At 35.7% G+C, this 271423-nt stretch overlaps 16 protein-coding genes and 1 non-coding gene across 25 annotated transcripts; 10 read left to right on the top strand and 7 right to left on the bottom strand.

Annotated features, from left to right (window-relative positions):
- Window positions 1-24284: 24284 nt before the first annotated feature.
- On the top strand, window positions 24285-26222 carry LOC129802244 (farnesyl pyrophosphate synthase-like). Its single transcript, XM_055847923.1, has 5 exons — window positions 24285-24560; window positions 24628-24701; window positions 25000-25073; window positions 25132-25272; window positions 25332-26222. Exons 1-5 carry the CDS (start codon window positions 24388-24390, stop codon window positions 26100-26102), a joined length of 1233 nt encoding a protein of 410 aa, XP_055703898.1. The 5' UTR covers window positions 24285-24387; the 3' UTR covers window positions 26103-26222.
- A 39581-nt stretch (window positions 26223-65803) lies between these two features.
- Window positions 65804-65876, top strand: Trnat-agu (transfer RNA threonine (anticodon AGU)). Its single transcript has one exon. It is a non-coding gene; the product is annotated as a tRNA-Thr (tRNA).
- Window positions 65877-72402: 6526 nt separating this feature from the next.
- Window positions 72403-73678, bottom strand: LOC129802242 (caspase-1-like). The gene is made up of 4 exons (XM_055847921.1): window positions 73573-73678; window positions 73251-73510; window positions 73016-73191; window positions 72403-72949 (listed from the first exon to the last, which is right to left on the bottom strand). Exons 1-4 carry the CDS (start codon window positions 73638-73640, stop codon window positions 72557-72559), a joined length of 897 nt encoding a protein of 298 aa, XP_055703896.1. The 5' UTR covers window positions 73641-73678; the 3' UTR covers window positions 72403-72556.
- A 7145-nt stretch (window positions 73679-80823) lies between these two features.
- On the bottom strand, window positions 80824-81972 carry LOC129802243 (uncharacterized). The gene is made up of 2 exons (XM_055847922.1): window positions 81591-81972; window positions 80824-81531 (listed from the first exon to the last, which is right to left on the bottom strand). The coding sequence occupies exons 1-2, from the start codon at window positions 81786-81788 to the stop codon at window positions 80998-81000; spliced, it is 732 nt and encodes a 243-aa protein (XP_055703897.1). The 5' UTR covers window positions 81789-81972; the 3' UTR covers window positions 80824-80997.
- A 2287-nt stretch (window positions 81973-84259) lies between these two features.
- Window positions 84260-93455, bottom strand: LOC129802241 (L-threonine 3-dehydrogenase, mitochondrial). The gene is made up of 7 exons (XM_055847919.1): window positions 93195-93455; window positions 90002-90150; window positions 89557-89784; window positions 86110-86257; window positions 85645-85750; window positions 85411-85571; window positions 84260-85339 (listed from the first exon to the last, which is right to left on the bottom strand). Exons 1-7 carry the CDS (start codon window positions 93295-93297, stop codon window positions 85185-85187), a joined length of 1050 nt encoding a protein of 349 aa, XP_055703894.1. The 5' UTR covers window positions 93298-93455; the 3' UTR covers window positions 84260-85184.
- Window positions 93456-99422: 5967 nt separating this feature from the next.
- On the top strand, window positions 99423-124492 carry LOC129802238 (protein artichoke). The gene is made up of 4 exons (XM_055847914.1): window positions 99423-99557; window positions 106547-106799; window positions 116762-120186; window positions 123625-124492. The coding sequence occupies exons 2-4, from the start codon at window positions 106666-106668 to the stop codon at window positions 124404-124406; spliced, it is 4341 nt and encodes a 1446-aa protein (XP_055703889.1). The 5' UTR covers window positions 99423-99557; window positions 106547-106665; the 3' UTR covers window positions 124407-124492.
- Window positions 124493-124556: 64 nt separating this feature from the next.
- LOC129802239 (uncharacterized) lies at window positions 124557-148932 on the bottom strand. Its single transcript, XM_055847915.1, has 5 exons — window positions 148832-148932; window positions 130136-130279; window positions 129581-130062; window positions 129246-129491; window positions 124557-126471 (listed from the first exon to the last, which is right to left on the bottom strand). The coding sequence occupies exons 2-5, from the start codon at window positions 130250-130252 to the stop codon at window positions 124683-124685; spliced, it is 2634 nt and encodes an 877-aa protein (XP_055703890.1). The 5' UTR covers window positions 130253-130279; window positions 148832-148932; the 3' UTR covers window positions 124557-124682.
- On the top strand, window positions 136635-143852 carry LOC129802240 (pheromone-binding protein-related protein 6-like). Of its 3 annotated transcripts, none has more exons than XM_055847918.1 (2): window positions 136635-136787; window positions 143352-143852. In XM_055847918.1, exons 1-2 carry the CDS (start codon window positions 136692-136694, stop codon window positions 143709-143711), a joined length of 456 nt encoding a protein of 151 aa, XP_055703893.1. In that variant the 5' UTR covers window positions 136635-136691; the 3' UTR covers window positions 143712-143852. The 3 variants fall into 3 exon arrangements, with proteins under 3 accessions (XP_055703893.1, XP_055703891.1, XP_055703892.1); XM_055847916.1 differs by lacking the exon at window positions 143352-143852 and adding an exon at window positions 140132-140636 and having other exon boundaries at window positions 136641-136787; XM_055847917.1 differs by lacking the exon at window positions 136635-136787 and adding an exon at window positions 141323-141455.
- A 3938-nt stretch (window positions 148933-152870) lies between the features above and the next one.
- Window positions 152871-158198, bottom strand: LOC129805020 (uncharacterized). The gene has a single exon (XM_055852823.1). It carries the CDS (start codon window positions 158196-158198, stop codon window positions 152871-152873), a length of 5328 nt encoding a protein of 1775 aa, XP_055708798.1.
- Window positions 158199-159589: 1391 nt separating this feature from the next.
- On the bottom strand, window positions 159590-202013 carry LOC129802232 (von Willebrand factor A domain-containing protein 8). The gene is made up of 6 exons (XM_055847907.1): window positions 201687-202013; window positions 201213-201621; window positions 197854-198037; window positions 166136-166291; window positions 162819-166003; window positions 159590-159838 (listed from the first exon to the last, which is right to left on the bottom strand). The coding sequence occupies exons 1-6, from the start codon at window positions 201862-201864 to the stop codon at window positions 159724-159726; spliced, it is 4227 nt and encodes a 1408-aa protein (XP_055703882.1). The 5' UTR covers window positions 201865-202013; the 3' UTR covers window positions 159590-159723.
- On the top strand, window positions 178301-186558 carry LOC129802234 (Golgi pH regulator). The gene is made up of 6 exons (XM_055847909.1): window positions 178301-178487; window positions 178553-178823; window positions 178894-179298; window positions 185589-185770; window positions 185845-186030; window positions 186109-186558. The coding sequence occupies exons 1-6, from the start codon at window positions 178446-178448 to the stop codon at window positions 186376-186378; spliced, it is 1356 nt and encodes a 451-aa protein (XP_055703884.1). The 5' UTR covers window positions 178301-178445; the 3' UTR covers window positions 186379-186558.
- Window positions 193743-198126, top strand: LOC129802235 (uncharacterized). Its single transcript, XM_055847910.1, has 2 exons — window positions 193743-194185; window positions 196759-198126. Exons 1-2 carry the CDS (start codon window positions 194029-194031, stop codon window positions 197793-197795), a joined length of 1194 nt encoding a protein of 397 aa, XP_055703885.1. The 5' UTR covers window positions 193743-194028; the 3' UTR covers window positions 197796-198126.
- On the top strand, window positions 202013-205224 carry LOC129802233 (fidgetin-like protein 1). The gene is made up of 3 exons (XM_055847908.1): window positions 202013-202213; window positions 203381-204638; window positions 204698-205224. Exons 1-3 carry the CDS (start codon window positions 202167-202169, stop codon window positions 205166-205168), a joined length of 1776 nt encoding a protein of 591 aa, XP_055703883.1. The 5' UTR covers window positions 202013-202166; the 3' UTR covers window positions 205169-205224.
- A 2279-nt stretch (window positions 205225-207503) lies between these two features.
- LOC129802237 (probable enoyl-CoA hydratase, mitochondrial) lies at window positions 207504-208703 on the top strand. Its single transcript, XM_055847913.1, has 2 exons — window positions 207504-207701; window positions 207794-208703. The coding sequence occupies exons 1-2, from the start codon at window positions 207617-207619 to the stop codon at window positions 208579-208581; spliced, it is 873 nt and encodes a 290-aa protein (XP_055703888.1). The 5' UTR covers window positions 207504-207616; the 3' UTR covers window positions 208582-208703.
- Window positions 208704-208781: 78 nt separating this feature from the next.
- Window positions 208782-215923, top strand: LOC129802236 (RNA-binding protein lark). Its single transcript, XM_055847911.1, has 4 exons — window positions 208782-208924; window positions 211902-212721; window positions 215040-215362; window positions 215452-215923. Exons 2-4 carry the CDS (start codon window positions 212059-212061, stop codon window positions 215540-215542), a joined length of 1077 nt encoding a protein of 358 aa, XP_055703886.1. The 5' UTR covers window positions 208782-208924; window positions 211902-212058; the 3' UTR covers window positions 215543-215923.
- Window positions 215924-217405: 1482 nt separating this feature from the next.
- LOC129802231 (pericentrin) lies at window positions 217406-253546 on the top strand. 7 transcript variants are annotated; one of them, XM_055847899.1, is made up of 13 exons: window positions 217406-217571; window positions 221491-222744; window positions 225402-226319; window positions 226451-226579; window positions 236804-237967; window positions 242098-242151; window positions 242382-242549; window positions 242822-243094; window positions 243743-244123; window positions 246684-246842; window positions 246903-249467; window positions 252607-252899; window positions 252961-253546. In XM_055847899.1, the coding sequence occupies exons 1-13, from the start codon at window positions 217530-217532 to the stop codon at window positions 253112-253114; spliced, it is 7554 nt and encodes a 2517-aa protein (XP_055703874.1). In that variant the 5' UTR covers window positions 217406-217529; the 3' UTR covers window positions 253115-253546. The 7 variants fall into 7 exon arrangements, with proteins under 7 accessions (XP_055703874.1, XP_055703876.1, XP_055703875.1 ...); XM_055847901.1 differs by lacking the exon at window positions 226451-226579; XM_055847900.1 differs by lacking the exon at window positions 242098-242151.
- Window positions 253547-260026: 6480 nt separating this feature from the next.
- LOC129802230 (uncharacterized) lies at window positions 260027-261357 on the bottom strand. The gene is made up of 3 exons (XM_055847898.1): window positions 261294-261357; window positions 260379-260519; window positions 260027-260312 (listed from the first exon to the last, which is right to left on the bottom strand). Exons 1-3 carry the CDS (start codon window positions 261333-261335, stop codon window positions 260067-260069), a joined length of 429 nt encoding a protein of 142 aa, XP_055703873.1. The 5' UTR covers window positions 261336-261357; the 3' UTR covers window positions 260027-260066.
- Between the last annotated feature and the right edge of the window lie 10066 nt (window positions 261358-271423).

The raw sequence follows: 271423 nt of genomic DNA, 5'->3' as shown, positions 1-271423 counted from the left end.
GAATGCGGCAGCCTTTAAAAAATGTTTCAATTTTTCTCTTATTTCTCAAAGCAAAAATTCAATTTTGTGAACAATAGTAAAACTATTAACTATTTTTTATTAACCTCGTTTAAGAAAAGGGAATTTTAGCTTTGGGAAATATGAAAAAAAATGAACTATTGAAAGGCTGCCGCATTCAAAGGCAGGAAACTTCCTCCTACCTTCTTGTAGTAGGACTGTTGAACCTAGAGGAGTTGGAGCGAGAAAGCCCGTCTTGACGAACACTCTTTTAAGTCAACGGTACGAATCACTGTTCAGTTTTGGTGATGACTTTGAGGGGTGCTATAACAGTTAACTTTAGAGGCACTATATTGCTAGTCTCTGCGGATAGATGGAGTAGTAAGCGGCCGACGGAATATCCCGAAGGTGTACACTAATTGACTTCCTCAGTCGGCCTTCAGCAGTGAAGCTGAGAGGAGGCCGGATTCGTGCGTTCTTGAGGAAGGGCAATGAAGGCTCTATTCCGGGAGACTGCGATGAAGGGCGCTCCAGCATTTTCCGGTGTTAGGTCTGTAGCCTTAGTACTACATTCTTAAGTCACTATTTCGATCTCGGGGCAGACTTAGGACACGGTGGCTGAATCAAATTCAGGATCTTGCCTTAGAGCGCCTTGAGATCGAACCCGAACATCTTCCTGTAGTGGCCGAGGATCGACAGGCGTGGGCTGCTAATTTGGATGTCATGGGTCCGGGACCCCAATAGGGATAAGCGGTTGAAAATTACGATGATGACGACAGTTGAAGTTAAACTGTTTAGCTAAATTTCAAGACTGAAAATCACATAAAGCGTTAATCGTTTAAGTGTTGTGCCCTAGACACGAACTTACGACTTTAGCCGGGAGACGACTTAACGTTAATTATAATCAAAATAATGATCAGTTTATATTTCTATCAGCTTCCGACTAATCCGGTTCTTGGCTTAATGCTTGGCTTTGAATTATAGTCAAATTAATTATTTTAATTATAATTACGTTAAGACACTTCTCGGTTTAAGTCAAAAGTTTGTCTAGGGCATTAATGTAGTTTAAACCCTTATTGGTTAACGGGGTTATCGTATGAAACTGACGTACTGATTCATAGAAACAACATGAGGTTCTTGTGAGGTTTCTGAAGTATTGATCGACAGACAATAAACGCCTTTCGCATAAATGAATTGTGTCATAAAAGGGTTAATGCGTCTTGATCTGATTGCTGAGCCATCATCGCATATTGTAGCAAAAGTAAGAAATTCATTTAAAGTATTTCATTTAATTATAATTGAAAAGCGGGAAACAAGTAGAAGAATGATTTGCAATTTTTTATACCTTGGCAGTTCATCTTGCGAAATACATTGAAGTTTTTCAACTTTCTGTCTCTGTTTTACTCACTACCTGGTATTTGGCGGGAAATTTTTGTGAGAAGAACTCTCGGTATCGGAAATTCAATTGTTATTCAACGCGCATTTATTAGATGAAAAATGACAATGTTGTGTGTCAACAATGAGAATTTTCGATTGAGAAATGATCTCTTTGCACATATTCAACACAGTGTTGTCTGGAGGCTAATCCAGGTGAGAGTAAAGCTAGAGACTTTTAATATGCTTGGATATTACATCTTATAGAAGGTGTAATGGTGAGAAGTGATGAAAAAGTCTGATGACTATCAGCCAAGTGAAGAAGAAAACTTGGCGACTAGTCAACACAATGATATAGAAAGTGAACTTATGGCAAATTCTTTGTTTTGCCTTCATGACGTGCGTGAGAAAAGAGATGTCTGATTGGGCTATTGATAGAAAAGATTGCGTCTTAAGCTATCTCCACATTGAGTATAATATAACAATAATAATAATACTGAAAATGAAAAGCATATTGATGTGAAATGCAATGATTTATGTGTTACTGATTCCATTATTCCACATAGAGCTCAGCCATAAAATTAATTTTAATATGTTTTAAAATCTGATAATTCTAATTGAATTCGTAATTTTTTTTCTTCAAAACCTTGATTTTTGGGATTATTTGAAAAATTATACGAAAATACCGTCGCATAATAACTTTTTTCAAGGTCAAAAGTTTGAATTGCCCTAGAGAGCGTATTTGTCAACTAAAGGGATTAATTTTTATGCTCATTGGAATGGCCTTGGAATTTCTGATAAGACTGACTCGGGTTCAAGAGATTATGAACTAATAACTAATTTTTATCTGAAAATCAATTCTATTACACCTAAACCATTTTGGGTGTTCTTTTGAGTGATTTATTAGTCGGTTTAAATCGTTTGTGAACCGGGAAACCGGCAAACCGGTGTTCTAAACTAAAATACTTCTTAGGTATAGCATAAATTAGACTCAGGCTGATCCGCGAGAATATTTATCCCATTTATCCTGAAAAATTGAGCAGCATAAATTTACCTGAAACTGACATAAACTAAGGGCTCAGGATCATCGATCAGAGGTCCCTTGCATAAATTTCCTTTAATAACTACTTTTATAGGCTAAATGGGCTAAATATTCTCAAGGACTAGCCTGAATCTATTTAGGTCCTATGTCGCGAGTTCGAGTATTTTGCGAAATATCACGGCTAACGCACTAAATACTTATGAGGTATGTCATAGGTTCTTACCTGAATGACTTAATTTTAAGGACTTGTAGAACAATCTATTACTTAAAAAATAAATGTAAATGAGACAAACGTCAGCGTTTTATGGCAAATGCTGGAATAAAGAAGGCATGACTTAACACTAAGTGCTTAATTAAGGCCTTTGTGAAAGTCCTTAATTAAGGACTTTCGACTAAGCACTGTTTATATAGTTATCCTAACGCATATAAAACATAATTTTAAAAAAAATAATAAAACAATAGTTTTGCCTAATTGGCAAGGTGAACACGTTGCTACCACCTTTTTTATCTTGTTCGGAACCACCCTTTTTCTCCGGTTGCAACTGTTGTCGGACGGAACCGTTGTTGACTCAATTATTGAAGTAATTCTCAACACACAAAATTAAGAGTTACATCAAAACAGCAATATTGATTGAAATTATTGACAATCAATATTGAAATCAATGTTTCACAAAATGTGTAGTTTGCTTTAAACAATAACGCATTGTAAAATTATGAGATCATTATGCAGATTAAAAGATCGGTCAAAGATCACCTTTAAAAAATCAACATTTGTCACGTTTCGATTCATGATCATGCAATTCCCTTCATTAATTGTGATTTTATGCAAAAAAGAATGATGTAGAAAGTTTTTTTTTTCACTTAACTGGAACGCCCTTAAATCAGTTTGAAAACCTTCATAATTTATCGCACAATATAAATATTTGTGTGTCTGTCGTGTTTTTGGCATTTTTGTGCTTACAACCGAAAAGAAAAAGAGAAAGAAACATTGAAAAGGCAGATGAAAGAGAAAAATTTCAAGATTTAATGCTCAGAAAAAGAGTGTTTTCTTAAGAATACCAACATGCAGACAAGTCGTATAAAATGCATCAACAAGAAGGGAAATGAAGAAAGCGCGTGGATGGACTTTTTGGCGTCATTCATAAATTTTGCTGAGGAATTTCGTGCAAAAGTTAACCAATAAACAGTTCACATTAAAAACTGGTTGAACATTTTAATTATCAATTATCAGAATGGGGGAATTTCATTCTCAGATTATTTCAGTTTTACAGTGCCAGTGGCTCAAGCTCAATGATCAGGAGAAGTATGAAAAGAGAAATGTAACATGAAAAATTAATTTACTTGCTAGAGGGATCTTCATTAGTTAAGTTGAATGATTTAATTGTGTGCCAATCAAAATCCCGAATAGATCAAAATCCTGAAAAGTTAAAATAACGAAAGCCAAATCCCGAAAATTCAAAATTCTCTTAACGCAAAATACCGAAATATAAAATTCCGACAAGCCAAATTCCCGAAAACTCCAAATTCCGAATTTCGAAGAATTCTTAGAAGTTTGAGGTTAAAGGTTCAGGATTTTAAATATCAGGATTTTGGCTCTTTTGGATTTTGGTGTTCGGTATTTTCATTTTTGGGATTTTGAATTTTGGTATTTTGGCTCTTTGGGATTTTAGCTTTTCGGGATTTTGGCGTTCGGCATATTTACTTTTGAGATTTTGAATTTTCGGGATTTTGGCTTTTCGAGATTTTGTTGTTCAGAATTTTGGATTTTCGAGCTTTTGTCTTTTCGTGAGTTTTACCCATTCGGGGTTTGAGTTTTCAGGATTTTGGCGTTCAGGATTTTGCTTTTTGGGATCTTGGATTTTCAGGCTATTGGATTTTCAGGATTTTGTCCTTTCATGAATTTGACCAATTCGGGATTTTGTATTTTCGTTATTTTGACCCAATCGGGATTTTGTTGTTCAGTATTTTAGCTTTTGAGATTTCGAATATTCAGGTTTTGATTTTCTGGATTTTGACCCATTCGAGATTTTGGTTTTCCGGATTTTGGCGTTCTGGATTTTGAATTTTCAGGCTTTTGGCTTTTCGTAATATTTTTATTTTGATTTTGGCCCATCCGAATAAGGCTTTTGGTATTTTGTTGTTTAAGATTTTGACTTTCGAGGTTCGGGATTTTGGCTTTTCGGGATTTTGGTTTGGTATTTTGGATTTTCGGGATTTTGTCTTTTCGTGATTTTTACCCATTCAGGGTTTGAGTTATCGGGATTTTGGCATTCAGGATTTTGGTTTTAGGGATTTTGGATTTTCAGGCTTTTGGCTTTTTGGAATACTATCTTCGTGATTTTGATTTTGATCCATTTGGATAAGGCTTTTAGGATTTTGTTGTTCAGGATTTTGACTTTCGGTATTCGGGATTTTGGCTTTCGGGATTTTGCTTTTTTTTCATAATTTTGACTTTTCTGGATTTTGGCGTTTAGAATTTTTACTTTTCTGGATTTTAGTGTTCGGGATTTTTACTTTCAAGATTTTGGATTTTCGGGATTTTGGCTTTTTAGGATTTTGGTTTTCGAGATTTGTCACTTCGGGATTTTGCCTTTTCTGGATTTTGACGTACTGAATTTTGACTTTTGGTATTTTGGATTTCAGGATTTTGTCACTTCGGGATTTTCGTGTTCCGAATTTTGTCTTTAAGGATGTTGGCCGGCACCAAAACTGCCCAGCCCTCTCCTATAAATTGCTGTTCCTAAACTATACAAGTGTCCTGGATTCTAAATAGTTTTTAGATCTTTTAAAATGTTTGACATTCTTATCCTTACAAGAAGAATAATAAAGCATTCTTGAATTTTCGCTTGGGACATGGCCCAGTTTGTCTCTAGATTTATACCGCATTATTTATTTTCATCAATAACGCCGACGACCAAAGAAAAATAAGATATACAAATTTTTGGTGAATTTTTCTTTACTAAATAGCCTCTATAAGACCCCCAGTGAGATACTAAAACAGTTTCTAAAGTAAAATATGGCAATCGATTTAGTTAAACGATTTCGTGTTTCTTCTTTTATCACTAAACGATTCGCAAATGTCTTTTAAAAAAAAATATCTCTTAGCATGACATGATGATTACCATTTATGTAAGTGTTAATCTGGATATTATTCAAGAAGATTGAGAAAGAAATAGGTCAAATGACAGCAAATTATTGCATGATTGGAAGTAAACAATATCTGCCCAGAAATTTTGTTGTTAATGTTTCTGTTTTCATGTGCAGTTTCTCTAAAAGGAAATTGGAGCTTTCTGATTTCCCATTTAGTATTTCTTGTTGGTGAAAGAAATTGTGGTATCGTTGAATTAATTATACAAATTGCAAAGTAAATTTACTAAACGGAAATATTTGGTTTTTATTTTTATTATTTTTTTTTTGCAAAGTTGTCCTGTTTTGTTTTTATTCCAGCCAAGAATAATAAATCGCTTCTGTGAAAATTATGATGTGTGATTATGTTCTGTGATTAAAGAGAAGTTGTACGAATATGGAAGTAACATATATTTCACATGCAATCGCTGAGAGTTTTATTATTATTATTATTATTTAAAAGTGAAAAAGACTATCAACAAAAAGCACGCGATCAATTAGCCAATAGTATGACGATTATAAAACGCTCTTTATTGCAATTTCACATCAATATTTATTTCTTCCTTTGGCATAACCACGAGGGCGTCATTAATTCATAAGACCTGCAGAGTTGTTTTGTGGAAAGAAGAAGAAATATTGAGAAAGGAGTGAAAAATAAACAAGAGATAAATCCACTTCTTTTTTGGGAGGAAAATTGTTATATGCTAAATAATGTCTTCTGCTTAATTTTCATCTCTTTCACACAATATTTATCACAGATTAATTTAATGTTTGGAATTTGATACTTCTGTTTCAGTAGAAATTCACAAAAAAAAAACTGCCAAAAGTCGTAGGCGCTAATATCTCTATGGGCTTAAATAATCACAAAAATATATATATATATATAAAAAGTTAAATAACAGTCCCCAAGAATGTGATATTTGTCATTTCTCAACAATTATCTCCAAACTAAACGAAATGGATGTTTTTATGAAAGAAAGCCACATTTAAAATGGTAATTTGTACAAGATTATACCAATTTAGGCATCTGTAATCTTGCATCGAATGGCCCATTGTCACAGACACTATAAATAACGATTTAAAGAATAAAGAAGAAGTTTTCTTAGTATTGAAGTACGGGTGTGAATGCCGACAAAGTGAATTTTGAAAAAAATGTATATATTTTTCTCTCATTTAATGAATTAATGTGAAGATAGAGAAATATTATACAATATTTTATTTCATTTTGAATAGATTGTCAAAATATTGTTGCTTGGTTTTATTGATCAAAATATTTTCTATATTGATGTCAATTGATATTTTGTCAATTTTCAATATTATTTAATCTACAGGAGAATTTTCATTTAGGTATATAACGTAAGTGTATTATATTGAGCCAAGACACATACCATTTTGCTATAAAAAGTCTGAGATCTCAAATTGGTTTGTGTGGAATTTTCGTTGTACGGAATTCCAAGTTCCCAGTTCTTTTTGAACCGATTTTGATGACTAAGTCAATGATAATGGTTTAATTTTAAACAGAATTTAATTTTGTACTGTTGGACTACCTTACTGTTTCAAATGGGCAAAAGAAACAGACCGAATAGCCTTGGTTTTCTCTTAGCATACCTTAAATAACGTGAAAATCTCAATGTTCATAACAAAATTTTGTCCAAACTTACCCCATTATTCTCTATTTAGAAGTAAATCACCAAAATCGGTTAAAAAAGAATCCAGATTTTCTAGGTTATTAGGTAAATGGAATTTCGTAAACTGCAGAATACCGGACAAACCAATTTCGAAACTCAAACTTTGATAATCTAGTAACAACATTTTCTAACACTAGCTTCTACCCAACGCCTAAACCCCCGTTGGTATTTGTATTGACATCATAAATGTCTCTCAAAGCGGCGCTGATTTCTCCTAAGAGTGTTCCTAGTGTTTGCCTCTGAGTTATCCTTTACGAAGTCTATCGTAGAGACGATTAGTATTGAGAGTTAGTTCATATTGGATCGTTAGAAGGAACGCTAAGAGTTCTGGAGAAACTTAAGATTGTGTAATTGATTTCTTTTATCGAGTTTTGAAAGAATAATTCAAAATACAAATTGGTTTATCTGGAATTCTACATTGTCCTGAATTCCAAATTTTACCCTATTATTATGAGAATGAGTTTTCTGCGACACGTCAAATGCTTTGAAATGTTGCGTCTCATGGCTTCTATTTGCTTCAATATGGACATAAATTGCTCTAATGTGTAGAGGCCATTACATCAGCCTCAGTACTCGCCTAAGAATCATCAAAATTCGATCATACAGAATCTATTCCGCCCGTGTCTTTTGATGCAGGTTTTAGGTTGCAAGGCTAAGGCCCTGGACAGACTTACGACTTAAGCCGAGACACGGCTTAGTAGAAAATGATGGAAAAGTAGTTTAACCATTATTTCGAAAATAGTTACGCTAAATTGGTCTTCAGACTAAAGGTCTAGCCTAGTTCGTGAAGGTTTCAAAATCTAAAATAGCAATCACTTTTACTAGTTTTTGAAAATCTCATTGATCATTTACTTTCAGTATAATCGTAAATCAAAATTTTCTCGAAAACCTTGACCAACAATCAGTTAGAGTGTAGTGCCGTGGTTTTTTAGAAAATTGAAAATTTTTCTCCAAGTACACGTCCACCTCAGGAAATCCTCCAGTCGGATTGGTCCAGCGGATAGTGAATAACACAGGGTGTTGGCACCAAAAGTATTTATTTCACTTCTTGAATTACAACCAGTGATCTCAAGAGAAGTCACTGGCAACTGAACAATTATACTAATTTCGGCAGCCCTTTTATACCATAATCTCAGCTATATAAGACACTGTTCTCCAATCATTGAACCCTATTTTTCTTACTGTTGTTTACGATATGCCCTTTTTTATTTTACTATTGGTTGTGTGCTATTTTTGTCTCTATTTTTTTGTACTGCACCTGCACCCACGAAATGTGGACATCTCATAAATTATGATCGTAAATCATCTCTGCGCGATGGTCTCTTATTTTTTTTTGTCATTCTCCAAGTGAGAATTCCTCCATCGAACTCTTTTTATTTCTCTTTGGGTTTGATCTTCGTCAACTCCCATAAATTATCTTCGCAGAGTGATCCATAGAATATGGATCATTACAAATCATCTTAAATTTCGCCCAATATTCTTACAGAGTGATCCATAAGATTTGGATCACTACAAGAGAAGTTAAGCCAATTGGTTAAGCCTTAGGTCTAAAGCCCGTATAAGCCATCTCTTGGTTAATCAGATCTGTCAAAGCCCTAAAACAATTTTCAGACAAGAGGTTAGCCCAGTTCTTGAAAAAATCAGAATCCTAAATAGAAAACAATTTCTTTTGGATGCTCAGAATCTTATGGATCATTGAAACAGATCTGAAGCAAAGCCATATGGCTTAACTTTTCAAATTTCTTATTTATCGAGATTTTTTGAAAAATTTTGACTGAAAGGGGTTTAGCTCAACATTGCGGATATATTGGCACATCTTATAAATCGATCTTTTGTAACAGGGAGTTTTCCGGGGGTACTTAAATCCGTTACTGTCCTTGCGGTTTTTAAAAGGGTGATAAAAATCTGCCCTTAAACTACCGCCCCATGTTCTTGATATTTGGCATAAGATCATAAAGAAAATTGTGCACTCCAGAATGGCCAAATTTTTGGCTACACAAACCTCTTGAAATGGGCTAAGCCTTTAGTCTGAAGACCGTTTTAGGTATCATTAAAACGGTAGATAAAATGGATGTTCTGTTATCGTACTTATACATCTTATAGATCTGTTCTTGGTATGTCAAAATGTTTAAAAGAACTTGTACAGTTTAAAAGAAATGTGGTATTGCACAAGATTATTCTTTTCAGAAAAATAAGAAAACGATCAAATTCTTCTTACCATATTCGAAATTAAAAATATGAACTGAAAAGTCAAATACAAAAAGATATCCCTTGACCTTCTCATTTCACTTTCAAAATCTCACCATGATCACGAAAGAAATATATAAAATATATGTATAAAGCAGCTTTTGAGTGAAATATTCATGATCTTGCTGTAATTGCAAGTGCGAAAACCAACAGTTGAAATGCACGGAATTACAAGCGCCATGGAGAAATATGTTTTGGGATTAGAAAAGCACTAAAAGATCGTACAGATGAGGAAAAACATTAGAGCACGCAACTAAACTTGGCACGTTTAAATAATGGATGACCGAAAAGGCCGAAAGAGATGCAAAAATTGGAAATTAAAATAATTGCTATAACATTTTTATCGTGATAATGAATCACATACATAAATTCGAAATCATCCAATAAAATACTAATAAAAATTGAAGTCAATATCTATGTCAAAAGAAGAATCGCATCGACAGTCAAAATTTATGAGGAGTTTTACAACACAAAGTGTGGCGTCTTGTGATTTACATAAAGCTCATGGTTAAATAATTTTAACACATAAATATTTTATCATTTTTCATCACCTCAATTTGACGTTATTGAAGAGGCATGGTAGATGTTTTTTTTTTCTCCTCAGCACAATTAAATGCATAAGTTTATGCTGCATTGCATGAAAAAAACGGTAAATGAAAATAAACAGTGATTAATCTCCGCATGATTTGCATAATTATTCAATAAGACGTAATTTCGACAAGAGATCTTACCAACAAAAATAAAAGATACGTGATCGATTGTGACAGGGCAAGAAAGTGATCTTCAACCTGGATCCAGTTTATCCCTATGTTGAGGTTTTATCAATATAAATTTCATTAGAAATCATCCAATGGCGGTGACTGCAATTAATTTGCACAGACACACCGTATCGAGTTATCAAGCCAGAGCCGCCAGATTTGTGGCGCGACAGGAATTGATCTTTAATTAAAATTTTCTTCTATCTCATACATAAGTGCAATTTTTCACAATTAGTGACACCATGCGGGATTAAATACATTATTCACTGGCGGTAACTTAGGAGGATCGTTCATAAGATTGTACTGTTTTTTTTTTTTTTTTTTAGTCAGACTTTATACTAATCAGGATAAAGAGAAAAAAAAACCATTCACTGTTTTCTACGGTCCTTTACGGGCCCTTACGGGGCGCTGAATTTCCGAAATTTTTGAAAATATTGAAAGATTGAAAGTTTTGCCATTGAATTATATCCTCAGCTAGACGTCAAAATGACGTCGATAGGTAGTACAAAGGATTTATAGGGCCTTGACAGACCTGAGGATTAGCCGAGAGACGGCTTAGTGTAATTATATCCGATATAATGGTTAAACTACATTTCCATCAATTTCCACTAAGTCGTTTCTCGGCTTAAGTCGTAAGTGTGTCTAGGGCAATAGCGTGATATTGAAGAAGTGAAAACCCTGTATGGGCCGTAGGTCTTTATTACCAAGATTATAGAAGAAAATCGAGCTTACCTATGATGAATGTACTGTCTGCTAACATAACATCGCCTAGCATCCTTTACATCTACAAGTTCATATGTGATTCCATTCAGTTTGAAGACTACTTCAGGATTCTGAGGTGGACTTAGATCGTAAAATGGTAACCTTATGCCCTAGACACACTTACGATTTAAGTCGAGAGACGACTTAGTGGAAAATGATGGAAATGCACTTTAACCATTATTTCTAATATAATTACGCTAAGTCGTCTCTCCGCTAATCCTCATGTGTGTCAAGGCCCTTACGGTCTGTTTTTAAGATGTTAATTGCAGGGTAGACCGTACGTACTGTAGAACGTTTTTTGATGAATTAAAATAAAAATTGAAGAGACATGACCTTCCCATTACTCAAATCTTATTGAATTTTAAGATTTTGCGATATTTCTTACCTTCTTCTTCTATTTTATGTAAAGCCCAAAATAGACGCAGGGATCGACTTAGGGATCAGCCCGAAAAATTAGGATTGGTGTCGATACACTCAGGGATCAGCCGAAAATTTGGAGGATCAGGCTGATCTTCTAAATTCGTGAGGTATAGTGATATTAAGGGGATTAGGCGACAGCAACGCCAGTGCTGAAAATAAAAAGCCTCACTTTGGGTGTTTTTGGGTGCTTTTCTAAATGTCAATTGGATGAAAAAACATGGAGAGTAATGGTACGGAATGTAGCAAAATCTTAAAATGCAAAGATTGGAGTAATGGGAAGGTCAGAGTGCTCTTTTCTGTACGAAAAATCCATTGATATTGCACATAAGATGTCCTTCAGCAATCAAAGTGTGGAGATTTAACAGAAATTTACAGTTACACTGTAAACGCTAAACCTTGATCCCAAATCCTCAGTGTATGATAGTTTGGGCTGTTACTTTACCGCCAAATTTTGAGAGTTGAGATGTTAAGATGTTAATTGCAACGTTCAAGGGTAGACCGTACGTTCTGTAGAACGTTTTTTTTTGATAAGGTACGGTCTAATTTCAATTTTTATTTGAAACTAAATAAATAAACGTTTAAAATAAAAATTGAAGAGATCCCATTACTCAAATCTTATTCTTCTTCAAATCTTAAATCTTTCTGTCCATGTTTTTGTCATGCAATTGACACTTCGAAAAGTACCCAAAAACATCCAAAGTGAAGCCTTTTATATTTTTGCCACTGGTGCTGATGTCGCTAAACCTCGTAAAGGACATTGGGCAAAAATGTATGGGAGTTGGTCTATGTGGCGACAACAGATGGGACTAGGCGCATTTTATAGGTAATGGTGTAGGATGAAAAACTACAGAGATCCAGGTCCCTGGACGATATTCGCCGGGAGTCCTTGTACAAACGACTTTATCCTTTCAAAAAAATAGCATTTTGACATTGAATTACTCAACATTAGCTAAAGGGATCTTAATGAAATTCTGTTTGGAGTCAGTGTATGACTTAAGCTATTTATCGATGGATACTACCCTGTACACCACCCCTCCTTCCAGTAGCCCCACAAAATGTGTTTTTTTTTTCATTATAACTTTTCCCTAAGAAGAAGTAGGAAGCTGAAACTTGGCATGAGATCAAAGTTTACGAAAGGCTTTTTAACCATGTATATAGGCTCTTCCCTCCTCCACTCCTTTTTGTAGCCCCCATACAAAATAATGACTTTTTCCACTATAACTCCTCTCTGAGAAAAGATATAAAGCTGCAACTCGGCATGGGAACAAGGTTTACGAAAGGCTATTCAATCACATAAAATCTGATTAAGATTTAAAAAGTAAATAAAAAATAAATAAATATATCAGTTACAAAAATAAGTCAAAATATGTAGTGATTCTACTGAAATCGATGAATGAGGCCATATCTCTCTATAACATATTAATAATATACATACATACGATTGAGAATAGTATCGAAACTTAAAACTTTTCTTATTATTTGAAAATTTTGATAACCTGTAGCGCCCCTTGTGGTAGACTTGTAAACTTATCTATACCGCCATTTTGTAGGATTTTTCGAGACCTTTCGATTGAGTATTCATTGATTAAATTCGGTTGGTAAATCTCTGAGATATTAAGGTTTCAAGTTTTGACTTTGAGCCCTTATGTTTCAATGTCCTCCTACTCATGTTATGCATTATAAAGACCTATGCTTTTACGCCCATATGCAGTCATTTAATGTATTTTATGTTCCAATGTATATATTTCCTTAAAAAAGACAGTATAAATGCACATATTTCGTATAAGAGATTATTTTTCTTCTATGAAAATTGTTTTTAAGCTCTAGAACTTTTCCTTGATGGTTTAGAGCTTTGCTCCCGAGTTGTTACTTTTACAAATGTCTATCAGATGATATAAATATGTAGGTCTTATTGATGGATGCACCACAAACCACTTTTGCCCATTGTCCTTTCACTAGACTTCATGAATTTAGAAGTTTAGTCTGATGCCCCAAATTTTGGGAATTGACGTTAATCCTCATTTTTCGAGCTGATCCCTAAGCCGATCCCTGCGTCTATTTTGGGCTTTATTCTCTTAACGATAAGTCGGAATAGTAGTAATATCTAATGGCAATTCAAGAACTTACGTGAGTTTGAGCTTAAACTCTCCGGTGTTCTTAAATGTTCCTGAAGAGGAATTCTGTAACATTATGACAATGTCATATGACAAATTTAAAATTTTTTATCTGATAAAATACGATGTTAAAATCGAAAATCCGATGGATATCAGTTACCGAGGGCTTTATAGAGCTCCTTATAATAGTCATTTTATTCTCACTGAGCTTTGATGTTATTCTGATTCTACCAGCAAAATTTGTCATATGACATTGTCATATTATTACAGAATTCCCCAACTGGACACCTGCACCTTTCGGTTAAATCCCTATTAATATTAATAATCATACTTGTGACACCACAGATAAAGTATATTAATTTGTAAATAAAGTCGTAAAACGCTTTAGTTTTTTTGTTCTTTAGTTTGTTCTTTTTTTTTACCAACAGACGGAAACCCGAACAAACACCATAACGCTATATTTCGCGAAAATATTATTCTTTCTGAAGGTGAGGAGTCACCGTAACTCAAATTCGAAGTATTATATTGCACATTCTCTGAGCTCATGCAATTAAATAATGTTCCTCTCGAGAAGATTTTATGTTCAACAGCATATCAATTATTCACGATACTTTCCCATGCCTAAACATTAGTTTCAAATTTACATTCTGACACCACAAATGCTCATTGAGATTATAAGTTGTGTTCTTTAAGTCCTCTTTATGACTTCAATTCACCATCAAAGCCAACACGCCTTATCAACTACAGAGAATATCTCAATTTCAATGACTTACAAACCATTTCAATGAGACATTTATATGTGCACTAATCTGGTAACTTTTGTATTTTATTGCATTATTGTCGCATTTCATTTGCTTAAATATCGATAGACCGTTTTTTCCCCAACTGCCGACAAGAAACGCTATTGAAATTTATGCAAATACGAGACTCGATTCTGTTTTGAGATATGGCAAGGTAGATAAATCAAAAGATATATCGAATTGAACAAATCACTAGTATGTATCTCTTCTTTTGGATATGAATTCCTTGTTTTCCCCTCTTGACTGTTGTGCAACACATTGGCATTCTTTTATTTGAAAACTCTTAAGAGTTTTAAGATGGTAATTTTCATGCTGACAGTGATGATCCTCGTGAGTGACTTTTGACTCTGGGCTGACAGATAAGATACTTGATGAAAAAAAAAAAACGAGACAAATAAAGCGCATTATGCAAATTGCAAGACAAGGGAAATCTGGTACGTGAGGGAGTCTCAAATGAAATCACTTAATATCACTGGTGATCTTAAACCAGTTCTTACGATCATGTTTTAGGAGAACAAGCTCTCTTTCAGTTCCGGACGCAATAGAGCTGTTTGTTATTTATCCAAATACACCGCAAAACAGTGAACAAGGTGCACTAATCTCTCCGTGACCATCGATTTCACTCTGAGTCACTTGCTGTTGACACCCTCAGAGCCGATTGACACTTTGATCTTTCCTGTTAACTAACTTTATAATCACAGGAAATTAAAATTACGACAGACTGATCAATTGTGGCATTAAACTTCATTTAAGAGTCAGAGTTTAATTAGAAGAGAAAAATTATTAAATTTTGAAAATCTAAATAATAAATCCGTACACAATTCGAGGGTCAAAATTTTTTTTAAAATAATGTACCCCAAATACGCACTGAGAGAAATCCGAAAAAGTTAAAATAACATTCCGGAAATGTTAATTTTACCCTGCATTATTGATCCGAAATCGATGTAAATATTATGCTTTTTAGGTGTATTGGGGGTTAAAGTTACCCTTCTTCATGTTAATTTTACCCTTGAAAAGGTGTAAAATTAACATTAAAAAATGTTGAAATATTTTTTGCACCTAAAAAGTGTTAAAGTTATGAGGAAAAACAGTTAATCGCACCCTCTTTTTTTCTCAGTGCGGTAACTCTTATACAGGCTTTAGACCTAAGGCTTAGCCATATGGCCTAACCTCTTTAATTTCTTAACAACCAATAATTTTTGGAAAATTTTCACTTAAAATTGGACAATACGGGAAAGTGATCCATTAAATCATGAAAAACCAATGAAATTGGTTGTATTTTTGAATTCTGAGATCACCGGGAACTGGGCTAAGCCTTAGGTCTTAAGCCAGAATTAAGGTAGCTACGAGTTTCAGGTTGTTAGATTCCTTATTCTTCTACTTTGTCTAACTCATAAGTGATGGTAACAACTCTACCGATACGTCCGCTCACGATTACTGAAAGCCAACAAAGCCTATACAAGAATGCCAAGAGTTTGACAAGAAAATTTTACGTCGGATTTCAAGTGCCATAAGGAAGTACGATTTGAGAATCTTATAACTACTTAGATGATAATGACGTCCACCAAATAAGCCTCATTTAGGCACTGGTAGGTTGTTCAGCGGGTTTCCAAAGATAAAGACAACTCAGTCGGGAAAGTTTTCAGGGATTTACCTAGCCTCCGAAGGTCCAGCGACACAGACCAGTAGAGGAATTCTGTAACGATATGACAATGTCATATGACAAATTTTCGTCGTAAATTCGAGAAAAGGACAATATAGTATACACCCAACATTTTCTGGCATATACGATCTATGATTCAGGGTTTCTGCCGTTTACCTGATGAGATCGGTAGAGATCGGAGAATGGCTATCGCAAGGAGCTCTATGAGGTTCTCAGTAGGGGAAGGTGGGGCTACTTTGAGCTATGAGGCTACATTGATATACAATTTTTAGTATATTTGTGAAGGAAGCTTGGCCCTACAATTATTTTATTTAGTTCCGTAATAGTTTTGTGAGCTAAATTGCATTACATAAAGCCCAGTTTCCTTTGGAAATATGCGAGAAAAATCGTATAACAATGTAGCCCGACAGTTCAAAACAGCTCCACCTCCTCCTAACTGTTATGAATCTGACTTTCGATTATTGTTTTCCGAATTTACTACATAAATATTTTTAAATTTCTCATATGACATTGCCATACCTTTACAGAGTTCAACTCTAGGGCCCGTATCCCCAATACAAGACAGTATTTCGTTAAAAAAAATGTTAACTCTTCGTAGGATTAGCCGGTTTCCGGAATCTTTGTGTTTTCCATTTTGATTTTTAAAATATTGTTTTTCCCAGTTTGTCTTTGGAATCTTTGTCTTCGGTGATCTTTGTTTTTTGGAAACTTTGGCTTTGGAAATCCTTTCAAGCATATTTTATTAAATAAAAAAATGAAGTCACAACGGTATTTTTTGAAGTTTTTAGTTTCGTCCGTTAGGGCAAAGGGAAATTTTCTGTGTTTTGGGAAGGTTTTTGTTTCGTCCTTTGGGGCAAAGGGAAATTTTCTGTGTTTTTGGAAGTTATTAGTTTCGTCCTTTGGGACAAAGGGAAATTTTCTGGGAAAAGGGAAATTTTTGGAAAGTTATAAAATATACTTGTGCAAAATATATGACTGACAAAATTTTCGATAATTGTGCAAAATGTATGAAAAACAAGATTTCCATAAAGACAAAGTTTTCAAAAAACAAAAATTACCGAAGACAAAAATTCGAAAGACAAACTGGTAAAGCAGATAGTGAACGGAAAAATAAACCTTTCTTGACTTTTTTACTTTAATTCTTTACGACGTTTCGAGGATGGATGTCCTCTTCATCAGGTCTACAAAGCATTTTTAACAATTTTTAGAATTTGTGGACCTGATGAAGAGGACATCGACATCCATCCTCGAAACGTCGTGAAGAATTAAAGAGAAAAAGTCAAGAAAGGTCTATTTTTCCGTTCACTATCTGCTATAACTCAATAGAATAGACCGAAAATTCCTCCAAAACAAACTGCTAAAAACAATAGTGTAAAAAACAAAATGGAAAAAACAAAGATTCTTGATCCCGATTGGCCAACTGTTGCTCCCTGATCAAGACTTTTTGGCTCCGTTCAGTTATAATCTTTGAAAAAAACAAAGGCACAGCAAAGCCAAGCCAAGCCAAACCTATACGAAAATCTACTGGAAACTTAAAGTACAAGTTCACGTACTCGCCGCTCTAGCGCTGATTGTTCTGCCATTTCGAATTTCGGTAAAAAGTGAATTTTTGTGTAGTTTTGTGGAATTTCTGGCTGGCGGAACGTTTGAATTGCAATTATAAAATAAATGTCCTTTTGGTGACCATGCTCACTTTTGTATAGTAACTCGTCGGTTTAAACGTTCGAACTTAAAACAGAGGGCCAATTTTTGAAACTCTCACTCGCACCCGCAAGCTCTTTATTGTCCGGGAGAAATCAAATCGCACGCCCGGCAGATTCAAATCCTTTTGTAATTACTTCTTTATAATATAAAGTACTTGCTGCACGTACTCAAGAATCTGCGGGGTGTGCGAGTGGATTTTTCTCGGCCACTAAAGACCTGACGGGTGCGAGTACGATTTCAATAATTTGCCCTTACGTTTATAGGTAAGTTCTCACTAATGTACCTTGGAATCGGTACAGAAAAACCTCAACTGGAAAGACCTCTCAAATCGGGAAGGTTATAGTGCTCCTATCTATCTAAAAAATCAATAGATATTGCACTTAAGAAGCCTTTCTGCAATCAAAATGTGCACATTTAATAAAAATTTAAGCAAAAAATTCTAAATCCTCAGTGTATGATTGTTTGGGCTGTTCTTTTATCGCCAAATTTTTCGAGCCGAGTATTTTCGAGGATCAGCCTGTGTCTGTTTTCCACATAAGGATAATTATTTAGCTTGTCATCAGGTCCCATAGATCAAACTAGTCTAAATTGTCTACAACATTTCTAATATGTTGTAAATGCGGTTGTAGGTCTAAATTGCTTCAGCGCCATCTAGGACTTTAAAAACAATTTTTAAAATGCAAGAAAAAACGGTTAATCTTTCGAAATTCAATTTAAAAATTTACCTGTGAGAAATTCTCAATTGAATAAGCTCTTAACAGAGCATAATTGCTTAAAAGAAATGCAATCCAATTTGATTTATCATTCGCATATATTTTAAAGGTGCATAACCACAGTGGTGACAAGAAATTTATGCAGCAAGACTTCCCAAAGAAGGAAGAGAAAAGTGCTTAGTTAATTAAGAGAAATTATCATGTGGCAAAGGTTAGTTGGATTTTCACTGCTGGGTGTGAAAATCCTAACAGATACAGAAGGTAAATTGGAGAAGTCATAGAGATGATCAATTGAGGTAAACGAAGGGCAATTGTATCTTTACTCAAAAAAGAAAAAAGAAAAAAAAGAGAAAGAAAATATTCAACAAGTGCAATAAATAAATGAAGTGTCAACAGTTTGTAATAATTTCTCTAACAACAAAATAATAATAATTTCTATGAGCTAATAGACAAGTTCGCAGCATGCTGCAAGTCAAAATATAGAGATTTATGTGCCAAACATGCACTATCAGTGGGATATTTGCCAATAATTCAGCTTATTTGGAATTTTTAGACAAATTTATATTTCTTCAATGTAATCTCTCTCTAAATTGCTTGTCGACAGGGAATCGGTGTTTCCAGACAAAATTTCTAGCATGACCCAACGACCTCTTGCTGTGACATCGCGACGTGTTGTATAAAATTGTTGATTTTGAACATCCGGAAATATTATGATAAACTTCTTACGTTTACCATAAAGTAGTAGGATGTTTGTTGTCTTCTTTTTTTCTGAATTGCATAAGTTTGAAGTTCATAATGTATTAATTGAAAAGTGTCAGGTGAGACTTGCCAGTCAATAAGTCAGGAGTGACTGATAGCTTTGCGTCTTTAATATGCAATAATTGAAACTCTCTTGCTGGATGAAGTGAAATGCTTTTGGATGCCACGAAAAAATTTCATTAAAGAAAAAAAGCCACACGGCCAAAAAAGTCATTCATAAATGCATTTTTCTACAGGCAACTCTCGCGAGTTATATGGAAATGACTTCATGATATATTGAGTGAAAGAAAAAAAAAGCATCTTGCCTAAATACCTTTTTCTTACATCTCAATATATTTGTAGGAAGCATCATAGGCATATCAGGAAATTATTATGTGATTTCAGTACGAGAGACAATTTATAGAAAATGATAATTAAATGTGTCGGTGTATAGATATCTCAAACGTTATGCATATGAAATTGAAGTTGTACTTAAGCACTTTGTCATAATCACCTGGGTGATCTAATTGCAAGATGTAGAAGAAAGCCTAAAAGAAAAAGTTAACACTTGACATAACAACTTAGTAATTGATATGGTCAATTAGAAAATTGTAGGAATATTTCTTGCTCATTGGATATTTTTTTTACTTTGCCATTTAGCATTCTAATTCACAGCTTTTATTATTGGGAGGAGACTACGATACTAATTCATTTAAATTTTGAAGGAGTTTCAATACACCAGAGCAGAGGCCCATCAAGCCTCTATAAAAAAAAGTGAAGCTATTTTTCAGTTTTCCTAGTAAAAATTTTGCAGATATTGCACCACGACTTAAACAAATTTGCTCGTAGTTCATGTATTATTTCGGCGAACATCATGAAATATGTATTTTTAGACAGCTTTTAGTACAAGATTTCGAAATATATCAGACTGATAAGTGAATTCTCTTTAGTAAAAAACTTGCCAATAGTCTTCAGTGCAAAATGCAAAAACGTATGGAAAAATGAAATGTCGATATGCCTCTGCACCAGAGTACATTTTAGCTGTCGGTTTTTCATCACGCATTTTTATATCTTCAGCATTTTTATATTTTAAACTGCCGCCAAAACCGTGTCCAATTATTCGATAATATCTTGGCTTGGCAAACAGTTAATTTAGGAAGATTTTTTTTTAATTTTTTAGTAAGTTTTTAGTTGATATTTTCCGACGGGTAATTTAAGTATTATCAGATCCGGTAAGTTTCAGAGGAAAATTCAGCTAAGGAGAAATCGTTTTCATTTCTCCTTAACATTTCTCAATGGCTGGGGTTGGAAAAGCAGGAGAAAGGCTTAGAGCCAGGGCAAAAAAACTTTGGAAAAACCAGAGTTTTTTCTTTGTTGAAGTTTTCCCCGATGGACGCTTATGCCCTAAACCACTTACGACTTAAGCCGAGAGACGCCTTAACGTAATTATAATCAAAATAATGATTTGACTAAATTGCTATTTCCCATCAGTTTTTAATCTGTTTCTCTGCAAATCCGAGAAAGGGCTTAGTAAGTGACTTAAGTCGTAAGTGTACCTAAAGCATTAGACAGTATTCAGTCTGCAGGTTTAACCTCGTTCCCGACTGTCTGTTTAATACATTTTTAAATAACTTAAACCATGTTGCTAAACCTCAGATCTAAAACCGGATCTGATAATACCGATTGCCATACATTTCATCTTACTACTGGATGAATGCCAATAATTTCCTGTCACCATTTCGTACCTAGGCCAAAACCTTCCAATTTAACCCGATCTTGATTTAATCGGTTAAGAAACAAGCTCTCTATAATAGTGAAACTTTGTCAGAAGAAGTAATGTATAATTGTAGACAGTCTCAAAATAAACCAAAAGGGAAATTTTTATCGCAAAGACGAGAATAAAATAAAATCGAAGTAGTGTCGACTTTCGGAGAAGTTACCTAAACTTTCCGCACAGAAGTATATCTTGAAAAATTCGAAAATCTATTTGCAATTCCAAAAAAGAAACTTTAGTACTTCTTAGTACTTTCGCGAGGTGGCGGAAGTTACAGCCTGCTCGAATTTCGAAGTGCTCGTGCTCAAGTGTCAAAATGTGGCGATCTTCACATTATTGTGAGGAACAACGACGTTTATTGTTCTTGTCCCAGTATTTAATCACTCCATAATCACTGAGTAACTCTTGTGCCAGCTTTTTAGTGTGATATTTGATAAATTTTCCCTGTTATTCGAAAATTCAGTATGAAAATTCGAAATTGAATTTGAATTCTTCAAACTTCAACGACTTTTTGTGCAAATAGAGTTCCATTTACCTTTTATCCAAGACACTATTGGAGAATCAAAATCTACTTCTGTTTGGGCTCAAAACCGGACTTGGGTAAGGGAAAGTGCTCTCCTTTCGAACGTTCATGCCTTCGAATAATGAATGTGAATTTCTTTTGTTTTTCGTAAGAGATTTACACTAAATTATCACGGAATTATCAACAATTTATGATAAGACAACTAATATTTAATAGAAATATGTAAGAAAACTAAAAGAAAATTCACATTATTAGAAGGCATGAACGTTCGAAGGGAGAGCACTTTCCCCTATCTCTCTCCGTTTTGCATGTAGTCTGGTAACAGACCTAAAAACAGACAATTATCGTGATGTCAAAATTTCAAAGCTCTGCAATTCCAAAAGCAAAAATCTAATCTCTTCAGCGGTTGGTGAAGTGTTGAGGTTTATACTGTATCGATTCGAAGGCATATCACAAGGAATTACTTTTACAGTAAATGTATGTATACTTTTGTTGACGGTTTTGCTGTCCTGAAACGATTGGGCGCTCTGACGCTTTCGAGGAGAGTTAATTTCCTTGCGATTTACTTGTATCAAGAATGACGAAAGTTCGAAATCGAAGAACAGTCAGCGCTAAAGCGGCGAGTACGTGAACTTGCCTTTAAGGTTTCCGATATATTTTCGAAAACGTTTGGTTTGGCTTTGTCTCTCCAAAAAGTAAATTATTATTGAACAAGGCCACTATGTTTTACTAAGTTTTACTAAGGGCCTTGACAGACATGAGGATTATCCGAGAGACGGCTTAGCGTAATTATATTCGAAATAATGGTTAAACTTCATTTCCATCATTTTCCACTAAGTCGTCTCTCGGCTTAAGTCGCAAGTGTGTCTAGTCTAGGGCATAAGTTCGAAACCTGACAATACTAATCGAGCTTTTTTTGTCATATCGTATGAGTTTGAAAATGCAATTCATTAATTTTTTAATGAAATCCCTTTTCTTGATTATTTTATGAAAATACAGTAGGGGAGACCGGGGAGGTTTGGGACAGGGGTAGTGTGGGACAACGCGATTTTTTCATTAGTTTTTGAAAAAAATGGGATTTATCCACTACTCAATCGTAGGCAACAATAAGATGTATCTGATGACTAAAAGAATGGTTATCCTCAGTTTTATTGTTTTAATTCTATGAAAACTTTCTTAAAAATTGATAAAAATTGTATTTTTTGACGTTTGAGTTTTACTCTTTATATTTTATATCAGTGATATATAATCAAAACTTTTTTATCTCATTAGCCAGCAGTGTAATCTGGGAACATATTTTTATAAAAGTTTCAGAGATTACATGCTGTTATTTTTTGCTTAAAGGTTTTAAATACCAAAACTACCCGCGGGGATGTTTGGGACACCTGAAAGGGGATGAATGGGACGTTGATTTTCTGAAATATGCTCTCTGTATTTCTGAAATATGCTTTCAAGAGCACTAGCTCAAAAGCAGTCATATATATATATATATATATATAATAATAATTTTCGACTAGATTATAAGTCGCGTGCAATTTTTTATTGTCTAAATCGAAAGTAATGCCCAGTTTCTACTGGAAATCTTCATCTTGTGTCTTAACTTTACCAGTTGAGCAGTTGTCTACAGGGACAATTAAACCATCAATGTCTTGGGAATCAATAATTTATTCTTCAAAGGATATTCGACCTTTGCTCAATCCCGTTAAAAACTATTTTCTCGAAAATTTCTCGAGCAATATCCTCTACAATTCTTACAAATTCTCCGGAAAGGCAAGACGAGAACTTTTTCAGAGAAATAAGGAAAAAACAGGTAACATGCTATTGACGTAAAATCAAACAGGAATCCGTCAATGAGTTCAAAACTAAAAATTGCAAGAAAATCTACTCGTGTAAGGAATTTGATGATCATGATTGCAATACTTAGAATAAAAAAGCAAAGAAAGGTAGATGGAAAATAATAAGAAAATACTTTAAATAATTGATTGACAATAAATGACTCTACTGTACAAATTAAATTGATATTAGTATCTAAGTATGAAAAAAAGATTAAACATTTTTATTTCGATTAGAAATATTTTTAATCTAGTACTTAAAATTAATTAAAGTGCTCCAATAATTCAAATTATGCGAGAAAAAACGCGTCCCAAACATTCATTTTTGCGTCCCATACTGCCCCACATCGGGGAGGTTTGGGACAAAGCGTCAAGTAAAATGTTTTATCTTCTCCAAGTAAACTCAGTTGTTTTCCAAGTTCTATCGAGTATTTTTTATAAAGTCAATACCCATAAGTATCCTATAGACCGCATAAAATTGTAATACGCTACCGTGATTTTTTGGAATACTATTTCAAAGTCAACACATGAAAGAGTGTCCCAAACCTTCCCGGTCTCCCCTACATAATATTTTCTGAACTAAAAGGTATGCCAGAGCCATTAGAAAATAAATTTAAGATACTAGTTCGAGCATTTCGCAAAGCAGGCACGCTTTGTCATCCCTTTTTATTTGTGAAGAAGAAAAATTTTTAACTTTTTAATACCGAACTATATTGTTCTGCAGTGATCGTGAGTATATTGTAAAGAGAATTGGTCTTACTTTGAGGTGGGATTAAACATTTATATATGAACGATATTCAGTTGCTAAAATATACAGTCGAGGGAATCTCCATTTTTATCTACTTGTATATAATGCGTTAATGAGCTTTATTCGGAAAGTTTTGATCAACAAGTATAGTCATCACATTCTCCAAATACTCTTTAAGTGGGGATAATGTATTTCAGTTTTATGACAAAAAATGTGTGTTTTAGTAGGGAATCACTCCAAACTGCGATGCATTTTATTTCAGCAAAATGAATTAGTATCGCTCAGTATTTTGTAGTGAAAGATAGAAAGTGGAGTGATTTTTTTTGTTTGGAAATCAATTTGGTGAACTTAGTGAAATTTAGTGATGTCATTCTTCAAGAGGCCACTTCTGCAAAATCTACTAAAGAATAAGATAAATACATATTATTTGGAATATTTGAGGCATTTCACTAAATGCAGCGTGCATAATGAGTCCGTTCATTTGATAAAGAGTGAACCATCGGAGAAATCTTTCAGCAATAATTCGACGAGGACAAGGTATGGATTTTGAATTTAAACTCTGCGTAGAGTAAAAATTGCTATTGGGATATTTTGTTTTTTAAAGGGAACTTCAATCAAAGTCTGGAATTATCACAGTTGCTCGAGACAGAAAGCAACAATTTATGTCATATTTCCCAGGTACGTTTTAAATTTGGTTTCTTTTTTCAATATACCTCTGCAGACTCTGCATGGACTTAAAGAATTTGATACTGGAAAAATTGGTTTATCCCAATGAGAATAATGGATTACCCATTCCAATGGATTGGTACTATCGGTGAACTGAATTGCTGGCGATATTTGGAGTTTATTTGTCACTGAACTCCACTTTCATCGTGTCCCTTCATACTTAAACACATATCCATTGGCCTCCCGAAGTATAAGCTAAGTGTAAAAAACTGAACACCATGGCGTTTTTGTAATTCTTTTTATTTTCTAGATATTGTACAAGAACTTAAATGGTTGACGAGAAAATACGACCCTCTTGGATTAACTGAAAAGCATTTTGAACGCGTAAGATGAGATAGTTTTCGAATGTTTTTACAATTTTTACATCAGTATGATATTTTAGGTATTGCAGTACAATGTTCCACATGGAAAGATGTACTGCGGTATTTCCGTGCTGCCAGCATACGAACTTATGGTTCCGAAGGGATCTCTAACAGAAGCTGATATAAAATTAGCAATTTATTTGGGATGGTGCGTTGAGATGGTAAGCTATTCATGAGATAATTATACTTCTGTTAGTCAATCACGATGCTCAATCTTCAGATTAAAGCAATGTTGTTAATTGACGATGACATAATGGATGGAAGTATCACCAGACGAGGAAAGCCTTGTTGGTACAAACTGGAAGATGTTCAGTTAACTGCCATTAATGATGGACTACTGATTGAAGAAAGTGTGTACTATATTCTAAAGAAGCATTTTAGTCATCTGCAATGCTATGCAAGACTTATGGAACATTTTCGCGAAATGACTTTTATCGGCGGTGTTGGGCAGTATTTGGACAGTAAATCAACACAGCAGGATGTCTTGAGTTTTACAATGGAACAGTTTAAAGTCACAGCACAAAATAAGGCTTCGTACAGTGGGATATACTTTCCAATTGCAGCAGCTATGCATTTAGCCATGTGTAATGATCCGGAAGCATTTCGGCAGGCAGAGGCCATTTGTTTGGAAATCGGTTATTTCGTCCAGTTGCAAAATGATTTTCTTGATTGCTTTGGTGATCCAGAGATCACTGGAAAGTTGGGAACAGATATTCAAGAAGGCAAATGCACATGGCTGGCTGTAATGTGCCTTCAGAGAGCTACAATGGCTCAGAAGATGATTTTGAAGGAATGCTACGGAAATAATGATTCTGAATCTGTAAAGATAGTTAAGCAATTGTACGAGGAGTTATCTCTCCGAGAAATTTGTGCGAAGCAAGAAGAACTTTCCTACAACATGATCTGTAGGAAAATACGAGAAACTTCTGAAAGACATCCCATTCGAGTACTTCAAAAATTATTGGGGAAAACGTGCCAAAATACTAAGTAAACTTTCTGTAATAGATTTTTTTCTGTAATACTTAGATTAAAAAAAAACTTATGTTGGGAAAAGGTGCATTTAAAATAAATATTAAAAGTTAAATTGATTTAATAAAAAAGTTGCAACGTGTTTTAATAAAGTATTTTTATTCTTTTGATTGATGAGCTCCACAGAGAGAAGAGAGAGGAGTATCTATAATTCCTTGATTTTTGAGATCGAAAGTTTCCAGTTTTTTGACGTTACGCTGTTTGTCTGTCCGTCCAGCCGTTACCACGTCTGGATACCAAACGGTTAGTGATTGACGCTTGGGACTTTCGGAGGACTCCCCCCCCCATAAATCAATTCTGGAATGAGCTACCCAGAGAGAAGAAGCAGCGGCTCATTCGATCCTTCCTGACGTCTTGATTACTTCTCTTTCTCTTTTTTTTCTATTTCCTTTGTTCTTTCAATATTGTACAGTCTATACTTCCTGGATTTTGATTAGCTCAAACAGCATTATAAAACTTTAATAACTGCATAAGTTATATTTGTGTTCTAGGTTCCCGTGATCACATTTCTCCGCACAGGGGCCGTATTTGTGGGATGCGACTTGCCATCCTTCCTTCAGATGCATGTCCTAGTTTAGAGTAGACTCTCGCTAATTCGGCTCTTATAAGATCGGGCTACTCTTTAATTCGAGCAGTAGTTACATTTGAAAAAAGTTTGTCATTTTTCAAATTTGACTATATATAATTATGAAACGAATCAAATATGCTCAAATTTGGCATAGTTTGTCTTTGTTTTGATGTTATTTTGCATTATATTAAAAGATTTTCATGCAATTTACGATATATATGAGTATGTAAAATTGGTAAAATTAATATGAATATGCAGTTGAATAAAAACTCGTTGCATTTCAAAAAATTTGTCGCCCGAATTTCTTTCTAATTCGAGTGACATTTCGGTACCAAATGCCCGAATTTGAGAGAGTCTACTGTACTTGTACCGCTTGATATCGACGGGGTCACCGGAATACCAGGCTTCTCTTTCGTTGAGAGGGGGGGGAGGGTTCGGCTAAGGTTCGATAGTTCATGTGTCTAGCGTGGAGCAGGACACATTTTATGAAACTTTATTCGTCAAAGGAGCCTCATTGTATAACTCGCTCCCCGTGAGGTCCGTATGGCACCACAGGGAAACCAGAGACACTTACAAACTTGTCTTGACCAGTGAAATCTTTCTCTTAATCATTTATTTTTCTATTTTTTTTTTAACTTTTGTTCTTTCTTTTTGTAAATTTCATTTATCAATCTTTTTTATTTGCTTGCCACGCATTTATAAGAGAATCGTACCCGGTTTGTTGTGGGTTTTTTTTAATAGATTGTGTAAATTGAAACAATGATTTTTCAAGGTCAAAAGTTAAAAAGGCTCGAGAGGGTGTACTTGTCAACTGAATGCTATTATATTTGGGCTCATTGGAAAGGTTTTGGAATTTCTGATAAGTCTGAACCGGTATCAATCGGTTCTAAATCGGTTATGAAGTGATTTTTATCCAAAAATCATTTCTATTAATTAATCGGAAGGTATTTTGGAGTATCTTTTGAGTGATTTGAGGATCGGTACAAACCGGTTAAGAACCGGTAAATAGTGCGATAGTACTTTTGATTCATAACATCTCAGTTACGAGTTCAAATATTCCGCAAAACATGGTACTTTTTGCCACGTATTTTTGAGGATAATTAAGAGAAGTTTACTTCAATATTTCTGGCTAACATTTTTGCGTTGGATGGTTAGTAGGACAGATTAGTCCGCCTTTGCCACTTTCGGATTAGAATTTTGTTGTGATCTTCGTTTCATTAGAATTGTCTTGAGGCGGAAGTGTCCTAACGCAACGATCCCAACTAATGTTATATACTCGGTTTGCTTAAACCTTTCCATAATCGATTATCATGCCAATAATAATTATTTATTGACACGTTGAGATTGAAAAAAAATCCATCAGGAATTTTATAGAAAAATAATGCTAAACGATAATTTAACGATGAAAGTTGATGGGTCATAATATGCTCATTTTCAATTCGATTTAAGTGAAAATTACTGCTACTGCTTCAAAGCGGTATTCACCAGGATATTCTTTAATGCATTGAGATTAAAACAAATATATAACTCTTCTAAGCAATCAGGAAATAATATTTTTATTACAAAATAAATGCAATTGCATCATATTCAGTGGAATAATACGTATTTAAATGAAACGATTTAAATGTATATAAATGCATCTTTGTCTTACCTATGGTATATATATATATAATATATATAGGAGGAAGAAGTGTATGGGATAAAGCGCTTTTTTATGGCTTTTCAAATGCATATTTTAATTTTCAATCAAAGCGGTTATTATTGAAAAAAAAGTTTAAACTCTATGTGCATAAGTGATATTTTATTAAATTTGCTATTTATATGCTAAAATGCATTAAAGTATTTGAAATGACACTATAAATAGAATTTATTAAAAATTTTATTGAATCAAAGCACGCGATATTCTGCTAAAAATGCCTCAGAGGCACCATTATGCTGAAATATGGGAGAAAAGAAGTGAAATGATAATTTCACTGAAAATTTATATTGTGTGTAATTGAATTCTTATCACACGATGGGTAATCTTATTCCTGGCGAAAACCTGTGTAAAGTCCATATTTCATGTGGCTGTTTCTCTCAATTTGCCATACCTTTATGTTTGTCTCATACACCTCTCTTTCCTTCCAACTCTGAAAACATAAGTGCACGCATGCACAATGTTGCGTGAAGACCACAAGTCGAGAAAATTCATCAGGTAGCAATAATAATTTTGCTTCTATGTTGTGCGATTGAATATGCAAAAAAAAGTTATGAATTTATGCATAATAAATTAATTAGGCACGATAGTTTGTCACTTAAACGCCACACGATGCTTCAAAGATGACTCTCTGGGTTGAGAATATGAGTTGCTGTAACATTTCTTTGCCCTCATTATAATGAGGAAAATGCCGTTTAAAATATCATGCTGAAACTGATACTACATCCAATACTTTTGCTATTATATAATTTCAGATATACTCTATAATCCATGCTGATAGACAATTTAGTGTCAATTCCGGGGATTGAGAAGAGCTTCAGACACTCCTTGTGGTGCGGTAAGTAATTGAAAGACGATCAATATTTTAATTGGGAAAGATGGCAAAAATCACAGTATGATTGTGTAAATGACATCGTAATAGCATGAGTGCGAAGTAAGATTAATGATGGAGTAAACTGCTGGTTTTGTTTGTAAAAGAATAAGGAATACATTTTTTGGTCCTTCGAGCCGAATTTATATTGTTTTTCAGGAGCTCTCTTCCGTTGCAGTGATAACATAATCTTAACCAGGGATAAGCAAGAATTACAGTGGGTGTCAAAAGTTTGTTACGGCTTGTATTTTCAGGAAACCAAGTGGAAAAAAAGATAGAAAAAATACTTTTTAAAATTTTTCCTTTTGCAAATTAGTTGCCTGTCATCCGTAGATCTTATATATGTATTTTATAAATTATTATAAATCTTATTTCATATGAAAAATAATTGTTTACCAAATGTTGATTATTTTTTTTGCGTCAAAAGTTTGTTACGTCAATTGGAAAAGTACCTCAAAAAGATGAAATGCGTGGAACTAACTTCTTTTAATGCAGTTATATTTTAAAGTTATGTCATTTGATAAGAAAATAGTACATTCACACATTTTTAAAATTTTCAATGGTCAATATATGCATATAAACAAAATGATAAATAATAAGAAATAAAATGTTTTTTGTTAATTTAAAATTTAGGCCAAAATAGCAAGTTACAAAAACTTAAAAGAAGAGAAATTGTTCAGAAACACTCCCGGAATGAATCTGCGTCATAAATTTTCGGTATGGATGGGAAATCTCTACAGGATGCACATAAAATCGCCAAAATTCATTGTGATAAAATATAAGTACATGTGGAAAATGCTACTGGCCAGACCCAGGGTTTGACTCAGAACGTTTATAACTGCATTGTAAGTATCTCTGATAGTGACCCCATGATATCTGTTCCAAAAATTCAGAGTCAGTTGGTTACCGAAGGCATACAGGTCGCTACTGTTACAAAAGTCAATATGAAATTCCAAAAGATCGTGAGAATGTTTGACTGGTCCTTAAAATTTCACGGGTAGGCAAGACTAATGTGGTTAAAATGTTGCAAATTAACTTTTTAACGTGTTTTAAGTAGAAATACAACTTTTTATTCATATTGGACTTGCTTACCTATGAAATCCCGTAAGTCAGTCAACCATTCTCGACATTTTTTCAATTTCATCTTGATTTTTGTAATAGTAGCGACCTGTATGCCTTCGGTAATCAACTGACTCTGAATTTATGGAACAGATATCATGGGGTCACTATCAGAGATACTTATAATACAGTTATAAACCATCTGAATCAAACCCTGGGTCTGGCCAGTAGTGTTTTCCACATATACTTATATTTTATCAACATAGATTTTGACGATTTTATGTACATCCTGTAGGGATTTTCCATCCATACCGAAAATTTATGACGCAGATTCATTCCGGGACTGTTTCTGAACAATTTCTCTTCTTTTAAGTTTTTGTAACTTGCTATTTTGGCCTAAATTTTAAATTAACAAAAAACATTTTATTTCTTATTATTTATCATTTTGTTTATATGCATATATTGACCATTGAAAATTTTAAAAATGTGTGAATGTACTATTTTCTTATCAAATGACATAACTTTAAAATATAACTGCATTAAAAGAAGTTAGTTCCACGCATTTCATCTTTTTGAGGTACTTTTCCAATTGACGTAACAAACTTTTGACGCAAAAAAAATAATCAACATTTGGTAAACAATTATTTTTCATATGAAATAAGATTTATAATAATTTATAAAATACATATATAAGATCTACGGATGACAGGCAACTAATTTGCAAAAGGAAAAATTTTAAAAAGTATTTTTTTCTATCTTTTTTTCCACCTGGTTTCCCAAACATACAAGCCTTAACAAACTTTTGACACCCACTGTATTTAAAACCAAATAAACATCAAAATATGTTTATTCAGGTAGCGTTTTGACCATTAAAGTACATTCATTTGACGTATTTTCGGTTTCAAACGATTCTTGCTCACCTTTGATCTTAACTATTTTTGGAAGGTAAAGATCTACGATCATCAATTTTAAAACTGTATTTTTCTGAGCCTATTCACTTGGTAAAAAAAATCTTATCACTAAAAAAAACCATAGTTGAAACGGGTCCCAGTCAAAATCCCGAAAGCCAAAATCCCGAAAGGGCCAAAATCCCGAAAGCCAAAATCCCGAAAGCCAAAATCCCGAATTCTTAAAAGTGTCATAGCTCCTACGATTGCACCCGTACTTTCTGGAGGCAAAGGGAAATCTTCTGTGTCTTGGGAAATTATTCTAAACATTTTCCTCCATATATTTTCATCCCTTTCACGATTTTTAACATTCGGGATTTTGGCTTTCGGGATTTTGGCCTTCGGGATTTTGGTTGCCACCTGTTGAAACAACATTATAGCCTAGTTGATAACTCGAAGGATATTGATGCAATTCTTACTGTTGTTCGTTGTAAACTTTAGTAAGTTAAAGTTTAAACAACTCTACGTACGTATTGAATTAACTCGACGGATATCGATGTACTTATTACTCTTATTCTATGTAAAATTTCATCTCGGCTGAAATATATGCTTAAGAGTTTTCGATTTAAGAAAATACTTCAGTCAGGATGATTTTCGTTTGGCAGAGATGGAAAAGTTCATATAGAACATCAAATTAAAATATGCTTAACAAGTGTAAATAAACTAAATAATAAAATAAAAGAATTAAAAAAAATAATATAAGATAGCAAAATTGATCCATTTTGCGATTTGAAAAAAAGTAGGTTATTCTGAAATGGAATGGCAAAGCGTCCCAGCTTTACAGAGTGCTCGAACTCACGAGAAAGAGATATGCGTCTATTAACTTTTCGCATGCTCTTTGGGTACATATCGCTTAATTACCGATTAAATTGATTGATAAATTTAGAAAATCATTCAAAAATAAGAAAGTCGGAAAAAGTCTGTCCTAGATAATTTTGACTTAAGGAAGGGGGTCGTCGAAGACCGAGAATTGATATTTCATACCGTTTGGCCTCTAACCGTGTCACAAGTTGAAAAGGTGGATTATATAGGAGAGCCTGGGGCAAAAATTGTCAAAATAGATATTATTTTTTACAAACTCTCAGGGAATCTGAGTGATTTCTTTTGAGCATATAGGGGAGACTGGGGCAAAACTTGTCAAAAAGCATATTTAATTCTTTCATGAGCTCTGAGAAAACTTAAACGTTTTATATTGAACATATTCTTATAGGAAATTTACTGCTCTACAACATTGCAGAAGACTATTTTCCTCTATCTCGAAAAAAATGTGATTTTCGAATCATTTTCTAAAAGTAGATTTTGTGGAGATTCTCAAAATTGCTGGGGCAATTTTTGTCAGTCATCGCATAATTTGTAACGTTTTACTCTAGCAAATGTTGAAAATATCAAATAGACAGATTTTTATAGGAAATTTATTCCTCTACAACTTTGTTGAAGATAATTTTCCTCTATCTTAACGAAAAATGTGCTTAAATTGAGCTAATCAGTATTGATATTTTCTGTAAGCCAAATATTCCAAAAATAGGGCTCAAAATTTCATTATTTTTTATTTTACATAATCCTTCCTCGAATCCCTTGAAACTTTGTAAGTTTACGAAGGTTCATAAAGGCTATCTATAATAAAAATTTCAGGCCTCAGTCTATTTTATTTTAGAAAATACTGAATATTAAAATTTTCGTTTTGACAAATTTTGCCCCAGTCTCCTCTATTCTTATAGGATATTTACCGATTTACGGTTTGCCGAAAATCACTTTTCGGCAAACCGTAAAATCACTTTTCGGCGGTTTTGAAGTCGGCGGCAGCCGCATCGATATGATGATTGAAATAAACTTCTGCCTTCAAATGTGTTTAAATGGCATCCATTGACTAACTCATTTAATGATAATACTTGAACATAAGAAGTGCTCAAAATTGTCTTATGTTCCCAACATCAAATTCAACATTTAATAGAATTACGCTAATTTCAAAATACATGGCCTCCTTAATTTTAACAACGTTTATATAAATTTTGAATAGAATTACGCTAATTTCAAAATACATGGCCTCCTTAATTTTAACAACGTTTATATAAATTTTGGAAACAAGTAGAATTGCTAAATTGTCAAGAGATGTTTCCATTGTTGAGTGACAGATAGGAAAATCAGGTAAAAACTCCCACTAAATTGTGAGAAAGTAAGTTAAAATAAGTTTTTTTTGATTATATAAAAGTAATAAAAATTCTTCGGTACTCGTTGTAGAAAGAAGAGGGTTCAAACAAAAAAAGTGCAATTGTGTTGGACACATTTGTTTTTTCTGTGAAGTAATATAAAATGAATGAAAAGCATAAAATTAATTAACCTCATCTCGAAATGATCTGGACGAGTGTCATGAAAGTTAATGAGATCGGCAAATAAGTTTTTTTTGTGTGTGTATCAGTTAAATCTTAGCGAAAGACAAAAAGAGAAGCATCTCAACGTGATTTATTGTGCAATAAAATTGTGAATAAAATGCGTTATGTGATATTGAGAAGGCAGTAACAGTGTAATCATATAAATTGTCTCTAAATGCTGGTGCGTAAGAAAATGCATCAATAATGAAATATTGAGAGATTACTTCTTCACCATTACTTTTTTTTTCCACACCAATCTCACTTGAAATGCTTGGACATTTCCTTGTTAATCTCTCTCAGTTGGATACAGGGCTGTTATTAGTTATAAGATGTCTTGGAAGTATAATTAAATATTCAAAAAATAAAATGTGCACACTCTTCAATTATATAAGATTGAAAATGTTTTGTAAAAATGCAGAAATTATCGATTTCAGCGCCTATTTCATAATTTATTATGGAAGATATCTTAATAAAATGAACGATTGTGCTATAAGGTTAAGTGATTTTGCTGAATGGTTATGGCAAATTGAAAAATTCTCTAGATTCATTCAGAGATATTTTTCAGCAAATTAATATAACACGAAAATTTCTTTGAAAACACTTTAAAAAAAAGTATATTTATTGCAAATTACTGTTGAATTTTGTAATAAAATTGCTATCGTAAAAGGCGGTATATGTGCAAAAAGTAAGTGGATTCCTATTCAATTTGAGCCTCTTAATTCACCACAATATTTTGGTTTGTGTGTTGTAAAGAAATGGATGATAAAAAAGCCGGATCTGTTAATGACCTTTCATTTCGTCTAAGATGTTTTCAGTGAGCAAGATCAGCCGCGATTATTTGACCACTGAGAGAGATCTTTCGATACACAAGAAGTTATTAATGAAATTTGACTGAAGACTGATGATCATACACATCTCACTTTTTATCTTATATTTCCTTTGCTACATTTTTTGATATTCAATGGATGAGAAAAATGCCATAAATTGCTATTTCTATATAAATCCTCTCTCTCTCTGAAAATCATTGTGGTGATTGTGAAGAAGTTGCATGATGTTTTATATGCTTGCGCACAGAGTTAAAATGTAATTTATTAAGTATGGAAATTGACTTGAACTTTGTGTCAATTTTCTCTTCGTGCAATTGAAGGGACTGTGATATGGAAATTTTATGTGAAATTAATGAAATTTTGGAATTATCACGGAAATATTTCAAATCTACAAAGTAAAATTTTAAATTTTCTAGTACATTAACCATGCTTTTCTTACGTTTAATTAATGTAGCATAGTGTTTTTAGTGGAATACTTCAGGGTTTCTGCATTTTCTGTAACATTTTTATAGTTTTTTTTTTTGCTTTTCGGCTCTAGAACTGTTATTAATAATACCCAGCCGTGTTTTTGAGTTAATGAACTTCAATTTCAGATCTTTAAAATTAGTTTTCTTGGTTCCAGTTTTAGATCAAGAAAATTTTATGAGGTCGTAATTCGAATCCTTTTCTTTTTCACACGCTTTGGATATGTCTATCTCACTCTTTCGTACTCTTCTTCTTCTTTTAAACATCAAAACAAATTCAATTTAGCTCAATCGAATGTGGAGTCCGAAGGAATGAGATAGCATATGCAAAGGGGGGTCTTGTTCTGTTATAATCCTGACCAAAACCCTGAACGAGTATCAGAGAAAGATTGCAAGACTTGACCACTGATGGAGGCTTGGAGACCGAGCGACTTCCGGATTTCCCTATTGTTGATTTATTTTAAATAAATTTCAACATTTTGACAAAAGTGTCAATAGGTGTTCCCTGTCGAAGAGGTGTTCATTCGACCCTATAATAAGTAAATAATGACTAATGGCACGCATATTTTAAAAACTAGGGGAAAATGCCCAGTTTTTAAAATATATTGCAGAGCACATTAATTCAGAACATAGGAAAAATTTGTTTATTATGAAGCTTGGGATCGTTCAAAGCATGGGTACTTTCCCCTAAATCCTTTTTGAAATTTTATTTTTTCTTTTATAAAAGTTAAATATCACCTTGAAATATTTGCATTTTAGAATTTCATTGTAAACATTGAAAAATAAAGTAGGGGAACTGTGCCGAATTTCGGACAGCTTGCAATATCGGATACCTAATTTATTTTTCAAAATTATGGTAGGGGAGACTGGGGAAAAATTTGTCAAACCCAAAATTTCAATATTCACTATTTTCTAAAATAAAAGAAACTGAGGCTTGAAATTTTTATTAGACAGCTTTCATGAACCTTCGTAAACTTACAAAGTTCGAACTTATTTGAGGAAGGATTATGTAAAATAAAAAATAATGAAATTTTGAGTCTTATTTTTGGAATATTTGGCTTACAGGAAATATCAATACTGATTAGCTCAATTTAAGCACATTTCTAGTTAAGATAGAGGAAAATTATCTTCGACAAAGTTGTACAGGAATAAATTTCTTTTAAAATAGGTCTATTTGATATTTTTAACGTTTGCGAGAGTAAAACGTCACAAATTATCCAAAGACTGACAAAATTTGCCCCAGCAATTTTGAGAATCTCCACAAAATCGACTTTTAGAAAATGATTCGAAAATCACATTTCTTTCGAGATAGAGGAAAATAGTCTTCTGCAATGTTGTAGAGCAGTAAATTTCCTATAAGAATATGCTCATTATAAAACGTTTAAGTTTTCTCAGAGCTCGTGAAAGTGTTAAATATGCGTTTTGATAAGTTTAGAGGTTTAGAGGTTGTTCAATGCTAAAGAAACAAATGAGTGTGAGAATCTGTGTCAGTCAGGCGAATGGTGAACATTGCGGATCAAGTTGTGATTCAAGTCCAAGTGCAGTGTAACAACTTCTCCCACCTGTATGTAATTTTCCCTAACATATTCGACACCTGATGAAGAGGACATCCATCCTCGAAACGTCCTAGAGAATAAAATTCAAGAAAGGTTCAGTGTTTCGCGTGTATTTCCCACTAATAATTTCCCTAATAATAGGAAAATAGTAATTTTCCTCAATTTTGTAAGGAAATACGTTTATCGAGCCAATTTCTAAAAGGTAATTTTGTGACTATTCTCAAAAATGCTGATGCAAATAGTACCAGACATTGGGTATTATCATATTTTGATTCGCTTCATTACGGGCTTCCGTAAATTTGAAAAAATACCTAGAGGATATATTTTCATAAAAAATTTATTTATCTACACCTTTGTAAAATACCGATTTCTCTTTGCGAGAAAAGAGAGAAAACAAGAAAAACGCTTTTCAAGCTATTTTAGAAAAAACACACAAAAGACTGCAAATCATTTGACCAATGCGAACAACAAGCGACGAGACATGGTATTGACGTTTCTTTTCGCCGTGAAATATCAGAAATTGGTTCGCTTTTTTGTTACTTTTTGCTCTATACCTTTTGTTACTTTTTACCCCAAGTGGCCATTTAAAAAAAAAAGGATTTCTGGAGAAAAGAACCTTTGTGAAATTCTAAAATAGACAGCGGATCCGTATTCAAAGAATCCAAATTATTTAGAAAATATTCATCAGTGCATCAATTTTGGAAAATAAGTAGGTAATAATTGTTATCTTGTGCAAGGAAAATATTTTAAAAATAGGGCTAAAAATTTCGATATTTTTATTTTCTGAATTGCTTGTTCGAATTCGAAGAAACTTACGACATTGTAGAAGGTCTATGGAGGCTATCTATAGAAAAAAATTTGAGCCGCTGTCTTTTTTATCTTGGAAGATATTGAATTTTGAATTTTTCGATTTGTGACTTTTTGCCCCAGTCTCCCCTATTGCTGAGTAAAGCGATGCTCGTTTGGGAAGAACTAGCCAAACTGACGGGGGGCTCGAGATTGACGGAGTAGCTGATGCTGAAATCGGAGCTGGAGCCGAGTGTCCAGGTGGATTCTCAATATTGAAAGTTGCTTTTCTTTTTGAACTATTTATTTTGAATTTTCCCTTGAAATTATTGAAATTTTCATAATACTTTCATTTTGCTTAGCTGACTGAAAACTGCAATCCCTTATGAATCACTTTTGCTGCTTTTAAAGAATCTCAATTCATTTGATAGCTTTTCTTTTCTTAAGACAAAATGCATAAACCACTCTTTCAAAATGAAAGTCGAATGAATATAATAATTCACAGAGTATTTTCTATGATCTCAAATCCTCATTTCATAACACTAAAGAAAATTCTCCTATTTTTTTTTCTTTTTTGTTTAAGTTTCCTGGGATATGTTTTTATCAAAAAATTTCCCACTCTGCCGTTGAGTGAAAGTCATCTTCATGTGATTGAGTGCAAATTTATCAATCTCGTGCATCTCTGAGATTTTTCTGAATAAAATATCAACTGTGTTGAATCGTGAAATGCCTAAGACACAATCTACGAGTGTGTCATACGTGTGGAATCTTTTTTTTTATCAAAATTACCACAATACTCACGATGTTCTGTCTTCCAAGATTCTCGCGGGAAAAATCATTTTGACCAAAGATGGTCTTGTAACGTTTGTCTTACACAATTGTGGCAAAAAGTAGCTCAATCGATATTGGATATTGTAACAATTCCAGGTGAATTATTGAGCATACAAAAACTGTCAGACAATCTCCTGAGCAATGTCAATTAATTTAACTTTGACGGTCAGTTTGAAACAATAAAATGATCATGTCTTTTGGTATGCAAAAATCTCCGCAAGTCCCTATATTGCATTTTATTTAATAAAATTGCACAAGAATGCTATCGAGAGTAAAGGTGGTATTAAATGAACTTGTTGTGCCTTCCACAGCATTTGAACTTCATTTACTTTTATTATTCTTTATTCATCTCCGTAAGAAAAATAGCGATCTCGGGGTTTTTGTAGTAAAGAATATTGATGAATGACCAATTAAACAACCAATGACCCACTTTAATCTCTTCAATGGAGATTGTGTTGGATCAGATGTATATCTACTTAAATTGTTACATTTTAATAACTAGTTAAGGAAATGCTGCTGTGCGGTAGTTGATCTCACACAATTAAGAAATATTTACCTCTTTTGTGTGTTTGTTTTGATCACCACAATTTATGTTCACGTTCCTATTTTTTTTCACTTTGCTCTATCGTTATTTTTTTCTCAACTCTTTCACAGACATCAAATTATGACAATTATGTTGATCAAGTGATCATTAAGGTTGAAGGGTGTTGTGCTCTACAACGCAATTCCCAGTGACATACGTAGGTCCGCGGATGGAATTCGGCGGTTTTTTTCGAATACAGGCTGAGTGAATCTTAAAGAGGCATCTATTCATCTTATCTTTTTTCTCTTCTTTTTTCCACCTTTGTTTTTTTCTCTTTAACTCTGTGTTCTTTTGTTATTTAATTTTAATTTTCTTTCTCTTTATCACAATTGTAAGAGGGACGAACCCTATTTTGTGATTAAATAAATATACTATACTATACTATTAATCATTGGTTCGCTCCATAATTTTATTTCACGTAAATTTTCACATCATCTCACACTTCTTGCACTTACCTCAGTTTATAACGTTGTAATCTTTGGCATTTTATTTTCACTTTTTATTGCTCTTGTTTATATTTCCGAAACGCCTTTGGGGTGTTTTAATGCGGAAAAGATAGAACTTTTTGTTTCTTATTTTTTTCCTTTTCGATTATCTTACCTGATCTAAACTGTTATCCTCAGATATGAAGTGTTTTTAATAACAGAATACGTAAAGCTACCGCTAGGGGCGCTACTATATTTGAATCCTTACGGCATTAGCTTAAACTTATACCCTTGTAGGAAAAATTTAACTTATTATAGCCAAATTGATCTGAGTTATTAGGAGACACCGTTCAAAAATTAACTTGCGTACACCTTGCGTTTGACCGATTACAGGAGTTCTGGAATTAAAGACAATTCCATTAAAGAGAATTCAAAAAAAAAACCAACAAGACAAGAGATATCTTTGGAAGTGCAATTTCGGCCCCAATTTAATAAAATATTTTAAATGAAGGAAAATTGTATGTAAAATTAACTATTAACGTAAGTGTACCAAATTTCGGCACAGTTAAAAATAAACACCAAAGTTCCAAGTTTGAAATTCAATATTTTTAATACATATTGAAATTTCTTGTAATTTCTTTTCTAGGAGAGTTGTTTGGAACCTTAAGAAGTGGTTTGTCATCTTCATTTTCTTTAAATCAGTTCTTAGAATATTGAAAAATTATAAAAATTGAGACATTGTTTTGGGTAGTATTCCGGCCACTTTGAGTCTAATTTCGGCCGTCTTGTTTGTGATCACCTTTGCAAAACAATGGATAGAAAATTGCAAAACGTCATACGGTACGGAACGAGTTTAATATTTAATTTAATACATTGATATGACTTACAATCCCTAAGATCTTCCGTGTAATTTATTTTGAAGCACCTGAAATTAACGCGTAGATTCCCAAACTTATTTGTCTATAATGAACACTTTCCAGACCTTTTTCTTTTTTTGGGTATTTTACAATCCAGAAATTGAAAAGGAACTTTAAAAAAATAAGAATTTCAGGGAAGCAAGATGTGGCCGAAATAGTAAACATCACCCTACTGGAGAGACTCTCACAAAATGTCTCTTTTTTGACACGAAATACGTGATCTAGCTCGGATATTTCAATCGGAATCCAAAAAGCGATTCCCTATTAACATGAATTAAGGTAATATTTAATGAAGACTAATCAAGACTAGTACCCGAAAAAAAAACGATTTTAGTGTTGTTACATTCTAAAATGAATAAATATTAGAAAGAAAAAATCATTGACTATTCGAAGAATAAAATCCATAATTTTAATAAATTTAGTTGCTTGATCGAAGTTACAGTCAAAGTGGCTGGAATTGAACCCTGGCCGAAATTTAGCATACCGTCGTTGCGGGTGACTTTGCACTCGGGGGGTGACTTTGCACTCTGCTGTTCGTGAGACTTTGAACAATTCTAGCACTTATTGATAGTCTTCGCCGATCCGGTCTACCATGTCAAAGTATATAGGGATATGTTAAGTACCAAGTAAGGTACAATGATCCTCAAAAGGATTCTTGTGGTTTCAGTAATAGTCAATGAAATGCTAATATAGGTATTTTGTCAAAAAACGGCTCCGTGGAAAAGTTATCTGAAGGTGCAATTTCGAAATCGATTTCAGAGTAGTAAATTGCCCAAATCTGTTCTAAATTTATCTGGCTAGAATAATCCACTTCGATTTTGTTGATTATTTTTATTAAAATATTTTTTTTCCCTATTATCTTTCTAAGAACGCATGATTTATGTTATAATATTGCATGTAATGGTCTTTCTAAAGCTTTATTATAAAAGTATTTGGCTAAAAATTATCCAATTTTTTGATAATTTAAGATAAAGTGACCGAGATCTACAAGATGGTGTGGTCGCCATCTTGGTTTGACGTTTCTGTCCGCCATTTTGAATAACTGTCAAAACCTAAAACTGGTCCGATTGAGCTGAAATTTTAGTATGTTCTAGCTGATGTCAAAACCTTTTCAGAACATATATAACATTCGACCTAGGTCAAGCGATTGCCTGGATACAGGAGCTCCAAGTTCAAAATTTTGACATTTTCATGAATACAGAACTACGGAGAGCTTCTTTTATCGAAATCATCACAAAAAAGACAGTACTATCGTTAGGCGATGAGATCTAAATAACAAACAAAAAGAAAAGTAATGTTTTTCTTTATAACAGCATATTATTTGAAGATCTGGAAAACTGTTTTTGCATTTTTTGAAAAAATAAAAAAAATAATAAATGCATTTTTCATTTATTTTTTTTTTAATTATGTAAGAGTAAATAAATATATAAAATAAAAGCCTCAACCATTTTTAATGGTTACTGAGGCATTTCATTTAAATTTTAAAATTAAGGATTAGTAAATAAATATCGCCAAAATATGATGATTTCAAAATTTTAAAATTTGAGCCCCTGTATCTAGGTAAATACTTGACGTAGACTGGGACATAGATATGTTCTGAAAAGGTCTTGACATCAGCTACAACATACTAAAATTTCAACTCAATCGGACCAGTTTTAGGTTTTGACAGTTATTCAAAATGGCGGACAGAAACGTCAAATCAAGATGGCGAATATGTCATCTTGTAGATCTCGTGCATCTTACCCTTAGATGTGAAGATCTTCATTGTCGTTTATTATCAGAAATTGTTGATTTTTTAGTATTTATTAAAAAGTGCAAAGTCACCCGCACCTTATCCCCAGTGCAAGCCTTTTTTCTTGATTTTTTTAAACATAGTAAAATTTTATAAAATTAATGCTAGTGGCACAAAATCCATTCATTAACAACTGAATACAAATAATTTTACTCAAAAACCCCCCTCCCTTCACTTTAACTATCCACTTTTAGAGAGCAAAGTTGAAAAATAGCGAAAAAACGTGCAAAGTCACCCGCAACGACGGTACTTATATAATGATTTTCGGCCAATGAAATAGTTTTTAAGAAGTGAAAACACGGGATTTTGACCTTTGATCTTCTCCTTCTTTATTCCTTGCCAACGTTTCGGAGCTTGATGGCTCCTTTTTCAGGTATTAAAAAAGAATGGTGGGAAAAGGATTTCAGGGAAATGGTTCACTACTACTTTTTCACAAATGGATGAAGTGGACATCACGGTGGTCAGATTGGCCAATCTGAGCATCGCGCACACTTACTTCGTTACGGACCCAATACGAAATTCAAAAATCCCGAAAAGCTAAAATTCTGAAAAGCCAAAATCTTAAAGAAATAAAATCGCGAATGTGTCCAAATTCCGAAAGTCACAATCCCAAATGGGTCATAATCCCGAGAAGACAGAATCCCGAAAAGCCAAAATTCCGAAAGCCAAAATTCTGAAAGCCAAAATCCCGAAATTCGAAATCCAGAATGGATAAAAAATATCAAAAAGACAAGATTCCGAAAAGCCAAAAATCCAGAAAAGTTAAAATTCCGAAAGCCAAAATCTCGAAATCTAAAATCCTTAAAGTCAAAACTCCGAAAACCAAAATCCAATTTGATCTATATATTTTGATCACTTTCTTCAATATTGTGTTTTCTGACTCTGAAATATTTCAAGATTCAAGATTTCGAAGACTCTATCTTCGGACGACTCAATTTTTTTCTATGTTCTTAATGGTTTTGACATTTGAGCCATATGGCTCTTTTCAGGAAATTTAAGGTATTTTGGGATAGATATTAGAATATGATATTACAATGCGTCAAATTCATTAAAAACATATTGAAAGAGGAGTTGTTCGAAGCTTGATTCTTCCGAAGATAGCGCGCTTGACCGTATTACTGTTTTCGAATTAAAATAATTCATATTGTGAAGAAATCGGTGAGCGTCGGGGATATAGGGCAGCTCAGAAGTTCTCACAAAGAAAACCAAAAGAGTGAAGCTAAAATATTATAAACTGCCACAAAATTAGCAAAATATTAGAAATTAAAGTACAGTTCCCTCAAAATCCCATGCCCTGTGCATCCCTAGACCATATGACAAAGCAAGGAATTGTTAGATTTGACCACTGAGGAAGGCTTGGAGACTGAGCCGAAAGCTTTGGGAAGAATTGTTGTTTTTCTGAGCTGCCCTATATCCCCGACGCTCACCGGTTTCTTCACAATACAAATATTCCGTCGGTAACCACATAAGTAAAATAATTCAGCTTTTCTCAAAAGCTTTCGACCCTTGGTATGATAAGAAGACCTGTACTGAAGGCCAAAAGTTCTGTAGAAAATCGAAATTCCTTTTTTTTTTTGAAAAGTGCAACTGTCTGACGCAAACACTGGATGGTCTGAAAAGCAACCTCAAATATCTTCTATTCGATAAGCATAATTCCTTTTGCAAAATTTTAGCGAACTTATTACCTATTTTTTGTATCGTTAACCTACATTTTATATCGGTATGGTGTTTGCTGACCCCTGCATAACAACGTGATTTCACTTGGGAATATTTTAGAAGGAACAATTTTAAACGTTATTTTGTTTCTTTCAAATGGTCTCTTTGGACCAACACAGCAATTTATTAGCTGATACAAAACTTTTGAATGTTAATTGTTACTCAGAGCACAATAATTTACTCTGAATTTATAATAAAGAACTGGAGAATATTACTTTAATTGTGAAATAATCCAATTAAAATTTCAAGAAGAGAAATTCAGTAATCAATTCGAAGTTCGAACCAATGTGATTAATCACAATTTCTGCTATTGACTTTTAATTTATCAGTGATTTCCAATAGCTGTCAATCAAAACCACAAGAATGGTTATCCAATAAGAATTTTTATTGGTATAATAAATTTTTGCTTTGTCAGCTAAACTTTTTTTTTCTTAAAGTTTGCTATCGAGAAGATGATAGAGTTGTATGGAACGATCTTGGGGGTAATCTGGGCAAAATGTAGCTGCAATGTATTCCAATTGAGAGTAGATGTAGAGTAATCATAAATAGTAGTATAAAATTGCGATTTAGTAAGAGGAAAAATCCATTTAAAGTCCATTACAATTAAGTGGATCACTCAATTGATTCTCACAGGCCACGATCGTAGTAGAATGATGCGCTTATTGCAGTTGATTGGTAGATTATTTGCACAGAACATTTGATGTTGCAATTAATTAATTTTTCCCTTGGTTGCTCACCCATCTCAACCTGGTGGACTTGGTTGGATGCTGGAGTACTCACGGTGTGACCGTCTCTTAAACTGTGGGAGAGTTTACCATTGCGACATGTCATGTTTTTAATACCTTCTATTAGAAGTGATCTCTTTTTTCTCTATGCCATTTTCTTCTTTGCTATATAGAGCTCTACACTTGGTTGTCTGGATTAGCTGGGGAAGGTCGTGAGATCCATTTTTCATTATTTTAGAATTTCATGTTGTGTGCGAAAGGTGCATTTTTGTGGTGCAAAACTTCATAGTGGAGAAGGTGATTTGAAAGGGAATTCATGTTTTCTTGTCAACTGACAAATCGTTATAAATCGCTCCATATTCAGCTTAATAATTTTTCGATATAATAAACACTCGATATGGGGATCATGATGATTTCCATGTTGCAACAACTCAAAAAGACACATATCGAATTTCTCATCGTACAATCAGAAAAAATCACCAACATAGAAATTGAATGGAAAATGAATGAGAGGAAAAATTGTCAAGATCGCGATTTTTAATTTTTCTAAAGCAATTAGGGTAAGTGTGTCAAATTCCGGCCAGCTTGTAATTTCGGCCACCTTTTTTGTTCCTCGAGTTTCCATAAACTTTTAGTTTTTACATACTCTAGAGATTATAGAATGCAAAAGAATAACAAAATATGTAGCTTCGACAAACGAGATGACGTGAAAAAGGCATTGCATTGGAAGAATTCCTGAAGGGCAAGGAACTATGAGAATGAAGGTGGCCGAAATAGGGCACCAAAGCTATGTCTACATATTTATTCATTTTAAAATGTATTAAGAATGATTTTAGAGTAAATAAAGACGATAAGCTGTCAACAAGGTTCTAATCAACACTCCTTAAAAAGAAGTAATAAAAAAAAATCAATTTCTATTAAAGATATTGCATTTCAAAATTGAGACTTCGGCGCTTGCATGAAACTATGCCGAAATTTGGCACACTTACCCTAGGACTTTTTGCTTCTGTATTGTGATCATTAATTTTTTGAGTTCTATTTTATTCTATTTTTGGCAATTAACGAAGAGCACTGATTTAAAATTAAACTGTAACAAATCGACTATGTGAAGGACTCTGTGATTAAAATCATAAAGTCGTGATGAAGAATTTAATAAATAATACGATTCCAGGGTGGAAAGAAAGGTGAGTCATTAGGTGAATTGGGTGAAATAATTTACAATTAATTGCCCACGATTAATTGATCATGAGCACTGGTTTTAATTTACAGTGCTCGCTCTCTAATCCGGATCGGCGTAATCCGGACGAGTTATCGACGGTTACATTTAAAATAATTTTGAGGACATGTATGCATGTGTGTTCAGCAATGAAAATGAATTATCCTGTGATGTTTTTCTTTAAAAAAATGAAGTATAATAGCATAAAATTCTCTAATAATGTCCTTTTAATCTTCTTTAAAACTTTTATTCTAATTCTGCAAAAAAAAAACCTTGTGTTATATTTTCGAGACGTTGAACAAATTCAAAAATTCCATTCGGATTACGAAGCGGACATCTGTCATATTGTCTCCCAATCATCCGGATTACAAAGCGGGTACTGCACCTGGTATTAAAATTATTTATAGCGCAGGAACATTCCTTATTAAGATGAATAGTTTTGTAATATCTATTTGTTGCACATAATCCTCTCGTTCAGTAATAACCTTCCCGATTTGAGAGCTCTTTCCGGTTGAGGTTTTTCCTTTGCCGATTCGAAGGTATATCAGAGAGAACTTACCTAAAACCCGTTGGAAGTTCGAACGTTTAAACGGAAGCGCTAAAGCGACGAGTACGTGAACTTGCACTTTAGGCTTCTGGTAGATTTTCGAATAGGTTTGGCTTGGCTTTGGACATTGGAGTGGCTTTGTCTCTTCGAAAGGTTATTATTACTAATCGGAGCCAATCTGAAACTTTAAGTATCTCTCAAAGTTTCAATTATTACTTATTAAGGTGACTAACGTTCCTTTGAAGGACCGGGTCTCTCGCACTAACTTTCTCCAGTCCTGCAATCCGTTCATTGACTTCCATCTTCACACTGTTTTCAGAACTCTCCGCGGAACCGAGGTATTTGAAGTTTTTGACTACTTCAAAGTTCCAAGAATCAAGTGTGAGATTCTGGTGGTACCTTTGTGCCGCGAAGCCGGTTACCAGTTGCAATGTATATTGTCCTCTCTCGTTGACTTTGAATCTCATTCTGTCTGCGGCAGTGACTAAGTTAACGAAAACTTCTTTCACCGCTATCGTACTCCGACCCATGACATTGATATCATCCGCATCAAACAAGTGCGACGACTTATATAAGATGCATGATCATTGGGTGTCACCAGGCACTCTAAGAACATGTTCTAAGGCGAGATTGAACAGAACCGGCGATGGCGCATCACTTTCTCTTAGCCCAGAGATACGCGGAACACTTCAGTCCTACCACCCGCCACCTTCATCTGATACTGCGTCTGGGAAATCGTCATTCTCACCAACCTCGGTAAGTTTTGTGGGAATGCCGAGCTACCTCAGAGCCACCCACAATCCGTCTTTGTTGACTGTATCATAAGTCTATCTGAAGTCAACAAATAACTGATGCACAGTGATTCTGTGCTCCTAGCATTTGGAACGTCCGGGTCGGAATCCCGCCTGGTATTCTCCGATCGCCTTCTCTGCGTACGGCTTCAAAAGAATTCCCTTGAAGTTGTTTCAATCCAGTCTGTCTCCTTTCTTGTATACTGGGACAACTATGGCAACTTTGGGAGCAAGAAAGGAACCTCCACGCGTATTTAGAGCTCTTATCGGAACTAAATCGCTGCACCTGAACAGTCCCCGATGACTGACTGATCCTTTCATCACGAGGCTAAAATAATTGAGTGTAGAAAAGAATGTCGGCAAGTCCACTTGCCATTGATGTGGCCCGTTTTGGTTGGGCAAGACATATCTTTTTTTTTTTTTTGAAAGTTTCGACGCGTTTAATAATAATAATGGCCACATTCCAGTCATTAGACATCGTATATTTAGCAACTCTGCCGATCCTCGCCAGAATCTCTATGGTTTTTCAATCAACCTTCGTTCAGTCCGAATCCTCCTCCTCTTGGTGATCAGTGCCATTTTCCTTCTCGATCCACCTCGATGCAATTTCTGTTGCATTGAGAAAATTTTTGAAGTACTCTTTCCATCTCCTTAGCAAATCCTCAGACTGCACTAGGGTGTTTCCTGACTGGTCTTTGCACAAAGATACTTGCGGTTGGTAGTCCCGTCGCAGAGACGACACAGCCCGATAAAAGCCTCTCACTTCTCTCATCTATTGCAGCGCCTCAATATACTTCGATGTCCTGTGTTCCTCTAACTTGCTCCTGGAGGTTCTGCCTAACGTACGTTTGCGAGACTTAGTTTTCTTGTCAAATGCGGTCATACGGGTCATACACTCACCGTCAAACCAAGGTTTTTTTTCTACATAACGTCGGGGCAATACATTGTTCTTCCTCACTGAGTAATGCACCCTTTACAGCTTCCTGATTTGTATCTACCGTCTCCTGTGTAACGATATGACAATGTCATATGACAAATTCTCGTGATAAAATTCGGAACCAGGATCACATCAAAGTCCAGTGAGCGTCTAATGGTCATTCCAAGAAGCTTCATGAAGCTTTTAGTAACTGATATAAGTCGGATTTATCATTAGTTCTTCCGAATTTACCACATAAAAAATTTTAAACTTGTCATACTGTTACAAAATTCCGCTACTGTTTGGTGCACAAATGCAGTTTTTCCTCCTTTTTTTGTACTGTTCTCGGCGTTGAGGGTTATTAAGGACTTCCGTGTTCCACTTTATAATTACTGCCGGATGTCTCTCTTGAAAGAGGGATTCTCTTCTTGACAATTGCTGTCACAAGGAAATGATCCGTGTCACATTCCGCACCTCTTCATGTTCTCACGTCCAGTATAGACTCCGTCTCGTTTCGTGTCACTTCATCATTTGATCTCCATGTGGCCTTATAGTGATTGTATCATTACAAAAGAGACGGATTATTATTAATCGTATTGAGATACTTTATTTCTATTACAATGTAATCTTTTAAACGTGCTCGTGTTGGAAGAATTTGCTGATCGTAAATTACCCAGGAGCGCCTTCCCTGTAATGTGGATGCTTCTTCCATGTTCCCTTAGTTTTTGTGCAGATGCCGTGCAATTTTATTACTATTAAAACGGTCCACTTTTGCTCTGCGCGTTTCTGAAGTGTTTGAAGCCAGAATATGTGCGAAGCCTTAAAGCCTTCCCGTATCATTTTTTCTTTGGTATTGACCGTGTTGACCTTTCAAAAAATATAGCAAAATTTCTAAATATCAATTGATTATCATAAACATTAAATTTTAGTAAATTTGTTCTTTTCTGAAATTGCCTGGCTCTCTAGTGTTTTTTTTTTAACTTAGTTTAGGTCTCACCTTTTTATTTGTATAGATTTTAAACTAAGAATACTGAATTCTGTTATACGTAAATAAATTTGTGTAAAAAAGTAAATTACAAATAGCTTCGTCCTTCCCAATTGCGATTCACTGAATGAGTCTTGAGACATTCATATGGGAGGGAAGAATCTTTCAGCCCACTTTCAAGTGTGGGTAGCTTTTGATGATCTCTTGATCTTGCGAAATAACCGAAGAATTCCCCAAAAATTCCACAGAGATCACCAGCAATTTGTACAATCAATTAATTGTTTGTAAGAAGTTGGTGTTTTTTTCTCTCTCTCTGCGAAGGTGCAATTAAAGCAGGAGGCTTAACCGCGCAAAAGCTCAAAAGATATTACGATTCAAGATGATCGGATAGATTTAAATTATTTATGATGGTAATCTGTCAATCATTCTTCACATTAAATCCTAACGCGGAGAGCAGAAAATTGGTAAGCGATTGTTGGTGGCATTGTTGTTACAGTTGCCGTCAAATTTTCTTGAGGTATTTAGCACTGCGGGTTTGGGTGTGAGGTTTACAGATAAATTGGTCATGATGATCATTTTCAAGGTTTCGCAGGCAAATTTCAGAAGATCGCGACACAATTCCTCCACCTTTTTTTTGTCTTCAAGTCTTCACCATTTGTCACTTCCATGGGTCACAATGTTGACTATTCAATGGAGTGAGAAAATGAATTCTATTGTAGCAAAAACATTATGATTAACAAACATTTCAATTTATCATGAGAGCAGTTTTAATTCAAAAGCGTGATGATCAATGTGTGACATTAAAGAATGGCAAAGAGGAAAAATCCTTCACATTTCGATATTGTTTGTGGACTTTTTTTTCTAAAACCAAAAGGTTCATCTTTACATTTCACTTTTATTTAACTTGTCTCTAAATTGCTTCAAAATCTGTTCTTGCAAATGTAGGAGTTGTGTTCATCCAATTTCTCACATGGTATTTGTGCAAGGTATTAAATATTGCAAAATCGGTCGGTGAGATGTTCAATGAAGAAGGTATGCATAAATTGTTTAAACGAACTACAAAATATTTCAAAATTACACATGATCTTTATGTATCTGTGACTTTTTTTTTTAAATATGCAATTCTCCGATATTTTGCTGCTCCCCCTGATATTATATGCAATTTTCGTGTTTAAACCGCACACACTTCATAAAACACTCCTTTTTTTTGGAATGGTTGAAGAATCCATAGGACTGAATGACTGACAACACATAATTTGGCTATAGCGATCCGGATTCTACGATCCGTGGATACAGAGACAATCAATTAATGTGATGAAAGAGATCCATGGGTGAGAAAATGTCACAGATCACACAAAAATCTCTTTTGCAAGTGCACTTGTGATCATTTCAATTGAGGATCAAACACTAGAAATGTTGACTAAAACATTAGAATCTATTTTATATTATAATTGTATTATAATTGTACCCTAATAGTATAGGGGAGACCGGGGTACCTATAGCCATGGGTAGAATTAGTCACTGGATTTTTCACGTTTTTCTTAAAATGTAGGATCGGATGAACGTCTGTTCGACAGGGAACCCCTATTGACACTTTTGTCAAAATGTTGAAAATTATTTAATGTATCTAGTAAAATATAAGTAATATAACGTTTTTTCTGTAATATACCTTTTACTATAAACAGAGATGTTCAAATTTCATATCCCAAATGGTACAGAGTAGGGTGTCAATAGGTGCTGAGACGAGTTCTTAAAGTGTCAATAGACGTTCCTTTCACCCTACATGTAGCAAAGTATTTTTTAATAAAAATAAGAACACATCCCCATATTGCCAGAAATATTTATAAGTCTGATTCAGTTATCCTACAATTTAGAAGCATTTTTATAAAATGTTTGATGTTGATGTTAGGGGAGACCGGGGAGGTTTGGGACACTTTTTCATGTTTTGACTTTGAGACACTATTCCAAAAAACCACGATAGTGTATTACAATTTTATGCGGTCTATAGGATACTTATGGGTATTGACTTTATAAAAAGTACTCGATGGAACTTGGAAAACAACTCAGTTTTCTTGGAGAAGATAAAACATTTTACTTGATGCTTTGTCCCAAACCTCCCTGATGTGGGGCAGTATGGGACGCAAAAGGGGATGTTTGGGAAGCGTTTTTTCTCGCATAATTTGAATTATTGGAACACGTTAATTAATTTTAAATACCAGATTAAAAATATTAGGTGAGATTCTTAACAATCTCACCTACTATAATCCTAACAAAATTTCATGTCGTCCGATCGACCTCAAACTTGGCCAAAATGTGTTTCGCCACTTCCTGATCACGAATATATATGTGGCTATTTTACGTTCCCGGCCGGCCGGCCGGCCGGCCGCTCTTTGGAGCTTAATAGCTCCTAAACTAAAAAAGATATCGACTTGCGGTTTTCGGCAAAGGTTATATATCGGGTGAAAATTGCAACTTGGTGCATTGACCCCCCACCCCCCACCCCTCCTTCCGCCATTTTGAAGACCCCCCTTTTTTTGTTTTCTCAATAGCTCCGCCCCTATGGCATTCAGCGGACTCAAATTTTAGTATGTTATAGCTGGGCCTTAGAGCTTTCCATCAATACCAAACTTAAGGTCCACCGACCCCCCTGACCCGAGCTATAAGGGTCCAAAAAAAATTTCTTAAAATGGCCATAACTCCGGTTCTAATCGTCAGAATTTAAAAAGTGAGGGCTTTTTGGAAAGCTCTTGTGAAATGCCACTTCTTCTTCTAACATCGCAAGTTCATAAAACCACCGCTAGGGGCGCTATTATTAAAAAGAAATTTTTTAAATCTTAGAAGTTAAATAACTCAAAAATTTCATTGTGCATCGGGCTGAAATTTTAGTATGTTGTAGCCGTTGATTATACCTATCAAACAAAAAAAACCTTAAGTCGATCCATAACCCCTGACCCGAGCTATAAGGGGTCAAAGTTCGAACATTGACCGGCCTCTATCTCCGGTTCTAATTAACATATCGACCTAAATTTTACCTTTTTGGTTTCGTCTCGACAAGCACTTTCAGATGGAGGTTCAAAAAGTCACCACAGGTGGCGCTGTGATAGCGTCAAAATTCATCGAAATTCAAAGTCACTTTTCTCAAAAACGGCATTGTGCAAGTTAATGAAATTTTAGTATGTTGTAGTCCAGTCTAGGACGTTTCCAAAATGGTGCGTATGCGCGCTGTGGTTTCAATAGAACCGGAGATATGAGGGGTCAAAGTTCACGAAATTCAAAAAATCATATCTCCGGTTCTATGTGACCGATTTTGATGAATGAGGGCTTAAACGAAAGATCTCACCAAATGCTACAACTTTCTAGAATATTTGAACTTCGTGGGACCAACACCAGGGGCGCCACAGTCAAAAAACCAATTTCAATATCACATAACCTCAATTATCTCGACTGTCGCTGAACCGATTTTGATGATTACTTTGACATAATTGTAGAGCACATTTGTCTCTACATTTTGTCCATACATCATTTTCCGATCAGACTACGCTATCACTCCGATTTTGCCGTTTAAGTGTGAAAAAATTGATTTATCCAATAATAACGCTTTGAAATCACTCAGATGCCAATTTGACTGCCTCTACTCCACCGAGACACTTAAAATAGGGGTTTAAATGGAAAGTCCCGCAAAATACAACAATTCTTTGATTTAGTTGAAGTTCAACAAATGACTACTTGGGGAACTCTGGATGAAAAAACGAGTTAAGAAACAAAAAACCTCGCTTATCTTGGCTTCTGAGTAATCGATGAGTTCAAGTTCTACGGCAAAATTATAGAGAACATTCTGGTCTACATTTCACCCATATAACACTTTTCTGTCAGTTCATCCAAATCCTTGATATTTTGGTTTAAATACAAAATTTGTATAATTTCACGAATTTGATTCAAGATAACTGAATGGCGTCTCCCAACTTCAGCTCCAAATCGAATTTGCATGCACTCCGAGTTAGCTCACGTTAAGAATCTCACCTACATAAGCCGGTTAGGATTATCTGTCCCTTTCTGATAGAAATAAAAATATTTCATCTTTTATTTCACACTTAGAAATTAATAACAATTTTATTTGTACAGTAGAGTCATTTATTGTCAATCAATGATTTAAAGTATTTTCTTCTTATTTTCCATCTACCTTTCTTTGCTTTTTTTATTCTAAATATTGCATTCATGATTATCAAATTTCTCAGGCGAGTAGATTTTCTTGCAACTCTTAGTTTTGAACTCATTGATGGATTCCTGTTTGATTTTATGACAACTGCATTGTACCTCTTTTCTCATTATTTCTCTGAATTAGCACTCGCCTTGCCTTTTCTGGAGAACTTGTTCGAGAAATTTTTGAAAAAAATAGTTTTTAACTAGATTGGGCAAAGATTGAATATCCTCTGAGAAGGAATTATTGATTCCCAATACATTGATGGTTTAATTGTCCCTGTAGTTAGAGAAATCTGCTCCACTGGTAAACTTTGCACAAGAGGGAGATTTCCAGTGGAAACTGGGCATTACTCTTCATTTTGACAATAAACAATTGCATATCACCTACAATCTTGTCGAAAATCTACGTCCCATTCATCCCCTTTCAGGTGTCCCAAACATCCCCACGTGTAATTTTGGTATTTAAAACCTTTATGTAAAAAACAAGAGCGTATAATCTCTGAAACTTTTATAAAAATATGATCCCAGATTACACTGCTACCTAATGAGATAAAAAAGTTTTGATTATATATCGCTGATATAAAATACAAAGAGAAAAACTGAGACGTCAAAATATACAATTTTTATCAATTTTTAAAAAAATGTTCATAGAATTAAAACAATAAAACTGAGGATATCCATTCTTTTAGTCAAGATACATCTTAATATTGCCCACGATACAGTAATGGTTAAATCCCATTTATTGCAAAAATTAATTGAAAAAATCGCCTTGTCCCACACTACCCTTGTCCCAAACCTCCCCGGTCTCCCCTACAGTTTTTGGCCCAGCATTTGGTTTTCTGAGTTTCTAGTCAAGATTTCATAGTTTTACCTCGTTTCTGGTTTAATAAACTCAATTAAAAAATACTTTTCACTTGGATAATAATTATCCAATTTTTTATATAAGATGATAAACACTCTGAAACAGCCCTCGGGGCAGTTGTAGCCATTCTTCCGTGGCGGGATAAAACTATCAATGATTTTTCACTAATACATGGATAATTGTTAGATGAACAAGTACTATTGATATTCCAAGCAATATTGCTATTCGGATGGAAAATTTGTAAAATAGATTTTTTCAGGATATTTTTATCAATTTTGCCGCAATTACAAAAATATCATAAAAAAAAGTCGGCTAAAGCCTTTTTCTTTAGGTTTAAATGACATCAGTGGGCTTCAGTGTATCAAGCGAAACAATATTTGGTATCTCCAGTTTAAAATTTCGTCTGAAATTCTGATGGCAATTAGCACCCCAAAAGTGGCTATATCTACCCAGACCGGGGCAAGTGTTGCCAATGTGTCATACTTTTTTTCATTATCCTCTCTAGAAAAACTCAAGGATTTTAGAGCCTTGGACTACACTGTTTCATACAGCCAATATCCTAATGCTACTTATGCAATATGAAAACATTAGACAAACCTTATCAATTTTTCACAAATTACGAGCAAAAAAAACTTCATTTGCTGGCTAATTCTACCCCTATCTCCCCTAACTACTGAATGGGTATGGATTGACTGTGGCAAGGTTCTTTTTTTTTAGGATCCCGTAAAATTTTGCATGTAATTTATATCAAGTCAGATCGTTATCCATCACTTAGTAACATATTGTAATTGTAGCATTTTCAGTATAACAATTTTAGTAAATTCCAATTAAAATTTTTAATAACAAATTGATATTACGATTGATATTCGTGGTGGCATTTAAGCAAGTTTGAGCAATACACAGCTTTTAACTCAATATATCATTCGCGATTCACTGATTTCAATTGATCGTTTGATCTTTTCCGGTGTTCTCAGGCAAATGGTGCATCAAAAAGTGTGTTTCTTTTCTTTTACCACATAACGCTAGGATGGTCATTGCGAAATATTTTCTTCTGTTGGTGTATGTTTTTCCTTCGCCCATAAATTTCAATTCCCGCGCAAATTAGTCTCTATTTAATTCAAATTAACGTCAAGCAATTTTCTCTTTTGTGGCACTTTTCACCCGAATCTTCACGAGGTCACACTAATTCCCCAAAGTGAAAATACACCCAAGCAATTTTCTGCCAATTGCTATTGCATCTTTTGTCCAAAATCCACTCAACACTAATTACTGAAAATCAACGAAGAAGGTTCTTTGACAAATTATTGCAACATCTCCCTGTTCTCAAGTGGCATCGATTTTTGGTTAAATCAGCAAGAGGTATGACATCATCATGTCAAGACCATTTTTAGGTATATAGATGTATGTAGTCTCAATATTGGTGATCATAAATTGAGATCATGATTGAGGATTTTATTTCATGTGTGATCGCACCGTATGATCTTTAAGATACAATCGCCTTTTAACCGTGAGAAATTTAGGAGCATCTTCAATCTTCGCACCCTAGTTTTCAAACACTTTATAGGTTTTTCATTGATTGCAGATCAAATGGATAATAATACGTGCAAAAAAATAATATATAATTTAAAATAATCGTAAAATTTGATCGAAAGACATGTCAAATTATTTCGCTATGTAAGAAGATGAGCTTTTTGCAATTGAGTTGAACAGATATTTTTCTCATCACGAAGGATTTAATCCAATAATCATAAACCTTTTGGAGCCGCAAGGCAAATTTCTGGCGAAATCCAGAAAAAAAGTATCAATACACCGTGTGGTATTAAGATAAGATCACATTAAATGCTATAAATGAGTATGAGTTAATTGAATGCACGGCAGAGTCGCAGGCACTCATTGTGAGATCCTCACACAACATACCTAATAATAATAATATTAAAGTCATATGAAATAGCCTGGCATTTCATTCTTCTTCAGCTTCCACACTGTGCAATTTCATTATTAAAATTCCCATTGCAAATGTGCGCAGTGTGACTTTTTCTGGGCATGGAGTGAAAACCGTGTGAGATTGGAAGTGTCTGACTCGATAAATTCACTAAATCGGTCAATAGGTAATGTATGAGCATTGAGTAAATGTGTATTTGGTATCATCGTGTCACGATTTTGGTATTTATACACCTTTTATATTCCTCTGCCATTCGATTCTACAAGATCACACGGAATTTCCTGACATCTAACAACATTCTCTGTGTGAAATTATCCATTTGATTTTTCTTCACTCTTTTGTCAGGTGATTGTCTATTGAAGATGGGTGATCAAAATAATTGCAGACAATCACGTTGAGGTACCTGACTATTAAACTTACGGTAGATATAGCAAAACTTAAGTATATAAACTTCGTTCTGAATTATACCAAATATTGATAGATCATATTTAGTTTAAAAAGGGAAAATCTTTCTCCTGAACATTATTTTTAGTACATGGCTGGTTATCCTCATGTGTTTCAGTGTTATCGACTTTTCTTTGAGTTGTTTCCTGTCACGAGTGTCCCCAGTTTTCGTTGTGTTCCAAAACCAACCAACAGTCGTGACAAGAACCAATTAAAAGTCGATTACGCAGAAGCACTTGAGAACAGTCATGTACTAAAAAGAATATTGGGGAGAAACCTTTCGCCTTTTCATTTTTTATTGGAATAGCAGCTTAATGGAAGCGATGGAGGAGCTTTGAAATCGGAACACTTGAGCTGATTGTTTTTTTCCATTTGACCAATTGATTCAAAGTAGTAAATTATCAAAAAGAAAAACGTTTAACTCAGTTGAGTAGGGGAAACCGGGGTAGAATTAGCCACCAAATAACATTTTTCATTGCGTATAATTTGTACAAAAAATGTTTGTATGAGGCTGATAAATATTTCAATGAATAGCAAGGGAAGTATATATTTAGAATGAAGAGTGGTTTCCTCATTATTCCTTGTTATCACTATTTCATATTATGCGTGGCTAATTCTGCCCCGGTCTCCCCTATACTTCCAGAGGGGATGTGCCCTTAAAAAATAAAATCCGAATAACAAATACGATTTCCCTGCAAAACAATAAATGAAGACTTAGTTTTTAGTATTTAAGGTAAAATCTTTAGTTCACGCCTTCATTAGGAATTGACCAACTAAATTTTCTCAAAAGAAAAATTATTTATAGAGAAAATAAATAGCAACAAATGGTTCAATATTGCATGTTACCGAAGTCTGGCCGAGCCTTCCGAAAAATAGGCCACGCCCTCAATAATTTTTTCACAAAAAATAGAATTACTGTGATTATACAAATGATGTTTATCAAAACATAGTCTTTGTCTAGTACTCTTGAGAGTTTACGAGGCAATAGCTTCATTTCTGAGACCAAGATCAAAATCAACTTCAAGATTTTGGTATTCTTAAATCAAAAAATCAAGATGAAGATATTAAACCTGTCAAATGTCTTGAAATCTTGAAATCCAAGACACAAACCGTGTGGAAATCAAGATTTGCAAGTCTCAAACCAAAATTTCAAGATTCCGAGACGTCAAATTTCTTGTTTTCTTGAAATAATTCCAAGAACCTCTCAGAGGTGCTTAGAATAAATGCAAAACTGCAGAAAAATCATTTTTTACAGCAAACGTTTACACATTGTTGGCAATTGAAGTGTCAAGAATACCGAAATTCGAAATGACAGAACAATCAGCGCTAAAGCGACAAGTACGTCAACTTACACTTTAAGCTTCCGGTAGATTTTCGAATAGGTTTGACTTGGCTTTAGCGTGGCTTTGTCTCTTAGAAAGGTTATTACTGAACGGAGCGATTATGTAAAATTTATGTATTGTGTAAATTTATGTAATTTATTATCAAACTCATGTCACGTAAGTTGTGATCAAAGAAAGAAAGTCCTTGAACGAGATTAACTCGCCTATAAACAAAATATACAGTGCCCGCTCTCTAATCCGGATCGCCGTAATCCGGACGAGTTATCGACGGTTACGTTTAAAATCATTTTGAGGTCATGTATGCATGTGTCTTCACCAATGAAAATTAATTATCCTGTGATGTTTTTGTTTAATAAATGAAGTTATGATAACATAGAATTCTCTAATTATGTCTTTTTAATCTTTTTTAAAACTTTTATTTTATTTCTACAAAAAAATCGTGTATTGTATTTTCGAGACGTTGAACAAATTCAAAAAATCCATCCGGATTATGAAGCGGACATCTGTCATATTGTCTCCCAATCATCCGGATTACAAAGTGGGCACTGTATTTGCTTTTTTTTTCTTTTAATCAGATTAATCTTCTGTGAGTAATCAAACGAATCAAACCTACTAAAAATTAAGGTATTTAAAACAAAGGACTCTGAAAATCAGAACCCAAGCACCGAATTTGTTACACTAAACCTACCAAGGCCGGTCAAATCAGCCGGTCGCTAACCTTTATGATTTTTTTTAAAATAAGCATGTAATATATTTTCAATGTTTAACTTTTATTTTTTTTCCTTTTTCCAAGAAAAATTTGTTGATTATCCTACCTACCGCGATCTGTCATTTGACCGATCGCGCTAGCAAAAACAACCAAAAGGGTCGGTAGGTTTAGTGTTAAAATTCTAAAATAAATATTGAAAAAATGTTTAAAATGAGATTTAATTATTTAAATATTTTATTATTTAAAAAAAAATGCAGTTTTTAGTCTTCATGACTTACGAAACCTCTTTAGAGTGCGCCACTTTACTTTTAGTAGTCACAGAAACGGAACTAAGAACGCTATAAGCAGATTATGAGAATTTTGGTTCTAGGTTACTTTGCTTAGAGAGTTGTACAAGAGAATATAGAGAAGAAAATGCTTTATGAGTATGGATCGTATGGGTACTTACCTCAAAGACTACCATAGTCTGTTTTGTTTCATTTCCTCGATTTCTCTCTCTCGTGAAAAATTTCATCCTTCCGCAAATTGTTGAAGAAGTTACACCTGGAATTATCATTGATAATGAGGAATTTAACGTGCCTCTTGTCATTAATTGAATGATTTATGTATAAAATAATTGGATGGTGTATTATTTTCTTAAGCATGTGCGATAGTCTCACGATATACGTGAGCCCATGATCCAATTACGTTTAAAAATTTATTATTTATTTGCAAATATTCCAAATTAAATGGTATAGTATACGAAAAATGGTGGAATACACAAAGAACAATAATGCAAAATTGCTTTAAAATGTGTGTAACTGGCAATTTGATTATGGAAGTTATCATCATAAATTTAGTAATGTTTTGTAAGACAAACACCTTTTGTCGCTTCATGCCAAACACACAAAATGGGACTCTGAAATGATGGGAAAATCTCATCTCGTACATTGGTCTCTTGAAGGAGATACTCTAGTTTTTTTTGTTTTGTTTTTGTTTTTGGCATAAATTCCTCGACTTCTTGAAGCTGTTTTTAGGTTTCTTCAACTATAAAAATACACCATGGTCATTGCAATTGTTACATTGTTCCCAACCACAGAAATTATGGGTCTTTTATGACATCTCTATAAGGTGCTATGCAATAATTACAGCCACAATTTTGCTGTTTTCATTAATATTAAAATGAGAAATGGTGAACCTTGCTTTTTATTTAAACACTCTGATGAATATAAAAACCACAAACTACAGAGTTTATTCTTCAAATTGGTATATAATAAAGTTGGTGGAAGCGTGGGATGATTTGTTTCGTGAGATTAACTTCTGCATGTCTCAGAATTGATATATTTTACTTAAGAGTCTCTCCTTAATATTTTCCTCTTCCAATTCGATTGCCTTTCAATGGTTCAAATTGCTGATGAAGGTGTTTATTATTTCGTGTGAAACTTTCCCAAGCAAGAGTGTTACGCTTAAACAATGATGATCATTCCAAATTAGGACAAATTACTTTCGCACTTCTATATGTTTTGTCTTTATGCCGCTCAAAGTCAGACAGAAACTCTAAAAAGCAAATTGCAAGCTAATAAACTTTCTTTACGATATATTAAAAGCAAATACTGAAGTTTAAAATACTTCGAGAAATACTCGACCGGCATTGCATGAGAAAATATTGGATCTTTGTTATCAAAGCATGCTGTTTCTTAGGCGAAAGTACATAGCATTTCTGCATTTGTTCAACTTGAAAAAATAAAAAAAACAACTCTTTTTCAATCTTAAAGTCAATAGTATTAAGAATTTAAAAATTCTCATAACCGACTTCACAGGACAATGGGCAAAAGTGACCTCTGTGACTGTATTCGACCAAAACATTAATTGCAACATAAACTGGACAGATAAACTTAGATCAATTTATTGTAGATGAGATTCTTAAAATGAGATATAAGTGTTCTCTACAATTATACCAAAATAATTATCAAAATCGGTTGAGTAAGAGTCGAGATAATAGAGTTTATGTAATATGAAAATTGGTTTTTTCGCCTGTGGAGCCCTAGCGTTGGTCCTACGAAGTTCAAATGTTCTAGAAAGTTGTAGCGCTTTGCGAGACCTTTCATTTGAGCCCTTACTCGACAAAATCGGACGAAGAGAACCGGAGATATGGCGGTTTGAATTTCGTGAACTTTGGCCCCATATATCTCCGGTTCTATATTAATTAGATTAATAGATAATAGATAATAGATTAATTAGATTAATTAGAAAAAATCATCAAGTCAGAATTCACATCCCTGTCTTGCTTAAAATCTTTGCATATTTCTATCCTATTCTTTCGCACTCTTCTTCTTCTTCTTCTTCTTCTACTTCTTCTACTTCTTCTTCTACTTCTTCTTCTTCTCTTGAACATCACACCAAATTAAATTTAGTTCAATCCAGTTTTGAAACCAAACCCACTCTTATGCAATTCTTTCGAGAAAGAAAGAGAAGTTTATTTTGGCTTTATAAAATTTTCTTGATCTAAAAGGTAGAAATGGAAAAAAAACATAGAAATCTTAAAAAATTAAGCAAATGTATAGAGAATAGCACAGAAAGATATTCCTGCTTTGACAACTTGAATAAACATCATTAAATTAATATCGTACATTCCCGCTGCTTTCAGGCCAAATTGTCTCTGTGACATTAACATTATCATTAGAATTATCTTTTGTTCCTTTAGATCGAATTCATACCATTTTGTGTGATAAAGTTCTACTGAAAATTGTTCTGTCTTTGAGAAAATAAACTCTCCAAAAATGCAAATTGCTCCAAATTGGCCAAAAACTGCCAGAGAAAGTGGATAGAAGGCATAACCTGCATCACCTCGCATTATAAAAATAATGTTTAAGATAAATATAACAATCGATCCGATTTGCAATGTAAATGTGTAGTAAAAAACTCTGCCAAATAGTTCGAATTTTTCGAGAATTTCACAATGAAATTTATGAGTGTGCAATAAAAGTTCTCTTTTGTTAGTGAGTTCTGAGTTATCAAGAAGTCGTATGGTATCTCCAAAGATGTTGAGAATAGCAATAAAGTAGAATCCAAGAATGATGACAGTTGTATCCAAAATTATCACGAATGTAGCTGCAATTTGTATAACAGCAACCTGATGAATATGATAATACAAAAGTGAAGAGTTATCTGCTGGCTTAACACCAGGAATTGCTATTAACAATGCATCAACGTAGACAAAATAGGACATCATTCCAGCTCCAGCTATGAACCAAACTGGAAATATAAATCTATTTAAAGAATCTAACGTTTGACGATCGTTTAGTGATTTTCAAAGCCTTACATTGATAATAGTTTATTAATACGGAGGATACTCTTAAGATGATGAGTTGTAAAATCAATCACTTCCTTGTAATCAACTTGATACATTTCGCGAATGAATAAAAATATGGTGTTCAGGTCATCGGTATTGCACAAAATTGATAAAGCTTTTGCTACAAATTGTACATCTCCGGCAATCGTCATGATTTAGATTTAGATTTAGAAGAGGGGGCGGTCAAAAGTGACCGCTGCACCCAGGCCTCTGTGTTGGGCCCATTATGCATCCCCTAGAAAAATTTCCACTATTAAGGGCAGGGGGTGTCAAGCCAGCCCGATCTCCGGATGAACTCCATCAAACAGGCCGGCTTTATCCCTGGTAATTCACTCTGAGGCAGTACCGCTTTACCAAGCAGCTTCCGCCTCAAGTTACACAAACTGGGGCAGTCACACACAAGGTGTATGACCGTCTCTTCAGTCTCATTACATCCTCTGCACATTGGATCGCATTGGATGCCAATCTTATTCAGATGTTTCTTTAAACAATGGCCGGTTAAAGTGTTGGCAGCCCGCCGGGCTCTCCAGCGGCTGCCACCCACAACATAATCCGTCCGTTTTTTATCGATATTGGCCATGAACAGTCTGGACACACGACAATTAGTTGTCGCGGTCCAGTCCGTTTGATGGGCCTTTAGCATGTCTTCTTTTATAATAGACTTCCTCACTTGTGAGGAAAGCCCTAATACTGGTTCAGGTCCAGTGAAAGCTGTCCTAGCTCCCGCAACAGCGAGGCGGTCTGCTTCCTCATTGCCTGCAATTCCACTATGTCCAGGAACCCAGTGTAGTCCAACCTCAGATATCTGTGAGGTCGCCTCCAACACCTCCTGGCATTCGGAGACAAGAGCAGACCGCGTGTTCCAACCAGATATGGAAAGAATCGCGGCAAGGGCGTACCCAGGATTTCAGTTAGGGGGGGGGCTGAGTCTCAAATTTTGTTGGCGGGGGGGGGGGGGGGGGTACATAATTTTTATATTGAAAAAAAAAAAAACAAAAAAAAATAAAATGAGATAAAAAGTATCTATATATACAAACTGGTCCTACTTTTCACGAGAGATTAGCCTATGCTCAATTTGTAGGTATTGATTAAGGAACAATCATCAGTGTTCTTCGGACCAGTAGTGCATTGTCTCCTATATTATTGACCAAAAATAAAATTAATTTTTAGAAATTATTCGCAACTTTTTACTAAATAACTACAGCAAGGATGCATTCCATTAGTTCATATTTAATCTATAGAATCAACTACCCGTGAAACATCTGATAAAGCACCTTCCGATCTGTAGAACACAGTGCATTTTTACTATTACACCTATCTTTATTCATTTCTGATAATAATAAACATAGGGTAGTGTGCCAAATTGCGCCCAGCTTGCAATTTCGGCCATATTTTTTGTTCCTCGAATTTCCATGAATTTTTAGTTTTTACATACTCTTGAGATTGTACAATGCAAAAGAATAACAAAAAATGTAGCTTCGACAAACGAGATGATCTGATAAAGATATTGGAAGAATTCCCGAAGGGCAACGAACTATGAGAATGAAGTTGGCTGAAATAGGCCTCCAATTCTATGTCTACATTTTTATTCATTTCAAAATGTATTTAGAATGATTTTAGGAAAATAAAGATGATAAACTGTGTGTAAGGTTCCAAGCATCACTCCTTATAAAAGAGTAACAAAAATATTCTATTTTTATTAAATATATTACATTTCAAACTTGAGACTTTGTCGCTTGCATGCAACTATGCCGAAATTTGGCACACTTATGCCCAACGCACAATAACTTTTGTTTAGTAAACATGTTTTTGACATTTCAATGAGAGTGAGTGAGATCTTGATCTAGTCATCTCGCTCATTCTCATGGGAAATTTTGAAAACATGTTTACAAACAAAAATTATTGTGCGCTGGTCATTACCCTACACAAAAACATTAAATAGTGTTTTGGAGCTTATATTTTTTTAAACTTAATGTGTAACATTGGTCTTAACATTTCGCTTTGTGAAGCCCTTCAAGGCAAAAAGAACTATCAGTCTTTAGAGATTAATGATATGCTTCTGAAATTTGACATTTCTATTTAACGAAAATTTACTTAAAACAGATTTTTTTAACTTCTTTTCCAGCATAATAAAAAAAATTAATTCAAGTTCTTAGGCATAAAAAGAACAAGATTTAAACTATATTTTCTGCATTTAATTTAAAAAAAAAATCAAAATTCAGCCATTGAGCTATGTTTTCTAATATTAAAAACGTTAATTTTTCCTATTAGGATTTTATGTTTACTTGATCATAACTTATTCTATAAAACGAAACATGATGTAAAATGTTATGATTTTATATGCCTAGGAGCTTGAATTTAATAAAATTTTTATTATGTTGAGAAAAAAAAGTTCGAAAATATGCTATTTTCAGCCTTTTTGACCCGCATAGACCCTCAATAGATCAAAGTTCAAAGTCAATATACGACCACAGCTTTAATTATATTATTCTTAAATTTCACGTCTGACTGCTCCATTTGACGGCTTCAAATAAACTTTCGGAATCCTTGATGCTTTTTTTTTAAACATATCGCCCGAGGAAACTAGAGGTCCATCACAAGTTTTTAAAATGTCTTAAGGCCTCTACACATTGGGAGTAATTTTCAAAAAAAAAAACAAATGCTGGGAACGTCAGAAGGTCAGGAAGGTGGGAACGTCACAATTCTGTCAAAAATGCAATTTTTGGCGAAAACAATTCCCAATGTGTATATGTTATTAAGAAGAAGATTATTAAAAATATTCTGTAGAATCATTTTAAGAAACTTGCTTTCTTCTCATATGGTAAACCGTTAGTGCCAAAAAATACGATTTTTAGAAAACTCAAGGACGACTTTTCTAAAACATATTCTAACGCTATATTTTTACTTTCTCTGTGGATTTTTAGGCTTTCGTTATAAATTCTTAAATATCCCTTAAATATGTGAAAAAGATTAGGTGACAACTTCCTTTTTTTCAAAAAATATATTACTGAATAAATTTATTACTGAAAATACGTTAGAAAAATAAATCAAAAAAAGTTACGAAATATTTGTTCACTTTTACAGTTTTTTTTTTAATTCTTGAATCTAGTACAGTACGGACAAGCGCCTTGTCCTGCCCCCCCCCCCCAATTGAGTTTTTAATAGTTTTTGAGTTTTTATAAGTTAATTTTTGTAGTGACCTTCTACAAACGAGCAGTAAAACATTAAATTTGAGAAGTGACTAAATTTACAACTTTAAAAAGAATACAATTTTCATAAAAGTTTCGATCTTTATGAATTAAAAAATTAGGCCCATTTTTGGAAAGATTTGGATTTTTTTACTAGCCAAATTAATTTTTTTTGCTGAATAAATATATTTTTTGCTTTTCACTTGTTTTTGAATTTTTTTGACGCTTCTAGGGGGGGGCAGCTGCCCCCCCTGCCCTTAGCTGGGTACGCCCATGAATCGCGGCCTTGCTATCCGAGAAGATTTGTATTTTCCTTCCTTCGACGCCGGCCTCCATCAGCCTACGCACTCCAAACACTATGGCAGCAACCTCGGCCTGAAACACAGTTGTGTATCGGCCAAGAGGCACCGATCCATTGAGCTGAAGCTCAGGACAGTGGTAACCGGCCCCTGAGGAGCCTTCCACACGAGAGCCGTCTGTGAATAATGCCACCGCTCCAGGTTCAATAATTTCCCCCAATCGTCATGATACTTAAAACAAATGTTATAACATTTTGCTCAGTGTATATCATTGGCAAAACTGAGCAAATAAATAAGTACATTTGGAAAATAAGAATCGCAAACTTTTCATAACCACGTAGAAGATTTCGTGGAAAATCTGGCGGACTTAGAAAGTCTAAGGAACGCCTTATACGTTTTTCAAATTCAAGATACTCGTTGTAGGACTCAATGTAATAAACCATCTTGGACACTGCAACTGATGAATGACTCATTGTTCCATGTGAATGTCAACAACTGAAGTTTTAATTGTCTGGTAAATATTTTATTGAAAAAAAGGGTGGCGTGAAAAAAGGGTGATAAAAAAGCGTCCGAGGCTTTGCGAGCTTCTCGAGAATGAGCTCTGCCTTATAGGGTCGGAGGAACGTCTGTTCGACAGGGAACCTCTATTGACACTTTTGTCAAAATGTTGAATATTATTTAATGTATCTAGTAAAATATAAGTAATATAACGTTTTTTTCTGTAATATACATTGTACTATAATATTTTACTATATTTGGCCTCTATAGCTCAGTTGGTAGAGCACTCGTCTAGTTAACGAGAGGTCTCTAGTTCGATTCTGGGTGGAGGCCAGGAATTTTTCCTATCTTCACTGAGAAAAAACTGGATGATTTGAGTGTCATTTGCTCTGATTGACGACTTTTCTGTACATAAATACAATTAACGTTGAACTAAAGTTCGTAAAATTCTCACTATAATCTCTTCAGTTTCCCAATGAACCATCTCTCGGCTTAAACCGTAAGCATGTATAGGGAAATAAGGCGGTTTTCAAACTAGAGGTTTAGCCCAGTTCCCGAAAGTCTCATAATCCTAAATAGCAATTAATTTTATTGCTTTTACAGAATTTAATTGATCATTTGCCTTTAGTAATCCAATCTTTAATTCCAACTTTTTAAAAAATTCTTTATTGATAAGAAACTAAATACGTTAAGCCATATGACTAATGCTTAGGTCTGAAGCCCGTATAAGGCTCTAAATTTTTAGGTATATCCATAATTTCGATCTTTTACACTATGACTTAAGTGTTAAGTCTTAGCCATAAGTCGTTAGTCTGAAATTCTTTTAGAAAGGGTGCTTCTAATCAATTTGTACAGTAGATATTACTGTTGATATTAATTATTTCTAAACCATTTGGAAAGCAATTTTACCAATTTTTCATACGTACCAGTGTTTCGTACAGTTTTCTTCTGCTATTTCACAACAAAATTGTCCTTCCGGTGAGCGTCGATGAGGTGGTTTATAATGTCGAAAGCTCTGGAACCTTGAGTGTTTTCATTTTGGTTTAAACCACCTCACCGACGCTCACTGTAAGGACTATTTTGCCCTGAAATAGCAAAATAAAACCCCAAGGTCGGTTTATCACCCAGAAATCCTACAGTTTTCGATCAGTTTAAATAAAATAATGTTAATTTTTTACCATTTCCCTGTTTCTGGAAATATTCCTTTAGTTTCAAGAGTTTCGACTTTTAGTTTGAGACAATAATAGGGCGCTTAGTACATAAATTTTCAGTGATATTTAGTTTTGCATTCGTGGTTGGTACAGCTTTCTAACTTAACGGTCTTCCTAAAGTCAAAAACAAAAACAATATAGTGGTCCAACGTTCTATAAAGGAACAAGGCCTTCCCGCAATGGAAGTTCAGAACATGCGTTATTATTTTTTCTTATACAGAGATGGGTTTAGCAGTCCTGCCCTGTGGAATCAAGTCCACAGGACTCCGCGAGCGCTCTACTTGACCCATTGAGTGCCCATTACTTGTAACATTGTAGATTGAGGAAGGAGATCGTCGGGCGAAAAATAAAGATCATATAATAATAAAAGGATCGATATATACACTGAGAAAAAAAGAGGGTGCGATTAACCTTTTTTCCTCAGAAATTTAACACTTTTTAGGTGTAAAAATATATCAACGTTTTTTAATGTTAATTTTACACCTTTTTAAGGGTAAAATTAACATGAAGAAGGGTACCTTTAACCCCTAATACACCTAAAAAGCATAATATTTACACCGATTTCGGATCAATACTGCAGGGTAAAATTAACATTTCCGGAATGTTATTTTAACTTTTTCGGATTTCTCACAGTGTAGTAATGGAGTTTCTTGAAAACCGTAAGTTCCTATATCTCCAACCGTTTGGCTTCTATCATCAGGTACTCTAAGTTCTGAAATAAAATTTATGTAATTTTGTAGACCTACATGTTCTCTATAATTATACGCGTAGAAATAATCACTAAAATCGATTCGCTAATTTACATCTTATGCTAAAAAAAAATATAATAAAAGCTTGTGTGAAGACATGCACCTGCTTCGGTAGGTGAAACCCAATGCAATGTTCAATGTTCAATAATCAAACAAGTAACTGAAAGTAGCTCAAAAAGCTGGGATACTTTTGTAGTAATTTAATGATTGGAAGGTCGAAAGTGAACACTGGCAAGAAAATATCAAATATGAGTATGAAAAAAAAGCAATAATGGACTTACTCATCTTGTGGGAAACTCCAGAGATCAAGGGTAAATTTTCTTGTTACATTGAATACAGCGTTGGCATCAAAAGCACCTCTTCTTATTGCTATTGATCACTAATTTTGTGAAGAAACACCACCTTCAGAAAAATGCACACAATAGCAAACTATGAGTTACTTGGCAAAATCTTCTGAGACACTGGCAATTATTAAACTTTTTCACAGAACTACTGAAAAAGAATTATTGCGGGTTTATGGTGAATTTTATCCGGGTATTTCTCAGAACTTTCTGTGGTTGGACACACTCACGATTCAATGCACAATCCACCGATTTTGACTATGGTTGTACATTGCACAATCAAAGTCGGAAAACTAATGAATCGGCTTGGTGAGCTTGATGGAAAGAGTGGTAAATTTTTATAAAATATCAACAATCGCGATGGGAAAGAAAGGTAAAAGAGAGACATTCGCGAAAGAATGAGAGAAAAAAGTGTATTTGACAGAGATGTGGAAATGATACTATTTTTTTTTAATGATCTTCTTTTATTTTTTTTCTTTCCTCCATCGCATTTGTGGAGACAATCAATGAAAGTTGAAAGAAACGCTACTGCCAGAGATTCACCTGAACCATTTTTTTTTAACTTCCAACCTGAGAGAAAGACTGTCTTTCTCCGCAAGTAACTTAATTGAGACAAGTCAGTCGATAAATCTTCCATTGCTCACGATGGTAGTACATACAGAAGAATATGTTAATTTATAGATAAGCCGTTTAATTAATTGAATTGAGATTGCGAAATGGAGATTGAGATTTTTGAATGGCAATGGATCAAAATTTATCTGCATTTCCAAGTAGAAAGATTTTACATTAAAAAAAAACATTTAGGTTTGCATACTTTTCGGCAATTGCCACAATATTACTACAGTTCCTTAAAGAAATATATCTTCAATTCAATAAAAAAAGTATATTTTGGCATTTGGTATAATTATGTCCAATTACGCTTGTAAAAATAAAAGGGTCACTTGGGATCCTTCTAAAAGGGTCATTGCCTGAAGGGATCAATTTCATTAAAACAAGTGGGTGAAATTGATCTTTATTTAAAAGATCAATTGAATGATCCAATTAAAGGGTCCCATGAAATGACCCTTTGAAAGGTTCCTTAACTTGAACCTTTCAAAAGGATCACTGTTTGATTTCTTCCAATTAGACTCTCAAAAAAGAAAATTACTAAGTAACTTTTTTGTTGTCCTTCCTTACAAGTTGCGCATGTTTGTAGTACAATATTTTACTAAAAATAACATTAATTTGCGTAAAAAATAGCTTGGGAAACAAAGGAGCATCATCTCTATGAACGAGATGTAGTGAGAAAAGCCTTGAAAGGCTCCCGGAAAGGCTAGGGAATGCGCGAATCCGCGCGTACTTGGAGTACCGATGTCAACTCACTTTAATGAATGATATGAAAAGCTTTCGGGCTTCTCATGACATTCTACGGTTTCCTTACATAAACAGGAAGAAAACTTAGTAAAATAGGTTCTTGAAATTGAGAAGAATGGGCACCCCATTGAGCGGATGAGTTGTCCAAAATTACAAGCAGAGTGTCCAAATTTACAACAAAGTGTCCAAAATAAGAGTCAAATTCAGCTCTACGTATCAATTCATTTTCAAAAGTATAAAGACCAATTTTAGTAAAAACAAAGCCGATAAACAGCTTGTCAAGTTTCTAAACAACCTTTCTGAACAAAAAGTAACAAAAGAAATCAAAAAGTATTGAAAATATTGCACTTCATACTTAGGACATTGATGCTTATAAGCAAAGCACCCTGTCCAAAATTACGAGTACTTTCCCAATTTAATAAATTCATGTAAAAAGAACGAATGCAACTGACCGTAGTGTCACATCTAAGATTAATATTAATATTAAGAAAAGCCGGAGATATAGTATGCAAAATTTCAAATCGAAGATCACGTGCGTTAGAAAGAGTACATTCTAGTGGAGTAATACGATGAGTAAAATATTACTCTTCTCTTCAGTTTCTTCCGGTGTTCGTAAAATATTACTGTTCATATTAATTGCTTTCTGAATCGTATTACAGACAATTCGAGTAAATTTACATGCTCATGGATTTATCACTAAAAAAAGACAACTTTGTAAAAGCATTTCACGAACTTAATAACATTTTGTGGTTATGTTTTTTTTTTTAAAAAACGTCAGATTGTTCTATCTCTTTTTATCTAATGATTAACATGTACCTATCGCGTTCTCTATTCCTGTTTCCACTTTTTGCCACCAGATGTCACTACTGTCGCCCCAAAATTTCCTTAATTAAAGACTTAATAAGTACTTATTAAGGACTTATTTTATACACTTGAACAAAGCTCTTTTTTAAGAGCACGGACAATGCTTTTAATTATACCATTGCACTAGCAACAGCTTACCTTGTGTTAGCCGGAATGGTCATGAGTATAAAGAAAGGGAAATTAAAAACACGAGGGTTCTAAATTTAAAATTGTCTTTTATTCTTTGAATTACAGAAAATTAAATTAATTTTGAAATACTTTTAAAAGTCGTAAAATTTGTCATAGTTTTTATTACTTATTTTTATTTTTTTAAACTTTATATTCTTTATAATTATTACCTTAACAGATGGTTTAAATATTAATAATAATATGAAATGTAAAATAAATAAATTTTATTAATTTGGTGTCTTTTTGAAACGTTTTGTTAATACACCGTCTTAGGGGAGACTAGGAGAGAATTAGCTAGCTAAAAGTTTTGTTGATCTTGCTAAAATTTTGTCAAGTGGATATTGTTTACTAATTTGACAACTGATTACTGATTTTTTTTCTTCTGCACTGTTTAATCCTACACCTGACTAATTCTATCCCGGTTTCCCCTGGAGGGAAGTTGGGCACATTTTAAATTGGAGTATCTTTGAAATATGGCCTTTTTCTGCTATTTTAATAATAATAATAATTATTATTATTGTAAATAAATTCAGATGTACAATAGTTTCGTGGAGATAAATTGTGTCGTGATGAGGTTCCATTTTTAAAAAAATAGGAGAATAAAAGCCCTGTTTCAAAGGTGCTCCACTCAGTATTTGACGTAATAAATTATGTGTACCATCTTTTCCAGTCTTCTATTTTTTTTGTTTTTCTTTTTTAAGCCAAGGATTATGATAATTTTTCTATATAAACGATTAAACGGCGATTTTAATTCTCAAAACACAATAACTTTTATTTTGTAAACATGTTTTTGACATTTCAGTGACAGTGAAAGGGATTTAAATAGGTATCCCGCTTACTTTAATAAGCAGTTCCGAAAATATGTTTACAAAACAAGTTATTGTGCGTTATGCCCAGCGCACAATGACTTTTGTTTGTAAACATGTTAACGGAGCTTCCGGTGAGAGAGAGTGAGATCTCGATCTAGTCGTCTCGCTCACTCTTATAGGCAGTTTCGAAAACATGTTTACAAAACAAAAGTTATTGTGCGTTGGACATTATGATCAGCGCACAAGAACTTTTGTTTAGTAAACATGTTTTTGACATTTCAATGAGAGTGAGAGAGATCTAGATCTAGTCATCTCTCTCACACATATAGAAAATTTTAAAAACATGTTTACAAACAAAAGTTATTGTGCGTTGGGCACTACGTTTAGCGCACAAGAACTTTTGTTTGTAAACATGTTTTCAAAATTTCCCATGAGAATGAGCGAGATGACTAAATCTAGATCTCACTCACTCACTCTCAGTGAAATGTCAGAAACATGTTTACTAAACAAAGTTACTGTGCATTGGACATAATGCTCAACATGTAAACATGTTTTTTACTAAACAAAGTTATTGTGCATTGGATATAATTCCCAACATGTAAACATGTTTTTTACATTTCCCTGAGAGTGTGTGATATCTATCTAGTCATCTCGCTCATTCTCATGGGATATTTTGAAAACATATTTACAAACAAAAGTTATTGTGCGTTGGGTATTATGTCCAACGCATAATAAGTTTTGTTTTGTAAATATGTTTTCGGAGCTTCATGTGAGAGGGAGTAAGATCTAGATCTAGTTATCTCGCTCTCTCTCATAGAAAATTTTTAAAACATATTTACAAAACAAAAGTTATTGTGCGTTGGGCATTAAGCATAGAGGTCAATATTCATGTGTTTTATTTGCGTTATCATTATTAAAAACAACAATTAAAATATTGCGGGCACAACATTCCATAGAGGCTCTAAGCTTTCCTGTAAGCTAGCTTTATAGACAAGCATTATAATTTTGATTACACATTATAGTATACGATGAGAATTAAAACACGGGTTTTGACCTGGTTAGGATTTATTCCTTTTTTCTCTTTACGACGTTTCGGGGATTGTTGTCCCCTTCTTCAGGTATTGAGATTAATTGGACAAATCGGGTCAGGGTTTTTCACAATCACTATCTTTTTACACAGAGTTGGACAAATTTGCACCATGACGGTCAAATGCCGACTGACTGATTATACTACTCATTATAGTATACGCAGTCCTCTTCCTCTATCCCGTTGTATTCAATGCAGTGGAGCTCAATCGATGTCAAAAAATGTCAGTTGACGTAAGAGGATACGATCACAAGACACTTGTTTCATAGATCGAACGCTCTATCACTTAATCAATTTATTTCACATATCATTTTAACAAAAGTTTGTACGTGATAAGCTTTTCTTAAACCAATCACTTGTAATCTCTTTTAATATTGGGTCATATGCATGCATAAGATATTTTTAAACGATTTTATCACAATTCTTTGTTTTTATTTGTCGTTACTGAGTTGCTTTGGGGTGAAGTAGAGAATCTTATTGAGCATACTCACAATAGTGGGTTGTTGCTTCTTTGAGTCCATTTTTGGGTTCGACGGAACATTGGATTGATACTCGTACGCAACCTTACGGTTAACACCGGTAAGTAGGGTTAGAATATCACGTTCAGTACCATACTTCTTAAGTTCTTCGTAAAGAACTTCAATGAACCACGAACCATTTTCGGGATTGCGCCAGGAATAATGTCCTTCGAAAGTAGAATACATAACTAGAATATCTGCAACGGATGGAATGGCATAAGTAACTTCTCGAGCTGACGAGTCCACTTGATCGGTGAAAACTCTGGTGTAAGTGACTCCATGGTCAAATTTTTCACCACGACATGCCTTAAAATAGATGATAAGATAGTATTGGGATTAAAGTCGATAAATTGGTCTTGATGATTAACTCACGTTAACGAAGAAAAGCTTCGGTTTCCCAATGAGGCTTTTGCACTTATTGCCAATAAATTCGTGCCATAGTTCGTCAATTTTGTAGCTATCATCGCTGGCATAGAGGTATCCTGTTTCCCCATGAGTCATTACTATAACGACCAAACAATCACTTTCCGAATGATTTTCTTGGGCCACTGGAAAAATCTCTCGGTTAGAATTTAAGATCACTGAGCACAAGTGATTTTGGACCTACCTTTCTCCAATATGTTCCGCACTTCCTTTCGGGTTAAATCATCGAATGTGCGAACGGTGAAGCCTATTTTCTTAAAAACTTCCTCCATTCTATCGCGATCTTTATTGGTACCTAGGCGAGTTGGCATCCTCTTGAATTCTTTGTGATTCAAGATGATGGCTACACCGCGGTTCTTGTTTGTCATGTCATAGTATTCTGAATCAGCTGCCAATGATGTCAACTGCACATCTGACGATTGTTCCTCGGACCCGAAACCCAAACTGTTACAATAAGAATTCAATTAGGGTATGGTTCTACCATTAGTTCTGTAAGGTACATTTACCTCTTTAAAAAGCCGGAAGAGCTAGATTTAGCATCAACATCATCGTTATTATTAACTCCACTTGCCATTTTTCCACAAGACAACTTTACACTCTTAATATCAAATTGAAACTGATTTGAGTTCCCAAATGAAAGAGGTATAGTCTGATTTTTATGGATTGATACGACTGTGTGTGAACTTTATCACGGGGGTGATAAGAATTATGTTCTGATTAGATTACAAGTGGAGTAATGAAGGCAAGTAACCATTGTTTACCGTGTATCTATTTTCCCAGAAATTATTTAAGGTCAGACTCTTATGTCCAGTGTACTTAAATCGAGGTAGGGAGAGGACCGAATAAAATCTTTAAAATCAAACCTAAGAAGTCGAAGCTTACGAACTTATTGAGATCATATCTTCGGTTATGATTCATTAATTTGGATCATTTGAATGAATTTGTAATGTCCAGCACCTAAATAGATAGATATTTTATTTATCGATAAATGCTTTAAAACGCAGCAATTGACAGAAACAGTGATTGCTTTTCTCTCTATTGGCTCCATTCAGTAATAACCTTTTGAAGAAACGAAGCCACTACAAAGCCAAGCCAAACCTGTTCGAAAATCTACCGGAAGTATAAATTGAAAGTTCGCGTACTCGCCGCTTTAGCGCTGATTGTTTTGCTATTTCGAATTTCAGTATTCTTGACACTTCAATTGTCGACAATGTTCACAACAATGTGCAAATACTGTAGAGTTCCTCAAATTTGAACATTTGGGGGGTAGGGGAAACTGGGGCACCACCAAACACGGGGTACCACCAAACACTAATTTTTATTTCTAAACTACTTGGACTATCTCGACCATTCCTTCAGTGGACAAGCATCCCTATAGTGCCTATAAATTCCTATCGGTCTTATCCTCTGATATGAAATATCCGGTTAAAAAATCGCAGTGTTTGGTGGTACCCCGTGTTTAGTGGTGCCCCAGTTTCCTCTATAGATGACATTTCCCACACCTCAAAAAATCTTTAGGAGCATATATTAATGTAATTTATTGTGAAATAAATGGAATTTGTTGCAGAAGTTAATATAATTCGATAATATTGAGGGAACAGTAGAGAAAAATGGTTCTGATTCAAACTCCACGCAAAACTTTCTTCTCATAACCTCAAATTTTACATTTTGAATTAAACCGTCGTTCAAATTTGAGGAGTTCAAATTTGAGGAACTCTACTGTATTTGCTGCAATAAGTGATTTCTTGTGGAATTTCAGGATGGCAGAGCGTTTGAATTGCAATTTAATTAAAATAAAAGTCCTTTTGATAGCCTTGCTCACTTTTGTGTAATTCGTCGGTTTAAACGTTCGAACTTCCAACGGATTTTTAGGTACAGTAGAGTCTCGCCATAGTCCATATTAGAGACCTGCATATCCGACCCGCACCCGACCCGACCCGCGGGTACCCGCGAAAATTTGCGGGTCGGGCGGGTTTTATCAATAAAATCTGCGGGTCGGGCGGGTCACGGATAATTATCTAGAAATTTTCGGGTATTGTTTCAAAAATTATCCGACCATTTTTTTCGTGGAAATAATCAAATATAATTGTTATATTATTTTGCCAAAGTTTGACAAAACGAACCGACAGAAAACATGCTCTTTTCCAGATTTTCCTCAAATTTTTGAATATCTTACAAATTCGAGAAAAGAATCACATATAGCATTACATATCCTCTGTACAGAAATATTCTCCTTGCAAAACGAGATAAAATCTCTGGAGGTTCTCATAAAGCCATTATGCTTTGAACTTGTTAAAAAATTCTTGATAACGGTGCGTTATTCGACCCTAAGTATCAATTCGAATTCAATACATTAGAATCTTCAGTGGCCCTAACTCTTATTTCAAGGAAAATATTTTTGTTAAAAGGATTGTTGTCATACTTTTTACCTTTTTGTTCAACTAAATGATATTTAAGGATTTGTGGGAAAAATATGAAAAATCATAGGGAGAATGAAATGATAGAGATAAGATTTGTTTTGGGAAATTATTCCTTGGGTCCTTCTCTAAAAACTAATCTTTGGCACCAAAAACTTACGATGTACCGTTATGAAAAAAGAAAGCAAGTTTCGTAAAATAATTCTACAGATTTCTTAAGAACCTCCACCTCAAGATATCACAGAAAATTGGCGTAATGGACTATAAGTTTCTTCTGGAGATGTGTTTAAGATCAGAGGGGCAATTCAGGAAAGTTCCAGACAAAATTGTTACTGGTTATTGTCTGTTTTCTGTGAAGCGAATTTTGCCATCCATGGTGTACAAGGTTTTGGGTCTTGTACCTGCTGGAATTCTTCAACTCGAGACCGGGGGTACGTCTTTTTTTCTAAAATCTTATGAAAAAAATATTTATTTGCATTATTTTATTAAAATAAAGATGCCTAGGCATAACATTTTTAAGAAATTAGTGAGTTCTAAAATTTTGCGTTCTAAAAAAATAGCTTTTGGGAAAGTTCAGAAATAAAGGAATTATTATTAGGAACTATAAGTTTGAGATTTTCTTTATTGGTTTACATACGATTTATTTCGGATCAACTTTTTCGCCAAGTCTCTTCTACAATGATCTAATCTAAAGGGTGAAATATACATTTGTCCATAATGAACTTCCCTGAAATTCCTATGAAAGTCCAGTAGGAGAATTCTGTAATTTTCGTGGAATTGTCACGCGTGAGTTCGAAACCTGACAATGTCATTCGAGCTTTATTTGTCATATCATATGAGTTCGAAAATGCAATTCATTGAATTTTAATTAAATCCCTTTACTTGACGATTTTATGAAAATACAGTACATCTTGGTTGATTTGTTCAACAAAATTCATTGTCATTTGAATTGCCAGAAATCTCAAATATGTGACTTCTGACATTGCCACGTGAGTTGAAATGGCAATGTTACGGCTGCAGAATCGCATTTTCGAAAAAGCTCTCCTAAGATTCGAACCCAATTTCTCATATGGCATTGCCAGAGCGTTACAGAATTCCCCTCCAGGTCTCCAGTTCGATTCTGGGTGGTGACAGGAATTTTTCCTATCTCCATTGAGTGAGAAAAAACTGGATGATTTTTGAGTATCGCTTGCTCTAATTGACGATTTTCTGTACATAAATACAATTAACATTAAACTGAAGTTCGTAAAATTCTCACAAAAAGCATAACTTTATATTGTCAGGAAAAACCATTTTCTTTATGGGCAACTAGTGTTTCAATCGCCTTTAAAGAGTAAAATTATCGAAATTATTACTCTGAGAAGCCGAGCGCACCCTTAGAAAAGATAGGCAGTAGAAAATTGGAAACGCTTTTCTCAAAACCATTTTTCTCAGATTTTCTCCAGCGATCAAGAAAAAAGTAATTACCAGCTAAAGTTTTCTTTAAAAACATTTGGAACGTTTTCTTGAATAATTCTTAATGCATAAAAATGAATAAAAATATAGACATTCTTAAAAGTACTATTTTATGGACATCTTGATTGTTATTGTGAACACTTTGCTTGTAATTTTGGACAGCTGATGTTTCGTGATAGGACGTCCATTCTCTGCCACTTGTTTTCCTTTAATTTCTTTTCATAGTAGGGGAAAGGCTCATAATTTTGTCCAGTTTCTTATTTTGGACACTTTGAGGATAAAATTGGGCACTAAAAATAAATTGATTAAAATTATGGATTTTTATTCCAATATTTGATGAATAATGAATTCTATCTAAATATTTGTTCTTTTTGGAAGATTTCAACACTAAATACGTTAAATTTTGAATATGATTTGAGTTGAAATTGCTTTGTTGAAAATTCAGTATGAGCAATTGTTTACGAGAAATATGACAGAACTTCTTGTTTACATCAGTCTTATTTAGCTGTGATGAAGTACTAACAATGTTTCTTCGCTTTTTTTGAGTGATATTATTGAATATTCATTAAACATTGCATTGATTTACGTTAGTGGTGATTTGTACATTTGATCTGAAGTGAGATTTGCCTTGTGAATTAGATTTTTCGTGTGAAAAATGGGAAATGTTTTAAGACATTTACCAGTGAGGTGATACTCCTTATTTTGGACAGGTGTTTTTCTCACGAATTTTCGTGAAGTTTCATCTTTTGTGATGACTAGGTTGGACAAATGCCTGGAAAAACAAGGGAGCATAATCTCTACGAACGAGATGTAGCGAGAAAAACCTTGAAAGTCTCCCGGAAAGGCCAGGGAATGAGCGAATCCGCACGTACTTGGAGTACCGAAGTCAACTCACTTTAATGAATGATATGGAAAGTTTCCGGGCTTCTTGTGACATTCTAAGTTTGCCTTACATGAACAGGAAGAGGTCTTAGTAGGATTGGTTCATGAAATGAAGAACAATGGGCATCCTATTGAGGCGGATTAGCTGCCCAAATTTACAGCCAAGTTGGCCAAATTAATAAACAAGTTGTCCAAAATAAGAGTCAAATTCACCTCTACATATCAATTCATTTTTAAACGTATTAAAACTAATTTTAGTAAAAATAAGACGATAAATAGCATGCTAAGTTTCTAAACAACCCTTCTGAAAAGAGAGTAATAAAAAAAGTAAATTAGTATTGAAAATATCGCACTTCAAACTTGGAACATCGATGCTTATAAGCAGACTGTCCAAAATTATGAGCCCTTACCCTACTGCACGAAAAATCATGAAAATCTTCAAATAGTGCTTCCTTTAATATCCTTTTAAAACTCTACGAAATCAAAAATTCCATGAAAATTTTGTAATTATCATCACTAAAAATATTGTATTGGAACTCAACAAAGTTATAGAATTTTTCGCTGACATTTCCAATGTATTATATTACCATTTTTTAAGCAAAACCCTTTTGAATAGAAGGGAATAGAAAAAACCACAATTAGGGGAAACTGGGGTACCACCAAACACTGCGATTTTTAAATCGCATATTCGAGTTCAGTCAGAGTATAAGACCTATAGGTATTTATAGGCTCTATAGGGATGCTTGTCCACTGAAGAAATGGTCGAGATAATCCAAGTAGTTTAGAACTAATAAATTAGTGTTTGGTGGTATCCCGTGTTTGGTGGTGCCCCAGTTTCCCCTACTCATATATAACATATTTCATTAGAATGAAAATTATTTACTGGTAGGGTAAATTAAGCTAATTCAAAACCTGCTCCAAATGGAAATTTTTCGCTACTCCAAATGGAAACGTTACTGTTTTCACGATAAATATAGTACTAAATTATTATATTTATATATTTTCTATATCACAGTTTCATTATTTAGTTAATTTTGCTCCAAATAAAGCAAAAATCTATTCATATTCACAAATTTTAATTTGTTAATTTCTCAGAAAAATGAAAAGTGTACCTTTTCACCATCGCATTTTTCATTGATCGACCATGTTTTCCAATGGAAAACACAATGAGGTGACTGTTGTTTATTCGTTTTCTTTAACATTTAATGTCACATTTTTGGCTAATTTTAGTTAAATTAGGTGCTAATCTTTATTGTTAACGGTACGTGAAGTTTCCAAATGAAATAATTACCTATTTCGTGAACAAAAAGGGTTTTTCTGAAGTGTCTGCAAATGCTTCAATAGGAAACCCCGGAAATATCATTTTTTTTGGAGAGATTTTCTTACTGTTTTAGATGAGAAAGGAGAAAAGACCAGGAATAAGAACAAATCCTGCACTCAGGAGCAACTGAACAAGGTTTTGAAAGCCTTTCATCGCGGTTTCACTTACACTGCTTGTCTCCAATTAGAAACTTTCCCTTGTCTCCATTTGGATTAATATGTTTCCAATAGAAGGAATCTACGCTCGCGTATTTTTTGTGTTTAAGAAGTTTTCAAATTACATCTAAAGAATTTTCACTAAACAGTAACATTCTAGATTAGTAAAGGAGCAAATTTATGTAATTCTCTTCAGAAAAAAATTGAACTTAATGTGTCGAATCTTCTGTCAAAGTTAAAGCGTCTGAAAATGGTTTTGAATTAGGACATTTACCCTATCGTGAAAAAAATGACTTAAATTTTTAGACTATTTATTTTGTCCCTATTATCCATCAAGATAAAAAATTGTTTATTATTTTCTTTCTTATTGATGATTTTCGGTCAGAAAAAAAAGCATCTCGTTCTTAAAAAAGTTATCTTAGGTTTTTATTTTTGTTAAAATGAAATTTTATATATTACTGAGTAAATTGAATCGTTTTAATGTCCAAATAGTCCAAATAATTTGTTAATCGTGTTAATGAAACAAAAATACCGTATTACTGTTTTTCGGGTTAATAAGTAAAAAGACGGGTAAATTTACATTTCTTGCGGGTCGGGTCGGGTACGGGTATTAATTTTTGTATTGCGGGTCGGGCCGGGTCGGATAGCACTAAATTTCAACGGGTCGGGTCGGGTACAGATCAAATTCACTGCGGGTGCGGGTTAAAAAAAACCCTAAAACCCGACCCGTGCAGGTCTCTAGTCCATATTTGGTTCCAGATATGACACTTGGGACGCACTATAGTCCATGTCATTTTTTAAAATTATCAACGACTTTTAGTATTGAAATTTCTCAACGGCTTCCACTTTCTTTGCGATTGTGGTACTTGTCCTCGCTCTCTTCATTATGGATCACAATTATCACAACTACTCAATAAAGTTTTCCAAAAATATTAAAATAATTATGACAACATTGCATGTCGCGTACTAAAAAACATAGGGGCCCATCAAGCCTAATAAAAGGTGAAGCTATTTTTCACTTTTTCTTGTAAAATTTTTGCACCTATTGCACCGCGACTTAAACAAATTTGCTCATAGTTCTTGTACTATTTCGGCGAGCATTATGAAATATGTATTTTTAGATAGCTTTTCATGCACGATTTCGAAATATATCAGACTGATAAGTCAATTCTCTTTAGGAAAAAACTTGCCAATAGTCTTCAGTGCCTCTATGCAAAAACGTATGGAAGAGACCCCTGAAAAAACATAACCTAACTTAAAATCAGTGTTTTGAAATCAACGATCGATAAATTGTGGACTATAGAGCGATGGCCTATAGCGGAACTCTACTGTATTACTGAACGAGAGGATTGCGTCCACCGCCGTCTTAACGTTGGTGACCAACCTCCAGAGGCAAACGAAAGTAAAAACATCTTTTATATATTCAGAATATTTTAAATTCATTTCTATGACGAAAGAGAAGAGGTGCTCCATTTACGAAAATTGATTTGATTTTATTTCGAAATTCTTTACAAATTGATCTTCGAAATTCTCTTTTGCTCGAAATTAAAAGGAACGCGAGAATCCAAATATATTTCCAGTTGTCATCTACGTGGAGCCCAAGCGGTAAGATATATCAACTTCTGATTTTCGATGACCCCCCGTAGTAATCATCATCCCCAATATTTTTTTCTAAATAGGTCTGATTCCATTTTTTTTTTATTATTCTATGTTCTTTAACCAGTTCTCACATTTCTCCCTAACTTGTTCTCTGTCATTCCACGATGAATCCCTTCTGGTCATCCATTCCAATCGTTTGTCCTCGAAAACGTTATAACCAAAAGGTGTGACCGGAAAGCCATTTTCCACAGATTGTGCCTCTAACATCCGCCAGACAGCTGATAAGGAATTATTGTCAGCATCACTCAAAGGGGATTTCCCTTGCATTTGATTGTACATATCTAGAGGTGAGGGTGCAGCCGTTGATGTTGGCTTATCGGGCGATTCCGAAGCACGACTGATTACGGGTGATTTTATCCCACACGATGTGAGCATTTCCTGAATTTTAAGCTTTATTTGTTCATCACATTCCTTTGGTTGCCTTCGGTCTAAATACGTATAATTGCGATGTGTTGCAAAATCTGCGCAAATTGCAGAGTCAGGTGGTAATTTTTCTAGCATTTCCCTCTGGATTGACATGAAATTAGGCGTAAAACTGGACATTAGCATGATATCGGCTTCTATTTTGGTCATTCTCTGAAATGAGCAATGTACTTTTGTTGGAACGTTATCACCAGAAACCCTGGTCTACTTACCCTCTTTCCGTTGTCTTGAGGGGTGATTTTCTCTTCCATGTCTGAGAAGGGATCTGACAATTTACTACAGTCGGATTTAGAATCGTCTGAGAGATCATCACTGAGGCTGTCTGAATGAAATTTGAGACTCTTAAGCACCTCTTCAGCCTTCTTTTTGCGTCTTTCATCGTGAACAGAAAGAAGTGGTACTTCCTCCATTGTTAACTAACATTGTTTAATCGATAAATTTATTGTACTAGCCTTTATGGTTATTATTCCTCGTAGTTGTAAATAACCTTATCAATTTTTGAGAATTCAAGAAGCTTAGTTTTTTCTTTCAGATAGTAGATTTAATGAGAATAAAAAGTCATTTCATAAAATTGTGAAATTAGAATTAATTTCTCTAAATATCAACAGCTTTGTTAGTTGAGTATCTTTATTATTGCAAAAGGGTGACCAAGGTAATACGCCACGGAAAGCTAGAGTTCGTTATTTAGATGCTCTAACACAATCTTGCTTTGGACACTCTGTAACTTTCACACATTTCCTCAAAAAAATTTTTGTCAGATTCAATAAAAGATTACGGGAAAGATAGGAAGTGTTCGAACCTGCAATGTGTGCGAAGCCTGGAATCCTTCCCCTATAGAGGGTAAAAATAATTTTAAAATGAATATAACTCTCATTTTATTTGTCAGAATTTGATGAACAAGGACAATAATAAAAGACTTCGTGAAATGCTAGAACAGAACTCTTAAGAAAATCAAAATTTTGTAGAAGCCACCGCTAGGGGCTCTAACATCAAATTTGATGTCAAATATCTCGAATATGGTTGTAAATACTTCCCTCTCGATGTGCGATGAAGGACAAGATGAATTTTAATTGACCTTATTTGTCATCGTACCTTTTACTGCTCGAACTCCACGAAAAAAGCAGTATATAAGGTAAAGTACCCTCTACTTGGCCAGTGCGACTATTTATTCAATTTACTTAGATTTGTTATAATATGGTCTTACCGATTTAACATTAGAAGGTGTATTATATTATATATAACGTAAATCAGTGAAAATTTCATAAAAATTGACTATAAAACGTTAAAAAATTGGTTAAATAATTCAACTGGCCGAGTTGAGAAACCGGTCGACTAGAGGGTACTTTACCTTACTTCACTGAGAAAAAGCGATGGTGCGATTAACTTTTTTTCCTGATATCTTTAACACTTTTTAGGTGTAAAAATATATCAACATTTTTTAATGTCAATTTTACACCTCTTTTGGCTTTCGGGATTTTGGCTGCCACCGATTTACAAATCAATTTAAATCGATTGAGTACCGGGACGCTTTGCCACCCCTTTTTAATTTGTTTTCCATTTCTCCCACCGCCCTTCTTCCCCTAAAAAATCATGTTTTTTTTAGTTTATTTCTAAAACGACTCCTACGATTTCTTTCATTTTCGAATATGTTTTAGAGATTGTGCGGGCGATTATTTCATTCTTACACCAATGTTCGAAAACCATTTCGATATCGAATTTCCGATCATCAAAATTTAATCAGTTTAGTGGGCCTATTTTTCAACCGATTTGGTTAGATTTGATTTTTTTTGAAAGATCTTGAAATTTCCAACGCGTATGTGTCGAACTTGATCAGTAGTGAATGGATGATATACCCGTAAATGATTTACTTTTCTCAGATTTACTTTTTCACAGGGGGGTAACATTAGCTCTGAAAAATGCGACCGATTTTAGTGTAAATTTGTCCCGGTTTTCGTACACATTTCACAAGATATCTCCAAAACTACGTAGGTTGCCATTTCGGGGTTTACGGTTGCTTATTCAATATTGAGTTGGCTTTTATTTTGTATTTATATTTTTTTGCTAATTCATTCTACACTGACAGAAAACAGCTAATAAACCCAAGAGTTTTTTTCGGCGCGCTAGAAACATATGGGAAACATATTAAATGTCATGCTCCTGCTTTTTCATTTGTTCGTATGCTTGGTACTCATGCTAAAATATTTTCAAATTTACCTTTTTTTAAGCAGTTTCTTTTTTCGGATGTTTTTTTTTTTTAAATTGATCAATCAATTTAATCAGTATTAAAGAGCATGTGAAAAGATAATACACGGATAGCTCTTTCTCGTGAGTTCGAACATTCACTGAGAAAAATCCGAAAAAGTCAAAATAACATTCCGGAAATTCTAATTTTACCCTGCAGTATAGATCCTAAAATGGTGTAAATATTACCCTTTTTAGGTGTATTATGGGTTAAAGTTACCCTTCTTTCATGCTGATTTTACCCTTAAAAGGTGTAAAATTAACATTAAAAAGTTAAAAGAAAGTTATGACGAAAAAAGTTAATCGCAACCTCTTTTTTTTTCTCAGTGTTCCGCAAAGCTGGGACGCTTTGCCATCTCTTTAGAATAACAGTCCGCTATATAATGTATTTTCATGATTTTAATTAAAATATCTATATCACTCACATTAATATAATATTCATCAGAAAAGTTTTTATCAATTTTACGTAAAAAAACAAAAAATCTTGTCATGAATTTTAGTTTATTGTTGTGTTTAACTAGAACACATTCAAACCATTTAAAAAAATATAAAGAAAACCTTATCAAAAATTATGATTTGAAACAATATCCGTACAATATTATTTGCTAGAAGATAAGGCGTGATATGAAAACTCAAAAAATCCCCAGCTCTATTAATAGCAATATTGATTTTATTTATTAAATGATAAAAGTAACCACAAAGAATTGATTTACAAATTGAATAATTTAGAGTGTGAATTTATGAAATAACCTTTGGCACCAATTTCGGGTCGTATACATTAAAATGAATATATTTTTTTAAATTAATAGCTCCGTTACACTTTTTAGATCAGGAAAATTTCATAAAGTCAAAATTCACGTCCTTTTCTTTCTTAAAAGCTTTGCATATGCCTGTCTTACTCTTTCGCAATCTTCTTCTTCTTTTGAACGTTACGTCAAATTAAATTTTGTTCAGCTGAATTTTGAGACCGAAAAGGAAAGACTTAGGGTGAAAGGAACACCTATTGACACTTTAGGAACTCGTGCCAGGACTTATTGACACCCTACTCTGTACCATTTGGGATATGAAATTCGAATATTTAGCCTTATTGAAAAATGAAGATTAATGAAAAAACGTTATATTACTTAGATTTTATTAGATACATTAAATGAATTTCAACATTTTGACAAAAGTGTCAATAGTGCCGGCTTCAGACTGGAGGTTTAGCCAGTTCCCGAAGATCTCTAAAAATCTTAGTAACAAGCAATTTTATTAATTTTTCAAAATCTAATTAATCATTGGCCCTTAATATTCAATACTAAACAACAATTTCCTTAAAAATTATGCTTAATGAGGAATTAGAGGACTTAAGCCAGATGACTAAGCCTTAGGTCTGAAGCCCCTATAGGGGTTCCGTGTCGAAGACGTGTTCCTTCGACCGTATGCAAATTTTTTGAGAAAGGAAGGGACGCGAATTTTGACTTCATGAAATTATACCGAGGTAAAAGGTGGGGCGAAGACATAACAATACAGTTTCAAAATGCACATTTAGCGGGTGGAGTAGGGGATTATTGTTCAATTGTTGATCATCCTGAAACTCCTTGAAGTTGACCATTTCTTTCAAGAATTTTCCTCACGTCTGTTATCATCATTTCGACTAGATCTTGCAAATTGTATTTTGGCTTCCATCCCCAGTCGTTTCTTGCCTCCGAATCGTCAAATACTTGTGGCCATGAATCAGCTGAATTAGAGGTAATTATTAAGTGGATGATGACAAATTTGTGTGGATTAAATTGTGGGGTTCTATATTACCAATTAGTTGCCGACTGTCAGGCTTGTAGGTAACCCTGAGTTCTGGTACATATTTGGCCAATTCAGCCACCAATTCTTCGGGCGTGAAGGACATGGCTGTGACATTGTAGGCTCTTCTCTTGAGATTATCTTGTGGTGTTGTCATGAATTCGAGAAGAGCCCTAATTTGCATAAAGAATCAATAAATTGATGTGCCTCCATTGGCACCAAAACTTCTACCATTGAGGTACTCACCTGAGACAATCCTCAACATGAATCATGGGAAGACGTGTATCAGGCCTCAAGTAGCATGTAAAATGACCCGTCTTGAGGGCATCATAGAAGACACTTACGGCGTAATCTATAGCCAAAAAAATAGCAAAGTAAGATAAGTGATAGATAAGGAATGAGCGATTGGATTGGGAAATATTGCGTCACGTTTTGAGGTGAAGTGCATATGAAACATGTGCAGAGAGTTCGGATTTTAGAAGATTGTAAATGGCATATTGTTTGGAATCATCCACCATGAGATTTTGCTATGCAGTGAAACTTGCCATCTTTCACCCAGCAAAATGGTGTCATTGCGATCTCTTGGGCTAGGAAAATGCCAAGAAATGGATGACTTTGGGTCCAATTGCCAAAATAATGGGAATGGAAAACAATGATACTAAGAAATTGCAGCTTTTTACTATCAAGGACTCTTGCATTACATTTTCTCACCTGTTGTTCCACCACCTGGTGCATCGCTAGAAATAACACCGGGAAATCTCAAACAGCGGAAATCGAGACCGAATTTGTGGTGATAGTACTCCCCAATTAATTCAGCATGAACTTTAGAAACACCATAGATTGTTCGTGGTCTCTGAATCTGAAAGACAAATCAGAAAAGGCATTAATATGTTGCGACAATTAAAAGTACTTTCTGCATAGTGGTATCAATGGCAAGGGAAAGTGCAGGAAATCCAGGCAGAGAGGGCTTTTCCAATTGAAACGCTGCACTTGAAAAGCACGGAAATTTTGCAAGTTCTCACAAGTTTGCGCCTCGTTAATGTGAAATTGATTCTCTAAAAACTTCATAATGAGTGTTTAATTGAGTTTTATTGCAATACATATTGTTTTAACTCTTGTCAGAGATAACTTTGTACTTTGTAGCACGTTTTGTAGATAGATATTTTTAAATGCATTTATCTATACATTTGTTTGTACAATAATTGTCTATAAATTAATTAATACAGCTTATTATTATTTTTCTATATTAGTAGTAGCGAATGGTCCAAAATTGTAGGAATCGCTTCAGAATATGCCTCAGATTTTGTCTACAAACTTGATGCTTGACGATTTTCTAATCGATTAATCAATTAATTCACTGGAAAAATTTGCGACTGACAAGTTAGAAATCTGTGAGAGCTTGTAAGTCTTGTAAGCACACTTAATTTCCTCTTACAAATCTGACTACTTCATAAGGGTTTAGATACCAAGGTTTATCATCTCGCTAGAATTTTTATGCACCTGTAATACAGATAAAACGATTGTACATGCTTTTTAGTAATTATGCTATGTTAGCAGGGGGTGAACAAGTATGGGCAGCGAGTAAACTGTGAGTGACAGTTTATTGATTCGGCGCCGATCAATTACCATAATCAGCTAAACTTGAGAATCAAGGAGATTCTCAAGATACGTCTTAAGTCAGTGCTATTTCAATTACTCAATCGATCAGCTAAACGATGCCGATCACTGTCCTTAATTGACTGATCATGCCCGATCAACTTCTATGATAAACTAATCGTCCCTGATCGATTTACACGATCAGCTGATAAGAACCGATCGATTTCCATGATTAGCTGATTGGCGCCGATCGATTGCCATGATTAACTTATCGGCGCTAATCAATTTACACGATCAGCTGATCGTACCCGATCAATTTCCATGATACGCTGAACGGTACTGATCAGTGTCGATCAATTTTCATCGATTGATCGTACCCGATCAGTTCCCAGGATCAGCTGATAGGTCCAGATCAATTTCCATAATCAGTTGATCAGCGCCGCTGATCAGGTGATCGTACCTGATCAATTTCCATGATCAGCTGATCGACGCGACGCCCTAATCAGTTTTCAGGATGAGCTGATCGGCGCCGATTATTTTACATAATCAGCTGATCGGCGCTGATCACTTTCCGTGATTAGCTGATTGGTTCCGATCGGTTTTCATGATCAGTTGATGAGAGCCGATAAGTTTCCATGATCAACTAATCAGCGCTGATCATTTTTCATAATCATTTGATCAGCGCTGATCAATTTCCATGATCGACTAATTATGCCCGTTTAGTTTCCATGATCAGCTCATCGACGCTGATCAGTTTCCTTGATCAGTTGATCAATGCCTATGAATTTCCATGATCACCTAATCGTGCTCGATCGTTTTCTGTGATCAGCTGATCGTTTCTAATCATTTTTCAGGATCAGCTGATCGGTGCCGATCAGTTTTCATAATCAGCTGATGGGCGCGATCAGTTTCCATGATCAGTTGACCAAGACCGATTAAATTCCCTGAAGAGTTGATCGTGTTCGATCGATTTCCGTGATCAACTGATCATGCCTGATCAGTCTTCACCATCAGCTGCTAGTGCTCGACCAGTATCCATGATCGGCACTTAAGGATTTGAAGTTAACCATGAGTAGCAGTCTATTTACCCCTTGCGTTAAAGCTTCTGTTCTACCAACTGATTTTATTTCGATAAAAAAATCAACTAAAAGTCTTTGAATGGCTGATAATTTTCTAAAACCGTGACCGAAATGCTGCTATCATATAGCCTTCGTCCACAAACTTTTTTGAGAACCCTATATAGAGCTTCGAAGGAAAATTCAGGAATATAATAGAAATATCTTACGGTTTTCTTTTTTTTCTTAGTTTTGGCCAGAAAGGTTTTTTGTTGAAAAATAGCTTTAAAACCTAAACTTAAAATAATCGAAAAAATTTTTAAAAAACAACGTAAGATCATTTAATTTTTAAATGTATGTCGAAAAGGGGAAAACTGTTCGAGATGATCTTTTTTTTAGAGGGGACCGAAAGTTTTTAACTTTTATCGTTTGACCTTAATGCCCTATAGGCACATTTACAACTTAAACCGAGAGACGGATTAATGGGAAACTATTGATATAATAGAAGTCTAATCTTTATTTTGAGTATCATTATTTTGAGCTGTATCTCGGCTTAAGCCGTAAGTCTGTCTAGGGCATAAGGCTGCCAAGTTTTATCTTTGATTTCGAACTGTAAAGTGATCTACTCTAGTAAAAGGCCATTAAAAGGCTAGTATGATATGAATATCGTCGGTTGTCTCAGCAACTGTTCTAACTGCATCTGCTTTGTGTCTGCATTCGTTGCAAACGCCGCACAGCGATGCGTTGCTTACAACGAATGCTGACACAAAGCAAATGCAGTTAGCACAGTTGCTGAGCCAACCGAAGATATGGTGATATCCGTGATATCAATGAAATTTTCAACTTTGAACACACGACTTTTAAGATGTGCAGTAACCCAAAAATTATTTTAAATAATTCAAATATTTCTTTAAACATTTGCTTCGGTTCTAAAAGTCTTCATTATAGGATTAAAGACATATACCAGATTTCTAAATTTAACTTAACGTCGTTTGCATCATTCATAAAGTATGCAGACACTAAGCAAATGCAGTTAGTACAGTTGCTGATCAGATTGACAACATCTGTACTATTGTAATGCTTGCAACTGTGTTATCACACTTGCACATTAAAATTTTTATATGATTCACATTAATTGTCGCTGGTGAGAGTTCAAATGTGTAATTTGTGTGTTTGAATCATTTTATATTCTACATTTGATCTATTTGTTGATAAAAAGGTAGACTTGGCCCGCAAAATTTGATATAAATTGATTTATAGCATTAATGCGATTTTCTCTTTAATTTTTTAATGTGAAAAATATTTATGCTTTAGGTAAATTTAAACTTATTTTTGCAGGCCAAGTCCACTTCTTTATCAATAAATAGAAAAACCACAAATATTAAGTGGCTCAAAGACACAAATAACATATTTGGACGCTCACAAGCGACAATTAATGTGAATCACATTAAAATTTTAATGTGCAAGTTTGATAACGCCGTTGCTTGTAATAATTATTTCAACTTACTGTAACATTTGGGGTTGGATTCCTTGGTGAATCAGGACCAAAAGCACCGATTGTACTTGGCACGAAGATTCGCAATTTATACTGCTTGGCTAGTTCGATGACATTGTGAACACCTTCAATGTTAACCCTTACAGCCAGTGGTACATTCTGCTCCCCAATGGCACTCAAGAGGGCTGAGAAGTGGATGAGCCAATCAACTCGATAATCCACCACAATTTTCTGCAAACCCTATCCAAATGAAAAAGCACAAAATTGTTTATAAGAAGATCAAGAGATGCGTGACGCAAGTTGTAGAAAAGCATGAGAAATTTATTTATAGTAGATAGCAACGATTTGCCGGCAAAATAGAACGCCCATGTGGATAATTTTCCACTTCACTTTTGGGCACTTCCATTGAGGGATTTTTTGATGTGGTTTGGATGTTTCTTTTTAGGATATTTATTACCTTAAAGTCAAGGATGTCGGCAAAGATATATGGTCCACTGTCCACGATTGCTTGGCTGGGTTTTATGATGTCAGACAGTATCACAGACTCTTCTCCAAAGTGACTTCTCAGCAATTTGGCACATTCGGTTCCCAACTGTCCCAGTCCGCCTGGAAAATTTTTAGAAAATTAGAAATCAATGTAAAAATAGCAACTATTGTTGGCGATTTTTTGTTGATTCTTCTTGAGGGGCGATTGGATTATTTCACTTGTTTTTATTTTGCCGGGGTTTGACTGCTTTCAATTATTTTCGTATCTCCCCATTAGAAATTATCTAATTTATTTTCTTAACAGCTCTATTAAAGTTCCTCTTCTTTTAAATATTTTTGGCGTAATTGGAAGTTCAAGGATCGTAGAGCAATTGTTGATTGTATTATGAAGATGTACGGGTCGTAACGCAAGAAGTATGAATCCTGACTTATAGATCTGAATTGAAAAATTGAAAACAAGAATTATAAAAAAATTAAATAAAAATCTCTTGTAAAAATTTCGGTTAAATCGGTTATATTAGAAATTTAAAACAGCTATTATAACCCTCGATATATACGTTTAAGTAGAATATTTCCATATCTAGGGGAAACTGGGGCACCACCGAACACTGTGATTTTTTTTAATTAGATATCAGACTTCAGAGGACAATACCTGTTTGAATTCATAGATACTTTTGGAATCCTTGTTTACTAAATAAATGATCGACATAGTCCAAATAGTTTAGAAAAAAAATCAGTGTTCGGTGGTGCCTCAGCTAGCTTCCCCTACTTGTTTTTTTTTTAGGAGTATTTATTTATTTATTTATTTATTCACTCTCCAAAAATATCTACAATGTACAGTATTGCGTCCACCGCCGTCTTAGCGTTGGTGACCAACCTCCAGAGGCAAACGGTGCATAACTTCTCATAATATAGTTATTTGATTAAAACAAGATACATTGAAATTTGGCCTTCTCGCATGCAGAATTTCTGAACATTAATTGTTGTGTTTCTTATTCAGGGATAATGTTGTCAGTCTCAAGCTTCTTTGTAGTTAAATGCAATGGAGGGTGTCACTAAATTTAGCTTGAAATTTTTTGATGCTAGAAAAATTCTGGTGAGTAAAAGGCAAGTCGTTTTGAACTCGGAACACCTGCGTTATAGTGCTATTCCAATGAAAAATTAACATGTTATTTTAGAACATTACTGTTCTCAGGTCCTTATGCATAATCGACTTTTCTTTGCGTTGGGTCCTGTCACGTCACCACTGTTTGGTGGTTTTCGAACACGGCGAGGACTAGGAAAATAGTCGAGACGGGAACCAACACAAAGAAAAGTCGATAATGCAGAAGTACTTCAGAACAGTTATATGCTAAAACAGAATTCAGGACGAAGATTATATTATTTTCATTTTTCGTTGGAATAGCACCATTATACGGACTTCCGATCTAAGGCTTAGCCATATGAATTAACTGTTCTAGTTTCTTATCAATCACGATTTAAAGAAAAAATAATTTAGGATCGGATTATTAAAGATAAATTAACCTAATAGGTTTCCAAAAAACCAAGAAAATTGCTCGCTATTTAAGGTTTTGAAACCTTCGGGAACTAAACTAAGCCTCTAGTCTGAAGACCGCTTTATAGAGCTATCGCTATGTGATGTAAGTTATAGCGTACTTTAAATCGTGGTCAAACCTATAAATAGAAAGATATACTGTTTGTTAGGGAGAATAGAGCAATTACCCTCATTTATCGCTGATACGGGTTACTTTGCCCTTGTAAACTTTTCTTTAACGTTAAGGGTGGTCTTCACTGATTGGACATAGGATCGGAGAAGACCATCCTTAAGTACTAGAATTAAAGAAAAGCTTACGGACAGTAGGGGGAGGTAGTACTGCATAACGAGCTGTTCTTACGTCGCGTCGTAGAATATAAAACTTTAAAAAAAACAGATGGAATAGAGTACATGTACCAAATTTCGGCCAGCTTGCAATTCCGGCCACACTTTTCGTTCCTCGAATTTCCATGAATTTTTAGATTTTGCATACTCTTGAGATTATACAATGCAAATAAATAAAGAAATGTGGCTTCGGCAAACGCGATGATGTGAAAAAAACATTGGAAGAGTTCCAGAAGGGCAAGGCACTATGAGAATGAAGGTGGCCGAAATAGGCCACCAAAACTATATCTACATTTTTATTCATTCTAAAATGTATTAAGAATTATTTTAGAGAAAATAAGGACAATGAACTGTCTGCAAAGTTTGAAGCAACACTCCTTAACAAGAAGTAACAAAAAACTCAATTTGTATTAAAAATATTACATTTTAAACTTGAGATTTAACTTTTGCATCCAACTATGTCGAAATTAGGCGCAATTACCCTAATAAGTTTTCGATACCATCAAATCGATAGTGTCTGTATTTGATAAATTGAATCAATAACAGACTTTTAATATAAATATTACTAAACCACTTATACTGTACCGAATCTTAGAAGAATGGTATTATAAAGACTTTTATCATCCTTAAAAAATGTAACTATCATTTAAAATTTTCAAAATCGACAGTCGATACTAGCGAAAAAAAGTTATTATGTCATCCCAGCTTTTCCATGTAAGAATTTCTATAAACGTTAGCTCTAATTTTAGATTTACTAACAGTTTTATATGGAAAAGGAAAAAACAACAACAAAGCAGTACTTTAGAATATAAAGTTTTGTACTTCTTCGTGGTTTTGTTCTCCTCTTTGACTATATGAAGCAGTGAGAAAATCTCAAAATTTCAAAATAGACATCATTCCGAATTAACCCTATCTTACCCTACAAACAACTGATACAGAATAACTAGTTCTAATTTGATACCAGAAACAGAGTAACATCAATCTTCGGAATGTCGTAGAAGAGTGAAACAGATAAAAAAATCTTCCTCAATTCCTTAAACTATCTTCCGGATTTATTTTAAGTTCCACTGAAAAACTTTCCAATTAATCATTGAACTTGAATCTCAATTAAAATCCACTGTGACCATGAGGCATGGTCACTTGATGCATCTCGGAACGCGGCACGGGTTAATATGTAGCAATAAAATTGGCTTAGAAGAGGAAACTCATGCAGTAATTTGGCTCAGTGCCAGAATATTTGAAATGTGTGTTTTGGAGGCTCGTCAAGATCTCTTGTCGTACTCACCAGTTATGAGAATTCTGGGTGGTGATCCCTTCCTGGAGTGAAATAGTCGAAATCCTGATTTGAAGGACTGTGGTAGGACTTTGAGCATTCGCGTGAACAACATTTTTTAAAGCACTTATTGGATAGATTGAGTGGAAATTTGGGTGACTGAATTAACTAATGAAAGGGGGAATGATGGGTAAGATCACCCGAATTGTTCAGAGTGATTCAATCAACTGAGAGAACGCACGGATGCTGTCCGGATGGTGTGGTTAAGTGAAATTTGCGCGTCTGCCTCTAATTCTATTTAACAAGACTAGATGCCAAGTCATAGGGTGATATCTAAGATAATACTTTCTTTCTATAACAAAAAATTCTTTTGAAAACCCATTTTTTAAATTTAAATCTTAAACCAAAAAATCCGATACTCATTCTGGATTGTTTCCAGAGCTAAACTCAATAGGATTTTTTTTTATTTCAAAAAACATTTTGTCTATAGAACCTCTCTCTGAAATGTGGGTGATTGTGTGAGGGAATCCGTGTAAGAACCATTTCCTCAATAACAACTAAGTTTCTAGTGACGTTGCCGGTCAGCATGAGTATCTATTATTAGCGTCTATGCGCCGAAGACAACCTTGACTTCCCTTTCTTTTGATCTACCAAAAAAAAAAAAACAGAATCTTCTCCGCGAATCAATGAATTTTTGCGAGATATTCAGCCATCCATTGCAATGCACTTCCCTCCACAACTTCTCAATTGCACCAAGCAAAAAAAATACGATACAAGACTTTCCCTTTGTCCACAGAGCTCCCTCCCGAGGTAACTTTATTAAAATTGACGAACATTTGTAAATAGTAATTTGAAGAATTACACTCCTGACAGAGACAATGGCTATGCATGAAAGTGATTTGAAGAGCATGGTATAAGGCAGAAAGAAGACGTTACGGGTTGATCGTTTTATATTTTTCTCCTATTTTGCTGTTTTTCCCTCTAATTTCTTATGCGCATTGTTTATTTTGTCTGCCGCTTTTTTTCTAAGTTGAGCAACTTCTTTTTAATTTTCATTGCTAAATCCGATTTACTACTGTTGATCCTTTTTTACGGTTTTTTAGGGATAATTCCTTCAATTCCGAATTAGCTCTTGGAGTTTTATATATCGCTTTTTGGAAATTATTAGGGGCCAACTCAGTTTTTTTTGCAATTTTTAGATTTTAATGAATATTGAAAAAAAATTACAATGATTTCAGCCCCTAAATTAATCTAAAACTACATTTTCCATAGATAACTAATCTTTATTCAATAGGTTTTGTTATGCGATATAAGATAGAACTGAAAGGGAAGGAGGAGGGTGGGGGAGCAGAAAAAAGATTGTACAAGATAATATTGACTTAAGTGAGGGGGGGGGGGTCATCGATGACCGCAAGTCGATATCATTTACCGTTTGGCATCTAGCCGTGTCACAAGCTTTCGAACAAATAAAAAAATTTTTTTGAAAAATATTTGAGAAAGATAGGGTGGAATAACCGGCTATCGCCATGTTTAGGAAAAAATTAAATTCATTTAATCATAACTTTTGAATCCTTGTTACAAGATAAGTCAAATTTGACACAAAGTTACTTAGATGTATTGGCTCTAGATACGTGAAAACAATAATCCTAGAACATATCGCTGGACTACTTAAAAAACTGATTTTTATTAATAATGCAAAAATAACCATTTCGTCGCCACTTTTTACCACTTTTCGCCAGTTTTGTAACATTTGTAACCACTTCTCGCCACCCATTTGAAAAGAACCACACTCGGTTATTTTAGGCAATGCTATGAAAAGAATACATTCACCATTTCTCTTTCCTTGTGATCACTTTATTATTACTCTCTTTAAATGATTTTTCTTCACTTTTATTTGAGAAATCAAATTATGGGGCTTTTGCAGAAAGTAAACAATGCAGATTTGACAACTGAGAATGTACGAAGTGAAGTTAGCGTCGCCTATTGAAAAGATATGGCGACAGGTGGTAAAATCAATTCCAGAATATTACCACTTCTCGCCATGCCTCATTTTTATACAAAAATAATATAAAATGAAATATTAATTGACTAAATACAAATTTTATGTATTCCACAAGTGCAATTAAATATTCAATAGACAAATTATTTACCCAAATAGGTATTTATGGCCTGATGAAAATTTGACGACACTTAGTACATTTTATAAGAGATGTTGGATTAGATGCACTTGCTTAAAATATTGCTCTAAAAAGTGATCAAAATCGTGAATCCAAAACGAATAATTATTATTTTTCGATTCTATGCGTAGAAGCAGAAACAATACAAAAAAATTGCGACTCATTTATTTCATAAATTGCGAAAAATAGCGATTTCAATGTAAGTGGCGAGAAGTGGGGCACTGGTGAGAACTGGTGATTCCACCCTACATCAATTATGGACACTATACCGGCTCATGATCAGTTAAGGTCGATGCAGTCAGGTTAGAAATTTCAAGATCTTTCAAAAAGATCGAATTTTAAGCAAATCGGTCGAAAAATAGGCCCTCCAAAGTGGTCAAACTTTGACCTTCGAAAATTCGATATCGAAATCTTTTCCGAACATATGTGTCTAAGGACGAATCATGGTGCTATTCCAATGAAAAATGAGTATGTTATTTTAGCGCATTACTGTTCTCAAGTACTAAAGAAGAACATGACTGTTCCCACATGTTATTTTATTAAAAAAGCTACTTTATTCGCCTTGACTACCTCCAAAACATATTCGAAAATGAAAAAAATCGTAGGAGCCGTTTTCGAAATAAACCATAAGCCATGGTTATGAAGAAGGAGAGGGGTAGGCGGAAATAGAAAAAAAAGACTGTCCTAGATAATGTTGACTTATGGGAGAGGTCGTCGAAGACCGAAAGTCGATATCTCTTACCGTTTGGCCTCTAGCCGTGTCACAAGTTATAAAAAGTGGATAATATAACTGCTCCCTCTCTGAGTTCGAGCAGTAAAATTGGTAAATTTTCAGAACTTAATGAATTTCAAAATATTAGAATATACTATATTGAAATTTACACAAATTAATTAACACTGCTTCTTTACAACAAGTTTAAAAAGCGTTTGACAATGCATTAATGAAATTCAAATAAATATGATGAGTTTTCAAGTTTTGTCTAAATACTCAAATTTTTATATTGATCTGACCCCTTATAGGGAAGCCTGGGTATCTCTGGATATGCAAGACTTTCGAAAATACATATAACATCTTGAGATAGTAAATCAGTATTCAGGAAATGAGCAGTGTATTTTAAATTTATAATTCCTCATGGTTTCTTACTTTTCAAGATATTGGAAATAAATCAATTTTTCAGAAAAATGAAGGTTATATCATAGAGTAAGATGTGGTAATTTGAAATCTAGGCAAAAGGCAAAAAACAACGAGGAAGGACTCTTGTATGTTGAATGTAAATAAGAAATAAATTGCCGTTGATGTAACAGTGGGGTTATTCAGAGAGAATCTCCGTCCGGATGCGAGAACATAACTGGTGCAGTTTTTAACCCATAATCAAAAACTCAACTCTTCCAGAGCTTTCGACACGCTCCGTGTCTTCTTTAGTGGTCGAGTGTGTCAGTGATTTTTGGGTTTCGTTGTGTTTGAGGATTCTTTGTGAAAACACTGGAAGCCTCCCACCAAACACTTATTGGACACTTATTGCATTCCTTTTGAGAAACGTTCACGTCTGCGTCCCTATTCCTTCCAATCACATTATTCCATGTCTCAGAGTCGAAACCGACATGGACATTGCAATCTTCAAACAATACAACTGACTTTGCTTCAGAAGTTGCCTTATCCATTACTTCCTTGACTTCTTCGGGAAAATTTAGATACTCTGACGATTCGTTCGGTGCGTAGACCTGCAACACCGCCAGAATAGTTCTCTGAAGCTTGATTTTAATTCCGATTACTCTCCTGTTGTGTATGCAGATATCAGAATCAATAATGGAGGATTCCAGAAATCATCGGGAAGCACTAACCACTCAAGGAAATACATCAACTGTCTCCAGAGTGATTGGTGCTTTCCGTTGATTTCCTGAATCCCCTATTGTGTTAATTGTAATTTCACGTCAGTCTTTTCCCCACCAGACATCAGAAATCCCGTTACAGTGACAGTTCCAAAGCCTCTTTGCTTAGTGACCAATTATATCTAATTCGAACTCTTTTGCTTCGTCCTTAAACTTCTGGTGCTTCCCTTTTAGTGAAGTGATATTCCATGTAACCATTTTGAAATGCCGTTGTCGTCATCAGGCTTACCGAACCAGATGTTAGGCCGGCTTCAGACCTAAGGTTTAGCCCAGTTTCCGATGGTCTAGAAATGCAAAATAGCAACCAATTCTATTGGTTTTTTTTTTAATTTAAAAGATCACTTGCCCATGTTGTCCAATCTTATGTGATAATTTTCCAGGAAATCTTGATTGATAAGAAATTAGAGAAGTTAAGCCACATGGCTAAGCCTTTGGTCTGAAGCCCGTATTACTGTACACTGAGAAAAAAACGAGGGTGCGATTATCTTTTTTTCCTCATAACTTTAGCACTTTTTAGGTGTAAAAATATATCAACATTTTTTAATGTTAATTTTAGACCATTTTTTAAGGGTAAGATTAACATGGAAAAGGGTAAACCCCTAATACAACTTAAAAGCATAATATTTACACTGATTTCGGATCAATAGTGCAGGGTAAAACAAACATTTCCGGAATGTTATTTTAACTTTTTCGGATTTCTCTCAGTGTAGAGTCTTATCGTCGTTCTGGGTCCGCTCCACCCCGGAGCCAGCGGTTGAAGTAATAGTTTGTCCACTGTCGCGCGTAGGTCGTTTCCGGTACAATGCGCCTGTCACCCTAAAGTCACAGGCCTCTAGCCGGGTTATATAGGGTGGTCTGTGATTTAGTATTCACTAAAGACTTCTCGTAGATGCAAAGATGCCGATACGTGCCTGTAATTATTTCCAAACGAACTCTAACTGACTCTAGGACCAATTGTAGCCGTGCAAATAGGTACCCCAGCCACACGGGGAGTCTACGGAAGTCCCGATTGTAAACAACTTGGCATTGTGGTTTCCGGCGCTGTCCATGGAGAAGGTCAGATCATGGCTTTATTCGGCGTGCACTGAAGATGTTTAGTGTGATTAATAAGTGTTTTAATCTTGCCAGTCCACACCATTATGTGTAATTTTATGTAAAAACCTATTTTTAGTCAAAACCAGACAGCCTTCAAGGCTAGGTTTCTAAACCTCTCTTTGTGAGCTCCCACGTAAGTGACCTACGTGCGCATGTACGGTCCCGATATATACAACCAATGAAGGGATTTTTCCGGATTTTCCATCGTTTTCATCCCGGAAGTTGAAATCGGCGCTAAGACGGCGGTGGCCACCAAGTCAATTCAATTCTTCACATCTAATAAAAAATCGCAGAGTTCTAAAATGCCCCTGTGCGAATTTTCCTCATTTTCCCCTAATTACAAGGTAATTTCAAAATATTTTTGTATTAAGTATTCTCACTGAAAATATCACTTCATCAAACGTTAAGAAAAATTTCTGAACCTGCAAAACTTGTGCAATGAGTAATGAGAGGTTGAAGTCGCTTTTATTCTATCTTTTATTAAATCTTAGATAGAGTGAATTTGTATGTCTCCTGGAAGGAAAACCTATGAACCCCTCATTGTGTTCTATGGAACATTTTCGTCACCATTCGAAAACAGGCAAGTTTGTTTCTTAAACGAGTGACGGAGTTTAATTGAATCTGAGAGAGAAGAAAGACCATTGTTTGGAGCACGAGCGATACGCTTCCATGATCCTGAAGAAGTGAGCTTCTTGCTCACTCTGCTTTTTTTTAGCCTCTTCGGTTTTGCATAAGTGTCCGGAGAGTTTCTCCATGCACTGCTAATCACTCTGACTCACCTGTGAGAACCCCCGGAATCTTGGTTTTACTTTCATCCTCGGAAATCGTTTGTTTTATCTATGATCCTGGAGAAATTGGGAGGTCAGAAGAAAATGTCCTGGTTTGGTGAGGAGATTACAAAGGGGTTTCTGTCAATTTTCCACAGTTTGTTGCATTCTCAAGCCATCAGGAAAATCACTCATTGTCTGCGATGTCTCGTGTTTCGCGGTTTCGATGGGTATGTTGGCTGACTGTGGGGGAGGATGGAACTCTTCCAGCACTTCATGAGCCACACAACTTCAGTCTGTTACGAAGAGTGCTCCGTGTCGGTTGGGCTTGAGTGGATTAAAAATTTTACCTGCGATTCTTCTAAAGAATTATATAAAAAGTGAAAACAAAGGATTTTCCAGTGGAAGTTTTTAAGACATTCTTGAGGATTACCTTTTCTCAATAAGTAAGGATTTTCACTTGTTGAAATAGTGGATATTTCATTCTTAACAAAAAAGCACGAAAAGGGTAAAATTTTCTGCTAGGTTAAGAGAAAGTTTCTTGCAGAAAGGAAAATCATTCCATTGGAAAAACGCTGACATAACAATATTTTTTTAACAAAAGAGATTGACTTTTCTTGTTGTGCTTTTTTGAAGGAAAAAAATCCTCAACAACTAGCCAAAAAGATCAAACGATATTAATTTTATACAGAGATTACTCACCGGAGAGCTTTGAATATGAAGCAATTAAATTCCGTCTTAGTTTAAAAACTTCCGGACATTCGTGTTTCTCTACTTTTTTTTTCGAAGAAATTATGATTTTCATTTTTTCACTATGAGTTTAATAAAAAACTCAAGTGTTAAATAATTTCTCTTCCTTCACAAACAATAAGCTGTGTTGAAATTTCACATTTTTTTTTGTGCAATTTCCACTTTGCATAGTCAATTTATTATTTCGATATTGTGAAATTGAGAATGGAGACGGACACTTAAAGTTTGCCTAGAGATACTTTATGAGAAGTCATTGCTGTAAAAGATGAATGAGGAAGAGTTCTTGTAGAAGAAGTTCTTTTGAGATCATATTGCAACCCGTTGTGATTAAATCCTTGCGGTTCTTGTCGTTAGATGCGCTTCAAAGTTCTTCAGAGTTGGCTGGATTTGCTACATCTTCTGAGTGATTCCCTCAGCAAATTGCTTGCTTTATCCCCCTTTTAGTGCCATCAGAAGAATCTGAATTGTGTCACTTGAAACTGCTGTTTGTTAAACTAAGCATGAAATATTTTAGCAAATATCTGCTCAAGATTCATTCGAATCTTTTGGCATTTGCATCATGAGGTGTCGTATCTCTATATTCGGTGACATTTTTAAAAATGCAAACTTGTTAAATAAATTGAACACCGCATTTGAACTAAGAATGCTTTGCTAAATACTCGAATTCTCGAATTGCCGATTCACGACCGATTTAAACCGATTTGTTAAACCGATTGAACAACCTAAAAGTTCGTCCAATTTTCTGATAAAAATCAATTTTGCGGTTCATAACCGGTTAATTACCGATTCATAACCAATTGGGACTAGTTCAGATTAGTGAGAAATTCCAAGGCCTTTTCAACAAGCCTAATTTATGACTCCATGCGATTGAGAAATACGCTTTTCAGAGCCTTTCACAGAAAAAAAAGCATTTTGTAAAATTGTTTGATAAATATTTGTGAATTCCTATTGAGGGCTTACGAAATGCTCGCAAATCGCGTGACCCTCAAAAAAGTTTGTAACAGTTTGTACTGTTCCAGAAACGAGGGTTAACTCAATTCGTGAAACTCTAGAAAACCTGACCAAGGAACTCACAGGAAACCCGGGAAACTCATAAGGAACCCGGGGAACTCGTGGAACTCATACATTTCTTCAGGGAACTCACGAGGAACTCGAGAAACTCATACATTTTTCAGGGAAATCAGGGAACCCATGCATTTTTTAGGGAACCCGGGGAACTCATACATTTTTCAGGGAACCCGGTGAACCTATGGATTTTTTCAGGGAACTCTTCGGGATCCCGGGGAACTCATACATTTTTCAGGGAACTCTCCGGGACTCCGAGGAACTCACACATTTTTCAGGGAACCCGGGGAATCCATACATTTTTTCAGAGAACCCGGAGAACCCATATATTTTTCAGGGAACCCGGGAAACTCATACATTTTTCAGGAAACTCGCGGGGAACTCAAGAAACCCATACTTTTTTTTGGGAAACCGAGAACTCGATGCACTGTTTTTGCTTATGAATAACCCCCTTTTTAACAAACTTCGTTCGTAAGTTTAGCACTTAATGAACATTTTTTGTTGTTTCTTCACGAACATTAATTCGTAAACGTTCGTATTTATTCGTAAAGTTTTGTAAAAAAAAAATCTTCCAGCATTGACTACCAGACCAAGAGGTAGACCACCGAAAAGATGGTACGAGTGTTGGACATCAGAATCACAACTCCGACTGATGCTCAGTACCGGCACCTTAAAACACTCAATCACGATAAATAATCCGTAGCCCTACTGTGGTAAAAACAAGCATTTGCCTAATTAAAGTAGAAGAAGAAGAAGAAGAAGAAGAAGAGATTTACGAGCTTTTCGTAAGTCTCCAGCAAAATTCACAAACATTACAAATTTACATATGAAGTTACAAATTTCCTGAAGAATGAGGCCAGATTCATTAAAGGAATATGGGAAAAATATGAAGTGTTCGAAGCTTGAAAGCCTTCCCCTCTTGTTTAATCTTTCTACAATTAAAAACATTTAACCTGCAATTCTAAAAAAAGCAAATATTGAATAGTAGATATCAGAAGACTATTTTGTAGAGCGTACGGCCTATTCGACACATGTCAACCCAGTCGCCGGCAACCCACCAATCATAATCCTTTATTTGACTCACCCAATCCCTACCATCCTTATGGGTACTGAAAGGTTGCTCTTGGGCTCTTACTCTTCGGTAATCATTCTCAATCTTCGGTGAGTTAGAATCAGGCGCCGTGGACGGTTCACTCTCATGAAGTGTAAGATGGATGACACCTTTAGTTCTCGAATTTCCTTCTATAAGTCTTAATCTTATTTAGGTGAGCCCCATCAGAACTTATAATTTGTTTATTTATTATTATAGCAGGTTTAGATAAGACACAAATTACGAGATCTAATAGCTTGATTAGTGTTCCTCAGAGAAAGATGAGAAGTTTCAGGGAAAATTTAAAGAATAATAAAACGAATTCACAGTAACAGAAACGTTATTATTCAAGCTTTTTTAGATTATTTTATAGGAAACTGGTATGTGTCTTTGTTAACTAATCCTTAATTTTAATGGCTAGTATGCATAAGCCCTAATTCATTGACTTTTATCATAATTGCCTTATTATCTATACCAGCAGTTCTTGTAAAAATTATGAAATACGCAGAATATTTAAGAAGAAATGCTGATTTAGGTGATGCTGATGGGTGATAAGTATGTTCCGACAATTGTTAATCGAAGCGACGGTTTAGAAATATTTAATTAGCAATCACATGTTAGTTTTAAAAATATTTAATTCATATTATATTAAATTTTAATATGGTATGTGTCAGTGTCTTTACCTTTCTCTTCTCTGCACTTATGAGTAATTGATTGATTCATTTGTAACTGCGGTAAACACAATCAATTAAAAACATAATAAAGTCTCTAAATTTCAAAAAGTCTGACAAAATCTCGTAAAAAAAAGAAGCAAATCTTTCAAATTTGATACAAATTGAAGGGTTTGAACCTCTGAAAGTGATTTTCCATCCATTGAGAGAAATTCCATCCACTTCCGCCATTGACCACGAATATCGCAAATCTTCAGCATATCTTTCAAATAAAAATGTGGAAAGTGTGTAATTAATACATGAGGGCAATTATGGTTGATACGATTTTTTTCTCTCTTCAATACCTTCCTCTGCTAAATGTGTGCCCAGTTTTAGGGGGAGTGTGAAGGTGGTGATCATAGAGCATGACTGAGAAAGTGATTATGTGGTTTTCTTTCCTGCAGACCTACATTTAAGTCCGATCACCAAAACAGAATAATTTCCATAAAAACACGCATTCGTCGTCTACATTATTAAGCAATGTAGCCCTAGAAAATTTATTGACAATCATTTTGTATTTCATTTATCGATATTGTGCCCTGCCATCGACTTTTTGTGCAATTGCACGCCCAAATTGCTAATTGAAGTTCACATCAATTGATCAATTAATGTGCTCTATTGCTCTGATATCTCATTATGGTAATTCAAATGTCACAATTTAAGTGATGCTAATCGATGATTCTTTTCTGCTCTCTCAACCATTTCAGTGGCTTCTCCCTAATTGGTTTTCCCATATCTTCCTATCTTCATTTTTAGAACTAGATATAAAAGAATTCACCTTGATGTTTGACACATTTTGCACCTCATTTACATCTCAAGCTGTGATCTTGTAATTTCCTCTTTGATAATCTCTGGTTGCAAATCGCTCTGGATTTAGAACATTTAATTTGGAATAGAGAATAATATAAATACTCGTAGTTCAAGTAGTTTTACGATCCACTAAATTAAGTTTTGAACGGGTGGCTTTAAGGATTATTATTAGTCAAATTCCTAGTTAGGATGTTCGATGCATTATGTGAATTTCATTCAAGTGTTTTGTATAGAAGACTTTTTATTTTTCAAAAAAAAAAAAAAACAAAAAAAAGGATTTTTTAGAGTATTTTTTAGATTAAGCATTTTGCGTGATATCATAGACAAATTAAATAAAATACCTTATTTTTTATAAGGCTTAAGAATTTTTCTAAATGGGGATATTTTGAAATATGCCTTACTGTAGCTATTCACATGCAAGCCTTAGATAAATGTTCTTCTATAAGGCCTTCTAAATGGATGTTTAAGTGAGTCCCCGAAGGTCCTTGAGTCTCTAAACAACAAGAAAATGCAATCAGTTTTCAATATTTAGTAACTCAATTGTCATTTAAGCTAGCATATCGACTTGTCAGAAGTCAGAATATGAGTCGAATAAGTCAATTTTTTGCAAAATTCATTTTTTTCCCTTGACATACTCTTTCCCTGTGAATATTATCCCGGAAAGTTAATTCTGCCCAGGGGCCTCTCGACATTTCATTTTTTCCATACGTTTTTGCATAGAGGCACTGCAGACTATTGGCAAGTTTTTTCCTAAAGAGAATTGATTTATCAGTCTGATATATTTCGAAATCGTGAATTAAAAGCTATCTAAAAATACATATTTCATAATGCTCGCCGAAATAATACAAGAACTACGAGCAAATTTGTTTATGGCACCGTGCAATATCTGCAAAAATTTTTACAAGGAAAACTGAAAAATAGCTTCACTTTTTATTAAGCTTGATAGGCCCCTGGTGGATAGAGTATTGTCTTTATGATTGTGAGGAGTCGGGTTCAAAGCTGAGCAGCAGTGAAAAAAGATTTCTCATGCCATATTGGCTTTGAATTCGTCCAGTAAATTAATGAATATCAATGCCAATGATGCGCATTGACTAAAAAGTGAAGCGCTAAGCCAATAGAGGCTGGTACGAGAACTAGTATAAATCTTCAGTCAATACCAAGGGGTAACTCATTCCCATTTTTTCTGACAAGAGTTTCTGGCTTCGCGGGTTTCGCTATGCAATTTTTGGGTTTCTCTGGGTTCGCGATACAAAAAGTGGGTTTCTCAGGTTTCGCGAAACGTTTCTCGGACAATTGACAAGGGTTTCTTAATATGAGTTACCCCTTGGTCGATACAAATATTCACTGTCACTGATCCAAACACAAACCGAGATGGGTTGCTGTGATATAGTAGTGGCACTATGTTTGAGAGAGCAGCACTGGTTCGTGTCTGTGCTAAAATCTCCCTGCCACTTGTTATAGTGGTTATAGTCCTCCAATGTGTGTCTTGACTAAAATGGAAAGTCTGACAAACTATCTGTTTTGTTTAAAAATGTTACTTTTCTTTAAAGTTATTAATTTTAACTACAGTAAATACTAAAAAAATATTGTTTTGAATATAAAGTTATAAAGAAGACTCTTGGTTACCTAAACGTAGGTAACAATGAGTGGGGATAAATCACACTGGGGAATCTTTATTTCGAATGGGAGACTTGGAATCAAAATACCCTGGTTTAAATGAGATTTAATGGGTTAATGTGTATAAAAAATTGAAATTATGATAAAGCTCAGCACACAATTACTTTTGTTTTCTAAATTTGACATTTGACAAAATTTGACAAAATTTATAGATTTGACATTTCAGTGAGAGTGAATGAAACGTAGATCTAGTCATCTCGCTCTCTCTCATAGTAAAGTATGAAAACATGTTTAAAAGCAAAAGTTATTGTGCGCTGGGCATAATGCCAAAACAAAATAACAAAAACTTTTGTTTTGTAAATATGTTTTCGACTTTTCTATGAGAGTGAATGAAACCTAGATCTAGTCATCTCGCTCACTCTTATAGGAAATTTCAAAAATATGTTTACAAAATAAAAATTATTGTGCTTTGGGCATAATGTAAAATATAGGAAAATTTGTGGAAACATACTTCATATCTTGAAACTCTTATTGTTGTTTATAGAAGACAATGGTTAATGGCTAACTCGTTAAATCGATAAAATCTACTAAATGATTATCCAGAAAGAAAATTAGGATAAACTGGGGTACCAACGAACACGGGGTAGCACCGAACACTGTGATTTTTTAATTAGATATCAGACTTCAGAAGACGAGACTTGTATGAATTCATAAATACTCTAGGGATGCTTGTGAGTTTTTAAATATTAAAATCACTGTTCGATAAAACCCCATGTTCGGTATAAAAAAAATAAAAACATTTTAAAGTATTCTTCAATACAATACAGACTTCTTCCATTACCAAGTCCATTGGGAAATTAAAAATATGATATTCTTTCCCATCCTCTAGTTAATGCTTTATTAACCTGCATTAACCCTTTGTAATTGCCTCGTTAACTCTGAATAAATTTGTGCTCTTGTGTAAGATTTATTGCAATGGATTTCTTCACAATTTCGCATTTTTTTCACAAAGTGCAATTGGCAGAAAAAGAAATGTCGGCATATTTTATCGATTATGATGTGTGCTGATTGACACGGCACAATAGTGAAAAAATGCAGAATTGATCCAACAGAATGGCAAATCATTGCAAAATTGCATGTGAAGAAACTTATGGCAATTTTTTGGGAAAGGGTAGAATGACACCCAATAAGTTGGACTAAAGTTTTCAAGAGAGAAAAAAAAAGATTATAGTAAATTGTAAATGACCGGAGATTTGGATGATTGACTGAGAACAATTTTCGCAACAAATGGGAAATGTCTTGATTTGGGAGACAAAACACCCACATACATCATTGAATTTGAGAGTGAATTGTGGGGAATTGACAAAAGTGTTATTCTTGGAAAAATTTGCAGGCACAACAGAGAGGAGAGTGGCCAAGGTAGCCGATGACCACAGTCAACTCAATTGATTTGCCATCCATTGTGAATGATCTCTCAATAGCCATGTAAAGGGTCTGCTGACGATTCTGACAATGCTCTTTGTGATTGTGGTGCTTCTGGCCACAATTGTGGCTCTAAGTGGCGCCCAGAGAGATGCCTACTGTCCTCCACAGGAGATTATCCTGCCATGTCGATGCTCCCAGCGAGGGGATGAAGTTCAAATTTGGTGAGATACTAAGCTGTCTTTATTCGAATTACATCAAAGTAATTTAATGTGCAAACAAATCCTTTTGCAAGGGCATTATTTTTGATATTAGGGCGCTAATAGACTCAGGTTGATCCTCGAAAATATTTATCTTATAAAATTTAACATTAAGGATTAATCCCAAATTGTTATTCACTCAGGGCTTAGGATAATTGATTTTAGAGGTTGTTTGCATGGCCCTAAGGGCCTTGACAGACTTAAGGATTAGCTGAGAGACGACTTAGCGTAATTGTATTCGAAATAACGGTTAAACCGAATTTCTATGATTTTCTACTAAGCCGTCTCTCGGCTTAAGTCGTAAGTGGGGCATAATCCTTTACCACGATATTTTACAGACTAAATATGCACGAGGATCAGCCTGAGTCTATTTAAGCTATTACACGGACTTTAGACTAGAGGTTAAGCCCAGTTTCAGAATCTTATGGATCATTTGCCCTCAATGTTCAAACCCATTCAGAAATCAAAATTGTCCCTAAAATATTGTTTGATAAGAAATTAGAAAAGTTGAGCCATATGGCTAGGCCTTAGGTCTAAAGCCCATACGATTGAAAACAACTCCGCCTCTAAATATTTAAGTCACGCCCCTTTCCAAAGGTTCATATTTCAAAGAAAATTGAACTTGATAGGAAATTCAACGTTCATGAAGGGGATATTACAAATGGTTAAGTCTGTTTCATACATTTTTAAAACAGCTTAAAAGTGTTTTACTTTGTTTTTTTTTTCTTAATTGCTTTAGCAGGAAATACTCGTAAACAAACCACGCCTCGATAACGAAATATTTTGAATATCTTGCAATGCTTTACATAAAACAATACGGCATTGAATAAACGATCAATGTAAAACAAAATTTGGTCATTAAAAAAAAAATAAAAAACGAAAAATAAAAATTTTAAAGTGAAGTTAGATTTCTAACAAAGTTAAAAAATGCAATATTAAAAAATTATAAATAATTAAGTGAAATAAAAGAATAATCAAAAATTTGAAAAAGAATAGTATAAAAAACATTTACCAAAAATTACAATGTACAACAAAAAATAAAATTTGGTCAGTAAATATTGCAAAAAAAAATCAAATTAGTCAGTGCAAATACTCAATTTGGTCAGTCAAATATTAAAAAATAGTCAGCAAAACAGTAAAAATGACCAGTAAAATATTAAATACACAGAAAAAAATATTTTGTAAAATTTTTCTGAAATGTTTGTGAATTTCTATTGGAGACTTACGAAATGATCGTAAATTGTATAATCCACAAACAAGTTCGTATAAGTTTGTACTTCTTTAACACACATTCTTCGTAATATGATCATGAACTTGATGACCATTTTTTGAACTTTTACAAATATTTGTTCGTATATTTTTGTTTGTCCGACCAAACTTTACGAACAAATGAAAAAATTTTGCAATACTTTTTCTGTGTTACAAACATTTACGAGGAAATGTTTGTAAAAGTTCAAAAATTGCTCGGCAAATGATCATCTTAAGAACACTGTAAAAGAAGTACAAACTTTTCTGAACTTATTTGAGGATTATACGATTTACGAGCATTTCGTAAGTCCCCAATGGGAATTCACAAACATTTACGAACAATTTTACGAAATATTTTTTTCTGTGTAGTGAAATATCTTTTCTGCTTGTTTCTATTTAAATTATTTATTTTTATTTAGATTATTTATAAATTATTTAAATAATTTATTTAAAAAAATGCTAACCATTTTTTTAACTGTTCGAACTCTACGAGAGAGCAGTTACCACAATCCAAACTTATTCAACTTCTCATCATCCTGGCTGTCAAATGGTGTGAGATATTGACTTGCGGTCTTCGGTCACCCCCCCCCCCCCCCAGAAGTCAACATTCTCCGCGAACTAACTTACCTAAATCACGTCCCACCCCTTCAATTCCCTCCAAAAACATGATTTACATCGCTCAAATCGCCATCTTAAATTATTTAAGGTTAAAGTTCAGCACCTTAGGGGGCCTAATTTTCAACGGATTTGGTTGAATTTCGACATCAAATTTTCGAATAGGCCCTTTCGGAGGGCCCATTTTTTGACCGATTTGTTTGAATTTGGATTTTTTGGAAAGATCTTAAAATTTCCAATCCGGATGCGTCGATTTCAATTGATAGTGAATCAACAGAGTACTTATAAATGGCTTTTCTTTCTACAATATTTTATTTTTATTTGTCCGAATGTTTGTTACTGGGCTAGAAGTTGAACAGTAAGAGATATCGACTTCCAATTTTCGGCGACCCCTACGTAAGTCCATATTATCTCGAGTCGCTTTCCCTTTTTCCTCTTAAGGGTAGAAACACATTGACAGTAAAATGCTCGCCGTAGTCTCACCGTATTTCGTTAATTTATGCATTTTCATTGCAATCCTTACGCAAATTCTCAATTACCGTATTACCTTATCTCATATTCGGTTGCACTAAGTGAAAATATTATAAGAAAATTGAAGAAATAAAACGTTAATTCGATAAACGGTGAGTGAAAAAAAACTGTAAGAGAAATTAATCGTACAGTTTTTTTTGCTCACCGTTTATCGCATTTTCGGCTTATTTCTTCAATTTTCTTATATTATTTTCACTTAGTGCCACTGAGTATGAGATAAAGTAATACGGTAATCGAGAATTTACGTAAGAATTGCAATGAAAATGCGTAATTAACGAAATACGGTGAGCATTTTACTGTCAATGTGATTCTGCCCTAATTCTCTTCTTCTCCAAAACCATTTTTTTTAATTTATTTCAAAAACTGATCCTACGATTTTCTTTATTTTCGAATATGTCTTGGAGATAACCCGGATGAACATTTCATGACCGAAAAAAAATCGATATCGAATTTTCGAGTTTAGACTGATAGTCAACTGCCATGGACTGAAAAATTAAATGAAAAATTATAATTTATGAAGAGTTGTATTTAATAAATTCGAGTATTTCTCAAATCTGGGACGCTTTGCTACTAGTCCGAGTGGCGAGTGGCCTTCAAAGTTGAAGCCAATTTCTTACTTTTACATACAAATGCGTATGGGAATATTTCTACACTCGTGATCGTTATGCTAAATATTTAAAAAGTTTTTCCGTATTATAAGATACCTTTCCGTATGGAGGGATAAATATGCTAAATTTTTGTTTAAATAAATTTTTTCTTGGAGCACTGTGAGCTGAATCCGAGATCACTTTAGGAATTGGCTTCAAATAGCTCCATATAAAAAGGCCAAATTGCCAGGCGCTTGCTTTGCTATCTCTTTACTGCTTGTTTTTAATCATTACTGATCAAAGACAATTTTTTACTGACCCCGTTTTATTTTTTTATTGATAAAATTTTAGCTTTTTGATTACTCATTTGTTTCTTGTCCTTTTTTATTCTAAAAGGGGCGTGGCCTATTATTCACTCGGCTGAGCCTTGAAGTCATTTGTTTATTTCATGATAGCCCTCAATAACATTTCGTACGCTAAAGAAAATTAAACAAAAAATCAATTTTATTCGACCAAGCTCTCAAAATGGGCATTCATATCTTTATTCTCAACACCAAAATTAAACAAAAAAAAATAATAATAATAAAATAAAATAAAATACAATCATAATAATAAACAAATCAATCAAAATACTACGTACACACACACTAAATCCTAAAAAAAATGCACAAAGTTCATTAACCCATTCCTTACCATGGTATTATACATCATACGCAAATAGAGTGATTTTAGATGATTTATTCCACGGCAATTGATATTCGAGTTTCTGTCGGGAATGGATTTTTAGTTACTTTAGTCCTTCAGTAACTTGGAAAAAATAGCCCAACAGAGATGGAAATACATTTTGTTGTTCTTTTCTCGCTTTGCGGGAAATCATGATAATCATCAATCATCATAATTTTGCTCAAAATGGCGGACGGAAAATTCGACATCCCGTCGAATTTATTAAAATTGACCTTCATCCTCTTTCCTGATTTTAATTCTGGTTGCCAATGTGTTTTCTTGGATAGTTACTCTATCTAAATTAATAGAGTTTGTAATGAATTAATGTACAGAATTTAAATTCAGTGACCGTTAAGGCGCGTGTTTGAGGGTGGCTCCTTGCGCCTCCATAAGAGATTAAAAAAAATCTTTTCAAAAAATTCATCTATTAATCTGTAGGAAACTAATCCCAAAATATGAACATTCTATCTCAAGTAGGGTAGAGCCAGCCCTTTTCGCCATGTAAGCATTTTTTCGCCACTTAATATAAAACAACTAATTTAAGGCATTTAAGAATAAGTAGCATTTTAACACTCATAATATGTTCTATTCTAATATCCCAATACGTTATTAAGTCTCTTAATTAATTGAAATTCGTTTTAAAACAGGTGGCGAAAAGTACTGAAACAAGCATAATTGGGGAAAATGCATATTTTTCAATGAGATTATCTAAAATTCTCGAGACGTATCCTAGATATATAGATAGATATTTCTTCTGTGGTCAACGGACATATAACGGACGGGACGTATTTGCAAAAATATTCCGCGAGGTGGAGACACAGACGGACGAGCATGGACGAGCGCATTTCACGAGCGCACGACAGACGACAGACTGAGACTGAACGCCGAAGAGAGCAGACGTGCAGAATAAAAAGCCTAAAAATTATACTGAGTGTTTTAATTTTAAAAAAATATGGAGTCTACAACTTCAGGTGTGGGGTTGAGCTTGGCTCCCAGCCTGGAAAAAATGAGTGAAGTGAGTGAAATCCTGAGTGAAATGGGGGAAGAAATTCCACCCACAGCGTCGATGATGCAGATTCGAAAAATTTTCAAGAGAGTCATCGTGGGCTTCCCATTGGCGGGAAATTGCAGAAAAGACGCGAAGGGCTTTTCTGCCGGAGACTCCTCTGAAAACTCACCAAATATCAATCAAAGAGCCGACACTGATTCAGGTGTTGAGAGTGCGTCAAATTATGGGGGAACAATACCAGTGGAGCCCCAGAATTCGGTGGAAAATTACGCTGAGTCAAGCGTCAGTGCTAACCACCTCGAACATGGCGTCCCTTTGAGTGACAACGTTAATGTCATTGCAATTTTGGGTGGATTATTGCGCGCCTTGAGTGTCTCAAAGAGTGAAAATCAGTTAAAATGCTCATTCAAAGACATTGAGAATGCAGTGGAGCATTTTTCTGGAGATGATGGATACAAGATCCAGCAGTGGATTGAGGATTTTGAATTAGTGTGTGACGACTTCGAAGTGCCATCAAAATCCCGTTTGGTTTTTGCCCGGCGTCTTATTGATTCTGGCCCAGCAAAAATTCTCACTCGTACTCAACGCTTCAGAGAGTGGAGAGATTTGAAAAGAGCCCTCATCAAAGAATTTGGACAGCAAGACACTGTCAAAGAAGTGCTCGAAAAACTCAAGCAGAGGACAAAGAAGCAAGATGAGACCTGTCAAGAGTACGTTTTAGCTATTCAAGCCATGGTTTCCGGATACCCTATTCCGGAAGAGGATATCATTTGCGCTATCATCGAGGGACTTCAGGATCAATCATCAAATATCTCGATGATTGCAGGCTGCAGGACTTTGGACGAATTGAAGTTGGCAATGCGTCGCTATGAGAGAAATATTTTGAAGGATCCTTCTTCGAGTGGGGACACATCCAAAGCCTCTTTGGATTCCGATGTTGCTGCTAAGAGTGGAAATAAACCCCGTTGTTATAATTGCTCCGAGCCTGACCACATTTCCTGGAGATGTCCAAAGCCTAGACGTGAACGTGATCCGGAATGCCCACTGTACAGGAAGCCGAAGACTACAGCAGCAGTTGACGATGGGGAAAATGGGAATTTTCAAGAGGGTGACGAGACTAAGCCACTTCTTTCTCATCAGCCGGTAAGTGTGACGTTCAATCCTGGTTCTGGTTTGGGGATCACTATCAGTCTCTCTTCTCTGTTGGATACGGGCAGTCCAATTAGTTTAATTCAAAGGTCAAAAGTGCCAGAGATGCTTCTGCCTCAACGTGAGTGCACAATTTTACCTTATCGGGGACTAAGTGGGGTTAAAATTGAAAGCTTTGGAAAAATTATTTGCTCAGTGCAACTGCTAAAAGTTTGCAAATCCATTGAATTAATTATTGTCCCTGACAAAGTGTCCCCATTTGAGATTTTGTTGGGCAGAGATGCTTTGAAGCTACTGGGGATTCAATTGACATTTATGAATAGGGAGTTTGTACCCAAGAAGCCTGAAAATTTCTCAAAAGAAAAGAATTTGACAATGTGTACTTTGTCCAATTATAAACCGGCGGATAGAGTTGGCTTTGAAACTGCAAAGAATTTGCTTGATGAATTGAAGAGTGAAGTTAAAATTTCAGATCTGAGTAAAGTTGAGGACCAAACTATTTTAAATGAGGGGAAGAGGGAAAGCAATTTCAGTGGGAGGCAAGAGAAAGATCAGTTATTTGAGAGCGAGAGAGAGAATAAACTGAGTGAAGCAAAAGAAGAAGTTTTTCTTGAAGAGGTTAAGGATTTTGAGCATAATGAAGGGAGTGAAACTGAAGAAATTAGTGACGTAGAAGATGTATTTGGGGATGATGAAACCTTGCTGGCATTTATTATTGAATATTCTGAAGCAAATAGTTTCACAAAGCAAGATGATTTTATTGGAGCTTTGGTTGATGTGAGCATTTGTCCAGATTTGTCTGAAGAATGTCAAGATAAATTGAGAGTACTTGTCCAAGAGCATTATCATGACAAATTTTGTGAAGAGAGAAAATCTGATAATTTTGAAATGAAAATTCGATTGACAAGTGATGTCCCTTTTTATTTTCGCCCACGTAGACTGGCCTATTCTGATAGGGAAAAAGTTCGCGAAATTGTCAACGATCTGTGTGAGCAAGGAATAGTTAGGCCAAGTGATTCTCCTTATGCTTCACCAATCGTTCTTGTAGACAAGAAGAGTGGAGATACACGAATGTGTGTCGATTATCGCTCACTGAATAATCTCACGGTTAGGGATAACTATCCACTTCCGCTAATTGAAGATTGCTTAGAGCATTTGAGAGGCAAGAGTGTTTTCAGTCTGATTGATTTGAAGAGCGGTTTCCATCACGTGAAGATGGCTGAAGATTCCATACAGTATACTGCATTCGTAACACCAGAGGGCCAATATGAGTACTTGCGAATGCCATTTGGGCTCAAGAATGCCCCCAGTGTATTTCAGAGATTCATTACAAGAGTTTTGCGGAAGTTCATTGAAGGAGGGCAAATAGTGGTGTATATGGATGACATTCTATTAGCGAGCGCTAATTTCGATGAGCATTTGAAAACGCTAGAGCAAGTACTCTCCTGTTTGGCAGAGAATGGGTTGATTATTCAAATGGGAAAGTGCAAATTGGGGTATTCCTCGATCGAATATTTGGGATACCAGGCATCTTCAGAGGGAATTCGTCCTAGCGAGGACCATCTGAGAGCTATCCAAAACTATCCAACGCCACAGAATGTGAAGGAAGTCCATTCTTTCGTGGGACTTTGTGCTTATTTCCGGAGATTTGTTCCAGGATTTTCAACTATTGCTCGTCCCTTGCTGTCTCTTCTTAAAAAAGATGCGCGATTTGATTTTGATGATTCTTGTGTAGAGGCTTATGAGGGGTTAAAGAGACGTTTGATTTCTTCGCCAGTTTTGGCCATTTATGATCCAAAGAGAGAGACAGAACTACATACTGATGCGAGTTCGTTGGGATTTGGAGCTGTGTTGCTTCAGCGACAAAATGATCAGAAATTACATCCAGTAGCGTACTTCTCAAAAAGTACGTCTAAAGCAGAATCAAAGTACCATTCGTATGAGTTGGAAACTTTGGCAATAATTTATGCCTTGAGTCGTTTTCGAGTTTATTTAAAAGGGATACCTTTTGTGATTGTTACAGATTGTAGCTCACTTGCGATGACGTTGAATCACCGATCAGATAGCCCACGTATTCAACGATGGGCGCTTGAATTGGAAAACTTTGATTATAAAATAGTTCACCGAAGTGGGACAAGGATGCATCATGTTGATGCTTTGAGTAGGTGTTATCCAATAGCGGCCGTTGACTGTGATGATATAGATTTTCAACTGAGTGCGACACAGAGTAGGGATAAGATGATTAGAGATTTGAGAGTCAAGTTGGAGAAGGAGGATAATAAAATGTTTGCTTTGAAAGACGGTTTGGTTTATAGACGCGATCAAAGAGGGAAGTTATTCTTTTACGTACCGGGAGAAATGGAAGTGAATCTGATTCGACAAATTCATGAGAAAATCGGACATTTTGGCTCGCAAAAGACCTACGAGAAATTGCGCACTCACTATTGGTTTCCGGGGATGAAAGAGAAAATTGACAGTTATGTGAAAAATTGTGTGAAGTGCCTCTTTTACTCTACTCCCGCGCGAAGCAATATGCAGTCCTTGTATAATATTCCAAAACGCCCAGTGCCTTTTCATACTCTTCATATCGATCATCTCGGGCCGTTGCCTTCGCTAGTGTCAAAAAGGAAGCATATTTTGGTAGTGGTTGACGGATTTACGAAATTTACGCGAATTTATGCTGTCTCGTCAACAAGCACGAAGGAAGTGTGCTGCGCGTTGGGAAAATTCTTTGACTATTATAGTCGACCAGTGCGAATCATATCAGACCAAGGGAGTTGTTTCCGCTCGAATGAATTTAAGTCTTTCCTTTCCGAACGCAATATTGCGCATGTAGAAGTGGCAACAGCGTCCCCACAAGCAAACGGGCAGGTAGAGCGTGTTAATCGGGTTATTACTCCGATGTTAGGGAAACTAAGCGAACCTCTTCAACATGCAGATTGGGTACGTCATTTGGGTAAAGTGGAGTTTTCCATTAATAATTCGTTCCATCGTTCAATTGGGACCACTCCAAGTAAACTACTTTTCGGAGTCGATCAAAGGGGAGAAGAGGTAGATCTCTTAACCGAGTATTTGGATACAAAAGAATTAGATAACGGCTCGCGTGATTTGGTTGCTCTGAGAGATTTCGCGACAAAGAGAATAGAGCAGGTTCAAAACCAAAATCTGAAGCAGTTTCAAAAGACACACAAGAGTCCGTTGATTTATAAAGAGGGCGATTTTATTTTATTGCGAAACATAGATACTACGGCAGGTACAAACAAGAAGCTTATTCCGAAATTCAAGGGTCCCTATGTAGTGGCTAAAGTGTTACCCCATGATAGATATGTCGTGAGAGATGTTGACAATTGTCAGATAACTCAAATACCCTACAATGGTATCATTGAGTCAAAGAACATGAGACTGTGGAGATCCCCTGAGTTTGTACAAAATCGGGGGTGGACGTCTCACTCCGATGATGAGGATGATAGTGTGAATTAGGGAGTAGTTAATTTATATTAGGATTAGCTTTGACTTTAATGAAAAACTATAAAAAAAATATTGTTAATTTATATAATATGACATGGACTGGACAAATACAATAGACATAATAAGGATCGGGTCGATCCTGAATCAGATTGGCCGAGTTGTGGTCAACGGACATATAACGGACGGGACGTATTTGCAAAAATATTCCGCGAGGTGGAGACACAGACGGACGAGCATGGACGAGCGCATTTCACGAGCGCACGACAGACGACAGACTGAGACTGAACGCCGAAGAGAGCAGACGTGCAGAATAAAAAGCCTAAAAATTATACTGAGTGTTTTAATTTTAAAAAAATATGGAGTCTACACTTCAAAGTATCTTTATACAAAAATTCATTATAGTCTGACAAAAATATCACACCTTACGAGGCCCCTAAAGCTTAATGGTGGCGAAAAGTACTGACTCTACCCTATTTCTGGTACATTGACTGAATGGGTTAAGCACTTAAAACCAAAGGCTATATTAACAAAGCCTTAAAAGTTTAATAATAATAATAATAATATATCTTTATTGAGGGACATTTATTGTTGTTCAGGTGCTCCCATTCCGATCTCCCGAGAGTTCTCACGGGAATCAAATCCGTAGCCAAGACAATGAATCACCGGCAGATAGATGAGTTAATTCTGGAGAATAATCTCCTGCCATCCTTTCCCGGGCGAGCATTTTCGCCCCTTCGTGTCCTGCGTCTGATGCTGCGCCACAATGGCCTAGAACGGCTCTCAAGTGGCTGGCTAAATGATCTCGAGGACAGCCTCGTGGAGGTGTTCATTGTGGAGAGAAATCTCCGGAGTGTGCCTATAGACAGCCTCGCGGGGCTCCGGAAGCTCGAGGCAGTCACGATTCAGAGTGAGGCACTCAAGAGAGCGCCGGACTTTTCGAATCTGCCGCGATTGCGGTACATAAATATTCAGAGCGCATCTCTGATAGAATTGTCTCCAATGGGCTTCCGGCAGTTGATTAATCTGGACACAGTCATCATCACGGGCAGTGGGAAGCTCAATCGTCTCGAAGCTGGACTGTTTCACGATCTCCCGCGACTGAAGACTATCGATGTGTCCAGGAATGGGATCAATTGGATTCATTTGAGAGCCATGGCAAGATTGCCTCAGCTGCAAGTGCTTCAGCTCAGTGGGAATAGGATCACAGATGCAGGAATGGTGGGAAGAGCCATAAAGGATTTGAGTAATTTGGAAGTGCTGAAGCTGGACTCCAATAGGATTACAACTCTGGGAGAGGGAAGTTTTGTGGATTTGCCGTCTCTGAAAGAATTGCATTTGAATAGCAATGCCATTACTGAGATCCACCATGGAGCTTTTCATAGGACACCTAATCTCAAGATTGTCCACCTGGAGAGTAACTACCTGAGGAGAGTTCATCCTGAATCATTCCTTCAGGCATCCGGAAGTGGTGTGGAACTGCTGCATTTGCAGGAGAATGAAATTGGGAGGATTGAGGAGCTGAGATCACTTCTGGATGCTCTGCCTAGGCTAAAATTCCTCGATCTCAGTCACAATAAACTCGAAGTTATTCCTTTTGGGGCTCTGAGGGGACATGGAACTCTTGAGCAATTGTATTTGGATAACAATATGATCAGGATGATTGATAGGGATGCATTCATGGCGATGCCGGGATTGAGGGAGCTCAGGCTCAAGAATAATTCCCTTTCGGACATTCTTCCGATGCCTTTTTGGAATTTGCCAGGGCTTAAAGGATTGGATTTGTCGGAGAATCATTTTCAGAGGATTGAGCCACAATTGCTCATGGGATTGCCATCTCTGCGGAGATTGGATGTGTCCAGGAATACTCTGATTGACATCAATCCTTCAGCTTTTATGCGAACTCCCATGCTAGAGACTGTAGATTTGTCCGGGAATGGCATATCTGCCCTCCATCCGGCTACTCTGAGGAATCTCGATCGACTCTTTGAGATAGATGTCAGTGACAATCATCTGCAGGAGATGGTTCCTGGCCTGCCAATGGCAGTTGAAAGGATAACTGTGCACAACAATAAGATTACGAGCCTGAGTCAGGGACAAACGCTGCATTTGCCGAATGTGAGGATGCTGGATTTGAGCGGGAATATGCTGCAGAGATTGCCAAGGGGAACGTTCCAGCAGATGCCTCAGCTGAGATCACTCAATATGGCCCAGAATGGCATCCTGGGTCTCGATGATGACAGCCTGGCTGGCCTGATGCGCCTGGAAGTGCTAGATCTCAGGGACAATCGTATTGTGCATCTCCATGAGAAGGGTCTGGCCACAGTTCCCACTCTGGTGGACCTCAATCTCCAGAACAATCGTCTCGAAGAGATCAACAGTCAACTTCTGGGAAATTTGCCACAGCTCAAGAGATTGGATTTATCCAGGAACAGCATTTCCCTAATCCCTCCGGAAACCTTCCGGCATGCCCGGTCAATTGAGGCTCTGGATCTGTCCAGCAATAGCCTGAGGGAATTGCCACCGAGTCTGTCTGGACTGTCTGATCTCCGTGAGATTGATCTGAGCTACAACAATCTTGGGGACCTGCCACCGGACATTGTGACAGCCTGGAGGAATCTCGAGGAACTCCGTGCGGCCAGCAATAAAGTCACAGAGCTCAAGAGTGGTTCCTTCCGGAATCTACCTCAACTACAGTATCTCGATGTGTCCAGCAATGAGATGAGAAATATGGAATTGGGAGCTATAAGAAATCTACCGGAATTGCAAGAACTCGTCCTGGCAGACAATCATTTGCAGAATCTGCCTGACAGAGTCTTCGAAAATCTCCCAAATCTCCAAGCTGTTCATCTGCAGCAGAATTTCCTGGCCACAATTGCCCCAAATACTTTCTATCGCACTCCCTCGATTGTCTACTTGAATCTCTCGACCAATAACTTCAAGGATCTCGAGCACACGGGCTTGAGATCTGTGAGGAGTCTTGAGGTGTTGGATTTGTCAAATAATGGCATCCGGAGAGTGACTTCCTCTCCACTGAGGCAACTGGATTGGCTGGTGGAGCTCAATCTGGACAATAATCGCATCTGTAGGGTTCAGGGAGAGCCATTTGCCTCAATGCCGCGTTTGCGGGTATTGAGCATGCGAAACAATAGAATGACATCCATGCCGGAAGCTACTTTCCGGAATCTGAGAACTAACATTGCAATCCTCGATTTGGATGGGAATCCTCTGGATTGCTCGTGCAATTTAATGTGGTATCGTTCATGGTTGCTGGAAAATGATTTTCAGATACCCGGACCACGATGCCGGGATGGGACAATGCTGAGGGATATTCGTCTGAGCCGATCAGACTGTCAGGATTTGGATACGCGAAATAGTCAACTCAATCTTCCCCTAACCAATGAGCATGGGGACATTTTTGCGCGCCAGATTGACGATGGGCCTTGTGAGGAAGCTCCCTATGCTGAGTACCAGGGAAATCTTCCCCCATCCCCCGAAGAGAGTGATTACTTTGAGAAGTATGTAGATTATCCGCTGAATGACACGCATCCCTTGCTAAATACATCCCTGACCCCGACAAATACCCCTCCGCCACTCAATTTCTCCAACACAATCCTTCGGCCACCGCCTCCTCCGCCGCCTCCGGGTGGGCCAGGAGCTGCTTTTACATTCTTCGGCCTGCCGCTGACAACGCTGGGCTTGGGGCGTCTATGGGGTCAGGGCAGAGGGAATACCGAGCGATCGGACAGTGTGGGATCCAGAGGAAGGGGAAGGGTTCAAGTATACCGTCCAGATGATCCGGAACTGTTGAAATTGCTCGGGAAGAGCACAAAAAAGCCACAGATGAGCGATCCGGGAGCACCAATGGCCAAGGAGAATCCTCAGTTCTATCGTCCGTACTTCCAGACGCCCTTCCACGAACCATCCCATGTGCAATCCGGTGGATTCGTTCCGATGCTTCCGGGCGTCGCTGGAGGATTCATGCCTATTAATGATCCCTTCAAGAATGCCACAAATTCAACAGGTAAGCCTTCCTATTCATCCATTTAGAAAAAAATCGAGTAAAACTTACTCCAATCGATGTTAACTCTTTCGTCTCTTTTGGGACTCTGAGTACCCAAAGAAGCATATGAATATTCTATGATAAACAGTGTTTTTTAATTATTCAGAACTGATAAAAATCCGATTCTTGTGGATGATTACAAACTCAAAGGATGTCCAAATGTAAGATATTTTTTTTGTAGGACCTCAATTAATTCCTGAGCTTAGATATTTTTGATTAAAAAATGGTGAAATTGGCTTGCAGCATATGCTGAGGTCCGGAAAGAGTTAAAGGACAATGGGCAGAAATATATGGGAGGTGGTCCAACCCTTCGCCAGAGATGGGACTAGACCCATTTTGTAGGAATTGGTATGACTTAAAAATTACCGAGACCCAAGTCAAAAAGGACTGTCAGTCCTTGGAAAATTAATGATATCCTTCTGAAAATTCGCAACTTTGACAATTTGTCACTCAAAAACGGATTAACCGATCTTAATAAAATTCGGGTCAAAGTCGATGTATGACTTAAGCTTCAAATAAATATTTTCAGATTTTTCCTCTGACTGTTCTATCTGGTAGCTCCCATACCAACTTGCCATATTTTAAAGCCATCGCACATTACAGGGCAACAAAACGAAAATTTATTTTGTTTAATGGCAAATCACATGTATTTTCGGAGTCCTTGGTGTACCTTAAACATATGACCCGAAGAAACTTATGGTCCATCACGTCAACTTTTTCAGATATCTTAAAGTAAGGGTTCTTAAGAAATTGGTAGAACTATTTTTATGAAACTTGTTTTTTAAAAATAAAAAATAACGGCATATCGTAAGTTGTTGGCGCCAAAGAACGTTTTCTAAGAGAGAACTGAACTCAAGGAACATTTTCCCAAAAGAAACCGTATCCCTATCGCTCTTGTATCCAGATTTTCCTCAAATATGATGAAATATTATTTAATTCCGTTAAACGTAGTTCCTCGATTGCATCCTTTTGTCGTCTTTATAGAAATATTTTTCTTAAAAAAAGGAGCTAGGATTGCTAAAGTTCATAGGGTCGTAAGCTAGTCCAAGGCGGTGGCCTTCAAAATTGAAGCCAATTTCTCACTTTCACATGCAAATGCGCATGGGAATTTTTCTGCACTCGTGATCGTTATACTAAATATTTAAAAAGTGAGAAGTTTTTCCATGTTATAAGATACCTTTCCGTATGGAGGGATAAATATACTAAATTTTTGTTTAATTAATTTTTTTCCTTGGAGCACTGTGAGCTGAGTCCGAGATCAATTTAGGAATTGGCTTCAAATAGCTCCATATAAAAAGGACAACTTGCCAGACGCTTGGTCGTAAGGGTACCGTTACTAAAGAATTTTAACAAAAGATTCTCAGTATAATTAAATAAAACAGAGGTGTACAAGAACCGTTTGAAACCGAAAAAACGTCAAAAGAAACTTGTACGTCAATGGTCAAAACGCTACCTGAACAAACTTATTTTGACGTTTATTCGGTTTCAACGGTTCTTGCACACCTCTGAAGTAAAACATGTTTTCTCCGAATTTATTACTAAAAGTATTTAAATAACGGTATCTTTTAGGACCTTGCGATCTTTAGAGGTTTTAACTCTTTTTCCAAGCAGAAAATTACTGCATAAGAGACATTTCTCTAGATACAATCCTTTTTTATGAATTTTAAAGATGGTATAAGATTTATAAGGTAGATCTGGAAAATTGCAGGGAAAATGAAGAGATAAAGATATGGTTTATTCCAGGAAAATTTTCTTTAAGTCCTTCTTTACAAATTATTCTTAGAAATGACCAATATACGATTAACCGTTAAGCGATTTTCAGACTAGAGGTTCAGCCCAGTTCCTGAAGGCCTCAAAATCCTAAATAGCGAACAATTTTATTGCTTTTTGAAAGCCGAATAGGTCATTTATCTTTAATAATCCAATCCTAAGTAAAATTTTTCCAAAAATTGTGATAAAAAATTAGAGCAGTTAAGCCATATGGCTAAGCCTTAGGTCTGAAACCCGTATTATTGTTTAAAAGGAGTTTTACAAAAAAAATCATTAGAATTCGTATACATGTTTTATGCTTTAATGCTTTTTCTACATACTTTTGGGGTTGGTCCCGAAACAAAAGTTGTTACCATTTGCCAATGCCTATTCGATGGTATAGGTCTTATTCGTGGCGAAAGGTTGGACCGTTTTGCCCCATGTCCTTTATAACGAAAAGAGTAACAATTACATCGATATTCGTCAAGTTAATTCAACTCTGCCATAGACTTGCTTTAACTTTTAGGTTTTATCTTATACAGAAAAAAAATATTTTGTAAAATTATTCGTAAATGTTTGTGAAATCCCATGGAGGACTTACGAAATGCTCGTGAATCGTATAACCCACAAACAAGTTCGTAAAATTTTGTAATTTTTTCACAAACATTGTTCGTAACATGATCACTTGACGAACATTTTTTGTACTTTTACAAACATTTGTTCGTAAATGTTCGTAAACACACAAAAAATGTTCGTAAATTTTTGTTCGTAAAAAATTTACGAACAAATGACAAATTTTTACGAACATTTTTTGGTGTGTTTACGAACATTTACGAACAAATGTTTGTAAAAGTACAGTAGACTCTTCGATATCCGGCTGACTGGGGGACAAAATGACATTTAGGTTTTTTGAATGATCAACGGTTTTTCTATTTTGTGCAGTGTGAATTTATTTTCTGTTTGACAAAGAAAAAGAGAATTTTCTTCATGGTGTGGTTATGTTTCATTTTTTATCACAATTATGTATTAAAAACTTCGATACAATGTTAATAATACTTTAATTCACTCTGGACAAACTTCATGTTTAGTGAAAATAATTTTGAATATATCAACCGCCAGTGTTTGGCAGCTGTCACCCGGATAACGAAGTGCCGGATAACGAAGAGTTGAGTGTACAAAAATGTTCGTCAAATGATCATTTTACGAACAATGTTTGTGAAAAAAGTACAAAATTTTACGAACTTGTTTGTGGGTTATACGATTCACGAGCATTTCTTTCTTTTGGAGTCTGACGGGGAACTTTATGCTCTCAATTCTTCCGGTGTTCGTCAGAAAGGTATTCCTCTTTCAAATTAAAAGAATCTGGTTTTTCTCCAAAGCTTTCAACCCTTGGTATGGGTCTTCTTCAGTAGTGGGTCAATTTAGAAGACCCATACCAAGAGTTGAAAGCTTTGGAGAAAAACCAGATTCTTTTAATTTGAAAGAGGAATACCCTTCTGACGAACACCGGAAGAATTGAGAGCACGAGCATTTCGTAAATCTGCCATAGGATTTCACAAACATTTACGAACAATTTTACAAAATATTTTTTTTCTGTGTATGATTCTGAATGATTCCTTCTCACTTTATCAAAATTAAAAAAAAAAACAGGTCCCGATGTCAAAAATGCCACCAGTGAGCATTCCTGGCCAGAGGATTTCCATGAGGAAGTCCCTCTGGTCACGGAGACGCCAAAGAGGGTCATTGTGAAGGGGCAGCCAGTTAAACGTGGCCCAATTCTCGTTGAGAGCGACACAGAGACTTCTGTTGATGAGAGTCTCAAGACGGAGACTCTGTCAGAGCCTCCTGTTCCCACAACAACCATTTCTCCTGTCCAGGATGTCATCTCTGACCTCAATGACATTACGCGGCATGAGGAATTGGATTTGGCGGCTCCAGTGGAGGATGCTTCTAGCTATCCTCGCCCGCAGGATTTCACGAAGGAACACAAATTCTGGGAGAATCCAAGTGATACTCCCAGCTCTCTGTCTGCCCTTGTGGCACCAGGAGCTCAACAGGGAGGCCTCAAGGGTCCTCCGGGAAGATCCACCATCACCAAAGTCTTCACTCCAGCGCCAATTTCTGTGCAGAATCTTCCGGCAAATGATGAGTATTTGCATGTCCAGGGGCAGGACAATGAGGTGGATTCTAATGATTTCGTGACTAGTACTTCCGTGGTGGAATCTCATGTGCAGGAGCCCAAGAGCCGTGCTGACATGGATTGGTACTACAGGAGCTACAATCATACTCCGACAAGCCGAGAATTTGACTACAGTCTTGAGAATGTCCGGAGGAATTCTGGGAAGAAGATTGGGGACTTTGGGAGCTTTGGGAGCAATTCACTGGGACTAGCTGGCATCTTCCTGATTCATTGCCTAAGGAGCTTTGTGTAAATACAGCAGGAGGTAAGTAATTTTGTAGATTTGAGATTGTACATAAGAGAATTGTGAGGAAATAAATGTACCTACAGAAATCCTAAGTTCCGGAGCGCCATGGGCAGCTCCGGAAGTTTTCCTTCCAAACAAAGTTATTAGAAAAACAGCTTTGTGGACTTTTTTGAAGCATATTTATTCAAGAATGAGCATTGACAATGGGTAATATGTAAATTTTTCCTTACCAAAACTTCCCTTCCGGAAGTTTCTGTGCAATTACTGTGACTTCCAAGTGATTCAGTCCCTACTTTTGCTGGATATTTCTGAAGTGCTTTCTTCCGTGTCGACATCTTCAAAGCTACTCTGCCTCCTGGCACTTGAAGCCTTGACAATGGCCAAATTGGAGAAGTCCTTGCTGTCTTTGTCTGATGCACAATCCTCCCCGCGTTTGTCCATGATCCTCTCACGGATTTTAGTGGCATTCTGCATCACAGGATCCTCCTTCATCACCAAACTGGCCTCGTTGAAGTTCAGGAAAATCCTCCCATTGGAATCTGTCTTAATGGGCAGAATCTCCGTGCAGACATTTCGGTGATTCTTAGGTGATTCCTCAGGCTTCACAATAAAACTCCTCTGTTGATACTTTTTCCGGCGCTGACGCAGGCAGAAGGGATCCCTCTCGCTGGCCTTGATGTACTGCATCAGTGGACGATTGACTCCCCATTTGGGCCTTGGTTCAGCTTTCTTCGTCTTCCCTGGCTTCGAGCGGATCATCGTTTTGGTCGTTGTGGTCGTTGTTATGGTCTCATTCTCCACATTTCTCCCAGTTGAGGCATTTTCGTCCTCCGGGGGAGCCTTCCGTTCGCCCAGGACTTTGTTTTTTGACGTCTGCGTGACGGATGTTGTGACTGTTGAGATCTCCTGGAGGTAGAGTTTGTGGTGACAGCAGAGATTGCACATCTTCGGCGTGATCTCCGTCTGAACAGCCACATCAACTGACGAAGACGAATCCGTTCTATATTTCCGAGGAGTTAGAGTTTTCTCACTCGATGACTCCTCCCCGGAAGATGCAGAGTCAGCAGTTGTGCTCGTGGCCACGTCAATCTTCACCTCTGTGACATTCAGCTGTGATTCTTTTTCCTTCGTAAAGGTACCATCTCGCGGCAAATTTGGCGGAGCTTCCGGAACAGCCAGAGCGAGATCTTCCTTCAAATTCTCTTCCTTCGGCACTTCCTCTGTTGCTGCGATCAGACCTGGAGAAATCGAAGGATTCCCGTGGATTTTGCAGCAATAGCTGCATTCTCTATTATGACTCTCCCTCATGGAAATCTTCTCAGGCCCTCCAAGACCATCCTGGGCTCCCTGGCGTTGCTGCTGAGCAGCCAGGAGGAGTGCCAGCTGAAGATTATTCACAGTGGCATTGAATCCAAGGAGGTCACTTGCAATCGGCAATGGTACGACTGGAGTCATGGTTTGGAGCACCAAAGCAATTCCATCGATATCTGTTGGCCGATTCTTCTCAATCACAGGCTTTTCCGGAACTTCCTTCTGCTCAGGCTTCTCCTCCGCCCCCTTCACCTCCTCCGGCGAACTCATTTGCTTCTTCAGCTTTATCGGTGTCCCAATTAGGACTTTTTCTTCAGCTGAAACTGTCTCCTCCTGAATTTCTTTCGCTTCCACTTCGTCTGCAGGGGCTTCTTCCTTCTCCCTCGCAGGAGGAGGAGAAGGCTCCCGATGGAAAACCTTGTGCTTCCTTCGATCCTTTTCAACTTTAGCATCCATTTCAGCCTTGACAATGGCCCTACGCATCATTTCGTGCTTTTTCCGCTCCTTCTCTAGCTTTTCCTGCTGCAGCCTCTGCTCATACTCAAAGCGTGCCCTCTCCATTTCCATCTGGCGCATCATTCGCTCTTCCTCAAGGCGTTCTTCTCGCAACCTTCGTTCCTTTTCCCATTTCTTCTGACGCTCGCGCTCCTTCAGCTGCTCCTTGATGGCTTCCTGCAGCTCCATAGCCTTCCGGCGTCGGTTTGCCCTTTCCTCCAGAACTTGAGGATCAATTGGGGTATTTTGGCCTAGGATGAAGGATCTGCAAAGAAAGTCTATCTTTGTTCACGCAAGAGACTTTGAAGATCAAAAGCCAGTAATAAGCCTAGAAATATTTAATCAATATTTTGTATTGATTGAGGTGCCCATTATTTAGGACTGATAAGAGGCTCTATTTGGAGTCAAGGATGCGGCTAGGATTTCAACAAGACGGGAGAAAAATTGGACAACTATCCCCAAAAGAAATCGTTTTTTTTTTTCGAACGTAAAGAACAAAAGTATCCTGAAAAACTGTATAAGAAAAAGCTTAATTATTAGACTGTGAGCTTAATTAAAAATCAATAAAAGGAAAAGGGAATCCATTTACAATCTGTTTTTCGAGAAAATCACTCTGCCGATTTAAGCGATTTTGGAGGATTTAAACAAAAGGTACAAAAGCTTTTCCATGTATCTGAGTGAGTAACCTTCCGTTCCAGGAAATTGCATTTTACGTTTGAGGATCCCAAAACGATGTTCTTTAGAGACCAAAAAAGCTTTTAAACTTTATAATGCTTCTAAATCAGAATCAATCTTATTTTAATCCGATTTTGATGATTTTAAGTGGTTCATATACACGGTAAAAATTTTTGGACACAGACCAAAATATTGGAACAAGTTTTCCTTGGAACAATTTTTTTTGGAATCAATTTGTACCTAGAGAAGATATTTGTTTGTTCCAAAAAGTTTTCTTTACAGTTTTGTTACGAAATATAGTTACAATTTTGTTACAGTTTTCTTTTGGAACCGTTTTGATACAGTGGAATTGCTTCAAATTTGAGTTGATTTCGTTTTATACAAATTTGTTCCCGAAATTTGGAACAGAATTTGTTGCACTCGGCTGTTTTGTTCCCACTGTCAGGAACAAATTTGTACATATTTTTTATAACAATATTATTCCTACATCTGTAACATATTTGTTCCAAAAATTTTCGTTGTCCGTGGACGAGGTAATTTTTGGAACGAAATCGTTACTCATATGGGGAATCTTTTTGTTCCCATTGTCGGGAACAAACCCGTGTAAGTAATTTCGTCTTACAGTTAAGGCCTATACTTCAGTCGAGATGGATTTCGATGTCGAAAGTTCATAAGGAACATTAAATAAGAATCAACTTAAGAGTGTTTTATACAGACGCGTGCATGACGAAATCATATACGAGTGCTGGCAGCAAGAGGGGAAGGGAATCTCGAATTAAAAAAGTGAAACCATGTAGTACGAAAATTGCCACAGATTTGGCGTCCTCTTCACTTCGGTGACGGGTGACTGAGTGTGAGAGGAGGGATACGCTTTTATACTAGACGAGCTATTTATTGGAACAAATTCGTTACTAATATTGGGTATCTTTTTGTTCCTCCTAGAAGGTACAAATTTGTTCCAAAAATTATGGTGTCCGTGGACGAGCTACAATTTGGAACAAAATCGTTACTAATATTGGGTATCTTTTTGAGTCTCATAAAAAGAACAAGATTATGCCAAAAATTATGGTGTCCGTGGACGAGCTAATTTTTGGAACAAATACGTGCCGAAATTTTTTACCGTGTAGCACGTAATCAGATTTAATTGATTTCTAAAAAATAAATATTAGCTTTTATGTTTTAAGTAAAAAGGATTAAAAACACCTTCCGTTTTTTTTTAATTTCTTAAGAAGATTTAGACAAGTTTTCTGTTAAAAGTTCACAATAAATTAATTTTCAAGTCGTTTTTTTATGATATCAACTTATTTTCAAACACGAAAACACTCCACAAAAAAAAAACGAGTGGAAATTCCGATAAAAAAATATTTTTTACATGTTTAAAATCAAGAATTTAATTAAGGCTTTTCCTTGATGAAAATGGCGGGAAATTTTGATCAAGAATGAACCGATAATGTTGTTTTTAGAGTTTCAATAACTTTTTTTCAAAAATTTAATTCTAACCCTATTTTGATTATTTTGAGGCCTGATGTGAAATACTTTCTAGCTAGATATTTCCTAAACCTGTTCCATAGCGACATTGTAGCTCTTCCTATTGTTCAAAAATTATCTTGATCGTATTTAGCAACATCTGAAATTCGATAAAGTCCAAGATATCGGGGATAAATAGAATCACAGAATGGAATAATTGAGAATCACAGAATACCGAATTGAATTTATTAAGAGAATCACACTTTTGGAGTCATTAGAATCACATTGGAATCCCATGGAATAAACGGAATATGGACACAAATTTTCGATTTTGAGTAACCCCTTTATAGCGTATTATCGTTATTAATAAGGAAAATTGGATGATAAATGCATAAAAATGTCTTAAAAAGACTTTAAGTCGATTTTCTCGGAAACTATGAGAGATAGAGGCTTCAAACTTTACCCTTTCATGCTTGATATGTGCAAAATTTCACTTGAAAATAAGGAAAATTGAAAGAAAAATGCATAAAATTTTTTAAAAGACTTTAAAATCAATTTTTTCAGAAACTATGAGAGATCAAGGCCTCCAACTTGACATCACACTAGAGTTTCTTTTAGGCTTAAGAAGTGCAAAATCCGCGAAAAATTTCGCGCCCCGCGAAAATCTAATTTCGAGAAAACCTAGAAAAACCGGTTTTAAACCGGTTTAGAACCGGTTTTTCAAAAAACTAATAGCATAGAAATCGTCGTACGCGCAAGTAGATATATTTAAAAAAAAAATTATGAAGATATCTCTTTCCAAATTGGAGATATTGCGTACTACGGACGGCCGGAAGGCCGTCTGTGAATTTCAGCTCGATCGGAGCACTTTTAGAAAATCGGAGTATCAAAACTCACCTAACGGATTCATCCTCGCTGTCTCGCATCTCATGAAGTCCCTTCTCCAACCACACTGGAACATTCCTCGCTGACTTTTCCATCTCCACTCTCGCAATTGGGTCATAGAGATGCCCAACAGTCACTCCACGATCTCCCCACTTTGCGCGCTCCTCCTTCACTTTGTGGTAACCCCCGAAGTCAGGTGCCTGAAAGGAGGCAAAAGACTGACCTCCTGAGGATGACGATGATGGAGTGCTGAGTGACCTATGGCAGGAAACAGAAAGAAAATTGACATCAATGAGCTTTCGTGTCAAGAGAGCATTTTCCCATCACGCCAAGTGCTAATTACTCACTTGGAAAAGTCCGTTTCGTGCTCCAGATCCAAGCTGTCCGGGGACATTTTGTGCCCTTGGCTTTCGCGTTCCAGATGACTCTTTGTCGTTGTGTCCGAGAAGGTGTCTTCAGCATCTTTGGAGGAGGCAAAATCACCTCCCGGAAGATGCAGATTCGATGGCTTACTGACATAAGCCACTTTCTGGGGCTCAGTATTTGTCCACACTTCCGCTCCACTGCTGTCCGAATGCTGCGGAGATCCACTCGTGTACCCCGTGTCATCTTCCGTGGTACTCTGCCGGATGACACTTCCTGGATACTTGTGCCTTCCAATTGGTGGTAAACTTGGGCTTCTGAGTCTCCGATTGTCCCCCTCGTAAATGGATCCACGGTCAGAGGGATTTTTGCGAAATTTCCCAGGATAATTGTCCGAAAGATCCATGTTACTGGCATAGAAGGTTCGTATGCTAGTCTTCTCATACTTTGTGCTCGACAGGGATTCCTACTCATCCCAAAACACCAAAAAAAAACCCGTAGTTAATGGGAATTAGATAGAAACTACTTCTGGATCTTACTATCTTTATCGGGAATTCTCCAAGCTTCGCCATCTCTTCGCGTTCCTTCTGCCACTGGCGCTTCTTCTGCTCCACCAAACTCAATTCACGATTTGATCCGCTGTTCTGGTAAATCATGCTGTTTGCTCAGGACAGCCCCCCAACCTTAGCGACCGAGACACAATTTCCACTAAATTTATTTTTTGCATATGAATCATACACTCAGGAAAAAGCAGATTGAGCAATTCAATACAAATTCCTATACATTGTGCCTTTAAACTAGGTTTCATACGGTGGAGAAGTCTCAATAGGAGTAAGCTTTCAGGCTTCGTACACACTCTAGCTTCGAACACGTCATATTTTTCCCACATTCCTTTAAGGAATCTGAGGATCAAGGACAAACTCTCCTCTGTACAATTAATTGTCTGGGATTTTTAAGGAGTAAGTGATACAGTAGACTCTCTCTCAATCGGTCATATGGGGCAAAATATCATCCAAATTATTACGAGATTTGGGCGTCAAAATCATGATAAAATAAGAGAAACTACTACAAATTTGATCAAATTTGCTTCACAATTAAACGTGAAAATTGTCAACAAAATTTTGCACCCGATTGAAAAAGAGCCGATTGAGCGAGAGGCTACTGTAGTTATAAATCTATTATTCCCTCAACAAAAAAAAAAACAAACAAAACACAAAACAAAATAAAATTTAAAAAAAAGAAAATAATAAAATTAATTTACTTTTACAAGAAATTAGATTGACTAGTTCAAGTCAGATATTTCTTGTACAAAGGATTTATTCGGAATTTACTGGCAGTGATGATATTGTAATTTGAAAACAGTTGAACACATAGTATTATGAAACTGTTTTCATTCTATGGAATTTATGTTAAATTAATAAAAATAATGTTATAAAAGAAAAGATTGTGTAGGGTCTCATCGTAATAAAGACATAAGATTCTCTACAATTCAATTATGGAATTATGGAATTTTTAACAGAATTGGAGTTGAGATTGTCGGGTAGACTAAGGGGCTCAAAAGAGCCTAGATGTCTGACCACCTGCGAACTCAAGTACAGTCCATTTTTTTAATCTACCTAATCTAGATTCTATATACCTCAGAAGTACTTTCGCATCATTGACCATTTACCGGTTCTTAACCGATTTGAACCGATTCATATATCATTCAAAAGATCCTCCAAAATTGTTTTAAAAGTATCGATTTTCGGATAAAAATTAGTTATCGGATATGAACCGGTTCATTACCGGTTCAGAACCGATTGGAACCAGTTCAGTTTTATAGGAAATTCCAAGACCTTTCCAACGACCCCAAACATGACCCCATTCGCTTGATAAATGCGCTCTCTAGTGTCTTTTTAACCTTTGACCTTGAAAAACCATTATTAGGAATGATTTGTGGTCATTGTGGTCAACAACTGCCACGAGCGGGTAATTGGGACAGCCGAAGACGGACGCCTAAGAGAGCGGACGTAAAAAAATAAAAGCTTAAAAGTTAATTTGAGTGTTTGATTGAAAATAATGGAGTCTACAGATTCAACGCTATTTTCGTCTAAGGACGACATGTCCGCCTGGGTAATCTCTAAAGCATATCCAAAAATGAAAAAAATCGCACGACACGTTTTCGAGCAATCCCAAAAAAACATGGTTTTGGAAGGGAAGGGGAGGGGTGAGGGAAAATGAGGGGCATGTTAACGACGCTTGGGTCGACTTATGGGGGGTCCCCCGAAGGTCCAAAGTCCCTATCTCTTACCGTTTGGCATCTAGAGCTGCCGACAGCCGGACGGACAGACGGACAAACAGCGTAACGACATTTCTCAGAAATCGTCTGAAACGTGAAGATTTGTTGAGAAGAGTGGTCTTCGGGGGGGTGGAAGGTGGAAATTTTGGGGGAGTTAAAAAATCGAGGGAATATACTGCACTCTCCGTGGAGTTCGAGCAGTAAAAGGAAGTTGCGGAGAATGCGACACCCTGAACTTGATACACGAAGACACGCCGAAGCCCTATTGGATGATCCAATCACCACAAACTCTTCGAGATAGCATGGTTCACCAGTAAACAATAATTGGGAGACAAAAATCTGGGAACCGACAGATAAGGGAAAAGTTAAATCGGTCCACAGATTTTCGCTGGCTTCTTCTTTTCCTTATTTATTTTTTTTTCTTTAAATATACTCTGTAAATTTCGTGCTTGGCATTTGATTTCGCGGAAAAATTTGTCCAGGCTTGTCAATTCTTTCATTCAAGATTAGTGTTCATCTCGCTTTTTTTCATGGGACCTTGTCCCAAATGGATACAGCTCAGTAAGAGCTAGCCATTTTTCACCTCTCAAAAAAAAAAAGAACAAGATCAGGATTGAGTTAACTCAAGGAGAATTGTGATCAAAATTGTAAAAGACGTAACGCACACAGGAGTTGAACACCCTGATCAGGCGATCCATTGTCTCAGCACTGGCACTGAAACATAATTCAACCCCATAACAGAAGAAAGGGATGATCAAAGCTATCAAAGCCCTAATAAATGTTGATATTATTTCCGTCAGAATACCCGCGTACCAAAGGAATTATTATACGATCTGAGACCTCTTAGAAAGGGGATCAGGGACGAGATATAAACCTACCACCCGGTCCCCTCTTTCAACCAGATCATCCCTCTGGTCTGCACGCAGTAGTCCTTACTCGTCCGATTCTAGTTACTAACTCTCTGTCTCAAACCCTAATCGCGTATGCGTACAAGAGGAAGGAAAGTGGTCGTGCCATGATGTTGTCCCATCATAATACACGGGGGTAGGCCATCTACATCGATGAATAGGCGGCATCACAGAAGTTTGGGGTTACACAAAGAATGAAAAACCAAGTGAGGGTTTCATGGAAGATGATCCCCAAGTTCTTGACCCTAGAAGTGAAAGACATAACACAGTAGACTCTCGCTAATTCGGCTTTTTTAAGATCGGGCTACTTTTTAATTCGGGCGGCAGTTAAATTCGAAAAACGTTTGTTGACATTTTTCAAGTTTGATTATGATTATCGAATAAAGCAAATATCCTTTAATTTGCCATGGTTTGTTTTAGGTATGATGTTGTTTTGCATTATTAAGGGGTTTTCATGAAATTTACCATAAATATGAGTATGTGAAATTAATTGAAGTATGCAGATGCAGATAAACAGAAAATCGTTGCATTTCAAACAGTTTGATGCCCGAATTTCTCTCTAATTCGGGTGACATTTCGGTCCCAAATGCCCGAATTTGAGAGAGTCTACTCTGTATCATTCCCTACAAACAACAGGAGATGGATCGGGATTCCTCTACCTTGTCTGAACAATTAATCGTTAATGCTTGAGATTTAGCAAATTCAGAACAAGACCATTGCAGTTAGTCCACTGACTAATTCTGGAAATATTGTCATTAATGGCCTCGAATTAAGAATTTTTAGCAGCCGTGTCGAATTAGTCTTGTGAATGAATGAAATGTAATGCCAATGCATTGACAATGAATTGCATAAGACGATGAAAAGATTGTCGATAATACCGTCGACACAATTACACATTCACTGCAACTGATCCAATCAAGGCTGGTCTGCCGTAATATAGAAATGGCACTATTTGTATACCTCAAGCACAAAGAAGCTAAGATGTAGAACTCGAGAAGCGCCTTGGGGATTTACATAGAGTGGAGGAATGGGTAGTACTTAATGCAGTAGAAGAAATAAAGATTTAAGCTGATCCATAGACATATCTTAATCTAAAAATCTTAATGGTATGCAATGGTTATTCCTCAGAAAAGCTACGTAAGCCATTATGCAGGGCCTTGACCTCGAGGTAAACTTAGTACATGGCTGAATAAAATTCACAATCTTGCTTTCGGACAGTTTAGGATCTACCGCGAACGTCTTCCTAAAGTGTCGGAAGATCGACAGACGTGGGCTGTTACCTGGGTTAAGCTTTATACGGGCTTCAGACCTAAAGTTTTATGTGGATTAACTCCTTAATTCTTCAGTAAGCAAGATTTTTACAAAAAAAAAAAGATTTACTTTTGTAATTAAAGGTAATTAATCCAACAGATGGAGTGAGAAAGTCACTTTGAATGTTGTTTACTTTTAGAATTTCATCAACTGAAAGCTAAATTAATATAGAAAATTAAATCAGGTACTTGAAACGACACAAGAGTAATTGAATATCCAACGTCAATTTTTCCTGAGTGTATATATCCCAAATTTCAGTGCATTGAAATTCCCAATAAATTTCCACAACAAAATGAGATAGTTTAGCAAAAGAAAAAATGCAATGGAATCAAATGGGTATGTCACGAACTAAATATTGACTATTTAATCGTTAGACTTTCTTTTCGGTTCTCGATATATTTATGGAATTTATATCGCACGAACTTGTCTCTGTGCGTTTGATGAATGATCAATAAATTGAGGATGAATGACAGTGCTGAACACTCGAAGAGAATGAACTCCACGAATATTAAATGACACGCTGAATTTTGCACGGAAGACCCAAATAATACGATAAAATTTGCAAAGGAAGTAACATTCTACATAATAGAAATTTGGTGAAATAGCGGAAGTTGGTGCTTTTTCTTCTTTTTCGTTCAAGGGCTCCAAGACAATTTCTTCCCTTCCGGAGGGAAGTATAAAAATATCCTTAGAACAAATGGACAGTTTTATGAAGTCTCCACACGAAATACTTCTCTGCCTTTTTTGTAATTTTCCGGCAGAAGAAATAGTAAATTGATTGAATTCACACTCAAAATCTAACAAAATAACACGAAAAACGCAAATATCAACACGAATATTTTACAGTGGAGTACTATGGTTCTTGAATTCTGCAATACAATTAGAACTTTAGTAGCATGCAAATGTTCTTGTGCCTTGTAAAGTTGTCAGTACATTTTCAGAATCTAAAGCTAATAATACAATGAAAAACTATAATAATGGCCCTTATAGTCTCTACACACTAGAGAAATTTATGTCCATATTGAAGGCTAGTATTAGCCGTATTAGCTGCAAATTATGCGTTAGGGCCTAAGTATCTGTGAGTTATGAAATAGACATGGTCAAAAGATCTTATTCTTTACGATTTTTAAGAATGTGTCCTAAAAATGTGCATAATAGGGGAATGTAGGGAGCCTTCGTACATTTTTTTCGTGCTTCATATTCAGGACTTTTTTCTAACTAAACTGTAAAATGGGCAGTAAATTGCACTATACCAAAAAACTCTCTGATCTTTTAGGTTTCTATGCATGCCTAGTTCACTATCACAGAATTGTTGATTTTTCCTGGACAGGAATGTGAAAAAAAAATATGACGATTTGTGCGATTCTTGCCCCCGGGGGCAGCGTTCACACGATGGGGGTTTGGGTTCGTCATTGCTTTTTTTTCTCGAAATAAATTTTATCTACAATTAAAAATTATTTTCCGATTGTTATACTGTACCCCCGTGAACCCACGGAAACTATCACTGAACTAAAAGAAGATCTTTAAAAAACATTTTGTCACATTTTCTGGAGCACTGTTTTGTCTTTCAAATGAATATCGAAAAATCGACTATGAACATGTTCACACGGTTCACACTGTCAATAACCGTCGTCTCATGGAGATGGGAAGGAGACTATATGCCTGTCGAAGAGGAAATGACCACGAATGTCTCACTGTGGCTTATGAGGCTTTAGTGAGGTTATGATTTTCAAGCTGGAGTTCTTTGATATGGATGTGCGAACGCTCACACATTCAGTGTTTGAAACCACGCACAGTGTAGTACTTGCGAATTTTCCGCCACCGTGAAAATAATTTCCCTCCGAAGCAAAAAATTATTACGTAAATATCATCTCAAGTATACTCTTCATCCACTGTGTAAGTGATTTTTTTTTTAGAAATGAGTTTAACTATGAGAAATCAAATGAAATGTGCACCATCAAAATTACCCATTTTGGGTCAATTTTCTATTTGTGATCCTAGCACCTAGGAAAGAAGGGCATGGCTGCCTATTTTTACAATGAAGATAAGGTTCATAAATACCTAACTTATGGCTAAGAAATGCGGAACCAACTATTTGGTAATAAAGAGAAAATTCGTATCGTTCGAAAGCTCACACATGCGAAGCCTGCCTACATTCCCCTATACCTTAATGTCATTTCATTTGTCCAAGAAGCAACTAAAGCTCTTGACGAAATACGAAATGCATTTCCATTGATAACATTAGATTTTCAACAGTCACAATCTCACGGTCAATTGTATTTGGTTTGGGTCAACATCATAATAATATACTTTGTAACTTCGATGAAGCGTTAAGGAAATTATAATGCAATAAATGTAAAATTGAGCGACACTTCCGAAGATTAGCATAGAATTATCGATATAATTATTACTAAAATAAAGCGTCAAACATTTAGCACTGCAATAATTTGAGGAAGTTTGTTATCACGCTATCATATTCCGTCCAATCATTCTCTCTGCCTTGTCTATGCTTAAAATCTCGATCAAGTATAAAAGAATGTTCAGAATTGTGTGAAATATCAGTGACTTATTTTGAATCTCGTAGTGAAAAGGAATATCATGGGAGTTGTGATAAATTTAGTGATACTTTCGGTGGTCACTTTCTGTGTTTTGCAGTCTGAGGCTAGACCCCAAACTCCACGAAGGGATGAACATGTAAGGATTAAGAATTTGTGTCTTTTTTTAATCAGGGAATATGAAAAGTTCATTGTTAAATTTCTATAAAGTTTTGAAAATATGATTCTTTTCCAATCGCTTGACACTAGGGGAGATCTGGGTGCAATTAGCCAGGGGTAGAATTACACAGTGTGTGGGGTTCTACTAGTTTTCTTTAAGAAGTACACTGATGTAGGGGAAAGTGGAAATGCTTTGCAAGGTCCCAAGCTTCATAATGACCAAATTTTTTCTATACATTTCAATAAACATGACTCATCGCACCTAAATTTTAAAAACTAGGGGAAAGTGTCCTGTTTTTAAAATATATTGCGAAGTCACATTTATGCGCAACACACAATAATTTTTGTTTAGTAAATTTTTTTTGACATTTCAATGAGAGTGAGAGAGATCTAGAGCTAGTCATCTCGCTCATTCTCATGGGAAATTTTGAAAACATGTTTGTAAACAAAAGTTATTGTGCGGTGGTCATTATTCAGAAACATTTGAAAAATTTACTTATTATAAAGCTTAGAACCGTGCAAAGCATGTGCACTTTCCCCTATCATAATTTTCATAAAATGGATAAAAAATTGTAATTTTAATGTTACAGTTTTTGTCCTAGTAGGGGAGAGTTCCCATGCTTCGTATGATCCCAAGCTTTGTAATGACTACATTTTTCCTATGTTTCTTGATAAATGTGACTCTCCGCACGCATATTTTAAAAACTTGGGAAGTGTCCTGTTTTTAAAATATATTGCAGTCATTTTATTCAGGAACATAGGAAAAAATGAGTCATTACGAAGCTTGGGTTCGTACGAAGCATAGGCATTTTCTCCTACTTGGACTCCTGAGTTTCTACTCAAGATATTACAGTTCGACCTTGTTTCCGATGTACATATTTGGAGCAATTTTTAACAAAAATTGCTTTTTTTTAAGGAAAGGTCTACAGTGCTGTAGGTGGAAACGTCAGAAGTCTGTCAAAAATAGAATTTTTGACAAAATTTACTCCGAATGTGTAGAGGCCTTTATAAAGTTAATTAAGAGATATTTTCCACCGGAGGCAACCAAAATTCCGAAAGCCAAAATCCCGAAAGGCAAAATCCCGAATGTTCAAAATCCTGAAAAGAATGAAATTATATGGAGGATAATGTGGAGAATTTTCCCAAGACACAGAAAATTTCCCTTTGCCTCCAGCAAGCACGGATACAATCGTAGAAGTAGCTATGACACTTTTAAGAATTCGGGATTTTGGCTTTTGGGATTTTGGCGTTCTGGATTTTGACTGGGACCCACTTTCCACTTGGACAATAATTTTCTATTTCTTTTTGTAAGATGATAAACACAGAAACAGCCCTCTGGGCAAATTTATCCAGTCTTCCGTGGCAGACTAAAACAACTAATGCTTGTTTCACTAATAATCGATACGATCGATTTCGATCGGATAATCATTTAACAGGGGCCCCTCGACATTTCATTTTTCCATAGGTTTTTGCATAGAGTCACTAAAGAATATTGGCAAGTTTTTCCTTAAAGAGAATTGATTTATCAGTCTGATATATTTCGAAATCTTGTATTAAAAACTATATAAAAATACATATTGCATAATCTTCGCCGAAATAGTATAAGAACTACGAGAAAATTTGTTTAAGTCGCGGTGCAATATCTGCAAAATTTTTACAAGGAAAACTGAAAAATAGCTCCACTTTTTGTTAGGCTTGATGGGCCCCTGCATTTAATGAAAAAGTATTATCGAAATTTCTATAGTAGTGTTCCCAATTTGTAAGTGATATTGGTGAAATAGATATTTTCAGAATGTTTGAATCAATTTTGACTCAATTAAAAAGATACATAAAAGGTCGGCTAAAGCCTTTTCTTTAAGGTTTAGGTGATATATTTAACATTAGATATCTTTGTATATCAAGTAAAATAATAATTTGGTAGACTAAGTGTACCAAATTTCGGCCAGCTTGCAATTTCGGCCACTATACTTTTGTTCCTCGAATTTCCATGAAGTTTTTGTTTTGCATACCCTAGAGATTATACAATGCAAGAAAAAAATGTCGCTTCGACGGACAGGATGGTGTGAAAACGACTTTGGAAAAATTCCGGAACGGCAAAAAACTATGAGAATAAAGGTGGCCGAAATATTACCCAAAGCCATGTCTATATTTTTATTCAGTTTGTTCATTTTAAAATGTATTAAGAATGATTTTGGAAAAAAGCAAAGACGATAAACTTATCTACAACAAGGTTCCAAACAACACTCATTAAAAAAAAAAGTAACCAAAAAAATTAATTTGTATTAAAAATATTACATTTCAAACTTAAGATTCTGGCGCTTGCTTGCAAGTTGCAACTATACCGAAATTTGGCACACTTACCCTAAAAAGCTGTATTTACTGGCTACGTGTACCCTGGTCTCCCCTTATTTTTCTTTTAACGTAAACTCACATGGAACTTGAAAGGATTAACTCGGCGAAATTAAAGTGTTTTCATTCAATATAAGATAATAAAGTGCTTTGAAGAAGTTAGTAGAACGGAACCGGACTTCGTCGGAAAGTGGAGTCACTCTTAGAAAAACGGCAACTCTTCCCAAAGCTTTCGGCTCGGTCTTCAAGCATTCATCAGTGGTCGAATCAATAAGAAATTTCTAGAGTTTTGTCTATTAATCTGTCCAGAACTTTACAGGACATAACAGAGGATGTGCGGGCACTTTTTTAACAATAAATAAATTACTTTTTTCTACAAAAAATTTGGCACAAATTTACAAATTTCTACTTTTTCTTGGTCTTCTGCAAGTAATACAAGTAAATGCTAATCGCAGAAGACCAAGAAAAAGTAGAAAATTGTAAATTTGTGCCAAATTTTTTGTAGATAAAAAGTGATTTGTTTATTGTTAAAAAGGTGCCCCAACATTCTCTGTTATTCTCTGTAAAGTTCTGGACAGATTAATAAACAAAACTCTGGAAATTCCTTGCTGATTCGACCACTGATGAAGGCTTGGAGACCGAGCCGAAAGCTTTGGGAAGAGTTGCCATTTTTCTAAGAGTGACTTCACTTTCCGACGAACTCCGGTTTCGTTCTACTAATTTCCCTAACGTGTCGGTTTTCTCACAAAGTTTTGGAGAAGCTCTATTCCAGAGGTATGCAAGAACTGTTGAAAACCGAATGAACGTCAAAATAAGTTTGTTCTGGTAGCGTTTTGACCATTGACATGTTTCATTTGACATTTATTCGGTTTCAACGGTTCTTGCACGCCTCTTCTCTATTCACTAAATAGTTCACATTAATACTCAGAAATCAGTCTGTTAAAGTGAGAGAAAAACTTACTAAACCCATTGCAGTATCCACCGAGAAATGTTTTGGAAGATTTTATGGAAATAGCAGCTACATGTAAGGCCGAAACGGGAGCCACTGCTGAAATCGTAAAAGAATTCAGCGATGGAGATCATTTAACACCCGTGGAAGATGAAGCTCTAAAATGCTACATGAACTGCCTCTTCCACAAATTTGAGGTAGTGGATGACACAGGGCACGTTCATATGGAAAAACTACGCCTTAAGGTACCGGATAATCTCAAAGAAATTGGTCACAACATGTTGGACAACTGTCAGAATCCCGTGGGAGACAATTTGTGCGAGAAGGCTTATTGGCTCCATAAGTGCTTCAAGCAAGTCGATCCTGTTCATTACTTCCTTATGTAAATGGATTTTGAAGGACCTTACCGACCTTACCCAATTGACATTCTCTTGCAAATTGATAACGTAAATGCACGAACAATTGACACAAGACTAAGCTAGTTCTGTAGGACAAACTAAGTGAACAATATGTTAATAAAGTGATAAAAATATCTATGTGTCTTTCCGTTGATCATTCTACTTAACGAGCTTAATTAACGAGTTACTATCTTTATGATCTTCAAATGACTAACATACCCAACGATCATAGAAATGCTATGTCATTTCAATTCAGCTTTAAAAAGAAGTGCTAAATGTTTTGCTTGTTTCTGCTGAAGTTTTAGCAACACCCGCGATCGTAGCGGCGATTAGTTAAAGTCTATGCAATGGAAGCGTTTCAACTGAGACTCTTTCAAATCTGAGCTTTTGTGATCCGAGGTAAAATCCCATCTTGTCAGATCAAACGCTTCCGGAGATTCCCTCTTCCGCCATTGTGGAACACCTCTAAATTTTGTTTTTCTCAAAAACTCAGCCCGAAAAATTATTTTTTTTTAAAGTTACAGCCGTACGATCAATTGTATTTCATTTGGGTCAACATCATAATAACTTAATTTATAACTCCGATGAAGCGTTTAAGTAGTTGTAATGCAATAAATGTAAAATTGAGTGGCACTTCCGAAGATTAGCATAGAATTATTGATATAATTATTACTGAAATACACAGCGAACGTTTAGCACTGCAATAATTTGAGGATGTTTGTTATCACGCTATCATATTCCGTCCAATCATTCTCTCTGCCTTGTCTATGCTTAAAATCTCGATCAAGTATAAAAGAATGTTCAGAATTGTGTGAAATATCAGTAAATTGTTGTGTATCTTGTTACAAGGAAAGTTATGAATTTAGTGATAAATTTAGCGATACTTTCGGTGGTCACTTTCTGTGTTTTGCAGTCTGAGGCTAGACCTCAAACTCCACGAAGAGATGAACAGGTAGGAATTAAGAATTTGTGTTTTTTTTTTTACAAATGAACCCTCCATTATTTTGAAAAGAGAACGTTTCACTCATTTTATTGTCCTAGGGTAAAGTAAGCTAATTTAAAACCTATTCCAAATGGAAACTTTTCTCTAATCCAAATGGAAACATCATATTTTTACATGATAAATATAGCATTACGGCGTTATCACACTTGCACATTAAAATTTTAATGTGATTCACATTAATTGTCGCTTGTGAGCGTCCAAATATGTTATTTGTGTTTTTGAGTCACTTAATATTTGGGGTTTTTCTATTTATTGATAAAGAAGTGGTCTTGGCCTGCAAAAATAAGTTTAAATTTATCTAAAGCATAAATATTTTTCACATTAAAAAATTAAAGAGAAAATCGCATTAATTTTTCGCATTAATGCTATAAATCAATTTATATTAAATTTTGCGGGCCAAGTCTACCTTTTTATCAACAAATAGATCAAATTTTGAATAATTAATGATTCAAACACACAAATTACACATTTGGACTCTCACCAGCGACAATTAATGTGAATCATATTAAAATTTTAATGTGCAAGTATGATAACAAAGTTAAATTTTTATTTATATATTTTCTATACCTCAGTTTCATTATTTAGTTAATTTTGCTCCAAATAAAGCGAAAATCCATTAATAATCACGAATTTTAATTTATAAATTTCTCAGAAAAATTAGAAGTGTGTCTTTTCACCATCGAATTTTTCATCTATCGATCATGTTTTCCAATGAAAAACACAATAGGGTGATTCTTCTTTTAAAGTTTTTTTTTTACATTTGTGTAAAATTTCTGGAAAATTATGTGAAATTAAATGTTAATCTTTACTGTTAACGGTACGTAAAGTTTGCAAATCAAATAATTACCTATTTCGTGAACAAACAGGGTGTGTCTCAGATGGGATAGGAGAAAAGACAAGGAATAAGAATAAATCCTAGAGCAACTCAACAAGATTTTGAAAGCCTTTCGTCGCGGTTTCACTTACACTGGTTGTCTCCAATTAGAACATTTCCCTTGTCTCCATTTGGATTAATTTGATTCCAATAGCAGTATTTTACACTCGCGTATTTTTCTTATATTAAAGAAATTTTTAAATTATATTTAAAGGATTTTCACTAAACAGTAACATTCTAGAAGAGTCAAGGAGCAAATTTTATGTAATTCTCTTCAGAAAAAAAAAATGAACTTAATGTGTTGAATCTTCTGTCAAAGTTAAAGCGTCTGGATCTGGAAATGGTTTTGAATTAGGACATTTACCCTAAAGATACATATTCAAAAAAAAAAAAAATAACTGAGTAAAAAAGGTGCTTCTGCCTAAAAAAAAAGTACTTTGAAGTAGGTCTTCATTAAATATAGTTTGCGTTAAGTCTCAGAAATTGAACTTAAGGCTTCTATACATTGTAAGAAATTTTCGTCAAAACAACATTTTTTGACAGAATTTTGACGTTTCTACCTACAGCAGTGCAGGCGTCAAAATTTTCGTCAAAAAAAAACATTTTTTGACGAAAATTACACCCAATATGTAAAGGTTTTTAAGGAAAAACAGAATAAAGGTTTTTTGGCAAAAATTTTTGAGTTTTAATTTAAAACCTTTAGAGGAAGTTCCTAAAGCTCTTAAGTTGTCAATGTAATGCCGCCTTCAGACTGGAGGTTTAGCCAAGTTCCCGAAGGTCTCAAAGATCTTAATAACAAGCAATTTTATTGATTTTTCAAAATGTAATGAAACATTTGCCCTTAATATTCAATCCTAAACAACAATTTCCTAAAAAAATCATGTTTAATGAGGAATTGGATGAGTTAAGCCAGATGGCTAATCCTCAAGTCTGAAGCCCGTATAAGGCAAAATCTTATAAATGAATTGCAGTATCCACCGAGAGATGTCTTGGCCGAGTATAAGCACATAGCAGATACATGTAAGGCCGAAACTGGAACCACTGCTGAAATCGTAAGAGAATTCAGCGATGGAGATCATTTAACACCCGTGGAAGATGAAGCCCTAAAATGCTACATGAACTGTATCTTCCACAAGATTGAAGTTGTGGACGATACAGGGCATGTTCACATGGAGAAACTACGTCTTAAGGTACCGGATAATCTCAAGGACATTGGTCACAACATGTTGGACAACTGTCAGAATCCCGTGGGAGATAATTTGTGCGAGAAGGCTTATTGGCTCCATAAGTGCTTCAAGCAAGTCGATCCTGTTCATTACTTTCTTATGTAAATGGATTTTGAAAGACCTTACCGATCTTACTCAATTGACATTCTCTTGCAAACTGATAATGTAAATGCACAAACAATTGACACAAGACTAAGATTTCTGTAGTGAAAAATAAGTGAACAATGTTAATAAAGTGATAAAAATGTCTATGTGTCTTTCCATTGATCATTCCACTTAACGAGCTTAATTAAAGAGTTACTATCTTTATGATCTTCAAATACACCTCTCTTTCCATCTTTTCTTAATAGGGAGACTGGGGCAAAAAGTCACAAATCTAAAAATTCAAAATTCAATATCTTCCAAGGTAAAAAAGATAGCGGCTCAAATTTCTTTCTATAGATAGCCTCCATAGATCTTCTTAAATGTCGCAAGTTTCTTAGAATTCGAACAAGGAATTTAGAAAATAAAAAATATCGAAATTTTTAGCCCTATTTTTAAAATATTTTCCTTGCAGAAGATAACAATTATTACCTACTTATTTTCCAAAATTGATGCACTGGGGAATATTTTCTAAATAATTTGGATTTTTTGAATATGAATCCGATATCTATTTTAGAATTTCACAAAAGTTCTTTCCTCCAGAAATCCTTTTATTAAATATGGCCACTTGGGGTAAAAAGTAACAAAAGGTATAGAGCAAAAAGTAACAAAAAAGCGAAGCAATTTCTGATGTCTCACGGCGAAAGGAAACGTCATTACCATATCTTGCCGGTTGTTGTTTATATTGGTCAAACGATTTGCAGTCTTTTGTGTTTTATTTTCTAAAATAGCTTGAAAAGCGCTTTTCTTGTTTTCTCACTTTTCTCGCAGAGAAAACGCTGTTTTACAAAGCTGCAGATGAATAAATTTTCTGTGAAAATATGTCCTCTAGGTATTTTTTCAAATTTACGGAAGCCCGTAATGAAGCGAATCAAAATATGATAATACCTCATGCCTGGTACTATTTGCCCCAGCATTTTTGAGTATGGTCACAAAATTACCTTTTAGATATTGCCTCGATAAATGTATTTCCTTACAAAATAGAAGAAAACTACTTTCACAAAGTTGTACAGCGGTAAATTTCCTATAAAACTGCACTAATTAGAAAGTTTTGAAGCGATCGAGTAGCTTGTAAAAAAATAAAATATCCGTTTTGTGACTTTTTTCCCCAGTCTCCCCTATTAATATTAATTTTATATGTGACACCACAGTCAAAAAACACCTAAAATCATTCAATTTTAATTAAAAATGGATTATTGGTGAATTAAAAAAAAACAACAAAATTTGAATGAAAACTTCAAAATTGATTTTAGGGGAGTCTTTAAGTCCAATCAACTAAATTAAAGAAATCTTTCAATATTGAGCTTTCAGTGAAGAGTTTTTATGGAGTCTCTCTTCTCACATCTTTCCAAAAGATGATGTGGAAAAATGAAATTAAAAAAAAAAATGAATACATTTAGGAATACTTTTCAAAAATGATTTGACAATTTAGCTCCTAATGGTAGGCAAATCGGGATATAAAAAAGTACCACATAGTGCTTTGGGGCTCATATTTTCAGCTAAATATGGAGCATGTCTCTTTACATTCCGATCCGTGGTACACTTCCCTTATTTCTTTTAGATAAGAATTGTGAGCTATACTTTTCCCGTCAATTTTATGAAGTGCTGTAACCAAGCGCTCCAGTTAATAACTTATGAACAACATAGGGGAAAGTGCCCGTACTTTGCACGGTACTTTTTCTGAGTATCTAAATAAATGTGACTTCGCAATATATTTTAAGAACAAGACACTGTTCCTAAGTTTTCAAAATATAGGTGCGATGAGTCAAATTTATTGAAAAACACAGGAAAAATTTAGTCATTGTAAAGCTTGGGACTGTGCAAAGCATGGGCACTTTCCTTTATACCAAAAATTTTAAGAAATTTGGTCACTTCTTTTTCTTCCAAAAAGAAAAATTAGAAAAACACACTTTTGATCAGGGGCATGACATTTCCTATGTTTTCCATGTTTCTAGCGAGCCGAGAAAACTTTTGAGTTTATTAGCTGTTTTCTGTCATTGTAGAATGAATTAGCAAAAAATACTAATACAAAATAAAAGCCAATTTAATAACGAAGAGGCAACCGAAAACTCTAAATAGGCAACCTACGTAGTTTTGGAGATATCTCGTGAAATATTTACGAAAACAGGGAAAAAAGGGACAGATAATCCTAACCGGCTTATGTAGGTGAGATTCTTAACGTGAGCTAGCTCGGAGTGCATGCAAATTCGATTTAGAGCTGAAGTTGGGAGACGCCATTCAGTTATCTTGAATCAAATTCGTGAAATTATACAAATTTTGTATTTAAACCAAAATATCAAGGATTTGGATGAACTGGCAGAAAAGTGATATATGGGTGAAATGTAGACCAGAATGTTCTCTATAATTTTCCCATAGAACATGATCTCATCAATTACTCAGAAGCCAAGATAAGCGAGGTTTTTTGTTTCTTAACTCGTTTTTTCATCCAGAGTGCCCCAAGTAGTCATTTGTTGAGCTTTAACTATTTCAAAGAATTGTTGTATTTTGTGGGACTTTCCATTTAAAACCCTATTTTAAGTGTCTTGGTGGAGTAGAGGCAGTCAAATTGGCATCTGAGGGATTTCAAAGCGTTATTATGGGAAAAATCAATTTTTTCACACTTAAACGGCAAAATCGGAGTGATAGCGTTGTCTGAGCGGAAAATGATGTATGGACGAAATGTAGAGACAAATGCGTTCTACAATTGTGTCGAAGTAATCATCAAAATCGGTTTAGCGACAGTCGAGATAATTGAGGTTATGTGATATTGAAATTGGTTTTTCGACTGTGGCGCCCCTGGTGTTGGTCCCACAAAGTTCAAATATTCTAGAAAGTTGTAGCATTTGGTGAGATCTTTCGTTTAAGCCCTCACTCATCAAAATCGGTCACATAGAACCGGAGATATGATTTTTTGAATTTTGTGAACTTTGACCCCTCATATCTCCGGTTCTGTTTTAACCACAGCGCGCATACGCACCATTTTGGAAACGTCCTAGACTGGACTACAACATACTAAAATTTCATTAACTTGCACAATGCCGTTTTTGAGAAAAGTGACTTTGAATTTCGATGAATTTTGACGCTATCACAGCGCCACCTGTGGTGACTTTTTGAACTTCCATCTGAAAGTGCTCATCGAGACGAAACCAAAAAGGTAAAATTTAGGTCGCTATGTTAATTAGAACCGGAGATAGAGGCCGGTCAATGTTCGAACTTTGACCCCTTATAGCTCGGGTCAGGGGTTATGGATCGACTTAAGGTTTTTTTTTTGTTTGATAGGTATAATCAACGGCTACAACATACTAAATTTTCAGCCCGATGCACAATGGAATTTTTGAGTTATTTAACTTTTAAGATTTAAAAATTTTCTTTTTAAAAAAAGCGCCCCTAGCGGTGGTTTTATGAACTTGCGATGTTAGAAGGGGAAGTGGCATTTCACGAGAGCTTTCCAAAAAGCCCTCACTTTTTAAATTCTGACAATTAGAACCGGAGTTATGGCCATTTTAAGAAATTTTTTTTGGACCCTTATAGCTCGGGTCAGGGGGGTCGGGGGACCTTAAGTTTGGTATTGATGGAAAGCTCTAAGGCCCAGCTATAACATACTAAAATTTGAGTCCGCTGAATGCCATAGGGGCGGAGCTATTGAGAAAACAAAAAAAGGGGGGTCTTCAAAATGGCGGAAGGAGGGGTGGGGGGTGGGGGGTCAATGCACCAAGTTGCAATTTTCACCCGATATATAACCTTTGCCGAAAACCGCAAGTCGATATCTTTTTTAGTTTAGGAGCTATTAAGCTCCAAAGAGCGGCCGGCCGGCCGGCCGGCCGGCCGGGAACGTAACTTAGCCACATATATATTCGGAATCAGGAAGTGGCGAAACACATTTTGGCCAAATTTGAGGTCGATCGGACGACATGAAATTTTGTTAGGATTATAGTAGGTGAGATTGTTAAGAATCTCACCTAATACATTAAAACCGGTCGCATTCAGAGCTAATGTCACCCCCCTGCTTTTGATCTTCTAATTCAGGCTACCCCCTTGAATTGAACCCATTTTCTTAGCATTTTCTTAAAGGCTTTTCGCATCATCTTTTACTTTCCAAATTCATATAGAAAGAATATTTACCACCAAATATTCTTTAATCTTGCCTCTTGGTTTCTTTCTCAGAAAGTGTCTCGTTACTATTTTGGGATAATCAATAGAAATTTAGCGGTAACACCCTGAAAATGATTCATGAGCGAGTAAAAATTTAATAATAGTACTTTATGAAAGCACAAAGGCCCTAAGAAATGGCAAAAACATCAAGATAAATATCATTCTTCCTAAAATAAGCACGATATTGCTGCAAGTCTTCCATTTGAATAATTTACGTTATTACCTATATACTTTCTTTTGTGCCACAAACATAAATAATATTTATGCAAATATTGGCGCGTTTTATTTATTTATTGTCTTTCCCTTTGTTCTTTTTTGGAAAGACATATAGTTATATATTTGTTTGGAAAATTATTGATTGACAAGAAAATACCATTGGATGCTTAGAAGAAAATATTGCAATTTATTGGGAATGTTCAAAAAATAAATTGGTCTGTGAGTAAAGAGGTAATGCTTTGTGCATTAAAAATGTATTAAAGATTTTTTTTAATGATTTGTTGCCATACTTCAGAGAAGGCCACCTAAACCGGTCAACGAAGGGGAAAATCTTGGGGAGAAATCACCGAGAGAAGTGGCGAGAAAATTGAGGACACACGCGAATGGAAATCATTCACCTCTGATATTCACTTTGCCAAGAAAATATTCCCATTTCATATTTCTCATCCCTTTAATAACCGTATTTAATCGATAAGCCACGTTGCAAATGAACCAACATTTCTCCCGAGGGACTGAGGGAATTCCAAGTAAATTGATTAAATAGAATTGACTTTCCTAACAACCCCTCGTTTCCACGTCCAATCCACTTCTATTGCCAGAAATTCCACAAAATATCTCAACCGAAAAAATTGTCTAGAACGTCTAGAACTATTTGCCAATGCAGAAAATCGTTTGAGGCATTGAAATCTATCGAAGACGCTTTTGCAAGTCTTTACCTTCTGTCTCTTCCTTCTTGCACTTGACAACAGTTATTGCACTCTCTGAGAAAAGGAAAATCACGGGAGAGTCCGCTTTCGGAGGCACTTGAAACTGATGTGATTGTACCACAAGGAATTTCATGGCATTGCCACACAATTCAGCCTGAAATTGTATACGGCGGTTGGCAGGGAAACCACCAAAGTGTACACAAAAGTCTGATTTTTCTTCGCTAACACTGTTTTTTTAGTTCAAGAGTTGGAAAAAATTAGTTTACTGGTTCATGTTCAAAAAGAATAGAAAAAATTGCATAAAAGCTTCAAGTTATCAAATAAATTTTTCAAGGTAGTATTTGTATTTGATAAAATTGAGAGGTTTCTCCGATGCAATTTTTTTTCATGGGAGGTAGATAACTGATAAGACGGCGGCGGACATGATAGCCCAAAACAATCGAATTAATAAATTAAATATTAAAAATAAGGTATATCTGATTCAAAACCGATTCTAACCGTTTTTAACTATTCAAAAAATCAGTGAGCTTTTATAAAATATAAAAATTGTCCAAATATAGTAAGGTGGGGTAACTGGATCGTTTTCCGAAGAGTGCTACTTAAACGCATGTTTTTGGACTGATGAAATTCTTTTTTACTTCTTCTAAATCCATAGAATTATTCACTGATTCATTCAGAAACATAATATAAAAAAAATTATCAAAAATATTAAAGAAAATTTATAAAATAATGATAATATTGAAATAAGTCAGCATGCACTAAGTGGATCGCCTTTTCGCTAATTCACTTTTAATAAAACTTTTGGATTTAAAATACTTTTTTCACAAGGAAAAAACAATAAATGTTTTCAATCAACCAGCTGTCATTAGCGAAAATATAACTGCTGGAAAATTTTTAGTGAAGAACCCAGCTGGCACAAGATTGAAATGAGTCGATTACACTCACTTATTTAATGGATAAAGATATTATTTTTGCTTTTTCTTAAACTTGAATAGTTCCCAAGGGGCATTTGATATCCAAATAATGTAGGGTAAGTGTGCTAAATTCCGGCCAGCTTGCAATTCCGGCCATGATTTTTGTTCCTCGAATTTCCATGAATTTTTAGTTTTTACATACTCTAGAGATTATACAATGCAAAAGAATAACAAAAATGTAATTTCGACAAACGAGATGACGTGAAAAAGACATTTGAAGAATTCCTAAAGGGCAAGGAACTATGAGAATGAAGGTGGCCGAAATAAGGCACCAAAGCTATGTCAACATTTTTATTTATTTTAAAATATATTAAGAATGATTTTAGAGTAAATAAAGACGATAAACTGTCTACAAGGTTCCAAGCAGCAGTTCTTAAGAAGAAGTAATTAAAATATTCAATTTGTATTAATAATATAGCATTTAAAACTTGAGACCTTGGCGCTTGCATGCAACTATGCCGAAATTTGACACAATTACCCAATGTCTCAAATATAACCAACATATTTTCAACGTAATCGAGCTATTTCTTAAAAATATAATGTATGAACGCAATGAATGTATATTATCTGAAAATTATGTACGTTGAATGTCAGTATAATAACTTGACTAAAAAATGTATAGAAAAAATCGGATATTTTCTATTAATACATATAATACATTTCGTTTGATAAATTCCAGTTAAAATATTGTTATTTTCCCTTAAAATTACGACCAAACATTTTTAGATCTATAAACAGGTCATAATATAATCTATTTTGGAGTGAAAATGTATAAAACTATGTCAAAAATTTCTAAAGTATATTTATCTTATATATTCATGCTATTACGTTCACATAATGTCGTGAAATTGTATGAACGTTATGTTCTGATATATTTTAGTTACATTTGCTCTATAAAAGACACAATTTATATACAACTTGTCTTCATTTTGTATGACGATGTCAGATTGTCAAATTCTGCTTTGTTTACTAAGCAGAGGTTCATTTCTGAGTAAAAAGTAGTGATAAAAAGTGATGTTTATTATAAATTAAAGTCTTGAAGTGCACCAGCGTGTACAGTAAAGTCGAGCACACACATCGAAGAGATCAAATTTGACAAAGTAAGTAAGGATAATTGATAGAAAATTGTGAATTAATACTGTATTCGTGAGAGCTAACATTATGTTTAATTAATTGCAGTGTAGCGAAAGTACAAGCATTAAAGCAGGTTTGTGATCTTCTGTGGTGAAACTTAATTGCAGAAAGAGTATCCAGAGTGCAGAAAAAGTCTATCAGATGCATAAAATTTCAGTGTATTGACACTGTTTATTGTGAAGTGATATTATTGATATAAAGAGTCTATATTGTAAACATATTGTACTCCATAATGTAAATATAATTACAAAAATATGTAAAAACGTGTTTTCTTCTATATTTCTTATTTATTCGGGTTATAATATCTTGATTTTATTTTATCGGAATAAAATGAAAATTATAGCGTGGAAAATTATAGAAAATTGACAACACTAAACCCAATTTAATTGAGAAATTGTGCAAAAAATATTTGTGTGTGCCAATATTTGTCCACCATTGTGTAGAAAGTGATGTTCTATCAATACATCCAGTAAAAATCTGACATCCATAAGTTTTTTCAATGATATGATGGAAAAAGCAATAAATTTATTCAATTTTATTTTCTTTAATTTCCCAGCTTTCCCTTGAGAATTTTAGGTCGGGAAGGAAATACTATTCACTAATATTGTATTCTCTAACGGAAAACAGTCATTTCATTAAAGTTTCATACGCGATAAAAGTGTACGAGGCACAGAATATCTGACTGAATCGTTAGGGATAAATAATTATTCATTTATGGAAAATATTTGAGCAAGTTTTACTTAAATGAAAATGCAAAAGAAATGACAATTCTGCGATCAGTAGTTATAAAATTGATATTTTATAGTGATTATATTTTATTTAGTCATAATCGATACATTTTACCGTACGAGATGACGTGATTATATCTAAAATAAATAATTGTTATATTTTGGATGTAAAAATTTCCCATTCACTCAAATATGGACCTCTTTTATGCGGTTATATAGAAGAAATATGTAAAGTCTTCGCCATCGTTTTTGTATAGATGTCAGACATCTCTACTCATTTATAGCGATAAATGCTCATTATATTATGTTACTGTAATGACTATATTACGGAAATAAAAATATTATTTTAAGTGGATTAGTCATAAACGATCCAGATAGCGAAGCGCCCGGATTAGCACACTTGACTATACTTGGTAACGGATGCCGTCGACTTACCACGAGTGAATTAATCAGGAAAGCGATAGAAAACCTGAATTAATTCCTACACATTAACCTTTTGGGACTTCTTTCCACATTACCGTAAAATCCATCATTAAAATTAGGAAAGCTCTTCTACGTAGGAAATTTTTCTAGAATTTAATCTTCAATCTAAATTCCTTTCAGCTCTATTCCTTGGCACAGAAAAAAATAAGACGCCTGTGGAGGATTACCTGCACAATTCAATAAATAATATTAGGTTAGGTTGACTGCCTTCCTACAGAAACCCACATCCAGAATAGATACCTAAAAGAGTCGCAATTGTAGCCTGATTAATTCCTGACCTTACTGCAACTCACTTCCAGCAATACCTGTTGAAGAGACACAAATGATTAAATCCGGGTCGATTGACCGGATTCCTTTGTGCCTCGTGGACTCCTTTGAAGACGCTCCCTGAATCTTCAAATTGAAACGCCGGAGGATCTCTATTCACAGGATCTTTTATTTTCACTCTCCTGACAATCTCTAATATCTTCTAACTCTACAACCGGTCTCACAATTGATCAATAAATGAAATTCAGAATAAATTTGATTAATGGCGTTCTTACTCGATGACGATTTTTCTCCAAGTGTCTTCTTTAACATGAGCTTTATCCAGTTTGCCGCTGGATAAAAATTTCCCTTTTTTCCCCTCTCTTGCGAAGTGACATTTCATAAATTCCAAAACATATGTCCATGCTGAAAACATGGACCAATTTCCAACATATTCCCCCTCTTGAGGGAACCTCAACAAAGTTACTCCACTGGCAACTTCGCAAGAGTGTTGACTGCTCTCTTCTGCAGTCCATCCTTCGTCCTGATTGTGACAACCCGTACGGCAAGATCCTTTCCAGGATGAGTGGCTGTCACACGTCCCATTTTCCATGCTGCTGGCTTCATCGTGTTCTCCCGGAGAAGAACTAAATCACCAATCTCGAGATTTCTGGTTGATGTACACCACTTGGGCCTCTGCTGAAGTGAAGTGATGTATTCTTGATTCCATCTCTTCCAGAAATGCTGGACAAATCTCTGTAGTAGCTTCCAGCGGGTGAGGCGATTGGGATTTGCTTCGGTGAAATCTTCGTCTGTGGCTTCAAGTGTTAGTGCATGTCCCACCAGAAAGTGGGCTGGTGTCAATGGCTCCTGATCCTCTATGTCCAGAGACATTCCACAGAGCGGACGGGAATTCACACACGCCTCTATTTGAGTCAACACAGTGGCAAACTCCTCAAAAGTTAGGATGGAGTCCCCCAAGACTCTTTTGAGATGGGTTTTGACGTTCCCCACACCTCTCTCCCACAATCCCCCAAAGGTTGGAGAATATGCCGGAATAAAGTGGAACTGAGTTCCGTAACTAGACATGAACTTTGTTACCTTGTTTTGGTGATCACGAATGCCTTTCAGTCGATCTTCTCGAGTAGCTCCTGCGGCTCCCACAAAGTTCGTCGCGTTGTCGCAGTAGAGCGTCTGGCAATGACCTCTACGGGCGGTGAAACGGCGCAAGGCAGCGACAAACTTCTCGGTACTCAAGTCGCTGACAACTTCCAAGTGTATGGCCTTGGTTACCATACACACGAATACACAGATGTATCCCTTTGTGACCACAGATTTCCTCAGGTAAGAGGCACGAATCCGGAAAGGCCCGGCAAAGTCACATCCAGAATTGTAGAATGCCCGACACTGTTGGACTCGCACGGCTGGCAAGTCTCCCATGAGTGGGCTCTCCGTCCTTGGCTTGGCTTTCACACAAATCACACACTTCCGGATGACATCCTTCACGAGATTTCTCATCCCCACTATCCAATACTTTGAGCGTAGGATGCCCTGAGTCAGCTGAGCACCTGAATGAAGATGAGTTTTGTGTGTGAAAGTCACTAGGCTCCTAACCAACGGATGTTGGCTTGGCAAGATGATGGGATGGCGAGTTCTCTCTGGCACCTGAGCATGTCGTAGTCTTCCTAGAACTCGCATCACGCCTGAATCGTCCAGATAGGGCACTAAATGTCTCAATTTGCTTGACTTGGGAAGAGGTTTTCCGGATTTGAGACACTTGTACTCCTCAGGAAAGTATTGTTGTTGGATATAAGCAAATATACGATCAGCTGCGTTGTTTTGTTCCTTCACAGTCACAAATCCTTTCTCACGTTTGTCTTCTGTCACTTGGGTGTTTTTGATGAAACGCAAGGTTAAGGCAAACACTCTTACAGTCCGCAGATAGTCCGAATGATTCTCAAGGAGACCAAACAGAAATTCCTCTGTGTTTTGTGACGTGAATACTTGCATCTTGGTGGGTTTTGCTTCATCAGGATTGGCTTTTTTGATGACTTTGGTAGCTGGCCAATGAGTTTCATCCTTCTGGAGCCAATTTGGCCCGTGCCACCACAAATGGTGCTGCATCAGTTCTTCTGGTAGAAGCCCTCTTGAAGCACAATCCGCAGGATTGTCGCCAGATGATACATGTCGCCATCGGTCAGGTGGGATGATTTCCATGATGAAACTTGTTCTTGCCCCGATATATCGGTTCCATTTTCGGGGATCATCTTTGAGCCATTGGAGACAAATCATGGAGTCTGTCCAAGCATGTACCTCAATCTTCCGGTTGGACAACGCATCCTTCAGTTTTTCCATGATTTGCGCGAGCAAAACACATCCATTTAATTCCATCCTTGGAATTGTGATTGGGCTGAGCGGTGCTACACGGGATTTAGCCATAACTAGATTCACTATTGCCTGTCCCTTTTCATCAATTCCCTTGGCGTAGACAACAGCACTGAATGCTTTCTCAGAAGCATCTGAAAAACCGTGTAACTCGATTACACCCTCTTTGGCAGGAATAATCCTTGGAATCTCAGCTTCCTGGAGACACTTGAATTGAGACTGAACCTTCTGATAATGATCCTGAACGTCTGGTGGCAGCTCACTTTCCCAGTTGATCCCTGGTACCCAAAGAAGTTGAAACAATATTTTGAATGTTACTGTCACTGGTGTGACAAATCCCAAGGGGTCAAATGTTTTGGCCACTGCAGAGCTGAACTCCCTCTTTGTGGTAACTGGTGGTGGAGTGTCAATCATTAATGAAAATGTGTCATTCCCTGGGTTCCATTTCAATCCAAGAGCTGAAATGGATTTTGACTGAGTTCGGATTTCGTCAGGTGTAATGGCTCTCATGTCTGATGGTATTTCTTCCAGGATTTCCTCTGAGTTCGAAGACCACTTCCGGAGGGAAAAATGTCCTCGGTTGAGAACCTCTTGAATCTCTCGTCTCAGTTTCTTTCCTTCTTCAACAGTGGCTGCGCCGCACAACAAGTCATCCATGTAGAAACTGGACAGAATAGCTTGTGATGCTTCCGGAAACTCACTCCTGTAGTCGTGAGCAAATTGTTGAAGAACCTTCTTTGCGAGATATGGAGCACACGATGTTCCATAGGTCACGGTCTTGAGACGATAGGTTTGAATTTTCTCCGTTGGTGCTTGCCTCCAGAAGACTCTCTGGAAGTCTCTATCAGCTTCAGACACAAGAACTTGTCTGTACATTTTTTCTACATCTGCTGATAGAGCCACTTGATGAGTCCTGAACCTTTGAAGTAGAACCAGCAGGTCATCTTGTAGGGGTGGTCCTACGGCTAGAACTTCATTCAGAGATGGTTTGTTTGGTCGAGTCGCCGCGGATGCGTCGAACACTACCCTGAGCTTTGTAGTTTCACTTGTTGGTCGTATGACTGCCTGATGGGGCAGTACATACTTCATGCTGTTTGGCTTCTCAAGTTCGTCCGGTTGAACGAGTTCCATGTGGTCCAATGCCAGATACTCATCCATGAATTGTTTGTATCCTTGCTGAAGCACTGGATTCCTTGCGAAGCGCCTTTCCATGGCCTGCAGACGAGCCATGGCAGTTGTTGCTGAGTCACCCAAGTCTTCATGAGAAGGCTTGAATGGCAATTTTACCACATATCGGCCTGACTTGTCTCGAGTGTGTGTCTCAGCAAAATGTGTTTCACACAGTTGCTCCTCCTCGGTGAGATGTGGTTTCTTTGGCATGATAGTTTCTACTTCCCAGAATCGCTTGAGCGTCTCATTCAGGTCACATTGAGTATGAAGAGATGTAAAAGACTTCACTTCTCCAGACACCTTTCCTCCCACTATCCAGCCAAAGATAGTGAGTTGAGCGATAGGTTCCCCCTCGCTGCCCTTCAATATCTGGGGAAGAGTGATGGCCAGAGCGTACTCTGCTCCAAGGATAACATCTACCTTTCCTGGCGTCTTAAACTGAGGATCAGCCAGACGCAAAGAGTCAATGTGTGGCCATTTCTTCTCTGTGAGTGCTGCAGGTGGCAGCAGAGATGTCACCTTCTGCATAACATAGGCTTCAGCTTGTATCTTCTCATCTGGGTTGTAGGTTGAACTGATCTCCAGCTGGACCAGCCCTCGAGTGAATCCGATTGCCACTTCAGCAGCGCCAGTGACAGGGATTCGAGCATGTCGCCTCGGAAGAGACAACCTTTGTGCACAATCCTCCGAGATCATTGTGCACTCTCCGCCTCCATCTATCAACACACGACATTGTTGATAATCACCATAGACATCCTTGATATTCACGAGTGCTGTAGGTAGCAAAGCTCTGTGATGAACTGATGAATGGTGTGTGATCACTCCAGAACTTCCGCTAGGTCCTGGTTGAGGCAGAGGTGTTTGTTGAGTCGCATTTACTTTTGAAATTGGCGGTGCAACTGGTTGCGTGAGTGCCGGAACACTGCTTTTCTCTGTTCCTTGTATTTGAGTTTGCGGATTAGCTCCCACAACTTGTGGCAAATGTAGCAAGCTATGATGACGCTTCCCGCACTTGTGACATCTTGCCTTAGACAGGCATTTCTTCGAAGAATGATTATTCCTAAGGCAATTGAAACAGAGCATCGATTTTGCGACCAAGTTTCGCCTGTCATCCACAGTAAGAGCCTTGAAGTCATCGCACATAAAGAGAGGATGTCCAACTCCGCATTTGAAACATTGCTGAACTTCTGTGTGATGTGTTTTGATACCCGTCTTGGATGATTTTGAAGATCCTTTTGCTTCTGAGGAAGGAGGTTTCGAAACATCCATCGCTGCTCTCTCCATCACATCTGTCTGCTGGGTCATAAAATCAAAGAACTCTTCTAGTGTTGCCATCTTCTCAGCGGTCCTACCCTCTTCCCATTTGGTGCGGAAATTCTCATTCATATTTAGCTTCATCAGATAAATCAGCCAAATATCCAGCGTCATACAATCCTCGCCCAATGAATTCAAACTGTCAAAGATCTGCTTGTATTTGCGGTTTGCGGCTTGTAGATCCGAGACATTTTCCACTTTTTTCCTTGATTGAGCCAAGAATTCTTCTATGAGCGCATTCACCAAATGAGTCTTCTTCTGATATCGCTTCACAAGTCTTGCCCAAGTTGGCTCGTAGTTGCGGTCACACATTTGCACATTGCCAATCTCTTCAGCTGCTTCTCCAGTCAATGCCCTCTTGAGATATTGCATCTTCTGGTTGTCCTTGAGGTCATCATTTTCGTGAATTGTGCTCTGGAAAGCATCCCTGAAGTTCAACCACTCAGTGTAGCGACCATCAAACGTAGGTAGTGTGAGTTGTGGTAGTTTTGTGCGAACACCACCATGTCCTGATGATGATGATGTCATCGATGTTCTCTGAAGCTCTAGCATCTGTCGCATAATGTTCGTCTGATTGGAGAGCACAGAGTCCAGGTTGGAGTTTGCGTCATCTCTTTGTGCAGTTGGTTGTGCAGACACTTGTGGATTGTTCTCAAAAAGAAACTCTCCAAGAGAAAGCTTGATTTCCATGCATCTTTGGTAGATACCTTCTGATTCTTTCTCTTCCTTGAGCGCCTGCTCATCATCGTCTAGTGTGAGCTCCATCAACTGTTGATCAATGGACTCAAATTTCTTCTGAATCTCTTGCACTTCTTGCATCATTGCATTTGCGAGAGCAATCGAGACTTCTTGAGCATTGAATTTCTTCTCGAGCGTGGTGAGAAGTCTTTTGACATTGCCTCGATCCTTGTGTAGAGTTGAGAGGGTTACATTTGACGCCATTCTGCCGCTTGTCTAGCCGAGCTTGATGTACTTGAGATGTCGGAGATAGCAACACCCAGAATTGACTGTCCTTGGTTGAAATTGTCTTGAAGAATACTTCCGTGGTACTTCTGTCTTGACGCCGAAGGAACTGATGACCTTGCAGACACGTCAAACGGATCGGCAATCGTCCACAGGTGCGGTTGCTTGTTGGACGATCGAAGGACCAGAATTTTATGTGGAGGATTACCTGCACAATTCAATAAATAATATTAGGTTAGGTTGACTGCCTTCCTACAGAAACCCACATCCAGAATAGATACCTAAAAGAGTCGCAATTGTAGCCTGATTAATTCCTGACCTTACTGCAACTCACTTCCAGCAATACCTGTTGAAGAGACACAAATGATTAAATCCGGGTCGATTGACCAGAATTTTATGTGGAGGATTACCTGCACAATTCAATAAATAATATTAGGTTAGGTTGACTGCCTTCCTACAGAAACCCACATCCAGAATAGATACCTAAAAGAGTCGCAATTGTAGCCTGATTAATTCCTGACCTTACTGCAACTCACTTCCAGCAATACCTGTTGAAGAGACACAAATGATTAAATCCGGGTCGATTGACCGGATTCCTTTGTGCCTCGTGGACTCCTTTGAAGACGCTCCCTGAATCTTCAAATTGAAACGCCGGAGGATCTCTATTCACAGGATCTTTTATTTTCACTCTCCTGACAATCTCTAATATCTTCTAACTCTACAACCGGTCTCACAATTGATCAATAAATGAAATTCAGAATAAATTTGATTAATGGCGTTCTTACTCGATGACGATTTTTCTCCAAGTGTCTTCTTTAACATGAGCTTTATCCAGTTTGCCGCTGGATAAAAATTTCCCTTTTTTCCCCTCTCTTGCGAAGTGACATTTCATAAATTCCAAAACATATGTCCATGCTGAAAACATGGACCAATTTCCAACAACGCCTTTATGACATTATGAATAAACATGAGAAAAAGTCTTTGTTTAAATTCTTTTCTCCTCCACTAATTATATCGCGGGAAATCATGCAAAAATGTTTTATGTAAAAGTATTTCCTTTTGCAAGAAAATCCCCTTGCAAGAAAAAAGAAATTCACCCTCAAAGTCAAATCTGTGTCAATGAGAAAATGCTAATGATCCTTGCACTTCCTCAGCCCAAAAAGCACTGTGGACAGCGTGCGCTTTGGAGTCATTGATCTCTTTGGCGGTATGTTTTCTGTGCACACGAAAGACACGAGACAGTGGAGAAAGTTCCACGAAGGGGGTTACTGTCCACGCGATTCAGACACTTCACCCCGCAATGGACATTGAACTCGAACCACAGCTCTATCTCCTGAGCCTCCGTGGCAGGCAATCTTTTTGTTTCAAGCTTTCTTTCTTTTTTTTGTAACAAAGTAACAACTTTATTTATCATTCACCCCTTTCATATAAAATAAGAATTCTCTCTAAATAAATGCATTTCTTGGTCAATTTCACCTAAAATTGTCCTATTTTGCAATAAACTTTATAGTGCACTTTGATAGAGCACGGAAGATGTAAAGATTTGTTTTAGAATCTGTGGCAATTGAGCTAAATCCATGCAGACAAAACTCCTTCCTGGTGGCATACTTTGATTGATTCTGAGATAAGAAAAATAAGGATTTCAAATTATTTTTCTTATCCAAGCAACAACATACACAATTTTGGTACACTGAAAAAAAAAACAATTATAGAAACAACAGTAAAATACAAATAGATAAATTAAAGAAAAACTTCATTTTGCGCAAGTGCACTAAAGATGCTATGTATCTTCTCAGAAAATTATGGATTTTGCATTTTAAATTATTTTTGCAAAGTAAAATCTTAAAAGTGCAAAGGGTAGAACTATGATGAAATCATCAAGTTATGATCGCTTGCTTCTATAATATAAGCATATTAGTGGATTTAATGGTAGATCCTGTAACATCACTGACAAATTGGCAGAACCTTTGCTATACTTTGCCATTGTCAAGAGTTCTGTCAAGAAATGTCAAATTTTGTCAAGAAATTCTGTTTAGGATTCAACATTAGGCCGTCGAAATTATTTTCCACTTCCCGTGAGTTTCTGAGCAAATTATCTTGTGGTCGATAAACTATGTTTAGTCGAGTCAGAGATCTCATCGACCAAGAGCTAACACTCTTGCCGATTGCTCTACGAGATCCCCGTTTCACAATAAAACTTAATATGAAACGTAGGCCGCGTAAGAGTGCTTTTCCGGAATGTAAATGTTTTTTCCACACTGAGAGAAATCCGAAAAAGTCAAAATAACATTCTGGAAATGTTAATTTTATCCTGCAATATTGATCCGGAAACGGTGTAAATATTACCCTTTTTAGGTGTATTATGGGTTAAAGTTACCCTTCTTTCATGTTGATTTTACCCTTAAAAGGTGTAAAATTAATAGTGATAAATATTTTTGCGCCAAAAAGACAAAACAGAAAGATAAACTGACATAGAATGAAATTGTCTCCTTGATATCTTGCAGAAATATAAAGAAATTTTGAGTAAATATCACTTCAAATGGTAAGCTTCCTAATCGCGCGCAATTCAACTCGAGAGAGAGATAGAGACACAAATAACTCACTTGACAAACGTCTGGCGGCGCTGAGGTTGCAAAAAATCTCTGAAATGCGACAATTCTTCTCTATTTTACTGTGTTATCACACTTGCACATTAAAATTTTAATATGATTCACATTAATTGTCGCTGGTGAGAGTCCAAATGTGTAATTTGTGTGTTTGAATCATTTTATATTCAAAATTTGATCTATTTGTTGATAAAAAGGTAGACTTGGCCCGCAAAATTTGATATAAATTGATTTATAGCATCAATACGGAAAATTAATGCGATTTTGTCTTTAATTTTTTAATGTGAAAAATATTTATGCTTTAGGTAAATTTAAACTTATTTTTGCAGGCCAAGTCCACTTCTTTATCAATAAATAGAAAAACCCCAAATATTAAGTGACTCAAAAACACAAATAACATATTTGGCCGCTCACAAGCGATAATTAATGTGAATCACATTAAAATTTTAATGTGCAAGTGTGATAACGCCGTTACGCTTATTAGCAGGTCGTGTACCTTCTTGTAATATGTACTTTTGCGTTCCTTATTAACCAAAATAGTATTGTACAAAATGGTTTTTCTCAAACTTATCCTGAATTTTGAGACACCTCAATAGAATATGAGCCTTCCAGCTCAAAATTTCATTCCAATATTTTTGTTGTAGGGTAAATTAAGCTAATTCAGAACCTGCTCCAAATGGAAATTTTTCGCTACTCCAAATGGAAACGTCATTGTTTTCATGATAAATACAGTACTAAATTATTATATTTATATATTTTCTATACCACAGTTTCATTATTTAGTTAATTTTGCTCCAAATAAAGCGAAAATCCATTCATATTCTCAAATTTGAATTTGTTAATTTCTCGGATAAATTAAAAGTGTACCTTTCCACCATCGAATTTTGTCATAGATCGACCATGTTTGCCAATGAAAAACCCAATAAATTGACTGTTGTTTATTCGTTTTGTTTAACATTTATGTCATATTTCTGGCTAATTTTAGTTAAATTAAGTGCTAATCTTTATTGTTAACGGTACGTGAAGTTTTTAAATGAAATAATTACCTATTTCGTGAACAAAAAGGGTTTTTCTGAAGTGTCTGCAAATGCTTCAATAGGAAATCTCGGAAATATGATTTTTTGGAAAGATTTTCTTATTGTTTTATATGGGAAAGGAGAAAAGACCAGGAATAAGAATAAATCCTAGAGAGCAACTCAATAAAGTTTTGTGGAAGCCTTTCGTCACATTATTCACTTATACACTGTTTGCCTCCAATTAGAAACTTTTCCTTGTCTCCATTTGGATTAGTATGTCTCCAATAGAAGCATTTTACGCTCGCGTATTTTTCTTGTATTTAAGAAGTTTTCAAATTATATCTAAAGAATTTTCACTAAACAGTAACATTCTAGAAGAGTCAAGGAGCAAATTTATGTAATTCTCTTCAGAAAAAATATGAACTTAATGTGTTAAATCTTCTTTCAAAGTTAAAGCGTCTGGAAAAGGTTTTGAATTAGGACATTTACCCTACGCTTGAAATTTCCAACCCGGCTGCATCGGATATATATCTGGTTATAGCAAAGCAATCTCCGAATTGAGAAATCAGTAACAAATAACTAGTTTTATCTGGTTTTCTAATGATTTGATCTCTGTCCTTGATGCTATTTGTGTCAAATATGGTAAAAATTCTCCAAGAAAGGATTTCAGTTAATTTAAGCGATTTTCCACAAGTTTTTTTTTAATGTTTTTTTTAACCTTCAAAGACTTTCGTATTTCTACTAAATAAATCCGAGTAGCTTAACGATCAAGGCATGGCGTTATAATGCAGATGTCCTAGGTTCGATTCTTTCTCAAAAACTTTCAATTCGAACTTTAAACTTTGCACTTCGGCCTTTGCACTTTTCAATTTTGATAACGAAAAGTTCTTTGGAAAAAATGTTAAAATAACAAAACTATTAGTAGTTTCTTAGTTTTTTTCAGTGTACCAAAAAATTAAATTGAAAATTCGACTTACATTTCTGCTTCTTCTCCGATGCTACCGATGAAGATGACGTAGGCCTGCACCTTGGGCTCTCGCTTCTGCAGAGCCTGGGCCACTTTCGCAGGAGAAATCCCATAGCGTTGGAGATTTGCATCGCTGAGGACCACTACAATAGCCTCGTCGCATTCCTCCTGGGCCAGCTGATCCACGGCGTGATTAGTGGCCAGGAGAGTGTGGTCTCCGGACCAGCAGTACTGAGCATGAGCATGCATCATTTTGATGGTCTCGAGGCGCACTCTGTCGTCGCGTGGCGGTTTCTTAGGGTCGACAAAGGGAATAAAGTAGGTTTCTCCGCTATGTCCAACAATGTCGTACTCCACTTTGTGGGCAAATCCTTCGAAGGCTTCCATCACCAGAACCACAGCCTCCATCTCTCTGTCCAGGCGTCCATCGTACCCATTGAATCTGTACATGGAACCTGATACATCCACGACTAGCTTTAGGCGTTTGGGTTTCTCTTGAGGTTGTCCTGGTTCGGGTTCCTGCTCTGCTCGCCTCCTGTAGATATTTCTCTCTCCTGTTATTCCCTCCACTAGCTTCGTATCGTCCAATTCTCCTGTTGTCTGATGCTTCTGCCAATGACGCTCTTTACTTTTGGCCTGGAGAGCATTGAGGATGACTCTGAGCTCCTGGACTTGCTTTTGCACAGGCTGACTGAATTGCTCATAAACGGTGTGGTCGTACGTGGACATTTTGATCTCCCTGAGACGCTCCTCAAATGCCCGGCGATTCATCTCTCGCGCTGCTTTCTTCACTTCATCGGGAATGTCATCTTTCTCTTCGTCGGAGAGTTGATGGACAGGATTGCCGGAATCTAGACGATAGGGTCCACCTTTTCCGCCTAGTCCAGCTGTATCCCTTCCTCCACTTCCTCCCGCCCATATATTCCCTCCGACATGAGGTTTATTGTCCTTGTCAATTTTCCCGTGCTTCGGTCCGGAAACATCCTTCCCACTCTTACTCTGCACCGTCAACTGAATCTCCCGCTTCTTCCTCAGTGCTGCCATCTCGTGTCGAGCATAACCCTCAATTGGGAGTCCGTGCTTCTGCAGAACATTCGTTACGAGCTCCAGGGCTTCGGGAGAGTATCTATCGAAGTCCAAGACATTCCCAATGAGCTCTGACATGTCTTCCTGCGGGAACTTCTGCAGATGCCGGACAATATTGACCACTTCCCTTGTGCTGTAGGGATAGCTCAACTGACCAATGTCTGCCATTGATCGAAGTTCTGCAAAGGCTCTAACGAGAGTGTCCAGGACATTTCTCGGGACATCCGGTCCATACTGCTGCAGCAGAAAGATCTCAGATTCCGTTGAGGGATTGTCCACGGAGTGACAACTGAAGAGATCCCCGAGAGCAGCAAAGAAATCATTGCCTAGGAAGGGAAATCCTGGACGATTGGCCAGGACAATCATGCGGAAGTCTCTGTGGGCATAAATGACATCATCTGATACTGGTTGATCCCTAGCCATTGCAGCTGGGAGAATTTTTCGTCCATCAGACAAAATCATCTCGCCATTCTCCACCAAAGTCTTGAGGATGCAAGTAACATGAGTTGGTGCCTTGTCAGCTTCATCCACAACCAGAACATGCCCATTTTTGACCGCTTTGACCAACGGTGAATCCTCATACGTCACAATTCCATCCTTTATGGCCGGCTGAAGCGTTAGAGTCTGCACTGTTGTATCCCTATGCAGCTGAATATACTCCCTCGGGCGATTCATCAATTGCAGCAATCTATCGGCAATTTTATTCTTCCCAACTCCCTGATTGCCCACCAGAAGCAAGTGATTTCCAATGAGGAAATCCTGCAGAAGATGCTCCATCAACACAACATGCTGAGGAACATCATAAAACAGGATATCCGGAACTTTTGTCACAGCATCCGTCCGATAAATCTCCGTCTCTGTCTTCCCAATCTTCACTTTCCCATTCTCCACTTCAATCCCACTCTTCTCCATCAAACCCTCAGTGTCCAGCCTTGGATGGATCTTAAAGCGATCCAGGACATTCTCAAGTGTTGCCCTGGGCAGAGCTGGCAGAAATTTGGCCAGAAAAGTCCTCTGAATTGTCTCATATGCCGAATTCAGTGGATGCTCAACAGGTTTAGCAAATATTCCAACCTTTTCCGGCGGATAAACTGACATCCGGTGAGCAATTCTCAAGAGTTGCCTCGTGGACAGTGTCCCTCCGAGACTTCTCATAATGGGATCCTTGGAATCCCGCAAGAACTGAGCTACATTGAGGATCTTTTCGAGAGATGGTCCAATCTCCCCATAGAGACTATTTATAATGTGAATCTCTTCCTTTTGGCTGAGATTTCGAACTTCGTGAAAAATGAACAAACTCAGCATTTCCGGTGAGAGCCAATTGGCTCCAGCATCGAGAATTGGTGGTTCTGCCAGAGCTACAATCCTAAAAGACGGATGAATCCTCAGAACCCCTTTGGCTTCCAGACTCTCCGGAGTAGCTCCCATGGCCAGGAGATTGTCATATCTCTCATGCCCTACCAATCTCCTCCCATCGTACAGCTGCAGCTCCCTATCGTGCACCAGACGATGCAGAATAGAAACAGTTGAGCTGTGAATCCGATGGATACCATCGAGAACAGCCACATGGCCAGACAGAGCAGCCCTCAAAAGGGCAGAATCCCTCCAAATGGTATCCCCATTGAGTTTTGTTGTGCGCTGCTGAATCAAATCCCTTCCCGTCATATCTTGGTACAGTACCATTGATTCTGCCGATTGGCCCAAGAGATTGCACAACTCCAGCACCAGAGCTGACTTCCCACATCCCTTTGGACCAACAAGACAAACATCTCCCACTGCAAAACTCTGCATCACCTCAGCCAGCAAATTTCTCTGATATCCCGTCCCCACAAATCTCCCCATTGGATTATCCAGAGAATACTTCCGGCCACCCGATGGCACAAGAATATCCACAGCTCCCAAACGAGCCGAAGAAATTGTCACTCTGGCCATTGAATCAGCCTCTGAGAGCACATTAGTTACTTCCTGACCAGCAGGAATGCCACCTTCGGAGATATTGAGAGATTTCAGGAGTGTATTAACTGTCTCAAAGCTCTCTTTGGGCAAAAACGATCGATAGGGATATAAGCGGTAGATGATATCAAAGGTATTCAGAGATTTGTTGTTGCCCTAAGAATTGGAGCATCAGTTAAATATTGCAATCACCTTAATAGCCCTTTCGTGTGTCCCTTATTCATGCACAATCAAGTGCACAATATTCACAAATTAAAATCAGATAAGGAAATCCAATTGAGGACTTACCAAGATTTTAGCTGCACTGTAGACACTATCAATGGGAAAATCAGGCAAATTGGTTTTGGCATCAGCTTGTTGGATGGCAAAGCCAAAAGACAGGATTTGCCTCAATTTTTCTGGGTCAGCATTTGGGGCTGCTCGTCGCATTGAGCTGAACATTTCCTGTGATATAAAAAAAGTAAAGCATTTTAGAAGAAATAGACGATAATAAGGGGTGGCAAAGCGTCCCAGGCTTTGCAAAATGCTCGAACTCGTGACTTATGCCCTAGACACACTTAGGACTTAAGCCGAGAGACGACTTAGTGGAAAATGTTGGAAATGAAGTCTAATACGGGCTTCAGACCTAAGGCTTAGCTATCTAGCTTAACTCCTCTAATTCGTCATCAAGCAAAATTTTTCAGAAAATTTTTGTTTAGTATTGAATATTAAGGGCAAATGATTCATTAGATTTTGAAAAATCAATAAAATTGTTTTTTATTAAGATTTTTGAGACCTTCGGGAACTGGGCTAAGCCTCCAGTCTGAAGCCGGCATAACCATTAATCGAATATAATTACGCTAAGCTGTCTTTAGGCTAATCCTTAGGTCTGTCAAGGCCCTTAGATGGTTCTCAACCGATTTGAACCGATTCATAAATCTCTCAAACGATCCCCCAAAATAGTTTTAAAAGTAATAGGATTGATTTTCAGATAAAATTTTTTTATCGGATATGAACCAGTTCATTACCGGTTCAAAACCGATTGGAACCGGTTTAGTTTTATAGGGAATTCCAAGACCTTTCCAACGACCCCAAACATGACTCCATTTGCTTGATAAACGCGTTCTTTAGTGTCTTTTTAACCTCTGACCTTGAAAAACCGTTATTAGGAATGATTCAACGGTATTTTCGTCTAAGGACGAAATGTTCGCCTGGATAATCTCTAAAACATATACAAAAATGAAAAATATCGCACGACGCGTTCATAATCTCTAAAACATATCCAAAAATGAAAAATATCGCACGACGCGTTTTCAAACAATCCCAAAAAAACATACAGTAGACTCTCTCAAATTCTGGCATTTGGGACCGAAATGTCGACTGAATTAGAGAGAAATTCGGGCAGCAAATTGTTTGAAATGCAACGATTTTTTTTTGATCTGCATACTCATATTAAGTTTATATGCTCATTGCTATAATAAATTTCATGAAAGTCCCTTAATAATGAAAAATCACATCAAAGCTAAGGCAAATCATGACAAATTTAAGCATATTTGCTTCATTTGATAATTATAATCGAACTTGAAAAATGTCAGCAAAAAGGAAGAATCTAATTTTCCATTTTTTCATTGGAATAGCACCATAATAAATCTATTGCATTCAATTCAGTTTGAAAACAAAAACCTAGACTTCATATATATATTGTTCAAAGTTGTGGCTCTGATGCTATTTTCTGTGTTAATTTTCGATTAATATCGCTCGAACGCTTAAGTATCGTTTAATCAGGGGTATAAAGAAACGTACCCCATTGTGCAAAATGGCGATTTTTTTTTTAAATCTCTAATGGTTAGTTTCTGAGATAAAATATTCCTATCGACTGTTGTAATTCCCCTATATGTGTCTTGGCTTAAATAAAGGATAGCCTTTCAATTTTGTATTTCAAAACGTTTTTTGGGCGAAGTGAGTTTTATTAGGGTGAAAGGAATACCTATTGATACTTTAAGAAGTCGTGCCAGGACCAATTGACACCTTACGCTGTACCATTTTGAATACAAAATTTGAACATTTATCTTTATCGGAAAACGCAGATTAATGAGAAAACGTCATATTATTTACATTTTATTAGATACATTAAATAAATTTCCACATTTTGACAAAGGTGCTAATAGGCGTTCCCTGACGAAGAGGTGTTCCTTTGACCGTATTTAACATTATTAGCATATGCGATTCAGTGGTATTAGTCGTTTTCCTGATGAAATCGGTCAACAAACAGCTGCAACCAAGCATATTTAGGAAAAATATAGCGAACTAAATTGAATTGGAGGTAATTAAATCCAAAATTGATAAAAAAAAATAGTATTAAATTTATTAGAAGTCGGAAAATAAAGATAAAACTGGCCTTGAAGGAACCTTAATCTAGATTGGATATGAAATAATTTTTAACGACTTTAACGTTTGACATCAAAAATCTTTATAGAAGAAAAGACCAGAGGCAATTATAACTTCTTTTCGATTGTATCGACTCTTGATTCTAAAAAAAATTAATGTTACTTGAACTTCCTGTGTAGCTAATTTGAATATTGATTAACAGTCACATTAAAAAAATGGCTCAATTAATGGTCCAATAATTTGTAAAAAGTCATCATTTACTATACATCTAATAGATATAGTTTTATCGATACTATCGATTCGACACTGTCGAAAAGTTATCATGCCACCCCTTTTTTCTAAATAAATCAAAAACTCATGCTTTTGAAGTGGAAAATAAGGAGAGAGGGGAGAAGAGGAAAACTTCTCTTTATAGTATTGATTTGCAGAGCAGTCACCTAAAACCTACAGTCGGTATCTTTAACCGTGTGCTCATCAGACCGTTGACAAATCGAAAAATATAATTACTTTCTCATAGTCGTCACGTAGCGGGCACAGTTAGCTAACCGATCAGCAGTTCTTGAACAGAAAGTGCTAACCAAATATGTGGATATGGCACTGAATCTTGAATGTCGTTTTAACCCATTCCTTACCATGGTATTATACATCATACGCAAATTGAGTGATTTTAGATGATTTATTCCTGGGCAATTTTTATCCGAATTGCTGTCGGGAACGGATTTTTAGTTACTTTAGTCCTTCAATTACTTGGGAAAAATAGTCCGACAGAGATGGGAATACATTTTGTTCTTTTCTCGCTTCGCAAAAAGTAATGCAAAATTTTTACTCAAAATGGCGGACGAAAAATTCGTCATCCCGTCGAATTTGTTAAAATTGTCCCCTTTCCTCTTTCCTGATTTGAATTCTAGTTGCCAATTTGTTTTCTTAGATAGTTACTCTATCTAAAGCAATAGAGTTTGTAATGAATTAATGCACAGAATTCGTTCTAATTTGAGAAGTATCATCTATATCCCCCAAATGTTCAAATTTGAGGAACTCTACTGTAGCATTGTACACTGAGAAGATACAATTTACAGTAGACTCTCTCTCAATCGGGAATATGAAGCAAAATGTCATCCGGTTTAGCGATAGAATTGAGCATCAAAGCCTTTGTAAATTCCACAAAAAGCGCTCAATTATAAAGAATCACAATAAAATAGGAAGAACTACAGATAATTTGAGTAAATTAGCTTCATAATTAAACGTGAAAATAGTCAACAAAATTTGTCGCCCGATTGAAAAAGAGCCGATTGAGTGAGAGTCTACTGTACGTTCATTTTGTATCACGTCAGTTTAAAATATAGAATTTTGAAATTGTTGAACTCATTTCGAAATTCATTTTCAGGGGATAATATTTCACTGCGAAGGAAGAACAAGTAATTTACTGATTCTAGCAACTTTTTCTCCGCATGAGGGCACTGTTTTCTCCCACGAGTGGCGCTGGCAACTGTTCTCAATTGCTAATTCTTCTTAATTGCTAAAAAAAATCTCAATTCGAGGGGTTACTCATAAGAAAAGAAATTGGCTTGCGTTTCCCGTTTCCAGAAACACGAGAAATGTTTCTTCGTTTCTGTTTCTGTTTCTCCGTTTCTGTTTCTATCGCTAAAAAAATTGTGTTTCTCTCGTTTCTTGGTGTGTTTCCTCGTTTCCAGCATGTTTCCAGTTATGTTTCTTCGTTTCTAACCATGTTTCCTTGTTTCTAGTTGTGTTTCCTTGTTTCTAGTTGTGTTTCCTCGTTTCCAGTCGTGTTTCTCGCGTTTCTAGTTGTGTTTCTGCGTTTCCATGCATATTTCCTTGTTTCTACTTTGTTTCTATCCAAATTTTTATCCAGACATTTAAATCCGTAATTTTCTTTCAAATTTGAATAGTTTTATCGGATTTTTTCTTCCCAATGCAGAAAAGTGCCCGACTAAACACATGTACATTGTGGAATTTGTGTCGCGCAGGTGTTATGTTAGCTCAATCTGGCATGCTTTTTATGTAGAATTATTTATCTATGTCTAAAATAATTTTATTAGAAATTTAGACTGGTGATGGCGTAGGGTAAATTAAGTTAATTCAAAATCTGCTCCAAATGGAAATTTTTTACTACTACGGCTACTACAAATGGAAACATAATTGTTTTCACGATAATTACAATACTAAATTATTACATTTATATAATTTTCTATACAACAGTTTCATTATTTGGGTAATTTTGCTCCAAATTAAGCGAAAATCCATTTATATTCACTAATTTTAATTTGTTAATTTCTCAGAAAAATTAAAAGTGTACCTTTTTACCATCGAATTTTTCATCGATCGACCATGTTTTCCAATGAAAAACAAAATGGAACTGTTGTTTATTCGTTTTATTTAACATTTAATGTCACATTTCTGGATAATTTTAGTTAAATTATGTGATCATCTTTATTGGTAACGTTTCTTGAAGTTTTCAAATGAAATAATTACCTATTTCGTAAACAAAGAGTTTTTCTGAAATGTCTGCAAATGCTTCAAGAGGAAACCCTGGAAATATGATTATTTTTGGAGAGATTTACCTATTGTTATAGATGGGCAAGGAGTAAAGCCCTGGAATAAGAACAAATTCTGCACTCAAGAGCAATTCAAAAAGGTTTTGGAAGCTTTTCGTCGTGGTTTCACTTACACTGTTTGTCTCCAATTAAAAACTTTCCCTTGTATCCATTTGGATTAATTTGTTTCCAATAGAAGCATTTTACGCTCGCGTATTTTTCTTGTATTTAAGAAGTTTTCAAATTATGTCTAAAGAATTTTCACTAAACAGTAACATTCTAGAAGAGTCAAGGAGCAAATTTATATTTCTCTGGAAATGGTTGTGAATTAGGACATTTATTCTAATGAGTTTATTTGAAGATGTTCCGGTAATCGTCTGTATAGGATTGGAGTCACCTCAAAATTAAATTTATTTGTTTTTAAAGATTAGAAAAACTTAATTTTTGATATATTTCAGGGGGGGTAAGGAACGTATGAGGGGGAAGGGGGAAAAATAAAGAGATTAGCTTCGAAATATTATCATTTGAGGAGAGGTCATCGAAGAGCGGAAGTCGATATCTCTTGCCGTTTGAATCGTCTGAATTTTATATGGGTCAGAAGATAGAAAAAAACGCGAAAACAGTATTTTTAAAAGAGAGCTGTTACCGCTACTTTACCGATTCATCACCGATTTCGACTAATGCAGTCGGGTTCAGAATTAAGACCTTTCAAAAAAATTATATTTGCGGCTAATATTTGGTTTTAAATCCGTTAAGTTTAAATCCGTTGAAAATTAGGCTCTACAACAGAGGTGTGCAAGAACCGTTGAAACCGAATAAACGTCAAAAAAAAGTTTGTTTTGGTAGCGTTTTGACCATTGACGTACGTGTTTCATTTGACGTTAATTCGGTTTCAACGGTTCTTGCACGCCTCTACTCTACAAAGTGGTTGAACTGTGGACCTTGAAGAATTCAAGGCCAAAGTCAAGGATTTTCGGTGAAAAGCATTGCAAAACAAAATGTTTAGTTGGATTACTTTCAAAACATGTCCAAAATTAAACGAAATCGCTAGGATCAATTTTGAGATCAGTAGAAAAACGTTTTTGGAAGGAACTCACAGAGATCGGACTCGAGGTAGCTTTTGGCGGCAGTAATCCAATTTTAAATTAAAGCAAAGAGAATACTAGTTTTTGAGCGAAAAGTACTTTATAGAAGGCTTTTCCTTTGTTTTATATGCACCAGAGTGCCTTATAGAATTTAATATATATGTTTTTTGATACTTGTTGTGTACAAAGTCACCTCCTTTATATAATACAGGACACTCAACGAAGGAAAAATGTGTCTCTTGTAATGTTTCAAAATATAGTTTAGAAATAAAGTCTAGAGAAAGATGTAATTTGGAATTGATTTTAGAAGTTATGAGATAGATCTTAGAAAAAGAACACTTAATTTTAAGAATTTTTTGATATATACTAGAAGTTTAAATGCATTTAAAATCACGTTAAAATCACGGTAAATGCTCTTAAAATCACGCACAGCTCAATCATAAACGGTAAATGCATTTAAAATCACGCACAGCTCAATCATGAAACGGGAAATGCATTTAAAATCACTCACCGTTTTTTGATTGAGCTGTACGTGTTTTTAAACGCAATCTTAACCGTTTTATGATTCAGCTGTGAGTGATTTTAAGCGGTTTAACCGTTTTATAATTGAGCTGTATGTTATTTTAAGCGCATTTACCGTTTTATGATTCTGCTGTATGTGATTTTAAGCGCATTTACCATTTTGTGATTGAGCTGCGCATGATTTTAAGCGCATTTATAATTTTTCGATTGAGCTGTGCGTGATTTTAAACGCATTTACCGTTTTATGATTGAGCTAATCGTAATTTTGAGCTCAATATTAACCGTTTTATGATTCAGCTGTGTGTGATTCTAAGTGCACTTACCGTTTTATGATTGAGCTGTGCATGATTTGAAGGCTATTTAAGCGCTATCTTAAACGTTTAGTGATTCATATGTGCGTGTTTTTAAGTGTAATCTAAACCGTTTTATGATTGAGCTGTGCGTGGTTTTAGGCGCATTTTTAACCGTTTTTTAATTGAGCTCTGTGTATTTTTAAGCGTATTTTTAATCTGACATCATCTATTTCTAGCCACCCATTGACATTTAATCTTTTCCGAAAATTGCTTGTTGATATCTCTTTCCGTTCTCTCCCTAGCAGTGGTTATACAATGGACGGGACGGAACGGGACGTTTACGAAAATCGATTTTTAGCGCATATGATGTTCGTGATCTATGAGTGTTCAAATGCGTAAATTCAAAATTTGGGCCCGATCTGACAAGGTCGCATTTCACCTGTGACCAGAAAAGCTGAGATTGTAAAGAATCTCGACTAAAAAGATCACTCAAATCGATTAATAAGCATTAGAGATAGTCTACTCCATTTGAATATAGTACTAATAGTTGTGAAAGGACAAAAAATTTCCGCTGCGTGAAAACTCGGAAAAACTCCGGGTCATATATGACCCTATTGTCGGCAAGGGAAGTATACATACCATTTTCAAAATCTATATCACGGGCTTTCTAATGGCGTCTACACACTAGTAGAATTTTTTTTATATGCCTTTTTTTTAAATTCTGACGTTTTTGCCTATAGGATAGGGGAAATTTTCTTTGAAAAGGCATTTTTTAAAGAAATTTGTACTAGTGTGTAGACGCCATAAAAGTTTTTTTGCTTGAAGTTATTAATTTGGAAAAAACCATGGCAAACTGGATAGTTTTGATGAACACTATACTCTTGGTGTTCAGTGAATCTTCCTGGTAATCCCTTTGAACAGTCTCTGTCGCAATTCACAATATTTTGAGTGGTATTTGGCAAAAATAAACTTATCTCTATTTATCCACACACAATACAATTGCACAATATGGGACGCTTGTAGAATACTCTAAAATATTGCAAAATACTTACTCCGTTCCGAAATAAGTCGTACGTTTGTAAAAAAATTCTTGTTCTGAAATAAGTCATACGTTTGGGAAAAATAGGGATTAAGGGAAAGTTTGTTGGTAAATGTTTTGTGTATCAACAATTATCTCTTGCAAAGACATATTGCTAATGTCCAGTACTAAAATTGGAGTCCAGTCTTGATGGTATGTTGAGGAACGAATGTCTTAAAAATGTCTTATTTTTGGCGTTTTATTTTCAATCTAAAATAGGTGCAGAATGGTAAGAGAGAGAGGCTTGGGACCTTCAGGGGACCCCCCATAAATTGCCCCTGGGACCATTAATATGTCCTTGGGAGGTCCGCTGAAAGTCCCAAGTCCTTATCTCTCACCATTTTGCATCCAGATATTCGAACGCATAAAAAGGATGTTCTTTTTATTGCCCATTCTGCAAAATTTGAGATATAAAATATCGGTAATAACTGTTTAGTTCTACTTGTGCATACTAAAAATTTAGAACAAATTCTAGCCTGTAATGTTAATCACAGTCCATTTTTTAGTAATTCACTATCTACCGGACCTCTTTGAAAAAAACTCGAAAAATGGACAACTTCAACATATCGATTCCTCGTCTTGCCATCGTGATAGGATCCCCATATTATCCCTGAACATGGAGGATAGTTCATACACAAGATATTTGCAAATGACAAAAACATTCTCTGAAACCATTCCTTAATCCTTAATTTTTCGCCAAACGTACGACTTATTTCGGAACGGAGGGAGTATGCTATAATTCATCAGATATAAGATGAAATGTCCAGGAGCAAGATATTTACCTTCTGGATTTCACAAAGAAAAACAATGTCCCAACTGTACCAACTGTCCCAACTACATTGTTGACACGAAAACACTTTCATACACTTTTACCATTGCCGACAATAGGGTCGTATATCACCCGGAAAATTCTACGCGCTTTTCTATAATATACAAAGATTGTATATTGCAAAATATGCAATATACAATCTTTGGATATTCTATTTTGTGTTTCTAAAGAACTTTTCGCTAAAAAAAATAAATGAATATAAAAAAATTTGAAATAAAAATAATTTCAGAATGTTCGAAATTCGTGATTTTTCATCTCAAATATTTTCTTTTCCTGAATATCTGAAGTCTTGAGAAAATTAGCCAAGAATCTTACATCCATCTATTATGATGTCGTGCACAAACAGATAGATTTCAATTAATGTAAATAGTCAAAAAAAATTTCCCTGCGTCGTATATGACCCTAATGACGTAAAAGAGTTAAGGATAGATTTTGTGAAAAATTATGAAAAAAAACAGTTATAATTTGTGTTTTTGATATGGTTTTTGCCTAAAATTATAGAATAGATCCTTGCCTATCTAATTGTGAATTTCATTTAGTCATAATATAATTTTAAATTATAAAAAAATTAAAATGCTTCAAAAATGTGAAGTGTTCCTCTACTCGACCACTTCAATATAAGTGTACCTCTACTCGACCGCGTGAGGTTCCTCTACTCGGCCACCCATTTTTTCTTAAAATTAAAAAAATCACAAAACTTAAAAGCCACGGATTTAACTTTGGCTTGTTTAACACATCGTGATTAGCACTTAAAATTTAGTTAATCATTAAAATACATAGGGAAACTCACTTTTATGAATTCATTCAGAAGTATAGAACAACATTCAAGTGAAACAAGCTTCACTTGCTATGATTCGTCGACTGGTCGAATTGAGGAACAATTTATTTGAAATGCACTTACAATTTTAATACATAAAATTAATCTTTAACTTAGTCATGTCATGGTACTAAAATTTTTGTACAAGTAATAAAGATTAAGTCCTCAACTTGCGATTAGACTCAAAATTGGAATACTCAAGTAATCTGTGAGGATAATAATTGAAATCCTTAAGAAAAAAGTCAAAAATATCAAAAAGGATACCGTAATTTAATGAAAAATTGTGAATTTTTCTTTAAGAAATGCCTTAACGCTCCGTCTTTTTAATAATATTTCAGTGTTTTTTGATCAATTTCTATGATATTTTCAGTGATTTGAATTAATTATGAAATAATTGACCCTATCTATGATGTTAAACCCTTCGATAAATATTATTGTAAATGTAAATAAATTGAATAAATATTTCCACCGGTCGACTTGAGGAACTCAGGGTGGTCGACTCGAGGATACTTTACCTTAAATACATAAATAATTTTGTAATGCAACAAATTAGCAGTATAATATTTTTATAGGATCCACCGTCCACGTATTAAAAAGAAACTTACAGCTATACTGCTGACAAACCGGGTAATTTTTGAATTTCAAATAACGTTTAATACTCTCAATTGAAAATTTACGTTTCCATGTTTCTATCCGCGTTTCCGTGTTTCTGTCCATGTTTCCGTGTTTCTATCCATGTTTCCGTGTTTCTATCCATGTTTCTATCCAAGTTTCAATTTCTTATGGGGGATTTTGTGTTTCCGCGTTTCCAGAAACATTTTTGTGTTTCCAGCTACGTTTCCCGTTTCCAAGCATGTTTCTCTTGTTTCCAGTAATGTTTCCTCGTTTCTGAAACCGTTTCTCGGCCAATTGGCTTGTGTTTCTCCAATGAGTAACCCCTCGTCTCAATTTCATCTTCATTTAAAAATTTATCAAATTCAACTACTCAATAATTACACAATAATAACTTAAATGCGCGGATGATGAATTAATATTGCGAGTTAGAAGGGTAGACATTAAATCTATTTTTAGGAAGACGATAAAAATGTCTTTGCATGTCTTAAAATGCTTTATTTCAACATATCGTAAATCATCATCATCACAAGAAAAAGGGCAAATAGGTATTAATATGAATGCTGAGAAAACCTTTTCTACCCTCAAAAATCCTCACAGGACAAAGCTAATGAATCACTTTCAATGCCAAATGAAACATCTTGAGGACACATAAAACGGCAAAAATTATGTTTTTTTGGCTTTATTAATTTTTCTGCGTAGGGGGAGGCTTTGAACTTTCGCACACAAAAATGATGTTCAAGTTCAGTGATTTTTTCTGACTACCATGCAAACCGTATGGATTCTCCAACTATGCCAAAAAAATGTCTTACTTATAAGGTTCATAATCCCACCAAACAAAATCCCAGGAAATCCTTAGATTTTCCTCCAGAGGAAAATGAAAATTTAATGGCGATTTGTCCGATAGATGAATCAAGTTTCTATTATCGCACACGATTCACGCCATCATTGAACACCCCATTTTCACCGTAAATTTTGCACCGGACACTAAAAGTTGCACATCATTGTTTAAAGGGAACTCTAATCTACTTGATTAAACCATTTTTATAAGGAATAAAACATTTTAATATCACTTTTTTGGAACTTTTCTGAGAGATGTTTTATTGACATTAAAAACCATTTTTTTGCTTGATTCTACGAGAATTTCACTCCGGAAACGGTTAAATTTGATGAATACTTTCTTGAAAAGTCCAAATATCACCAAATTTACACGAATCAATAAGTTAAAGCTAAAAATTGACTAAAACTCTGCAAGCGAGAAGACCACACAAGATTCCACCATTCCTCCACGGAGCCGGATATGCACAAAAACGTTTGAATGCGCATCGCATTGAAGATTTCTCTGTTCCTGCAGCTGCAGGAATCGGGATTTAGCACAGATATTGAGCTTCAGCAGGTGAACAAGCTAAAATTTTCACAAAACATCTTCTTACGGACAATTTCTTTTCTTTGTCATGCAAAACAACACAATAGTGAGGTTATGTCAAAGATTGTTAAAAACCAGTTGTAAACTGTATGAGCTTATTGCAGATGTGATTCTTTCATTGCACATTCAGTTTGTGCAAGCTTGAAAAATATTTTTTTATCAAAGAAATGCAAAATTGTTTAATAATTACTCAACTGCAGCCTATTTGAGTCAAATTACTTCTTGTTTATCAACTTTACGATTTTTAAGTTTTCCTTTTTAGTGGTGGATCAAATCGGTAGATTACAATAGATATGAATATGAGGGATCGCATCTAAAATTAAGTTTCTTGGAAAATGTGAGAGAAGCCATGTCTTCTATGTGCGATCGATGAATCTGAGTCAAGTTTGTGAATTTTGTTCCACCCACAAAAAGTGCCTGTTCAGCCTAAAAGATTTTTACATAAATCTGATTCCTAATAACCCTTCTACCCTCTGTGATAGTAGTTTTTCAGAAAAGTGATATTAATTCTGCACAATCGTATGAAATATTGCACAGCAAAATTACAGTTTTGGACCTGTTTTTATTTTTTGCTTCCTGAAACTAGGAAAAAAGGATTAGACTCTCAATTTTTTCAGGAAAGATAGGATTTAAGGTTAGCTATTACAATATATAGCCATATGTGAGATTCATAAAGGAATATGGGAGAAATATGAAGTGTCTGAAGGTAGCGTATGTGCGAACGATCAAAGCCTCCCCCTAGGTATTTTTGCCCATTTTTTTTTGTCACATAAATCGTGCATTAAATTTTTCCTCTCTAGCCTAGATCGCCTAGATTCTAATCTTAGAGCAATGACCGTTGGTATTTGAATGTTTAAATGGAATGAAGAGGAACATCGCATGCGATGTTTTGTCAACACGTCACTTTTAGGTGCAGAGAAGAAAAAGTGTGTTTTGATAATAATGTGAGCACAAATTTGGCCAAAAAATCCTCAAAACTACTTATTAGTTTAGTGTAATTTTTATTTGTCCATCACCATGGGATTCCTCGAGGATACAATAATTGTTTTTGTATCACAGGTTCGTTGTTAAATTCCAAAGTTTCCAAGACACGTTTCCCATGGATTTCCTGCACTCTTTCCCAGGTACTCTTCTTCACCGGTGGCTGGATATTCTTCGTGAGACAACTCTTCCGGAACTATGAAGTCCGGAATATCCTCGTCCAGCTCATTTTCTCCCTCACATTTGCCCTTTCACTCACAATGTTTGAACTGATCATCTTCGAGATTGTCGGCATTCTCGAATCCAGTTCCAGGTACTTCCACTGGCGCCTGGGACTCACATTGCTCCTCTTTATGGTGATAGCACTTATCCCTTACTACATCGCTTATTCCTGCATCAGCAATATCCGCATAGGTAGGCCCATTAAATGTCTTCAGGCCTTTCCGGAAGATCTCAAAGATTTCCCTTTTTTTGCTTCCGGCAGTGCCACCGCGATGGGTTATGCCCCTGACAACAGTCTTCTGGCTCCTCTATGTCTATGGCTTCTGGCGCCTCGGGGACAATTTCCCTCTGCTCAGTGTCTCAAAGGGAATCTTCACAATAGAACAGGCTGTCTCGAGGATTGGCGTGGTCGGAGTCACCGTCATGGCCATCCTCTCAGGCTTTGGTGCCGTCAACTATCCCTACACCAGTATGGCCTACTTCATACGATCAGTATCTCAGGCTGACATCATCACGGTAGAGCGCCGGCTGATGCTCACCATGGACATGATGGTGCTCAAGAAAAAGCGCATAGCGCTGGATCGACGTCGCAACAAAGCAACTTCAGCCAAGCCCGGAATTTGGGGCATGATCAGTTCCGTAACACAGCGTCCAGCTGGATCAGAAAGTAAGTCCTAAATCTTTTTTAGACTCAATTTCGACGACTCAGAATATAAAACGAATAAGTCGCGAATGGCCTGAGTATTGGATTTTTAAGATTTGACACCGCTATAACTTTGGGAATAATTAACTTCCCGGTCTCAAAGAGTACCCGAAAAGCGAAAAAACAAATTTTGCAAAAATCGAATTATTCGACTTGTATTTTGACAAGTCGATTTTATCATAGATTCATTTTATTGCAATCCCGCTCTGAATTTATTTTGCAAAGTGAAGACTCATAATCATAAACCCATTCAAAATATTTGATAGAAAGAAAAATTTAAATTCGAACTCACACATTTTGAATATTTTTTAAGCGAAAAAAATTAAAAACCTAAAAAACTGATTTTTTTTAAGTTAAAAAGAAATTTGCAAAGTCTAATCTTGCGGTTCGCACTTTTCATTGCTAATAAAAGAATTTTAAAATTAAAATAAAATTTAGAAATAATCATATTTATAGTAAGGTGGGGTAACTGGTTCATTTTCCGAAGAGTGCTACTTAAACGCTTGATGAAATTCTTTTTCACTTCTTCTAAATCCATAGAATTATTCACTGTTTCATTCAGAAACATAAAAAAAAAATTATCAAAAATATTAAAGAAAATTTATAAAATAATGATAATATTGAAATAAGTCAGCATGCACTAAGTGGATCGCCTTTTCGCTAATTCACTTTTAATTAAACCTTTGGATTTAAAATACTTTTTTTCACAAGGAAAAAACAATAAATGTTTTCAATCAACCAGCTGACATTAGCGAAAATATCACTGCTGGAAAATTTTTAGTGAAGAACCCAGCTGGCACAAGATTGAAATGAGTCGATTACACTCACTTATTTAATAAATAAAAATGCTATTTTTGCATTTTCTCAAACTTGAATAGTTATATTATGTTACTGTAGTGACTATATTACGGAAATAAAAATATTATTTTAAGTGGATTAGTCATAGACGATCCAGATAGCGAAGCGCCCGGATTAGCACACTTGACTGAAAAATACCAAAAATTATTTTAAAATGACAGTAAATTTAAATTTTTTTTAAAATTATTTTTTCATTTGTAATATTGAGATAATTAAAATTCAATTTTCAAATGTTTCATCTCGTCAGATTTACATTAAAATTTATTTAAATAATATGCAACAGGAAGGTAGATAATATCAAAAAAGCTCCGCCCAAAGGTACTTTCAAGTCACGCCTCCCTTAGAAAAATTTACCAACTATAATGTTCACAAATCATTATAAACATTATTTACTTAATTTATTAGAAAGGGAATATATTGGTAAATTTTAATCAAGTCTCATATCCTGTTCTAATTTACGCAGAAAATTGATAAACCTCTATTTAAAATTCGATAAGCTACGCCCCTGTAGGATACAAAACATAAAAAAGTTCGTCTACGATTGTCGGAATTAATAGCTGTTTCTCTTTATAAAAAACTCATTTTTGTTCGAAAAAAAAACGACAAATTTATTATTAATGACCCATTTACATGCAAAAAATAATTTAAAGTTATTCGTGATTTATAAAAGCTTGCGGAAACGCCCACTTTCGAATTCGAATATCTCGTCAAAATTTCGATCCGAGCTTTTCTGCAATTTGATTGAACTTTTTTGTATAAGCTTAAAAATAAATTTTGCGAACGGTTTTGATAGCGCTAACCGAAAAAAATCGATATCAAATATTCGGTATCATCAAAGGTAAACCACTTTAGAGAGCTTCATTTCCAATCGATTTACATAAATTTGGACTTTTTGAAAAGATCTTGTGAGACATCCAACCCGACTAAACAATGGATTAGTGTTCAAATTTCGTATTCCAACTTCCAACTGTAGGGTGTCAATAAGTGCTGACACGAGTTCTTAAAGTGTCAATAGGTGATCGTAGATCGTACTACCATTATTATATCACAAGAATATTATTAATATAATAAGTAATATATGTCTCATGGAAAAAGTTTTTAAATATCTAGAAAAATTATTGCACACGTTTTTTTTATAGCAAAAATATCTCGTCAAAAACCCCCAATTAAGTGGATAAATTAATGACTGATCTTGAATATATTTGCTGATAGGACTTATGGCCTCTACACACTAGGAGAAATTTTTTTTTTAAAAATGCCTTTTTAAAGAAAATATGCCCTATCCTTGTAGGCAGAAATGTCAGATTTTTTTATAAAAAAAAAGGCAATTTTTGACGAAAATGTCATCTAGTGTGTAGACACCGTTACTGATTAATTGTACACCACAGCTCTCTCCGATATCCGGCTGACGTGGGGACAAAATGACATTTGGGTTTTTTGAATCTAGTCAACGGTTCTTCTATTTTGCGCTGTGTAAATTGATTTTCTGCCGAAAAACAACAGAATTTCCTTTGTGGCGGACTTATGTTTCATTTTGTACCACAATTAAGTATCAAAGGCTTCGATAAAGTGAAAATAACATTTTAATTCATGCTGAACAAGTTAGATACTGTCAGTGATACTGTCAGCTGTCAGCTGGATATCGGAGAGAGCTGTGTAGTTTATATTTCTGTTCCAAATAATAAGATAGTTACTTTTTCGTGGGTATTCTAGACTGTTGGGACGGTTAAAGAAAATTTTCATAAATTATTATTCAATTCAGATAAGTTTTACGAGATTTAAAAATTGAGAACAGTTGCCAGCTCCACTCGTGGGAGAAAACAGTGTCCCCATGCGGAGAACGAGTAAATTAAAAAGAATTTTCATTTTAAAATTCTCCACTAATTAATTTCGCAGAGATCACAGACAAGTATTAAGATTATTTAAATGTCAACGAAATATCCCAGCGAGCACCAAATGATAACCTATTTCAATTCAGCTGAAAATATAATATATGTATCTTCAGCTGAATTCTGCTAACCTTAGACGAAAATTCGTGAATCAGTGCCATTTCCATATATTTGGTTAGCACTCTTTGTTCGGCGACTGCTGATCGGTCAGCACATTTTTGCTAATCAATTCTGCAAAAATATGCTGAAACCGGTAATTTTCTCAGCTAAGTGTGCTCGCTGGGATGTGAATAAAGGGACAGATAATCCTAACCGGCTTATGTAGGTGAGATTCTTAACGTGAGCTAACTCGGAGTGCATGCAAATTCGATTTAGAGCTGAAGTTGGGAGACGCCATTCAGTTATCTTGAATCAAATTCGTGAAATTATACAAATTTTGTATTTAAACCAAAATATCAAGGATTTGGATGAACTGATAGAAAAGTGATATATGGGTGAAATGTAGACCAGAATGTTCTCTATAATTTTCCCATAGAACATGATCTCATCGATTACTCAGAAGCCAAGATAAGCGAGGTTTTTTGTTTCTTAAATCGTTTTTTCATCCAGAGTTCCCCAAGTAGTCATTTGTTGAACTTCAACTATATCAAAGAATTGTTGTATTTTGCGGGACTTTCCATTTAAAACCCTATTTTAAGTGTCTTGGTGGAGTAGAGGCAGTCAAATTGGCATCTGAGTGATTTCAAAGCGTTATTATGGGAAAAATCAATTTTTTCACACTTAAACGGCAAAATCGAAGTGATAGCGTAGTCTGAGTGGAAAATGATGTATGGACGAAATGTAGAGACAAATGTGCTCTACAATTATGTCGAAGTAATCATCAAAATTGGTTCAGCGACAGTCGAGATAATTGAGGTTATGTGATATTGAAATTGGTTTTTCGACTGTGGCGCCCCTGGTGTTGGTCCCACAAAGTTCAAATGTTCTAGAAAGTTGTAGCATTTGGTGAGATCTTTCGTTTAAGCCCTCATTCATCAAAATCGGTCACATAGAACCGGAGATATGATTTTTTGAATTTTGTGAACTTTGACCCCTCATATCTCCGGTTCTATTGAAACCACAGCGCGCATACGCACCATTTTGGAAACGTCCTAGACTGGACTACAACATTCTAAAATTTCATTAACTTGCACAATGCCGTTTTTGAGAAAAGTGACTTTGAATTTCGATGAATTTTGACGCTATCACAGCGCCACCTGTGGTGACTTTTTGAACTTCCATCTGAAAGTGCTCATCGAGACGAAACCAAAAAGGTAAAATTTAGGTCGCTATGTTAATTAAAACCGGAGATAGAGGCCGGTCAATGTTCGAACTTTGACCCCTTATAGCTCGGGTCAGGGGTTATGGATCGACTTAAGGTTTTTTTGTTTGATAGGTATAATCAACGGCTACAACATACTAAAATTTCAGCCCGATGCACAATGGAATTTTTGAGTTATTTAACTTATAAGATTTAAAAATTTTCTTTTTAATAATAGCGCCCCTAGCGGTGGTTTTATGAACTTGCGATGTTAGAAGGGGAAGTGGCATTTCACGAGAGCTTTCCAAAAAGCCCTCACTTTTTAAATTCTGACAATTAGAACCGGAGTTATGGCCATTTTAAGAAATTTTTTTTGGACCCTTATAGCTCGGGTCTGGGGGGTCAGGGCACCTTAAGTTTGGTATTGATGGAAAGCTCTAAGGCCCAGCTATAACATACTAAAATTTGAGCCCGCTCGATGCCATAGGGGCGGAGCTATTGAGAAAACAAAAAAAGGGGGGTCTTCAAAATGGCGGAAGGAGGGGTGGGGGTGGGGGGTCAATGCACCAAGTTGCAATTTTCACCCGATATATAACCTTTGCCGAAAACCGCAAGTCGATATCTTTTTTAGTTTAGGAGCTATTAAGCTCCAAAGAGCGGCCGGCCGGCCGGCCGGGAACGTAAATTAGCCACATATATATTCGTGATCAGGAAGTGCTGAAACACATTTTGGCCAAATTTGAGGTCGATCGGACGACATGAAATTTTGTTAGGATTATAGTAGGTGAGATTGTTAAGAATCTCACCTAATACAAAAAAAAATCACAAATTTTTAGAAACTGAAAAAGCAAGTTCTGATATTAATTGACTATTATGCATCATTTCCATGGGGAAATTTGTTGGAAAATTTTCATAACAAAAAAATAAATAAAAAAATATGCTTTTTCTGAGAAAACAGTTCAATTTTGTTGAATTTTTCGCATAAAAACTTAAAAATAAATTTTTGTGAACATGAAGTTTTCTTTTGACACTTGCATGCCAGTGTGTTGTAAGCTGAGAAAATTTCCATAAAACAGACCAGGGGTTTCATAAAGGGTCACAGCTTTGCGAAATGCTCGAACTCAGGTGATAGAACATTCTGTGAACTATCTTTTCACGCGGTTTTGTTCAATAAAAGCTCTACTTTTCTTTTTACTAATTTTAATCAAATCGTTTGAGAAATATGCATACCAAAGTGGTTACCAATATGGTTTTGATGGGGGCTGGAAGGCGTGAAAAAAGAGAAAAGATTCTTCTTGAAAATATAGAATTAGAGGGGCCACAGAAGACCAGAATCCGTTATCTCTTATCGTTTAACCTCTAGATAGTTAGCCTTTAGATTTAAAAAAAATCGTAATTATTTGATAAATTTAGCCCTATTTTTCAAAATTTCATACACTGTAATTGATATTCCCTCCGTTCCGAAAAAAGTCGTACGTTTGCTAGTGCATTTTGTATGAAAAAATGTACGACTTTTTTTCGGAATAGAGGCATTTGTTTTCATAAAACTTTGAAAATGAACTGTCTGGAGATTGTATTTTGCAAATTTCAATGAAGATGATACAGAGCAGAATTCCGTATTTAAATTTACACTCTATCTATACTTTGCAGTTATTTCCATCATATTTTTAAATTAAAGGCAGAATCACATTGACAATAAAATGCTCGCCGTAGCCTCACCGTATTTCGTTAATTTACGCATTTTCATTGAAATTCTTACGCAAATTCTCAATTACCGTATTACCTTATCTCATACTCGATGGCACTAGGTGAAAATAATATAAGAAAATTGAAGAAATAAAACGAAAATTCGATAAACAGTGAGCAAAGCAAACTGTACGAGAAATTAATCGTACAGTTTTTCCTCATCGTTTATCGCATTTTCGTTTTATATCTTCAATTTTCTTATATTATTTTCACTTAGTGCCACCGAATATGAGATAAGGTAATACGGTAATCGAAAATTTGCATAAGAATTGTAATGAAAATGCGGAAATTAGCGAAATACGGTGAGCATTTTATTGTTAATGTGATTCTGCACTAAAGCAAAAAGTCTGAGGAACTTAAAGTTTTAACTTTACAGTTCTTTTGCAAAGTGCATATCACTCCAAGTTTTTTGAGTTAAATACTATTAAAAAAAAAACCCATTCAATTTGTAATTCTCCCAGACATTGGCCAGTTACGACTCGAAATAGCTGCACTGGAAGAGATGTCCAGGCAACTCTTCGTAGAGGCTCATTCCTTGCGAAATATGCAAGAACGCCAGAGGTGGTCAATGACCCTTCAAGGGAAGTACTTCAATGTCTTGGGACATTTCTTCAGTCTCTACTGCATGTGGAAGATTCTGATAGTGAGTAATCCTTCAAAAGCTCTGGCCAGCATTCTTTTCAGCATTGCAGTCTCTCCTGCTGAATTTCTTTGCAGTGCACCATCAATATTGTTTTTGACCGCGTGGGAAAGAAGGATCCCGTGACTCGTGGTTTGGAAATAGCTGTTCATTGGTGCGGCTTTGAGATGGATATTGCCTTCTGGAGTCAACATGTGTCATTTTTTCTTGTTGGATGCATCGTTGTGACCTCAATTCGTGGTCTACTTCTGACACTCACAAAAGTTAGTACAACATTTTCTAGTTTATGCCATCAACATTTCTCCACAGTAAAACCCTAATAAAATTATTTCCCATGGCAGTTTTTCTACAAAATTTCCTCCAGCAAATCATCCAACATAATTGTGTTGGTTCTAGCCCAAATTATGGGCATGTACTTCTGTTCATCTGTACTCCTGATGAGGATGAATATGCCAGCAGAGTACCGTGTTATAATCACCCAAATCCTCGGTGGACTCCATTTCAACTTCTACCACAGATGGTTCGATGTGATCTTCCTGGTCAGTGCCCTCTCGACCATCTTCGTCCTCTACATGCTCCATCGACCACCAATCTCTGACGATCCACTGTGAGAAATTCCACAAACCCAAAAAAAAAACTTTTCCCATTTTTTTAACTTTATAGGAACTACACTTAAATTATTTCACAAAAATACACACAGAAAAAAAAACTGACAAAGTAGTTTCTTTTTGATTGAGAAAAAAAGACCAACCCCATTTATGATTTAAAAATAAAGACATGACGATTTTTTGGAGCTATTTTTGGATCAAGTTTTCTGCAGAAAAATCCACGTGAATAAGAATGACGAAATTCTAATCATATCGGTTTTGTGCAGAGTCGTCATGAGTAAGTTCTTTTTTCTATTCACAGTTTTTCACCCCTTCATCAAACAAGTGGAAATTCCTTGTTTTGCACTTTTTCAGTGGGTAAGTCAGACAAAAAAGGTTTGTCATTCAGAAAATTAAATACATCAATTTTAGAAAATAATTAGTCAAGACACACACCGACTGGGCGTAAAAAACGCAATGAGCTAAATTTAAAACGCAATTGCAAACCTTATAAAATTGCTTCATAATTGCTTTCAAACAACATTTTTTGGGAAGAAATTATAATGGTAAATTAATAATCTTGGAAGAAGATAAAAAATGTGTTATTCACAGATGTCGTTTGATTGTCTAAAAATGTCTTGGCTAAAGATAAATGACACTCGGGTAACTGAAAATTTAACAGATAGTGAACGAAAAAATAGACCTTTCTTGACTTTATCTCTTTAATTCTTCACAGTGAAGAATTAAAGAGAAAAAGTAAAGAAAGGTCTATTTTTCCGTTCAATATCTGCTGCAACCCATTAGACCGAAAATTCCCCTGAAAATTTAACCTTATTTTTGAATTTATAAATGCAAATAATAATAAATAATAATAATAATAAATTATAATGCAAAAGAACTATTATAAATATCGTATTAATTTTTTCGCAAGAAAGTAATGACTTCCATTTTAATTATATGAATTTCGAAGTTCGATTATATTGTTGAAGAATGGTACACTACCTAGTGACCTGGGCTACGTTTACACTGTTTTACTCGACATTATTCCTAGAAAAGTGTCCAATTCCAAGAATTGTTCATCAGGACGAACTTCAAGATAATGATCGTCTAAAGACAATCGCTAAATCCCTACACAGATAAAAATATTTTGTAAAAATGTTCGTAAATGTTTGTGAATTCCTATGGGGGAGCTACGAAATGCTCGTAAATCGTATAACCCACAATTTTGTCATTTGTTCGTAAATTTTTGTTTAACTGACGAATATTTTACGAACATTTACGAACAAATAACAAAATTTTACGAACATTTTTTGCGTGTTTACGAATATTTACGAACAAATGTTTGTAAAAGTACAAAAAATGCTCGTCTATAACATATTCGAAAATGAAAGAAATCGTTAGTAGCCGCTTTCGAAATAAACAATAAAACATGATTTTGGAGGGTAGGAGGAGGGCGGGGTAAAAAAAGAAAAACATACTGTCCTAGATAATGTTGACTTACGGGCGGCGGGGTGTCGAAGACCGGAAATCGATATCTCTTACTGTTTGGCTTCTAACCGTGTCACAAGTTGAAAAAAAGTGAATTATATAACTGCTCTCTATTGGAGTTCGAGCAGTAAAATCGAGTTGTCCGAAGCTTGAGTCGTCCGAAAGTAGCGTGCTTTTCCCTAAGCATTTTTGAAAATAATTTAGATAACACAATACGATAAGAATTGGGTAGTATGAGAACCGAAATACAAAATTGCCTTAAGTTTTTTGGCAATGAAAATAATATTGAAACTTTTTATTTCATTGGACGCGGTTCGATTTGCATTTGGGTCGAACTATAGATCTTTACGTCACAAAGACCATTTAATATTCTTTTGGTTTGCTAAGATTTGTAACTGAAGGCGCTAATTCAATTTAACAAAACCCTAATTTCGCCAAAAGGCAAAGAAATCGCTTTAAAAGGACAAAAAAAACATGCGGTAATACACTTTATTTCTCAATAGTGTCTTGGCTAAAATATAAATATAGTTTTGCACAAAATATCGTTGATTTTCGAGGAACTTGAACTCAGTTTCGAATTTGCAAATAAAACTTTCGCACAAGGTTGAGAAAATTTATGGAATTCTACGCTAAAAAGCTGTTAAAAAAAAGTCATTTTGTTAATTATAATAAGAATTCTAGGAATTATAATGGAACATGATATATTACGAACCATGCTGGTTTGTTTTTTTTCTCATAACAAAGTGAAGAGCGACACATATTTGCATTTGGCACTCAAATTTGAACAGGAAATACTTTAGATAGGCATCACACAAATGACATGAGACGTAAAAATGTCTTTTCTTTGTCTTCAAAACCGATCTTCAAATGTCTTGGACAAACTCAAGCTGTAAATGCTCAGTAAAACTTGATAATTCCGCGTTAAAGGACTCATACGATATCCTAATATAATCAGTTTAGCAGTCCAAAAAGTGTGTTTAATTGAGAAAAAATTACCAGTCTTAGTGCGTAACCAGCCCTCATGCATCAGGAGAAAAACGTTTAGCCAGAGATATTTTCTAAAGAATTATGAGCCTAGGATAATTTTCATGAAAATAATACTTTCATCAACTACAACTACATGTTTAGTAATCTAGTCGAAGTATTAATTCATTAACTAGTGTAAACTTCGGGAGAGAAAACTATAAAGAATTTCTTAAATAGTAGGCCGGGTCTATTAGTAGCAGGACTAACTAAAGTCACAGCAATAGAACTCTGATCCCATGGGGGATACTACTGTAAGGGCTCTTAATAAAAATTAGGTCTTTAAACACTTTTTTTCGAATAATTTGTATAAATTCCTGAAAAATGTCAAGCCCCTTTATTGTTACATAGAATATCGCATATACCACTATGTTCCCACAAGAGAAAGAGAAAGGGAAAGTGATTGATTTCTCGGATGGAGAAAATAAAGTGTACAGAAAACTATGGAAAATGTATCTATTGAATTAGTCGTCAATTAATCAAATTTAACACAAAACGGATATACTCTTCCATTTGAATGGATCTAAAATAGAAACCGTGTAATTCCCATAGAAGAATTCATAGGATATGGAAGGCTGTAAAATAAATATTTGCGCCAATTCTTGTAGCACGTGAAAATATCCTAAAAAACTGTTAATCACGTCAAGAAAAAGAATAAAAGGCAACTGACTTTTCTTGAGGTGAAATTTATGGCATTTGTCGATACACGAATGAAATTTTTAGTGATGATACCCCCACAAATTTTATTGTGTGGATGAAAAATCATAAATTTTCCCCATTCATGCTCTTTTCTACAATATATTTGGATCAATGAACCTAGCAAATGGATAAAATTTATAGTGCAGAGAAAATTTTGTTCAAAATGCCAGATATTTTGCTGGAAAAAGTATACGTAGATAATATTTTTGAATAATTTGTAGAGAAGAGTTCTATCTAATTCTATATTGAGGATACTTATCATGGCAATTAGCATTGAGGAGGGAAATTGCAGAGACTCCCCCATATTCCATGCCAAAAAATGATGGTGATTTATTTGAATTGCGGCAACTTGTAAAATGCACGCAATTTCCTCAACAGACATTACACTAATAAAAGTACCTCCAGACATTGCATGTTTTCACCATCAGATTCAATTAATGGTTTTGACTTAATGGGCCAACATATACAGAAACTCCCATTCCAAAACCCCAAGAAACACCCTCTCTTCTCATTACCACCATTCCGGAGGGAAATTAATGTGGCAAAATAGTAACAATTTTACAAGTAAATTTCTCTGCGAAGGCAATGGAACAATTGCGCACCACGTGAAGATTCCATCCAGGCAAAGACACTGACACGCTTAACCCACATTCTAAGGCCACCCCCGCGACCCCCCAATGACTCTTTTCCAACCCTTCTATGAGTCGCCGCCGTGTCTTCCTTTGCCGTACTGCCTTTCAACTCCTCAAACACCCGTCCTCATCCTTCCTTTTGCCTGCCACGCGAATATTTTGGATGGAATTCATCGCAATTACACTCGATGGTAGATTGGATAAGAACAAATCCAATTCGGTTTACCAAAAAGTTTTCTTTTATTGGTACAAAATGTTTAAAAGTCCTTCAATTATAAGTTCAGAAAAGAGCGAACATCACAGACTAAATAGTTCACTCCAAAGGAAAAATTTACTTGGTACAAGTGGAGTAGTATTTGAGGTTGATTAAGCTCCACCCGAAATTAAATTTTAGCCATGCCCCCAGTTAAGTATTAAAGCAGACCTGTGCTCGTTAAAAGTCGTGTAATATCGGAAATTTTGTATTGATAATTCTAATGGAAATTACAGATAGCCACACTGGTAACACTAATCCCGCTCATTCACGTTGCCATGATAAATATTTTTGCGCCAAAACGACATAAGAAAAATAAAAACTCATATAGAAAGAAACTGTCTTCTTGATGTCTTTGTCGGAAGACGGATAGCTGTTCACTACACACCCTTTTACTTGAACCTTGCAGAAATATAAAGAAATTAAATGCAAATATCACTTCAAATGAAAAATTCTTAAATCGCGCGCAATTTAACTGTGAGATAGATAGAGAAAATCTCTGAAATGCGACAAAATATTTTCTTCTCTATTCTATCTTTATTAGCAGGTCGTGTCCCTTCTTCTAATATGTACCTTAGCATTCCTTATTAACCAAAATAGTATTGTACAAAAGGGTTTTTCTCAAACATATCCTGAATTTAGGGACAGCTCAAAAGAATATGAGTCTTCTAGCTCAAAATTTCATCCCAATGTTTTTGTTGTAATGTCGACAATTATTCACAATTAATCCAAATAACTGTATTCAATTAAAATATTAAAAAGATTTTCTTGTGAAAATGACTGAACTCTAAGGAATTAAACAAACAATTACAATTTCCACATTAAAAAACCTCTCATTATCTCTACGTGAATTTTCGCGGCATTTCGAAGAATGCCAACAAACACCACCAAATTCAATTCGGCTTTTCTTTTAGCTCAGGCCTGTATTAAAGCTAATCAGTTCTTTTTTTATTTTCTAAGTTTAATAAGGAAATACTAACACCAGTGTGCTTAAGAAAATCTAAACTACTACAATCACAGGAACAAGGTTCAAAAATTTTTTCCTGCCTACTAAAAATAGGCCACGCCCACATAGACGCTTTACTTCGGAATAATCGAATTTCGAATCTCTTTTAGGTCATCAGGATGCTGATTAAAGATGTTGGAATTGCATCTACAGTAGACTCTCGCAAATTCGGCTCTTTTAAGATCGGGCTACTTTTAAATTCGGGCAGCGGTTACATTTGAAAAAAGTTTGTTGTCATTTTTCAAGTTTGATTATGATTATCAAATGAATCAAATATGCTCAAATTTGGCATGGTTTGTCTTAGTTTTGATGTGATTTTGCATTATTGAGGGATTTTCATGCAATTTACGATATATATCAGTGTGTAAACTCAATATCTATATGCACATGTCGCCCGAATTTCTGTCTAATTCGGCTGACATTTCGGTCCTATATGCCCGAATTTGAGAGAGTCTACTGTAGTGAGCTTTACTGTACTTGATTTTTTAGAAGCATTGATCTGACAATTTCATCTCTGTATAAGAAAAATAATAATGCATGGATGCATGTCTAGAAATCCCATTTGCAGGAGAGCCTAGTCCACATCTAGTATACTGTGCCACCATTATTATTATTCGTCAAAATAGACCACGCCCCTTGGGATTTTTGTTTCAGAATAAATATTTTTGATCAGTCAAACATTTGATTTTGCTTTGTGATGCACCAAAATGCACATTCCCTGTCTACCAAGGTGTTAGACCTTGAGCCCTATTTTGAACAAAATCCGATGTTATTAGAATCTTTATAAAATTAAACATGTGCACAGAAATACCAAACTCCTAATCGAAAAATTTATCCATCAGATGGATACATTTAGAGCAATAAGTAAATACTTACGTCTTAATACTGGTAATCAACCTCAAGAAGAATATTATTCAAGTACAGGAATGAGCTTGAGAAAAAACATACTGTCTAGTGCGCTAATCTGGGCGCTTCGCCATGTGGATCATTTATGACTACGCTATCTAAGATAAAATCCACTTAAAATAATATTTTTATTTTTATTTCCGTAATATAGTCACTACAGTAACATAATATAACTATTCAACTTTGGGAAAAAGCAAATATAATATTTTTATTTATTTTTTTATGGGTAATTTTGATAAAAAAAAACAATTCTGGATCTAAATTAAATTCTGGTAAAGCCTAGGTTTCTTTAAAAATATACGAAAAAATTGTTTTCAATGTGGCCTTACTGATAAAAATAGTTGAAATTTAATATTGGACCCAAACTCTACCCAATTGCAACCTTTTACAAATTGAAATATTGTAATTGCAATCTTTTTCTAGATTTTGGATAAAGACAATTCAGATAAGTAAACGTGGCTTACAAGAGGATTTTTGGACGGAAGACAGCGAACTTGATTATCATCACACTCCCCGGACTGTTTTATTTTAATCCTGGATAAAACAGTCATAATTCCTCCTCTCTTCTACACCTGTACGGATTTACAAATTACATCAGAAAAACTAGATAGGAACATTTCACAAAAGTGGGCGTGGCTTCCGAAAGGATTTTTCTTAAGTTTATCTTTCCACGTTCAAGAAGCTTAATTTTACTCTAACATAAGGTACTTTAAATTTTGAATAGGCTCTTTGGCCTATTTATAAAGGGCAGGAGTGCTTGGAATCAATTAAACTTGCTTTCAATTAAACTTGTGGGAGTGGCTTATTTTTAAAGTACTGCAATATTCTGTCATTTCAAATTGGAAAATCACATTTCCAGGGTACATAACCGCTGCACCCAACTCTCAATTTTTTGTTGGGCACAAAGGCATAATTCCTAAAGTAGGCGTTACATAAAATTACATTTGGGCGGAGCTTACCCAGGAAATCAAATAATAATTAAGAGTTCCACAACATTCCAAAAATTAGTAAAAATTCGAAGATCTACTTCTCCATTCTCGTTTTGAACATACAAGGTTTAGAAAACTACCGCTGGAGGGCTCTGAATTTTCGAACAAATTAGTATTTCAATTCCTGCGACTCTTGCATAAAAAGACGAATGAGAAATTTTCAGTGGCACTGTTTGTCTTTTCTACGATTTCAAAGAAATTGGTGAGTCAACTGTTGGGTGGGTAAATTGTCTCAACACTGCTACAGACTTTCCCACACCCTTTCTTACCCCTAACTTAAATCCATGCTCTGTATAAATACAACATTCCGGTGCTACATCGAAAGCACAGCAAGAGACACCGGCACGTCCGTCGAATGTGCTGCCTTGCCTTCAGTTCCACGCGGACACTGCCACCGGAAGCATTTTTATCCTCCGCAAAACCACAATATCGTGTCCTCGCAACTTTTTAACTGGTAAATATCCGTAGCAGAACTTTGAATTTTGTGCTTGGGAAATTCTTTTTGTTTTTTTTCGTGTTTATTACTTTTTTCCTTGGATTCCGAAGACTTTCGTGGAGGACGAAATTTTCAGTCGATTTCGACACTTTAATCGTATCGGATGGTGTTTTCCTGATTTTTTTTCTTATTGCACCAGAATGGTGATTTTTTTGTTGGAAAGTTGAGACTGTGAATCGGAAATGACAAACACCAAAGGGATTCGACCACCAATTTGGGAGGCCTCTCGGAGGCCAATGTTTGTCAAATCTGTCTGGCTGGACAATCAGGGGTATCGTCATATAATCCTGGACGGTGTCACGACAAAGAAACGCGCAAATTGTCCCACAGTTCAACGAGGTAAAGAATTCCCACGAAAAAATACTAACCAACTTTCTTCCTAATTCGCTAAGAATTCTATTTTTTTTTATAAACAAAATAAATTATGGAATTAATTAAAAAAGAAAACTTTCTGGTGGAATCGTGTGTTTCTTCCAAGGTTTTGTAAGAAGTTTTCAAAACTTTCATACAATTCTTTTCATGAAAAAAAAGTGTTCAGATTATAACATTTTTTTGTCTTTGATTTATTTTTCTTGGTCACCAAGACATTAAATTGACAAAATGTTTCAAGTTTCCCTTGAAAGTTCTTTTTTGAATCACTTTCTTCAATCTATCGATTTAATAATAAAAAAAAGGAAAGAAGACAGTGAAGCAATTCATGGAGATGAACTTAAATATTTATTGTGAGACTTCTTAAAACGTTAAAATTAGTGAAAAATTATTTTAAAAGACCAGAGTTTATTCCAAAACATTAAAATAAAAATAGTGTGTAAAATGTAAAAGTTGGATCAACCTTTTAATAATTCATCACTAAAATAAATTACTAATTTCTGAGAAGAGGTTCTGGGATATGGAATGGAATCGGGATCACTTGGCGTTTTAACCCTCATGTAACAGGATTAAAATTCAATACGGAGACGAGATTTATCAGAATCTCTAAATTTCAACAATTTGCTGTGAATTCTACAATAGTAACCTAATTTTGAAATTCGGTTTGAAAGTAAAGACCTTTACATATTGGGAACATTTTTTTCAAAACTTGTTTTTTTTTCATTTTTAAGGAAATTGCCTAGGCCAAAATGTCAAAATTCCATAGAGGAAGTTTATACGTTTTTTTTTTTAGTTTTCGCAAACTAGGGTAAGTGTACCAAATTTCGGCCAGCTTGCAATTCCGGCTACTTTTTTGTTCCTCGAATTTCCATGAATTTTTAGTTTTTGAATACTCTAGAGGTTATACAATTCAAAAAAATAACAAAAACTGCCGCTTCGACAAAAGAAATATTTGTTGAAAGCTAATATTTGTTTTTTAAAAACTAGTGAAAAATATTTATCCATTATATATGGACCCCTTAAGATCACCAAAATCGGTTTAATGGCGTCTACACACTAGAAGTAATTTTCGTCAAAAATTGCCTTTAAAAAAAAAAAAAAAAAACTGACGTTTCTGCCTACAAGGATAGGGGAAATTTTCTTTAAAAATGCATTTTTTAAAGAAATTTCTACTAGTGTGTAGAAGCCATAAAGTAGGATTTAGGGTAAGTGTACCAAATTTCGGCATAGTCACTTGCAAGCGAAAAAGTCTTAATTTTAATATGTCAAACTTTTAATTCAAATTGTTTTTTTTGTTACTTCTTTTTAAAGAGTATTGTTTAGAACCTTGTAGATAGTATGTCGTCTTTGTTTCCTCTAAAATCATTCTTAGTACATTTTAAAATGAATGAAAATATAGACATAGCTTTGGGTAATATTTCGGCCACCTTGATTCTCATAGTTCTTTGTTTTTCCGAAATTCTTCCAGTCTTTTCAATACCATCTCGTTCGTTTAAGCAGTATTTTTTTGTTTTTTTTTTACATTGTAAAATCTCTGGAGTATGCATAAAAGGAACAAAGAAATGGCCGAAATTACAAGCTGGTCGAAATTGCAAGCTGGGCGAAATTTGGTACACTTACCCTATGCTGATTTTCCAAGTATAGTCTAAAAGCCTTTTAGGCATAAGAACATCGTTTTGGGATATTGATCTCAAGCTTAAAATGCAATTTCCTCCAATAAAAAGCTACTCAGATCCATGAGATCGTTTTTGTACCCCTTTTCTTAATCCCTCAAAATAAATCGGTTCAGAAATAAAATACATATTCATTAAGATAATAATATTTATAGAAAAAAATATTTAATATTTACAAATAAATGTGTAAATAAAATACGGGTAACTATCGGCTTGATACTGAAAGAGTTAATCTCAAGGTTAATATTCTTTTATAATCAAAAAACTGATAATTTATTGCTTTAAATATTCCTTCAGTTTCAGTGATTTTTCTTCACAGAAAAAAATATTTTGTAAAAATGTTCGTAAATGTTTGTGAATTCCTATAGGGGAGTTACAAAATGCTCGTGAATCGTATAACCCACAAACAAGTTCGTAAAATTTTGTACTTTTTTGCACAAACATTGTTCGTAAAATGGTCATTTGACGAACATTTTTTGTATTTTTACAAACACTTGTTCGTAAATGTTCGTAAGCACACAAAAAATGTTCGTAACATTTTGTCAATTGTTCGTATTCGTTCGTAAAATGTTCGACAGGAAAACAAACATTTACGAACAAATGACAAAATTTTACGAACATTTTTTGTATGTTTACGAACATTTACGAACAAATGTTTGTAAAAGTACAAAAAATGCTCGTCAAGTGATAATGTTACGAACAATGTTTGTGAAAAAAGTACAAACTTTTACGAACTTGTTTGTGGGTTATACGATTCACGAGCATTTTGTAACTCCCCCATAGGGTTTCACAAAGATTTACGAACATTTTTACAAATTATTTTTTTCTGTGTTTAATCCAAAAAATCCATTTTGGATCTTATTTTTTCAGAAAATAATAAAGAGATCGGAGAAAATTTTGACGCGAGCTGCGAACAAAGTCCCTTGGAGCTTGTGGGATCATCCGACATTCTGACCATAAACCCCAATCCCAAAGAGTCTAATTTGGCTCGAAATCAACACAAATTGTGCAGGAAGCTATTTAAAAGTCGCTATAGTGTTGAAGTCTTGAGGAAACACCTCACTGGAAGTGTAAGAGGAGGCCATCAGGACGTAGGTGGTCGACCAGGAGGAAAACCAGGCGAGGAGTCTGGATCAAGTGGCGGGAATTTGCGAGACAGTGAAGTGATCGTGATCAGTGAGCAGAGCAAAAATCAACTAACAGAACGGGTTCTTCAGTGGCTGGATCTCGCTGGAAAGAACACCCTCGTGAGACCAGAGAGTGAAGTAGCGTCCAAAGATACTTCTGCGGGCGGTGTAACCCAAAGACGCATTTTCACCGCAGAAGTCAATCGAAAACTCCCAAATCAGGGATTACCGTGCCTCAAACGCACTGAATCTGTCCATCATCTCTCAATAACCCTCAACGAAGAGGATTCTGGCGAGGCTTCGCGGTCAGACACCTCTGGACAGACACCAAGAATAAAATTTGGAGATTTCTTTCCGGTAACGTATCGCTGTTCCCGGAAATTTCTCTCACACAGCTCCTACCGGAATCGCCTAAATTCCCCACCAACCTACATGAACACCCCAATGGCTCAGTCAGCGGGACGGGGCAAGGTAGCAGCAGGAGTGGGAAGCAATGGGAGGAAGACATTACCTGAGCACGCGAATCGCAATGACAAAAATAGAAAACAACAATTCTCCAGTGCGGTGACATCGTCGTCAACAGGAGGAAAATTAGGGAAAAATGACAGTATTGAAAATCAATACCGTGGCATAATCCATCGACAGCTCCTGGAGACATCGTGCAATACGCAAATTGCCAAGCGACAACTGCACATCTTTATGCCCAATCTACCCAATAAAACCAAGGGGGATTGCGACAGTTGCCTCAGCAGTGACTTGTCCAAGAAGTCACATAGTTAGATCAATGCCTCCTTCCCGCCCTCAAAATCTCAAGCATTTTTTCCCCTCTTCCACTCACCTGGTACGAAAGATTCGTGACATCACGGGCCTGGAAGCGTGACCTCAGTGGCGGATCCAATGGGGCTCCACGGTACTTTGGCACTGGCAATCCCAGAGCTATCACCCGGAAGTCCTCAGATACCCTCACGAGACCCCATCGAGTCAATTCTTCAGTCCCATATTGTTCCAGAAGTTTGTCGTATCTGTGAAGTTTCCATTAGTCACAATTAATTTACTATTAAACTTTCAAAAGACTTTAGACGAGGAATAAATCTTTAAGTCCTATTGATAAGTCTTGAGTTTTTTAATGAATATAAAAAAATCCTTAACTCTTTCGTCTCTTTTGGGACTCTGAGTACCCAAAGAAGCATATGAATATTCTATGAAAAACAGTGTTTTTTAATTATTCAGAATTGATAAAAATCCGATTTTTGTGGATGATACAAACTATAAGGATGTCTAAGTGTAAGATATTTTTTCGTAGGACCTCAATTAATTCCTGAGCTTAGATATTTTTGATTAAAAAAAGATGAAATTGGCTTGCAGTATATATGCTTCGGTCCGGAAAGAGTTAATCTTCTCAGTGATTTTTTAACTTAACCGTTGATATTACAAGATCTATTTTAGAATTTTACTATTTGTTTCATTTTCTTTACGTTTCCTTCTTTTCTTAGGGCAAAAAAATTAAATTTCTTTAAAAAGCATGTTCTACTTTCGCAATCGATGGATTGATTCAATTTTTTTTTTTAATTTTTTCTCATATTTATAATAAGAAGTAAATTTGTTCATTAGGTGTGATTCCTTCACAATTACACCTATTTTGCAAAGATATTACTACAATTTTTTTTTATTTATTTGATAAAAGGAAATAATTGGAAATTGATAGTTCCATTGCTTCTTCTACAAATTTAATTCAAAAGTTTGATTGTGATTCGATTTTCGATTACAAGAACCTAAGCGGCCAAAGGGGCGATTTATCCGTTAAGTTTAAAAAAAAACATCGATTTTCTATGAATTTCCTGATTGTATTAAAGGTTCATAAATTGCGTGAAATTTAAGCGAAAGTAAGTGAAATATTAAACTGTTGCATTATTTCTTTCACTATTTTCACACTATTTTAGCGTGTGTAAACATATTTTGGTGGGCCAAGTACTAGTTTATATCAATATATAAGCGAAAATCTATCAATTCAAATGATTTTTAATGCAAAATAACGCATAGGAGCAATTCATTTGAAAATTAAATTGAATTTACAAATTGAAAAAATCCTAGTGTGATAGCACGGATACAGCTCACACTCCTATCTGCTATATTTATTAGAGCATAAGTTTTTTTTTGTCATTCAGCAAGTAGATTTCACTAAACTTGAACTACAGTAGACTCCCGCTAATTCGGCTCTTTTAAGTTCGGACTACTTTTTAATTCGTGCAGCAGTTAAATTTGAAAAAAGTTCATCGATATTTTTTAAGTTTTCTAATGAAGCAAATATGCTCAACTTTGCCAAGGTTTGTTTTAGTGTGATTTTGCATTATTTAGGGGTTATCACGAAATTTACCATAAATATCGGTATGTAAAATTAATATGAGTATGGAGATGAACAAAAAATCATTGCATTTCAAAAAGTTTCTCGCCTAAATTTCTCTCTAATTCGGGTGACATTTCAGTCCCAAATGCCCGAATTTGAGAAAGTCTACTGCAGACCTGTGCTCGTTAAAAGTCATGTAATATTGGAAATTTTGTGTTGATAATTTTAATGGAAATTACAAATAGCCATACTGGTAACACTAATCCCGCTCATTCACGGTACCATGATAAATATTTTTGCGCCAAAAAGACATAACAGACATAAAAATTCATATAGAAAGAAATTGTCTTCTTGATCTCTTTGTCGGAAGACAGATAGCTGTTCACTACACACCCTTTTACTTGAACCTTGCAGAAATACAAAGAAATTAAATGCAAATATCTCTTCAAATGGAAAGTTCTTAAATCGCGCGCAATTCAACTGTGAGAGAGAGATAGAGAGACAAATAACTCACTTGACAAACGTCTGGTGGCGCTGCGGTTGCAAAAAATTTCTGAAAAGCGACAAAATATTTTCTTTTCTATTTTATCCTTATTAGAAAGTCGTGTCCCTTCTTGTAATATGTACTTTTGCATTCCTTATTAACCAAAATAGTGTTGTACAAAAGGGTTTTTCTCAAACCTATCCTGAATTTTGGGACAGCTCAAAAGAATATGAGTCTTCCAGTTCAAATTTTCATCCCAATGTTTTTGTTGTAATATCGACAATTATTCACAATTAAACCAAATAACTGTATTCAACTTAATTATTAAAAGGATTTCCTTGTGAAAATGACTTAACTCTAAGGAATTAAACAATTTTCACATTAAAAAACCTCTCATTTTCTCTACGTGAATTTTCGAGGCATTTCGAAGAATGCCAAAGGCACCTCCAAATTAACTTCGTCTTTTCTTTTAATTTAATTTAATAAATTTAGCTCAGGCCTGGTCTACTGTAAATTTAATTTGGTATGATGTTCAAAAGAAGAAGAAAAGTGCACAAAAGAGTGGGTTAGATATATGCAAAATGTGTGAGAAAGAAAGGAATGTGAATTTTGACTTAATCAAATTTTCCTGATCTAAAAGGTGTTCCAGAGCCACCACTAAACGAGTTGAAGCGTAAAATCAAATTTATCTTGCTCAAAAATGGGCTTATATCGATGGCAAATGGACTTGTCGACATTAAGTCCCCAATGTCACATCAAGCGGGTGTTAGTACTTTCCGCTGTATATTTTTAAGTTCCGGAAGCTATTTACTACTCTTATTTTAATAAAATACACTTTAAAAGAAATTGCGAAAAGTACAGAAACATGCATAGTTCCCAAAAATACATTTTTTTATCAAAAAAAATCTGTGGAAATTTTCTATACTAAATAAAATATTGAAAAATTGACTCGCAATTTTTCAGTATTGCTAAAAACCCTAAAGCCTAAAAACTAAAAGGTGAAATTTTCAAAGTAGGAATTGAAACTTTCAAGTCCTAATCTAAACTAAAACAGCTGACGCGCTTTCAAGTGTTTTTCTCTTTTGGGGAGCTTTTGGATGTTGGACCGAAATTGATTGAGATATGGAAGTCAGTGAGGAGCATATTCGACACTGCATGCTCTTCTACTTCAGACGAAAAATCAGCGCTGAGGAAACTACCAGGGATCTTTGTAATATCTACGGCGAGGACACAGTAAAGGAGGAGACATGCAAGAAGTGGTTCAGGAAATTTGAAAAAGGAGACTTCAGCCTGGACAAGGCCCCAAAATGATCATTTTTTTTGTAATACCAGGCTTAGAATAAATTTTTCTGATAAGAATTTGGCTTACCTTTCTGCTGGAATTAGAAGTCTTCCGTCTTCGAGGTTCATTTCGCGATTTTCGAGGAGATTGTTGAGGACAGGAAGGACATTTCTTTCAGCCTTCTCTACGCCCTCAATTACGAGGACTCTTCCGTGGATAGCAGCTCTAACAGCTGACTGATCATGGTATTTTGCTGTGCCCGCCTCAATCTCGCGCCTCTGCTTCAAGTCACTCTCCGTGGTGTCCCTGGAGAGCGATACATATTCCAATTCTCGCTGTGTCAGCTCAATAAATTGCATTGCGACGTTCCGCCGTAGAGGCCCTGGACGTCCCAACAGAAAGATATCCTGTCCGAGGTTGTCCTTTTGCAGCATCCATCGCATATGATGGAGGATTGTCTGTGAGACATCGAGATATCCTTCAGCATCCTGACGCACTAAAAAACAATTTACCCTCTTCTCAGGCTTCTGCGATTTAATGGGGACTATCCTATCAACTCACAGTACTGCCTTGGGATATATTCAGGATTGGGAGACGGTTTGATGTCCTTGGACACCCCATCAATTGTTACTTTGTTGATTCCGGAAAGGCATCTAGAAGCACTTTTATCCGGTTTCCCACGCAAAATCCTGGTGAGGACATCTATTCTTCTAAGCGTTGCTGCATTGCCTGAATACATTTTTCATAGGGCACACTCGATTTTTGGTAGAAAATTCGCGGAAAAACTGAGAAAACTACACTAATTTCTCTTTCGTTTCTGGGACGACACCACTGATTACATGAGCGCCATTTTTAAGGTTATGTTCGGTTCTGGATAAAATTTTGGATTATCCAAAAGTGCGCGCCATAACCTCAAAAGTTTGCTGTGTTTTTGTTTGTGGTGCTCGAGTGCTCCTGAAAATCCTGGAAATTTGGAAAAATATATTAAAATACATTTAAATAAAAAGAAAAATTGTTTAATGGTCAAACAATTGATCAAAAATGTTTACCCAAAAAGAGTGGCATCAGCTTTTTAGCGCTGTAAAGGAGTAAGTTTGTTTTCTTTTAATAAACTCGCTTTAATTTGCTTTTAGTCACTGATATTGCAATCAATCAGAAACTTAATGGTTTCATTTTCTAACCAAAATACGCTGAAGATGTTCCAATCCATACACAGTAAAAAATTGTGTGAGAAATAAGGTTGTGTATGGGAAAAGTTGTGTATTGTCACAAGCATTTTGGTTGTAAATTGTAAAATTACTATCATATTTGTAGTACGATACTAACATAATGCTAGTAAAATTAAGTTTGTGTAATGAAATTTGTGTATGGGAAAATTTGTGTGAGAACTGTCAAAATTTCATTGTTCACTATTGCAATTTTTCTAAGATTTTAGTCATTTTTCGCATTTCTAACTGTCTAATTGTCTTCTAGAATCATTCATTGGATTCTTAAAATATGCCTCAGTCGTAAAAAATCAGAAATAATTATGTAATAATTAAAAAAACAGAGGAAGCATCATGTAAATTAGAAAAATTGACGATGCAACTCTTGGCCATTTCCTTAAGAGAAGTAAGCAAGTTCGTGGCGCGGCCGGAAAACGCGAGACCATCAACGCAAAGGTTATGGGTTCAAGTCTCAGGCCCACTCTTCATATTTTTCTTTTTTTGTTATTTTTTTCTAAGTTTAATACAGAGACTTTTCACAGATAATGCATATAAACCGAACAAAATTGCTCTACAACCAAAATTATAGGCAGGAAACCATTTTATAAAATTGACAATACACAACATTTCCAATACACAACATTGCCAATATACAAACCTCACAACCATAATGCTCGTGCAAAAATTACCAACCACTATCGTTGTAAATTTTTTTACTGTGTACTTATTACGCATTTTGACTTGACTAGCCTCTCACACTATTTATTTATTTTTATTTATTTATTTAATTCATGTCCCTGTATACAAATAATACATTATGGGGCTGTACATACTAGTAGAGATTTCTTGAAAAATGCATATTTAAAGAAAATTTTCCCTATCTTTGTAGTCAGAAACGTTAAAAATTTTAAAAATCAATTTTTGATGAAAATTGCAAAATTGCTTCTAGTCTAGGGTGTTTTAAGGACCAGTTCTGCTTAGCTTTTAGCATATTATGATCATAAATTCGATTTTTCGTTTTTTTCTTCATTTCACCCTTAATTTATTTAGGAATGAACAATCATGCATTTTAAAAGCCATGTTAAACAGCCGCAAAGATGCGGATGTTGAAAAAATGTCTGTGGAAGGTTTAAGTAAAATTACGGAGAGTTTTATAAAGCCAGATGATCTTCACGACATCCCTGGAATGATACCTCCAGAAGAAACAATTACCAATGAAGCATTACAAGCTCTTTTTGAAGAGGAAGATGATATCAGTGAATCTGCAAAACCGTCGGGTATTACTAAAGATGTTTCAGATTCAGTTAAATCACAAGAGTCCTCTTCTTCAATTTTTCCCAAAAATCCTTCAAAACCCACAACTCCACAAAGTAGTCAAGAACTCGACTTCGATTTCGGCCAATTGGAGGAAATTTTCTCCCAAAAGTCTGAAAATGAAGAACCTTTCGAAAAAAGAATGGGATACAGTAGTTCTTACGAGGAAAGTAATCCTGAGCCTCCACTGCGAATGGAGAGCCCAAAGAGAATTCTGCCTCAAAAATCATGGGAAACGAACAAAACTTCATGGATGAAGAAAAATTTTTCACAGGCAAACGAAAGAGCTCCCTACAGAGAACCATTTTTGCGAACTAATTCACCCAATGAATATGAAAGGAAAGAAGAGCCTAAAAAACCAAAAACTGATTTCATAACAGCTCGCAAGGAGCTTCAAGTTCAGAATCTCATAAATTACGGGAAAGATTGTCGTTCAAGTGTGTCTGGAGGAGGGAGAAGAGTTGGATTGAGAAAGCCAGTGGCTCCGAAAAATGATTTCCCTGAAGAATTGCCTAAGAAAAAAGATAAAACGTCTGATGATGAACTTTGTGACCAGCTGAGTCACATTGATCCCAAAATTATTGAAATGATCAGAAACGAAATAATGATGAAGGTTCCTGTGATCGATTGGAAGGATATTATTGGGTTGACATACGCAAAGAGCGTCATTCAAGAAGCTATAGTCATGCCAATGCTTCGTCCAGATATTTTCACTGGCCTCAGAAGGCCCCCAAGAGGAATCCTTTTGTTTGGTCCTCCTGGTACGGGAAAAACCCTTATTGGGAAATGCATAGCTTCTCGTGCAAATGCTACATTCTTCAACATTAGTGCTTCTACTCTCACATCGAAATACATAGGAGAAGGGGAGAAAATGGTCAGAGGACTCTTCGCGGTAGCATCAGCTCAACAGCCTTCGGTAATCTTCATCGACGAAATTGATTCCTTGCTCTGCCAAAGATCAGAAAGTGAGCATGAAAGCTCTCGTAGATTGAAGGTAAATTGTTAGAAATTTCTTCCTATATAATCGACTTCAAAATTTTATTGTTTCTGTAGACAGAATTTCTGATTCACTTGGACGGAGCTGCAACAAATGAAAATGAACTTGTGCTAGTTGTTGGAGCAACAAATCGACCTCAGGAGCTGGATGAGGCAGTAAGGAGGCGATTTGTAAAGCGCCTCTACATTCCACTTCCAATTCTCGAAGCCAGATTGGAAATGGTAAGATCTCTGTTTTCCAAGGTGGCGAACAATCTATCGGCAGACGATATGGTATCAATAAGTAAATTGACTGATGGGTTTTCGGGAGCTGATATGAAGAGTTTGTGCCAGGAAGCATCAATGGGACCAATACGATCAATCCCTATCGAAAAATTCCATGATTTCTCCAATTCCGATTTACGACCAGTTAATTTTAAGGACTTCCAAACTGCAATGCAATGTGTTAGAGCGAGTGTTTCTCCAGAAGATATTGAAAACTACCTCAAATGGGATAAGGTTTATGGATCTGGTGGTCGGACTACATGAAACTATTGAAATTATATAAAATTAGTTGCTAATAAAAATAAATTTGTAAAAAAAAACATACGACTACTCAATTTTCTACAATTATTAAAACCACCGCACCACCAAACAAGCCATTTTCTCATAATTATAGAGATCGCGAGCGCACCTTGAATGGCAAAATTTTTCCTCTCCTCTTGCTCTTTTTCTCCGTCTTTATATATTTGATTTTCATAATTATAACCATTCATGCAATTTTCATTTAAGACTCAGGAGAAATATAGTTTCAAGAACCGAATTTTGCCTTAAATGATTTTAATCGAGGATTGATGGATAAATTTTCGATTTTATTACAAAAGAAATTGAATTTTAGGTAAAATGTTCGCGACGATTTAGTGGGGCTGCTTAACGCATGAATGTATTCTTGTCAAAATGATGAAAAATCCATTGAAAAATGTGTTCGGTGTACAGTGCTTTAGTTTTTTGCTATGTTAGTCAAGATTTTTAAATTTTGCAGTATCTTTTTTATGAATATTTACATCTTAATACCTTCTCTATAATTAAAAATTGTGGTGAATGGCCAAGATAATGGATGAGATGAGGATGAGATAATTGATGAAATAAAGAGGTGTTTACTGGTGCCCCAGAAAGTGTTTGGTGGTACACTGAGTGGTTGGAAAAAGGCGAAAAATGCATGGTAATACAATTTTTCTTTTTTTTGGAAAATTGAACTGTTTTAAATAAGCCTTATATTCATTAATATGCAGCATACACTCAAGACTATGACATGGGGTAAGCAACATTTTTCTTAAATTTTCAGTCAAAATCACATCTTTCAAGTATTTGGTGTTGCCTCAGTTTCCCCTATGTGAAAACGTATTGATTTTTTATTCGAGCCTGAGCATCCATTCCGTGTTAATCTTCCTCGAACTCTTTCCAGACCACAACATATCCAGCGAACGAATTTCAGTAAAACTCACTTTATTGTAAGTCTTAGTGGTCTAATATGATACTTTTGTAGAGATAGAATTTTTTCCGCCTCTGGGAAATTGGAAAACTCATGGGTACTCTCGTCAATAATATCAATTTTGTGAATTATTTTTGCGTGTCTAATGACTCCTTTACAATGTTGATCACTAAAACAAGAAGGATTATTGACCAGTATCTTGTGGGATGTCCAGGAAGTGGTCAAGAAGACACCAAATTCCTGCTTGCTAACAGATACCTCAAAATATTTCACTTAATAACACTTTAAAACTCATTTCTTTCAACACGATGTTATTGTAGACACATTAAGCTTTCTCAAAAGCTTAAAAGACACTTCCTGGACAATCAGAATTCATTAAAATCAGGAAGAATATGAAAAATTTCCCTTAAAACAATCTCCCGCATTGCCAAATGTCAAAATTATCAGCCATGTTGGCAAAAATGTCGCTCACGATGAGACTAAGCAGTCAGCATTGTTTTACATCAAATTTCGGTAGAAAACTTGTTTTTTTCTAATGTAACACGGAAATTTGCACACTTTTGCCTCTAACAAAAGAAAATTTTTAGCCCTGGGAGCGGTTTAAAATGCATATATGTCGACTATATCGACAAATTCGGATGAAAGGTGATAGGATCTTGTCATTTTTATGGAAATTTTTTGGTTGTCAATTTCAAGACCTGAATTAATCCCTTATTTTTGTTCATTACACATTTTCCTTACAAAATTTCAGCGAAATTCATGAAAAACTTTATAAAAATGATTGTAATTAGGTTAATAAAGTTATTAATTAGATTGCTAAAAGATATTGACCTTCACTGATTGAAAATAAATACCCTGGAGCCAAATTTATTGAGAGAAGCTATAATTATTGCCACCGGAAAATCGCCATTTTGATAAAGATTCAATCACAGTACTCACAGTTCTAGCGGTATAAAATTCAAATGGCAATTTTTCATGTCGGTTTAAAAATACCTTTAAATGATTTTTTTTTATTTTTTTTTCTAAAAATTTTTTTTCAAAGTTTTTCCAGTATGAAAAAGTGGAGCTATGATTATATTGCCAGCAGTGTAGGTCTTACCGAAAACGTTCAAAGTATGGAAGGCAACCATAAGAATCACAGACCTCGGTAGATTATTTCAACTCTATCGGTGCTAAGTCCAATGTTCTTATTAGTCAAAATTACGTTAAAAATGTGATATTTTCATGCCCAGAATGGTAATTATAGAGTATAGACGTTTTGTAGATGTTAACAATGCCTCATTAAAAATAATTAATTAAAATAGAAAAAGAACTGCGTAAAATTCCCGCGATTTTTCTCAAAATAAAAGCTGGATAAAAACCTGATAGGAAATTCTGGATAAATCGCGGCCGGCGATGATTATCCAAGACTCCATATTGCGTGACGAAGTCGACGATCGTCCGGGCATTATCTCTCGATCAGCTGCTTTTCTCTGAATTTTCCTGTAAATCCCAGCCGTGTCGCGATGGCAACTGTAACTAGACTTCTTGTGGGACGTGTTGGTACCCTGGCCAAGGCATCAACTGCCTCCAATCTGCGTCTGTTCTCCTGTAAGTTGGGGATAATTAATACGGGGAACGGGATGACCAGAGATTATGTAAGAGGAATAGAGACCTTGACCGTTATCTCGTAATCATTTCAGCTGCTCCGGCGTATGAATTTATCAAGGTGGAGAGGTCCGGAGAGAAGAGCAATGTTGGTGTGATCACCCTCAATCGCCCGAAAGCCCTCAATGCCCTGTGCAATGGATTGATGACGGAAGTCAGCAAGGCTCTCGATGACTTCGAGACTGACAAATCCGTGGGTGCCATTGTTATCACAGGGAGTGAGAAGGCCTTTGCTGCTGGGGCTGACATCAAGGAAATGCAGAATAACACCTATTCCCAATGCATTCTCGGCAACTTCCTGCAAGACTGGACACGTGTGGCCAGGACCCAGAAGCCAGTGATTGCAGCTGTCAATGGATATGCTCTGGGAGGTGGATGTGAGCTGGCCATGATGTGTGATATCATCTATGCCGGTGACAAGGCAAAATTTGGCCAGCCGGAGATTGCAATTGGAACAATTCCTGGCGCTGGAGGTTCCCAGAGGCTCACTCGAGTTGTCGGCAAGTCCAAGGCCATGGAGATGTGCTTGACTGGGGACATGATCACAGCCCAGCAGGCAGAGCAGATGAACCTGGTCAGCAAAGTCGTTCCAGCGGATAAACTTCTGGAGGAAGCTGTGAAGCTTGGAGAGAAAATCTGCAAACACTCTCCGCTGATTGTGGCTCTCTGCAAGGAAGCCGTGAATACAGCATACGAGACTACTCTGGCAGAAGGACTGAAATTCGAACGTCGCCATTTCCATGCCACCTTCAGCACCAAGGATCGTCGCGAAGGGATGACGGCATTCGTTGAGAAACGCCCTCCAGTCTTCACCAGTGAATAATCTTTTGCCTTTTACAATTTGGGTGGATTTTTGCCCCCTGGAACTGTTGCATTTATAATCTTTAAGATTAAAATTTCTTCCCCATTTGTTATACCTAAAAAAACCTCCCTCAAATTTCTGCATTTCCGGCGTTTTCCTTTCAAATCCCCGGAAGTCTTGGATAATCTGGATAAAAATCACCCGCTAGATGGCGACCATTTCTACTTCATGTCATGACGCCGATGACGCAGAGCTTTTTTCCGACTGTGGTGCGTTGTGCAAGGTACTCTCCTGTCCAATACCCAAAAAAACCCGTGAAAAAGTGAATTTTATCATCGGATTTCTTTCCACAATTCCAGAAGAGGTAAGTAAACATCCTATAACATTGAAAATTCCGGGGAAATTGCAGTATTTCTAGAAGAAAATGCTCTTAAAAGTTCTCCCCATGCGGAGTTTGCAAAATCTCATTTTTCGGGAGTTTTTCGTAATTTTGGGGCACGGAAGAGCCTCAAAAGTGTCCAATGAGCTGTTTTTAAGTAAAACAATCTAAAAAATTTGCTTTTCCGGGGGTAAAGTACGTCTTTTAGAAAATTTTCTATATGACGCCGCCAATATGGCTGAGTAAAGCTCTTCGCACCTGAAATACAGCATCGGCACAAGCAATAATCTTTTTTTTCCAAAATTTTTTAAAATTATATTTTACCATACTTTGAGACGTAAGTAGATCCCTATCTTGCCCATTACAGATTTTCCCCTACAGAGCCGTGATGAAAATAATTTCAAACAATTCTGGTGCTTTTCTGGGTAGCGTTGATTTGTTATAAATTTTTCTTTTGAAATTATTTTTAAGAAAACTGATTAATATTAAAATCTCCAAGTAAACTTTAAAAATTAATTACATCGAGTACATAGCTTAGGTGTGGAAAATCTAATATTATCTTTTCTTAAAAGATAATTAAGACATAAGACCAAATTTCCCGAAGTGGCTTAGGTAGAGAAATGTCTGTCTGAAAATGCAAACCTAAATTGAATTTGTAATTACCAAAAGTAATTTTCCTAAATTCTAATCAACAAAATTGATTAAGAAAAAGCAAAAGCGGTATATTTCATTAAATTTTAATTGGTGAACATGAAGTTCTAGTGCTCATTTAATTTCATTAAATTTTCCTGGTCTAAATGACGAGAGACATAAAACTTATACCTGGGGGGGAATTCTGTGACCCTGTGAAGTGATCACCTGTCAAAATTGGTGAACGCTTTACTAAAGTGATCGCAAAAGAGATTCTGTAACTTGCGATAGCTTCACGTGAAGGGATCACTTTTAGGTTATGTTTTTCACTTGTCAATTTTTCGGTGAAGATGATATTACAACTCGGTGAAGCCAATGAAATTTTTTTTCATACTCAGCTTGAAAAACAGCACTACATCATTTCTAATACTCAATTCTAGTGTTTTCCATTGTTATTTAGTTCAAATATTAATGAAAATCTTAAATTTAATAAAATTTTGAGCACATTTCCCCTCTCTGCTTCACGCAAATTTACAGAATAACTTTTCTAGCAGTCGTGAAGAGTAGCCCGTGAACCTTTCACTAGTGAATCGTTCACTAGTGAAGCGTTCATCGAGTTACAGAATTCCCTCCCTGGAGTCCAGAAACACTGAATAACATTTGATTGACTTTTAAGTGGAGAAGGGAGAGGGGTCATTCTGTATCAGGCTATCGAATTGTGAACAATACTGCAGAAGTCTCCGGCTTGTCTCACAGTTATGAATTCGACTCTCACGCGGTGCAATTTTCTGAATTTTTATTGTTATTAATCGTGTCGGAATACTTGTTAAAATGTAATCATGCTATATTGCTGTTGCATTCTGTGATGGAAGCAAATATTCGCTAAGTCCATAAAAGATCGCCCAGAAGCGCCCTCCCGCAGTGTAAATGCCATGCTCCAAGTATCTTTTGGGCAGAGGCGGTACATTTTATTACGTTTTAATCACAATGAAAATGTCATCTTAGACATTCGGTTGCTTGCACCATCACCGGGTGGAATTCGAACTCGTGACAGTCAAGTCAGAGATCTCATTCGCCCAAGATCCGACTGTCTTGCCAATTCCGCGACAGGTATCCTTAATGATCTAAGTGTCTCTGATTTGCACAATTATCACATGTCACCAAAACGTAATAAAATTCACTGACTTTGTATAACAACTTCGGGAGAACAGAAGAAGTATCCACACCATGGGAAGGCGCTCCTTTACGGTATACTATGGACTTACCAGATTCTTCCAACACGGGATATGACATTGTACAATGTACAAATGATTACTTTGTAAAATGGCAAAAGTTGTGATACAAGTCCAAGTGCAGTGTAACCATTCTTACCTATACATGATTTTACTTACCATATTAGTTACTTGGTGAAGAGAATATCTATAGAATAAAATTGTGAAAATCAAAAGAGGTTCAATACATTCGACCATCTCCTGGACTTCTGAAAAATCTTTAATTTAGATATTAAATTTAAGCAATAGATTATATTCGAAGTTTCGAAAGAATCTTTGCAGCAGAATGTTAATTATGAAGAATAAATTTAATCCGTTGATGATGCTCATGTTTGAACATGAAATAGAAAAATTTTGAATACCGGATTACCGCCTAAAGGAAAAATTGTACCCTCGATTTCGCTGATTCTTTTTTAAAAATACGATTAATTATAATGGCAAACTGATATGAACTTCTTTTCGATTAATTTAATAAGTAGATTTAAGGCTCTAGTTGTATTAATAACTCCTTAAAAAGCGAATTTTGCTTGAAATAATAGAATACGTCCACTATAGTTGATTTCAATTAGTTTCATTCTGGAATAGTTCTTTTACATTCACAATATTGATATCCATTTTATTATAGAAAGGAGAATGGTGAAAAATATTTGAGCGCTGGACCCGGAATCGCCACAAATGAAAATAGGCTCATTTTGTAGTTAGTAATATAAAATCAAAAAATATCCGGCGCATAGGACCATAAACGCTAAGAGTCCTTGTAAAAAAGCCTTTATCCTTTCGAAAAATAGCTCTTTTGAAATTTAATTTTAAGTCTATAAATAACGCTAATCTGTGGTACAAGTAAAGATATTCCTTGTTTCAACATTCAGCTGTTAATGACTAGGGTTATTTGTTATAAAAATCGGATTATTAAAGGAACCTTTAGTACACAAACACATGATGTCTTTAAAAGCACCAAATAAATTGTTTGAAATTATTTCGCATAATTGTCTGTGACACAGAATTCCTTAAAAAAGAATAAGTATTCACTATCTGATAGTAGCCCATTTTTATCTCCGTAGTGAATTGTGTTGTTGAGAAGCGAAGAAAAGCGATACCCCGGAAAAAAGACGCGCGAGAGACGTCGCGAGAAGACAGAGAGAGAGAAAGTACTTGAGTATTATAGACCGATAATCCCATAGATCGTGGTCAAGAAGAGAAAAAAAAGAGCCAAGAAAAATGCCGGGTGCTGGAACATTCAAGCTCTTCATCGGCAACATCGATGAAAAGACGCAAGCATCTGAATTGCGTCCATTGTTTGAAAAGTACGGCACGGTGGTTGAATGCGATGTGGTGAAAAATTACGGATTTGTGCACATGGAAAATGAACAGCAGGGACGCGATGCAATCCAAAATTTGAATGGGTACGTGGTGAATTCGCAGCCGATGAAGGTGGAGGCCGCGAAAAGTCGTCGAGCGCCAAATACGTCAACGACAAAGATCTTTGTTGGCAATTTGACGGACAAAACCCGCGCACCCGAAGTCAGGGAGTTATTCCAGAAATACGGAACGGTCGTCGAGTGCGACATCGTGCGCAATTACGGATTTGTCCATCTGGATTGTGCGGGCGATGTGAATGAAGTGATCAGAGAATTGAATGGCAAAGTTGTGGACGGGCAGCCGTTGAAAGTGCAGGTGTCGACAAGTCGCGTACGACCAAAGCCTGGAATGGGCGATCCGGAACAGTGCTACAGGTGCGGTCGTTCGGGGCACTGGTCAAAGGAATGCCCAAGGCTCATGTTCTCGGAGCGCGGATATCGCGGCGATAGGATGTACCGCGATCCATATCCACCCCCACCTCCGCCGCCATTCTTGCGGGACAGGATCATGGACGGATTTCGGGTAACCTCACTCAGTCATCATCAAACTTTTTCAGCCTATCATCAGTCCATTCCTACAATTAGTCTTGTGTTCCTGTCCTCTTTTCCTCTGTTCCATCTCTTGTGTTTGTCCTTCATTGCTGTTTTGTTTCTAAACATTTTATTCCTGTTTTATAGCATAATCGCATTTTCACAAAAATCGCGCGATAGACGAAAAATTCTGTTAGATTTTTTTTTACTTGGATTTGGAAATTTCTATCGCGATATTTTTGATGTAATTGACACACAAACAGAATGATATCCTTCTCTTTCAGTGGCACCAATTACTTGAACTTAGATACCTTTTTCCTCCTGTCCCATTTGTGTCCTTTCAATTTATGTCATAATTGTCATTTCTTCAGCCAAATTTTTCAGTGTTTCCATTTATAAATTGTCGGATGAAGAAACCATGTTATAACAGTTTGTATAACAGTTCTTTTCAGGTTTGAAATATTTTGATTTTGTCATTAATTACTTTTAGTATTAGTTATTTAACATGGCTAAGCTAAATTCGAAGATGAGTATAACAGTAGTACATCAGCAAATTTCAGTATTGCAACAAAAGTTTTGGTTGGAGTCTCTGGAATAACCAGATTTCAAGGACATCCGGTATAAATTAGTTTTTATTTTATTTTTAATACAGAAAAAACTTGAAAGTCTTGCAGTGTTTAGGAAATCGGGAAAATAATACGATTTTCAATGTTCAAAAGCATTTAATTCCTCTCATTGTAATTCTTAAAAGGCCATTACCTTAATGGTTTGATCGTATAACCTCAATACCTTGTCGTATTTGTTATAATCTATTTTTATAATGATTGTTATAATGTCATTACACCTAATCAACTAAATTCGACTAACGAGTATTGCAGTGTTTCAAAATGGATGATAATTTATTTTACCGTTTAACTTCAAGATCTAGAGGAGGATAGAGAGTCACATTAACGTAATCCTTCCCAATTTTTATTGATGATTAAGCAATAAAAAAAGAATAACACATTTTTTTTTTAACTTTATTGCATTTTAAAATAGGGCGTGGCTTATTTTCTATACCTTCTGAAAAAGGCGCGGTCAAAGAAAAGTTTGTAAGTGGAGCTTACTTATACGGGCTTCAGACCTAAGGGCCTAAATAGACTTAGGTTGATCCTCGAGAATATTTAGCCTGTAAAATTTGGCAGTAAAGGATTAGGTAAAGGAAATTTATGCAAAGGACTTCTAATCGATAATCCTAAGCCCTCAATGTATGACAGTTTGGGGTAAATCTTTACTGTCAAATTTAACAGGCTAAATATTATCGAGGATCAGCCTGAGTCTATTTGGGCCCTAAGGCCGGCTTCAGACTAGAGGTTTAGCCCAGTTCCCGAGGGTCTCAAAACCTTAAACAGCAACCGATTTTATTGATTTTCCAAAATGTAATAGGTTATTTGCCCTTAATAATCCAATCCTAAGTCAAAATTTTACAAAAAATCCTGACTGATAAGTTATTAGAAAAGTTAAGCCATATGGCTAAACCTTAGGTCTGAAGCCCCCGTATAAGGCTTAGCAATCTGGCTTAACTCCTCTAATTCCTTATCAGGCGTGATTTTTTGGGATATTGTTGTTTAGAATTGGATATTAAGGGCAAATAATCCAATAGATTTTGAAAAATCAATAAAATTACTTGTTAATTAGATTTTTGAAACTTTCAGGAAATACGCTAAACCTCCAGTATGAAGCCGACATTAGGATGGACAAAATGTATTTTCTAACGACGTTATCACACTTGCACATTAAAATTTTAATGTGATTCACATTAATTGTCGCTTGTGAGCGTCCAAATACGTTATTTGTGTCTTTGAGTTACTTAATATTTGGGGTTTTATCTATTTATTGATAAAGAAGTGGACTTTGCCTGCAAAAATAAGTTTAAATTTACCTAAAGCATAAATATTTTTCACATTAAAAAATTAAAGAGAAAATCACATTAATTTTTCGCATTAATGCTATAAATCAATTTTAGTCAAATTTTGCGGGCCAAGTCTACCTTTTTATCAACAAATAGATCAAATTTTGAATATAAAATGATTCAAACACACAAATTACACATTTGGACTCTCACCAGAGACAATTAATATGCAAGTGTGATAACACAGTAAGACATGGTTTCTTCATTTGAAAAAATAAAAGAAGATATTTACATTCAAAATTGTCAACACGGGGTCAAACAAAAGAAAAAATAAGGGAGGAGCAAAAACACAGCGCATCAGTTTTAAAAGAAAATCTCGATGGGCTGTTTTTTGACTGTTGTCCGGTGACTTCTTGCAGGATTCGTATGATTCCTACTACGACAGGCGCTATGATGATGGCAGGGATTTGTTCGAGAGACGCTACTCCGGCATGGGGGCTATGCGTGGAGGCGGCGGAAGTGGATCTGGGCTTGGCGGAGGACGAGATTTTGGAGGAATGGGCTCCATGGGACGCCGAGAGCCCTTGCCTCCGCTTCCGTCACTCGGACGTTCTGGTTCGGGTGGTGGATCCTTGGGGTCCATGAGGGGCTCTCTGAGTGGCGGAAATGGAGCTGGCTATGATTCCATGTTCAGCCGCAGAAGTCCCCCAAGAGGTGGAAGCAACGGAATGAACCGTTTCGGGTAAGGCCTCGTGACACTTCTATTGCAAACGCGCGATGGAGCTTTCAAGCTTTTTGGACGTTTTTTATTGCCTGAACTTTTCTTCGCAGAATCTACGAAGACTTCAGCCGAGATTCCTTCGATGATCGTCGTCCAGGAATGAGAGGACCATCCCCAACGCACCGTTATGCGCCCTACTGAGACGAAATTGATCCATACTTCTACTACTATTGATTTTTCCACGATTTTTCTTAGATTTTTTTTTTATAGTGCTACAGATTTCATTTACAATTAGTTTTTCCTTGGTAGTTGAACTCTCAATAAAAAGGAAGCAGGGCCAAGTGGACCATTGACAAGAGAAAGAAAGATAAAGAGAAAAAAGAGAGTTTCAGAAGATCAGACATAATTTTGCGTGGATTTTATATTAAAATCGTGTTTTAGAAAAGAAAACATTCACGAATTGATGTACATTTTCTCATTTTTTTCTAATTGTCTCTGAAATTTCACAACATGTAGCTCATTAGCATACATGAATATTATTTTTAATGATTGTGAAACATTAAAATGGAATAATATCATGGACTTTGTGTGTTTTTATTTTATACTTGAAGTTTAAGGAATCCCAGGAATATTACAAGATTTTCTTTGCTTGCTCAGAAAATCGAAATGATAACTTTGACTCTCGCTAGTATCGATTCGTCCAGAGGAACCACTACTGACTACTAAAAGAAAAAGTCGTTTTTGCATTCGAATCTGGCAACACTAAAAAAAAGTGGCTGATGTTGCATTTACTTTTTAATGTTTTTAGGAATTTTTATTATCCCTGAGGAATTCTTCTTGCCCGACTTTGTAGAAAGAGGTCTAATAAATATAAAAAATGCGTTAATTGTGTTAAATTTGTGACATGTTTTTTTTTTTTTTTTTGAGACCAAAAGACAATGGGTTAACGAACACTGATAGAAAATTGGAAATTTTTTGTGTTTCTTCTAAGTTTTTTATTCTTTTCTTCCTCTACAACTAAATGGAAACTATTCTAGAATCCTTACAATGCAAAGGATGTGAAATTTTTCCAATTCTAGAAGGATAAAAAGGAATTTCTTTCCACTCAGTGATATTTATGGTGTTCAAATGGAATGAATTTTAGTGTCCGTAAGGTTTTTTAATAGTGCACAGATTATCTGTAAGTCTACCTAAACCTTCTAGGGCCTCTTCCTGAGAAGACAGAATGCCAAGATGCCCCAAAAAGGTCTCAAGAGCCCCAAAACAAATGACAAATGCAGTTTGCATGCTCTTTTTGCAGGGAAATTTTCACACTAAAAATACAAAAGAAAAAACAGGAAAAATCACAGAATTTTCTCACAAATCTCTTCACTGGCCAATTCTATAATAATTTTTAATGAATTTACTACGGAAATTTGGTTACTTCCGTGCAAAATTACGTGAAAAATATCAACAGAAATATCGCAAAGGATACCGGCCGCCATCTTCTATTTCACAACTGAAGTACTTTTTCAAGATATTTTCCAGAGGATTTTCCACGTACAATTCAAAAAATAAATAGTCAAAATGCTTCCAAAACTCATCAATTTTCTTTTCAAATTCATAAATCACCGATATTCCACATAACTTTCATAATTTTCCACGAATTACGAAATGTTGCAAAAGTCTCTGGGCGACTAAATTTAGCCTATTTCTACTATCAAATCACGCCTTTCAACCAATTCTTTGTCACTAAACTAATTTTGAAAACTATTTTCTTTATGTTAATACCGTTAATACCAATTCTCATTGAAATAATATTAATTTAACTTTAAAAATTGGCTTTAAAAATCAATCTCGGCGACGTTTTTTTTAAATCCTGGCGACTACCACACCACTACAAAAGCAGAAAAACGACTTTTTCCTATAGTTGGTTCCTCTGTCTAATCCAAATGATGAGATGAAATGAGTGTCGGCTCTTCACGCATAATTCAATTTTCCCGCGCGACTGTTACATTTTGAATTTGCTATCAAAGAGACTGTGTTGCCAGATTGACGATGATGTCCAAAAACGTGGGACAGTGTCCCAAAAAAGCAAAAAATCACAGTTGCTTGAAGTTTGTACGTCTTGCTGTGTTGAATTGTGGATTTTCTTGTATTTAATGTGAATGTTTGGTGTTAATTTTGTGTTCAATTCCATGGAGAGATAATGGGTGATCGTCGAGATAAAATTGATGCTGAAAAGGACAAGGTAAATCCGTTTTTCAGGAGGTTTCTTCCTTCGCCGCCATTGACACAAAACCGATAAGAAAACAGCTCTAAGAAATGACCAAATATCTCGTCTATTTATGGCTAAAAATAGGATTTATCTAATGCAATTATCTCTCTATGGGGCAATCTTTCACTTTACAAATCAAAGTTCACGAATTCTTAGCAAACAGTAGGCCAAAAATCAACAATGAAATATTTATTCGTGCTGCTTTTTTTTGGAGGGTTTCCGGGAAGCTCCTTGAAGATTTGGGGGGCACTTCCGATTTTGTGCGGCAAAAATGAAAGTGAAAAGGAATTGGGAAATTTTAAAGTGCGAGATAGTGATGCAGTTGGAGGCACTTTGAGGCGTTTTCTCTAAAAATAAACAATTGAAAATTCCTGAGTCAGGGAGGGAATCCAATTAACTGGCAACGAGACAATCACTATAGAGATCATCATAAAAGTCAATGAATTGAGTGAGGAAATTGAAAGAGATATTTTGTCTCACTTGACTGCCTCGTTCGACTTCCAGAGGCAAAGAGGCATACGAAAAAGTGGCCAAATCTGCGAGAGAAGTCAGCATTTTTGGATTCCCCCTTGAGGAGGCCCCAAAAAGGGGGAACTCTTCCACAAATAGACTCTGCTGGCACACGAATATCACTCTTCGTCTCTGTTCTACATCGATGCAAATTGTATTTTAGGCGGCAAACATTCTCCAATGATTCTCTCACTGAATTGCTGGGAATTACAGATTGTTTACATCAAATCTCTCTCCCGATCTCGCCAAAGGTATTTTCTGTTTTGCCACCAAAATGACGTCAGTTTGAGAAAAATTGGGCTATTTGCTATTGATTCTCCTTTTTAGATGTCTGGGCATGTTCAAAATAAGCCGGCGGCGGCTGATTGTCCTTTTAGTTTTAACCAGGCGGCTAGTGTTGCTGAAAAATATTAGATCTCCTGCATTTTGTGATAAGGTCAAAGGGTAGAAGGAATACTTTTTCGACAGGGAACCACTATTAACACATTTGTCAAAATTTTGAAATTTATTTATTTATGGTTCCGGCACACCTTTAAAGCGTGTCCCGGATTTAAATTTAAGTTGACAAATGACTTTCGTTAAAAAACTATAGTACATATAAAAATACTACTGATATTTCTTGAAAGGATATTTCATTGTGATTCAAATCCACTTTATGGTTTTTTTTATTCAAGCTGTTTCTCCGCGAAATCTCGCACCATCTTCTTTACTCCCCTCATAAGGTTCTGGACAAGGTCGTCCCCACGATCTCTGACGACTTTTACGTCAAGCGTTGGAGAAATTGTTTAACCCTTTAAGGATAATTGGTTCACTGGTGACCAAAAATGAAATTTTTCCTACGGCCGTTGAAAGTTATGATTTGCTCTTAAAAAAATTAGAAAAAGTGATTTTTCTGACCCCTGATTATTGGTATTCTCATCCTTAAAGGGTTAATGCACACGCTTTATTTCCTGCCTCTCGTTCAAAACAAGACTACCGGCGGTATAATTCTTTTGCGCGCCGTTGGAAAATTTGTAGAATACTACCGCTAGGGGCGCTATTATTCAAAACGTTAAATAACTCAAAAGCTCCATTGTGCATCGGGTTTAAATTTTAGTATCTTGTAGCCGCAGATTAACAAACAAAAAATACCTAAGTCTATTGATATTAATAACCCCTGACCTTAGCTATAAGGGGTCAAATTTCGAAAATTGACCGGCCTCTGTATCCGGTTCTAATTAACATATTCATTAACAATAGTACTTTCAGATGAAAGTTCAAAAACTCAACACTGGTGGCACTGCGATAGCGTCAAAATTTGAAACTCATTTTCTTCAAAAGGCGCCATTACGCATTATGATAAAATTTTATAGTGTTGTAGCTCAGCCTGTGGAGTTTCCGAAAAGTGGCTTGGATTCGTTGTGGTAAAAATAGAACCGGAGATATGATGGGTCAAAGTTCACGAAAATCAAAACGCCATATCTCTGATTCTATTTGACCAATTTTGAAGAGTAAGGGCTTAAATCACTCCCCCGGTGTGTGGCCTGTGGAGTTCAAGCCAAAACTCACTTTTGCACACAAATACGTTTGAGATTGAGAATTTCCCTGCATTTGCGAACGTTACGCTAAATAACTGTTGTTGTGGGAGGACTGTTTGTCAAAAAAGAGAACTTTTCATGGAAATGCCTAAATGAAAATATCGCTCCTTGGAAATTACAAGGGGTCAACTCAGTTTCGGCAATTTTTCAGGAGCCAGCATGAAAGATTTAACTTTGTGTAAATAATTATCTCGATTCAATAACTGACCAAAAACAATGTATTTCTTTTCTATTTGTATGAGCATTAATATGAACATTGAAACATACAAATTTTCAGTTTTCAAAATATGTATTTTTACGAGTTAACTCCTTGTCGTTCTAAATGATGCACAAATTTTGCTGAAATTAGAACGACAAAGGATCAACTTGCTTGAGTTAGTCCCTTGTTTCACAAAAAATTGAACGATAAATCTGTTTTGTGCCCCTTTACTTCAAACAAAATTGCAGAAGCAATCAGAAAGAGTAAAATTTTGAAAAATTTTTCTAATAACGAAATTTAGTAAATTATGTCACCCGAAAATTTATTAAATTCTCTTTCTAAGTGCATTAAAATTTCAAAATCGCAAAAAAGTGAGTTGGCCCCTTGCAATTTCCAAGGAGCGATATAGTCCGTTTCGACAACCACTAGCCTAGGCCCTAGCGAGGAGATATTTCGCCTTGAATAATTCTACAGTAGACTCTCGCTTATCCGTGAGAGCGGGACCAAAATGTCATACGGATTTTGCGATTGATACACATCAAATTGTTTGAAATCCAACGACTTTTTTGTTTACATTGAAAATTTGTGGAGTGAATCCTGATCTGACTGAATCGACACTGTCTCTAAACATGCGTATTGTCCAAAAAAGTTACAGTGAGAAAGAATTTCAGTAGACAGAGCACATTTGCTTAACAAAAAACCCGAAACGGAAACAATATGTCAACAAAATTTTTAAAATTCAACTGTCTCACGGATTTTTTTATGTCACCCGGAAAAAGAGTCCACGGATTGGCGAGAGTCTACTGTACTTGAGTTGAAAGAACATTTTTTAGGCGAGATTTTTAGGTTGTTAAACCGAATTTAACAACTTGAATTATCTCGAACTTAAAGGCCGTGCAATTTTATTCTGTGCTTCGATTATACATCCTTGCTTCGATTCTTGATCGAAAAGCTTCATGATTGAAGCAAAGACTAATTAAAATTATTTAAAAAATAAATACAGTAGACTCTCAAATTCGGGCATTTGGGACGGAAATGTCACCCGCATTAGAGACAAATTCGGGCGACAATCTTTTTAAATACAATGATTTTTTAATACATTTGCATACACATATTGAGTTTTCATCCTCATATATTATATTGTAAATTTCATGAAAATCCATTAATAATGCAAAATGTAATTAAACTAAGACATACCATGTCGATTTTGAGCATGTTTGATTCATTTGATTATCATAATCGTCATAATCAAACTTGAAAAATGACAAAAAAAAACTTTTTTCAAATTCAACTGCTGCCCGAATTAAAAAGTAGCCCGGTATTGAAAGAGCCGAATTAGCGAGAATCTACTCTATGAAAATTGTGATAGATCTTTTTTAATTGCCAGCCCTTAGCCGGCTCAAATTTACCTGTTCATACCTCCAATTTCTGACGACGGAAGACACTATTTTTGACCCCATGGATTTTCCAGATTGCGCGTGTTCAACACAATTCTTTTATTTATCCAATATTGATCATTTTATTGCACGTAAAAAGAAATTGTTATTTTTTTTTTGTGGAGAGTTCTCGTGGAGGGTACACTATTGGATTATTTTTCACCTTGCAGTTGGCATCTAATGCGCCGCCGGGACGAAAGAAGCGTCAGAAGAGTGGAGTGAGCTCTCAATCGGATCAATCGGGTGACAATTCATCCAGAGAGATGTCACACAATTCCCTCGAAGTGTCCAAGACGGAGAGTGATGAGGCACCGCCAATTGAGGAGGATATCGAGGAAGTGCTGTCCGGGAGTGCTTCTTCTGAACATCCTGAAGACGTTTTGGATATTCGGAAGCGTCAATTATTTGATTTGGAGACTCCGGGTCCTTCGAGATTCGCCGTTGATGATGACAATCTCGATGATTTGCTGTCCGGTGGGAAAATTGCTCAGCATTTTCGTGCAGAATCTGGTCTGGATTCTCTGGATGAGGCTCTGAATGATTTGGATTCAATGTCAGGGCCGCAGGATGATGACGTGATCCTCTTAAATGATCAGAAAGTGAGTCTGAGGGATTTAAGGGAGCGTCAGGATATTTCTGGGGGAAGCAAAAGCCTGGAGATGTCAGTAAATAGAAGTGGCTTTGTTGAGCTGAGGAAGAGTCAGAGTTTGGATGTTCCAACGATGGAAAGTGGCCAGATATCTGATGGTAGCGTCGAAGAGGACAAATCCGTTGGGGAAATTATGGTTACGCATGATTCCATTGAAGTGAGTGTTCAGGAGGATCCGATGGATTCTCTGGACGGGGAACATGTGGATCCTGGGGAAGATGTGGAGAAATTCAGGGAGAAAGTCATTGAGGTTGTGACTAGTCAAAGGGGAGAGGCTTCAGCTGACAAAGAATCTCCGAAAAGTGCCATTAAAGATGATCAGGAAGTATCGATAAAGCCCATGGAGAGGTGCCTGGAGTACAGCAAGGAAGTTCTTGAGGACATTTCAGAGGAATCTGAGCATGCTCTCGAGAGCATTGAATCCATTGAGAAACTCAGAGTTTACACAGTGAATCGGAGTCATGAGAATGAACTCAAGAAAACAACTTCCAGTAATTCCTTCTTTAGTCAGTCAAACAGGGAAGTTTCTCCGGATCTCAGATCTCTGCCCACGAGTCAGAAGGAGGATGAGAATATGTCTCCAAGGGCAGAATCTCCGATGAGTCTGGAAGCGAGGGCTAAGGATATTTGGGAGCATGGCCGGGAACTGCCCATTTCAGCGATTATTTCGCGAAGGGATTCCCTGAGGGAGTGTCCAGTATCAGAGAGGGATTCAGCCAGCCTGGTGACCAATTCAACGGAGTACCGGACTCTCCAGGAGGAGTATCTGCAGAGGGTGAGTAATAAATATTTTTAATGGCATTTTTCTAGGTTTTTCTTCGTGGATTTTGTAAAGGCGCCTTGAGAGCATTTGACGGATTTGATGCCCATTAATTCTTTTCCAATAATTTCCATACATTAGGAAAGAAATAACCTCCCCTAGGGCAAAAAAAAATGTCAAAGTTCTGTGTTTTGCATTTTGTTTTTGAAAGATTCATGTTTCGTCGCTGTCATCAACAAGTATCGTAACTTTTTAATAACCCGGCTGACATATCAAGTACTTATAAGTAAGTTATTAATACTCATTAATCACTTAGTTTTAAGCAGTTGTGGAAAATCAACTACAGGGATTCCCAGGATTATGCACATTTTTGTGACCAAAAAACTGTGCGTTGCATCCAGAAAATTTGCATATTTGCAGGAGATTTCTTTCAAATAAGTTACCAAAACGCAGTAATTATGCAAAATATTGTCGACCGCGAGGTAAAAATAGAAAATTTCGCGCGAGCTAAAAATAATCAGGACAAAAAGGTTCAACTATTCAAAAAATACATTATTTTTTGTCTTGAGTTTCTCAATAAATTCTTAGAATATTAAAAATTGCTACTTTAATGAAGGGAATGAAAGTTTTTTTTTCTGATAAATAAGCATAAAGTGTTTCCATATCTCCTGAATTTTACAAAATAGTACACAGGGAATTCTGGTTTGACAGCAGACTGAAAGAATTTGGTATACCTTTGGTGCTGAAAATAATAAACGCTGAAAAAGTTTTGCATACATCACAGAGTTTCCGTAAATTATTTCAAAGATATCTCTTTTGGATCCTGTCCTATGGGCATGCAATTTTTCTGTGCCATAGGAGTTATTTTTGCGGTTTTTTTTTCAGTTCCGAGAATATCTTTCAAAACGGAACCCTCTGTACCAGGGTCATGACGTTTTCTATGTTTTCCATATGTTTCTAGCGTGCCGAAAAACTTGAGTTTATTAGCTGTTTTCTGTCATTGTAGAAATAATTAGCAATAAAAATACAAATACAAAATAAAAGCCACCTTAATATTGAATAGACAACCAAAAACCCAAAATTGGCATTCCGCAAATGTGAATTTTACCCTGCAGTATTGATCCGAAAACGGTGTAAATATTACCCTTTTTAGGTGTATTATGGGTTAAAGTTACCCTTTTTCATGTTCATTTTACCCTTAAAAATGTGTAAAATTAACATTAAAAAATGTTGATATATTTTTACACGCAAAAAGTGTTAAAGTTATGACGAAAAAAAGTTAATCGCAGCCTCTTTTTCTCAGTGTACATAGTTTCGGAGATATCTCGTGAAATGCGTACGAAAACAGGAAAAAATTAAAATAAAACTGGTTGCATTTTTCAGAACTAATATCACACCTCTGCCCTGTACATTAAGGTGTAATTCAAAAACGATTTTAAAAATTGGCTCCCAATGGTAGGCAAATGTTGGTTTCACTCAGAACGAGTGACATCCAATCCTCAATTATCATCTGAGACAGGGAAAATTCCTGCCTCCACACGGCCTTGAACTGAGGACCTTTCGCTATCCAGGCGACTGATCTACCACTGAACTATGGGGGCACACGCTCTGACTGAGTATTCTGCTTGATTTTAACCAATTGCGCTTACATTTCAACTTGTTGTCGACTTTGTTTACATGTTTCGTGCTGAAGTTTTTATTATGTTTTATAGTTCGACTTGAGACCTTTTCAGTTTTTTAGGCTCATTGAGACGAGCCATAAGCTGCAACGATAAAATTATTGCATAGTATTTTGTTGAAATCTTTGCTCGTAAAAGGTTGTGTCCATTCGAAAAATGCATTACATGAGTTCACAGAGTTCACATGGCAACCCTAAACTATTTTGCTACACTTTTCGACCAAAACCCGGCTGAATTAGTGGCTGTCACCACCGCTATTGCGTTTCACAACGCCATATTTAGGCTAAATGCAATCTATCCTTAAAAAACAAGTTCTTAAGCATATTAATAATATAATTAATAATAATTTTAATCTTAAACTTTATTTAAAAAAAAGGACTTGGAATTTATACATTTTTAAACGATTTCCTTCGGAAATCTTTTTCTTCTGTGTGTCTTCTAGGTCAGAAAATAAGTATTTTACAAAAACAATCTGGATTAGAAAAATCAGGCCTCCCATTTCGTTTTTTCGTTGGTTCAATTTTTATTAGTTTTTTCCTAAAAAGACTCGTACTTCAGTTATGTTTTTTCTCGAGTTCATTCCTGTTCTTGAATAATTCTCTTTTTGTGGTTGATTACCAGTATTAAGACGGCGGTGGACATAAATAATTTAACTCATGATTTTATGAAGTTTAATATTTTCAACTTTTTTTTTTAGGATTATATACTTAATTAATTTTTTATCTATAATTTTGCTTTATTAGCTACTTGCAAAATGTTTTATTTGCTCTTCAAAATTGGTTGAAATTATTTTTTTTCCAAAAATATATGGTCGGTTGCATCAACCGTTGTCGTATCTGCATTTGTTTTGCAGATACGACAACGGTTGATGCAACTGACGATATTCCAACATGCATAAGACACATAGAGACTTTTTAATTTCCAAGAGTGTATTGTAAATCGATAATTGAATTAAAGTGGAAATTAATTGGTTTGGTATGATTGCTTTTAAAGCTCCAGACTCTGGACATTCAGAATGTCATTGCTGAGCGCGATCGAATGATTGAGAATCTCACGACGTCTCTTCTGCAATCGACTGAGGCCCGAGAGGATCTCCAGGCGCAGAGTGATCGCCTGGTGGTGGAAGTGAATCAGCTGAGGAAGCAGCTGGCAGAGACAGCTGATCTTCTGCAGCGTCACAGTCGTCCAAGGGATCTCGAGAGTCAGCGTCTCTCGGAGATTTCCATTGATCTGGTGAGTGAGACTGACGAGGAGAGTGGTCCGGATGACAGATCCAATCGAGAGAGCCGGGAGAGGCAATTGGATGAGGTGATGATACCTCCGGAACTTTCTGTGTCCAAGCAAATCGAACAGTTCCAGAAGTATTTGTCTGCCGATGAGCTGAGGATTTTTTTCATGGTGCAGAAGAAGTTCGATGACTTCCTGTCGCAGGAGATTGAGAAGGTGAAGATGAGGCACGAGGCAGAGATTAAGGTACTGGCAGATCGACTGGAAGTCGAGAAGGCTGACAAAGATGTGGAAATGACGCAACTGAGGCAGTATTTCGAGAGAAAGTGCTCAGACCTTGAGAAACAATACTCAGAGGAGATCTTCTCCCAGCACAGCCAGAGGCACACCGATGATACGAATTCTGACCTTTCGGATCAGGATCTGCTTCCAGTTGAGCCTCTTCCGTTGAATAAATTCAAGGAGGATCTCTACTCGAGTCCTACGCATAGAAAACTCACTCCGACGAGCATTGGAGGATCTCCCAAGAAGTCTCCGGAGGATCCAGATGTCTCCATTGGAACCCTCCGGACGCACTATGAACGCAAAATCGCCAGAATGGCTGAGCTTCATGGGGAAACTGTGAGAAGTCTCAGGGACAAACTCAAACGCTTCGAGGCGAAATATGCAGAGGACGAATTTATGGTGAGTTCCTTTTTCTCTTTTTTTGTGTTTTCCATTTTTTCTTCTTCCTGTGAGCATGTAAAAAAACTGTTCAATAACCCTTAACTAAACCCGATTTGTGTCTGTTGGTTTTTCTGTGGCTCACCCAAAAGACTAACGATGCCACTAACACTGATGGCAATGAGGTGACTGTGATCATGGCGGAGTACGATAGAAGACTCAAGGAACAGGTTAACCTTGCGCGGCAGGATATTCTGGAGGAGTTGCACAAGCAAATCCAAGTGAGTCTTGCTTTTTCTTTTTCAATTTTGTGTGGACATAGGGCAGAGTCACATTGACCGTTAAATATTCATTTTCGAATTCGAATATTTTGTCTAGGCTGACTTTTCGTCAAAATTCGAAAGTGTCCTTGTAATGTTTTTTTTTTTCAATGGCAAACATTAATTAGCTTTAGAAAGGTTATTTCGCAACCAATTTGAGCAAGTATGGGATCATTCGAAAGGTCTTGGAATCCCTTATAATTAATTTTTGCTTGAAATTAAATTGAATTAAATACCATGAGAATATCAAAGGTGCTCGAGGTTTTAACCATTTTTAAAGATCGGCTGTGGTAAGTCGGAGATAGCCGCAACAAGCATTACGGTAAGTGTGCCAAATTCCGGCCAGCTTGCAATTTCGGCCACCTTTTTTGTTCCTCGAATTTCCACGAATTTTTAGTTTTTTTTACGTACTCTAGAGATTATACAATGCAAAAGAATAACAAAAAATGTAGCTTCGACAAACGAGATGACGTGAAAACGATATTGGAAGAGTTTCCGAAGGGCAAGGAACTATGAGAATGAAGGTGACCGAAATAGGGCACCAAAGCTATTTCTATATTTTTATTCATTTTAATGACCAGCGCACAATAACTTTTGTTTATAAACATGTTTTCAAAATTTCTCATGAGAATGAGCGAGATGACTAGATCTAGATCTCACTCACTCTCGTTAAAATCTCAAAAACATGTTTACAAAACAAAAGTTATTGTGCGTTGGGCATAAAATGTATTAAGAATGATTATAGAGTAAATAAAGACGGTAAACTCTTTACAAGGTTCCAAGCAACACTCTTTAAGAAGAAAGGATAAAAAAATCAATTTGAATTTAAAATATTAATTTCAAATTTGAGACTTTGACGCTTGCATGTAACTATGCCGAAATTTGGCACACTTAGGGTAAATTAAGCTAATTCAAAACCTGCTTCAAATGGAACTTTTTCGCTACTCCAAATGGAAACGTCATTCTTTTCATGGTAAATACAGTACTAAATTACTATATTTATATATTTTCTATACTTCAGTTTCATTATTTAGTTAATTTTGCTCCAAATAAAGCGTAAATCCATTCATATTCACAAATTTTAATTTATACATTTCAGAAAAAAATTAAAAGTGTACCTTTTCACCATCGAATTTTTCATTGATCGACTATGTTTTCCAATGAGAAACACAATAAATTGACTGTTGTTTATTCGTTTTGTTTAACATTTATGTCATATTTCTGGCTAATTTTAGTTAAATTAAGTGCTAATCTTTATTGTTAACGGTACATGAAGTTTTCAAATGAAATATAGTTACCTATTTCGTGAACAAAAAGGGATTTTCTGAAGTGTCTGCAAATGCTTCAATAGGAAACCCCGGAAATATGATATTTTTGGAGAGATTTTCCAATTGTTTTAGATGGGAAAGGAGAAAAGACCAGGAATAAGAACAAATCCTGTACTCAAGAGCAACTCAACAAGGTTTTGGAAGCCTTTCGTCGCGGTTTCATTTACATTGTTTGTCTCCAATTAGAAACTTTCCCTTGTCTCCATTTGGATTAATATGTTTCCAATAGAAGTATTTTACACTCGCGCATTTTTCTTCTATTTAAAAAGTTTTTAAATTATATTTAAAGAATATTCACTAAACAGTAACATTCTAGAAGAGACAAGGAGCAAGTTTATGTAATTCTCTTCAGAAAAAATATGAACTTAATGTGTTGAATCTTCTGTCAAAGTTAAAGCGTCTGGAAATGGTTTTGAATTAGGGCATTTACCCTACCCTAATCAAGTTGAAATAAATTAAAATTGAAATGCAGTTGATTGGTTTGTGTCTCGGCTATACTATATGAAGTTTATGAATATTCATTTAGTTTTCATTATTCCGTTTGGCTCCGGCACACCTTTCAGGTCCGGAAAATTTCATGACGCCCAAATTCGAATCCCTGTCTTTCTCACGCGATTTGTATATCGTCGGTGCGCCTACCTCTGTCGTATCTGCATTTCTTTTATTGTAGCTTGCACCAAATGCAGATACGACAGAGGTAGACGCAACCGACGATATGTCTATCTCATTCTTTCGCACACTTCTTCTTTTCGACATGGTTCCAAATTCAATTTAGATCAATCGAATTTGGAGTGCGAAAGAATGGGATAGACATATGGAAAACATGTGAGAAAAAAATGGATATGAATTTTGATTTCATGAAATTTTCCTGATCTAAAAGGGGTGGCGGAGGTGGAGCCATTATAAATTTGGTTGGAAACAAATTGAGACTGATCGAGATTTCAAGACCTTTCAAATACGTTTGAAATAGTTCTAGTTAGTTATCTAATATTTCTATTGGAGTTTTTCTTTACTTTACAAAAAAGGAAAACCTTTCCGGTTAATTAACTTTTAACGTTCTAATGGAGACGACGGAGACGAGCTTGCTTCATTACAATCCTATTCGATCATTTTGTTTAAAAATGCATAAATTCTAGTGAAAAACCCATAAAGTTTTGGCTAGTAACACTAAGGACACTAAGGATTTTGCAGTAAATGTAATTCTGCCTTTAACAAATTCTTCATAAAAAAAACTTGTCTTTAACCAATTGATTTTCATTTTTGAGCAAATCATTTTTTTTAATAATACAGATCCTAATTACTCTGACATACCTTTTAAATTAGGAAAATTCCATAAAATCAAAATTCACATACCTTTCTTTCTCACACGCTTTGCATATGTCTATCCCATTCTTTCGCACTCTAAAATCGATTGAACTAAATTGAATTTGTTGTGATGTTTAAAAAAAGAAGAAGAGTACAAAAGAATGAAATAGACATATACAAAACTTGTGAAAAAGACAAGGATTCGAATTTCGACTTCATGAAATTTTCCTGATCTAAAAGGCGTGCCGGAACTATAGGGTTTTTATGGCTGGGTTTTCTTTAATTAACAAAAAAAACTGGGACAGCGAATTTGTAGCATGAAACCGATGATACATTATAAAATGAATCTAGGTTAAAATTAAATTCGATCAGTTGTAACTTCGGCATGCTTTTTTAATCAGGAAAATTTAAAGAAATCAAAATTCACATCTCTTTCGCAAACGTTTCGCAGTAAGTCTATCCTGCTCTTTTGTATTTTTCTTCTTTTGAGCATCACAATAAATTCAATTTAGTTCAATCCAATTTTGAAATGAATGAGTGGAAAAGACATATGCAAAACGTTTGAGAAAGAATTGATGTGAATTTTGATTTAATAAGATATTCCTGATGTAAATAGTGTTCTAGAGGCTTAAATTTGGTTAACAACAAAGTAATATTGGTCAGTTATACCTCTGGGACACATTTAAGTCGAGAAAATTTCTTGAAATTAAAATTCATATATCTTTCTCAAACGTCTTCTACCTTACTTTTTCGTACTATTCTTCTTCTTTTGAACAAAAACAAAACAAAACATTGCAAAACATTTGAGAAAGAAAGTGATGAGAATTCTGATTAAATGACATTTTCTTGATCTCTAAATTCTAAACGGAAATTTTAATGGCTTCGGCACACCTTTTGGATTAGGAAAATTTCATAAAATCAAAATTCACTCCTATTTCTTTTTTAATGGCTCTGGCACACCTTTTAGACCAGAAAAATTTCACAAAGTCGAACTTCGAATCACTTTCTTTCCCATATGATTTACATATGTCCATCTCATCCTTTCGCACTCTTTTTCTTCTTTTAAACATCACTCCAAATTCAATTTAGCTCAATCGAATTTCGAGTGCAAGAGAATGAGATAACCATATGAAATTTTCTTGATCTAAAAGGTGTGCCGGAGCCATAAAAGTTTTTCATATGTCTATCCTATTCTTTCGTACGCTTTGTCTTTCTCTTTTGAATTTCACAACAAATTCATAGTTCAGTCGGGTAAATTATTAAGAGATGAATTTGAAGCTTTTTAATAACTTAATGGATTTATGATCCTTGGGCTTGGGCTAACTTGAATGCGTCGTTTTTTGCAAATTTAAAAATATTTAAAAATTTCAAATTCATGATGCAAATGTCCCAGGTTCAAACTCCCTCAGTCACCAGGAATTTTTCTGGCATTAAAAGTGTTTGAAATTTGGGATTTTGTCTTTACGGTATTTTGGGTTCCGGTCATAATTCCGAAAGTCAATATACTAAATACTAAAAGCCCAAATCCTAAATGCCAATGCCCTGAATTGAATAGCCAAAATCCCAAAAAGTTAAAATCCCATATTCTTAAAAATATCATAGTTACTCCCACGAATTTTGGACACTCATTGAGTCCAAATGGTGACATCGTCCCAGAAAGTGTTTTATGTAGTCCAAGTGTATGTAATTGTTCAAGTAATTCCCCAGAAACCTGATAAGAGCTTCCCCATATCTACCCATACCTGAGGAAGGAGACAACCAATCTCAGAAACGTCGTAGCAGGAGGAAATAGAGAAGTTTTTAAAAAGGTCTATACAGTGTTTCTTGACTCAAAATTATCCACAAAAGACCGAGAATACAATTTAAGGCAGTCACTGTTAGATTTATGTACTATTAGTCCTCGAACCCTTGCCGAACCCCCCCTAACCAGAAGACTCGATAGATACTCAGGACGTCCAAAAAGCAACAAATTGAACAAAAAGAGCACTGCTCTCATGTTCAGAATCTCTGAACTCTCTGAATTGTCTCTCTGAATTTTTGGTTTTTTGGGATTTTGACTTTCCAAAATTCTTTTTTGGATTTTGACTTTCTGGATTTGGGAGTTCCGGGTTTTTGATACATTCAGCATTTTGGCTATTCGGGATTTTAGCGCATTCGAGATTTCGATCCATTCGGGATTTTGTCTTTCCAAATACTTGGCTTTTTGGGATTATGACTTTCCAAAATTTGGCTTTTTTGGATTTTGGCTTTCTGGTTTTTGGACTTCCGGGTTTCTGGTGCATTCGGTATTTAGGCTATCCGAGACTTCAGCCCATTCGGGATTTATCCTCTTCGTGTTTTTAGCTTTTTGGGATTTTGACTTCGCAAAATTTGACTTTTTTGGATTTTGGCTTTCTAGATTTTTGAGTTCCGGGTTTTGGGCCATTAGGCATTTTGGCTATCCGGCACTTTTAGCCCATTTGGGATATTGTCTCTCCGAATTTTTAACTTTTTGGGATTTTGACTTACCAAATTTTTGGCTTTTTGGGATTTTGACTTTCTAAAATTTGACTTTTTTGGATTTTGGCTTTCTGGATTCTGTAGTTCCGGGTTTTGGGTACATTCGGCATTTTGGCTATTCGGGATTTCGACCCATTCGGGGTTTTGTATCTTCGAATTTTTGGCTGTTTTTGGATTTTGACTTCTCAAAATTTAGCTTTTTGGGATTTCAGCTTTCCGAATTTTGGTTGGCACCATTTTAGAATACATCCAATAAGCTTCGCTGTACCTAATTCTACGGAGTATGGACTAACAATTGCAGCCCTGTATTAGAAGAAATATTAATGAATATCCCGAAAATGATCACTTACTAGAAAACCTTGTTCTTCTATGGAAATGTCGCCATTTGGACCATTTTAAATTCGTATCAAATTTTGGTTCGTAACGATCATTTAACTTTGTCACAGACAAAATAATTCATCATTAATAATCTCTTATCTGGAAAACATGACTCATACTTTGCGCAGCAACTCTGTCTCTGAACTTGCAGTCTTCTAAATTTCTATTCAAAGCAACTTGTGTTTTGGAACTTCTTTTGCCTTGATAAAAAATTCTCAAGAGTCTCTGTGCATTAAGATCTTGCCCTCTGTTGTGTGTTGACTCCTTTTCTGAGTGTCTGCGTGCAAGAAGAATGGGAGCAGAAGAATAAATGAACACAAACTGGGGAAAGAATCTAAAATTAAGAGGAAAATCTTCGAGGCCCTTTTCCTTGACTCAAAGAATTCTGGTGACAAAGTGCATCTGAAGTCGTCCGGAGATGTAAGTGAATGTGTGTTTTATAAATAATCCAAAAAGTTCATTTGCACTCAAGTATTTTGGATGGGTGGGGGGGGGCAGGGAGAGGTAAAATCTTTTGCCAAAAAGTTTGCTGAAGAAAATGAGATCATCTCTGTGGAATGCCAAAGTGTCGATGGGTCGGTATCCGGGGGCAATTTGTCGATGGGATATTTGCCTGATGGATGATAAGGGATCGTAGTTCGTGCGTCTGGTGAAGTGGATTTGTGCTTCAAGAGGAGACTTGTTGGAGGGGAATTGAAGCTGAAAGAGAATGATGATGATCTATTTTGGGGGAGATTGAGAGTAGTTAGTTACATTTGTACTCCCATCGTGTAAAGTCACGCTTGTATTTTGATATCTTTTTGACCTGCTTCTCTTGCATTTTCACGGGAATTTGCAAGGGAAAAAAGTTTGCAAGAAAGGATCATTCGGGAGAGATTGTGATCTTGTGTTGATGTTTGAAGAATCAGTGATAGTTTGGTATGATTTTGCTGATCTTCAGATATTTTCTTATTACATCGATTGACTGGCTTCTGTTCATTCACAACTTTCTGCAGGAGGTATTTGTGGAGTGATTGTGAGGTGATTTATCAATTTGGCGGGAAGCTTAACGTACACGGTCTGCAAAGGCAGAACCTCCGAGGGAGGAAATGATCTATTTATAACAAGAATTCACTTCAGAGGGATTTTCTCACATTTTCCAACAAATTTTCCTTCACATGGATCCCCCTTTTTCGGAGTTATTGCAACATCCGCGACATCCGGCTTAATGTTTTTTTTTGTACATGCCGTATTTGTCTTTCTTCTGGTTTGGAAATAAGAAAAATAGACAATATTGTGTCTGGTGAGTGAAGAGAACTCAAAAGAGAGTGAGAGAATGTGTTTGTGAAAAAAAGTGCGTTTCAAAGAGAAAGAATAACGAATGAAAGTCAATGAACTTTTAGGTTCTGTACAAAAAGGAAAAATTGTGAGAAAATTTTATGCCATATGGTTGCAATTGCAAGGGAAGAACATTTCAGTGATTTGTTTTTCGTGATAAATAATTCTTTTCTTTGTATTTTGGCGCGAAATATATTTCCTTGACCTTGTGGAAAATAATATAGATCAATCTGTTAGGAGGCAAAATATCACGATAAAAATTTATTTTTACCACAAATTGAGCGTCGAGGAAGAGTTGGTGGGTATATTTTTGTCGTTGGACAAACGTGAGTGTGAAAAGTATTTGTTGGGTCAATCTAGAAATTCTGTCGCACCTTTTCATTGAATCACTTCAGTGCAATCAAAGGGCCTCGGAAAAGAAAACGATATCTGGGTTTTGCAAGGCAAAGGTCTTGGGTTTGAGTCTCACTTCAATGTGCGTCCAGTATAAAAGTATTCCATACAAAGGAATAAAATAAAACTTTTATCGACTTAAGGAGGTTCCACGAAGACTTGAAATTGTTATCTTTAACCGTTTAGTCTCTATCTTTGGTAACAACTATACGGAAAATGTAGCGCTCTTTCTAAGAAATTCAGAAAAAGCTTAATTTTATTGAAAAGATGTGAAAGATCTGACAAAAGAGTAAACTAGAGCTTTAGCCCAGTTTCCGAATGTCTCAAAATCCTAAATAGCGATTAAATGTATTGCCTTTTGGGAGCCTAATAAACCATTTATCTGTAATATTCTAATCCTATGTTAATTTTTTCAAAAAAAAAAAAAAATCGTGAATAATAAGAAATTAGAGCAGTTAAGGTATATGGCTAAGCCTTAAGTCTAAAGCTCGTATAACATTTAAAAAGAAAGTAGAGGAATGTAGGTATAGTTCGCACAAAGTGAACTTTCAAACAATGCGAATTTTCTCTTTCAAATTCAAGAATGAATGTTGTTAAACAAATCAACCAAGACACACTGTATTTGCATAATATCACTAAGTAAAGGCATTAAAAAATCAGAGAAATGCATTTTCGAACTCATAACACAGCGTCGCATAATTAGGGTAAATGAGGCGCTCGGAGCAAAAAAACTCTTAAGTCGTATGCATATCTCTATTAAAATAGCATTTTTTTGCTCTGAACTCCTCAAATGTCCTAATTCAAAACCATTTTCAGACGCTTTAACTTTGACAGAAGATTCAACACATTAAGTTTATATTTTTTCTGAAGAGAATTACATAAATTTGCTCCTCGACTCTTCTAGAATGTTACTGTTTAGTGAAAATTCTTTAGATATAATTTGAAAACTTCTTAAATACTAGAATAATACACGAGTGCAAAACGCTTCTATTGGAAACAAATTAATCTAAATGGAGACAAGGGAAAGTTTATAATTGGAGACAAAGAGTGCGTATAAGTGAAACCGCGATGAAAAGCTTCCAAAACCTTGTTGAGATGCTCTTGAGTGCAGGATTTGTTCTTATTCCTCGTCTTTTCCCCTTTCCCATCTAAAACAATTGGAAAATCTCTCCAAAAATATCATATTTCCGGGGTTTCCTATTGAAGCATTTACAGACACTTCAGAAAACCCCTTTTTGTTCACGAAATAGGTAATTATTTCATTTGAAAACTTCACGTACCGTTAACAATAAAGATTAGTACTTAATTTAACTAAAATTAGCCAGAAATATGACATAAATGTTAAAGAAAACGAATAAACAACAGTCACCATATTGTGTTTTTCAATGGAAAACATGTTCGATCGATGAAGAATTCGATGGTGAAAAGATACACTTTTAATTTTTCTGGGAAATTAACAAATTGAAACATGTGAATATGAATGGATTTTCGCTTTATTTGGAGCAAAATTAACTAAATAATGAAACGGTGGTATAGAAAATATATAAATATAATAATTTAGTACTGTATTTATCATGAAAACAGTGACGTTTCCATTTGGAGTAGCGAAAAATTTCCATTTGAAGCAGGTTTTGAATTAGCTTAATTTACCCTAGTATTGGAGAAATCGAAGCAGAGTTAGCCAGCAAATAATTTTATCTTCGTATATAATTTGAGAAAAACATGTTTAAAGCAGACTGATAAATATTTCAACAAATAGGGAGGGAGTTAATTACTCTGAAACTAATAAGTTTGCTCATTATTCATTTTAAGAAAAATTATAGGATGTGGCTGCCGTCGACTTATTGAAATGGATCTTATAAAAAAAAACGGTAGAAAATCGAAATTGTGGATCGTTTTTACCGTTTCTGTATAAAAATATTTTTACGGTTCTTATTTTTTTGTTTCAATTTGTTTTTTAAGAGATTTAAAAAAAATAAATTTGAGAATTCCGTATGAAATGTTTGATAAATTTTAACGAAAATCCATGCAATTGCCACTAAAGACACTAAATATAAGTTACAACATTTTTGACCTGAAGTTAGTTTTGAAGCTAAAAGGGAGAGTGTGGCAATTTCATACATGCATAATTTTAAATATTTTACGGACTATAAATAATTATTTAGGAATTATATTATAAAGTTTTAGATAGCCAATGTCTCAGGGGCTTATCAATCCTAATAAAAAGTGAAGCTATTTTTCACTTTTCCATGTAAAAATTTTGCAGATATTGCACCGCGACTTAAACAAATTTGCTCGTAGTTCTTGTATAATTTTGGCGAACATTATGAAATATGTATTTTTAGATAGCTTTTAATTCACGATTTCGAAATATATCAGACTGATAAGTCAATTCTCTTTAGGAAAAAACTTGCCAATACTCTTCAGTGCCTCTATGAAAAAATGTATGGAAAGATGAAATGTCGATAGGCCCCTGCAATGTCTAAATAAAGGAAACCAGGTGGTAATTAGCTAGAATAAATTTCATATTCCTGTGAAAAATTGCGGTGAAAAAGTATTGAGTTTTGTGAATCTGCCCCACTCTCAAATAAAAGAACCATTGAACCTTTTTTTCAGGCTCTTTAAACGTGTTGTAATTTTGAAATTTTCATTCTTGTTTAGAGAGCATTTACATAAATTTTTGAGTCTCATTTTGCGCAAGAAATTATTAAAAGGACCTAATGCTAATGCTTCATTTCTCAGAAATATTTCCATCAGAATTCTATAGCATATGTATCTTTTCTAAGATACTTTTAAACAGTCTGAAACTGCAACAATTGACCCCTAAAAAAAAATCTGTTTAGTAATTTCCGTTTGCTGAGAGTGTAAACAAATTGACCGGAGAGAGAGAACGACGCTTTTTGGGATTGGGGGAATTAATTGGATGATAAAAGAGTGCTGAAGCATTTCTCTCATTGGCTTTCAGGCTCTCCTGTCGGAGTCTGCTTCGGTGGATAGCCACTGGCCGCCGGAATTGATATTGCTGCGTGAGAAATTTACGGCACAGAACAAATTGGAGATTACTCAGTTGCAGATTAAGCATGAGGAAGAGATGTCACGACTGAAGAGTGACTATGAGCGTCAGCTCAATCGGAAGCACAAGAGGAACATTACGTATGATTCCAATCGGGATCTTGAGGATATTGTGAGTGAGAGGGATAGTTTGAGGGAGTTATCGGGGACTCTGAGGAATCTTCTTGTGGGATTAACAAAATACTGTGTGGTGTATGAGGAGGATTTGAATAAGTCTTTTGTTGAGCAACTTGAGAAGGTTGGAGTGAATATTCTGGATGAATCGGTTCAATCTCAAGATGACAGTGATAATGTGGCCAAGAGGATCAAATTCACTCCAGATGTGGCTGGGATTCTCAATCTTGTTGAGGATCCGTGCCTTGTGAAATTCATCACAAATTCGAGAGATGAAGAATCCAATGTTTTCAATTTGGAGGATTTTCTCGAGTCTCTGAACACTGAAGTGGAATATCTGCTGAAGCTTTCGGAGGATTTGACCAAGTCCCGGGATGCGGGGAATGGGAAGGAGAAGGATGACAGCTGTGAGGAAGAAGATGGTCTCAAGAGTGTTACCAAGAGGCAGAAGATTTCCAAAACATCGTCCCTGGTGGAAAATCTGCCAAATGGGGAGCACAGAGAAATCCCAGAGTCTCACAGTTTACCCATCTTTGGACCCATTGATGCCCTCCGGGCTGGCGAGGTGAATCTTCAGCTGCACGAATTGAGGAATCGTCTGCTGAAATCCGAAGAGGAACGAAGGAGTCTCGCTGCAGAATTGGCAGGAGTTGTTCAGGAATTGTCTCTGACCAAAGATCAAGTGGCCACTCTTGAAGGACGCAGAGAAACCTTCAGTGAAGGCTTTGGATCAAATCCAATTTCACCAATTCATCAAAATTCCCGTCCAGTCTTAACTTTTGGTGAACTTCAAGAGAAAGCCAAGCAGATCCTCAACAATCCGGCCAATGTGTCAATTGGAGACAATTCAACGGCTGTTCTGCAGCTCATTGAGGATTTCTGTCGCGAAGGAGATCGCCATCAGGAGGAGAAGAGACGCGATCGAGATGATCTTCAAGCCCAGGTAAGCTTTTTGATAAAATTTACAGAGAGATTTTTAGTGAAAGCACGTAACAGCAATTTGCACTTGATTTGAGTTTGGACAACAATTGACAGTTGATCTTTAACCCAGGATTCATTTAAATATCATCTCTTATAGAAATTCTTGGAAAATTGTGTGTTCTTGTTTTTAGAATAGAATTACTGCAGATTTCAAATTTGGGATTTTTTTTTTGGAAGAATAATCGGAAGAAGGGAAGTGATTTTTTGAGCTTGGGTTAGCTTTGGAGAAGTACTAAGCGGAGCAAATGCTTCAAACTGAAACAGATTGAAAGAATTGGTTCACTGAGAGAAATCCGAAAAAGTTAAAATAACATTCCGGAAATGTTAATTTTACCCTGCAATATAGATCCAAAATCTGTGTAAATATTACCCTTTCTAGGTTATTGGGGGTTAAAGTTACTCTTTTTCATGCTGATTTTACCCTAAAAAGGTGTATAATTAACATTAAAAAATGTTGATATATTTTTACACCTAAAAAGTGTTAAAGTTATGAGGAAAAAAAGTTAATCGCACCCTTCAGGAAGCACCCCATCAGGAATTTTTTTTTTTGAAAAATTTAGCATAGGATTAGTAGAATATTAAAGATAAATGGTTTATTAGGCTCCCAAGAAGCAATACATTTGCTTGCTATTTAGGATTTTGAGACATTCGGGAACTGGGCTAAAGCTCTAGTCTGAAGACTGATTTACTCTTTTGTCAGATCTTTCACATCTTTTCAATAAAATTAAGCTTTTTCTGAATTTCTGAATTTTTCATGTTAATTTTACCCTTAAAATGGTGTAAAAGTAACATTCAAAAATGTTGATATATTTTTACACCTAAAAAGTGTTAAAGTTATGAGGAAAAATGTTAATTGCGCCCTCTTTTTTTTCTCAGTGTTGGTATCCTTGGAATAATCGACTAACAAGGAGCCAATCACCGGCGATTGGATAAACATGAATTTTTTTTAAAGACTTTTTGACCTTTTTTCGAAATAAATTCGAGCAATTATTAAAATTAATTCAAAGAATTCATTAGATAATTGTGTGAAAGTTCAGCAATAAGTTACAAAGAAATTCCCTCTGTAATGAATTTTAGGCCACGCCCCCTTCTGCAGTAAAGATAAATATAAAAAATGTAAGTTAGAGCGGCTCTGAAAATGATTACAATGCGAAGACAGACCCATCTCACACGTTTTTAATTCAATTCAATTCAATTTATTTAAAAAGAAAAGCTAGTGATAAGCCTAGATCAGCTTATTGTAGGTGAGATTTTTAACGTGAGCTAACTCGGACTGCATGCAAATTCGATTTAGAGCTGAAGTTGGGGGACGCCATTCAGTTATTTTGAATCAAATTCGTGAAATTAAACAAATTTTGTATTTAAACCAAAATATCAAAGATTTGGATGGACTGGCAGAAAAGTGATATACAGTAGACTCTCACTCAATCGGCTCTTTTTCAATCGGGCGTCAAATTTTGTTGACAATTTTCACGTTTAATTATGAAGGTAATTTGCTGAAATTTACTGTAGTTCTTCCTATTTTACCGTGATTCTTTATAATTGAGCGCTTTTTGTGGAATTTACAAAGGCTTTGACGCCCAAATCTATCGATAAACCGGATGACATTTCGCCCCATATTCCCGATTGAGAGAGAGTCTACTGTATGGATAGGGGACTCTCCTGTGGTGGCCAGTGGATTTGAAGTCACTTCACAAAGAAAAACACTTCTTTAATCTTTCCCAGAGCTTTCGGTCCTGGATGTGGACTTTCTTCAGTGGTCGACTAAACTATGTTTTTTTTTGTACTTTATGAGGATCGTTATTTTGTGTGGGATTGAACAATATCATCACTTTCAGTTTATCAATTGGGAAGGCTTTTTTCAGGAAATTGTTTTCACTGATTTTCAACTTTTGAACAATTTTTCTTAGGTAAAAAGTGAGTTTTTTGATCTTTTTGGGTTGAAGACTCTACAGTTTGTGTTGCTGCGTCCGGATGGAGCTTTTTTTCGATAATTTCCACTGAAGCTGAACGGCAATTTCCCCCACGTTTTTGACGCTATCGCAGCGCCACCTGTGGTGACTTTTTAAACTTCCATCTGAAAGTGCTCGTCAAGACGAAACCAAAACCCTAAAATTTATGTCAAAATGTTAATTAGAACCGGAGATAGAGGCCAGCCAATTTTCGAACTTTGCCCCTTATAGCTCGGATTATCGATCGACTTAAGTATTTTTTTGTTTGATAGGTATAATCAGCGGCTACAACATACTAAAATTTGAACCCGATGCACAATAGAGGTTTTGAGTTATTTAACTGAGAAAATTGATTTTTTTTTAAATAATAGCCTACCTAACGGTTGTTTTATGAACTTTCGATGTTAGAAGGGGAAGTGGCATTTCACGAGAGCTTTCCACTCACTTTTTAAAAGCCCTCACTTTTTAAAATCTGAAAATTAGAACTGGAGTTATGGCCATTTTAAGAAATTGTTTTTGGACCCTTATAGCTAGGGTCAGGGGGTCGGGGGACCTTAAGTTTGGCATTGATCGAAAGCCCTAAGGCCCAGCTATAACATACTAAAATTTGAGCTCGATCGATGCCATAGGGGCGGAGCCATTGAGAAAACCAAAAGGAGGGTATTCAAAATGGCGGAAGGAGGGGTGGGGGGTGGGGGGTCAATGCACCAAGTTGCAATTTTCACCCGATATATAACCTTTGCCGAAAACCGCAAGTCGATATCTTTTTTAGTTTAGAAGCTATTAAGCTCCAAAGAGCGGCCGGACGGACGGACCGGAACGGTTTTTTAGCCATCCATATTTTCGTGATCAGGAGAGACCAAACACATTTTGGCCGAGTTTGAGCCCGATCGGAAACCATGAGACTTCGTTAGGATTATAGTAGGTGAGATTGTTAAGAATTTCACCTATGAAATATACCTCGTAATATTGCTACCATATTGTACATTTTGGTATGTCTAGCTCGGAAGAATTATAGCGTTAGGGCGAAAAACAAGTGCGGAAATGGAAAGGAAATTATACTCGGAATATTCAAAGGAAACTTTGAATCAATTTTCAGGGAATGCTCTCAGGCATATTGCAAGAAAATACCTCGGATTTTTTTCAAGGAAATCCACGCGAAAAAACTGATAACTCCGCAGAATTCCAAGTGGAATATTAGCGTTTATTCCCACGGAAACTCACGCGGAAAAATAGAAGATAAATTCCATGGATTTTTTTGTTTAGGATTAGAAGAAGTGCTGTCCCTTCGAACGTTTATGCCTTCGGATAATGTGAATTTTCTTTTATTTTTGCTTAAGAGATTTACACATTTCTATTGACTATTAGTTAGCTTGTCATCAATTATTGATAATTATGTGACAATCATATGGAAATCTCTTGCGAAACGTAACAGAAATTCATATTATTCGAAGGCATGAATGTTCGAAAGGAAAGTACTTTCCCCTACTGTGAAACTTTGCGACCGATCGGCTACAGGGCATACTTTCGGAAATTAAGTCAAACCTGTTTGAAGATGGCTTAAGTTGTCCATTATTAAACACTAGAAATGGGTAATTTTTTACGCTTAAATTGATAATAATTTTGTGAGGGGGCGTGGCTTAAAGTTTTATTGAATGAAACTTCTAAATGATCCAATTAGAAGGGGTAAATTTTGCTTTTTAAGAAAGAACACAATCTTGCGGAAAAGCATGTCGGTGACAGTAAATTTTCCCCAAAAAAACGTTGTGTAAATGCAGGGGGTGACATTAGCTCTGAAAAGTGAGACCAGTTTCAGTATAATTTTTTTCCTGTTTTCGTACACATTTAACGAGATATCTCCAAAACTACGTAGGTTGACAATTTGGGGTTTTCGGTTGCCTTTTCGGTATTAAATTGGCTTTTATTTTGTAATAGTATTTTTTGCTAATTCATTCTACAATGACAGAAAACAGCTAATTAACTCAAAAGTTTTTTTGGCTTGCTAGAAACATATGGGAAATATAGGAAATGTCATGCCCCTGTGTAAATGATAACCAGATTTTGAGAGAACACGCCGTAATTTCTAACACAGCACAGTAGAATAGATTTGACGCTTCTGTATATCTTTTATTCTCATTAGCAGTCACATGGCACGATGATATTGACACGAAAGGATGTGGTGTTGATTGACAAGGTAATTTTGTGTGCTATTTTTATGTCCCTTCCCTTTTTGTGTAATTTTTTTTTGTTTAAAATTCCCTTGGCTTTTAACAAAAAAAAACAGCTGCAAAAGTAGAATTTTTGTGCATGGATTTTGGCTGCAATATCTCACAAATTCATGAAATCTAAAAAAAAAGATTAAGAAAAAGATCATTCATTGAATTTCTTTGTACAAACAAATCCCCATTAATTGATCATGTGCAGATCAATGCGGCTGACAAACAATTGAGGGCCACAAGGCAATTTCTGGAGGAGCAGGCGGCCGAGAGGGAAGTTGAGAGGGATGAATTTACGCGAGAGATTGAAAAGCTCACGGGACAGTTGAAGGAACGCGATAGGGAACGATCGCAACATGATCGTCTTGTGAAGGAGGTGAGATTCATCCACCATTAACTTGATTCTCTTTCCTTTAATCCTCATAATCCGTGCTTTTATTAACTTTTATCTCGATCTTTTCAATGCTAGATGAATCTTTTTTTTTAATTTTTGCTCCAAAATGCATGATCACAATTTCAATTTAATTCTTAAAGTGATCATCGGGAGAGTGAGTAGGATTTTTTTCCGAGGGGCTTTTTATTTCAGGAAAATGGAAAATCCATTTGAAAATGGGTTTTACATAGTTCCGGGAATTGATTGATTTTCAGGTGGAATCCCTTGAGGCTCAATTGCGTGAGATGTCAGTGCAGTTTTCTGAGTGTGAAGAGAAAAAACTCAAGCTCGAAAGTGATCTGAAGTTGACCACAGAGAAGATTCTTGAGCATAGGGAGACAATAGCTGATCTCGAGATGCAATTGGAGGCCAAAGGAGTGCATCAGAGAGTGACTGAGGAGACTGTCAATAAGCTCAAGATTCTTGTGGCCACGCAGACAAGTGCAGCAGAATCCTTGAAGATGGAAGTGGAGAGCCTGCGAGACGAGGTACAGTGAATCACAGTCAGTTGCTTTTTTTGATACAGGAAAAACGTTCAATACCGATTCGGTGCGGTTCGTAAACGAAAAATTCGGAAATTACTTTACTGGTTCAGTGTCGATTCTCTGCCGGATAAATCAAAATGAAGATTTCTAAAAACGGTTCTAAAAATAACGGTTACCGATCAGTGACCTAGTCGTTCTTATAGGGTTAAACGCCGCATAAGTTACGACAATTGTTGATTCAAGCGACGATATAATGGCCCTGGTATCATTTCTTCCCTCCCCTTTCTGTCGAAAAACATTTTTTTTTGGAAAAAATCGTTTCCAGCGAATTCATATTGTCGGATATGTTTTTGTATGTTACCTAAGTTACTACTCCGTTCATATGAAACAATGACCTTGAACCATTACTTGTAATGATTTTTCAAGGACAAAAGGTTTATCAGCTTTAGACAGCGTATTTATCAACCGATTGGAACAATTTTGGATTTGTTGGAAAGGTCTTGGAATTGCAGATCAGTTCTAAAGTGTTCCAAGTGGTTTGAACCGCTTTTCAATCGATAATTTTTGTTTCTAAATTAATTACAATCACAAACCGGTAGTCCCAAAATATTCGGTAAGTGTGTAATTATGGCTAAATTCTATCCACAAAAGGTTGACGGGAAACAGCTCCTTGAAGAACAAATGCGCAACCTTAAAGCTAATCAAGAGCAAAATGTCACTCTTGAGCAATTGGCCAAGCAACTGAGAGACATAGAGGCGACTCTTGAGCGAAAAACTCGCACTCTCGAGAGTCTCCATGCGGGAATTGCCTCAGAGTCCTGCAGCAGCCCGTCGGAGGATGTCTCGATACGGGGACAGATTCCGGCTGCCTGCGAGGATGTCTCACCACGATCGACTTCTTCGCTGCTGCCCGTGGACGAGGTTCAGAGGATTCTGGAGAAGTTGGCTAAGCACAGTCGCGCCGAAGAGGCGGCCATCAAGAGGATCCATGACCTGGAGATGCAAATTACTGGTGTGAGAGCCAATTTTGCGGTGAGTTTAATGGAAAATTGCTATTATGTCTATCAACAGCACTCAAACATTATTATCTCCCTGGCAGTTTGCCACCATTTGAGAGGTTTTTGCGTGGGTTATCCTCAAGATCGCGAATGTTATGTGAGAGTTTTTTGAAGCGTTCATTTATTCTTAACAGTTTTTTTTTGGTAGAAGATCCTGGGATTTTCCGTGTTTTGTTGTGGATTTCTTGTAGGAAATTCTTTTCAGGAAGATCGCAAATTTCCTTGTGGACAGTAGTAAAAATTATTGCCAAATTGAAACAAATTAGCAATACTTTATCTTTCTTAAATGCTGCTCTGCATTTCTTCATAAGAAATTTTCATACAAAAATGTTTATTTTTTTTCATAATTGGGATAAGGATTGCAGATATCCTAAACCAAAAAAATAAGCCACGCCCCATTTTAAAATTTGAACCAATAAGATCTTCGAATACTTAAGGGCCAATCCATCTCAAGACGACCGAAAAAATCGCAAATTGCGGGGTCATGGTCTCAGATATTTCTGAATTTTACATATGTTAAAATACACGATAAAATAATATACCCCTATTTTAGACTAGGATAGTCTTCTCAAAAGATCCCTTAAGATCTTTCCAATTAATTATGATTAAATTCCCAAATAAGATTGCTGTAGTTTCTGTAAGGGGAGTGGTCTGTGAGCGGAGCTTATCTAAAATTATTGAGAATTTTTTTGAAAACTTCAGTAGAGGCAATGTTTCTCAGTTTTGTCAAGAATATTTATTATCTTGTCAAAATGTATTTCTCAACATAAATTTGAGATAAAATATTTCTGGGCGGACCTTATTTAACCTGTTAAATACTTCCACCTTGTTTTACTCTCATAATTGGAAAAATAGTTGTGTGCCTCAAATATTCTGCATAAACTAACATGGAATAGGATCGTTTTTTTTTAAAGTCATAGCATAATAAAGTAGTTCCAAGAATGAAATATCGTAGGGGGCGTGGCTTATTTTTATTAAGAAATATAAAGCAGATTCCCAGATCAACTTGTCTAGGATGGTTTTCTCAAAAGATCTATAATGTCTTTTCAATGAATTCTGATTCAAAGTTCAAGTAGGATTGCTGTGGTTCCTGAAAGGGGCGTAACATGGGCGGAGCTTGTCAAAAATAAGAAATGAGACGCTCAGAGCAAAACTGGACTGTTTTAATAGGGAAATGCATACAAAGGAGACCACTTTTGCTCTAAGCGTCTCAAATATTGTGGAAAAATTTGAAATTATCCAAGGAATGTTTCTCAGTCTTACCCTCATGAGAAATAGGGTAAAAGAAGCTAATTCAAAACCTGCTGCAAATGGAAATTTTTCGCTACTCCAAATGGAAACATCACTTTTTTCACGATAAATACAGTACTAAATTATTATATTTATATATTTTCCATACCACAGTTACATTATTTAGTTAATTTTGCTCCAAATAAAGCGAAAATCCATTCATATTCACAAATTTTAATTTGTTATTTTCTCTCAGAAAAATTAAAAGTGTACCTTTTCACTATCGAATTTTTCATCGATCGACCATATTTTCCAATGAAAACACAATGAAGTGACTGTTGTTTATTTGTTTTTGTTTAACATTTATGTCATATTTCTGGCTAATTTTAGTTAAATTGAGTGCTAATTTTTATTGTTAACGCTACGTGAAGTTTTCAAATTAAATAATTACGTATTTCGTGAACAAAAAGGTTTTTTTCTGAAGTGTCTGCGAGTGCTTCAATAGGACACCCCGGAAATATGATTTTTTTAAAGATATTTTCTTATTGTGTTGGATGGGAAAGGAGAAAAGGCCAGGAATAAGTACAAATCCTGCACTCAAGAGCAACTCAACAAGGTTTTGGAAGCCTTTCGTCGCGGTTTCACTTACATTGTTTGTCTCCAATTAGAAACTTTCCCTTGTCTCCATTTAGATTAATATGTTTCCAATAGAAGCATTTTACACTCGCGTATTTTTCTTGTATTTAAGAAGTTTTCAAATGATATCTAAAGAATTTTCACTAATCAGTAACATTCTAAAGGAGTCAAGGAGCAAATTTATGTAATTCTCTTCAGAAAAATATGAACTTAATGTGTTAAATCTTCTGTGAAATTTAAAGCGGCTGGAAATGGTTTTGAATTAGAACATTTACCCTACTTCAAGAAGTATTTCTCAACATAAATTTGATAAATTCTTTCCAATCCCAATTACAATTTCGGTCATGTAAACATTCAATGAACAGATTGCTGGATAAAAACTTCTGAGAAATCACCTTTTTTCACTGCATTTCCCGCATTTCCCGAATGTGTTTGGGAAATTGTGCAGGAGAATATTTTTGTAAACAATTCAAGAGAGCGCAATATGAGAGTGAGAATGTTTTGATGCTAAAAATAATCTCAGTGTATTTTCCTTGAATGAGGGAAAATCTTGGGTTTTTTTAACTGGCATCAGTTTAGTTGGTTGTTTGGGATGGTTTTGGGTGGGACGAGAAGTTTTGCTTCTGCCATCAATGAATCGTGTTAGTGAATTTTTGCTAAAAATGCAGGAATTGCAGCATGAACGGGATGCTCTGCAGGAGAGAATGTCTGAGCAATTGGTCAGGATATCGTCTCTGCAGTCCAGATTGGATGAGCAGAGGCATCGAGCTGAGGAGATTCATCGTCAGGGAACGTCGGATTTGAATATCCGGGTGCATGATTTGCAGGTAAGTGGGATTTGTTTTTTTGGAGATTTTGGTTGATTGGGGGATGTTTGTGTTGGACAGTTGGAGGTTACGAGCCTCAGGGAGACTCTGCAGAGTCGTGATAAACAAATAGCCACTCTCAAGAGTCACCTGGAACAGAGTCGGGAGTTGATTGAGAGGCAGGAGGTGGAATTGGCCAGAGAATTGACACAGAGTGAGGCTAATCGTTTGGAAAAGTTGGAACAGGAAAATGTGGAATTGAGGGAAAAGATAAAAAATGAAATGGTGAATAAATTAGCCCTTCCGGATCTCATGGAGACAATGCTGGCGGATAAGAATGAGGAGATAGATCATCTGAGGGAATTGCTGGAGGAGAAGGAGAAGCAGCTGATGGAATTGGTGAAGGTTCAGGATAAAATAGCCAAAGGAAGTTCAGTTGAGGAAGAAGAGGAAGTGGCTAAACTCAGTGGAAGGACACTGAGTGATGTTGTGTCCATAACGGACGATGAGAAGCCAGAAGTGGCTAGGAAAGTGTCAGAAGTGCCTTTTAATTTTTCCGTCCCGAAATTCTTTCCGGAATCCAGTCAAAAGAGGAGTTTACCAGATTTTTCTAGCACAATTTTGCCCAAGAGCAGTGATCGTGCCGTTCCGAATTCTTTTCATGACTTTACCCTGCCCGGAAAGGAGTGTTCGAGTCCGGGAATGCCTGTGCCGAGACAAATCAATTTTTCCCTCTTTGACAGTGCAAATTCGGCAGAGAAAAAGGCCGGGGAGACTTTTAAGTTTCCAGAAATGTCCAAGAAGCCACCGGAAGAGTCCCTGGGGGATGTCCGGAAGGAGCTGAGAGCAAAAATTGAAGAAGTGTCGAATCTCCAGGTGGAACTTGTGGCCAAAACGAAGCTATACGAAGGTTTGGAGGCAGATAAAAATCACCTGGTGAGGGAACTCGATGAGATTCGGCTGCGAATGAGTAGTATGGAGAGCCTAGAGGAGGATTTGAAGCGGTGTCAGGGAGAAAATGAAGTTCTATTGGTGAAAATGGTTCAACTGGAGAAGGATTTGAAGGAGAAGTCAGAAAAAATTGCAGAACTCGAGAGTATGAAAAGTCAATTTGGTCAGGAAGTTCCAAACACCGTTGAATTGCTAGAGCAAGAAGTGGAATCTCTCAAGGTATCCCTGGCCAGGAGGGAGGATCAGATGACAAAGTTGGAGAAGGAAACGATAAATTTTGCCCGAATTGAGAAGACATTTGAGGTGGAAATTGAGAATTTGCGTCAGGAATTGATTCAGAAGAGTTTGCAGCATGAAAAGTGCAAGTTAGACTTGCAGGAAGCTCAGCTAATGGCGGAAAAGCTAAAGCAGGAAGTAGATAAATTGCGTGGGCAGCATCGCAGTGAGAATTCATCGTCGCCTAAGCCATTTTCTCTGGAGGAAATTGCTGCACAGGTGGAGCAGGAATTGAATTATTCAGCACAGTTGGATTCAAACATTCTCAAGGCCATTGAGAGTGATGACATCAATTCGGATGAGGATCTCGAGCAGCATAGACGGAATGTGCAGGAATTACTGAGACAGAGTGGTTCGATTGAGTCAGAAATTCAGGATTTGAGAATGAATCTTGAGGCAGAAGCTCAACGGAATGATGAGCTTCTGCGGCAAAATAGTCAGTTTATGGCTGAAGTGGAGAAACTCCGGAGTCAAGTGGAGAGTGAGAAGAAGTCCTCAACTCAAATTCAGCAGGAAGATGCCAGGATAATTGAGGCACTGAGACTGAGGCTCGAGAGTGCTCTGCAGAATGAATCCGATATGCAAAAGATGCTTCAAGAGGAGAGAGCAAGGACAGAAAGGATAACAATGAGTGCTGTCCAGAGGAGTAAATCCCGCGAGAGTCTTCAGAAATCCTCCCCAGCTGAATCTCCCAGGAGATTTGGAGATGTAGAATCCGAGTTAGTAGCTCGACTGGAGAGTGAAATGAAGCTACTAACAGCCCAAAATGAGCGAGAACGTGACCGAGTAAAGGACCTTCAAAGTGTCCTGGAAAGAGAGCGACAGCGCTTCGATCGCGAAGTAGCCGATCAAAAAGATCACGGTGCCCGGCTCAGTGGTGAAATTGACCGAGTGATCAAGGAGAGAGATTCCCTTCAGTGTGATCTGGATGTAGCCAGGGAGAAGCTGGAGCATGCAGAGCAGCAGATTGAAAGCCTAGAGGCAAGAATTCTCAATCTAGAAGACACAGAGGCCAGAAGGATGGCTCGACATGGGAAGGAAAGGCTCGATGCTGCTCAGACTAGCCTGGAACTTCAGGAGATGCGTGCGAGGCTGAGTTCGGCAGAGAAGGAGCGGGATCACCTTCTGGAGCAAGTAAATGTCCTGCGGGAAGATATAGAGCGAGGAGCAAAGCGAGAAGTAAAACTAGCAGAAGCTCTGTCGAGAGAAGTCTCCCTAGAGAGCAATGTCCCAGAGCAGTTTATCCGGAAGCTGCAGGAGATGAATGCCCTGCTGTCGGAGAATTCCAGGGAGAACCGCCAAATGGCCGAGACGCTGAGGCAGCTCGGGGAGGAGCGAGAAGCTCTGCAGAAGCGCGTGAGGGATTTGGAGACTGTTACAGCGGTACCGAATTTGTCCAGGGATGATCTAGAGGAGAGGGTGAGTAATAAAAAAAAATTCTCTAAATGTCGATTTCATCAACAATCGTCGTAATTGAATATTTCACATTTTTCTTCATTTTCTACATAAATAAACTTTTCATTTAAAAAGAGATGATAAAGCGTTCCGGCGTCGTGGAATGCAGAAATGTTGAAATTTTCCTTAAATTTAAGATTTTCATCAATATTTCAATTAAGTAACTATGAAAAAATACAGTGGGTGTCAATAGTTTGTTGCCTAATGCATGTTTGAGAAATCAAGTGAAAAAAATTATAGAAAAAAAATACTTTTTCAAATTTTTCTTTTTTTGCAGATGAGTTTCCTGTAATCCGTAGATATTATTTATATTTTTCAAAAAAAAAAAAATTAATTTTATTCCATATTAAAAATAATTATTTTCCAAAAGTTGGTAATTTTTGAAAAATCAAAAATTTGTTGCCTCATTTAAAAAACTAATTCAAAATGGTCAAAAGATGCAACCAACTTAATGTAAACTAGTTGCATTTTGAGTTTATATCATTTGAAAGCCAAATGATTACTGCGATTACGAAGTTTTTATTTATTTAAAAAAATTAAAAGTTTTTATAGTGTCCTCGGTAATAGTCTTAGTAACTTCTTTTGAAAGTTTGAACTCATTTTGATTCTTCGTTTTGTTGCTATTCCCTGATGTTGGTCCTATGAAGTTCAAATGTTTTATAAAGTTGTAGCATTTGGTGATATCTTTCGTTTAAGCCCTCACTCATCAAAATCGGTCAAATAGAACCGGAGATATGTTTTTTTTGAATTTCGTGAACTTTGACCCCTCATATCTCCGGTTCTATTGAAACCACAACGCATTTACGCCCCATTTTGGAAACGCCCTACGTGCCGATTTTACTCGGAGGCTTTTTGAATTGTAACGGTATATTCTAGTCATTTCGAGAAATTCTGTAATTTTCGGCAGAATTTCTGCCTAGAAAATCTGTAGATTTTCAGCAGAAATTCTTCCAAAAATCTGCAGATTCTCGGCAGAATTTCTGCATAGGAAATCTGCATAGTATCCATTGTCTCAACAAAAATATTGTTGATTTAACAAGAAACTGTAGAAGTTACAAAGAAAATGGTATGCTCTGCTTAACAAGCATTACCGATTAAACATTTTAGATAAATAAAAAAAACGAGCAAAAATACTAATTTCTTAAAAACCGCCAATAGAATGATACAAAACACGAAATTTAGGTCGTGACTCTGTTTAAAGTTTTTACTTCATTATTCTCTACTTATAACATGGCTTCGCAGAATTCTTTATTTTATATAAACACTGTGATATCACTAAAAAATACTCTATATTAAATTTTGCAAACAAAACTCAATGAAAAATATTCCATCTTTTCTGACACAGCTGTCTGGAAAGTCTGGAATGAAGAAAAAAATTTACAAAAAATCGACAAAATATCTACAGATTTCTCGGAAGATTTTCGGCAAAGGTGTAGATATTTTCTGCAGAAATCTTAAAGATATCTGACGAAATTATTTGACGGGTAAAGATTAAGCGTGCGAAAAGCGAGATCTTGGAAACCGATCATACGAATAGCGATATCTTGGAGACCGGGCGTGCGATCAGCGAGATTTTGAAGACCGATTGTGCGATCAGCGAGATCATTAACGTAAAATTAACATGAAAGAGGGTAAATCTTACCCCTAATACATCTAAAAAGCATAATATCAACACCGATTTCTGATCAATCATTGATTTCTAATACAGGGTAAAATAAACATTTCCGGAATGTTATTTTAACTTTTTCGGATTTCTCTCAGTGTTCTCTCTCAGTTTTCTCTTAATCTTTCAAACTGAAATAGGATAAGTTTGTCTCTTTCTGTCGAATGAAAATTGAAATTTCAATTTTAATTTTCATTTGACAGAAAGAGACAGCTATATCTGATATCAGTTTGAAAGAATAAGAGGTAAAACTTTAAACGATAGAATTTCATTCAATTGAAAAAGTGTATCAGCGCCCCCAGCGAGCACAGTTAGCAGAAAAAATAGCATTTTCAGCATTTCTTTGCTGAATCGGTCTGCTGGCTCGAACAAAAAGTGTTAAGCAAATACATGAAAATGGCACTGTTTAGCGCTCGCAGCGGATGATGGCAGAACTAAACACTGTCGGTAGATGGCGCTGGAAACCATTTAGCAGATTTTCTCTTTCATTTTTTTTCTTTTTCTCTCAAAATGAACTTGGAAAATCCCCTGAAATTATTTATCAACTTGGGGGATATTATAATCACGATTTTTATTACTTATATTATAATAGGAATTATGCTGCGGTATGTTGTCTATAGAGAATGGTCAAATAGGAGTATTAAACATACTCCCGCCCAAAAATTCTGCATTTTTTAGTGAATTGCGTCATTATTTTCTTGAGAAAAAAATTATTTTATTAATTATTTTTATTTCATATGTTTTTTCTTTTGAAAAAAGCATATTTTCCTCAATTTTTGCAATTAAATATTGGCATTTTTCCTGAAACAGCCATCGATGTATTATGCTCACATTCGATCACAACTATTGTAATTGATCGCGAAACTGGATTTTTCTACATATTTAACTTATTTATGGTAAATAAAGTTGCAGAAGCATTAAAAAATCGTTTTAAAAGATGTGGCTCCCTACTTAGTAAGTTCAATGATGGTTTTAAAAATACTACAAAAAATTCAATTAGAAAAAAAAATTTTATTAGACCAATGCTGAATTGGTCTAATAAAACATTTTTGGATTATAAATTTTTTGAAGCGCATTTTTGCGCAAAAAATAACTTTTATTATCGCGGTTTAATAGCAAATTAACAAATTATTGTTTTTCTTAATACTGCACATATTCTTTTTTAAATCAAAAATTTATTCGATTTCATGATTTATTTTTTAAATTAAAATGACACGTGTTAATATTTTTTAAAAGAGAGATTTTAAATAAGTTTAAAGTCAGGAAAATATGCCAATTAGTTGGAAATCATTTTGCGTCGACTGTACCATTAAATAAAAATCATATAGTCTCTAAATTTTCGATTTTGCAATTAAAGTTAAAAATCAATTTTTTATCATACGACGGTTGTTGATGAAACCTACGCGGTGGTAAATCAATCTAAAATATCTGGATTTTTAGGCAAATCATCTTTTTGGGAAATACTTGAGAGTTGAGAGCTTCCGGAAGGCTCTGGTGCATCAGAAGCGCTACCTTATGATTGTCCTGGCGTCCTACCAGGAAACAGAAGCCAATGCCCTGGCCATGCTGCACACGAAGCAGGGCAAGGTGCCGAAGAAGCGCAGGAAATCCTTCAGGGCTATTGCATTTGTTGTTGTGGCCATTGAGAGGATGCGTTTCATTGTCCGTCGGTGGCAGTCAGGGAAGAGGATTGGAGCCAAAGCAATCTTTTCAGTTTCACATGGACTTCCTAGGTAAGTCTTTTTGGGATTTTTGTCCTCCAGGGATTCTCTAGGAATGGCTTTTGGTTTGCAGACGATCTGCTTCGGCTCACACAAATATCTGGACACACATTGCAGCTGAAGAGCAGGCTTTCTCGCCACCGTCGCGAGAGAGAAATCCTCAGAGACTTCTCCAGGCACCGAGTCTCATTGCAGATTATCTCAAGCAACATGCCGGACCCAATTGATAGCATCACAGTATTTTCCTCTGACCATCCACGCTCCTAGTCACTTTTTGATCCTCATCCAGAAAAACAGTCCAAGCACAGTATCTAATTTAAAATTTAGTATTTGTTCGTCCCTTTTTAGTTTTAGTTTAGAGTGAAATGGCACTTAGCCGGAAGTGAAAGTTACAATGACATTACAACGTAGAAGTGTTCTTTAGTGTGCCTTAGAATTGAGCAAGAATTGGACAAAGAGGAATATGAAATGCCTTGAACTTTTCCAAAGATTTTAGGATATTTTGAGAAGAGAGATGCCTTTTGTGCAAAAACAGGAACCAATTTTTTTCTTTTGGAACTTTTGACAAATAAGCTTGTTCTTTTTATACTTGACTTTAAGCAACTTTGGTAGTGAATGATAATACGTCCTGAAATAAAGAGATTTGTTGATTAAATGAATGTTTGCGTGCTATTTTGTGTTTTCAGGAAGCAGCATTGTCTTGATTGTTTTCAAAAGAGAATTCTAGTTGAATTCTTCTCGGTGAAACTTCTTATTCAGAGAAGTTTTTGCCATTTTCTTCGAAGATATGCAAATGAAAATTATATATTTCAAATGAAAAATCTAAGAAGGATGTATTATTTATTTATTTACTTCTTTTTTTACAAAAAATCATCGAATAAAACCATTAAAATGATGCCAAATGATGCTTAAGTACTCACACAGGAAGCAGAGTAAGTGCTTAATAGCTTTTATAATCTTGTACCTCTTGTGGAGATTCTGGAAATTTCTGGGTATTCTGCAGCAGATATGTATTTTTGGCAAGCATTCAGGTTACAGTAATTTCCTCCACTCGTGTAATACTCGGTCATTACTCATCCCTTTCCCCAACTCGTATCAAAATGAATTTAAACTAAATACAGGATGTAACAACTCTCAAGAGGCATCAAACATTCATGATTTAATTATAATTCATATTTAATTCCACTAAACACAATTATTCGCGTGTTTTGCTGAAGATGTTACATGGGCTTCCAGTGGTAAAAAGACATAGAGTAGAGTCTCGCTATAGTCCATATTTGATTCCAGATTTGACACTTAGGCTATCGGTTTTGATTTGTTTTACACTACTGGAATAATTCAAATTGATATAATGCATTTTAGAAAATTGTCGTGACTTCCAAGATAGATCTCCAGGCATTGGAAGTTATGGCTTTATATTATTTGTTTCTTCTGATTTATTTTCCTATAGGGTAAGTGTGCGAAATTTCGGCCACTTTGAGTATAATTTCGGCCAAACAACTAAATTTTATTAAAATTGTGGATCTTATTCTTCGAATAGTCAATAATATTTTTTCTGAAATAATTTTTAGAATGTAACAACACTAGAACCGTTAAATTTTGCGTATAATTTGGATTAAAATTATGTTATAGAAACTTTGGCGTAGAGAGAGTCTTACAACAAATGTGATAGATAGCTTATATGTTTCTGACAGTCTAGTAGTTTATGGTGAAGTGCAAAAATTTTTCACTTCACTCAAATTGATTCAGTCTTCATTAATGATTGTTTTAGTTCGTGTTAATAGGGAATTGTTCTTTAGATTTCGAGTGAAATTTCCCACCTGGATCACCTATTTCGTGTTAAAAGAGAGACAATGTCGGAGCGTCTCTCCAGTGAGGTGGCATTAGAATTAGTACCGGCAAAACTGATTCAATGCATCCTCTTTTATAAAGATTCTAAAAAAAATTTGTGCAGCCTTTTAAAAAACCTTCTAAGGCTCATTTAGTAGTTTTAGAATAGAGCTTTCAAGAAAAAAAGCTGAAGATGATACAGGAATTAGATTATTAAACATTCAGTTTCTTATACAGAATTGCAAAACATTGGATTACTTTTGCCAGGCACTGTAAGTTGTGATTAAGGAAAGAGACCTTTGAAGATACTTTACAAATAATGCACATTTACCATTTCTAAATAATCTTCCTAATTCTGAGATAGATAAAGCTGGAAGTTTTAAAGTAAATATTTTGTAAATTAAAGATTTCTAATTTTGAGTTGCAGCCTAGACTCTTCATATACTATTACGAGCTAATATAATAATTTTTAGAAATTAATTATAAAAATGTTCTCGATATTGCTTGAAATTAAAGAAAACTTTAAAGAGTCAGCTACTTCTATTGTTCGATCACATCCTTAGTTTAGATTTTGTATGTTTTATTTTAAAGGATTCAAGGAATTTTGACTCTTCAATTTTTTAATAAACTAAAAATTTTTATCAGAGAATACTAAACAGTCTATAAACCGATTAAATTTTATTTAAAATTTTAAAGCCGATTGAGTTAGTGGTAATTATGAGAAGTTCTGAAATTAGGCTGAAATTAAATTGCCATACAGCTGAATAGATTAGCTTGGCAATCTTTCTCTCTCTTTTTGACTGGCCTATCCCCAATGAAATGTAAAACACATTGTAAAACCGAAACATACAACCAGAGAAAGGACATTTCCACTGTTTAGTGTTTAGTCCTGGAGGTTTGAACCAACGCTAAGACGGCGGTGGACACATAGGGGGTGGAAAAGGTCAAGAATGAGAAGAAATAAATTCAAATTCAAATTAAATTCAAATTTTAATGGCTCCGGCACACCTTTTAGATCAGGAAAATTTCATGAAGTCGAAATTCGAATTCCTTTCTTACTCACATGCTTTGAATTTGTCTATCTCATTCTCTTGTACTCTTCTTCTTCTTTTAAACATCACTCCAAATTCAATTTAGCTCAATCGAATTTGGTATGCGAAAGAATGAGATTGTCATATGCAAAACATGTGAGAAAGAAAGGGATTCGAATTTCGACTTCATGAAATTTTCCTGATCTAAAAGGTGTGCTGGAGTCATAAGCATTACCGCTTAGAGATATGTATGTTTCAGAAGTGGGGAAATATGTTTTAATTTTTATCCATTATGGGGACACGGGGAACCGCCTTCAAACAAGCGCCTTAACGGGCACTGAATTTAAATTCTGTACATTAATTCATCACAAACTGTATAAATTTAGATAGAGTAACTATCCAAGAAAACACATTGGCAACCAGAATTCAAATCAGGAAAGAGCATGAAGGCCAATTTTAACAAATTCGACGTGATGTCGAATTCTCCGTGCGCCATTTTTCCATGACTTTCCGCGAAGCGAGAAAAGAACAACAAAATGTATTCCCATCTCTGTCGCACTATTTTTTCCAAGTAATTGATGGACTAAAAAAGTAACTAAAAATCCATTCCCGACAAAAATTCGAATATCAGTTGCCCAGAAATAAATCATCTAAAAGCACTCATTTTGCGTATGATATATAATACCATGGTAAGGAATGGGTTAAATCAAACCGAAAAAGAAAAATTAGTTAAAATTAGTTATTATTTCTTTTTCTATTCATAACATCTGACTGAAATGCTGATACAAATACCGATGATTTATCTGCATAAAATTGTTTTGCATTATTGTTCAGATTTTTTATAACACTTTTCTTAATTAATTTATGACGTTATCAGTAATTCACAAAAAATTAAAGGAGTTGGTTAAGCTCCCTGGCGAGTTCATAAATTTATTGATACAATATAGTACGGAATTTCTAAGTCCTTTACCTTTTTTTTAGCAATTTCACCAGAATTCCTTAAGGAAATTACATAATTCCTGGTAATGAAAAATCCTCCTGAGAAATTTTAAACTTGTCCACGAGATTTAGCTGGAACGTAAAATTGTGGGGAGGGGCGGTATAAGGAAAGTCCTGTTGGCTTCCTTATTGAAATTTATCTCCTGTGTAAATTAATAAAACCACCTGAATACTTTGCGAGTGAAAAATGTCTCTCACCGCCCAACTTCCACCTTCAGTAACTTTCCTAATGGACATTTTTACAGTGTCTGAGGGAAGTTAACGGAAAAGAAGAAGGTATATGGGATGGGTTTTTGGGGGAGAATTTAAATTTTTGCCTGAAGAATGAGCAGTTGTGTCACATCTTCTTAAAGATCACCCATTACCATTTTCATCTCAAATTTCCCAGAGATTGAGATACTGCGGGAAGGATTTTTATGCACCCTCGAGGATAGATTAAAAATAGTGGATAGAACAACTGGAAATCATCACTTGGAATCATCCCTCGACCTTTTTTTTCTTACTCCGTGTCACTCCTTTTCCCTCTTCCAAATGGAAAATTCCTGAGAGAAATGGCACGAGTTGGAAGATATCCTTTTGCTTTTTCATCTCCTATTTTCCCTCAATTCTGGGGGATGTTGCCATGCAGACAAAGAGGAAGAAACTGACGGAGTGCGTGACACAGAAATTTCCATTCTTAACTAAAAACCGGGCGGAAAAACCATCTGTCGAAGGGTGGAAAATTAGTCAGACGCTCTTTCAGGGCAGAATAATAGGGGGATTTGACAAATTCAAAAAATCAAAAATGAGAAGGATTTTCTCCTGATCGATTTCTTTAGAAATTTTCCTCGGTAAAAATGTCTTTTCACACAAAATGGGGATAATACTCATTGAATTTGGCAGGCAAAAGAATTGAAGCAGGAACAATTTCATACTTCCTCAGTCAATTGTAGTAAATTGTAATGAATGAGATTTTTTCGTGACGACAATCATGCCAAACCTCCATCCACTAATAAGGCCAATTAAGTGCTTTTTCTGTGAGGAATTGGGGAGAAAATGGGAGGATTTATGCTCCAACAAGGCGATTTTACACAGTTTTTCATTCATGTTTCGTAGCCTGGAAATGATGGGATATTTCTGTGATTTTCAGGATTTATGAAAATTACTGAAAGTTATTTGTTTTACTAATTCATATTTTTATTTTTGAATAGGGTGGAATAACCGGCTATCGCCATGTTTAGGAAAAAATTAAATTCATTTAATCATAACTTTTGAATCCTTGTTACAAGATAAGTCAAATTTGACACAAAGTTACTTAGATGTATTGGCTCTAGATACGTGAAAACAATAATCCTAGAACATAACGCTGGACTATTTAAAAAACTGATTTTTATTAATAATGCAAAAATAACCATTTCGTCGCCACTTTTTACCACTTATCGCCAGTATTGTAAAATTTGTAACTACTTCTCGCCACCCACTTGAAAAAAACCACACTCGGTTATTTTAGGCAATGCTATGAAAAGAATACATTCACCATTTCTCTTTCCTTGTGATCACTTTATTATTACTCTCTTTAAATGATTTTTCTTCACTTTTATTTGAGAAATCAAATTATGGGGCTTTTGCAGAAAGTAAACAATGCAGATTTGACAACTGAGAATGTACGAAGTGAAGTTAGCGTCGCCTATTGAAAAGATATGGCGACAGGTGGTAAAATCAATTCCAGAATATTACCACTTCTCGCCATGCTTCATTTTTATACAAAAATAATATAAAATGAAATATTAATTGACTAAATACAAATTTTATGTATTCCACAAGTGCAATTAAATATTCAATAGACAAATTATTTACCCAAATAGGTATTTTTGGCCTGATGAAAATTTGACGACACTTAGTACATTTGGTAAGAGATGTTGGATTCGATGCACTTGCTTAAAATATTGCTCTAAAAAGTGATCAAAATCGTGAATCCAAAACGAATAATTATTATTTTTCGATTCTATGCGTAGAAGCAGAAACAATACAAAAAAATTGCGACTCATTTATTTCATAAATTGCGAAAAATAGCGATTTCAATGTAAGTGGCGAGAAGTGGGGCACTGGCGAGAACTGGTGATTCCACCCTACTTAGTTTTTGTTTTTCTACATTTTTCGGATAAATTTGTTTTGGCCAAGTAGTCCATATACACGTTGAATAAATCATATCAATAATAATATTGAAAAGTATTGGTGCAATAAAATTTATGAAAAAATGAGAATGAAATATTTTAATAATTTATTAGGTTAAAGGCTCATAATTTGGTCCAGTCTGTTTATAAGCATCGATGTTCCAAGTTTGAAGTGCGATATTTTCAATACTAATTGACTTTTTTGTTACTCTCTTTTCAGAAGGGTTGTTCAGAAACTTGGCAATAGTTTATTGTCTTTGTTTTTACTAAAATTAGTTTTAATACGTTTAAAAATGAATTGATATGTAGAGGTGAATTTGGCTCGAATTTTGGACAACTTGTTTATTAATTTGGACAACTTGGCTGTAAATTTGGACAGCTAATCCGCCTCAATAGGATGCCCATTGTTCTTCATTTGATGAACCAATCTTACCAAGTCCTCTTCCTGTTCATGTAAGGGAAACGTAGAATGTCACAGAAGCCCGGAAACTTTCCATATCATTCATTAATGGATAAAAATATTATTTTTGCTTTTTCTCAAAGTTGAATAGTTATGTTACTGTAGTGACTATATTACGGAAATAAAAATAAAAATATTGTTTTCAGTGGATTTTATCTAGATAGCTTAGTCATAAATGATCCACATAGCGAAGCGCCCCGATTAGCGCACTTGACAGTACATATCCAAAAATGGAAAAAATCACACGATGCATTTTTGAACAATCCCAAGAAACAAAATTTTTGCGGGAAGGGGAGAGGTGGGGGGAAATGAGGGTTTTTGTATTAATCATGCTTTGGGCAACTTATGGAGGGTCTCCCCGAAGGTCCTAAATCCCTATCTCAACCGTTTGACCTCAAGGAGTGGTAATGGTCGGACACCCTGACATTACTTCTCAGAAATCGTCTGAAACGAGAGAGATATGTTCAAAAAATTGGTCCCATTGAATTGAAAGTGAAAAGTTTTGGGGGTGAAAAAATCGAGGGATTATTCATAATATACTTTTTTCTCTGCGCAATGCTCTACCTTATTTAGTGCAAACGAAGCAAATAAAGGTGCACTAAAGTTATCCGTAAGTGATACCAAAAAAAAATAATAGAGTTAAAAATGTGTGCAAGAGAAACTATATTAAAGTTCAAAGTTTGCAAATTTTATTATATTTGAACTTCTAGTTCTTTCTAGTTACAACTGTAAGCGTTTGGTCGTAACGCCTAATAGCGTTATCGTAGTCATTAAAGTAGATCAACTTTTCATCACTTATGCACGTATAATAACTGAAAATACTATCACAACTCGGTGTTCTATGCTTTTTAATCGATTTGGTCACACAGGATCTAAGATGTGCCTCCACATTTCTCCTTTTGTTAGCAGGAACCACATTGTAATTAATCAAGAAGTCAGCTAAATTCCGAATCTGAAAAAAACAATATCCTCTAAGACCGTTTTCCTTTTTATAGAAAATAGTATTATTGTGCCTTACGTGATAGTCCTTAATGTTGTACTTATCATCAACAAAGTTGTAGTACTTGAATTTACAATGGAGAATGCACTCAAAATCAGTATCCTTATGCTTCTTTATGCAGAAGGCTTCGGGATGTTCAAACCCAAACGCAATTTCTGCCTATAAAAAAGTTAATTTTACTATTTATTTTGTAGTAGCAGCCCACCCGGCAAATTCTGCAGAATTCTGCAGAAATTCGTCAGATTTGAATTACTAACTGCCGAAAAATCAGCAGAATTTCTGCAGAATTTTGTTCTAAGATGGATCCGATCGTTGTATGAAAATTCTGCAGAATTTTCTGCAGAATTTCTATAGAAAATTTTAAAATTATCGGCAGAATTTCTTTAGAGTATTTAGATGATTTCTACATTTCTTCTACCCTTTCTAATGTTTCTAAACATTATTTTAACTACATAAAAATACGTATTTCAATTTATTTAAAATTCAATTTTTATTCAACAATTTTACGTGAATACTCTCTTTTTTTACAATATTATTATAATGTTATAATACAATATTATTAAATCAGCCATAATAGAAAATACGAAGGGGAAGGAAATGGTTAGAAAACACGAAAGAATTTCGCGATGCTCACGAAGTCGCACGACTATCCCGAAGCCACACGAAGTATCCGATTGAATGACAAGAAACGTTAAAATTTCAAAAGTGCAGAATTGCAGATCGAAGTTTTGCTGGGAGTTCTATCGCTCATTCAATATCACAGTTACAAATTTACTTCAGGTAAAATAGTTTTTTTTTATATTCTTTCTTCTTGTCTATTTACAGTTACGACAAGAAAAGTAGATATGTTCCACTCAAAGGTACTTTTAGCTAAAATTGTAGCCGTTAAATCCAATGAGCGATATTACAAAGTACAAATTACTTAAAACTTACGTAGAGTAATGGTATTATTACAAAAGCGAACAAGTACTTCATATTGATTGAACTGGAAACTTAATCCGAACCACTCGATATTTTATACTATTTCTTACTAAAAGGAAAAAAAGACAGATAACATTTATTCAGTTGTTAATCACAGCAGAGAAAGAATTTGTTTAATGAAGAAAGAAAATTGCCAATATTTGTGCAGTTTTCTTGACTATTTAAAATTGCAATTGATATTTTCAATGAACTAAAAAAGCAGTAAAACATAAAGTTTATTTTATGACATTCTGGTATTCTTCAAACTCGGATAATAACGTTTTGAATTTTTGAATTTATTTATTTTATTTTTTCAATTTATTTTAAAATCAAACGCGAAAATTGTCTACAAAATTTTTCGCCCAATTGAAAAAGAGCCGATTGAACGAAAAGCTACTGTACAAAGTAAAAAAATCAGCTATTTTACCATGATTTTCATTGTAAATTTTACATAATCATATGATCGTGTGTACTGATACATATTTGTGTAATTTGTACACATTTTGTCTGAGAACTGTGTAATTTTACACGAAATGTGTAAGAAAATGTACACAACTGTACAATCATTCGCATTTGGTTACACAGTTTACCATTACATAAAATTTTAATTACACAGATTATGCGTTTTGCTAAAATGCATATTTGAGTAACTTTACAAGAATAATCGTAGTGAAAAAGCAAACCATCGATAATCCCTTTACTGTGTATTTAATTTTCTCAAGTTTCCGAATTTAAAGACAAAAATCAAAAGAACTTATAAAATATTCAAATTTAGGTACAGATATTTTTAATTAATATTTTATTTCAACAAAATTCTTTAAATTGCATCTCTGGCTACATTAATTACCTCGAGCTTAAAAAAATTGCATCTTAGAATCAACATTTTCTTGGTTTTTGAATAAAAGCAAGGCCCTCTCGACATTTATTTTTCCATATCGTCAGTTAAATCAGCATTTGTCGTAACTTTATTTTTGCGATTTTGAAATATATATATATATTTGGAATCTGCGTAATTTTCTTTATTAAACGCACTTGAGAAAAAGAAACTTTTATAAGCCCAATAAAAAATTATTTTAAACAAAAATTATCGTAAGTGCTCTTAATTAAGAAAAAATTATCAGAATTAGTCGTAACTTCCATTTTGGGGAAGTTACGACAAATTTCCATACAAAATTTTCAATAATCAGCATTTTCCGTAACTTCTTCTGCTCATTTGCGTGGCTTGTAATTTGGAGCAAAAATGTAATATTTCTCATTAAAACGTTCACGAAGTCTTCCAAATATCCAAAGACAGTGCGAATAATGCAACATTAAATCATTGCTTAAAGTTTAAAAAAAATCGTCATATCCAAATTCCCATCTCTTTCTTACTCAAACATTTTGCATGTGTCTATTTTTCTCTTTAGCATTCGAAATGAAATTGCTCTAAATTGAATTTGTTGTGACATTTAAAAGAAGAAGAAGAAGAGTAGGAAGATGTGGGATAGATATAGGCAAACCTTTGGAGAAAGAAAGGGATGTAAATTTCGGTTTTATGAAATTTTCCTGATCTGAATTGAGTACCGGAGTCATTATAACCAGATAAAGATATAAATTTTCGAATTTCAGAAAACATGAAAAAAACTAAATCTATTTATGATGGACAATATACTATTTTTGGATTTACTATCAAAATACTTATATATTTTTTATTATTCGAGAATTTTAATCTGCAATTTACAACATTTTAATTAATATAGAATATAGACCACCTGTGTCGCAATATTGATATTTATTTTTTCCATTTTATATTTTGAAATTTTTAAAATTGTGTTTAGATAATAAATTTTAGCGGATATTTTAATTTTTACCACTGTAATTTTTTCTCAACTCCAAATTACTCTTCATCAACACATTTTAAACACTCTCGAAATCATACATTTTTGTCACCTACCATCACCATGTAACTCTCCCTAAGGTAAATCCCATCGGATGTACCTAATTGATATTGCTTTATTTGTTCAGGAGAAATTCTCCAGTGGTTTTTCGCGGCTAAATCACCCGTTGGCAAAAAAATTACGCACACAATTGCTCACAAAAATCTCACGTGTCCAAATAGATGGTTGATGGCTCAGGCAGAAAAAAATCACTCCCCGGAGGATGTCACTTTAATCCCAGTGAAATCCATTGCGGATACACTGCGTGAGATGGTGGTCCTGCACACACATTGTAAATATTTCAACCCTTTTCCATTCTGTTGACACAAAAATACAATTGATCCCTCCTCCCTTAGTCCCATTGTGAGTGAGGTGCGGAATAGTTAGGGACTCAGGGGACGGGGTTTTTTGACACGAAAGGGGGAGGAAAAAAATGCGAGGGAAACGGTCTAAAGGGATTAAAAATGCATTAAATAATGGTTAAGTTTGTGTCTCAAGCATAAGGCGAAAGGAAGTGAAACGGGATTGAAGAAGAGCAAAGAAGAAGTGCTAGAGATTAGCGTTGGCGGAAGAATGTGCCTCTAACTTATCTTAAATTGTCTCCATTGTGCTAACATGCGGCTTTTCACATACGCATTTCCACGCAAGATGAAAGACTGCCTCATCCAATTGTTTTCTCACCATTTGATTATGATTTTTCTCCTCAGTTTTCCTTTGGCCTCATCCACACGCTAAATATTTAAGCACTCGCGGATTGTTTGTCGGTGGATTAGTAATTTTAAAGCGGCTTTTCTTACACCATTTCTCTCAGATTTAATTTAATATTTGACTGCGGTGTTTTGTACTTGTTTTAATGCCAAGAAACACTTGATACCATTGTTCAAAGGTGATAGTATCTTGAGATTCTTTTCCCTAAAATTTAAATTGTAGGGTAGTAGCAACAACAAAGGGTTAAACTAAACAATTTTCCAGGGCTTTCGGCTCGGTCTGAAAGCCTTCATCAGTGAAAGAAAGTTAATGAACTTTCCCTGTGTGACTTGTGTCCCCGAAGATTTCCGATATCCCGATCTAATTAAGTTCAAATAGAAAAAGTATAATATACAAAAATTAAGAATTTAAGTAAAAATATCAAACGAATTTATATCAACTCTGGAAGTTTTAGCCTGTTATAAGTTAAAGTTTAACAATAGGGAAAACTTGGGTAGTACAGCACAATGTTAGATATACGAACCTGCAATTTTTTGTTAGACATAAGACTACAGATGGTAAGATCCGGGTATATAGGGTAAGTGAGCCAAATTTCGGCATAGTTGCATGCAAACGTCAAAGTCTCAAGTTTGAAATGCAATATTTTAAATTCAAATTGATTTTTTTATTCTTTCTTCCTAAAGAGTGTAGCTTGGAACCTTGTAGAGAGTTTACCGTCTTTATTCACTCTAAAATCATTCTTAATACATTTTAAAATGAATAAAAATATAGACATAGCTTTGGTGCCCTATTTCGGCCACCTTCATTCTCATAGTTCCTTGCCCTTCCGGAATTCGCCCAATATCTTTTCACGTCACCTCGTTTGTCGAAGTTAAATTTCTTGTTGTTCTTTTGCATTGTATTATCTCTAGAGTACGTAAAATCTAAAAGTTCATGGAAATTCGAGGAACAAAAAAGGTGGCCGAAATTGCAAGCTGGCCGGAATTTGGCACACTTACCCTATCCGGGTCCCGATCAAAATTCCGAAAATCAAAATCCCGAATGTGTCAAAATCCCAAAAAGGTCAAAATATCGAACGTCAATATGCCGAATATGTCAGTATTCGAAAAAGCCTAAATCCCAAAAAGTTAAAATCCCGAACGTCAAAATCCTGGATAGGGCGAAATTCCGAAAAGCAAAAATCTGAAATACTCGTAGGCCTACATCCTGAACGCCAAAATTCCGAAAAGATGAAATCCTGAATTTTCAAAATTGTCATAAAATTTTCCTTCTTTTAAGTTCTTCTAATTTGCCATTTTAATCTAAATTGTGAATTATCAGAAAAAAAAAACAGATTATTTCTTATTATTTATCATCACCTTTATACACATGTAATTACGATTATTGACAACTTTAGAAATGTGCTAACCTACTTTTGTCCACACAATATATAATATAATTATAGTGACACATAAACTCAAAATATATCCGGTTTACTTTAAGTTGGTTGCATGTTTTTGACCATTTTGAGTAACTTTTCAAATAAGGCAACAAACTTTTGACGTATGAAAAATGAACAACTTTTGGAAAACAATTATTTTTTATATGAAATAATAGAATCACTTTGCAAAGCTTATATTTTTTTCCAGTTTGTCGATATAATGTTGAAGTAGAAATCTTCAAATTATTAGAATCGTAGAATAAGGGTCGTTTTGGCCGCTAGAGGTCTCTATATTACACAGAATACGTCAATATTGAAATTCAGTTCGGTCAAAAAAATTGCAAAACTATCATTTATGGTTTCTAAAGAAGGCTATTTTTAAACTTATCCTATTTATAGACCACATTCTTTCATTTAAATGAATGTGGTCCTATCGTGTTTTTCAAACCAAATTTCACTATTGATGTATTCTGTGAAAAATAGAGACCTCTAGCAGCTAAAACAATATTTATTTTATGGAAGGTACTTATTTGAACATTTCTACAGTAGAGTCTCGTAAATTCGAACGCTCGGGGGGTATTTTTGACATTTCTCACCTCCCAAATTCGAACGATTTTTTCAAAACTAACGAAATTTGTGTAAGATTAAATTGTACTTTGAATCAAATTCCCGTACTTTCTCGCAAGTCTTAGTGGTAACATACTTCCTTTTTATTTTACACGACCATAATGTATGTAAACATTCAGGAAGAAGCACATAAATATGATTTTCATTCACCAAGAATACGAACTTTCTAACATAACCTCACAATTGACATTTTGAATCCAAACGGCGTTCGAATTTGAGAGATTCAGATTTAAGAGACTCTACTGTATATCAAAATTATTTTAAAGAATTGGAATAAACAAAAATGCTAAAGGTAAAATAATAGTTTTTGCAAAGCTAATTCTATTATTTTGGCCACCACTGTATATAAAATCTACAGATTACAAGAAAATAAGTTTCAAACAGAAAAACTTTAAAAAGTAGTTTTTCTATAAGTTTTTTCTTTGCACTTGGTTTGAATATTTTACAAATATTGTGAATATTTAAGAAAAACTAAAAAAAAAATAATTACTTACAAAAAATTCCAGGACTTACAAAAAATCCAGGAAATTTCTCCTTGTTTATGTGTTTTATTGTATATTCTTTTCATCAAGGAATTATAAAAAGAATACTAAAATTTATTGTTCCCCTTCATGGAGCTGCCCTCTCTCACTTATAGTAATTGTGAGTAAAAATAGTGTAATTGGTTCAATTAAAGTGTGGCCAATTTTTATTTTCGATTTTGAGCACTAAGAAAAGTATAGATCCATCTTTTTATTATTGCAAGTTCTTCTGCATGTCTTTAATTGATTTTCCGCTATAACCCGATGATGTATGGTATTTTCTCAAAGTTTTCTTTTTGACACTGGAAGGAATTGGCTGTATTTGTGTGTTTGTGCTTGCTGAACAAAGATCCATTGCTGTCTATCAATCGGAAATGATTGATTATGACTAATTTACACATTTATTTCCTGCGAAAATTTGCTGACAAACCCAAAGACTTGGTTCTGGGGAAGGTGACAAAAAGGCTCCTTACAGCAGAAAAAAGGAAAAGAATGGTAGAAAATGTAATGTTTCACCACTCTGAGGACCTTTCCCTGTAACACTGAACCATCTTGTTCTGGGCTTTTGTGCGCCTCAAAATGCGGGAGTTTCCGAGGTGTTGGGAAATTGAAAAGGATTTCTTTCAGACGTCTGTGCGTTATTTTTGGGATGGGATTTTGTGAGGACGGTGATGGATCACTGGCTTCTCCTTTTCTTTCCCCGAATTGATCGATTGCCATCAGAATTTCATGAACATTCTGCCGTGGACCAACTTTCCCAATCACTCTTTCATCCCGCATGTTGAAATTTTCAGTTGAATGTTTGAATGCCTTTCCCTGGGAGTTATGATGGTTCTTGGGAAATGGCTAATGATGTATTAGGTGAGATTCTTAACAATCTCACCTACTATAATCCTAACAAAATTTCATGTCCTCCGATCGCGCTCAAACTTGGCCAAAATGTGTTTCGCCACTTCCTGATCACGAATATATGGGGGGCTAAGTTACGTTCCCGGCCGGCCGGCCGGCCGGCCGTCCGGCCGCTCTTTGGAGCTTAATAGCTCCTAAACTAAAAAAGATATCGACTTGCGGTTTTCGGCAAAGGTTATATATCGTATGAAAATTGCAACTTGGTGCATTGACCCCCCACCCCCCACCCCTCCTTCCGCCATTTTGAAGACCCCCCTTTTTTTGTTTTCTCAATAGCTCCGACCCTATGGCATCGATCGGGCTCAAATTTTAGTATGTTATAGCTGGGCCTTAGAGCTTTCCATCAATACCAAACTTAAGGTCCCCCGACCCCCCTGACCCGAGCTATAAGGGTCCAAAAAAAATTTCTTAAAATGGCCATAACTCCGGTTCTAATTGTCAGAATTTAAAAAATGAGAGCTTTTTGGAAAGCTCTCGTGAAATGCCACTTCTCCTTCTAACATCGCAAGTTCATAAAACCACCGCTAGGGGCGCTTTTTTTTAAAAGAAAATTTTTAAATCTTAAAAGTTAAATAACTCAAAAATTCCATTGTGCATCGGGCTGAAAATTTAGTATGTTGTAGTCGTTGATTATACCTATCAAACAAAAAAAACCTTAAGTCGATCCATAACCCCTGACCCGAGCTATAAGGGGTCAAAGTTCGAACATTGACCGGCCTCTATCTCCGGTTCTAATTAACATAGCGACCTAAATTTTACCTTTTTGGTTTCGTCTCGATGAGCACTTTCAGATGGAAGTTCAAAAAGTCACCACAGGTGGCGCTGTGATAGCGTCAAAATTCATCGAAATTCAAAGTCACTTTTCTCAAAAACGGCATTGTGCAAGTTAATGAAATTTTAGTATGTTGTAGTCCAGTCTAGGACGTTTCCAAAATGGTGCGTATGCGCGCTGTGGTTTCAATAGAACCGGAGATATGAGGGGTCAAAGTTCACGAAATTCAAAAAATCATATCTCCGGTTCTATGTGACCGATTTTGATGAATGAGGGCTTAAACGAAAGATCTCACCAAATGCTACAACTTTCTAAAATATTTGAACTTCGTGGGACCAACACCAGGGGCGCCACAGTCGAAAAACCAATTTCAATATCACATAACCTCAATTATCTCGACTGCCGCTGAACCGATTTTGATGATTACTTCAACATAATTGTAGAGCACATTTGTCTCTACATTTCGTCCATACATCATTTTCCGCTCAGACTACGCTATCACTCCGATTTTGCCGTTTAAGTGTGAAAAAATTGATTTTTCCCATAATAACGCTTTGAAATCACTCAGATGCCAATTTGACTGCCTCTACTCCACCAAGACACTTAAAATAGGGTTTTAAATGGAAAGTCCCACAAAATATAACAATTCTTTGAAATAGTTGAAGCTCAACAAATGACTACTTGGGGCACTCTGGATGAAAAAACGAGTTAAGAAACAAAAAACCTCGCTTATCTTGGCTTCTGAGTAATCGATGAGATCATGTTCTATGGCAAAATTATAGAGTACATTCTGGTCTACATTTCACCCATATAACACTTTTCTGTCAGTTCATCCAAATCCTTGATATTTTGGTTTAAATACAAAATTTGCATAATTTCACGAATTTGATTCAAGATAACTGAATGGCGTCTCCCAACTTCAGCTCCAAATCGAATTTGCATGCACTCCGAGTTAGCTCACGTTAAGAATCTCACCTACATAAGCCGGTTAGGATTATCTGTCCCTTTTCTGGTCATAACGCTAAAGACTATTTTGTGGTATCATTTGCCAAATGGAAAATTGTGTGATTGAGAGTTATAGATGCATGATATGATTCGCACCTAGTCTCTGTGGCTATTTGCACGTCTGCTCAATTTTCAGCGCAAAATTCGTGCTGGTCAGACAAATTAGCAAATTACTGTCGGTGTGGGATTTCATTTAGCACCTCTATTTTATTATATTTATTTCATTATTTTATGCTGCAGGCAAATTCGCTTAAAGTTCTCTTTTCTCTCTTTTCCCTCATTCAACGCGCAATAAAGCGAGATTTTCCTTTTAGTGCATTTTCACGGAGCTTTTTTTTTTAAATCTCCCTCATAAAGATGTACTCATTGAATTTTCCACTTTTTCCCAACACCTTTTCCCACTCTCATTGGAGTCCTCTAGAAAAATCCTCACTAGAGTGAATATTTCATAATACCAAGTCAAAGAGGAAATTAACATATTCTCCCCGTCAACTGCTGCATGATTTTCCTTTTGTGAAAAAATTTCTCGCAATCTTGAGTGAAGATTTTCTCGATGGCAACTTCTTAGGTCATTCTACTTTTTCTTCCTTCAATCTCTTTTGCCCTAAGTGAAGATGGGGAAAATGTATAGAAATCGTTTCTTTGATGGTGCAACCTCTTAACCACGATAAACAATTTATATTCATTTCTCTGTACTGAAGAAAAAAATCTCATATGTGACAGAGACATTTTACCATTCTTATTCATCTTCCTCTGTGATGCTTTTTCCTATCACGGAATCCTCAGCACTCTCTCTCTGGATTCTGTTTTGGTCCTTTGATGAATGTACTCTGCAGAAACTGTCTCATATGCAATTCTCGCTTTTTTCTCTGACACACAAAACAGTGGCAAATAGTTCAGAAAGATATTTGCTATCAAAAGCATTCATAGATGCAGAGATTGCATAAAAGAAAAAAAAAACTAAAATGTCGCTTATGTTTACAATACAATTTCTATTTGAGTTCACGAGCTGTGATTTTTATTCTCTATAACCAATCATCACATTTGTATAATTTTACTTTGTTATAAATTTATTAGATCGTTGGTTTTATTAACTTTGAACAATTAAATATTTTGGAAACAAATCCCATGGAATAGTGGCAAAAAATTAATAAAATGATTAATCAAAATATAAATAGGAGAGACCGGGGCAGAATTATCCAGCAAATGATTTTTTTCTTTATCTATAATTTATGGAAAACATGTTAGAATTAGACTGATAAATAAACGGTAGTTATTTCAATATTCTTTTTATGGAAAACTATAACTCCGCAGGGTTTAATATTAACCGTGGCTAATTCTGCCCCGGTCTCCCTATCATTCTTAGAAGTGATTTACAGGGAGTTCTGTTTTCAAAGAAATTTTCCGGATGGAAAAAGCCCGCGAATTCACTCCAGTGACACAGAAAAATTGCATACCTGCAGGAGAAGTCTTTGGAATAAGTTAGGAAAACGCCGTAATATATGCAAAACATTTTCGCCGCCAATTTTTCGGCCTATTGAGAGTGCCAGAGGTTCATACGAAATGCACTTCAAATTCACCGCGTAAAAAAATTGCAGACATTTAGGGGCAATTCAAAAATTAATTTATAAATGAGCTCCCACAGTAGGCAATTTGTATCAAATTCTTCAAATCCGTTTTTACTTAACCCTCTAACGGTGTTTTCTTTAATATGCGAAAAAAGTTCTATAAAACAATGTTTTCTAGGATAATTATGATCCAATAAAGTCGAAAAAACCATCCATTCTTCATTATCTCTTTTAGTTTATGCGCTAGGTTAGAAAATATAAAAATTTTTTGAAACTCTTTTTGCTTCTAAAATTCACATTTTTAGTTTTTCAAATTTTTTAAATAAAATATACAAAGTAGAATGGCATATCTTTCAGTAAAAAAATAATTTTATTTTAGTCAGATAACTTTAAATCGGTAATTTTCTTGAAATTGGAAATGAGGTTTTTTGCACAAATATTTTTTGTTGGTTTTTTCTCTGACCTGTCACACAAAACTGGGAATAGTAACAAAACGAAGAGTCAAAAGGAGTTCAAACTTTCAAGTGTGGAAAATCTTAGTTTTTAGTTAAGAAATTTTAAGTCCCACAAATCCTTCGCGTCAGAATATGAAATCTTGATCTTAGAAATATATTTGACAGCTAGAAATTTTTAATTTTGATCTTGGTTTCAGAATTA

Source organism: Phlebotomus papatasi, chromosome 2 (assembly GCF_024763615.1).
Source record: "Phlebotomus papatasi isolate M1 chromosome 2, Ppap_2.1, whole genome shotgun sequence".
Classification (NCBI taxonomy): Eukaryota; Metazoa; Arthropoda; class Insecta; order Diptera; family Psychodidae; genus Phlebotomus; species Phlebotomus papatasi.
This window is presented reverse-complemented; position numbering and strand designations above follow the sequence as displayed.

Excerpts from the sequence above, each read along its gene's own strand:
- LOC129802236 (XM_055847911.1), top strand. The coding sequence starts at position 212,059 with ATGCCGGGTGCTGGAACATTCAAGCTCTTCATCGGCAACATCGATGAA. Across the intron at positions 212,722-215,039 it reads GGATCATGGACGGATTTCGG|GATTCGTATGATTCCTACTA; the intron begins GTAACCTCACTC and ends GACTTCTTGCAG. Across the intron at positions 215,363-215,451 it reads AACGGAATGAACCGTTTCGG|AATCTACGAAGACTTCAGCC; the intron begins GTAAGGCCTCGT and ends TTTTCTTCGCAG.
- LOC129805020 (XM_055852823.1), bottom strand. The coding sequence starts at position 158,198 with ATGGCGTCAAATGTAACCCTCTCAACTCTACACAAGGATCGAGGCAAT.
- LOC129802237 (XM_055847913.1), top strand. The coding sequence starts at position 207,617 with ATGGCAACTGTAACTAGACTTCTTGTGGGACGTGTTGGTACCCTGGCC. Across the intron at positions 207,702-207,793 it reads CAATCTGCGTCTGTTCTCCT|CTGCTCCGGCGTATGAATTT; the intron begins GTAAGTTGGGGA and ends TAATCATTTCAG.
- LOC129802244 (XM_055847923.1), top strand. The coding sequence starts at position 24,388 with ATGTCATTCTTCAAGAGGCCACTTCTGCAAAATCTACTAAAGAATAAG. Across the intron at positions 24,702-24,999 it reads ATTTATGTCATATTTCCCAG|ATATTGTACAAGAACTTAAA; the intron begins GTACGTTTTAAA and ends TTTATTTTCTAG. Across the intron at positions 25,273-25,331 it reads TGGGATGGTGCGTTGAGATG|ATTAAAGCAATGTTGTTAAT; the intron begins GTAAGCTATTCA and ends CTCAATCTTCAG.
- LOC129802243 (XM_055847922.1), bottom strand. The coding sequence starts at position 81,788 with ATGGAGGAAGTACCACTTCTTTCTGTTCACGATGAAAGACGCAAAAAG. Across the intron at positions 81,532-81,590 it reads CTCAAGACAACGGAAAGAGG|AGAATGACCAAAATAGAAGC; the intron begins GTAAGTAGACCA and ends TGCTCATTTCAG.
- LOC129802240 (XM_055847918.1), top strand. The coding sequence starts at position 136,692 with ATGGGAGTTGTGATAAATTTAGTGATACTTTCGGTGGTCACTTTCTGT. Across the intron at positions 136,788-143,351 it reads CTCCACGAAGGGATGAACAT|TATCCACCGAGAGATGTCTT; the intron begins GTAAGGATTAAG and ends AATGAATTGCAG.
- LOC129802239 (XM_055847915.1), bottom strand. The coding sequence starts at position 130,252 with ATGATTTACCAGAACAGCGGATCAAATCGTGAATTGAGTTTGGTGGAG. Across the intron at positions 130,063-130,135 it reads GAGAATTCCCGATAAAGATA|GAATCCCTGTCGAGCACAAA; the intron begins GTAAGATCCAGA and ends TGGGATGAGTAG. Across the intron at positions 126,472-129,245 it reads AGCGAGGATGAATCCGTTAG|ATCCTTCATCCTAGGCCAAA; the intron begins GTGAGTTTTGAT and ends CTTTCTTTGCAG.
- LOC129802238 (XM_055847914.1), top strand. The coding sequence starts at position 106,666 with ATGCTCTTTGTGATTGTGGTGCTTCTGGCCACAATTGTGGCTCTAAGT. Across the intron at positions 106,800-116,761 it reads GGGGATGAAGTTCAAATTTG|GTGCTCCCATTCCGATCTCC; the intron begins GTGAGATACTAA and ends ATTGTTGTTCAG. Across the intron at positions 120,187-123,624 it reads GAATGCCACAAATTCAACAG|GTCCCGATGTCAAAAATGCC; the intron begins GTAAGCCTTCCT and ends AAAAAAAAACAG.
- LOC129802233 (XM_055847908.1), top strand. The coding sequence starts at position 202,167 with ATGTTTACCCAAAAAGAGTGGCATCAGCTTTTTAGCGCTGTAAAGGA. Across the intron at positions 202,214-203,380 it reads CTTTTTAGCGCTGTAAAGGA|GAATGAACAATCATGCATTT; the intron begins GTAAGTTTGTTT and ends TAATTTATTTAG. Across the intron at positions 204,639-204,697 it reads AAAGCTCTCGTAGATTGAAG|ACAGAATTTCTGATTCACTT; the intron begins GTAAATTGTTAG and ends TTGTTTCTGTAG.
- LOC129802242 (XM_055847921.1), bottom strand. The coding sequence starts at position 73,640 with ATGGCAAGTGGAGTTAATAATAACGATGATGTTGATGCTAAATCTAGC. Across the intron at positions 73,511-73,572 it reads TCTTCCGGCTTTTTAAAGAG|TTTGGGTTTCGGGTCCGAGG; the intron begins GTAAATGTACCT and ends TTATTGTAACAG. Across the intron at positions 73,192-73,250 it reads GCGGAACATATTGGAGAAAG|TGGCCCAAGAAAATCATTCG; the intron begins GTAGGTCCAAAA and ends AGATTTTTCCAG.
- LOC129802241 (XM_055847919.1), bottom strand. The coding sequence starts at position 93,297 with ATGTTGTTCACGCGAATGCTCAAAGTCCTACCACAGTCCTTCAAATCA. Across the intron at positions 86,258-89,556 it reads ATCCAACCCCAAATGTTACA|ATTCAGAGACCACGAACAAT; the intron begins GTAAGTTGAAAT and ends TTTGTCTTTCAG. Across the intron at positions 85,572-85,644 it reads CATGTTGAGGATTGTCTCAG|GGCTCTTCTCGAATTCATGA; the intron begins GTGAGTACCTCA and ends TATGCAAATTAG.
- LOC129802232 (XM_055847907.1), bottom strand. The coding sequence starts at position 201,864 with ATGTATTCAGGCAATGCAGCAACGCTTAGAAGAATAGATGTCCTCACC. Across the intron at positions 166,292-197,853 it reads TCACGAATCTTTCGTACCAG|GAAATGTTCAGCTCAATGCG; the intron begins GTGAGTGGAAGA and ends TTTATATCACAG. Across the intron at positions 159,839-162,818 it reads ATCGGAGAAGAAGCAGAAAT|AATCAATCAAAGTATGCCAC; the intron begins GTAAGTCGAATT and ends TTCTTATCTCAG.
- LOC129802235 (XM_055847910.1), top strand. The coding sequence starts at position 194,029 with ATGACAAACACCAAAGGGATTCGACCACCAATTTGGGAGGCCTCTCGG. Across the intron at positions 194,186-196,758 it reads TTGTCCCACAGTTCAACGAG|AAAATAATAAAGAGATCGGA; the intron begins GTAAAGAATTCC and ends TTATTTTTTCAG.
- LOC129802231 (XM_055847899.1), top strand. The coding sequence starts at position 217,530 with ATGGGTGATCGTCGAGATAAAATTGATGCTGAAAAGGACAAG. Across the intron at positions 226,320-226,450 it reads ATGCAGAGGACGAATTTATG|ACTAACGATGCCACTAACAC; the intron begins GTGAGTTCCTTT and ends CTCACCCAAAAG. Across the intron at positions 244,124-246,683 it reads GTGTGAGAGCCAATTTTGCG|GAATTGCAGCATGAACGGGA; the intron begins GTGAGTTTAATG and ends CTAAAAATGCAG.
- LOC129802230 (XM_055847898.1), bottom strand. The coding sequence starts at position 261,335 with ATGAAGTACTTGTTCGCTTTTGTAATAATACCATTACTCTAC. Across the intron at positions 260,520-261,293 it reads TAATAATACCATTACTCTAC|GCAGAAATTGCGTTTGGGTT; the intron begins GTAAGTTTTAAG and ends ACTTTTTTATAG. Across the intron at positions 260,313-260,378 it reads ACAACATTAAGGACTATCAC|ATTCGGAATTTAGCTGACTT; the intron begins GTAAGGCACAAT and ends TGTTTTTTTCAG.
- LOC129802234 (XM_055847909.1), top strand. The coding sequence starts at position 178,446 with ATGGGATTCCTCGAGGATACAATAATTGTTTTTGTATCACAG. Across the intron at positions 185,771-185,844 it reads GCATGTGGAAGATTCTGATA|TGCACCATCAATATTGTTTT; the intron begins GTGAGTAATCCT and ends ATTTCTTTGCAG. Across the intron at positions 186,031-186,108 it reads TACTTCTGACACTCACAAAA|TTTTTCTACAAAATTTCCTC; the intron begins GTTAGTACAACA and ends TTCCCATGGCAG.